The following is a 288,358-nucleotide window of genomic DNA, read 5'->3' on the forward strand; positions in this document are numbered from 1 at the left end:
ATACAGCATCATCTATTGGTGGCAGTACAGTCTATCATGATCATTACCAGTTTCACTCCTCTAGTTGAGTAAGAATTCAAAACAGTAACTGAACTTTTAATATTGTTGTAGCACCTAGGAATCCAGGAAGTCTGCCATCCACACAAGTTTCTGGGTTATTCTGCCTGTTTGAGTCGTATATTCAGTCATGGAGACATGATTCATAGTTGGATCTAGGCTATCAGTGAATACAGGGTCCATGTCCTACAGGTTAGGCCTATCTGTTGTGGACAGACTACCTATTGAAGACTTTAGGATAGTGAGGTCTCAAAGACACCCTGGCAATTCTTCACAACCTGTCCCCCACCACAGCCACAGAAACCTGCCGCGATACCTCCAAATCCTCCTCTGCAACCTTTTAGGATGGTTGTTGAGCATCCTCAGTATTTGCATTCTCCTTTTCTTTCAATGAATCTGTTCAGTTCTCTGTGCACTGCAAAGGAGTGAACTCTCACTTTTTGCATCAATGAAGTAAATTGTTAATTTTCTTATTTAGTGTGTAAGGTTCCCTCCAAAAAGGAGTAAGTTTGGCATTTTTTCCAGGCTACTTTTTCCAGTTGCATAGCCACACCATCTCTCCTTCTTGACTGGGCACAGAATTCTCCTTTTTCCTGGCATCTTGTGCTTGACATGTGCTTTTCCAGCTCTTTTGTTCCTTCACCTTCTGGAATGCTGTTCTCAGTTCACTTACATAAGACTCTGCTGTGTCAAAAACCTGGGTAGGTTCAAGGAGGTTTACTGTGTCTTACTGCCTGAACCTCAAATCATAGGAAAGCATGATTTTGTGGAGTCCAAATATAATCTCATAAGGAGAATAATGAATAGTTGAGTGCCAGCTGCTGTTATACGCAAATACGACAAAAGGTGTCTCAGCATCCCAGTCTTGTTGGTCTTCACTGACTTAGACTTAGACTCTAAGCATGGAACCAATGGTGCAGTTTACTGTCTCCACTCCCTCATTTCTCACAGGATGGACAACATTGGTCCTCATCTTAGTTTTCTGGAATTGTTGCCAAACCTCACGTAATAAGTGATTTAAATTCCTTCTTCTGATTGCTGCAGATGTAGCTTGATGGGCTGAATGCAATACTACATATTTCATCAATGCTTTTGAAACCGTCTCTGTCCTTTTATCTGTTAAAAGCTGCACCACCATGTATTCTGAGGAGAGTCATACACTATCAGCAAATACAAATTTCCAGATGGCATTTCTGGTAGTGGGTCTTTCAAGTCAAGGAGAATGAACTCCCAGTCCCATGGCCTACTAGCATGGGGCATTTCCCCTAAAGGAGTTCTGCCTCTCCTTGCTGCTGCTTTCCTTTCTTGACAGACAAAATAGGAAAGCCCACAGTCCTTTACAGCTGCAGCCATGCCTAGCCAATAATATCTATCAGATACCTGGCTCAATGTCTTTTCATACCACAGGTGGCCTGCTGCTTCATTATCATGAAGACACTCCAGCACTGTTCTCCCTAAGCTTCTTGGCATGACAATCCTGTTCTTGTCAGATGTTGCAAGACCAGGCTGAGTCTATTCTCACTGCCCTCACCCAGGTGAGAGCATCTGTCACCACATTTTGCTTTCCAGGTTTATAGTGAACTGTGAATGTATATTCAGACAGTTTGTGAATCCACTCCACAGGCATCCTTCTGGGTTGTAATAGTTGCTTATAGAACTCCAAAGATTTGTTGGAACTTTGCAAGTAACAACTCTGGCACAAACAGGCAGGACACAAACTTCCTACTACTTCTCCCCCCCTTAATCCCCCCCCCCCCAATCAGATACAACAACAAAACACTAAGATAAAGTTACAGCACCATCTATTGGTGGAAGTGCAGTTAGCTGTTATCATTACACTAGTTAAATCTGCCAGACTGAAAGCAGAAGCCCTCCATTTATCCACAGAATAACATTGCCCTCAAATGAAGCCTGATTGGAGAACCACTTTGAGTATTTCAGTCTCCATATGGCTACTATGGCCCTGTGGCACTCTGTACCTCAAGGCAGCACCCAGGAACCCCCATATTCAGCCCTGTCATATAATTATGATATATTTCATAGAAAGTAAGCCATGTAAGATAGCATATGAAAGGTCACGATCTCCTGAAACCCATTGTTCTGTCCAAATATGTATATCATTAGTGTGTATGACGTTATGAGATTTGTCTGGTTGTAAGTTTGAGAGTCTCTACTGCTAGGTGGTGGTCCACTCCCAGGAGGGTGTTAATCAGCAGGGGAGTTGTAAACATGGGATTTACAATACTGTAAGAGGGCTGCACAAGCCTCACACAATGGGGGATTGCTCAACCCTGTGACTCAGCAAAGCCCACCAGGATGTGTCTGGGCTAGTATTTTCTAGGCACATGGACTGGGCTAGTATTTTCTAGGCACCTGGACTGAGGGTATAAAATAAGGGACAGTGGCATCGTGCCTTGGCCTTTCTCCTCTCTCGCTTACGCTGGAAGCAACAAGAACACTGGGAAGACAAAGATTTGAACTGAGAACTGTAACATCTAGTGGGGTGAGAAAACTGCTTATTCCAAATACTGCCTAGTATAATAAGGTTTAAAATTTAGACTGTGCGCTTACCTTTTATTTTCTTTGGTAACTCTCTCCGACCTTTTGTGCCGACCACTTATAATCACTTAAAATCTATCTTTCTGTAGGTAATAAATCTGTTTTGTATTTTACCTAAAATACCGGTAGTGTATTTTGGTTGAAGTGCTTGGGAAATCTCAGCTCAGGTTACAAAGGCTAGTGTATGTCCTCTCCACACCTAGAGAGAGGCGGACTGGATAATAAACTTACACTGGTAAGGCTTCTGACCAGGGCAAGACAAACAATACAGTTCTGGGGTGCAAGGTTGGGGAGATGGTGGGGTGAGTGGGAATTGGCTGGAGCCTCTTTCTCTGTGATTTGTGAGTGGCTCAGGGAGCATTCATGCAATCTAGCTGGATGTGAGGCTCTACATGCTGTTGTGCTGAGTGATAACAGTGCCTGGAGGGGTTTGCTGCTTGTCACTAGCAAAGCATTGTGAAAGAAAGCCCAGACTAAAGAGTTATGTGGGCATAACGGTACCCCAATTCCAGGTTGCACCACAGGGATCCCATCAAAGGCCCCAATCCAGAATTGATTCCTGTTTGAAGTAGAACATATCTTTTAGAAAAAACATCTGAGCTTCATTAAAAAATTTCCAGCAATAGAGATTCCATGACAACCCTTGGTAAATTGTTCCAATCATTAGTTACCCTCATCATTAACAATTTGCACCTTATTTCTAGTCTGAATTGGTCTGGCTTAAACTTCCAGACATTGGATCTTGTTATACCTTTGTTTGCTAGATTACAGTGCCTTCAACTATCAAATTTCTGTTCCCCATGTTGGTACTTAAAGATAAGGCTACAATTTAGTCATGGAAGTCACGGCAGTCACAGATTCTGTGACTTTACCGGACCTCTGTGACTTCTAGGGCTTTAGGAGGCAGAGGCAGGACTGTGCACTCCTGCCCTGCAACTGGGGCTGGCTGGAACTAGAACCCAGCAGCCCCAGCCCTGCAGCTTCCACCGAGGGTTACACCGGGGGCCACATGCCCTAGCCCCATTGCTTCTGCCTGGAGCTGCAGCCGGGCTGCATGCTCTAGCCCCATGGCATCCTGGGCTTGGCAGGGGTGTGCTGCCCTGGCTGTGTCCCCGCCCTTGGGACTTCCCAGGGCTGTGTGCCTTCCCCGGAAACTCAGGTTCTAATGACGATGTTTGAGGATACTGACACTCTATCAAGAAAAATATTAGCTAAAATAAATGGTTGAAAGATAAAAGAACTTCTGACTGGTATTAAAGCATCTTGGAAAATAACATCCACTATCACGACAGTGCAGACAGAACACACTTCAGGAATGAAAATCAATACATATGAGACTAAGATAAATCCACTCTGCAAGATGTGCTGCTTTTGAATGTAATATTGTAAGGAAAGTGATTCTCTTAAGATTTGACACCTTGGATCAAGCCCTTACAAAGGACCTTGTAAAAGTTGCCAAATTCATTTTTGAGTTTCATGGGTTGATATGACTACTGAAGGACAAGATAACGACAACAACAACTTCTTAGCTTTCGTGCGATATAATTCAGATGCTACTGTTGAGGAAAACTTGCTCTTCTGTAAAGTGCTGCCTAGCCCACGACATATTTGTTGAAGCTACCGATTATTTTCAAATCAATTGGGAAAAATGTATTGCTTTATGCAGTGATAGTGCCAAAGCAATGACTGGCAAGAACAGTGGGCTTGCTGCAAGATTAAAAACCAATATGCCACATTTAATTTGGACCCATTGTTTTTTACATGGACAAGCACTTGCTGCAAAAGGAATGCCTTCTGAGTTGCATCAAGTGCTTGATGAATCTGAAAAAGTTGTGAATTTCATAAAAAGCTGGCCTCTATCAGCTCGCATGTTTGCAGTTTTATGTGATGAAATGGCTGCACTTTATAAAAATCTTCTCTTGCACACTGAAGCAAGGTAGCTCTCATGGGGAAAAGTGTTAAGCAGACTTTTTGAATTGCGAGCTGAAGTACTTATGTTCCTACAGGAACAAGGGTCTCCTTTTGCTAAATCGTTCAGTGACCCATCGTGGCTTCTTCAGTTAGCTTACTTAGCAGACACCTTCTGTCATCTGAATTAGCTGAATATGAGTTTTCAAGGATGACACAAAAACATAATTGTGTTGGGAGACAAAGTGAGAGCCTTTGGAAAGAAGGCTTGGAACCTGGTCTGCTTGGCTTCAGAGTGGAAACTTTGAATCCTTTCCTCTGAGTTGCGAGTTCATGAAATTGATTGCTGACGACAAGAAGTGGACATTAAACAATTAAAAAACATTATGATTGAACATATACTTACATTTAAGCAGCTCCAGGATTATTTCCCACGTGATGACGTAGAACTTGGCAAGAGGCGAATACTTAATCCGGTCAACAAAAGAGTAGTCGAGTCTGCCAAACTACCAGGAAGCCTGCAAGATAAACTGATCGAGCTTTCATCTGATAAAATGCTCCAGTGTTCATTTCCTTCAGAAGACGGGTGCACGTTTTGGATGGCACAGAAGCATGAGTATCCTGAACTTGTAACTGAAGCTTTGAAAGTTTCAATCCTGTTTGCAATGTCATACTTATTAGAATTGGGATTCTCATCGAGAGTTGCGATAAAAACAAAGCAATGAAATAAATTATCTGTGGAGAATGACCTGCTGCTGAGTGTTTCTTCAATTCAACCCAACATAAAAAAATTAGCCGGTACAAAACAAGCACAAGTGTCTCACTGAAGGACTCTGTAAAACTCAATTTGTAAAAAAGTGAATCTATAGTTTGTTTTATGCAAAAATAAACTTTGATTTGGCACACAAATGTTTTTTTCTTACCTTCCCTTATTTATGTAGGTTTGAAATATTAGTTTATTAATGCTGGTGAGCCAGTATTATTCATAATGTACTTGGTATTTAAGATAGGGGGTCACAATTTTTTCAAGTCTTAGTATGGGGAGCGGGGTCACAATTTTATTTTAAATACAAAGGGAGTTGCGAGCACAAAAGAGGTTGAGAAACACTGATTTAGTCCAATAAAATTGGAAGAATAGCAATGTGAGCCTGGAAACTTCTATTATTAGAGATCAAAAATAAGATCAGAAAAAAAAAAAATTCCTGCTATTTCAAAAGCAAATCTGAATCAAGCATGCATTCTATTATCTGTGATCAGCACAAACAACACAGAAAGGTCAACTGTCTGAAAGATGAACCCAAAATTGACATATAATGATGGATGAATTCAGATAATGTCATAAGCACAGCTCTTTGATCAGAGATCATATCTCAATTCAAAACATCCCGGCCTGTGATTCAATCCAATCTTATGACCTCTGGGTGTGAAGCCTAACTTTCCCAAAGGCATTCTTCCCCTTCCCAAGCACCAGCTCCTATATCCCTTCCTCTGACAACCTGTGGAAGGAGATGGGTGAGCTGATCTGATCCGATCTGAGATTAACCCCTTTTTTATTGGCGACCACGTAGTGCCCCATGAGGGGTATGGACATGTATCAACATACAAAACTTTTGGTTATGTGAAATCCAACACTTTTGAGCGGGGGGAGATGTAATTTCCAGCTCAAGGAGGGATACCCACGCTAGATTGAGCTAGTACACTAAAAATAGACCTGTAGCTGTGACGGTGTGAGCAGTAAGAGGGATTAACTGCCTGAGCCCATCCAAAATGCTACGTACTTACTTGGGTGGCTAACCCCTAGTGCAGCTGCGCTTAACACTTCTATCTTTAGCATGCTAGCTTGATCAAAGCTAACGCGGGTATGTCTTCTCAAGCTGGAAATTACACCTTCCAGTTCCTGTATAGACGCACCCTTAGATTCTCACTGTTACAACTGCTTAGTGTCCATTTTAATGTTTTGCAGGACTACTTTGTCCCTGAACTGTTTGCACTACTTATGGTGATAAAGTTATCCCTTTTTCAGGCAAGCGGTTAGACAAAATTTGGAGTTCTTCAGGTTGTTCCGATTAGGAGAATAAATTGAGGATACAGTTAGGTATCTGTGATGCAATCCTGTTTATTTCAAAGAATGTACAAAGTCCTGTTTCTCTGAAAACAGAAGGAATCAAACAACCACAAGAGAGATCTTCTTTGTTTGAATGTTTCAAGACTCTTTTAGCCAGCACTCAGCCCCAAAGCTCTCTCGCTCTAGGTGTTTTTCTCAGGCCCATGCTTCCAGTGCTTGTTCAGACTGTGTCCTTGACCTTTTGCTGATTTTGTAGTCTCTCTCCTACTTCTTTCTCACTTACACATACAAACAAATCTCTACCCCTCCAAACAAACCTCTCCCACCAAACAATACTCAGTGAACCCCCACCCACCTACACAGTTCTAATTTATTTTTGATGGTGACATGTGCCTGTGTTTTGGGTGGACTCGCCTATTGTTCCTTACATTTATCCTGAATGACAGGTGGCTGTTACACTCATCAGTTGATATATAAAATATATTTTATAACACTTTATATGTTCAAAGGCATGCTACAGATATTAATTAATTTAGATGGCATTTACTATTGTTAATAGTAAAATTTGAATTACACGCTGAGGTGAAAACAATCAGGATAACCAGCAACTAGAGTTTGTTATATGTTTTGAAATACTAGCAAAAATTAGTATGAAAACTTTGAAACCAGACCACATCCTCAGATGACATTTTGGCTCAAGAACCTTGGACTAAACATCCATAGCTCATTTAATCTTTTTTTAAATTGTAAATTGTGAATTATTTTTTTAAAAACAACAAATTGCTACATCAGCTACTCTCACAATTTCACTGGAAGTGTTCAATGCCTCTTATTTAGTTGCTCTCTGCTTAGTAAAGGCAAAATACCCTCATATAATAGCAGGAAATTTAAATTTATCTGTGCCACAGATAAAGTTAATATCTTCTTTAAAGCAAAGGAAATGAAAGCCATTCCATTTTCAAATGGTACTGTGGTGAGCAGAATTCACAAATTGGCAGAAGAGAAGTAAGAGTAACTAACTGTCCAGTTTTATCCCCCCACAGATTTCCCACTATAGCTACCACAGTTCAGTTCAGAGGGTAGTAGCCAAAGTAAGAGCCCCTAATGTAGATAAGGGCTGGCATCCACTGATACTTTAACCACGGTGCTGTCTAGACCTGCTCTGAACATGGTTAGATGACATGGTGTTAGGGTACTGGCAACTGCCTGGAGCTCTGGCTACAATAGCACTTGTACCATTGCTACCCTGGGGAAGCTGAACCATAAACTGGTGGTAGTGACTTTGGAAATTTTAAAGGGAAAATCGAGGCAGAAATCTAGAAGCTTGCCCCATACCTTGAGTTTCTGGTTTTGGAGTGTAGTGGGAAGGAATCTCCGAGCAGGTCTACACTACTGCTTAAGTTGGTCTAACTTGCATCACGCAGGTGTGTGAAAAAGACCCCTCTCCCCCCCGAGCAACGCAAGTTACAGTGACCTAAATGTTGTCCACACCGGCGCTATGTCGGTGGGAGACACTCTCCTGTCGACATAGCTTCTGCCTCTAGCTGAGGTGGAATAATTATGCTGACTGAAGAGTGCTCTCCCATCAGCATAGTGTCTTCACCAGACATGCTACAGCAGCGCGGCTGCACCGATGTAGTGCTTCTAGTGTAGACCTACCCTAAGAAAAGGCAGGTCCTGGGGTTCTTGATGCCTGCTGCAAGCAGGAGTTAGACCAATAGAAGTGGCTGGAATGAGAGCAATACCTACCCTGGAAGCAAAAGAATAAGAAGAAAACCACTTAGATTTATTAGCAGGATAAAATTAAATGGATTTAGGTTTCCCCATCCATGCTGGAACAGAGCCTCATTCCTGGCTAAATTCTAAAAGTTTTGCTCAAGGGGCTTTGCTATAAAAAAGAGCCATGAAAAACTTGATGGCAAATCCGCCCTTCGTCCAAAGCCAGGAAAGGAACCAAAGGACAAGTCTGGTGGCTATGGTAGACTCTACATGAATAAATAAATAAATAAAATTATTGCCTTTTCCTATTGGCTTATTAGATTTTTGTATTACATTAGCCAACACATTGTTCTTAAATATTTGTCACACAGGAGCAGTACCATACTTCTGTAACTAACTTTCTTCAAGGCACAGCTAATACTGGAAATCTAGCGGGACACAGAACAGGAATAAGATGGTAGCCTGACAAAACTGTTGCACCCTGACTGGCGCTTTTCTATTGCTATGGAAGCCAAATATCCAGAGTCTCAGACTGATGTAACAGTGCCACAGAAAGTCTCTCCATTGCTATAATCAGAGAGCTCAACCCAATGAGTATCTATAGGTCTTAAAGTAGTGTGTCTGCCAGTCCCCCTATTCTTGAACACTTAGAATCAAAGTGGTGGCAGGGAAACCTCTCAAGTGGCTGCAAACCCTCCATGCTGCAATCTCTCTCTTTTCCGAGTGGGCTCTGAGTGTAGCTTTGCAGTGCTTACCCTCACTTGCTCATACACAACTCCTCCCGTGGGCCACTGAGGAGCCCGACTCATATCTTTACCATGCTTACCCATACTCCCAAATGACAAGCCAAAATCACTGTGCCCTAGTCTCATGCCTATTAGGGTATGTTTACACTGCAAGTGGAGGCCTGATTGTAGCATGTATAGGCATACCCAAGATAGCTTTAATATAACTAGCATGGGGAACAGTAGAGACGATGTAACAGCACAGACTTCAACAAGGGCTAGCCATCCAAATACAAGCCCACTGTGGACCCTGGGTATGTCACACAGGTTTTTAGCCCAGGCCATGCCCTAGGTACGTACTCAGGTTGTTAGCCCATATCATGCTGTTGTGCTAGTGATTAAAACAATGCCTTCCCATTCAACAGTTGCACCTTCATTTCCAGTATAGGACATACTCTTACATAACCCAGCCCTGGTTATGCTGTTTTGCTGTTTGAAAGGTTTGGATACAGTGAAGAAAACAACAACAACTCCAACTGCTTTACATTGCACTTTGCTTGCTCATTTAAAACAAGCAGCTGTTCTGACTAATTGTCCAGGATCAAACGAATGTTTGTAGAACAGTCTTTTGCTGTGAAGTAACTTTATATTTATTGGATGGGTGACAATGAAGTTCTTTGCCCCTGCTGCTTCAATATCCTATTCTGCAGGAGGTAGATATGGGCTTGTAGGCAGAAGGTCAGAGATCTGGCTTCCACATTCAGCTGAGTTATTCATCTGAAAACTTGGCTAGGTTGCAGAACCACTGTGGTTCAAATCCCTGGGTGCGGAGACATCTTTATAAATACCACTCTCCTTCCCTGACAGAACATTAAGCCTGATTTATCACAGCCGATCCTCCATTTACATTTATGGATGCTATTTTTGGTTTCTCAGAGCTGTGAGCTGAAACAGTGCTGCACATCCCCTTAACTTTAGGTGTAGAATCTTTGCAGGGAAAGCTATTACAGTATACATGATTGCAAATCCAGCCTCTAATATAAAAATGTAAATATGATTTGTAATAGAGCTCCTTAGAAATAGGGATACTATGCTCTGAGTCTTCCAGCAACCTTGACCACCAGGCTGGAATTTAACCAACTCTTCTTTAGATATGGAGGGCAGAGGTCTGCAGGGTCTCAGGCAATCTTACAATAGGTGAGGCCAAGGTGTCATCTATTTCAAGTTCTGGGATACAGCTGATAGTTTGCTTAAGACTAGAAGATAGAACTTACATATGTTTTCTCTGGTCTGACTGTGGCACAGGAGAAAGGAAGCATGAAAATTAACTTCCTTTCTTCTTATAACACTGATCCTTGTGAATGTAAAAATATTAGTCTCTTTGTGCCGTTCAATGAGATTAATGAACCTCCCCTCACCCGTTCTATCATCACCACTTCATCTCTGCTCTTCTGCTTCTACTCACAACCATTCCCCCCACATCATAGACTTAGAAAAGACCTTATTTTAACATTGGCAAAACACCTTAACACTTCCTGTGCACTGCGCCAGCCTGGCATTCTCTAGACAATAGATCTGTGGTTAGGAATACGTTCTAGAGGCATTTATTAGAGCATTTTAGTTATATTTACAAACCAGAGATTTTCCTAAAGGAATATCAATTTGAGCAGTGTATCACTCAAAACTGTGGTTGTTAATAACTGTTGCAATATGTTAGAAGCACTGAGAAGCATCAAAAGCACATCACCACCAGAGCTTTTCTGCTCACCCTCTACAGTGCAATATCTTTGTATGTGTATGTATCCTATGGAGAATACTATTTTCTATAGTTCTTATGTAAATACAGCAGTAATAACAGAGCTGCAGTTGAGGAAGAGAAGTTGGGGGTTTAGAGTCAGTAGCTGTTGAGTTTAAGAAGCCTGCAAAATTCTACAGTTGACGCAAAAAGATTTGGGGGGAGGGATAGCTCAGTGGTTTGAGCACTAGCCTCCTAAATCCAGGGTTGTGAGTTCAATCTTTGAGGGGGCCATTTAGGGATTTAGTTGGGGATTGGTCCTGCTTTGAGCAAGGGGTTGGACTAGTTGACCTTTTAAGGTCCCTTCCAACCCTGATAATCTATGATTCATAAAATGTCAGCCAAGTACATATTTACACATTGGTAAAACCAAGGCCCAGATCCTTAGCTGGTAGATCTGGACCTATATGTCTGACTTGAGTGCACCTTTTTAGTATTTTTCATTCCAGTCTTTGATGATCTGGCAACTATTAATAATGATACCACATAATGTAGAACTAATATAAAAAATAAAATGAGATGCAACCTGGAAAAAATATATGCTGATAACATCTGCAGAAGGGAGTGGGGAGGGGAACCAACAGAAACAAAATGTATACGTGGATGAGAGATACCTGGGAGAAAAGTTCTGCTAAGAAAAACCTACAGCAAACTAAATATGAATTTATAAAACGTAATGGTTAAAAAAAAAAAAAAAGCCACCACCAGGCTATGGCAGTATCACAGAATAGACCAGAGAGGTCAGTCCTTTATTTGGCACTTTGGAGACCAAACTCAGAAAACATTTCTGGATGCTAACAAAATAAATCTGTTCCATCTCTAATTTCCATTGCTCTGTAAGAAATACTCAGCCTAATAACTATTCTTTTCTGCATTTCTATGTCCTGGGAAGAAGGAAGATGTGGGTATTGACTGCATAAAACAGAAGTTGTAGTTTTTAATTTCTTATTTATACAGAAAAACTGTCACATTTGATTGACAATACTGGATTTGTGTGGACGTTGTGTTAGTGAAGAGATGCAAAAGAAATTGCTATAGGCACAATGAAACATCCCTTTTATTATAGAGAGGCTAGCTAGTATACAGAGTAGATTCAGTAAGAAGTATGTACAATCGGCTTATTGTCAAACAGATGAATGATTAAAAATTCTTCAAAATCAGTCAAGAATTAAAAGAAAGTGAACAGCCAGTAGGATCAGAAGTCCAGGCAGCCCACCTCAAAAATAAATTCAGTTCTGGAATGTAAATGGTTATGAGGCCAACACTGGAAAACACTAGAATTACCCTGCAGAAAACAATGGGATTTTGCTACATATCAGTATCAGCAACTGGTCCAATCAAGGTATTGCCTGGTCTGATCTTAAAGTGACTGAACCACGAAACAAAATAACAAGGGCTAGACTGGGATCTGCTCTTGCAAAAGTGGGCGGGGAGGGTCATTTTAAAAAGCCTTTCCCTCATTTCATGACCTGCATAAGGACAGATCACAATAGCGGTCTCTGAACAGGGGCTGTTTGGTCATTGTTCAGAAAAAGGCAGGGAGGAGGCAGGACCATAGACCTGCCCACACTCTGCATGAGCCTGTAGAGTGGAGTCAGTGCACTGAAATCTGCATTGTCCTAATGAATAGTGCAGTGTGAGCACTCCTGGTCAGCTTCAGAAGAGATCATGCTCCTTGAAGGACAATTTCTCCTGAGGCTCCCCCAGGGGTGGTGCAGCTCCACAAGGTCCCTTTGCACAAGGATTTGCACCCCAACATGCTTTGACATCCAAAAAGTGCCAGAGATGACACTTGAGAAGAGATGAGAGGTAGAAACATGTCCATTCATATAGTATAGATGATTATCTTTAAGTTAACAATTTTTAAAAATAGAACTCTCAACAAAAAAGTTACATGTGCAAGAGGCACTTTTTGGGGAAAAGAGAGTACCTCACACAAGCATACACAGCAGGATCAGCACAGATGGGTGAGTCCCACTAGAATGAATTCTAATGCAAACAATTGTCATACAAAGGAGTCCCATATTCCCATATGATGCATATGCTGCATCCCTTTGATGCATAGAGGATATTCAGAAGAGATTTCTGAAAATGTTAGGAGAAATTACATGCACGTTTTCCCCATAGACTGGAAGAATTTATCCCCGTATTCGTATAACTAAATTCACTCTCCAAAACTTTGCTCTATTTACAGGCACGCTCCCATAGAAACTTTCACATTTTGGATACCAAGGAGGCATCTTTAGTCACCAAGCCATGTGATTTTAAAAGCACGGGTATTTTTTGAGGTTACTAAAAGGGGAGGGGCTGTATAGGCAGGAAGGGAATATCAGCAGAACGGTGGCAGCTATGTTTACTTATTTATTTTGAAGAGAAGAGTGGCTGCAGGGTACAGAGCAGGTATACTTTAGAACATGGACCTGACTTGCCACAGTTTTGGGAGCTAAGCAACCTTGCTTTCCCATGCTCATTCCCCCCAATTAAATGTTTGTGATGAACCTGGTTAGTGAGAACACTATAGCTTACTCCTGTTCCTTTAGAGACCATTCGCTTCAGCACAATATTTAGTTAGCTTTTTTGGAGTAAAGTGGAATGTCATTTTTTTGGGACTGACAGACTACATTTTGTACAACACATTCTAAAGGTGGAAAATGGGCATTTCAGAAACTTGTTTCTACTGATCTGGAAGCTTTGTAGATAAAAAAGGAAATTTACACCTGACATACACAAAAGTTCTAAATTCTCTAGCACTGCATGTCAAAATGAGGTGAATAAAAGCTACTGTATGATTCTTGTCACCTTAACACTAACTCCCCCTTTTCCCCCCAAAAAAGTTCCTGAAACCAATTCAACATATTGTTTCAGTTGAAGCACATTATTAAAACTATCTACAGCATTTTGAACACAATATCTACATTTCAAAATTTCAGCTAAACAGCAACACATAAATCTTAGAGTTACAGCCTGGAAGTAAAATAAACAAACTATTGCTCAAATGTTTGAAAAGTAAAGCTATTGTTCTTAGGTACACTTCACATTCTTGCTTATGCTGATACATAAGGTGGTGGTGGGTCTTTACCAGCTGCATTTGCAGGATCTTCATAAGGCGGCAACAGCACCTGAGGAAAAGGGAAAATATATATATATATATATATATTTTTTGAAGTCAGCTGGCTAAAATTATAAGAAAGGAATTTAGGACCGTGTTCCGCAAAATAATTAAATGACTAAATAAAATAAAAACTGCCTCAAGATTAGCAGTTAGCAAATAAAATGTTATTAGTGAAATACACAGGCCATTGCAATTTTATATTGTGTTTCCATTATGAAATGCAACTGAATTTTTTGTAATTTCTTACAATCCCTAATCACAACCCTAAACATGACAGCCCCAGAAGATGATTTTGACCATAATTTACTGATCAAATTTGCAGTGTCAGTGACTGATTATATAGAAGCTGTACAGTAAAACTTCAAAGTGCACGACTGCTATTGGAGTTAGCCGACTAGAGAGAAAATAATAATAATAATAATAATAATAATACTCAAATGAGGAATGTCTGCATATTTTCTAAAATATACCAGTATATCTTAAGGTAAAGGCATACAAGAAAAATATAATACAAACACTTAACAGATTTAAACATGGGCTAAACATACCAGGAGTCAGCCATCAAACTCATGGGGCCTAGTAGGCCTACATCTTTCCAGCCCTTCCCCAGGGATTGGGACCCCCATTGGACAGAATGTGCTGTCCATTTTGGTGGATCAGATAGGCGGCCATAAGTCAGTTCAAGCTCACCCTTTTATACCAAAAGCCGTTTCTTTGTATCTTAGTCTCTGGAAAACCCAGCCTGAGCCAGTATATGCATACTACCCCAGGGGGTGGAACTTCTCTGGACTTGTTTAGTCTCAGGGTACGTCTACACTACCTGCCGGATCGGTGGGTAGTGATCAATCTATCGGGGATCGATTTATCACGTCTAGTCTAGACGCGATAAAATCGATCCCCGATTGCTCTGCCGTCGACTTCGGAACTCCACTGTGGCGAGAGGCGGAAGCGGAGTCGACGGGGGAGCGGCAGCGGTCGACTCACCGCTGTCCTCACGGCCAGGTAAATCGACCTAAGATACGCCGACTTCAGCTACGCTATTTGCGTAGCTGAAGTTGCGTACCTTAGGTCGACCTCCACCCCCCAATAGTGTAGACCTAGCCTCAGTGAATGGCCTTAATCACCCCCTCCCCCCAACTGTTTTTTAGTTCATGTACAAGTTGTGGCAACTTTTCCCCATGGAGCAAAAAAGTCAGACATAAACCATTCATAACCATAATTCAATATTACAGTATCACAAGGATGTTAAGTATCAGAGGATGTTATGCATTAATGAAAAATAAGAATGAGGATGATGGACAACACCTGGAGGAAAGCAATAAAAGCCAGATCAGCTAGTCACTTAGGGTTTAAGGGTAACTTCATTACATTTCCTCATTTACAGTAATACACGAAAAAATATTTATATTACTTTAACTGTTTTGCTGCCAGTCACTTCAGCAGGTTACGGTGCTGTTTGAACAATCAGTAAACAAAATATCAATAAGCTGCACTTAAAGTTCTGAGTACCCATCAACTACTCTAATGTTACAAACCTAACAATTCTGTAGCTTTGCAAAAAATAAATAATTAAAAAAACCAAACCAACGAAAACTGTCAAAATAGGGTAATTATAAATCAAGATTAGAATTCATCATTCTCTCCACAAAGGCTACTTAACATTTTAAGGCACAATGATAATAATAAATAATGCTACCAATAATAATTTAATAATTATAGACTTATGATGGAGACAGAAATTCAACTTAAACTATGGGGAGGCTTTCACCGCCCATAATAATTGAGGAAAAGCTGAAAGATTAAGTCTATTTCAGTCAAAGGGGACAAAAGTGCAGTACTTAACTATTTACAGAATAAATTACAAGATCTCCAAAAAAACAAAACAAAACAAAACAAAGAGGGGTTCAGATTCTGGTTGTTAGAATTAAAATCAATGGATTTACACCAGTGTAGCTGAGATACGAATCTGGCCCATAAATAGTTGTTTCTTACTTTTGTGTTAACCTTAAGTCCTGACCCATTTTAATGGAATAAATGCCTTGGACACAAAACACTTCTGTTACTCAAGAAATTCCTTATGGCCCCCAGAGGCTGTTATACAAGAAGCTGGATCTACTTCACTCATCAATGAATTCAGCTACTGGGGAAATAGATGGAAGCTCACCACTCACAGCTGGTCTGCACTGCAAAATTAAGTTGGCTTAACTAGATCACTCAGGGCTGTGAAAAAGCTGGCCTACGTCCCTGTGTAAGCACAGTCAGGTTAATGCAAGATTTCTTCTGGTGACCTAGCCATCACCTTTCAGAGAGGTGGATTTATTACAACTGCAGAAGAACCCCTTTCATTACTGTAGGAAGTGTCTATACTACAGCTGTACACAGTAGCATGTCTAGTGGAGACATATCCTTAGTATTACACCATTTGAGCATCTAATAGAATATATATTTCCTACCGGGACGATGAAGGACAGAAGAAACACATACACAGTTTAATACGATTCTTAGATTGTAAGTTCCTTGGGGCAGGGACCACCTTTTCCTTCTGTGTTTGTACAGTGCCTAGCACAATGGGGTCCTGGCTTCTTAGGCACTATGGTAACAAAAATAAACAAACACCTCCTTCAATCATACACCCAGAATAAACATTTAGATCACTGATTTACTCTGTGCCCTCCTTGGGCAAGTCATTTACCTGCTCTTTGTTCATCTGTGACATGAGTAGAATGCCTACTTATCTCTCAGGGAAGAACTGGGGCTGAATTCATGTTTGTAAAGTGCTTTGAGATCCTTATATGAAAGATAAGTGTAAATGCAAAGTAGAATCCCATTTTAATGAACCCTGCCTCTCCTTGTTCACTGAACTACTAGCATGTTACTGGTGGACCAATACATGAGTTTAGAAGATTGGGAGTTCTGAAGGCTCCAATGTGCAGAGTTCATAATATTCACAGGAATGAAGCTCCTCAGTTCCTGCAAAATGCCTAAAAGAGCGCCACATGGATTTAGTTTTGGCCTGCGGAGCTTTTAACATCTGCATGGTTGACACTAATGGCAATATTTTGAAAAGAGCCCATCACATTGGGTGCTTACTGAAGTGCCTAGATGGAAGCTGAGCTCTGGCCCCCATTGCGGGTGCTGAATCATTTTGAAAACTCTGGCCTAAATTCCTGCAGAACTTCTAAGATAAGAAGCTTCAGTCCAGCAAAATGTAGGAGCCATACAGGACTGCAACTTGAAAACTCCATCGCCAAGCTTCTGATTATCCTAACTGGTGTCACCCTAGTTATTTGGGTAACTTGGATTCTGCTGTATTATATAAATAAGCTTGGCAGGCTTAGATTTTAATCGATAATTGTCAGTCAATGTCAATTTCAGCTGACACATTGGTATTTTTTCATTTCATCAGTGTTTGCAGCTTTACTCCTGGGGGAATTCTGCACCACTGTGCATGTGCATAATTCATGTGCAGTGTGTAATTTTTTTTCAGCAGAAAATAACTTCTTGCCGGAAAATTTCTGCAGTTATTCCTTTTGGCCACCAGGGGCTGCTGTGGCACTAGAACAGAGCAAGTTTCAGAGTAGCAGCCGTGTTAGTCTGTATCCGCAAAAAGAACAGGGGTACTTGTGGCAATAAATTTGTTAGTCTCTAAGGTGCCACAAGTACTCCTGTTCTTAGAACAGAGCAGCCGCTCCTGGGCCCTTCCCAGCTGTGACAGGGAGGTGAAGAGGCTGCCATCCGGAAGGCAGTGCCTTGCTAGTGGGCCAGCTCAGGAGAGGGAGAATAGGGGGGGAGACAAACAGTGTAGGGCACATGGGGCTGCTGGGGGTGGGTCACAGACAGGGGTTCATAGGGCCTAGTGGAGGAGGACTGGGGCAGGGGCTGAATTGGAGTGGAGGCACAGGGCCACATGGGGAAGGGGGGTGGCTGCGTGGGGGCACAGAGACACATGTGGATGGGGGAGGGGGTGCAGGGACACATGTGGGTGTGAGGGCTGGCTGAGGGGGTGGAGAGACACATGGGGGCAGAGGCAGATATGCCTGACTGAACAGGAAAGGCTAGGGGTCAGCCAGGGTCTGCATGGGGGAAGCTCCTTAACAATCCCTCTCCACCCCACAAAAAAGCCTGCTCCATATTTCTCCCACCCACATCCAACAACCCTCCATGTTCACTCCCAGGGTCCTTCCCTCTCCCTCAGCTCCTTTGTTACTCCTGATTTCCCCAAGCTTTTGCTCTGCTTCTGAGGGGTGCAGGAAATATGGTTCTATATTGTAATTTAAACGAATTACTCAAAGTTTTGTATTTATATGCCTAGTAGGGCATCTATTTGTCAAAAAATATTTCTTGAATCTTTTTCATTGTCCGTATTGTTACAGACATACTTGCTGACAGGTATTCTGAAATAAATTACCAACATAATTGAAAGTGGTGAGATTATATACTAGTGTTATTTTGACAAATAAAATATGCAGAATTTTGTAAAATTTTTAATATTGTGCACAGAATTTTTAATTTTTTGGCACAGAACTCCCCCAGGAGTACACCTTGCACTTCCAAGGATCAGGTGTCACTGGTCCTGTGGCCCTGCAGGGAGCCCTCTGCAGCCCTGCTGACATGGGAGGGAGTGAGCGGGTCCTGAAAGCAGGGCTACAGAGGGCTCTATGCGTGGCCTCAGGGCCAATGACACCCATCCCTTCAGGCATAAGGTTTGGGTGGAGGCTATGGTCCTGGTGGGGCAGAGCAGAGACTTCTGGCCAGAACGACAAGAAGGAGGAGGACAAGTCCCTGGCCACAGGGGAGGCCACTCCACTGCTGAATGGCTCCTGTGGCTGTGCAGGGAGCCTCTGCAGCCCCTCTGTCATGGATTTGCTCTCTCACCCACCACTGGCAGTGCTGGGGATCTCTGCTCTGCCCTGCCAGGACTACAGTCTTCCTTGTGGCTACAGGATCAGGTGTCACCAGCCCTGTGGCCATGCACGGAGTGAGGTTGCACAGCCGGAAAAGTAGAGCTGCAGAGGGCTCCCTCACTCCTGGGACCCCCAGTCTCTGTAGGCACAAGGTGTGGGGGAGTGAGGCTGCAGGCCTGGCCTGGCAGAGCAGAGACTCCTGGCAAGGAGTCGTTATCCCCCGCCATAGAGGAGGCCAAGCCGCTGCTGTATGGCTCCATCCCCCCGCAAGAGCCATTCAGCAGTGGGGTGGCCTCCCCCAAGGCCAAGGACCTCTGCTCTTCCTGACCAAGCCTGCAGCCTCCCCCACACCTTGTGCCTCACAGCCATGCAAGGAGCTCTCTGCAGCTTCGCTGTGACAGCCCTGTTTGATCATTTACCAGCCAGGACTGTGGGAGCCATCCCCAGGCAGGAACTGTTCAGCAGTCTGGTAGCTTCCTCCACAGCAGGGTGGGGCTCATCCTCCTTCTTACAGTCCTGGCCGAGGGTCCCTGCTCTGCTGAGCCAGGACAGCTGCAGCCTCCTTTGCACCCTGTAGCCCTGGGATCTTGGGCCCCTTGGCCGCACAGGGAGCCTTGCTGTCAGCACTGCCCTAATCCTAACCCCCACAAATGTAAAAACAAAAAGCTACAAATAAAAAATAAATTAAAATCAATAAAAAGTGTCAAAGTTAGAAAAAAAAATCAAATTCTGCCAAGCCTATATAGAAATCTTTTATAAACACAAACCACATCACACAGTATTTCTTCCCAGGAAGGCTGCACTTACAACATTAGTTCCTCATTAGCTATATTGTGTATTAACTAACAAGAACCATATGCCATTTCCTACTTTTCCACTCCCTAGATAATGCTACTATTTCTTGGGGATGCTAGATGACTTCCTTAAGATTGTTTATATTCAGACATCTCTGCAAATACTAAGGCAAATGTTTATTATTCAAACATTTTGGTATTAATCTTGGCTCTCGACAGGTCTACTTGGGGATTATACCACTGCAAGGATCCTCCCACATCTATGCAGCTGTTTCCACATTTACCTGAACTTCCAACAGAATACATTCCTTCCCCACCACATTTGCTTACTCTTACATTATTGCATTTACTCCCTAGTGAACATAAGGCCCCAGTTCTCTTCAGTTTACAGTTAATTTTTAAAGCACAAGTGGTGCTCTATCCAACTGTGGGTAAGCTTAATAAAGTAAACCAGCTGTCACTCACCATCAATTCATATAATGAAGAAATGTTTAATGAATGGCTTTATTCTTGCATCATTAAAGGATCTTTCTACTGACTTCAGTAGTCTTTGCATCAGGCCCTAAGTGCACTGAACAGTAAAAGGTGCAGAAAAGCTTATTTAGATTTGGACTAATGTTTTGGCATGCAATAACGGCATGCCATCCCATCATCTTGAACCTTTGTGGTTCCCATGGCAAAAGACTCATCAGCCAAAACATTACTTGGTCCAGGTCTAAAGAAAAGCTTTTCTGGAACACTTTGCAGTAGACAAGAATGAAGCTATGGTTTAAAGATCTCCATTGTAGAGCTGTTAGTGGTAAGCATTATCCGGTTTGCTTTATCATTTTTTCCTTTCCAAGAGACCCTATGGCAGCAGCTCTTCAATCATCTGTTGAGAAAGTCAGCCTTAAGTTCCCCTTGCCTGGAATAAGTTTGACACACAGTTGAATTTTTTTTAAACAGACTAAATCACAAGACCAATACCAAGATTTATAATAAAATAATTAAAACTAATGTTGACAAGTGAAATAAATCAAAGTGAAACCAAACACTCAGCATTAAGTTCCAGGAGTCTGCCTAAAAACCTGAATGGGACTCCATTCCCAATACAGTTTATTCTGGGACTACAGGTTGAACCTCTCTAGTCCGGCACCCTGGGGAACAGACCTGTGCCGAACCAGAGAATTTGCTGAACCGTGGAAGGTCAATGCAGAGTGCCAGCGGGTCTCCATGGGCATGGGAAGTAGGAGTGCAGGGGGTGCTACAGCACCCCCAGGCTTTGCGCCCAGCGTGGCCCCCCACCCAGGGGCCCTGCTGCCACCCAGGGTCTTCTCCCTCCCGGAGCTTGAACGCCACGAATCAGCTGTTCACGACGCTCTGGAAGTGCTGGGAGGGAGGAGTAGGAGTTGGTAGAGACACGGGGGGAAGGGGGCAGAGGAGGGAGCTTGGCGCCGGTGGATGCTCCACACCCACTAATTTTTCCCTGTGGGTGCTCCAGCCCCGGAGCACCCACGGAGTCGGCACTTATGTCGGACCACGGATGTTGCCAGACCAGGGAGTGCCGGATTAGAAAGGTTCAACCTATAATCTAATGAATGTTCTGCATTTGAACAACTGTGTGCTCTGGAATCAACCCCCGCCCTTAGCAGAATGTATTCCTTCCTGAGGAATTTGGGAGGAGTGCATCCTTGAACTCAATTAGTAGGAAGATGATCTCTTATTTATGAGCCATCTATATCTGAAGGAACATTTCTATTGTGCAGTAATCCCTGACTTTACTGCTGAAGATTCCACTGAGCAGCTGCGAATTAATTTTAGAGTGTCACAGTAAACACATCTACCTTAGAGTTTCTGAGTAAAAATATAAGCTATAGGACACAAATCTTAGTAATTACACTATTTAAATGATGAGAGTTGACCACAGTAGTGCAGTCAAGTGATGATGGGCATGGAATTGGGAGTTGTGACTTATGTTTTAATCCTGGCCCTGCCACTGACTCACTGTACGACTTTGGCAAGTCACTTGATGATGCCTCATTTTACCCATCTGTAAAACAGGTACATTATTTCCCTGCATCAAATTATGTTTGTAAAGCACTTTGGGATGAAGTGTGCAAATGATTATTAACTAAGATAGATACCAAATTCTGGAAACATATTTACAAGCTGAACATAATTTTGTATCATACTCTCTATATACTTACGAATTTTAAACTTCCCTCCAAACAGTACAAATTATAGATTATTATTTTAGTAATTATTTTTACACCTCAGATAGTCAAGAGCTATAGGAATGTTTAATCAGGGACAGGTAGCCCTGTGCAGATGTGCTGGGAAGTGAGAGAGAAGGAGAGCAGAAGCAGCCTTATCTCCTTACAGCCTGCTCCCTGTTATTGCTCTTACCTAAAATGGGTGGGGAGCTATGAAGTGAGCAGGCCTGGCCAATCACAGAGTGGAACACATGCTGTATGCAGGACAAGGGTAGTGGAGCTGCTGCTGCTGCTCGCTGGTAGACTTAAGAGGAATTCTGAGCCAGCCTGAATTTCAATAGGGGCTCTCTGGCTGAAAGAGCCAGAATCTAGCACTTTCTATGGAGTTTTCAACTGCACCTTAGTAAAGAATACTTACATATCTGTAGCCTGTAATTATGGTGTGACAGTAGTGGAATTTTCTGTACTATTTTTATGAATGGTCTGACCTATTTAGCTTGGTATTGCTGCCCACTGGGTACAGAAGAGCTAAATGTTTCCCCTGGGACAGAGCTGGAGACTTGAGGTGTTTTGGGTCCCACAGCTGTCTGGGGTGGCATGAATTAGCCACCAAGGGCTGGCTGGAATCAATACATATCAATGGAGGATCTGGAAAGACAAGGGGAACCCCAATGACTGAACATTAACACAATGACAGGAGGCTCTAGCAGGCTGAACATATGAACACAGCATAGTTTTGCAGTGGAAGAACAATGGACAGAGGTGTTATGAACTGTGCTCCGAGAGACACTGGGCTCTCACTTGATACTGGGAGACAAAGAGGAAAAAGTAAAGATTGGCCCTACAGCAACATGGTTTGGTAGAGTTCTGGCTTTGGCCAGTCTGAACACCTTCTTAACCTTCTGTACGTCAACCTAAAGGCTTCCCAAGTTTGTATTCCACTTGACTATTGAAACTACCTCTGTTTTGAAAAGGCTGCCTGCAGATACTTGCTGAGGTGCATTGACCCCTAAAGGAGTAAAAGTCTCTGAACAGGAGTCTACCCCAGTTCAATTCACTGGGCAAGTCTCACGGTGAGCAACAGGAGTGCTGTAGTCTGAAGGCTCAATCTCAGATGTGTTGAGGCCACATGGACTGCTCTTATGGAAAAACGTGTGACCCCTTTGGGGTCTGGCACACTGAAGCAGTGCTTCCAGGAGACTGTTTAAAGGCCAGGGCTTAGCACAGACCCTTTAAATCCATGACAGGGTTACTACTTCCCATCTTGCTTGTGTCTGGAACTTGTTCACTTCGCTAATTCAGGATGAAATTCACTCTTTAGCAGAGAGCCAGCACTGAGCCTATGCACTACTTGAGATCTAATCTAAGGATTTAAGCGATGCACAGTGTTTGCACTAACCCCTCTACCCAAGAGTTATTCACCTTCAGTCATTTGCCATTTCAGTGAGAGATTAACTAGCTACCTCCTTCATTTTCACTTGCAGCACTGCCAAATGTGTGTTTTAGAGGTTCCTCATCGTTTGATCAATCAATATACAGGTTTTATTAAGCACGTTTATTTCTCATGTCATTCATTTAGACAGAAAGGGGGGGAGGATAGCTCAGTGGTTTGAGCATTGGCCTGCTAAACCCAGGGTTGTGAGTTCAATCTTTGAGGGGGGCCACGTAGGGATCTGGGGCAAAATCAGTACTTGGTCCTGCTAGTGAAGGCAGGGGACTGGACTCAATGATCTTTCAGGGTCCCTTCCAGTTCTATGAGATTGGTATATCTCCATAATGGTGTTTCCTTCCACAGCTGTGGTAGTGCTAGGAGCCACTAGCTGCAACCTAAACTATATTTAGCCAAACACTGCAATAAACCAAGCTGTTAGCTCAGGAGTAGCTCTGAAGGGAAGGTCATGGTACTGACCACCTGCTTAACTTAAACCTGTCCCAATAGTCCTCTCATAACATTGTGTTCTTGACTACACATTTTTAAGTCCACTCAGGGATGATTAGACATTACAGCAGGACCATGAGCAGCTATATCACAAATAAAAACTCTTAACAATTGATTGACTTTATGTATAGGGAAGGCAGAGAATTATTCTCTTGCTCTGCTATTTTTCCCCAGACAAGTTTGCCAATGCATTTTCTGTAGGAAGCCTACAAGCACCAATCCACTGACCCACTCTATTCTGGGGGGGGGGGGGGGGAGGGAGGGAAGAGAGAGAGAGAAAGAAATAAATTAAAATTAGAAGAGGGCATAAAAAGCTTCTATACCAGAACTTTTCTGGACATTTTCTGTTAGCCTATTTAGTAGAAATGATGCAAAATGGGAACTTTTTTCACAAAAATATTTTCAAAAAGATTGTCAGTTTTTGCTGAAATTTTTTTGAAATTCAATTAAAAAAATTTGCAGCTGTTGCTTTAGGCACTATGTGTAACACCGATACATAAATAAATCTTACATGAAATGAAATAAGTATACTAGTATATCATAAACTTAGTTTCCTCTACAAAATTAACAGAACTTGGCTATTTAATTACCGTAGTGGTATTATGTAGGTCTAAATGTTCAAAATAAAAGGTAATTTTTTGGGTGTCTAACTGACAATCCAGTCCTTTAAAGGTTTTTCAAGAGAGTAGGGTCCTCCAACATGATTCAAGTTAGGCAGCCAAAACCGGAGCCACTCAAAATCATTAGTCACTTTTGAAAATTTAAGCTATAAATTGTAAGAGTCTTGAGAGAGGGCTGTGTTTTTAGCACTGAACACCCTCATCTTTTAATAAATAATTCTGAAAGACTTGATAACGTCTATGATACAGACTGGAGTTACTGAGAAATAGGAACCAACTGGAAAATGTAGGAACTTTTAAGGCTCTATCTATTGCTTGATACTTCAGGAAACAACTGCAAACTTCAGGACACTCGTCCTTCTGTGGAGCGACCCAAACACGCAAACAAATTTTATACTATATACAAAGAAGGGATATGAATGTTACCAGCTTTTTGGGAAAAGGGAGCTTTTCACTTATAGAGAACGAATGGGGAAAATAAGGATATTTTGGAGAGGAGAGCATCCATTAAAATGTGCTGTATGAGGTAAAATTGGGAAAAATGATGGAGAATATTTCTCTTCTCACTATATTGGACCTAAACCAGTATGTGACGATTACAAATGTGTGCTTAGAACTCCATGGCTAATTTGGCAATACAGACTTACTCCTTGACTTCCAAGTATAAACCAGGAGTGACTGAACAGAAAAAGGAGTAGCTGGATAGGGTGGTGAGCATGCTACACCAGAGAGGCTGAAATGTTAATGACACAGAAACGAGCACAGTAACAAGTCTAAAGGACCTGATATAAGTCAGGACATCTAAAGAGGGGACCACTTTTTAGTTTATTTAAAAGGCTGTAGGGCCCACCTAAGTGAGGTCGCATGCAGGCATGTTTTGTACCATTTATTGTTGGCTTAATTTGACTTCCTTGCAGTTTCCTAAATATACTTTCATTATTTAACACCCTTTTGGTGTTGAATTTTTTGGGAATTAATTCACTGGGGCTCATTTCAAGGAGAGGTAAACTATCTTCTGGCCTCTTAGGAGAAGTCATGCCCAGTCAGGTTCTAGGCCTAAGACATTGACTGGGAGGAGGGTCTACCCCCATCTGGTGCGGGTGGACGAGGTCAGTCCAAAGCCTGGGAAAGGCCTGAAAGTTGGACAAGAGAGGAATTGGAGGGGGGCAAGATAACAATCATAAGAATAATGACTTAAGCAGTTTGACTGATTTTGTGAAGTTGCTAATGTATGGCTGCCCTAGGTATAACAGATCTTTGTGTTGTTCTACATAAGTGTTTCCTGGACATAAACCAGTTGTTGCGCAACATATTGCACACTTTACTCCCCCCCCCAAATTTGAATCACTTTATCTGAGAGTGCCTTGGGTCTATAGCAAGGGGAGGGCTCCAAGAGCAGGCATGTTAAAAACACATTACAGACAGAGAAAGTCTCCTTCTAAGGAGCTTAAGAGAAATCTTTAATCTTTATTCAAAACAGAGGAACCTCATCTTCTAGTAAACTCACTATGGGCCTGAGGCTTCACTTCAGAGCTACGTTACATTTGTTAAAGTGAAATGTTCTTCGGTGCTCTGTTCAGAGAGGAGTTTGTTTGAACAGGCTGGCTGAACCTCATTGTTTAAGTACCATTTAGTTAAGCGTTTCACGATATGGTATCTGTCAAACAAATTCCAGGAAGCCTCCCAATGTTTATATGCACACACTTCCATTAGAAACCACATGGGAATGATTGCAGATGGAATAATTGGAAGCAGCATGGCTCAGACATAATTTATAACGAAAGGGAATGAAAAATTAGGCCTCCCTGATGCAAAATACTCCGTGCCAAGGCACATGTTGGTGCATATTATTTATTTTTGACAAAGATCACCATTTATTCGTGCTACTAATCATTTCTAGAACAGCAAAAGATTTGTTTTAAGAAAACAGCATAAGATTTATGAATTTCTGTCACAACAGCCATGAAGTTCCATACAGTAAACACAATTCATTCAGCACTGCAGGCATATTACAAGGACACTGCCCTATTTAGGGTCAGATTATGGCTGCTCGAATAGAAGAAAGTTTCCTGCACTAATTTTATTTCTCCATTTCCCCCACCCCCCATGTGCAGCTGGACAGAAGTCAGCCACAATAATGGAGCAATGACACTCTGCATGCAAAGGAGTGGAGCAACAGAGAGGGCTAGTGCAACCCGAGGTGAATCACACCTTGGCCAGGGTCCCACTCCATTTCTTTGCTCTCAGTGCTGAATGACCACCTGGTACTGAGGGAGTGCACACTTTAAAAAGGAGCGTTCTGTCAGGGGTCACAGTATTCATCAAACACGTTTATCAGCTGGTCCAGTGTTCATGGCATTATTCCTGGCAACAGTGTCACTTGTCCTTTTTTCCCCAGTGAGATAGTAAAAAAACTTTACCTTCATTTTCTCACATTTATCCCCATAGTCAGTTCTGTACACAATCTCAATTGTTCTTGCCACTGTTTCCAAGCTTCTGCAAGGTTTTTTTTTCCCTCTCAAAACCCAGCATTCCCAGTAATCTAAGTCCCTCCATGATCACTGTTTGTTTTGTTTCTAGATGCTGCTTTGTTTGCCTGTTAATCACACTCTTCCTTGTTGTAGATCTCACCAGACTGACCGCTGATGGAACCCAGTTGTACGGTTTTGGATAGAGACCTAAGTTCCCTCTAAGCTGCACAGCAGCCTATTAAGCACCGTACAGGCCCTCAGGGCTACAGTGGGGAGAGATGCCTCTCCCCCAACCCCAAACCTGCCACGTCTGGGGGAGAGGCACCCCTCACCTGGCCCCAACCCAACCCCAGACCTGCCACCTATCCCACAACCTCAGACTCAGAGTTGCTGCGGCAGGGAGAGGCGCCTCTCCCCTCCAGCCCAGGAGCTACTGCGGGGAGTCCTCTCTCCCTGTCATAGCCCCAGGGCAGCCTGCACCCCAAACTTTTCATCCCCAGCTCCAACTTAGAGCCCACATCCCCAACTAGAGCCCGCACCCCCAGCCAGAGCCCGCACCCCCAGCCACCTCAACCCTGAGCCCCTCATCCCCAGCTCCACCCCAGAGCCCTCACACCCCCTGGACCCCAATCCTCTGCCTCAGCCCTGAGCCCCCTCCCACACTCCGAATCCTTCAGCCCCACCCCCTCCACATGAATTTTGTTGTGTGTCACACATCACCTCCATATTGGTGCACATAACAAAATTCATTCAGCACATGCATGGGGAAAATTAGAGGGAACACTGGTAGAGATTGCCAATTATGTCAATTCTGGGCAAATACCCACTAAGGCCTAGGAATGAGACTTTTAGAGTCATTTTCATTTGTAACTGGAATCATCCTATTTACATTTTACCATAAAGTCAAATTTGGATCAAAAGATAGAAACTATTCATGGGAAATCTACAATAGAAATGTTTTTTTAAAAAACAGACAATCTCTTGCACTTTTTGGAACCCAAAGTTTGTCAAATTATCCCAGTACATGAAAACCTGAAAGTGATTCTATCTGTTCCCATTAAACAAGAATGTAAGAGTGTATTCTGCATTTTATCTACTTTCGTTTCACTTTATGCTACTCTCAGGGACACCACAAGAAGACAGTAGACATGGTGGAGTGCACAATTAGAAGACTAGCGGGTGGACTGCAACACTACCTTTGATGATGCAGCAATAAGATGACTGAACAATCTAAATATTGACTTGTGATGCATATGAAAAGAATAAATGAGATAAATACAAAAAGTAGACGATTGTCATACAGTAGTGACAAGTAAATTACATCTTTCAAATCCTTTGATTTCAGTACTCTAAAGTGTCACAACATAGGAAAAGAAAAATATAATATTTGTAAAGTGACAGCGATCCTTTAAATAATTTTTTCCTGACAGGGCCTGTTTGTTACCCAATGATGGCAGCAGTTCTATAGTCTTAGAAAAATGAGTGAAAATTTCAGTTTGACTCCTAGTGTGCCAGTGTCCGTACAACAAAACCACGGACAGTGTGCATCCTGGTTGGTAGGCTCAGTAGTTGCCATGGCTAAAATGGGCATAAAGACTAAACTGCCTTCCCCATGCTCTATCCAGGTCAGGTTTAAGTCCTTTTGGCTTTACAATGCAGGGAAAAAAACTTGGGACATGGTGCACCTGAAATCCTATAACCCCATACCTAGGTCTCTGACCACATTTGATATCATAAAGTAAGCAAGGATAGGAACGACATTAGTTTCCCATCAAAATTATGACCAAAGGAAAATGTTGCTGTTGATGATTCAATACTGGACACAGTCTTCTCTGAGTCTGTTCTAAACTAATGCTCCTTAATGATGTTAAGGAGAAGTGTGCAACTGGAGGCCTTCTGTAGGGTATAACAAAGCCAAAACCTTGAATGCTGTACTGGTCATTAAAGATCTCATAAGGCCTGATCCAAAGCTCAGTGAAGTCAATAGGACTTTCTATTGAATTCAGTGGTCTTTGGATCAGACCCATTGTGCTTTCTATGTTAGTTCTGGTGTGGTGAACAAATTCTAAATGAGCAACTGCAGCCTTCAAATGGAAATACAGAAGGTAGCCAGAGTGAGTGTTAAGAAGGCATTCTCCACTTTCTGACCTAAACTATGTAGAGTTTAAGGTTTGGATCTTCCATCCCCAGGAATGGCTGCATTTCAGTGACAAGTAAAGTAAGATCTGCTCCAACTGAATTTAATGACAAAACTACCACAGACTGCAGTAGAAGCAGGACTGGGTCATTCCCTTTGTAATGAGTTTGTAAAATCTGCAGAATATTTGGGATTTTCTGGATGGCAGGTGCTTTCTAAATGCACTAACATTAACAGATTTTTGTATAAACATATGACTACCTTCCAAAACTGTCAATCCAGCTCCTTTCGTGACACATAATTGCTATTTTAAAAATGTAAGAAACTTAAATTGCTATATACCTCAAACAAACCTGGATCACACCAAAAGAAATGGCAACTTACTGTAACTGTGGTTCTTTGAGACATGATGCAGCCGTGTATTCTGCTTAGGTGTGTGCGCTGCCAGTGTGCTGGAGCTGGAGACTTTTACCTAGTAGTACCTGTAGAGGGGCGGTGGTCACACCTCATGGCTGAGGCCCCTCCCCAGGCTATGAGACGGTGGCACCCTGACCCCCCTCAGTTCCTTTGCACCAAAAGCCCATGAGAGGAGACGGAGGGCAGATCGTGGAATACATGTCTGCATTACATCTTGAAGAATCACAGTTACAATCAGTAACTGTTTGTTCTTCTGTGAGGAGATGCAGATGTGTATTCCACTTATGTGACTCATGAGCAATACCCCAATCTGGAGGCGGCGCTCTAAGTCCCCTGGAATAGGGATCACAGGACTGCCCTTCCGAGGTCTGCGTCTGCTCTGGAAGATGCAGTAACAACATAATGGTCCATAAACATATGTATAGACAACCATGTGGCTGCCCTGCAAAAAGACTGTTACTTAACTTTCTGTAACTGGTGTTCTTCGAGATGTGTTGCACATATCCATTCCAATGTAGGTGTGTCCATGCCCTGTGCACCATTGTCGGAAATTTCCCCCCAGTGGTATCAGTCAGCTCGGCCCTGGCGCCCCCTGGTGCCATACACTCATAGAAGGGCATCATTGATCAGGAGGGCCACTCTCCCAGGGATGGCAGGCTGTAAAATGTCCATCAGTTTGTGTGTTCTCTCGGAGAAACTCTGCCTGGATGCCCAGGGATGCAGCTATGTGGTGCAAAAGGTAATGTTTCACCTTAAAGTCCTCCAGAGTAGAAGGGGAGGATGAACCCAGCCGCACAGCATCGTCTGGCACTGAGGATGAAGGCCTTGGCTGAGCCACATCTGGCCCTCATTCCTGGGAAGACGTACCCTGGAAGGCGTAAAGTATCAGAGGGGTAGCCACGTTAGTCTGGATCCGTAAAAAGCGACAGAGTGCCGTGGCACCTTATAGACTAACAGAAGTATTGGAGCATAATACCCTGCTCCAATACTTCTGTTAGTCTATAAAGTGCCACAGGACACTCTGTCCCCTGGAAGGAGGGCTCCACAGGGAGAAAGACTGCTGATGACTGGTCCTGCATCTGATCTGCAGTCAATACCGTTTAGCTGGCAGATGACTTTGGCTTTCAGTGAGATGAGAAGTGGGATCTCTGAGTGAGGAGTTTCCCACTGAGTTCAAGGAGGCCACTGATATGGGTAGAGGATTGGTGGCCAGTAGGGGCCAGGCCAGGGACTTCCATCCCAGCCATGGGTCACATGCCAACCCTGGGAATCATATTGATTCATTGGCGGCCCATGGAGCTTGTCAGGATGCAGAGCAAGAAGATGAGGACTCCAACTCGGACTCAGAACCACCCTGGGGTCCTAAGAATATGGGCGGAGCAACACCTGAGGGAGCCAACAGGTAGCCGAATTCATCTATTGCCCAGAACGAGGCAGGATCAGAGCCCCTGATGAAGGTGTTTCTGTCAGTACCAAGCATGCCAGTGGCATAGGCAGTGTCAGTCCCAGCACAAACAGCGGTCCTGGAGCACCCGAGTGTGTCAACATTGAGCGTGGCAAAAGCTGCCATAGGAGCATCTGTGGCATTGAATGCAGCAGGGCTGAAGAGGGTCTCGAAGCTGGGGGTCCATACCGATTCCAGTACTGGCTCCATCTGCACTATGGGAAGGGGAGTGGCTGGATGTGGTGCCAACAGAAATGAGAGTTCAGTGGCTCACTCCATTTGAGGGGCTAGAAGAGACACAGCCCTGGGAAAGTCCTGGCCCAACGGTGAGGTGGAGATTGAAAGGTAGGTAGGTAGGCCTGCAGCTGCCTGATATGCTGACAACATGGACACAGTCTGTACTGGCATCTCCCTTGTTGGTACTGGACTCAACGGACGCCTGGAGGCTGGAACCAGAGACAACACTACAGGGGTTCTGCCCATCACACTTGGTACAGAGGGGGAATCAGAGGTATCCATGCCAGCCCGTGCACTGGAACTGGTGCCGGTCTGCACTCTTCCTGGGGAAGGCATAACACTGTCCACACCAGCTCTTTTGTTGGTGACATTTATGTTGGTCAAGGGTGTGTTTTTTCACACCCCTGACTGACAAAATTGCTAGTGTAGACATAGCCTAGATCCAAATTTCACAAATGGTCTGCATTTCTATAATGGGACAAAGCAAAGTCCCAGATGAAATCACCCCTTAACCCTTGAGTGTTTAAAATCCAGACTCAAATTTTGTGGTTTAGGCCCCTCTTTACAGGTGATGATGTTGAAAACGTGGCAATACTTTTGACACTTGAGTGAATAAATGATATTACGAATACTGAATAAAAATCCCTTTGGAATACCGAATTTCATAGGATTTTTCAGAGGTAGAGAAATGTACAGAGATAGAAAATGGTCCTTCAGGTAAGCTAGAGGTCACTGCAGATGGATGACTGTAATACAGATCACATACTGTTGCAAGCTAATATTCCTCGAACTACAGAGACGAGAAGAGATCCACATTAGGCATGTACACTGCCTTTAGAGATTGAACAGACATTGGCAGAGCATTACGTAACTTGCCCAGCAGCACATACGATAGCAGTATTACTGTAAAATTATCACTCCAATTAAACGAATCAGCCATCCTAGTGCATAATTAACTACAGTCTATTCAGTAGAGCTAGCCTAAATATATCATTTAAACATTTGCAAAGGGCTAGTGCTTAATTATGGCCTTCCCCACCCCATCCTGAGTATGGGGTGAGGAGATGCACGATACAAATGACTGTTGCTAGAGATATGCATGCAAGAAGCCTCTGAAGATGCTGAATGAGCTCATGCTAGAGAGACTGTAAAGAGGCACTGTTTGTTTTGTTTTTTGTTGTCGTTGTTTAACCTGAAACTAAGAAGCAGGAGGAGGACTAGATACTTAGATTTCAGAGCTGAAAACTGTCATCCACTAGTAACACAGGAGCCATTAAAGATTCCCTAATTAAAGAAAGGATAATTTGTGGGACACATGATTCCAGTGTATGGAAGAGATTGTTGACAGAATTAGATCTAACCCTTGAGAAGTGCCTCAAGTTCCGTGCAGGTTGCTGCACCATGTACTCAGAGTATGTGGCTGCACAAATGGCCACATAATCATCTTTTACCACATATGCTGCACAGTTCTGCTTACATCATAGAATCCTAGGACTGAAAGGGACCTCAAGAGGTCTAGTCCAGGCCCCTGCATCATGTAACTGCCATTTTGCTGTCGCTGCCACTACTTCTCTGCCCCCTATTTTGTCTGCCTTTCCCCCTTTCTGTTGGATTGTTCTCTGTTACCCCACAAGGGGGAGTTCAATGCCTCTGGCACCTGCTGCTTTTAAAAGGGCAAAGACAGAGAGAGGCAATGAGTGGGTATTAGTTTTTTGTGCTTTCTCAAGTTAAAACCCTCCTCACAGCTCTACTTTGATGCCTACAAAAAACGGCTAGGCTGCTAGAGTGCTAAGACCACGGCCTACCATGCTGACTAATAGCTCTCATTGTTTCCTTGTATTTGGCAGTCATTTGTCTGTATCCATCGGTTTTCTCGTCTTGTACTTAGATTGTAAGCGCTGTGCAGCAGGGACTGTCTTTTTGTTCTGTGTTTGTACAGCACCTGGCACAATGGAGTCCTGGCCCATGACTGCTATTACTTCATTAGAAAATGACACCTCTGATTCGCTGGCTTTGTGGCAGTGCTGTATGCACCAAGATATGGTGGGGGCTGCCATGTATCTGGGATTATGTTAAATGATGCTAAACATTTCAAATCAGGATTTTGCTAGTAGTTATGATCCAGGCCCAAATGATCCACACCTGTTGCAAATTTGGCATGTGGCCTAAAATCTAAACTCAGTGCACTGGGTGCAAATCATTAAATAGTGCAGGGATAGGAGAAAAGATACCACAAAGGAATTTAACTTAAGGAGCAAGTTATTCTTCTGAGCAACATTTCAAGCCAAAAATCTGGACAGAGGCCAAACTGCCCTCTTTGTCTATTGAGGTGGATAGGGCAAAAAAATCTGCCAGTTCTCTTCTGTGGTTTCATCAATCTTTCTATTGTCTACATCCCTGTGGGACTTTGGTTCCAATATGAAGGGGGGAAATGGGGCATTGCTGCAGAGGGCTGAGAAGCAGCAGAGACACAGGGGACCTCTCCGCAGGTGGCCCTGGCTTTGGGGGGAGGAGCCAGGGAAGGGAACAAACAGAATTTGTGGTTTCCAGGGACCAAACCCCAGTCCAGTTCACAGGACAAATTCCAATTCTTGTGGAATGATGCAGGGGACAATATGGCCCATGAAAGAGTAATTGTCTGATTAACAGACAACATTGTATGCATGTGATATAGTATCTATAAATTCATGCACCAGTTCTTCTAAAAACAACTTACTCTTTTCGAAACCCCATTGTACTTCTATAAAAGTCATGGTTAGCTATGGCCCCACTGGAGTTTCTCGATAAAATGTGTAAGGATCTAAATCCCATTTAGAAGGGAGATTCACTGCTTCACAGTTTATTCTCAATGACAGCAGGACTGTGGATGAAGCTTCCATCTCATTAGCTACAGTGAGATTTAAGAGTTAACAATAAACAAAATGAGATGCTCTAAGTGTTCAAGACCATAATTGGGATCTTAGTGTTGTTCAGAGCACAATGTCTAACTTGAGACATTGTCCAGGTTGGCAGAGGAGATGGATTAATTCAGCCTGCAAAATTTGTTTCCATTACACTGCCTTGAATTTCCTACCTGATGTAGAATACTGCTCTTTTGTCTACAATGTGCTCAAAGGAGCTAGAAGGGGAAAAGAAGCCCAAGACTGAAGATATGAAAACACAATATGGCCTAATGTGTGCATCTGGCACATCCCATTCATTGTGCATGATGAAAAGGAAGTTCATTTGTACAGGCTGGCAAAGCTTGTAAAGGTATGGATTTAAAACATTTTTTATTAAGTGAGGAAAATTAGACAAATGTAACTGTACTGAAAACACAGCTTGAGGAATTGTCACTTTGCTAATCTGCTTTGTATATGATATTTAACTGTGCATATGCACCTTGCCAGTGCTAAACCAATGTATGCCAAAAATCAATGAATAATTTCCTTTGTACATTTGGGGGTCATATTCAGGTTTTGGTGACCCCACATCTAATCATTGCCTTTCTTCTGAATTCAAGCCCAGTCAGAATGTATTTTAAAAGAGACTTATGACCAGAGTTGGTCTGAACAGGGTTTATAGGCACTTCAGCCAGTGAGTATCTGTGGATCCCTATTGTCTCCCACATCTTGGCATCTCACCTGGATATGGATGGAATAACTGTCTTCCCCAGGAAATACTCAAGAACATTGTAATTAAATGGAAATATATGCCATTAATCTGCAAGTCTCAGATAGATTTTCCAGAATTTAGAGAAGGCAAAATGTTTTCTGGAATCTTTCGTCCAAGTTTTAGAGGGCAGATAATGATCAGGATAAATATATGGGTAATTTACCCATTTCTATCAATGAGACATCTAAGAACCCAGTTTTGCCAATATTTGAACTGGTCAGAACTATACTCCTTTGTCAATCTTTCTTACTCTCTATAAAATATAAACCTCTTTTTTAAAATGGTAAGCATAATAATAAGCAATCATGACAACTGTAGTTCAAGCACAATATTTTCTCTCCTTTTTGATTATTTATTCTTCTACACTAAGGGATATTTTAACACTGGGGACGTTCCAGAAGCCTGGAAGAAAGCGAATGTTGTGCCAGTATTTAAATAAGGTTAAATGGGATGAGGCAGGTAATTATAGGTCTGTCAGTCTGACATTGATCCTGGGCAAGCTAATGGCACTGCTGATACAGGACTCGATTAATAAAGAATTAAAATAGGGTAATATAATTAATGCCAATCAACCTGGGTTCATGGAAAATAGGTTCTGTCAAACTAACCGGATAGCTTTTTTTGATGAGATTACAAGTTTGAGACAAGTAGCAGTGTTGATGTAATACATTTAGACTTCTGTAAGGCTTTTCACATGATACCACAAGACATTTTGATTAAAAAACTAGGAAGATATAAAATTAACATTGTTGTTTGCAGTATTGTTGTAGCCATATTGGTCCCAGGATACAAGAGACAATTAGGTGACTTAATATGTAGTTCGAAAACTGGATACCAGGAGTAGGGGACGCCGCAGTCCTGGCCTGGCAAACCAGAGACTCCCACAGGGCTGCAAGGATGAGAACAAGCCCCGCACTAGAGGGGAGGTTACCCTGCTTCTGGATGTTTGGTCCTCAAGTAGGAGCCATTCAGCAGCAGGGTGCCTCCCCCCGGGGCCAGGGCTCTATCTCTTCCTCATGGCCCTGGCCAGGAGTCTCTACCCTGCCCTGCCTTGCCAGGGCCACAGCCTTCCCCACACCTTGCACCTGCAGGGATCCAGTGTCCCTGGCCCTGCAGCTGTGCAGGAAGCTGTGACACAGAGGCCCATTGGTGGTTTACAACCCTGTGTCAGCAAGCCTGACAAACTCACTACACCTAACACACTGCTGTCATAGTGTTTATCCAAAAGTGTCTTGTAAGGTATCAAATGAAAGCCGGTGACACACTTGTCACTAATACCACAGTGATATGTATGTACTAACACTACATGAAGAATTATGGACACTTACATTCTTAAAAGCATAATATTAGTAACCAAACACAGGAAGAAACAGGTTTTCTTCCAGACAGGAGGGAAGGTAGTTCTTTCCCTGCCTCTAATCAACCCCATTACCGAAGTACCTAAGATTTTAACCCTACTGATGTACTGTATGAAATGTACATTAAATTACAACTTCATTTGCTGACACGATTTACATTTTTATCCTGCTTTCATGGCAGATTCAGAACATGCCGTTTTCTTGTCCTTTTCCCTTGAGAAGTTATCGGTAAATCATTTCAATAGAAAAAGATAGCACTGGAAACTGAAATTCTCTGCTTCCCAGGGGCCATTGATGAAGCAGATGGTTTCAATGCAAGGTATATAAAGCCTGTGTGACTAGAGTTTCAATGTTAATTCAGTTTGCAGAATCTTGCAACCAAGCCTTTCAATGTTGTGAATTATATATTTTGCAGCATTTTAAGTTGAGTTACAACTACCTAAGGACTTCACAACAGCTATCAATTTTTTTTCTATGCAGAACTTCTGGTTTTACTCAATGTAGGTTCCAAATGCATTCCTCCCTCTTTCATTTAGCTTTCAATAAACCCATGCCTGTATGTTCAAAATTCAGTGTTGTCAACTCATGATTTTATCTGGGTCTTGCAATATTGTGGATTTTTTTTTTAAGTTCTACCTCTTGAAGACAATGAATTACGTGCTTACATTTAAGATAAACAGTAATGTTCAAGTCCTCATGGCTGCACAGGAAAGCTTGAAAAATGTAACTCAAATTCATCCTAAAAGTTCTGAAACCAAAGGGCAACCTCTCAACCCCAACTTTTATTTTTTATTTTTAAGTCTCGCGATATTTAAACCACTCAATTTTGGAAGCCTGTATCATGATCTTTGAATATCTGAGGTTGGCAATACTGAAATTTCATTAGCTGGATCTGCCCTCCCTTCTACTCATGCAAGCCCAAGAGGCCAAATTCATCCTGGTGTAATTTAAAGGATTAAATTGCAATCCCACTTCACTTAAAAGTCCGTGGAGTTACATCAGAGATGAATTTGACCTATTGACCTTAGTGGGATAGCTTGGATGTAACAAAGCAGAATTTGGTTCCATGTGTGCAGTATCGCCACAAAAATGTCATACTATGCAGAATCAGCGGTGTCAAATTACCCATTTTTTTGATTCATTCAGTTGTGTTTACAATGAGCCAACAGCACACAGATTCTTCATATCTTATAACGGCAACACTAAATTATTGCAGAAAGAACTGACAACTTCCTGTCCTTTATGATCAAGACTTGTCTACTAATTTATTTCAACATAGTCTTCATTTTATTCAGTGTTCTTATAATTCAAAAACAACAGCCAAGTCATACAAATATCAGACCTAATTCTCAGTTGCTAAGCACCAAATCACAACTGTAGCATTTTGCAGTGGTGTAGATACTATACACACACACACACACACACACACTATATATCTACACAAATACACACATCACTAGGAGCTATGTAACAAACATTCTCCTCAACAGACTGATCTGCTTCACCATGAGTTGGAACTTGGATACAAGGATGTTGATAGTAAGTGTTTAGTGCACAAAGAGAATTTTGGGTTAAAGGTTAAGAAGCTGTGAATAACACTGAGGAATGGTAAAATAAAACACAAAATGTTAAGAGACATGCTTACCGCAGTGTCATTGGTAGCAATGTACACCAGCACATCAGAGTTGTTTCTGCCATTAATGTACCGGTAACAGTTCCATACACAGCTAATCAGATAACCCTGCAAAGAGAATGTGCTTGTTATTACATAAAGAAAATAGGAAATATATTTCTTTTTTACCACAGTTTTGTGAAAATCCCTGAACTTTGATTGGCTGAAGACGGTCTTTAGCCAATCAGAGCACATGATATACATAATTGCTAAACTTTACATGAGAAAAGGAAAGGAAAGAAAAGACCACAAAATAGTTAAAATAAAAGTGTAAACACCAATAAAACATCACTTTTTCTTAAAGAAATATTTTAACTACTTCGGTCTTAATATTCTGTCCCTCTGCCACACACTTTACATCTCTTGTGGGGTTGGAAGTGGTCATTTCACAAAAACTCTAAATAATTTTTTTTCATTATACATTTAAAATTATATTGGGAGAGTTCTTATTCAGAATCTGGCCCAAATTAGTTAACCTTTATTACTGCAAATATTAAGTTGTTATCATATTACAGATTAACCAATATACTTCATTTAACAGATTAACAGTTTCTATGCTGTTTCAAATTATTATTCTTACAGATATTTATATAGTTTTAATATAATAAAAGCCTAATATTAACTCACTAATAATTGTATCCTGATCTAATAAGCTTCCTGCTTTTGCCCTTGGAGTTTATGAAGACCAGACTATGATCACTGCCTTGTGAAGAAGCACAGCCTCACGTTATTTGAATAAAGCAAAATAAAAGATGCTCTAGAGATATCAAAGTATATACTGAGGAATTTGATCTTGCCAATGATTAAAACTAAGTACTTCAGTAGCTCTGCATGGTTTCACTGTAGGTTTTATGGTTTCAGAATTCAGATACTATGCTGATGAGTGCAGTAGAAGAGTCTATACAGAACACAGAAAAGGAAGCATAAAAAGCATAATGAAAAGCAATTGGTTACTGAAACATTAACCCACACTCATTTGAGAATATAAGCAGCTGGTGTCGTTTTACTGGCCAAGAGATTTGGACACACACATTCTTGGCCAGCTCAACATAAGTAATGGAAATTCATTTTGCCCACGGTACACTGCAAGTCCAGCAACTTTCCTTTAGATTTGTTCTTAAGAACTCAATTGATATTTATGCTGAAGCATTATTAGATTGAGTCACTGACCTATTTACTAATTCCCTCCTCCCCCCCCCCCCCCAAAAAAAACCAACTTTGGACTGAGCTTTCAATTAGAGCTTTAAGAAATGTCATTGGACAGCATAGTGAATTAATACATTAGTCTCATCTCTGAAGACCCATGTGAAAGGAATTCAATGATCTCAGCCTAGCTAGCCCATCCTTAATGGTATTCATGCACATCACATACCAAGCTGCACACATGCATGCACACCCATTCAGTAGGAATGGTAACCTTTGCTCAGAAGAGGCGCAAGGTCAAGTCACAAAAAGGGTATGTCTACACTACGGGATCAATCCAAATTTATATCATTCGAATTTTGGAAACAGATTGTATAAAATCGAATGTATGCGGCCACACTAAGCACATTAATTTGGTGGTGTGCGTCCATGTACCGGGGCTAGCGTCGATTTCCGGAGCATTGCACTGTGGGTAGCTATCCCATAGCTATCCCACAGTTCCCGCAGTCTCCTCTGCCCATTGGAATTCTGGGTTGAGATCCCAATGCCTGATGGGGCCAAAAACATTGTTGCGGGTGGTTCTGGGTATATCCTCCCCCCTCTCCAGGGAAGCAACGGCAGACAACCGTTTCGCGCCTTTTTCCTGGGTGAACAGTGCAGACGCCATACCACGGCAAGCATGGAGCCCGCTCAGCTCAAGACAGCAGTCATGAACATTGTAAACACTTCGCGTGTTATCGTACAGTTTATGCTGAACCAGAACCTGCAAAACCCAGGTGGCGAGGAGTAGGCTACGGCAGCGCGGCGGCGAGAGTGATGAGGATATGGATATGGAATTCTATCAAACCGCGGGACCCGGTGCTTTGGAGATCATGCTGTTAATGGGGCAGGTTATAGCAGTGGAACGCCGATTCTGGGCCCGGGAAACAAGCACAGACTGGTGGGACGGCATAGTGTTGCAGGTGTGGGACGATTCCCAGTGGCTGCAAAACTTTCGCATGCGTAAGGGCACTTTCTTGGAACTTTGAGACTTGCTTTCCCCTGCCCTAAAGCGCCAGAATACCAAGATGAGAGCAGCCCTCACAGTTGAGAAGCGAGTGGCGATAACCCGGTGGAAGCTTGCAACGCCAGACAGCTACCGGTCAGTCAGGCATCAATTTGGAGTGGGCAAATCTACTGTGGGGGCTGCTGTGATGCAAGTAGCCAAAGCAATCACTGAGCTGCTGCTACGAAAGGTAGTGACTCTGGGAAATGTGCAGGTTATAGTGGATGGCTTTGCTGCAATGGGATTCCCTAACTGTGGTGGGGCGATAGATGGAACCCATATCCCTATCTTGGCACCAGAGCACTAAGGTACCCAGTACATAAACCACAAGGGGTACTTTTCAATGGTGCTGCAAGCGTCACAAGGGACGTTTCACCAACATCAACGTGGGCTGGCCGTGAAGGGTTCATGACGCTTGCGTCTTCAGGAACACTAATCTGTTTAAACGGCTGCAGCAAGGGACTTACTTCCCAGACCAGAAAATAACTGTTGGGGATGTTGAAATGCCTATAGTTATCCTTGGGGACCCAGCCTACCCCTTAATGCCATGGCTTATGAAGCCATACACAGGCAGCCTGGACAGGAGTCAGGAGCTGTTCAACTACAGGCTGAGCAAGTGCAGAATGGGGTAGAATGTGCATTTGGCTGTTTAAAAGGTTGCTGGCGCTCGTTACTGACTCACTCAGACCTCAGCCAACCCAATATCCCCGTTGTTATTGCTGCTTGCTGTGTGCTCCACAATCTCTGTGAGAATAAGGAGGAGACCTTTACGGCGGGGTGGGAGGCTGAGGCAAATCGCCTGGCTGCTGATTATGCGCAGCCAGACACCAGGGCGATTAGAAGATCACACTAGGAAGCGCTGCGCATCAGAGAAGCTTTGAAAACCAGTTTCATGACTGGCTACGGTGTGAAAGTTCTGTTTGTTGAAAACCCGCCCCCTTGATTGACTCATTCCCTGTAAGCAAACCACCCTCCCCCTTAAATCACAGCTTGCTTTTAAAGGAAATAAAGTCACTATCGTTTAAAAATCATGTATTCTTTATTAATTGATTATAAACATAGGGAGAGAACTGACAAGGTAATCTGGGTGAGGTTTGGGAGGAGGATAGGAGGGAAATAAAAGGCCACTGAAAAAATTCAATATAATGACAGCCTTTTGGTTGGGCTGTCCACTGGGTGGAGTGGGAGGGTGCACGGAGCCTCCCCCACCGCATACTTACATGTCTGGGTGAGGAGGATATGGAACATGGTGAGGGGGGAGGGAAGTTATACAGCGGCTGCAGCGGCAGTCTGTTATCCTGCTGCCGTTCCTGAAGCTCCACCAGATGCCAGAGCATGTCCGTTTGATCACGCAGCAGCCCCAGCGTTGCAGCCTGCCACCTCTCATCTCGAGCATCCCTCATAACCTCACGTTCACTGGCATCTTTCCTATATTTAGATACCGTGTCCTTCCACTCATTCAAATGAGCTCTTTCATTACGGGTGCATTCCATTATTTCCGAGAACATCTTGTCTCGCGTCCTCTTTCTCCGCCACCTTATCTGAGATAGCCTTCGGGACGGAGGAGGGAGGGTTGAAAAAAAGGAGAGAAATTTTTAAAATTATACATTTTACAGAACAATGCTTATAATCTTTCATGGTGAACAACACTATTCACATTACATAGCACGTGATTTCAGTACAAGGTCGCATTTTCCATCTTAATATTGAGTGCCTGTGGCTTTGGTGTTAGAGATCACAGATGCAGGTCCAGGCAACAGAATTCAGCTTGCATGCGGCCATGGTAAGCCATTGTCTTTCGGCTTCTGCGCCCTCCTTTCCCACATACCAAGCAAAGCCCGTTGACTGCTGCGGTTTTTCTGTTAACCTTCAGCAGCAGAAAACAAACTAACCGCCCCCACCCATCCAAGTCTCTGGGATGATCGCTTTATCCCTCTCCCCCACCGCGTGGCTGGTAACAGGGAAGATCCCTGCTAGCCAAACGCGAAAAGCTATGGGCCAATTCCCCTCCCCCCACGCTTGGCTAACTGCAGGGAAGGATTTCTTTTCAGCCACAGGCAAACAGCCCAGTAGGAACGGCCACCTCTGTCCCCTTAATTAAATTTCTGTATTTCAATCAGGTTACCATGAGCGATATCACTCTCCTGAGGATTACACAGCGAGATAAAGAACAGATATTGCTTGAATGCCAGCAAACACCGGAATCATACGCTGCCAGGCTTTGTCATGCAATGATACCAGATTACTTGCTACTCGCATGGCATAGTCAAGTGTCCTACCATGGAGGATGGAATAAGGCTGTTCTGCCCAGAAACCTTGTGGCAAGGCTTTTGGAGTACCTCCAGGAGAGCTTCATGGAGATGTCCCTGGAGGATTTCCGCTCCATCCCCAGACACGTTAACAGACTTTTCCAGTAGCTGTACTGGCCGCGATTGCATCCCAAGTCCTCAGGGCAAAGTAATCATTAAAAAACACTTGCTTTTAAAACAAGTTTTATATTTTAAAAGGTAAACTCACCTGCGGTCCCTTCCATTGGGTCATGGTCTTGGATACTGGCTTGGGAGGGTACTTCAGTCAGGCTGAAAAAAAGATCCTGGCTGTTGGGGAGAACGGAGTGCTGTGTGCTCTCCGCAAGCTCATCCTCCTCCTCCTCCTCTTCCCCGTCCGCAGAATCCTCAGGTGTAGCTGATGAGATTATCCCCGCCTCGGAATCCACGGTGAGAGGTGGGGTAGTGGTGGCACCCCCCCTAGAACTGCATGCAGCTTGGCGCAAAAGCGGCATGTCCGTAGCTTTGAGCCGGAGCGACCGTTTGCCTCCTTTGTCTTTTGATAGGCTTGTCTGAGCTCCTTGACTTTCAGGCGGCACTGATCTGAGTCCCTGTTGTGGCCTCTCTTCATCATGCCCTTGGAGATTTTTTCAAAAGTTTTGGCATTTCGTCTTTTCGAACAAAGTTCTGCTAGCACTGAATCCTCTCCCCATATAGTGATCAGATCCAGTACGGTCCATGCTGGTGCTCTTTTTTGATTATCGGCCTACATGGTTACCTATGCTGATGAGCTATCTGTGGTCACCTGTGCTCTCCACGCTGGGCAAACAGGAAATGAAATTCAAATGTTCGCGGGGCTTTTCCTGTCTACCTGGCCAGTGCATCCAAGTTCAGATTGCTGTCCAGAGCGGTCACAATGGTGTACTGTGGGATAGCTCCCGGAGGCCAATACCATCGAATTGCGGCCACACTAATCCTAATTCGAAATGACAATATCTATTTTGGCGCTACTCCGCTCGTCGGGGAGGAGTACAGAAATCGATTTTAAGAGCCCTTTATTTCCAAATAAATGGCTTCATCGTGTGGACGGGTGCAGGGTTAATTCGATTTAATGCTGCTAAATCCGAATTAAAGTCATAGTGTAGACCAGGCCAAAGGTATGGCAAGATAGGATAAAGGTGCCTGGGAAGAACTGAGTGGGGAAACTTCCACATTGCCTGATGATCTCCATTTCAAGAACACTAACATTCATTACATTCCATCCTGACAAAACTTTAATAAACCCCCAAATTAATTTCTATTTGTTAAGCAACATAGATCACAGTAATACTATAGAACTGGGCTGCATAAAAGATTAGCAATTCCTATTTCTTAGCTGTTTCAGTGCCATAGGAAGAAATACAACAGACTCAATGGGTACCTATACACAGCCCAGGACAGCAAGTCTCAGAGCCTGGGTTGACTGACCTGGGCTTGAGCTATGGTGCTAGAGACAGCTGTGTGGTAATTGGGGTGCAGGCTGGAGCTCGGGCTCTGAAGCCCATCCTGTTCCCTAGGCTTCAGAGCCCGAGCCCAAATGTCTACACAGCTATTTTCAGTGGTGTCCTGCAAACCTGAGTCTGTCAACCCAGGCTCTGAGATTCGCTGCAATGGGCTGCCAGTCACTGTGAAGATGTACCTTGAAAGGGCCATTTCACATGGGCCTATGCAAATACAATCTGCACTTACATCTATCTTGTGAGCACAATACAAATACCCATTTTCAGACAGTAAGGGTGGCCAAACACTCCATACCCAGAAAACCACAAAGCAAAGCTGTACTGACTGCCAAAGATTAATACGATCCAGTGGTTTGGTTTTACAAGGTTTCAGTTGTATTTTGACATGGAAAAGGCCTTGATCTGCTGGCCCAAAAATGTCTACATAATAAAAATTTGAATTTAACTTTAATTAAAGTAACTTCCCTGCTTTAGAGAGGCTCTGCGCTCCTCACCTTCCCCCTGCAGTACACCCAGAAATGTCTGTGGGCTAGCAAACTTCGCTATTAGAAATCTTATTAAATCTCTTCCTGCAAGCCCTGTCCCCACCTAGAGTTCCCCTAGGGTACAAAGATACAGAGAACAGTTTCATATCAAGGCACAGGGATGTATACATGTAACTTAAAGGAATACTCCCTAGTGTGGAGATCAGCTTATTCTGCAAAATGTGCAAAAATTGGAATATCTTTTCTGCTGCCTCATTTGCAAAAAAAAAAAAAGAAAAGAAATCTAGGGCCCAGGCAGCTGAAGAGCACCCAGTGCATTGTCGGAGGAGGGGTTGCCAAGGTGGTTTTCTGCTACCTTTGTGCTCACTTGGTCACCTGGGTCAGTACTACACCAAGCCTGTCCCCCCCAGTGGAAGTTAAAGCAGTCTGAATGGTTTTCCCATATGTTCATCATGGCAACTGGAGACTGCCAGGAAGCTGTGGCCACGCTCCCTAAGCCAGCTGAAGGGAAGTGTGTGTTTTAGGAGCCATGATTCTAGGCCATGAGAGATTCCCTCCATACTCAGACGAGAGTGCCAGCTTTAAATAATAGTAATGTGCAGAGCAACCCAAACACAGGCAAGAATCTGGGCTTGGGTCTTCATGCAGGAGACAGTGGTATTCTGTTGTAGTACACTCAAATGTCAAAACTAATGTTTAATCATTAATGTATAAATACTAGAACCAGGTGAAACTTTTGGCTGTAACTTTCTTCAGCGAATTGTTTCAATTAAACTGCTCCCACCCCTCGCCCCCTAAAAAAAAATCAAAAGTTTCATTGTGGCATTTTTGAAATGTCAACTTTAGATGTGAAACTTTTGTTTCCAAATTTCTTTCAACTTCATTTAGAAAGTTTTTAAAAAGCTCAGAATCAAAACAAAATGTTTCCTTTCATGTTGAATGGTATGTTTCATTTGACTTTTTTTTTTTTTTTTTTCCAATTTTTCAGACTGCCAGCAAACAGGGGAGGAAAAAAAAAAAAAGTCAGATATTAGCACAGCTCTAATAAATACATCTCTGGTGCTGGATGCCTTCCCTTGGCCAGATGGGAAACTCCTACATTTGGTGGTGTCTAAGACCCCGTCTACACTACAGACTTATATTTGTATAACTACGTTGCTCAGGGATGTGACATTGTTATACCGACCTAACCCTCCGTGTAGACAGTCAATGGGAGAGCTTCTTGGGGAGATGGATTAACTACACCAACGGAAGAAGGTCTTCCATTGGCATAGGAGCACGTTCACTTACGTCAGTGTTTCTCAAACTGGGGTCTTTGCTTGTGCAGGGAAAGCCCCTGGCGGGCCGGGCTGGTTTGTTTACCTGAACCGTCCGCAGGTCTGGCCCATCGCGGCTCCCACTGGCCACGGTTCACTGCTCCGGGCCAATGGGAGCTGCTGGAAGTGGCGTAGGCCGAGGGATGTACTGGCCGCTGCTTCCAGCGGCTCCCATTGGCCTGCAGCGGTGGGCCGTGGCCAGTGGGAGCTGCAATCGGCCGGACCTGCGGACGGGGAAGGTAAACAAACTGGCCCGGTCCACCAGTGGCTTTCCCTACACAAGCGGCGACCCCACTTTGAGAAACACTGACTTACGTGCTACAATGGCATAGCTGCATCAGTGCGGCTGTGCCAATGCAGCGCTTCAAGTGTCGATTTGCCCTAAAGCTGGTTCTTTGGAGAGATTAAACATCTGAAATAGTACATTTCTGGTGAAAACTGAAGGCCAAAAGGACTATTGCTTTGGGGTTGTTGGGTTTTTGCCATATTTACAAAACACAAATGGCCCCCCATTTAGATTCCTCCTTTAAAACAGTTTGCTTGATACAGGGACCCCCACCCAAATGTAAGAGTGTCATGCTGCCAAATGTTTTTTAAATTACGTATGTTATTTTGTTTTATAGTTCTTACTCTATGAATCACCTTTCCCTCCTGCGATGTTTGCTAGGCTATGGTGCGCCTCTCTCTACTTTTAACAGTAGAACTCCAATTCATGAAAGCACTCAATTTTTTTTTTTTTATGTTCAGTACCTTTCAGTTTCAATACACAAATGTGATACCATCTGTTATGTATATCAAAGTGATAAATAGTGCGATGCATTTGATACTAGGCAACTTTCTTTTCATTAAGCAGGCTCCATAAATCTGCAAAACAACTCTTTTGCAAACAAGCAATTCGAATGAAAATGCCAATGCTGACTGTATTTTAGTATATATTTCCACTATTAGTGAGTCATATATTTTGAGACACATATGCATTAATTATATGTTGCTAGAACAAACATTAAGGAAAGTGAGAGTTTGTAATAATGCCAACTCTAGGGGAATCAGCTAAATATGAGAAGAAAGGGACATTAATTGATCTCAATTGCATTAGTCATTTACACTCTTGGAGCAAATATACACTGGCATGTGACAAGCTAAAACCCAAGGATTTTTTTGTACTATGAATTTCCTAGCATTGTCACTTTTCTATTCAGGCCTGTGATTAATCCTTTCTAAAACCTAAAGGAAATATTTATTAAATGAAATATCAAACACATTTGAGAATGACATGAGCTAATCCTTATAATGTAAGAAAATATCACTAATATCATTTGACTGGACTATATATTTGTCTGATTTATTCACATAGAACAACAACATACTAAATCACGTGTGGGTATTAATGCACTTCCATATTTTGTTTTTGTTTTTTTAAAAGCTGCTGCAATTATCTACCATCTCCTTCCTTGCTGTCAAATCCATGCTAGTTGTAACTAATGTCCCACTGGTTATTCAGCCTTGTTAAGTCAACAAAATAGTTGTTCTGGAGAGAAAGGGGGAGCGCTATTCCAAACACATTCCATATATAGAAGATGAATTTTATACACATGCTCACCTTGAAAGCCAGAATGATGCTTATGAAGAGTAGAATAATCACAACTAGACAAGTAGGATTTACTGCCATAATCTCTTCCTTGTACGGAAAGTTAGCAGGCTGCAGAAACAAAAACATTATAAATCTCTTGAAAGATTAGGGAGCCACTCCCCAGGCTCTTTAATTAATAATTTATGAGACGGCAGTTAAATCTGATAGCTCTTCTTTGGACCTGTATTTTAGTTTCTGGCACATCTGGATACAATAAGAATTATAACTACAGTGATATCTTCATACTTCAGAAGACAGGACAATTCAATGTAACATGCACATCCTAGTGAAGAGAAAACTGGAGGGCTGTTTTAGGTTTGGGGTTTCTTTGGCCTGTTTGCCTTATAACTAACCCAAGGGAGAATGGACAGAACTTTGGGAAATTTGACAGTCTGCCATCACTGGCATTCTCTAAAGTCAGAGCAAGGTTTGCAAAGAATAAATTCTCTCACAGTGATTGCACCTATTGTCCTATGCACAACTCTCCATTCAGTTTGGGCAGGAACAGCTGGTTGGCAACACAACACATGGTCCTGGGGCAAAAGCACAGGCTTAGGAATCAGGAGAACTGAGTGTTATTCCTAGCTCTGTCAGACTTCCTTTGTGACCTGCAAGTTAACTTCTCTAGACCTCAGGGTATGTCTTGACTACTGGCCGGATTGGTGGGCAGCGATCGATCCAGTGGGGATTGATTTATCACGTCTAGTCTAGACGCAATAAATCGATCCCCGGGCACTCTCCTATTGACTCCTGTACTCCAGCTCGGCGAGAGGCGCAGGCAGAGTTGATGGGGGAGCGGCAGCAGTTGACTCACCGTAGTGAAGACACTGCGGTGAGTAGATCTAAGTACGTCGATTTCAGCTACTTTATTCACGTAGCTGAAGTTGCGTAACTTAGATCGATTCCCCCCCTCCCAGTGTAGACCAGGTTTCAGTTTCCTCATCCATACAACCAGATAATACTCTTCCTACTTCACAGGAAAACTGCTGTTAATGAATAAAATCTTGCATCTGAAAGGCACTTTAAGATCATTAGACAAAAGATGTTAAATCTGCTGCATTGTTTTAAAATAAAAAAAAGAGTGGAAATCATCAAAGATCATCAAATTGTTCTGAAGCATTGCAATGTGCAACTTGCAACTGCAGTTGGAGTAAGTCTCTACTTATAAATGAAATAGTTATTTGCAAAAGAATTTCACTCAGAGGACTTCACTGTAAACCTCCTCTTGTACACAACAGTTTTGAATACCCTTTCTATTTACATTTTAATTAGCCCTGTTCTTCCCCTGAGGCATTAAATGAATCAAACTGTTCTGTCAGTTAATCTGGATTTACACCAGTGTAACTCCTTGTTGTTACTTAGAGCAGAAGTTAGCCCTGTGTCTGAGGAATTTCTCTTTTTTTGTCAGCTGTTTGTGAGAAATTTTCTTTATTTAGAATTTCCATTAAATGTTTTTAATGCTTAAGATCATCAGATGGTACAACAGATTGGAAATAACTACTACATAAATACATTTTCAGCTCCTTGAGAGACGTGTTTTTATTCTTTCCTTGAATTTCATGACTAATATTTTGATCACTTTATTTTCATTATAAAATTTCCTGCTTCTTGCAGAGGTCTAGCTAAATTTAAAATTAATTGCTTCATTGCCTGCAAATGAATTTACTTAACAATATGCTATTTCACACAATATCCTTATCGCAAACACAGTGGAATTACAGTAGAACCTCATAGTTATGAACACCAGAGTTACAAACTGACTGATCAACCACACACCTTATTTGGAACGGAGAGTACACAATCAGGCTGCAGGGACAAAAAAAGTAGAGAGTACAACACTGTATTAAGCATAAATGACTAAAAAAAGTTTAATAAAAGATTTGACAAGGTAAAGAAACTTTCTGTGATTATTTCATTTAAATTAAGTTGGTTAAAACTGGCATTTTTCTTCTCCATAGTAAAGTTTCAAAGCTGTATTCAGTTAATGTTCAGTTGTAAACTTTTTAAAGAACAGCCATAATATTTTGTTCAGAGTTACAAATATTTCAGAGTTAGGAACAACCTCCATTCCCGAGGTGTTCGTAACTCTGAGATTCTACTGTAGTTACTCAGAGACCCAAAAGGAGCTAGAAGTGTGTTGATAAGAGACCTGATGAAAAACAAAAACAAAAAAAAACCCTTAAAAATGCAGAAACTTAAAAGATTTCATGCCATGGAATGTACTTCATGACTACAGCTGTGGGGTCTTGTACTTTGTTAGATAGTCTACCTTATTGGCTGCTGAAGACAGACTTATGAACAGTTACAATAAAATTTCCTGAATATAATTTCTTTGCTACTGAACTTTTTTTTTTTTTAGTACAACAACTAGAACCAATTTGTAACTGGAATGAAGACTCAGACTGACACTTCTGTCATGTTAGACTCTCTGATATCAGAGAACCTCTGTCACAGTTCTGAGATTGGATATGTGTCAAGCCCGTATTTTGTTCAAACCCAAATGGCATATTTCCAGATTTCAACTGTGCTGGAATTTGTTCCTCTGAGGGAAAGAGAGAGGGTGGGGAGGTGGGAAAAAGGAAACGACCAATAAAGTTCCTACTTGTTTAAAGAGCAGGAACATCTGCTAGAGCCATGAACCGTTAACTAGCCAAATTCAACAGCAGCAGGTGCTATTCATCAGGTCCAGGCTTGTCTTTAAGTGTCAGTCAACAGAAATTTCAGATTCTATGGAAATAACAGAGCAAGCTACAATAAGCATCAGTAAGTATAAAATAGGTGACTTTTTGAAGAATTGAATCTAATGGGAATTCTACAGAATGACAGTCAGGATAATTTCTTCTCAGATGACATTTTCCCCACTGTTTTGACTATAAAGCCTCAGGATGGACTTCTGTAGGTCTCCTTCCATGTGGGCTATGCCTCATTCAGGTAAATTTGAGCTCTACGGCAGCAGTACTGTGCAATCAGAGCTTTTTCAACACTTCCCGATTAGTGTGAAAGCTCAAGCCATGCCCCCACTTGGTAGTCCCACATATTCCCTATGACGAAGAGGCTATTTGAAGGCTAACCGAGAGCACAAGATCAACATGTCAACCTGGGAGAAAGAAATATTGTGTTGCAATAAGACTGAAGATAGCACCAAGGTCTCCATGTATGAAAGGTAGGTATGGGGAGAGATTATTTGTATGTTGAAGAGCATTATTCTCAGCTAGAATCATGACTCTGATGAGGCATGTTATACAGGTGATACGGTTAAAGACTGAATTAATATGTGAAATAAGACCAGAGGGCCATATTTTAATGCACAGTAATGAGATAGAAAGCAGAAACATGATGAGACTCAAAGAAATTCAGGTTATCAATTTGACGAATGTTAGCTTTCCTGTTGTCCAAACTGGGATTTCACCATTGCCAGTTCCTTATCGGCACACAGTTTACACCACCACAGTGTGATTTGCACTGTTAGGGTAAGCTATACATATACAATATATATCCACACTAGGGCTTTCTAGTGTTGCAGCTATAGCAGTAACTGAAAATCCAGTACAGAAAAGGCCTGGGAGACAAATTTCAGAACAAGAGCTTGGTGGGTGCACAACTGATGGGGTAGAACTCAGGGGGGAAAAAATGTGAAATGTCATACAAGGTTTGACTTGTCTGTGGCAAAAATTAGTTCACGAGTTTGCAGCTGGATATTCAATTTGTGCATTAATTAAAATGTGGCCTGTGCAGAAGATTTCCTGGACAGACGTCAGGATATGCTTCTACGGGCACAACATTCTGAAGAATCAGAGCAGGCTGCGCAGTGGGGACAGAAGGACGGTGAAGAAATTTGGCAGCATGTGACCTCCAGAAGAAGAAGGAGGAGCGTCCATGTACCAGCAATGCAGATACTGGTGAGCAACTGTTTTCATGTTCTCTCCACAGGTACAAATGCGGAGAGTGGACTAGATGATACATCTGAGGGAAGGGAGCAGAAGGGGACTCCACCGATTGGAAGGCATGAAATGCACTGTCCTAGGGATAGGGGTTCCTCAACCACCGCTCCCAAGAGAAGGAGGCAGGTGGTGGTCGGGGACTGAGTCATCTGTCTGCCATCCCGACCGGGAAAACCGAGAAGTGTGCTGCTTGCCAGGAGCTAGGATTCACGATGTGACAGAGACTGCCGAGACTCATCAAGCCCTCAGATCGCTACCCCTTCCTGCTTCTCCACGTGGGTACCAATGATACTGACAAGAATGACCTTGAGCGGATCACTGCAGACTACGTGGCTCTGGGAAAAAGGATAAAGGAGTTTGAGGCGCAAATGGTGTTCTCGTCCATCCTCCTTATGGAAGGAAAAGGCCCGGGTAGAGACCGTCAAATCGTGGAAGTCAATGAATGGCTACACAGGTGGTGTCGGAGAGAAGACTTTGGATTCTTTGACCATGGGATGGTGTTCCAAGAAGGAATGCTAGGCAGAGACGGGCTCCACTTAACGAAGAGAGGGAAGAGTATCTTCGCAAGCAGGTTGGCTAATCTAGCGAGGAGGGCTTTAAACTAGGTTCACTGGGGAAGGAGATCAAAGCGCTGAGGTAAGTGGGATGCCGGGAGGAAGCACAAGCAGGAGAGCACAAGAGGGGAGGACCCCTGCCTCATACTGAGAAAGCAGGACGATCAGCAAGTTAACTTAAGTGCCTATACACAAATGCAAGAAGCCTGAGAAACAAGCTGGGAGAACTAGAAGTCCTGGCACACTCAAGGAATTATGATGTGATTGGAATAACAGAGACCTGGTGGAATAACTGTTCAGGAAGGACAGGCAGGGCAGAAAAGGTGGAGGAGATGCATTGTATGTAAGAGAGCAGTATGACTGCTCAGAGCTCCAGTATGAAACTGCAGAAAAAACTGAGAATCTCTGGATTAAGTTTAGAAGTGTGAGCAACAAGGGTGATGTCGTGGTGGGAGTCTGCTATAGACCACCAGACCAGGAGGATGAGGTGGACAAGGCTTTCTTCCGGCAACTAACAAGTTACTAGATTACAGTCCCTGGTTCTCATGGGGGACTTCAATCACCCCAATATCTGCTGGGTGGGCAATACAGCGGTGCATAGACAATCCAGGAAGTTTTTGGAAAGTGTAGGCGACAATTTCCTGGTGCAAGTGCTGGAGGAACCAGCTAGGGGCAGAGCTCTTCTTGACCTGCTGCTCACAAACAAGGAAGAATTAGTAGGGGAAGCAAAAGTGGATGGGAACCTGGGAGACAGTGGGTCAAGTTCAGGATCCTGACACAAGGAAGAAAGGAGAGCAGCAGAATACGGACCCTGGACTTCAGAAAAGCAGACTTTGACTCTCTCAGGGAACTGATGGGCAGGATCTCCTGGGAGAATAACATGAGGGGGAAAGGAGTCCTGGAGAGCTGGCTGTATTTTAAAGAATCCTTATTGAGGTGGCAGGAACAAACCATCCTGATGTGTAGAAAGAATAGTAAATATTGCAGGTGACCAGCTTGGCTTGACAGTGAAATCCTTGCTAATCTTAAACACAAAAAAGAAGCTTACAAGAAGTGGAAGATTGGACAAATGACTAGGGAGGAGTATAAAAATATTGCACAGGCTTGCAGGAGTGAAATCAGGAAGGCCAAAATCACACTTGGAGTTGCAGCTAGCAAGAGATGTTAAGAGTAACAAGAAGGGTTTCTTCAGGTATGTTGTTAGGAACAAGAAGAAAGTCAAGGAAAGTGTGGGCCCCTTACTGAATAGGAAGGCAACCTAGTGACAGAGGATGTGGAAAAAGCTAACATACTCAATACTTTTTTTGCCTCTGTCTTCACGAACAAGGTCAGCTCCCAGACTACTGAATGGGCCAGCACAGCAAGGGGAGGAGGTGACCAGCCCTCCGTGGAGAAAGAGGTTCAGAACTATTTAGAAAAGCTGGACGAGCACAAGTCCATAGGGCCGGATGCGCTGCATCTGAGGGTGCTAAAGCAGTTAGCGGATGTAATTGCAGAGCCATTGGCCATTATCTTTAAAACTCATGGTGATCGGGGAAGGTCCCGGATGACTGGAAAAAGGCTAATGTAGTGCTCATCTTTAGAAAAGGGAAGGAGGAGGATCCGGGGAACTACAAGCTAGTCAGCCTTACCTCAGTCCCTGGAAAAATCATGGAGCAGGTCCTCAAGGAATCAATTCTGATGCACTTAGAGGAGAAGAAAGTGATCAGGAACAATCAGCCTGGGTTTACCAAGGACAAGTGATGCCTGGCTAACCTAATTGACTTCTATGATGAGATAACTGGCTCTGTGGATGAGGGGAAAGCAGTGGACATGTTATTCCTTGACTTTAGCAAAGCTTTTGATATGGTCTCCCACAGTATTCTTGCCAGCAACTTAAAGAAGTATGGGCTGGATGAATGGACTATAAAGATGGATAGAAAGCTGGCTAGGTCATCGGGCTCAACGGGTAGTGATCAATGGCTCTATGGCTAGTTGGCAGCCGGTATCAAGTGGAGTGCCCCAAGGGTCGGTCCTGGGGCCAGTTTTGTTCAATATCTTCATTAATGATCTGGAGGATGGCGTGGACTGCACCCTCAGCAAGTTTGCAGATGACACTAAACTGGGAGGAGTGGTAGATACGCTGGAGGGTAGGGATAGGATACAGAGGGACCTAGACAAATTAGAGGATTGGGCCAAAAGAAACCTGATGAGGTTCAACAAGGACAAGTGCAGAGTCCTGCACTTAGGATAGAAGAATCCCATGCACTGCTACAGACTAGGGACTGAGTGGCTAGACAGCAGTTCTGCAGAAAAGGACCTAGGGGTTACAGTGGATGAGAAGCTGGATATGAGTCAACAGTGTGCCCTTGTTGCCAAGAAGGCTAACAGCATTTTGGGTTGTATAAGTAGGAGCATTGCCAACAGATTGAGGGACATGATCATTCCCCTCTATTCGACATTGGTGAGGTCTCATCTGGAGTACTGTGTCCAGTTTTGGGCCCCACACTACAAGAAGGATGTGTAAAAATTGGAAAGAGTCCAGCGGAGGGCAACAAAAATGATTAGTGGGCTGGAGCACATGACTTATGAGGAGAGGCTGAGGGAACTGGGATTGTTTAGTCTGCAGAAGAGAAGAATGAGGGGGGATTTGATAGCTGCTTTCAACTACCTGAAAGGGGGTTCCAAAGAGGATGGATCTAGACTGTTCTCAGTGGTACCAGATGACAGAACAAGGAGTAACAGTCTCAAGTTGCTGTGAGGGAGGTTTAGGTTGGATATTAGGAAAAACTTTTTCACTAGGAAGGTGGTGAAGCACTGGAATGGGTTACCTAGGGAGGTGGTTGGAATCTCCTTCCTTAGAGGTTTTTAAGGTCAGGCTTGACAAAGCCCTGGCTGGGATGATTTAGTTGGGGATTGGTCCTGCTTTGAGCAGGGGGTTGTACTAAGGTCCCGGGTATCCCCCTCTCTGCCATTACCTGTGGACAGTGCTTGCTTTTTAGGTTGCATTCAGTCTGACAAATATTCTGAGCCTGATTCTCATTTATAGTAAGGCCTCTCTCATAACTGCTCTGGCAGTATAAAGGGTGACCTTAATGTGGCAGTGAATTCATGCTCACTTTAATGTCCCTTTACACAGCCAGAGCAGAGAACAGGTACTTTAATATAAATCAGAATTAGATTGTCTGTCATATTCCTGCACAGGGAAGCGGCACGGGCCAAGGGATGTGCTGACCACCACTTCCCACCACCCCCATTGGCTTGGAGCAGCGAACCGCGGCCAGTGGGAGGCGCGATCGGCCGAGCCTGCGGACGCGGCAGGTAAACAAACCGGCCCTCCAAAGTGCTTACCCTGGCAAGCCGCGTGCCAAAGGTTGCCGATCCCTGATATATAGACTGCATACAGAGCTTGCTTCTGAGTAAGATACCACATGTGTTCATCTTAAAATCCTTAATCACTGCCAGGTATGACTCAGGTTAGTTTAAATAAGGTATTTTTACACACACTGCCACCTAGTGGCTGAACAGTATAATACAGTTTAGCATTGCATCACATCTCCGCCTAAGTTTTACATCCCTACTATTTATGCTTTCATGCTCTTTGTCTGTTAAGTGTCTCGGAATTGTACTAGCTTTCTAATTATATGACTTGAACACATAACAACTTGGGCAGAAAGAGGCAGGAGTAAGGGTTTGGGGGAAGAGGTGGAGTGGGGGAAGGGCCAGGGTTGAGCCCGCCCAGGCAAAGGAAAAAGCCAGCACCTATGTGCCGGACTATATCCAGTAGCTTCTGCTGATGTTGATCTCTAACTCAGAAGGGCAAAGAAGGGCACTAGTTTGCTTTTGACACCATGTCATGTTCCTCTACCAGATATGGACTGGCTACAGAGCTTGTTTCGGAGTGACGTACACACCAGATGTGTGCATAATAAAATGCTTTAATACAGTGGTTCTCAAACTTTTGTAATGGGGACCCCTTTCACACAGCAAGTCTGAGTGTGACCCCCCCTTATAAATGAAAAACACTTAAAAATATTTAACTCTATTATAAATACTGGAGGTGAAGCAGTGTTTGGGGTGGAGACTAACAGCTTGTGACCCCCCCATGTAATAACCTCATGACCCCCTGAGGGGTCACAATCCCCAGTTTGAGAACCCCTGCTTTAATACATAGACAAGGTAGTTTACAGTGCCTCCTAGTGGCTGAACAGTATATTACAGTTTTAGCATTCTGCTACACTGTCTGTAGCCACATGGGAGCTGGGCTGAACAATTTCCCCATAATATTGGTTTCCCAATCACTTTGAGTCCCCTTGGCCTGCCACCACCAAAAGCATTTCTGCAGTTTGAACTCATAGTGGATTGCCTTGGTAGAAGCAGCAACCTGCTCTCTGCAGTCCACTCTCCATTTCTAAAGCACCTTTGTAGTGCCCATGTGTCATACAAGGATATAAACCCAGTAAGAACTGTCGAGGAGGACAGACAACATCTCCGTCCTGCTCTTGGTCTAATCATTGGCTGCTTCCTGAACACAGCTAGATTTTTTCCTGCTCTGGCTCTGTGGGGTATGCTGTGGTAAAGCGGTGAGTGACCTGAAAATGGGAAGAACTGGATACTTCCTGATCTCCTCTGAGAGCTTTGGTCTGCGGTTGAGGAGACTTTACCTCTGGTTACCTCAGGTTTATATTGGGGCTCTGTTAAACCTAGTATGCTAGGCAATTATTGTCTTTGCGGTGCCAGAAGGAGAGACAGTGAGATAGCAGTGGTCTATCCTATGGGCTATATAAACTGAAATCAGGACTTTGAAGATGATCAGGGTATCAGTGCAAATAGCAGATTACTGGCGTACTGTGCTCTTCTGAGCACTCCCACAAAGCATACAGGCACAGCAATAGGATTTTGAAAGTAACTCCACGCTAGTTGATAACATTGTCTGCTCTTTGCAAGGGAGAACATGGACCAGTTTTTAGCTGATGGACCTGCTGGCAAAATATTGATGCAATTATTTAGAGAAAGATACAAAGTCTTTAAAACAGGTTCAGGCTCAAACATTACATTGTGTTGTTAACGGTAGGTATTATCAATGGGAAATGCGGATTTGTAGTTGCACCTAATTCTGTGAGTAGTTTCACAGAAATTAACTGGAGTACTTGCTTAGTAAAGTTCAGTGTACGTAAGGCTCGCAGATTTGTGCCCAAACAAGATTATTTAATTCATTCAATTTGACCATGCAGAAGCAAAAGGGAGAGGTGAAGGTCACTTTATCGAAGGTTTCTGATCTCCTTCATATTTTTACTAGACAGATTTTGTATTTTTTTTTTTTTTAGCATTATGGTTAGACTAAAATGGTAAGTAATACCTTTGTCTCCTGGAGGTGAGAGAGAGAGTCATGCTGCAGAGTGTGACCCCTCAAGATAAATGATAAATAAGCCCTGAAGGGATCTTAGCCAGGTTCCTTTGGCCAAAAGCCTGGGTAGACCTCAGGGTTGGAAGAGGGTGAAGGATTAGACCAGTGATTCTCAAACTTTTGTAGTGGTGACCCCTTTCACATAGCTAGCCTCTGAGTGCGACCTTCCCCCCCCTCCACCCCCCACATATAAATTAAAAACACTTTTAAAATATATTTAACACCATTATCAATTCTGGATGCAAAGCGGGGTTTGGGGTTGAGGCTGACAGCTCGTGACCCCCCCACACCATGTAATAACTGCATGACCCCCAGTTTGAGGACCCCTGGATTAGATTTTGTGTATTTACTTCTAGGCATCTTTATGGCGTTTATCATTGTGGTATCATTGTAAATGTGGGGAGTGATGCTGCTAGGAACACAACTCTTTCAGGGAGATAGACAACCCTCAGGAGAAAGCCTGACCCTAAGAACCAGCCCCTCGATGCCAACTGGCAAAGGGTTTCCAAGAATATCCTGACTCTGGTATGTACATTCTGGTTCACCAAAGAATGCCACGTGAGGTCTTAAATGAAAGCCAGAATCACGCTGGTCATTAGTATTGCTGTGAAACGTAGGGACAGATACTATATAAGAAGTTGCGTATTTATACTGAAAATATGCTCCTGAAGATTTTATTAAGGCAGACTGAACAAACAGGCTTTCTATTAGACAAAAGATGTTCTTTTCACCTGCCTCTCGGTCGACATGTAAATAAGCAGTGGAAGACAACACAATGGAAGCCCCATGTACATACAAACTCAAACTGGTGGATGTGAAATCAACAGGGAGGCAGCACACTGGAGGGGGGTTATCTTGACCGAGGTAGAGACCATGAACTTTGCGGGATATAAGGAAAAACCAAGGAAAACACTCCTTTATCCTTCACCTGGGCAGTAGTTGGGCAGTGCAATTACAGCTATGAAAATGGGATCACAACCAGGCTTGGTTGAAACGCCGCAAAGGACATTTGGGGTGAGAAACTTCTTTAGGCAGGAGGTTACCTGTTAAATTTAATCTCTAGAAAGCATGTTATGCTTTTGTTTTATATGTAACATTTTGTTTCCATTAACTTGAATCTTTGTAATAAACTTATCCTTGTTTTCAGTATCAACAGATAAGTGCTGTGATATTAAGCTAGGAGCTGATCCTGACCACTGGCAGCAGAACTGGCATTTATGTCAGTGTTCAGGGGATAAGGGGTTGGATATCACAGGGGAATATTTCAAAGGGCTTGGGGATTAGGGTGCACCTATTTTTTAACCTGCAAGGCAAAGCAAGAGCTAGCATAGCCCAGAGGAGAGTGCTTGGGTGGCTAATACGCTCGTGGTGTCAGGGATCTGACACCCAGTTAAGCACAAGCAAATCTCCCTCTTATCAGAGGCAGGGGAGGGATAACCAGGTGACTCACAGTTCTGGGTACCTTAAGAACTGTCTCTCAAGGTAACTTATAAATAAGCCTTGAATTGAGCTTGGCCAGATCCCTTTGGCCAAAGCCTGGGAAAACCTCCGGGTGGAAGAAGGGGGTGAAGGACTAGGGTTTGTGTATTTACTTCTAGGCATTTTTATGGCACTTGTCACTGTGTTGTCACTGTAAAGGGGTGGGGGAGTGATGCTGTGTGGAACACAGCTCTTTCAGGGACATCCTTGAAGAGACTTTAGTAATAGACATCTGGAAAAATGTACGCATCTGTTAATATAATTTTTTGGCAGTAACCAAAGACATTATTAAAACAGCATTCCTAATTCTCTGCTGCCTGTGGTCACTGGTAGGTCAAAAACCAGCCCATCTGAGCTCACCTCTTCTCTTTGCTTCTGTCTGAACCTGCAGGATTGTTAAATCTGCTTGCTTTGGGCATAGATCTGCCAGCCTTAGGCACATTGAATTGGACTTTACTATATAATTTCTCCAAATAATTTCCATGGAACTATGCATGGAATAAGGCACCATTCGACATAGGAGATGACAGAAGAAGGCCTTTTGTTAGCATCACCATGTATCTGAAACGTGACATTGTTTCCACATGCACTATGCAATTTTCTGATGTCAGCCTGCACTGAATGTTGCTTTTTAGCAGTTTGGGTACCTTTGGAAGCCGGTTGTCATTCATGTGTACTTGCACACAAATATATCCTTTTAAAATGTTCCATAAATTGCAAGAGCATCACAGCACAAAGAATTATGTAAAATAAGCAGTTACTCTAACCACAAATCTGATGGTTGAAATGTTCTATGGTGGTTGTCAGCCCTAAACCGATAGTTCTAACCTACATTAGACTCCCTGATCTTTAGCACTGTAACTATTTAATAGAGACTGTTTAATTCATATTAAATTTGTACTTGTATTGCACTTTTAAAACAAACAGCACCCTATTTATTTTAATAGTAATTATTTAAAGTAGTTTGACCTAAAGCATACTCTTTTTTTTTATCCTCACTAAAGCTTTGATACATGTACTTTCTAAAACCTTAAAATTAAACTCTTACTCTTCTGTCGTCTCGTACAGTATATGTAATGAATTAAGCCACAGGCATGAAAACGTGCTCCGAAAACAACATATGCAAGCTTGGTCTTTACTAATGTATAGAAGCGGTAAAGCTCATCAGCTAATTTAATGGTACATTTCAAATCAAGTGTGTTAAATAGCTTCACTGTGTATCTGATTGGTGTTGCTTTGTGACACTTCAGTTAAGGCTGTCAGCTTTTATTACAAATCCTTACAGGAACGTCCTATAGGATATAATAGGGATGAAACCAATAAATAGAAATTACTCTTAAAAACCTTTAAATCAAATAGAAAATATTTTAGATTTTTTTTTTTTAGTCAGCCTATAGAATTCTAAAGTAGGGATGTAATTATCTATTGAATTCATAGCACGACTTTAAAAAACCCTATAAAACAGCTGGTTGTTTTCTGTTAAATTCTAATGGACTTTTATACTTCAAGGTTTATAGCTGTTCAATAAGAATTCACTCCATATTTAAACATGGAGTTCTTGAGTTATAAAATTGGGGGCAAATATAAAAATTTGGCTATGCAAGGGATTTGGGGGAGATGGGAGGGAGGTTGTTGCAATTGTAGTTTATAAAATAAATTTTAAGCCATTAGTTCTTAAAATACGTTTATCACCTAACTTCTTCATCTTTAAAGTGAGTACTGCTTACACATGCCAAAGCTGAGTTTATTATTATAACTATTATTTATACGGAACTATCAATGCCCACCGTGCTATATAAATAAAACATTCATTATGCTTTTAACATGCAAACACTTATCATAGAATCATAGAATATCAGGGTTAATACCACAAACCAGCTACAAACTTTGAACCTCATCTGAGGGGAGTGGCAACTTGGAGCCCTAAGAACCTCACAAGAGTGGGCCCTGTGCACCTGCAGGTTCCACACCTTTCAATTCACCAGAGCAATACAAGCAGAGGTACAGCCACTGAATGTAGTCTATTGGACTGCATGACAGCTTGATTCAAAAATGATGTGGCATTATGTTTTTTTATCCTATCATTTTTATCTATAGCCAGACCTGTAGCCAGTCAAGCAAGAGAGATGACGTTCTTGTGGCTGGGAGGTAGAGGAAAGGTAGGAATTGCCACACTGTATAACACCCATCCTCCATCTAGTCCAGTATTGTCTCTCCAAAAGCAGCACTAGATGCTTCAGGAGGGGAGGGAGTCTGAAGATTCTCTCAAAAAAATTTTTTTTTTTAAATATTAGTGTCATTTCCAGGAATGTAGACAAAAATCCTTTTGCAAGTAAAATGTGATGAAAACAGCAAAAGCACAAGTATGTTCCCTGCTAGTTTTCTGGAATTCTGTACGAGAATATTTTGCCAGCATGGCAAATTATCTCTCTAATACTACTAAGCCTGCACCAAGACCATACGGGTTCCCTTGCATTTCACCCAGACATGCACAAAAACAGATATGAAAATATTCAGAGAGCCAAAAATCAACACTGTAATAAAAAATACAGATTAAACAGGCTATTCTATGCCCCTTCTCCTAACCATGTTTGCCAAGCCCTCTCAATCCACAAAAATCACATCCCCGGATACATAATTTTAAAAGACAAACATATTGCATGTACAGGCATTGTTTGTAACACTTTGGCATCCAGTTTTCTGTAAAATAACCTACACAATTAATAGCTGTGTCTCTCTTAAATCAAAGAGGGAGAACAGATAAAAGTTCTCTTTCTTTCTCTCTTTGACAGTCTTTTTTCTCGATCATTACGTCTATCTCCAGGTACTTCCCCTCCATTGCATCTGTGATTTGGATTATTTTTTCCTCTATCATAGATGCACTGACTTCAATTTTTCCAAGCTGAATCTTATTTTGTTATTTCCCACCCACGTTTGTAATCTATTTGTCTTTTGACTTATTCCTCTGCCTTCACTTCCAAGTGTAATTTCATCTGTGAATTTCTTTAGAATGGCCTGTTTACTCCTGCATCCTGATCACTACAGAGGATATTTAGGAGAGCAAGATTCCTGCGATACCCCACTCTCATTGACACGATACACTAGTGTTTATCATTACTCTGCCTGCTGCTTCTCATTACTCTATATTTACAGTTCTCTAGCTAGTTTTCCATCTACATGACAGAATTCATATCCAAGCCAATTTGAATTAAATTTTTCCAGGAAAACTTTGTGAGACAGATGCAAACTAAGGTTCCACTCCGTGCTCTGTAACTCTGTCTCAACCCTGACCTGGAAGGGGACAACTCTTGGGGTGAGGATAGGTCAGCCCATTCAAGGCTTGTCTTCACAAGAAAACAGTGTGTTTGAAAAGCAAATTGGCTCATCTGATGCTGGCTGATTGGCTGTCTTGCATAGATCAGGGCAAATAGTATTCAGCCAGTTAAACTTTGCTATAACATTTTCTTGTAACAACAAGCCCTCTGCCCCTGGACTTTCTCCTGAGACACCTAACAATGAAGTTGCCAAATGGAATAGTTGCTTTTTGTGATGCAAACTCTTGCCAACTAGAATCTGGGCTGAAACCACCAAGTCCATTCACACAGACAACCAAATAGTCATGAAATAACGATAACTGAACTGGGCTGATTTCAACCAATGATTCTGAATCCAGTATCAATCCTCTAATCATCTGCTTCTCTCAATATACTCCTTCTCCAACATAAAATAATGCTAATGATGTTTAGGAACATAATGACAAGGTGCCCCTTCCAGTCCTGTAACCTTTTGGTGGCTAGAGCTTACTTCACCACACTTCTCCTAGAGCAGGGGTTCTCAAACTGGGGGTCGGGACCCCTCAGGGGGTCACGAGGTTATTACATGGAGGGGGGGGGTCGGAAGCTGTCAGCCTCCACCCCAAACCCAGCTTTGCCTCCAGCATTTATAATGGTGTTAAATATATAAAAAAGTGTTTTTAATTTATAAGGAGGGGGTGCAGTCAGAGGCTTGCTATGTGAAAGAGGTCACCAGTACAAAAGTTTGAGAACCACTGTCCCAGTGCTTAAACACAACTCCTATAGAAAAGCACATGGTGACTCAGACTACAGCAATTGAGGGTTTTCAGCAAAGACTGTACAAGAACAAAAAGGAATGAACTTAAGAATTAAGTACCAACTTTATAAGATCTTATAATGCTAAATAAATAAATAAATAAATAAATAATAGGGGCTTAATTTCTACTACATAACCAGGCAACTTGATCATCCACAAACATTATATTTACGTAGAACTGTGAAGATAAACAAACACAGTAAATCTAAAGGGGTTAATCCACACAAACACAGTGAGAAGTAACTCAGAGTTCCAAAAGCTTAGATTGAGTCCCCCCCAAATTAGTCTTTATTCACCAACTCTATACAGTCTGCTGAGTCAAAAGCAGTGCAACAGTATCTTCTCTCCTCTTGCTTGCAGAAACCCCCAAATGGAATTCATGCAGACTTTTTCTCCTCGTCTGCTGGACTGTGGAATCACTCAATGAAGTTGGTTCTAGCCCACGAAAGCTTATGCCCAAATAAATGTGTTAGTCTCTAAGGTGCCACAAGGACTCCTCATTGTTTTTTCTAGTTAGCTAACTAATTAACGCGAGCAGCGGCACCGGAGGCAGCAAACAGGGCGGCTAACAGGGGAGTTTGAGAGGGAGTTTGCAGGGGGAGGTAAGGGGGGAGGCAGGAGGGCAAGGTGTGGTGTGTGCTCTGAGTCCACAGGCACCGTGGGCAGGGAGCCCAGCAGGCATGAGCCAAGCAGCAGCAGCAGACAGAATGCAGATGGCTGCATGTGGAAGCTGTGGTATGTATATAGTCCTAGCAGGGGAGCCGGAACACAGGTATGTGTGTATGAAGTGTCGCCTGATAGTGTTACTGGAGGAAAAGATTAAGGGGCTAGAGATGCAGGTAGATACCCTGGTGGAGTTTAGGCGGGGGTTTGAGCAGCTGATGGAGGACAGGCAAGGAGGGGCTGAAGGAGAACGCCCTGCGGCGCAGGTAGAGGCAGAGGAGGGTGATAGGGGAATGGAAGGGGGAGAGCATGGGAGGTGGAACCATGTGACTGTCAGAAGCAGGCCAAGGAAAAGAAGGGCCAGTGAGGGGGGAATAGAACTCAGGAATAGGTTCGAGTGTTTGGATAGCGAGGTGGAGGGGCAGCAGGTGGCGGCTGAAGGTGGGAGAGTGAGGAAGAAGAGAAGAGCGGCTAGTCCGAGAGAGAGAGGGGAGGAGTTGATGGAGACAGCACCAATTCTGGGCCCCGGGAGGATTCAGGAAGGCATAAGGGGGAGCATTAGGGAAGATAGGAACAGGCTCAGGTCAGGACTAGAGGGATTAGAGACTAGATTACTAGATGGCACTGTTGCCAGGCGAAGGCAGGTGTATGTAATTGGAGACTCATTACTGAGGAGATTGGACAGGCCTGTGACCAGGGCGGACCCGGAGAACAGAAGGGTGTGCTGTCTCCCGGGCGCAAAGATACGCGATGTGGACCTGCGGTTGAAAAGGATCCTAAAAGGAGCAGGTAAGAACCCCTTGATAATCCTTCATGTAGGAACGAATGACACGGCTAGGTTCTCGTTAGAGAGAATCAAGGGAGATTATGCCAGGCTGGGGAAGACGCTCAAGGAGATAGAGGCTCAGATTATCTTTAGTGGGATTCTGCCCGTTCCGAGGGAAGGGCAGCAAAGGGCTGATAGGATTGTGAGAATAAATACTTGGCTAAGGGAGTGGTGCTATAAGGAGGGCTTTGGGATGTATGGCCACTGGGAGGCTTTTGGGGACAGACACCTGTTCTCGCGGGATGGGCTTCACCTGAGTAGGGAAGGAAATAGACTTCTGGGAGGGAGGCTGGCTCATCTTATCAAAAGAGCTTTAAACTAGGAAGTTTGGGGAGAAGGTTGGGAGATGCACAGTTAATCTCCACGCCAGATTCCAGTATGGAAAAGGTGAGTAAAATGAGAGGAGACATAGCCGGGGAGACGAGATTGGACATAGGAAGGACAGGGGGGACGGGCGCAAGGAGGCCCGCAACATATAGTGCTACTAATGGGAGACAGGCTAAACGACATACATTAGGGTGTTTATACACCAATGCGAGAAGCCTAGGTAATAAAATGGAGGAATTGGAGCTCTTGGTCCAAGAGCTGAAACCGGATATCGTAGGAATAACAGAAACGTGGTGGAATGACGGTCACGACTGGAACACAGGTATGGAGGGGTATACGCTGTTTAGGAAAGACCGGAACAAAGGTAAAGGTGGGGGGGTGGCATTGTATGTCAACAGTGAAATAAGCTGTAAAGAAATAATAGTGGATGGATTAGATAACACAGAGTCCGTCTGGGCAATACTCACACTGGGTAAAAGGACTACTAGAGCCTCTCCGGGGATAGTGCTTGGAGTGTGCTATAGACCGCCGGGATCGACCCAGGATATGGATAAGGAACTATTTAATGTGTTTAGAGAAGTAATTACTAATAGAAACTGTGTAATTATGGGGGACTTTAACTTCCCGGATATAGATTGGGGCACAAACGCTAGTAGTAATAATAGGGCTCAGATGTTCCTAGATGTGCTTGCTGATCAATTCCTTCATCAAGTGGTAGCTGAACCGACGAGGGGGGAGGCCACTTTAGATTTGATTCTGGTAAGCAGTGAGGACCTCGTTGAGGAAGTGCTAGTGGGGGACAATTTGGGCTCCAGTGATCATGAGCTAATTCGGTTTAAAATACATGGGAGGAGTAACAGAATTAAGTCAAAGACTAGGGTTTATAATTTTAAAAAGGCCAATTTTAACAAATTAAGGGGACTGGTAAGGGAAGTGGATTGGGCAAACGTATTAAGGGATCTAAAGGCAGAAGAAGCCTGGGATTACTTCAAGTTAAAGATGCATGAGCTGTCGGAGGCCTGCATTCCAAAAAAGGGAAAAAGATTACAAAGCAGGAGATTTAGACCGAGCTGGATGAGCGACCGACTCAAAGGGGTGATTAGGAAAAAACAGAAAGCGTACAAAGAGTGGAAGAGGGGAGGGATTAGTAAAGAAACTTACCTTAGTGAAGTCCGAGAATGTAGAGATACAGTGAGAAAGGCCAAAGGCCGTGTAGAGTTGGACCTAGCGAGGGGAATTAAAAGCAATAGTAAGAGGTTTTACAGCCACATAAATAGGAAGAAAGCAAAGAAAGAAGAAGTGGGACCGCTGAAGACTATTGCCGGAGAGGAGATTAAAGACAATCTAGGCATGGCGCAATATCTCAATGAATATTTTGCATCGGTGTTTAATGAGGCCAATGAAGGTATTAGGGATACTAGCACCACTACAGAGGGGCATTCGGGATGGGGGATTACCGTATTCGAGGTAGAAACAAAACTTGATTGCCTTAATGGGGCTAAGTCGGGAGGACCGGACGATCTTCATCCGAGAATATTGAAGGAATTGGCGCGGGAAATAGCAGGCCCGTTAGCAATAATATTTAATGAATCTGTAAATTCGGGGGTGGTCCCGTTAGACTGGAGAATAGCTAATGTGGTTCCTATTTTCAAGAAAGGGAAAAAAAGTGATCCGGGTAACTACAGGCCTGTTAGTTTAACATCTGTAGTGTGCAAGGTGTTAGAGAAAATTCTGAAAGCGAAACTAGTTGAGGACCTGGAGGTTAGTGGCAATTGCGATAAATTACAACATGGTTTTACGAAGGGCAGATCGTGCCAAACGAATCTGATCTCCTTCTTTGAGAAAGTAACGGACTTATTAGATAAGGGAAATGCGGTGGACCTAATATACCTGGATTTCAGTAAAGCGTTTGATACAGTACCCCATGAGGAACTATTGGTTAAACTGAAAAACATGGGGATCGATATGAAAATCCAGAGGTGGATAAGGAATTGGTTAATGGGGAGAATGCAGCGGGTCGTATTAAAGGGTGAACTGTCGGGTTGGAGGGAGGTTACTAGTGGAGTGCCTCAAGGTTCGGTTTTGGGACCCATTTTATTTAATCTATTTATAACTGACCTCGGGACCGATTGCAGGAGTGGGCTGATAAAGTTTGCGGATGATACGAAGGTGGGAGGCGTTGTAAATTCGGAGGAGGATAGGGATATCCTGCAGGGAGACTTGAATGAGCTTGTGAATTGGAGTATCAGAAATAGGATGAAATTTAATAGTAAAAAGTGTAAGGTGATGCATTTGGGGATGACTAATAACAATTTTAGTTACAAGATGGGGACGCATTGGTTAGAAGTAACGGAAGAGGAGAAGGACCTAGGGGTCCTCGTAGACCGCAGGATGACTATGAGTCGACAATGCGACGTGGCGGTGAAAAAAGCCAATGCTGTCTTGGGATGCATTAGGCGAGGTATATCTAGTAGGGATAAGGAGGTCCTGCTCCCGTTGTACAAGGCGCTGGTGAGACCTCACTTGGAGTACTGTGTGCAGTTCTGGTCTCCCATGTTTAAAAAAGATGAACTCAAACTGGAACGGGTGCAGAGAAGGGCCACTAGGATGATCAGAGGAATGGAAAACCTGTCGTATGAAAAGAGACTAGAGGAGCTTGGGTTGTTTAGTCTGACAAAGCGAAGGCTGAGGGGGGATATGATTGCTATCTTTAAATATATTAGAGGGATTAATACAAGGGAGGGAGAAGAATTATTCCAGCTTAGTACTAATGTGGATACGAGAACGAATGGGTATAAACTGGCCGTGGGGAAGTTCAGGCTTGAAATTAGACGAAGGTTTTTGACCGTCAGAGGGGTGAAATATTGGAACGGCCTTCCGAGGGAAACGGTGGGGGCGACGGACCTGTCTGGTTTTAAGATTAAGTTAGATAAATTTATGGAGGGAATGGTTTAATGGTAAAACATAGTAGTCAAGGAAAACCAAACAATGGTAGGTAAATCGTATAATGGCTGACAGGGGTCAGGCTGGTGACTCTTGCCTATATGCTCGGGGTCTGACTGATCGCCATTTTTGGGGTCGGGAAGGAATTTTCCTCCAGGGCAGATTGGCCGAGCCTCTGGAGGTTTTTCGCCTTCCTCCGCAGCATGGGGCAGGGATCTCTAGCAGGAGGGTCTCTGCCGATTGAAGTCACCTAAAACAGGATTGGGGACTTCAACAGCAGAGTCCAGGGAAGGGGTAGGGACGGTTTTATGGCCTGCAGCATGCAGGGGGTCAGACTAGATGATCATAATGGTCCCTTCTGACCTTAAAGTCTATGAGTCTATGAGTCTAACTTTTTTGCTGCCCCACGCAAAAAAGAGTGCTGCCCCCTCCCCCCCACGCCACGCCGCCGTACCCCCCCCAGTGCCACCGAAATCCCCGCCCCCCAGCACCACGCCGCCTGAATCCCCGCCCCCCCAGAACACCACGCCGCCCGAAGCCACGCCCCCTCCGAGCACTGCACCAGCCCCCGCCCCCCCAGCGCCACGCCGTACCAGCCCCCTCCCCCCCCCCCGCAGCGCTGCGCCGTGCCAGCCCCCACCCAATAAATAAATTAATAAAAACCTGAGCGCCGCCCCGGCCCAAGGTGCCGCCCCAAGCACATGCTTGGTCGGCTGGTGCCTGGAGCCGGCCCTGAACCCACGAATCAGTATTAAGTATATAAATGAAAAGCCCTGTTACAAGAAAAATACAAAACTGAGACTAGCAAAATATAGATTACTCTATTCCCATCATCACAGTTAAATAAATAAATTAATTAATTTTAAAAAAAGTTGGTGAACTATATCGGTGAAAACAATTTAACTAAGACAATTTGGATAAAATCAAACTACATTCCAGGTATACAATTAAAATGGAAGAAATTAGAGGAAATTGTGAGGGAAAATTTTCTATAACACTGCCAGTGCTTCTTTGTGTTGGAAAGTTAACCAACAGCTGCAAAATGATTCAAAGTTAGAGAAAACAACCTGCTTTGCTTCTCCCAACCCACGCAGGTCACATGTCCTTTTATAAAGCAGCTGCCCTGGAGTCTAGGAGTCCAGCTATAGGGAACCTATTGAGCATGCCCAAAACCACCATGCCCTCCAGAAACTTCTGGGTGAGGAATGATAATTGTGCATCAGCCTAACAATGACCCAGACACTACTCATTCCTCTCGCCCCCTTCTCTCTAGATCTCTTACAGAGATATCTCCCTATTTTTTGGCTTCTGGCTTCCATCATCAAATCCAGTCCCCTGCTATTGCAGGCAACTCTGCCTTTTAATCATGTTCACACTTATATAGCCATGTAAAACTTCAAGACAGTATACAAATATTTTAACTAATTAGTCCCTCCAACATTCTTGTGAGGTAATTAAATGAGCAGAGGCAGTGCTAGCCCACTGGGGCCCTACCAAGGAATATTTTGCCCCTCTGCGCCCCCCAACACATAATAAAAAGCGAATAGGGGGTCCCCTTGAGCTGAATGGGGCCCTAATCTGCTTATGCCTTGCGGCAGTTCTGTAAACAAATACCCCATTTTACAGATTGACAAAGTAAGGCTGAGAGGGGGCACGACTTGCCAAAGGCTGCCCAGGAAGTCAGTGGAAAAGCCTTGGATTGGAATAGAGGATGAAATGTGTTTCCAACTTTTTCTCTAGATCATGAAAATGACTGTTCACTTCAAGTGATTTACCAGCTGTCGTAGATAGTCTTGAATTGTGTTTGGATAAACAAGCACACTGATGGCAACCAGTGTATTGAGGGCGAAGTCAAAGATCTGGTAACAGAAGAAAGGGATGATCCAGGCTGCATGTTGCTATAAAAAAAAAAATTGTTGCAGGTTAAAGCATAACTATTATTTCCTTATGTTTCAAAAATCCACAGTGCAACTCACACAATGAAATGAAATACTCTTTAACTGTGTTTCCCAGGGGGAAAATTACTTGTTAAATCTGTTAAAATTATTATATGCAGCCAAAGATGCTGGGCAGCAAAGCTGAGATAAATTAAAGTGTATGAGTCTACTGAGAATTTATACAGGAACAGGTTTAAATCAATCAATCGAATAGTACTGACTTGGCTTCCTAAAATACCAAACTTTTGAGTGGGATTAATATAAATGCATTCTTTGGGACAAATCCTAGTCCGAGGGAAGTGAATGGGAAAAAATTCCATTCACTTTTATAAAAACCAAGATTTGGCCATTTGTATTTAAAGTTTGCCCATAATGTACTAAAAGATCTCACATTTGAAGCTGCAGACAATAAATACAGTTAGACAATCTTAGGCTATGTCTACACTAGCACTTTTGTTGGTAAAACTTTTGTCGGTCAGGGGTGTGTGTGTGGGGAAAAACACACACACACACACACACACACACACACCCTGACCGACAAAAGTTCACTAACAAAAGCACCGGCATGACCATCGCTATGTCAGTGGGAGACGCTCTCCTGCCAACATAGCTACTGCCACTCGTTAGGGGTGGTTTAATTATGCCGGCAGGAGAGCTTGCCTGCTGGCATAGAGCGGCTACATGGGGAGACCTTGCAGAGGTACAGCTGTGCCACTGTAAGTTCCATAGTGTAGAGACAGCCTTAGTCTTGCACTCCCCCAATCAGCATGGCATCACTTGACACAATCAGACCTCAACAAACATAGGGGTTTCCTATAATCTCGCAGAAGAAATGAAATTGTTATATAAATCTTACAACAAACAACAACAAAATGTTAGGAGACCGGGTTTTAAATTTCTGCCTGTTAGGAGTTTCATAGGCAGAATGATTCAGGTGGATGAAGATCAACTTTTTTGTTTAATCTGATCGATTACCTTATATGCTCCATATGTAGCCATCGCACAGATCAGAATCATAAGGAGAGAAATTGCAGTGGCAATGCACATATCTGAAATAGATAAATTAAAGTGATTGCAGGTAAATATGCAGCTCTGCTTTGCTATTTTGCCAATCGCCTAATGCAGCATTTCCCACAGTGTACTGCATGCCGCTGTGGACAAAAGACTAGGTGGGAAGGCAGGAGGTGCTGACACACCATACCATTGTCTCATGTCCCCGCCCCAAAAGCACCGCTTTACCTAGGGGTGTCAAACCTATAGCCTTCTGGCAGGATCCTGCCCACAGAACAATTTCATCCAGCCCAAGGACTTCCCATGAATCTTTGGGCTTGTCTGCACAATCCAGAGTCCACATTGTGATGTGGCAGACCAAGTGCCAGCTCTTTCCAAGGCTTTAGGCCTTGGCCAAGCACTGACAAATTCATTGCTGGAAACCAGTCTGTTTCACCTGTGCGTTGGTAGGGTTAAGATAGGTATTGGACTTATAACAAAGTGTTTAGTGTTAGACCTTATGAAATGCATGTAAATTGCTGCACGCATTAATCTCAGACTCTGGCACAGCAATCAAGCCAAGCCTCATGTGCAGGTATAGAACCACTTGGTCATGTTTAAGAGGCACTGGAGAGGCATAAATCGGACAGAAAAAGACTTGTCCAGGAGAGGGAAAATGGCACTGAAAAATGCTGGAGAGCAGATACCCCAACCTGGCAAGTTGAAGAAAAGGAAATATCAACAAGTCAAAGGGTGAATGTAAGTACTTACCAACATGGTTTATTTTTATTACTATTTCAATTATTTTTGCTGAATGTGTCCAATGCCAAGTGGCAGACCTACCACATGAAATGAGTTTGGCACCTCTGCTGTAGATATTATAGTTGCTAAAAAAGCCTTCCAAATGTGAAATGTGCATAGCCCATCCCGTGACGGATGATATACACATTAAGATACATAGGCCTTTAACATATAGTGATGTTACAGAGAGGGTGTGATCAATTTCATTTTCCTGAAGTGGGGGCTCAGCTTTCAAGAGTTTGGGGAACACTTGATTAGTGGAGTATATGTTGCCTATGCAGAGGCACTAGCTAGTCTAAGAGCGATCAGCTCATGACAAATGCAATCAAACTCAAAAACTGATTCCCCTCGGGCCAGGATTTTACCTATGGAATTCAGATTCTGTTTTGCAACTCAGAGAAAGGATGGCCAGGCTAACATTGGTCTTGAAAAGAAATCAAAATGAATACACAGCTACTGTCTTCCGTGTTTTTGTCATAATGAATACACCAATGCTCAAAGGTCACTGGCAACTTAAAGAAAAGAAAAAGCACTTTATAAAACCAGGCAAAACAGCCAAAGGCATTTTATAGCTGAAATAACTTAAAAACCCTCACTCAGAACAAAATCACCACACAAACTAAGATGTATATGTATCTAATATCACTTTTATGAATAGCAGAAGTTTGGGAAGAAACTACCTGAAAAGATCTGTGTGTTTTTGTGTGTGCATGCACAACAGAAAAGGTGGCACAAGTAGAACTGTTAGAAACTTGACATATTTTAAGGTTTTGATGGGAGTTGCAAGAAGGATATCTATCTTTTGCTTCCCTAATCCCAGACCTTTTGATACACTTTTTCACTTGCCCACCTTTAAGAAAGTTTAAATGCAAGATGGGGAATGTGTGGATATTGCATCCATTTTTCTGAGGCACTAGCAAAGGTTGGAAAGAAAGAAGAGGGAACATGATATGCAGGGAACCCAACACCTAGAGATCTTGACTCACCCATGGGGTATATTTTATTTATAGAGATGCTGATTAACTCGAGAAGAAAAAAGCACCCAGCAAAGCACGGCCATGTTAAGTAGGAACCACAACCCTGCATTCCTCCTTTTGCTGTTACCTTTGCTCATTTACACAAACTACTCAGTACCATGCCAGTGAATACATCACTTTAAACTTAAAACGACTTTGAGCTTGGTATGAATACACTAACTAAGGAAAGGGATTGGTTTAGACTTCGTGATAGTTCTCCTCACCTGTCCTGATCTGATTCTTCTTTGATCAGTCGCAGACTTTCATTATTAAAACTCTTCAATCTGGATCCAGCAGTGCCCATCTCCCAGGACAAGCTCTTACCCATCCCCTGCCAATTCACTTTATCCATTTTCAAGACTGTAGCAGGAAGGTCCAATGACCAGAAGTCAGGGCATGATCGTACAGTTTCTGCCAGCCTCATCATCCCAGAGGGTGCCCCGGCTGCAACCTTAACCCCTCACCCCGCATGCTAAGATTGCTCCCCCAGAAGTGGACCCAAGCCTACCCATTCTATTGGGTCCTGACCCAAGGCCCTAAGGGTTTATCAAAACATCTGGCCCAGTTATTGAGCTACCCCAAATTATGTTTTCCCCTAGGTCACTTCCTACCAGTCTGGAGCTCCTCAGTTTGGGGTGGGACGGTCGCTGGCTTAGGAGAACAATCCTTGGTCTTTCAGCATCCTATTCAATCAATTAATCTCTTTCAGTGCTTTTAGCTCCCAAAGAGTGGAGAGTCCAAATCCTAGAGCGACCTTCACAAAGCTGTTGCCACTTCTGACATAGCTCTCAGCATCAGCCTTGCTTCCTGGTGCAGCAAATTGCACCTTCACCTTCCTGGGCCAACTAGGGTCCTTTTAAACTGTCCCTCCACTGGGAACATGCCCTGAACCTGTTGAGGGGTGGGGCCACCCTGGCCCAGTATTGCTCTACTCCGAGCCCTGGTTCACTGTGGGGCCTGTAGACCCCATCACAAAGACCAATCACTCCTTCATTGTTTTGAGCAGAAATTGTTCTTAGTTTTAATTTATGACCAATGTAGCACGGTGATAGGACTTGTTCTACTAGTGACATCAGTGTCATTTCAATGCCAGAGCTCCAGAAACTGTTATAAAATGTGACACTTCTGCTTTGATCTGATTGCGCGCGCTCTCTCTCAAGCTACGTCAAGCCCTAGTTGGCTCATGCAGGCTCTTTCTTATTCAAATGCTCATCAGCTCTTTTGAGTTCTGTCAGCTTAAATTAATTAGAATTAAAACTAGATATTTAGCATATTAACAAGTACCCTTGAGTGCTCTTCCATAGTAACTAACCATGCAATACATTCTATTGTGTTAGTGATTATCAGCTGAGATGTACTGGTACTGTTTCTGTGTCATATTTATTATTGACAACCTAAAGTAGATTTTTGGAGCCCTTTTTTAATACAAGCAGTAGGGGACCCAATCAGTGCATTTTAAAAGAAATCTCCTTAATTTTTGAAATTAGATCATATTTTTCTGATTGTCTTTACTTCCTACTTTAGGGAGAAGACACAGCTGATGTTACCCAGGACTGCTGGCAGATTCCTGCCAGGAGTTCTGTCACGACACACAGCAACAATGCACATATTCAGCCTAATTCATCCGGAGAGTCTGCAACATGATCAGTCCTGGGAATGAGACCAGGAGTGAAAATTGGAAAGAAAATGGAAAGACAGCACCTGCAGGAAGCACAGGCTTGCAATCCAGGTGCACAGCAGGAGCTGCCCCTGAGACTGGAGCTTCCTTCAGGGTCCTGAATGCAGTAACCATCCCACTCACTCTCCTGGTCTTACTACCTATCTCACTCACAGGATTGCTTACCCTGAAAATGAGCGAAAAGGCCTGAGAGTGGCAGATAGTGCTACAGGTGCAGGGAAGAGGGAGAAGTAAATAGATGATGGCAGCTAACATGGAAAATCTCAAATCCTTGAGCTTGGATCTAACACAGCCACTGAACTCTAATCCACTGTCTCATCACTTGCTGGAGTCCTAGATCTCCTCCTTGACTCACAGCTAAGGGTGACTCCAGCCATCAAAAGCAGTACCCCTTTCCTCCAAGCTCTGAACTGTGTGCATCTTCTGCATTGCTGCTCCCTGTCATGACAGACCCACTGCTTGGAAGCTGCCCAAGATTATGCACAGAGCACCAGTGAAAGAAGGAAGAAAAAATATGGTGAGAGAACATGAAGGATAGGGATATTGTTTTTTCTTTAAACTAAGTCTGGTTATTTACTTCAGCTAATATTACTATTTTGAAGCCATTTAAATAGTTTTCTGTTGTTCTCATCTTAATTTAGACATGTAAGCATTTTGGGGGAGAGACATGGGGGAAGTCATGGCCCCACTGAAGTCAATGGCAAAATTCCCATTTACTTCCACTGAGCCTGGATTTCACCCTCCATCTTCATTTGCTTCATAAAGTATCATGTACATATATGGCACTGTATAAGTAACAAATACATAAATAAATAACACATTTTTATTTATAACAGTTAGACAATACTAGTAACAAGACAGGAGAAGCAACATAACTATTGTGCTATTAACATGTCAGGGTCATGGTCTATGGAGATAGGCAAACTGAGCAGGAGTCTCAAGTTAAGCCAACAAACCCTCTGGAATTTCAGGTTTATTTACAGGTATTTCCACTCCCTTTATGCAGCATATCAGACTTAAAAAACCCAAACAAGTACACAGGGCAGCACTCACATCTCCAGCACTCCCTGATCTAGTTTGCAAATTCTTATGTGTTCACAGGGTCCCTAAAAATAGGGGTATTTCTCTCAAGGGCTCAGTCTACTGAACCCAGTAGTGCCAATCTCAAGTGCAAATAGGAGGCCTCTAGTTTTCCCTTGGTCACCTTTAGCTCAGGAATGTGTGTGAGAGAGTTACAGATTGCCAAATTACGTTCCTTTCCTATCACGTCCTTTTCCTGTCTCCAAAATAGAAAGGAGAAACATCACCCTCAATTGGCCATGTGAACCCCACCCTCCCCCTGTTCACTTCAGACCCTCCAGCATGCAATAGTCCTTCACAATCCCACAGTTTATAAATGTTTCCTCAATTCATTGGGAGCAACTATGTCATACTGATGTTTACAAAGTTAGAACATTTGAAGAAACTGTGTCCTGAGTGCAATAGGAATTTTCTCAACTACTGTAAAGGCAAGTTTGAAAGTGCTCCATAAGCCACACTTACTCCCAACTACAAATACAAAAAGATACAATCCTAGCCCCATTGAAGTCAATGACAAAACCCTCTCTGACTTCAACAGAGCCAGGATTTCCCACATCACGACTAATCGTGGACAGGTTTGTATCTACCTGAAACTTGAAGGCTTGATTTTCAGTGATGTGACGTCTGTTTTGGGAGACGGGGAACAACAATTTTGCACCCACAACTTGTGCCTTCAATTTTGTGCTGGCAATAGAATGTGGTCTCAAATACTAATAATTAGAAATCTATCATACTTCTACCTAGTATTCATTGCCAGCAAAAAAACAAACAAACAAAAAAACAAAAACAAGTAGGCAATGATTTTGGAATGCAAAATTTTACTCACAAAAACAGATTGGTTGAAACCCAACAGAACACAAGGCCCTAAAAAACATGACAATTGATGGATTTTGTAGTTTTCAAACATATTATGTATTGTGCATGTTTTTCATATAAAACATGCAACAAATATAGGAAATATTTCTTTTGAACAAGACCAGTAAAAAAGGGCAAGGTGTGATGAGAATATTAATGTGAACATTTGCCTGAGTACTTTATCTCAAACAGAAAATACCAAGGTTTAAACAATCCTAGTCATAAATTTAAAAAACCCTCTCTGAACAGAGATTGAAAGTAATTTGAATAGCAAATGAATTAAATTATCCGCCTATACTTCATAAAGCATGAAAACCAAGCAAGCAAAAGAACAGAATGAAAGGAGAATTCTCAAGGTCCATTCGTAATTAGGAAACATTTCACATTCAGTTATTCTCAAATGGATGTGAGGTTACTCAGCCTACAAGCCATCCTTTTACTCTTTTAGAATTCATCTCTGAAGGACACAGAGAAAATGGGATTTTCAAATCTAGATGAAAAACCCAAATGTAGTTGGTCTGACAGCTATAGTATTACAAAACAGAATTACTATTTTAAAGCCTCCAGCACTGGCAGACCTCTAATGTCAACTATATAAACCACACACTGACAGCAATCATTGCAAGGTTAATCTCGAAGAATTAGGACAAAATAGTCAGTTTTAATATGTCAATTTCAGCTAGGTTCCATTTGAAACTGTTATAGCCCTTACTATCTTAAACCAAATCATATAAAAAGAAAGATTTTTTCCAATCAAAACACGTTAAAAAAGTAGTAAGCCCCTAATATTTAACTTTTGGCATATGAACCTTAAAGAATGTGTGAAAATGAACATCATTTTGATATGTCATTTGAAGTGACACAATAGAGGCTCTGATGAAAGCTCTCTCTAATTTTCACATTCAGAGACACTGAAGTCAATGGGAAAATTCTTGTGGAATTCAACCAGAGCAATGCAAGGGCCTAGGCCTTTTACTATAAGCACTTGTGTTACAATATATACACCTTGTCCCATCTGCTTAGTGTATGAAAACAGCTTCCTCCCTATTGCAGTGAAGTGTTTAGTGCAATAGTCAATCACTTAGATCCAGAATATTGTTTTATGAATCAGCAGGAAAGTAGCTACAGAAATATGGATACAAAGATCTTAGTTTTAAAACTATCACTTAAGATAAGATGATTTCCTATCAACTTTAAAAATTAATTTTTAAAAACTCACAAATATTAATGGAGGGAAAAAGTGTTTTCCCCCATGTGACAGAGTATATCAGATCCTCTGAGGCCCCCTGCTAGAGGCCTGGTCACCCTGCCACCCCAACCCTAGAAAAGGGCAGTGGAGAGGGTCCTCCAAGCTGCCTAGAGTGGCTGTATGGGACACAGCCAATCAGGGCCCAGAAGGTCACTATAAGAAGAACTGCAGGGCCAGAGTAAGTTCCAGTTCCTTGCTAGAGCTGAAGGAGCATGGATGGTGTGTGGCTGGCTGAGGAAGCTGCAGGCCATCCGACGAGGTACCGCTGCCAGAAACCAGGGAGATCAAGAAGAATCCCTGACCTGGTTGCGGGGACTCCATCAGGACAAGTCCCCGAGGTAAGGCTGAAGATGGCACAGGGCCGCAGGGAAGTGGCCCAGGGAATTAGAGCAGCAGTGCAACTTAGATAAAGGGACACAGTGGACAGTTGCTATCTACAGGGTTCCTGGGCTGGGATTTGGAGTAGTGGGTGGGCCCAGTTTTCTCTCCCCCCAACCCCCCAATCCTCTTTAGCCACTGCGGGAAGTGGCCTGGACACAGAGGCACTCCAGAAGGGGAACTGAACTACAGCGGCCCAACTGGAGAGCTGCGGCCAGAAAGGCCCTAAGAGGGTGAAGACTTTGTCACCAGGGAGGGAGCCCTGGGGCACTGCTCTATCCCGGAGAAGGGATAACTTGTAGGAGACGTTACAGAGGGCACTGAGAGACACCCTTGTTGGACTTGTATCCGGGACGGGGTTTTGCTTTGCTTTCATCACACAGTGTATGACTTGGCGGGAGGGCTGAGCCATCGAAGACACACCACAGAAGGAAAGTGTGCAGATACATGCACTTGGCCAAGGGGATGCTTGCGAGAGGTGAGTGAGCCCCGTTACACCCCGTAAGAGGATAGAAGGTTTTGGTAAAATAAATTGATCTGGATCTGTGAGGGATCATGGGCCTCAAACCTGGGCCTGTGGGTCGCCAAGCAGTACTCAAACCAATGCTCTAGCAAGCAAAGGGCCCCACCCATAAAGTTACTGATAGAGTGAAATGTCCAGTCCCACTGATTAGCTGGGAAGCTCTACTTAAACCAGAAAGAGTCACAGGTGAAGTTGTCTGAACAACTAGAGGAATCCTTGGCTGGTTGCTACTACAGACCCTGCCTATTTGCCAGACTCAGAGTCCTGCCTTTCTGCCTGTGCCTGGTTCCTGTCGTCCTTATCCCAGACTCCTGTCTATTCCTGGTTCCTGCTTTCCTGCCACACTTCCGGTCCCTGTTTCTGTGCCCTGGCTTGGCATCTAACTCTGTCTCTAGCTCTGATCGTTGGCTTGGCACCTGACTCTGACCCCAGCTCTGGTCCCAGGTGCTGGACTCTAGCCATTAGGCATGACCACCCACATCCAGTCCCTACAGCTTCCTCAGACCACAATCAACTTCTAAGTCAGCCCACCAGAGGTTGGACCTGGTGGACTTTGAAATACCCTGCATGTGAAGGCAGATAACAGAGCACCGCAGGTGCAGAACGTGCAGCTGGCCATTGGGGATCAGGCATTGTGGGAGCAAGACCATCAATGTCACATAGAAAACGCTGTGAGCCTGTCTGGCTGTGCTGTCACCTGAGCTGGGACCTGCTATCCCTTTGCCAAAGCATTCTGATGGCAGCCACTTCAAATGTAGCTTCATGAAACCATGCCAGTTCTTGTTCTTGCTTCAACCACAATTGTATGCTCCTGGCTGTACCAAGTTAGGCTTGGTAGTCAGCCTGCTGACAGGGGAGTTCTTGAACTGGGCCTCTCTCCTGTTGGAGGCCAACAGTCCAGTTCTATCTAACTAGGATGCCTTCCAGGGGGCAATATCCACAGTCTTCAACAACCCCAACCACGCCCCCCCACTGAAGCCACCCTGTGGAAACTCCACAGGGGTAGGGCATAGACACCTTCTACATAGCTCACTTCCAGCAGCTCAGATTGGACATGGAATGGAATGAGGGGGCCTAGTTTTGTTAGTTTTGATGGAGCTTACAGGACAAGGTTAAGGATGAACTTGCCCTAGTTGGGACCCTAGCGGGTCTGGATATCTTCACAGATCTTGTAATCCATATTGAAAATCGCCTACATGAATGACAGGAAGAAGAGAGGGGTGTCGCAACTGTACCTCCTGCTATTGGATTCTGCTTCACCAGCTGAGCCAATGCAGACAGACCTGACCCACCAGCAACTCGCCCCTGAAGAGAGAGCGTGCTGGCAAAGCCTTAATGTGTGTGACTGTTATGGGGAGCTGGGCCATGCTATCTCCAGTTGCCCCACAAGGAACCCAGGAAACAGCCCACGGCTGGTGAAGGGGGCTAGCCTGGGCATCCTGACAGAGTATCCCCCTGAAACCCGAACTGAGGTCCCCATGGGAGCACACGCTGGCTCCTGTCGACTGGCACTGCACCTACAAGTACCAGTCAAGTTATGAATCCTGGAGCCTCGCCAATCATTCCCTCTGCAGCAGACCTTTACCAACTCTCATGCAGCAGACAACTTTAACGATGCAGAGACAGCCTGGGCACTACAGATTCCTTTGTGGCCCAAGGCCATTCCAGACCTGGTAGAAAGTATCAATGAGCCACTTTTATCTTCCAGGCCAGTGGTCACAGAAACTGTTCCTCTCAAAGTTACTATCCAAGGGCATCAAATGACCCTACAGTTCAGTGCCAGCCATTCCCCGCACTTCCCTCTGATCCTGGGTATCCTGTGGTTGGCCTGCCACAACCCCCTTATTGGCTGATGCAAACTAAAAATTGAATTTCTCTCAGAATTCTGTCCCCAGCACTGCTTGCCCCCAGGGGTCTCACAGGGTAGCTAGCTCAGCAGAGCTGCCTGCTAATTCTGGTCCTTGACTTCCATCAAAATACCAACTAAAAATGTCTTTGAAAAAAACCCCACAAACACCTTGTCTCTGCACAGGGACTATGATTGCCCAATCGAGCTATAACCAGGGGTCAACACTCCGTTTGAGTGGATATACGCCATGTCAGAGCCTGAACCAGCCGAGCTGCACAGCTACTTTCAGGAGAACCTAGCCCAGGACTTTATTCATAAATTCCCTTTGCCTGTGGAGGCGCCAGTCTTCCTTGTTATAAAAGAATGGAAGCCTCGGACTACATGTGGACCATCGGACCCTATATCAGGGCACTAACAGAAACAGAGACCCATTATCACTAATCTCTGAGCCAATGGACCACATGAGCGCCATCTGGGTATCCACAAAACTAGACCTCCAGAGGGCATACAACTTAGTACGTGTTAGAGCTGGAGACAAATGGAAGACTGCCTTTCAAACATATTATGGTCACTTCAAATATCTCATGACGCCATTTGGTTTGATGAATGTACCCACAACATTCCAGTATTTTGTTAATGAAGTATTCTGGGACATTCTGGACCAATACATGGTAGCATAAGTGGATGATGTACTTATTTTTTCAGACAGTGCCGAACAAAACATGCACATCCATTCCATCCTGAAGCAGCTATGCCAACAAGGCCTCTATGCTAAGCTAGAAAAATGTGCCTTTGATTAGTCCTCCATAGAATTCCTAGGGTTCATCCTATCTCATGCTGGTATCGAAATGGACCTGTGCAAGGTAAAGGCAGTCCTTGAGTAGGTGGCGTCACGGAATGTTTGTAAACTAAGTTTTCTGAGGTTCGCAAACTTCCATCGGTGGTTTATCCCAACATTCTTGGAGCACATTGCCCCTTTTGCTGCCATGCTCCACAAAACCTCCAAGTTCCTCTGCTCTCCCAAGGCATAGCAGGCCTTCAAGCAATTAAAACTCACATTTTCCACCATTTCCATATTGGTCCACCCCAACATCTCACATGTCTTCATCACTAAAGTGGAGACTTCCAACTTGGCAATCAGAGTGCTATCCCCAAGGCATGGTACTCAACAACTGCTACATTTGTGTGCCTTCTCTTCCAGGAAATACCCACCTGAAGAACAAATTAAGACCACCTTGTTGCCACAGTCTCAAGGGTCCCAGTATCCTGTCCAGGTGTACACCAATAAGAACCTTAAATATCTGTGTACAGCCACGGCCCTTAGCCAGCCACAATTTCAATGGGCCTTATTCTTTTTGCTCTTTGGTTTCACAATCGCCTGTCCTCAAAGAACCAAAAATAGCAAAGCTAATGCTTTGTCCAGGAAGGGTAAATATTACATTGGCCTAAAGGACTCTAAACCTAACGACTGAAAACGTTTGTATCCTTAAGCCTCATAACTTTATGAGTGTGGCTCCCTGCCAAGATCTGTTCACCATTACACAATCAGTATCAGAACACAGAATCCCTCTAGTCAAACAGGAAGCCATAATAGGAAACCCGAATGTCCAAGATGGGGTAACTTACATAAAAGGTATATATATGTTCATCCCCGGGCCTCCAAGGACTACAACCCTACAAGTATGCCATGACCCACCCCCATCTCTCCCTGGCAAGACATTTTGGCTCCTTTAAAACTCAGTCCATTGTCTCTTGCGTCTTCGGTGGCCTCGCATGCAGGCTACAGTTCAGGCCTACGTGGCCTCTTGCAATGTATGTGCCCGCTCCAAGGCATCGCACAATAAATCCCTTGGACTCCTGTGTTCCCTTTAGACTCCATCTGGCCCTTGGCCAGTCATCACCTTAGATTTTGTAGAAGAACTACCCAAGTCCAATGGGTTCACAACCACCTCACAAAGATGGCACACATCTTCCGCTGTACAGGACTACCCTCATCTCAAGAAATTCCCTGGCATTGGGTGGACGAAGTTGTCCACCACTATGGCCTTCCAGAGTAAATAGTTTCCGACCATGGTGCACAATTTATCTCCTGCTCTTGGAAAGAAGCTCTCTGGATGTTGGGCATCTGCTTCTGCCTCTCCTTCACCTATCACCCTCAGACAAACTGTCATGGGGAGAGAACCAAGAAGATCCTGGAGTGCTAACATCGATGCTACATAAACTTCCACCAGAACAACGGATTTTTGCTTCTATATCAGGCAGAGTTTGCATACAATAACACACAACATGCCTCTACAGTGCAAAACCCTTTTCTCTTGAACTATGGGTTCCACCTTGGTTTTCCCCAGAGTTACCCACCACTTCCCTCAACCCACCAGCCCTGGACTGGATACAACAGATGCATCAAACCCAAGATGACCTAAAAGTTTACTTGGAGGATGCCAAGAAGAGCTACAAAGCATATGCAGACTATCGACGACCGTAGGTATGGCTCTCAACAAAAAACCTACATGTGAACAGGCCATCTCATGAATTGGACTACCAGTTCCTTGGCTCCTACTGAGTTTGCTGGCAAATTAGCCCAATCACTTTTGAATTCTACTCACCCCGTTCTCTCTGCATACACCCAGTTGTTGATATATCACTCCTGAAGTCCTGCACTCAGGACCCATTCCCTCCCACTCCCACCATGTTCAAGACCATGATGAGTATATTGTCCATGAAATCCTTGATGCCAGAATCAGATGGTATAGACTCTGGTATCTTGTGAATTGGGAAGGCTACAGTCCTGAAGAACACTCCTGGGAACTGGCAGAGAATGTCCACGTTGCTGACCTGGTAAACGCCTTTCATGAAAGCCACCATGGAATACCTAGCCCACTACTGCCCAAAGGGTGCCCTGGGGAGGTGGTGATATGAGGGATCATGGGCCTCAAACCCAGGCCCACAGGTCCCCAGGCAGTACTCAGACCATGGCCACCACTCAGCAGCTCACTTGAATGGCTGGGGAAGGGGGCCAGCAAAGCTCTAGCTTGCAAATGGCCCCCCCACGAAGCTCCTGATTGGGGAAGATGTCCAGCCCCACCACTTAGCTGAGAAGCTCTACTTAAACCAGAAAGTCACAGGAAGTTGTCTGAACAACTAGAGGATTCCTTGGCTGGCTACTACTATGGACCTTTCCTGCCTCCAGAGCCCTGGCTTCCTGCCTCCCAGTCTGTTCCTGTCCTCCTTATCCCAGACCCGTCTGTTCTGCTTTCCTGCCTTGCTCCAGGTCCCTGTTCCTACTCCCTACCTCTGCCTCCAGCTCTAATCTTTGATGTGCTCCTGACCCTGAATGCGATCCCAGGCTCCTGACTCTAACCATTAGGATGACCACCCATACCCCAGTCCCTACAGGATCTGAATTCAATGAAAGTTTTGCTGTAGCCTTTAGTGGGAGAAAGAGGCAGCCCTATGTTACTATTAATCAATGATTTTAGTGCCATTTATTAGCCATGAGAGAGATACTGAAAGTTTCTGAGAAAAGACAAGGACTCCCGTTTCTGTAGCTCCATGCAAATGTATTATAAATATAATTATTTCAGAACCAATACCATTCATATCCTTATTTACTCCATTTTTTTTTTTTAGTGCTAATGAACATGTTGATTTGCATCGCAATTGACTCTAGTCCTCTCTCTGTTCACCTCAGAGTGGCTACATCACAGCCAATGGTAGTGCAGGCCTTTCCAAACACTTTGCCAATAGGCCACCCCACTATTCTGGAGGGATCTCTGCTAGATGTGAAGGGGTAGTTGGTCTCTGTACCCATTCAGTTAACAGGCAATTGGATGAGACTACTGAAAAAGTGCACAATCAGTTCCAGTGTGGTGGTGGTTTTGTGCCGTAGATATGCCTTTTGCCATAAAAGTCAAAATTCTAGGATAATGTAGTGAAGCAATATTTAGGAGACATAATCATTACCAGACTGCCTAAAAAATACTGCTGCTTCAGAAACAGAAATGAAACACTGATAATTAAATGCTATATACTTACTGGCATCATCCATAAATTCAAATTCGCCCCCTAATTCAGCACTTGGTAAGTGGTACTGGTCGGGATCAGTCAGGGCACTCAGCAGGATCAGCAGTACCACTGAATTGATGATCTACAGAGAGGAGAAAGGGAAAAGTCAGGATGTGTAATTTCTTAGTGAAAATACCATAGAGTGGGATATGCAAACTGCTGCAGGGACAGTGTTCCTAATGTGAAATGTATTTAATTGCCACTATAAATACTTTCTCCCCATTTGAATAGAATGTATAGTTTTTCTTTGTACCAGAGCCCCAAATTACAGGATAATGACACAAAACCTGATCAACCCCTTTTCCATTTTCCTTCCTGTTGCTATTTAAAAAAAAAAAAAAAACAAAAAAAAGAGGGGAGGGGTGAAGGGAAGAACAAGTCATCCCTGACAAGGCCACTCCACCTACCTCACTGATCCTGTTCTTTTGGATTATAAAACATGATAATCTATTTATAGTTCATACAGTTCCCGGAATTACAATTATTTTTAAAATCCTAACTGAGAGCCTTATAACTGAACAATCTCCATTCACAGATTACTAATCTGGATAATGATGATGAGCTGGATTTGATGAGTGATGAGATCACTTCCTGGCAAATTGCTAGGTGGCTGTAGGTGTGCTTGTCTGCTGGAAGGGGCTGGATTTTAAGTGAGGCTAACATTCAAGCTGATTCACACTGGCTGCTAAAGCAGAAGCCTTAGGAGGGGGCCCAGGGCAGGGATAGATTGCAATATTAGTGTGATATTTGCTGTTGCATGCACTTCTGTGCCATGTGATTTTGAAAGATCAGTTCATGTATGCGGAGGAGTTCTGTGAGCAGTAACATCTAAGCTAGGTGTAATAACACAAGGCCAACATAAGCAAAGGGAGGAAGAAATGGTTGTATGCAGGGTATGAAACATGAAGTATTAGAGAACTAAAAAGATCACCAAAGGCCAGACTGTCATACCTTTACATGTGATGAACAGCACATTAGACACCACTTTGAAGTGAAGGGTACTTCTTGTGGAAAAAGTAAGAGCATCACAACCTGGCCCACGAATGAAGAATGTAAAAAATTATAAGACAGAGAGAGCATGATTCTTTTCTAGTATTAAGGAGACCTACACAATGACCTACTTTTTTTAAACTTCGCTATTTTAACAGTATAATGGAGTTCACTTATTTGCTTCATGCTCTCTCACAGAAAAGTAGAGAACAGATGATAGAAACAAATACATACTAAAGAGGAGAAAAAAATATAGAAGGATTTAAGATGCATGTGGTATGCTATTTAAAAGTATGAAAGCATCATCCTTTTGTATGGATGTACTCAGAGCACTCTTTTTTTTTTTTTCTTCCATTTGGAAACATTCAGATTTCACATATGATGGAACAACCCTTTGAGACTCCCACTAAACCCACCCGTTCAACCAGCCTGGGCTCCCTCACCCTGTCCTGCTGTGCGCACACAGAGGTAGGGGCATGCCCAGCTGTAGAACCACACAGTCTGCAATCAGCTGTGTGGGAAGATTCAGCTGGGGGAATTGCCTAGCACTCTGGTGCACACACCCTCTGGAGTGTAAACCCAAAATTATATTGTCTTGTGCTATATAGAGATCAATACAGACAGGGCCGTCCCTAGCCATTTGGGTGCCCTCCACTTCCCGCCGGTGAGTGCGGGGTCGCTGGGGGAAGAAGTAGAATTGGGGCGGGGCAGGGGGGAAGGATAAAAGGCAGGGCAGAGGGAGTTGTCCGGGGCCCCACACCCCCCTAGGGAGGGCCCTGCCCCTTGCAGGGGGGGCCAGCCGAGGGATAGGGCTGGTCGCTGGGGCTGATGGTGCCCCAAATTTCATGGTAGGCATACGCAGCATACACATATACGTAAGGACGGCCCTGTATACAGTGTAAGCTCATGAAATTCACTCCCTCCCTCAATGTGGAGGAAGATATGCACAATTTTCCCTCCCTCCCCCCAGTTATGAATTGCACAAACTGTGTTTTAGAATAAACAAAAACAAGTTTATTAACTACAAAAGGTAAATTTTTTTACTGACTACAAATAACTTCTCACCCTAAATGTTGTTTCAAGCAGGTTACAGAGTTTCTTGAAGGTAAACTGCACTGCTTACAGCATAAATCTCCAGGGATTCTTTTTACAGACTGACCTTTCTCGCCTAAGCTTAGCCCCTGCTGCTCCCTCCTCACAGCTTAGTTCATTTGTTTCTTCAGGTGTTTTCAGCAGTCTTCCTTCTTGGGCGGGGAGGCAGTGGAGAAGAGCCCAGATTAACTCACTCCCCAGCCTTAAATAGGATTTGCCTAGGATGGGAATCCTTTGTTCCCCATTTTTGACCCCCATCGCGTTCCCATGGAAAAGTATCAGCATTTCAAGATGATATCCTGTACCAGGTAACATGATCACATGACCCTGCAGTTTCAACGCAGCATCCTAGGAAACTTCTCAGGAAGGAGGGAGATTAGTATCTTCAAAGTCCTATTGGCCTTCCTAATGGCTCATCCAGGCTGACTGCATACTAGCTGGTGGGCATTCCCCAAGTACACACAGTTGTAATTGTTACATAGTCAATATTCCTAACTTCAGATACAGGAGTGATACATCCATACAAATTGGGTAATTACATTCAGTAAATATAACCTTTCCAAGAATACCTCACATGACCCATCTTGCATAAAACATAACTTAGTTATCCCATATTCATATCATAACAATATTTTTATGAAGACTATGGGGCGTAATGTCACAACATGATCTAGAAAAGAATAAAAGACGATTACACCACTTCCCTGGATTGGCAAACACCAGGTTGGTAATGAGCATGTGGAGCGAAATCCTCATCCCATGAAAGCCAGTAGGAATTTTGTCATTCACCTCCATGGGGCCAGGATTTCACTCGAGTTATTTCATATTCTTCAGCGAATGCATAGTGTAATGAATAACAAAAATAGTTAGACAGCATTTTTCCTCAAACTGTTTCAGAAACATTAAGTGACTAAGCCTCACATTACTCCTGCAAGGCATATTATCCTTATTTTACACATGGAGAAAGAGATATAGAAAGGCTTTGTGATATGCTTGAAGTCAAAACAAATCAGTGTCAGGAACTAGGCTTAGAACCCAAGTCTCTGACTATGAGGCCAGTGCTTTAGTGATTAGACTACACTGCTTCTTATGAATACAGCGCTACCCAACAACTGCTGGGAAGAAGGTAGGAGGATGGAGACACAGGTTTAAGGGGCCAAATTCAGCCCTCTTTGCTTTTGCCTCCAAAATGCCATAGGTAGACCACTTAACATATAGACCATTCCCTTAAATCTACACCCTGCCATGGCACACTCCTCTGTGGCTCTGGATGACCTGCACAGTATGAATTAGATGAGTTTTTGAGGAATGGGGAACAAAATGTGGGCTCTGCTAAGCTGCCCATCCTGCACTGGCACAAGGGATGGCCTTGATTTGACTCCAGCTCATTTAGAGTAATGAAACCTTTGCCCCTTAACCATATGGTTAGACAGCCAGATACCAACATACTATTGCAATGGATACCCTAGAAATACCTTAGACTAATTAGATAGAAAAATGAGATAGATGACAGTCAAAACAATTACAAATCTTATCAAATACACTGATGTAAGAAAGAGGTTGAACCTTCTTAACTGAAGGATCAGGACTCTCAATAACCACTCGCTAAATCAAATATACCCTTCTGCAAAACCTGGGGAAATAGACAGGCATTGCAACTTATCCTAATGGAATACAGCTGCGGGAGCTGTCACATCAAAGGGGAGCAAGTCCCAGAGTAAAGGTCCTATCACTAAAATGCCCCATCACCAGCCCTCTCCCATTTAAACCAGGCAGCAGTTAGCTCAATGACCCCCGCCAATATCAAATGGCTTTGTACCACACAAGGAGAGAGGTGGTGTTATCCAGAACCAAAACATCTTATGGCCTTATAAGTCAAAACTAACACCTCTAAATGCATTTGCAAAGCACCTATTTAGATACTTATATTGCCATCATCATCATAGTATCTGAGGCTCAGATTTTTAAAAGTATTTACGTGTTGCTCCAGTGAGTGCCTTGGAAGCCAAGGCAAGCAATCAGAAGGCAGTGCTGATCTGAGGGCACATATACTGTGCTAGTGGTGTGAAGCAACATTAAGAACTGTATTGTGCACAGGCTGAATGTTCTGAACACATGTAGCCCTATGTAGACCACATTACGGCAATCCAGTCTCAAGGAAATGACATGTACATAACTGTAGGGAACCCACAACTTTAATAAAAAGATTGTTTCCTCTTACCCATGTGCAAATGGGGAAAAACAACCATCCCCCCAAAAAATCTTGACAACTACTGTTAGCTGGCCATCCAGACACAGAGATTCAGCAGATGTGACACCCGAGTTGTGATCCAGCAAAATGAACAATTGGCACACTCCCCCAACTGGAGCACTAAAATAATCTCTGCCATCTCTTCCATTTGTTTCTCCTCATGCAGAAGAGAAGGGCCCAAAGAACGGAAATGTTACAAAGTGCCTTTGGGACAGATGAGCAATTTCCCCAGCATCTCCTCATAAAAAGAATTGATCGTCAATCCATGCAGGGCTCCACAGGCAGGTCCACAACATCCACAGTCAATGGAATCAAAGGACAGATCTAAAAGAATCAGAACTGATATCATATATTGCCAGAAGGAGATAATTAACTAGTGCAATCTCCGTACCATAAAAAGGCCAAACCTCAAACCAAAAAGGATTGAAACCATCTGAGGAATGCAGATATTGCTATAGCTACCTCACCACAATCTTCTCAATAATCTTTCCTAAATATGGTAAATTTTAGACACTGAGACAACTGGAGAGTTTGTCAGTTCCTATATGGTTTCTTATGTGGGGGTCCAGTAATCACTTATACCAGGCAACTTGCCTTCCAAAGAGAGGACAGTCAACTCTAAAAACATCCTCAACATCTTCCTGCTAGATTTCTCTAGCCAAAGAAAACACATTCTAACACAGAGGTCATAGCTCTAGCAATTCTAGCTCCTCATGTCTCAGGGAGTGACACCATCTGAAATTCAAGGAGAGAAAGCTGGTTTTCTCCTCCTTCTCCATACATGATACTGCAACCATGGAAGCAGACATCTTGGCCTAAACCCAACTGATTTTATCTGCAGAGAAACTTGAGAACTCTTCAGAGCAAGAATCATTCAGTGCTGTTACCAGCTCTTGGGAGCAGGGGCATTGTTTTGTGGTATGCAGAGCTAGTAAAAAACAGTATTTCAATACAGTATTTTACATTTTTGAAAGAAACAAATTTCATATTTGTTTTTTTTTTTTGGTGAATGTTTTCATTTTTTATAATGAAAAAATTCAAAATGAATGAAGTGAAAAATTTGTTTCCAATTGAAAAATTTCATTGTTTTTGTTTTATTGAAAACTGAAAAATTTTGTTTTTAATGTAAAGTTTTTAAGTTTGCTTCTCACCTCCTTTCTTCCCCTCTCTAAAATAATCTCCCCCCCGTTTTTCCCCCCACCACTTTCTCTCCCTTGTTTCCTTCTCCACCCCCTTGTTTCCAGTGCAATACTGTGAGTTCTAACCAATCAAAATATATCAATAAGAGGTTATAACCTGAGAAAAGGAGGAGATGTAAACACGGGAGAAAGGGGAGAAAAAAAACAAAAATTTTAGCTTGAAACGCTAAACTTTTTTTTTTTTTTTAATAAAAAATGAAATTTTTCATCCTCGTGCTTGTGTCTCCTAGCCAGGTTCTGCACATACTGCAGAATAACGTGCAAGGTGTTTACAATGTTCACAACAGCAGTGGTGAGCTGAGCGGGCTCCATGCTTGCCGTGCTATGTCATCTGCCTGGGTAACCCAGAAAAAAAGGTGCAAAACGATTGTCTGCCATTGCTTTCACGGAGGGAGGGAGAGGAGACTGACCTCTATTGGTTTCTTTACTATTTCTTTCTGATCCCTGGAACTGATCTCCTCTGCCACTGGAATTTTATCATCTCAGTATCTTATTTGATAAGGTTCATATATATTGAAAGAACATAAAACAGTACATAGAATAGCGAGGAACAAGGAGGTTGACACAAAATCCAAGGAGTCCTTTTTTTATTTAGTCCTGTAGTGTAGACCAGGGCTGAGTTTGTACTGAATTTGCTAGTGCTTTTTATGTAGCCAGTTGTAAAACTAGGCAAATATCTAGATAAGTTGATGTACCCCCTGGAAGACCTCTGTGTACCCCTGGTTGAGAACCACTGTGCTAAGCTACAGCCCTGTGATTGTGCATAATGGAAAATTAAGTCATAGCACTAAGAATCAGGAAAAGTATATTGTATTCCTGACTCTACCACAGACTCACCCCATGAGCTGGAGCAAGTGACGTAGGCCCTGATTCAGCAGTCTCTGTCTGTTCAACGAAGCACGTAAGCACATCCTTAACTTTGAGCATGTACTTAAACCAGAGACTCACTTAAGCACTTGCTTAAAAATGTTTTATTAAACTGGGGGTGTATACTCTGCCTCAGTTTCCCTATCAAATGGGGATTCTTCCTTGTCTCAGAAGCGTGTTGCGAGTTATTCAGGTACTACAGTGATGAGCACCTATGTATATGAAAAATAAACAACATTAATCTGGGTGGAGGAGGCAGGTAGAAAACTACGTAACAGTAATCTTGATTTTAGCTTTCAATTTATAATCTACATAGAATCTTTTAAAAAAAAATTCAAAAAGCATCAATAAAAGGGCATAATTACATAAGACGCTCCTGGAGCTCAGGAAATCTTAGAATGCTTTGCCTCATACAATACTAATCTACCAGACGAAACAGAAGATATTTATGAATGAAGATGATTCTGGCTGAGCAATGATTAGTAGTGAAATACTATTTGAATTCTGTGTCAGACAAACCTTTGTGCTACATGTTCTGAACATTACTTTTTTTTAAAAGGAAGCAAAATTATTTGATACATAACAATAGCTAACATAACCCAAACGGCTTAATTTAGCATCTATCCATAGTAATTGCTAAAATGAACTTCCCTATATATAAACATTTTAATAAAGCTGAGGAAATTTTCAGGCAAACAAAAAAAACTGAGTTAAGATAATGTTATGGCTGAAAATATCTATAGATAGTTAAGAACTAATTGAACACTTTTGAACTCTGTAGTTTCTTTCTAAAAAGAAACAACCCCCCAAAAAAACTAATTAAAAAGTCCAATCATGTTTTATAATACCTTGATATTCAAAGTTATCGTGACACTTGGAGAAAGTCAGAAAACACAACCATACAGATCACCTGAACTATCTTAATTCTGTCCCCTCTCCCTCTGCCCTTCCACCCCATACGTTCTGTGCAGCTTTTGGCCCAGAAGGTTTTAATTATGAATCTGAAAGAGGACAGTTTGTACATTGAAAGGACACCTGACCCCTTCAGCAGAACAGCACTTTTAATTTTAAGTTTGATTTATATACACTTTAGCTCCTTCCACGGAATTAACAATGGGTCAGGAGACCTAAAGTTCTTTATCCTTTACAGGTAGAATTTTAGGTACATTCTTTGTCACTAGAAGGGGAAAGGAGAACTAAGTAATTTCATATTCTGATTCGAGTGAAAGCAAGAGGCCATTTTAGTTCTTGAACCAACCTAATTGTTGCGGGAGACTGGGGCAGATTGGTGTAAGGATGTAGACAGGGTGCTCGCCAACTGTCTGACCCTCTTCACAGAAACTATCGCAACAAAGAAGAGTAATTTAAGGGTCATCCGCCTCAGAGGACATGGGGCCTAGGGGTGGGAAGCTGGCAAAAGTAGCAATGGGCTAGAGTTAAGTAGCAGATGGGAACAAGATAGGTCATTAAGCACTATCTGATAGTGTCAAGAGGCATCAAGCCCTTCCTCTGGGATTTTTCTTTGGTAGGGAGAAATATGCATCCATGTCATCAACTGAGTTAGTGAAGGAGAAGGAGGCTTGTCAGCATACCAAACAACAGGGAATAAGACAGTAGGAAGAGAAAGGGTCTGGCTAACAGTCTCCCTTCGTAGCTTTCGAGGGGGTTGAGATTAACATTTTCAGAAAGTGATCAGAGGACTAAAGTAAGGTAGAAGGCCTGACCTTTGGTGTCAGGGTAGACTGGAAGCCTTCCATAGAATTACAAAGTAGTTATTATTAGCCACAATAACAAATCTGTTTCAGTTTGGAGGAAGGAGAATTGAAGGGCTAGCTGGTACTATGCCTCTAAGACATTTTACTATTAGAGAAACCAGGTCAAGCAAGATTACCTCTCCCTCTGAGAAAGATGGACTCAGGGTTTTCCTACATTTTCCACCGAGGTTTATGCAATCAAAATAGGTTTGTCAGAACTAATGGGAGGTGAACAGCTCAGAGACAACAGGTATATCAGAGAATGTGTCAATCAGCAGTTGAAAGTTCTGGGAAAAGCAGCAGGAATATAACCCATATGTTAACCTGACTGTCAGAGTAGATATTTCTTGTTCTTCCTTCCCTGTATTCAAGCCATCTGGTTCGTGCTGAATAAAACATATATCCTCTTTGGACCAAAGTATCTGGAGCTGCTGCTGGGGACTGACCACACAGCAAGGCAGACATGGTAGTGATATGCAAACTAATGCATTGTATAGAGAAGGTAGACCAGGTTCTCTTACAGTACTTAGAGCTCGTCTAGATGAACAGTTAGCACATGGCACACAAATGTGCTGTGGCTTTACACCCCAGCTTGCCATGCACTAACTGTTCATCTAACCCAGCCCATATCCACTCTCAACAAAGAACAAGGGAAATGGAAAGGCAGCAATTTAAAGATGGATTAAAAGGGAAACCCTTTCCCTCCATAACAGTGTTAGCCTGTGAAACTCATCATCACAAGATACTACTGAAGCCAAGAGCTTAGCACAGAGGTTTTCAAACTGTGGGGCATGCCCCCCCAGGGGGGCGTGGAGGAACAGTCAGGAGGAAAAGCAGTGATGCCAGGAAGCTCAGTCTTCAGCCCCACATGGTAGGGCTCGACAAGGGAGTGCCACATCCACCCCAACTCCCCTCTTTTTGTTTGGGTCGGGGGAGACAACCAAAAGTTGTAACTCAAGGCGGGGGGGGGGGGGGTGCTGAGCTCAAAAAATTTGAAAGCCACTGACTTAGTAGGATTCAAAAAGGATTAGCTATATACATGGAGAAAACAGTGCAATCTGGAATTCTTGTCGCTTAAGACAAATTCGTAAGAATTGCCAGGTTGTTACTTCAACTTGTCATCAGTGTGATGACAGCAAATGGTCCAGCAGATTCAAACTGGCATATTAGAGGTGCAGAAAATATTTTAGTTATTCTTTAAATACATCTTAATTTTGATTATTGTAATGACAGTAAGTACTGAACTTTAAATCTATGCCGAATAAACTGATAGTGGAAATCTGGCATGATTTACAACCACTCTTCTTTGCAAATGACTCTGCTATTGCCTGCTGGCAGACTTTTAAGAAGCCCTAAAGTCCAACCAACACAGTTCACAACAGACCTGTCTCAAATGAAAAACAGAAATTACAGAATTTGTACAAGAAAGTTTAGATGGATACAACATGCAAGGTGCACACTAAATATCTTTCTGCCTCCCTTGGGACATCAGTTTAATTTGATAAGTACGACAGTTAAGCGTAATGTTAATCCTTTACAGTTTGATAAATAGAATATTCATATGTAAATGTATCAATGGCTTCTGTGTTACTTTTTTTACTGTACTGGGAAACAGCTGTACCTACACTTGGGCAGGGACCTGAAAATTGCCACTGATGGATGGCTGCTACCGAGAACCTATTCAGTGGACTGGGATCTGAGAAATATAACCCATCCCATTATGCAGTGTGTGTTCAAGTTAGAATATTGTTATGACAAGCTAGAATTCCTGTTTAAAGATATCTAATCAAAGAGACTTCATAAAGTTAGACAGAGAAGCCAGCTATATAAAGAGCTGATATCTATTAAATCCATATTTAACATAGGTTAGTTGTTTAAGTGAACAATGATGAATGTTTTGATTCTCCCATTGTAGTTCTCAGCTTCCAAAAATGGATTCATGAACCCTACAAGTGATTCTTAAATAAGCATGATGAAAATGTTTAAGGGGAATTTTTACTCTCAGTCTTAGAGCAGAAAAATGTTAATGAGAGACACAAACATAGACCGAGTGTAGGGTATGACCTTATGTGATAAAAAAACTGATCCATTTGAGACAGACAAAAAAAGATGCAAGGTAGTCAAAGAAAACTAGACTTCCCACTAATTTGAACACACTTCACAACATAAGGAAGGTACTTCATGACACTTTTTTTTGTTCAAAGCTTTCAGAAACAAAGATTGCTTTGCAATAGAAATAAAATTACAGGGAAAAGATTAATTGAAAAATTCAGTTATAAGGAATACAGAATTTAAAATCTGTTCCCTCATTCATACCGAGACCTGAAAGTGTTTTGCAGACTTCAATATACTGTTCAGTCCAACCTAAACCGCCCTTGCTGCAATTTAAGCCCATTGCTTCTTGTCCTATCCTCAGAGGTTAAGGAGGATATATTTTTTCACCCTCCTCCTTGTAACAACGTTTTACATACTTGAAAAGTAATGTTCCCTCTCAGTCTTTTCTTCTCCAGACTAAACTCAATTTTTTTAATCTTCCCTCATAGGTCATGTTTTCTAGACCTTTAATCATTTTTGTTGCTCTCCTCTGGACTTTCTCCAATTTTCCATGTCTTTCCTGAAATGCGGTGCCCAGAACTGGACACAATACTCCAGTTGAGGCCTAAACAGTATGGAGTAGAGCAGAAGAATTACTTCTCATGTCTTGCTTACAACACTCCTGCTAATACATTCCAGAATGTTTGCTCCCCCCCCCATAACAGTGTTACACGAGTTGACTATTCATATTTAGCTTGTGATCTACTATGACCCCGAGATTCCTTTTTGCAGTACTCGTCCTAGCCAGTCATTTCCCATTTTGTATGTGTGCAATTGTTTGTTCCTGCCTAAATGGAGTACTTTGCATTTGTCCTTACTGAATTTCATCCTATTTTCTTCAGACCATTTCTCCAGTTTGTCCAGATCACTTTGAATTTTAATCCTATCCGCCAAACCACTTGCAATCCCTCCCAACTTGGTATTGTCCGCAAACTTTACAAGTGTACTCTCTATACCATTATCTAAATCGTTGATGAAGATATTGAACAGAACCAGACCAAGAACTAATCCCTGCGGGACCCTACTCAATATGCCCTTCCAGCGTGACCGTGAACCACTGAGACCTACTCTCTGGGAACAGTCTTCCAACCAGTTATGCATGCACCTTAAAGTAGCTCCATCTAGGTTGCATTTCCGAAGTTTGTTTATGAGAAGATTATGCAGGACAGTATCAAAGTCAAAATATATCAAATCTACCGCTTGCCCCCTATCCACAAGGCTTGTTGCCAGTAGCGTAGCGGGGGTGGAGAGCAGGGAGAGCAGCCGCTCCCCACTGAGCACAGTCCCCAAAAGTGGCACCTTTTTAATTTTTTACACTCACCCCAGCCGCTTCGGATCTTCGGCAGCAATTTGGCAGTGGGTCCTTCAGCTGCTCCAGGTCCTCGGGGCAGGTCCTTCAGCCGCTCTGGGTCTTCGGCGGCAATTTGGCGGTGGGTCCTTCAGCCGCTCTGGATCTTCGGTGGCAAGTGCTTCAGTCTTCAGCGGGTTCTTCCCCCCCCGCTGCATTGGCACCCCTTTTTTTTTTTTTTGGCTCCCCTTGCTGGTATAACCTGGTTACACCACTGCTTGTTGCCCTATCAAAAGAAAGCTAGTAGGTTGGTTTGACATGATTTGTTCCTTGACAAATCCATGCTGACTCTTACTTATTACCTTATTATCTTCTAGGTATTTGCAGATTGATTGCTTAATTATTTGCTCTGTTCTCTCTCCAAGTACTGAAGTTAAACTGACTGGTCTGTAATTCCATAGGTTGTCCTTATTTCCCTTTTTATGGATGGGCACTAGATTTGCCCTTTTCCAATCCTCTGGAATCTCTCCCATCTTCTTTAGGAAGAGTGAGTAGTTATCCATATATCTAATCCATCAGTATTTCTAAACCATCCATCACACTATCATATAGGTGTCATTCAGTCCTTAGCCTCTCTGCTATGACTGAGGACAAACAGTGCCAACTAGTATAATATGTGATTATGGGGTTTGTGATGTGGATACTTAGTAATTGTTTGAAGATCATCAATTAATTTCACAGAAGGCCGCTAAAAGATTACTGCTTGTCTGGGCTTGACTCAAACTGGCGTCAGGGAAGAAAAAAGTGTGGTATTCTACCACTAGTCCTTGAGTTTTCCATTCCTGGGACTTCTGGTTTACACAACAATTTCATTCTGATCATTTTTATATTATTTGAAGTCTTTGGATATAGTTAGTTTTCCCTCTTACATCTATCGAAATCCCAAGAACATGTGTTTAAAGTAATGCATGTGTCAGCAATCGGGGTGGTGGATGGGACAGCTAAATTTTCTGTCTGAGAAAGTCTGAGCTATGGCTTTTTGCACTAAAAGTTAATTCCCTACCTTGGCTTTTTTCTTATTTACACTATGCATTACTACTCCAGTGAGACACATGCACACAGTTCGACATCAAACCACGTAAACCTTATTAATCCAAGAATTTGGATCAATTATTTTATACAATCAAAAGAGATATGCAATCCCTATGAAAGCCCTGTGACATGCCAGTGGTACCACTATTTGTATGAAAGAAGCCTATCCTAGCATCATTGTGCAACCCTCTGTACTAAATTAATTATATAAGGAAACCGAGAACAGACTGTATGGTACAGTAGCTGAACCTGATAATCCCTAACTTGGTAAATGTCAAGCCCACATTAATCTGACAGGCCCTAGGCCAGCTGCAATTATCCCTGGAGCTGAAACATGCAACTTTGCAAAAGCAAAAATTTCTGCAGAGCTGAATTTCAACTGAAAACTTTTGTCCTGAGTATTTAAAAATGGTTCAAAGTATCTCCTGATAAAACAAGAACTTGTTCAATAAAAACCAGAAGCAAAATGGAAGAGAGCTCCAGGGCTTGAAAACATTACCAACAGCCCTCTTTTAGCTAAAGAACTAACCCTGCTGTAGCCATAAGAAAAATAGGAGACCTATGGCAGGGACCAGAGTAGTGCCCTAGTTAGAAACCCAGTGTGTTCCTTCCCCAGAACTTGCTAGGAAGGGGGCACTGTTCACCTGCCAGCAAAGCACTGCCTCTTGACCCTGCCAGGGTTCCTAAATGTCTGATCAATTTGGAGCACTCTCCTTCTCTTGTTGTGAGTGAGAAGGAGCTTGGCTCTGACCTCTATCCCCCTACTCCTGGCTTCCGGGTTTAATGGGAGCTTTCAAGCATTGAAGCTCAGGGTGCAGCAGTGAATCCAACCAGATACTTGCCCGCACTTACCCACTTACTGGAAAGAGTTCTTGCTTTGCCAGTAGCCAGGCCATTTACAAGCCTTGCCAGGCCAAACTTAGAACACATGCGTGACCTGGACAAATAATTAAAGAGTCTAATTTAAACTTCCAGGATCTTTGCAGTCAAAATATGTCTCAGGCAATAAAATGAGGAACGGGAAAAAAAAATACTGTAAATTACACTCTTTTGGTATTTCACATAAACTCCATATGTCCAGGATGAGACAGTAACTGTTTTTTGCCCGACGTCCGTATCGCCAATAGTAAATTTACAAAGCTTAATATGTTAATCTCTGGTTCACCATGGAATACAGATTAACAGCAACCTTTAATCAAAACCTCTAAACATAGTTCACTTGATTAATATAATACATGGACTCCTTGCTATAAGTGCGGTCAAGATTATATAAGATCTTACATTTTTATGTAAAACAAATGTAAATATCCATGTTTGTTATATTCTAAACCAATCTTTGCCTCCCTCGCAAGTGTGTGTAAACTTTGTCACACTCATAATCAATCATCTGTTTTCTCACAAAAAGGATCAAACTATTCAAAATAATCCCAACGCCTTTACTACAGATTTAAAGAGCCTCTTTTTGAAAACAGAAACTTTTAAGATTGTTGATTTCTAAACTTCTACCAATGAATAAACAATTATATAAAAGTGACAGACAACTTTGTCTCAGCATGCTTATTAAAAGGTAACCTGGAGCTTTGTTGCATCAGTCATCCTTTTCCATTACTCACATACAGTTTAAAAAAAAAAAATCATGGGTTGACATTTTGGAGATGTTTGCAGATAAGAGGGTTCGAGCTGAAAAAACAACATTGAAATCCTTGTGGTGTGTTACAGGCTAACTTTCAGTCCCCCATTTCCTTAAGAGGTTGTAGAGTCGTCACCTACATTTTAAAAAAAATATTTTTTTAAATAGTGAGAGCTGGTTAGGACTAACGAAGTCCATTTCCACTAGAAAAGCTCCTATGTTCAAATTTAGCATAGCACATGTGCTAGCCTGATTATCTGCACTAAAAATGGAAAACAGATGTTTGGGGAAACTGTAGGAAAGAATGCTTGGAGACGTTTTTAAATTGTCCTTGCAGGAGTTCAACCTTCTTCCCTATGATCATTCTCAGACCGTCAGGGCCCGCTCCTGTCACCTCTGACTCTGCTTGCCAGGTACTGCTTACTATGTCATTGACTGTATAGCCTCAATTCTTGTAGAGAATACTCATTTTGTGGGTAGTTCCCTTGATTAGATACTATCCAGCTTGAGTTAAGGGAAGCAGAATCTGCCCGTGACAAGTCTCAGCCCTGGTTTCCCTGTGGCTAAGTCTTTCCACTGGAAGGCAATTCATGAAGCAAGTAATGAATCATTGTATTTTAAACTATTTCTCTACAGTGCTAACAGGCAGGCCTAGGTGTATTCATTTAATTCCCTTTCTCAAAAAAACATACATCGGGAAAACAGAACTCAGCATTCACAGAAAACAAGCAAACTCCATAGATTGAGAGTCTTTGTGGATTTTCCAGTTTTCTGCAGAATCTAAGTGTTCATTTTGTAAATCATGTTCCTAGCAGGAGAGATTATTATTAAGTTGCTTAACTGTACACAGAATTTTAAAGACAAATATTGAGTCATTGTAACCATCATCATTACAAATATTTGTATTTCCTCCTACCTTCAGGCCAAATCATGGACCACGGATCTGCCTGTGGACCACATCACGCACTGAATGGGGAATTAGCCACCTTTTTGGCTCCATTCCACTCTTCCCAAGATCCTGCAGAGGGCTCACCTTGGGTTTTGGGCTACCATACACCAGGGAGAGGCAGCCACTTGGTGGGCCCAAACTGGTTCCAGTCCTGTGAACTTGCCTCAGGAAAAAATAATACAGCCCCGAGCTCTCTTAGCTTATGCACAGGCTCGCTCTGGGGTGAAGAGACCTCTTTAGGGGAGTTGTTGGATGCAGCTGTGACCATCAGGGGAAACCTAACAGTGAGGATCTCTTGGCACCACACTGCCAAGGAGTGGGAAGAGATACTGGGTCTCCACAGCTGGCAGAGCATCCACAGGGATTGCCTTTGTGTCCCGCAAATCCCAGAGGACCAGACAGCCAGCTCATTCAGCAGGGGCAAAGACACCCCAACACCACAGTATGAGGGGAAACTCCATGGGCAACGTTTACTGAGATTTCTTCCCTTCGTTCCCTTCCATGGATCTGATTACAGAAGAGGGGAATCCAGCCCTTCATCATCACACAATAGTTATCAAAATAAGCTTATAAAAGCTGAGAGAAGCTGGAGAGCCATCCTAGAATCCATTTTCTTGATATAAAATATGGAAATCTTATGGTTTGTAACAAACACATTACCCCCCGCCCATACTGCATTCACTGTGCACCTGGAACTCTCATGAATTAGCACTGGGTGCTGTTATTACCCATTTTCTAATACAGCACTTTACTGTGTTCGTTGCTTATATCCAGCATAGCCCCCCATTTTACAAGTTTTAAATATATTTATTTATTTGTATTTAAGGAAAACTAATTCTACTGACATTTTCATTTTGGAATCTACTATCTGTTTTTCACAAAGTCTCTTTCATCCTGCAAACCTTCACCAGTGTGAGTAGTTCGATTAAAGTTAACAGGACTACTCATAAGTAAAAATTTGCCACTTAAGACCGGCAGGATCAGGCTATAACTGCTTGGAAAGTTCTCCAGTGCAGGATATAGCTTCAATATTGATCATATCTATCTGAACTCCTTGCTGTAATATTGTTATGACTTAAATACAATCAAATTCTTAAGATATGAGGACAATAGTACTCTTTAAATAGGTATTTAAGCACAGGATCACTCATGCTATTTTTCTACTGGATTTGAAAAACGGAGCAAGAATGAAAGTGACATGATTCACTCCCAAAGAAAATATTTTGCTTCTATTTTGGCTTTGATTTCTATCCCACTAACTTCAATGGGGAGTGCTCCGCTTAAAAATCAATGGTACAATGTGGCCTTTGTGAGAAGTACCTTGTTTTGCCTTCCAACTACAAAAATATTAGTGCCATTAAAATTCAGAAAATTAGCACTGTGCTTTGCTGTGAAAAAATTGATGCTGAACTAGACTGAACTGCCTCAAGTTTCCAACTAGTGATAAACTGCAATAAAATCAAGAGTCAAATGTTAAGATTGAAAATTCATATTAAGTGTCTCTCCCAAATAACAGATTCAAGTACAAGTATGCAAAGCTACAAACTCAGAGATTTGTTCTAGGTTCTTATGCCATGTCTCTCACTGTGGTACTTGTGCAACTTAATAGCTAGCTTTTCATTAAATACTACTGATTTTTTTAAAAAAAATTATATTCTCCTTTGACATTTTCCTCTTAGAACCCCTGTTTAAAAATGAAACGGACCTCTGGCAAGCGCCACACCTGCAGGAAAAAGAAAAGGCTGATGCTGAATTGTTGGACAGCTCCCTTCAACACAGTGAAGCAATCACATTAAAGAAAGCTTTGGGGTGGGTCAGTAGGGGACCAGAATGAGAATGCATTAGTGCTATAGCTACATGGAGGGGTATGGCATATACAGGATAGCAAAAAGGGGGGGGGGGGGGGAACATGCCTCTCATCCTTTAGAATCTATGTTTCAGTATCGACTTTTAGGTCTTGATGGAAAAAACACTTAAGCACATGTTTAACTTCACTGAATTTAAAATTAAACACATGCTTAATATTTTCATCTTGTGGCTTGATCCTGTTCCAATTCGACGCAATGGAAAAATTCTCAGCGTCTTGAATGGTGCTGGATCAAGTCCTTTGTGCTTACATAAACATCCCTCACTATGCATCTAGGTAATGGAAAATCCTGCAAGGAGAATGGCAGTACATCTGACTCTGTTTTATTTATTTAAAAAACAAACAAGGAACAGTCAGATTACTGATAGCTTGCATTAATAATTGCTGTTACGGAGCTTTGCAAAGAGGATATTATTACTGATTAGTCAACATTAACTGGACAACTAGGACTCGTACAAGCATCATTTCTTACATTTTTAAAATGCTATGATAATTTCAAAATAGAAATCTATTGGTTTCAGTCCCAATGCAGTTTTGGACAGCTTACTGTCATAACAATTTAATTAGGAATAATTACCCAGAAGTCATTTTCTCATAGTCCCCATTTCATTTTTAATTTATAATACTTGCAGCTAGTTTGCACACACAGTAAGTGTGATTGCTTATATTTGATCTCATATTTCATGTCTGATATTACAGGTGAAATTTAAAGCCCTCATGCAGTGCAAAAAACTAAAACAAACCTCTGAACTGAACTGGTTGCTAACACTATGAATAGCCATTACTCCCTTCCCCTCTGCTCAGACAGCCAAACAATCATCCCCACTTTATTACAGAAGATAATGTTTGCACTGAACATCCCAACTCCTCCCACGAGCCTTTCCCCTCCCAGCACATGATTCAGTCCTGGAAATAAAATGTATTTGGTATTATTAATTAAATAATTAAATAGACTCTATTCAGCATCAGCCCAATAGACTGTGCTGTCAGGAAGTTTTTCTGATATTCATCCCACTATATTTACCCACTCCACTCCCCGCAAGTTACCTTTTACATTAAAGTACTTTGTTTCTACCTATAGAACATATTGTTTTACCAAAAGGAAATTGAGACACAGTGGCTGTAAAAACACAAAGTCTTTTTGTTCTGTGTTTGTACAGCGCTTAGCACAATGGAACTCTGGTTCATGACAGTAACACAAATAATAAATAATAGTTCTCTGATCCATCACATTCTAATGTGAGAAGGCAATGTTACATATTTGTTTCCCTGCTAAACCTATTATATGAAACTATGTTAAGTATTCTGTACAGCATTGTGTGCGTGTTGGGAGTGTGCACAGACACTGCCCCTTCCTCATGTGACAGTAATATCCTCTACGTTTCACAAATGCAAAACACCACAAAATAATATGAAAAATAACATAACCTACATAAAATGAAAAACTCTCCCTGCAGCAGCAGCTCCTGTCCAGCAGGGCTGGGCCTGACTCCCCACTCCAGGCTCACAGATTTGCAAAACCACTCACATTTGGCCTGCCCTCCCCTCCCCAGTCATGATGAAGGGGGTGGCCAGGCCACATTTTAACGGGACTACAACCTCATGTGGCAGGTAGCTATGCCCAGAGCGGGGAGCTGGGCCCAGCCCTGTGGGACAGAAGCTGCCACTGTGGAATGGTCTCACTCTGCAAACCCTCCCCCACCCCAGGTCTCCCACCCAACCAAGGAAAGGGGATAGGAAGGGGTCCCTGGGTTTAATGGGGGAGGGGAAGGGGTGGCTGGATGGGTCTCAGTGAGGAAGGGGGCAACTTAAGGGGGGTGAGAGTGCCTAGTAAGGGGTCCCTGGGGAAACAGAGAAGGGACTGGAATGGGGTGGGGACTGCAAAAGGAAGCAGTAGGGGTTGGGAAGATCCGTGGTGTCCCATGACGTTTGTGTCACTGAGTGGGATGGAGAAGTAGGGATTATCTGGGGGTTACAGAACTGAGTAAATTTCAAGGGGGGAACCTAAGTAGCTGTCTGGGGTGGGGAATAGTGGTGTGGGTTGTTAAACAACTCAATGCGTGGAATAATACATTATACTTAATAAAATGATGTAGCATAGATAAACTGGGTTTATACACAGTTTTCATTTATATACAGTCATCTGTGTATTTTATTAATTTAAATGTAATAAAAAAATAAAACATTTTAATGGATAAAATAAAATGCCCCAAAAATAAAATGAAAAATTTTAAATAATGTCATAAGGCTCTAGCAATATCTATCAATAACAAAATGCTCTGATTGTGCCACTTTGACCACATCACGTGCACTCTGCTCCCTAAACTCTCTGCCAGTGGTGCTTCCAGTATCCCAGACTGATGAGCAGCGTCAAGCAACCTGCCTTTACTGGTCAGGGATATTAAAAATAGTGACAGTAAAAACATTTTTACAGCTCTCTGAAATATTTCCACAGCCATTTCCCATAAAAGATTGTCCTGCAGAGTGCATAATGATGTGGGAAATATCAACATTTTTTGGTGTTTGTTTGAGATAATCTGCCTAATTCACTTGTGGCTTTGCTATTCATAAGTAATACAACTGTCTCAAAATCAGGCAGATAAACCTACCATCTTCTATTTATAAATATACCCACCATTCTATGAATTACAAAGTCACAGTTGATATCCTGAGATACAAAAAGCTTTTCATAAATGAGCATGTATAACTGTGTCGTTTCAACCAGGTTAGCTAATTATTAAATAAATCAGTAAGTAATTTGTCTCTGTATATTTGCTAGTTGTAAATTTCTTCATGAACTCTTACCCCCATTCATCAAGAATTTCTATTGCATTTACAGCCTTCCAACTTTAATTTTAAATGATCTACAACCATATGGCATAGAATGCCAGGGTTGGAAGGGACCTCAGGAGGTTATCTAGTCCAACCCCTTGCTCAAAGCAGGACCAATCCCCAGACAGATTTTTGCCCCAGATTCCCTAAATGGCTCCCTCAAGGATTGAATTTACAACCCTGGGTTTAGCAGGCCAATGCTCAAACCACTGACCTATCCCTCCCCTCTCCATGGATGTCATGATTTAATATCAGTTTGAATAACTCAAAAATTCATGTTGAAGGATATTTGTGCAAAAAGTGGAGAAGAAACTAAAGAGGGATATAATGCAAGTTAAGGAATGTTTTATAGACAAAAAAGAAAAGAAAACATTTTGACAGTATACAAATGATATAGTGAGTTTTAAGAAGAAGTAGCTAATTTGAAACTACATTTTTCTTAACCAGATTTCAAGAAAATAAGATAAAAACTAAAGTTGTTGCTGAAAAGAGTTGCCAAACAAGTTTTACCAACTGGGAGGATTAGATAATTCAGGTTGCGATTCAGCAAAGCACTTGAGTACCTGTCTAACTTTAAGCATGGTCTTATAACTAATTGAAGTCAATAAGACTTGAGCACATGTTTAAAATTAGACATGTATTTAAAAGCTTTTCTGAATGGAGATGGACTTAAGCATACGCTTAGATGCTTTGCTGAACCAGAGCAATAGTATGGAGATAGTATGTCTTATGCATTGTCTCAATTAAAATGACAAGTATATATTTATTCATATGCAAGTTTAACTGTTGCATTTAAGTTCCCATTTCTTATCTAAAATGTTCTTTTAAAAATTATTTGAAAGCCAAAAGCTTTTCTTAAGCCAGGATAGAGAGGCTTCATCCAACCCTGCACACTGAAGTCAGACTGAATAAAGCCATGCGTCCTGGAAGAGCTGCTCAAAAGCTTTTAGGAAATTAAATGAAAACACATGACCATAATGAAAAAGGAACTCTCCTTCCAGCACTATAAATATCCCAGATACCATGGTACATGCCTGCAAATGATTTCATTTAACTATATTATATTAAAGTAAAAGCAATACATAGCTAAATCAATTTATAATTTACTCAGCAGTGTAACATCTGTTTTATAGGACACAGACTGTTTTATATGAATTCTAACAGATCAATGTCAACTTAGCCTTTTAATTACTCTGATGAATTTATTTAACAAGATGCCCTACATCAACTACAGCCTTGCAATTTCCACTTGTTTCCAAAGGAAATTTCAGGGGTTAGTAAGCAAGTCTGGGTCTAATCTGCAATGCCATATATCTGAAAAAAAACGGATAGTCTTGGAGTCAGATTCAGACTCTGGTCTCTTGTATCAAGAGCTGGAGAAGACTGACCATGGCATGAAATACATCTGCATAGTCTGAAGCAATGAACCAGATTTCTTTATTATAACAACATGTTTGCAAATCCTGCAATGTCAGCACTGACCTCTGTGTAGCGGATTTCCCTGCATTGCTACCCAAAGAGTGGAGACATGATAGTCAGAAAGTGGATTCATGCCTCTAGTGCAGTTTGCCTCACTAATTTCCTATAAAAGCAGTAGGGATGAAGAACCTTTTCTGGTAAACAACACTCATGTATTTTTTTAATTTATTCATCAAACATACAAAAAGTCCAAATACTCAATTATCTAGCAAATAAAGAACTGCAATACTACTACTGACTATAAAAACCTTCCAAAGCCCTCATGTGAACACTAACCATGGATGTCAGAAAGATTTCCAGCCTAATACCAGTATATGTTTAATATATACCATCAATAAAATAAACCTTGATTTGGCTAATGTTGTAATTTACCATTTGCTACCCCTACATTCAACGCTGGTTTTGGACATTTATTTAAAAATGTGCAAATGTTGGGTTTTTTAACTATCATAATTTCATTGTACAGCAGGGCTACTTTTTGTTTAATGTTACTCTAGCATCATTAGTTTAGTGCTATGTGACCATTCAACCCAGCCTCAAATTAAAACAGGGAATCACGTAAACGACAATTTAATATGCAACGTTTAAAAGTGCACTTTTTTCATGTCATGAACATTGTTTATTTTCTAACTTAGGTAGCATCTAAATAGGATTCTCTGAGTTCTTTATGGTCAGTCTAGGAAGGAAACTGCTTTCAGATTTACAGATTGTGGCAGCCTAGAGGGAATTACTGTATTTTATAAGGATTATGTTGCTAATAATACAACCCTTTAGAAGCTCTCTCCCCAGAAATAGCCACTCTCCTGAAAAGCAGCATTAGCAGCTGAAATCAGTATTCCACACCAGCTACCAGCAACAATCGAAGATGCAGAACAATAATTATAAAAGACAAAGTATGAAAGCACTGGAAATAAACATGGACTCAGGCAGGAGATTGGGGATTCTTATTATTTGTGTTACAGCAGTGCTCACAATGAACAGGTCCTTTCTGAACATTTTGAAGCAGAACTCATTGAAGTCGCTGCTTAAAAATCAGTAGCAAGATGTAACCCAGAAAGAGACACAATCCCTAGCCCAAACTAGAGTTTAAAATCTAAGAAACAAACAACAAATGAAAGGATAGGGGAGAGATGAAACCTAGACAATGAAGAATTTGTAAATTTTAAATAATCGGTTATCCCCATCTAGCCCTCTCTCAAGCCATTAGTGGTTAGCCATTTATGATACTATAACAGTTTCTTTTGATAGTCAACGGAATCACCTACCATTTCAATATAACAGAAATTATTTTATACAAATATTGACTGGCTCAGAGGGGAACAGCAGTTAGGTTTTCCCTTTGGACAGTGTTTTTCTGGAAACTTTTGTGTTACGCTATCCAAAGCAAAAGGTTGTTGGTAGTAGGCACAATTTCAGGAGCTATTTATTTATTTTACTGATATTTCCACTAGACAGTGTCATGGGTTGTTTTATTAGCATGCACTGAAATCTTTGAGCCCACTTCCTCTCACCTGCACCAGCAGAACCACATTGGCTTCAATGAGGCTACTCCTGCTTTACACCAGTGTAACTGAAAAGAGAATCAGGCCCAAATGCGCATTGCCTGTTCAAAGCGCAAAACGGGGCTTTGACTTGCCAGCCTCTATGAAGTCTCTACTAAAGGAAAGCCAATAAGTATGAGACACTGAGGGACTTAGTGAACCTCCTTTTTCAAGCAACCACAATGACCACATTGCCTAGCCTTTCCATAGATACTCTCACTGGACATTGGTGAAGGCCCCAGCAGGACAAAAAACAGAAAATCTGGGCCCTGACAATATTTGGTCCCAGCTGCCCCCCCCCCAATTCTACTGTCTAACAGAGCTAGTGTCAAATCGAGTTGCTGCTTTTGCACCAAATCCCCCGTGCCCTGATGTATCCTGCCACAACAGCACTGCAAAATCCTCTATCTGGCCCCTGGATCAGCTAATTTTTGTCCCCGACTCTGAAAATTCCCTGGCTAAATAGAGAACCTATTTAGTGGCTCCTACTGCACCTCAAAAATCTGATGTGCCTGTGACCAACAGCAACACAAACATTGGGATCTGGATCCTGCCAAGTTCTGGGATTTGGGGTGCTGGGGCCCAAAAGTGGCAGAGTCTAACTTTCAACCATGCCTCCCCCCCAGACTCAAGTGATGGCCCCTTTCACATACACCATAGAGGACAAGGACCCACGTCCAGCTTTGGCTGTTCAGCTTTTAACACTCCCGACTCTTGGGACAAACCCAAGGGAAGGAAGCGCATTTTCACAGGGGTCTCCTGTGCCTCCCCCACCTCGCGCCCCGTTTCTCTTAAGAGCGTCTCTTGCACCCCTCTCCCAAGAGAGCAAGCTCCGGGGCCCATTCCCAAGCCAGGCCAGCCCGACTCTCAGGAGGGGGCAGCTCCCGCCCCGGCACACCCACGCCAGCCCCACCGCAGGGTGCAGCCCTGGCTAACGTGCTGGGCTATGGCCGCTCAATGCTAGTTTCGCTCACCAGGTACCAGACGCCGAGGATGATGGTCCCGGTGCGCACATGGCAGCACAGGCAGCAGCTGTTGGAGTAGAACCGAGCCCACGGGGAGCTCATCGTCCTCATCGCCTCGCTTCCCCCTGGGGCCGCCCGAGGGTGCCGGGGCGCAGCGAGCGGCGCCTGCTGGAGCTCCTGTAGGGCCGAATCGCCGCGCGAGCACTGCGGCGGCTGAGCACCGAGCGCAGGAGGGAGGGACACCGCGTGGGCAGCGCGCGCCATCAGCTGCTCCCACCTCCCACCTCCAGTTCCATGACGTCACCAAATCTCTAGGCCTGGGAGAGAGAGAGGCAGAGACCCATCGGGCCGCGCGCGCCCCAGGCGGAAGGAGGGGGGGGGGGGATTCCCACATGGATAAAGCGGACACGACACGTGCCGGCAGGCAACTGCCATTGACTCCGGTGTCTCTCTCTCTCTCCTTATACCTGCAATTCAATTGCTGTGACAGTTCCAAGCATCAGGCCAGGGGACATGAGCAAAGTCCTCAGTGATGCTCCCCAGCAAGTCATGTGCCTTGAAAAAACGCGTTGTATGCAGTCAGTGTAAGTCAGGGTGACAGAGAGCAAGTGTGAAAAATTGAGACTTTTGGGGTGGGGAGGAATAGTTGCATGTATAAGAGCCCCTAATATAGCGACATCTGGTCACCCTAACAGTGGCTGGCTGATCCGTGTGCATGTTTACATTGTTGGGAATAGGAAATGTAGATGCTTGGCTGGATCAGACATGGGCCAGTAACACAATGCAGCCTCTACCATAGAAATAGCCAGGTAAACCGCTTCACTTTCTTTTGGGTGCTATTTAATTATAGCAATTTGTTCTAATAAAGATACTACAGTAAATTGCTATAGAACAGTGGTGTGATGGAATACACCTTTGTGTTCACACCCTGCATGCTACTGTAATCTTTGTACAAGGTACGTACTGTAAGGTGTCATTTGAAAACTCGTAATTTGTCAGTCAGTAGTGTCCTGATAAAATGTGTGTGGAAACATTGTATGTGAAGTTATAAGATTTCCCTGTATGGGGGGAGCAGAAGTCAGCAAACAGGTCTATCCTAGACAAAAGGATGAGTGCTTGCCTTAATTTGCATTTAAGCAATAAATAGAGTCATAAAGCAGGAAGGGAAAACAAAGGAATCAAACAAGTGAGAAAGAAACCCAGCAGGGAATATACTTCCCCATAGGTACTTTGGCTCCTGGTTCTCACTTGGAAATGTTTTTCAAGAGGGGGACTGAAGGTATAAAAAGGAGGGACAAACACCCCCAAGGGATCCCTCTCTCTCCTCCAGCCCACCTTATTCTCTGCACCTGAGAAAACAAAAGGAAACAGCCATTGGACTCTGGGGGAGGGGTCCTAACCTGAAGAGTTTGGTCAGTAACTTGGCTAACTTTCATGTGCTAAGAAATCTTGCTTGAATCAAATATCATTTGTTAAGTTAGGCACCAGTAAGCATTTTCATCTTTATTTTTCTTGTAGCCAATTCTAACTGTTATACCTCATTACTTGTACTCACTTAAAATCTCTCTCTTTGTAATTAATAAACTTATTTTATGGTTTTATCTAATGCAGTGTGTTTAAAGTGTCTGGCATATTAGTCCCTTAAAGGAATAATGGACTTAATATATGTGTACTGTTCAGGAGAGGGCTGGACAGTACAGGACATTCAATACTGGGGAAAGATCATGAGTGCCGGAGTAGCTGGCAGGCTGCAGTTATACATAGACAGTCCGCCTATGACTTGCATGCTGGAAGGTTGTTTGTGAGCAGCCCAGATGGGAGCTACTACATCAAGGCATTGTAAGGCACCAAGGTTGCATGGCAGGGGTGATGCAACCCCCCCACTACTCTGGATTATGCCCTGATATGTTAAATAGCTGTGTTCCTGTACATACTTAATTGATGCGGAATATTCCATAAAGGTACACACACAAGCTGATCCTTTACACACTGCAACAAGATTACGTTTATTTCAGTTTTTATGATGATGCATTGAATTTCACAGGCATTTAATTACTGACAGAAACAGATGATCAATGATACACTACCACAATTTATTTCAGTTTCTTAAAGGAAGCTGTAAGTAGCACTCAATCTTTCTGAGATACAGGAATATTTGTATTATTGTATTAAATAAGAATATATATATATATATATTATATATATATATGCCAGCTATCCCTATTTTGCAAGGCATGGCCTTGGTTTTAGAAAAAATATTTAGCATTTCATGCTCAGAGAAAGAGATTTTCCAGAAGTTTTTATTGGTGCAATATATTTTGCTGAAGTTCATAAATGCATTAATCTTCACAGTACTCAGCTGTTGTCAGATATAATAGTACCATAATACTGCTGAACTTTGGCATGATAAAAAGCTGATTCAGAATCCAATTTTTGTGGTTTGAGTCCATTTCACCCTAATAATCTTATATTTCTAAATTACAGTACGTTTATAATATATGCTGTATTTTGCACTTCTGTAGCAACCTTTATCCATGGATCCCAAATGCCTGATACTACAAAGTCCCTCCTCTATAGATGAGGGGTATTATTCTAATTTTGTAGACACAGAATAAATGAGAGCAAAGCAATATCATAGCAGGAATACAATTCAGAATTCCTGATTCCCATTCCTATTCCAACTAGATTACTAGTATTTGTTTTACAAGAGTGCTTAGAGGCCCTACATGAGAGTCCTATTGTACTACGGGCTGTGCATACATGTAAGTAAGAGATAGTTCCTCTTAGGATTTAAGTCCACAGAACCAAGGAAATATTATTCAACCCATTTTACAGATTGCTAATTGAGACATTAAGTGATTTGTCCATGGTAACACAGGAAGTCTCAGGAAGAGCTAGAAATTGAACCCAGTTCTCCTGATTTCCAGTCCAGTTGTAGCCCATGCACTGAGTATATAGCCATGCACTGAGTATAGTTATATAGTAAGTAAATGGTAAAGGGGTAAGGAACTGACAGCAGAAGCACAAGAGACTTATAGGGCTAGATCTATAAGAATAGCTTAAACAGTTGGCATGAGTATAATGCCTTATAGCCCGAATAGAAATAGTGGCTCAATAAGTTAGCATAAGTACGTAAACTAACAGTGACCTTAGGTCACAAGATGGCATAAGGCTTTGTTTATTGTTTTGTAATAATTACTAGTGTTGCAAATTGCTGGTAGGTAATCACAAGATGCTAGTTTATAACAGTGTGACAGGTTGAATCACAGCCTTGGGGCTGCCAACTGATGTGTCAAGACTACTTCTGCCCCTGCTTTCCTGCCCTGGCAACTTAGGACTTCAGTGCCCTGCCTGGTTTGAGCCAGACCCGCTAGCCTGCTGCAAACCCAGACCCATCTTAACCACGTCTCCTAACAACTGTAAGCTTGACTGAAAGCAGCTTACAGAAGTGTTCTTATCTTTAACACTCAGATGCCCAACTCCCAGTGGGGTCTAAACCCAAATAAATCCGTTTTACCCTCTATAACGCTTATACAGGATAAACTCATAAATTGTTCGTCCTCTATAACACTGATAGAGAGATATGCACAGCCGTTTGCCCCCCCCCCCTCCCCCAGGTATTAATACATACTCTGGGTTAATTAATAAGTAAAAAGTGATTGTATTAAATACAGAAAGTAGGATTTAAGTGATTCCAAGTAGTAACAGACAGAACAAAGTGAATTACCAAGTAAAGTGAAATAAAACACGCAAATCTAAATCTAATACAGTAATACAACTGAGTACAGATAAAACCTCACCAGTAAGCTTCCTTTTACAGACTAGTCTCCTTCTAGTCTGGGTCCAGCAATCATTCACACCCTCTGTGGTTATTGTCCTTTGTTTCAGTTTCTTTCAGATATCCTTGGAGTGGAGAGGCTCTTTCTTTAGCCAGCTCAAGACAAAATAGAGGGGTCTCCCACGGGCTTGAATAGGTTTTCTCTTGTGGGTGGAGACCTCCTCCTCTCTCCTATGCAAAGTCCAGCTCCAAGATGGAGTTTTGGAGTCACATGGGCAAGCCACATGTCCATGTATGACTCAGAACTACAGGTAGCAACCATTGTTCACATGCTACCTTGAACATCCTCAAGTAGACTTCTTATGTGGATTGGAGCATTCCAAGATCCATTGTTCCTTAAGTGCTTCTTGACTGGGCACTTAACTTTGCAAATTCCTTTCTAAAGAAGCTGACCAAATGCCTTACAAAGCTTACTTAGAAATCAAGCAAGTATACAGCCAATATTCATAACTTCAAGTACAAAAATTATATATGTGTACAAATAGGATGAATAGATTCAGTAGACCATAACCTTTACAGAAATATGTTACATGGCACATGTAGCATAAAACATAATCCCGTTATGTCATATTCTCATAAAGCATTATGGGATACATCGTCACAAACAGCTTGGGATATTTTTAGTTACGGACCACAAGAATGCCATGGTAACTAATTGATATATGTGCTAATAAGTTTGAGTTAGAAAGATGAATAACTTATGGGAGAAGGGCACAGAACTACAAATAAGGAGAAGGGGCTGAAACACCTATTGATTATGATTAGTCACAGTGGCATTAGCATAACATGTTATAAAAGCTGTATCCCAGTCTGGGAAGCTGTCAGGATGACAACCATTGTTGATGGTGAGGGAGAAGATGATAACTAACTAACAAACACTTCAGGTTGTTGTGCAAGGAGTGGTGTAAGTATATGGATGCTCATCTCATTCTGTGTTCTCTCTACCTGCCTTGCTGTGCTGGAGTGTTTTTGACTTTGCTGTGTTAATATAACTATTATAAATATAGTGTGATTTCCCAAGTGTGAGTGTTGCAACAGTGCACATTGGGGCTCCTAACTGAACAGTAATTCTGATAATACTGGGCTTGGTCTTGGGACAAGAATCTACCAAATTTCAGAATGTTAATTAGGGAAACTAAATAGTAATCTGATCAATATATAATCAATAGATCAGGCAAAACAATGCTATAGCTCTCTCTAGACCATGGTTCTGCCCCAGATTTTCTGTTGCCTTTCTCCATACCTGAAAAAACCTTAAGAAATACTATAATATTTTACTGTAATGATTAAAGATCTCATCTTATAAAAGTATTACCATTGTATTGGTACCATTGTATTGGTGCCATCATTGCAGAATACTGAATTAGTTTTAAATAAAGGTCTGCAAAATGTTACAGTAATTTGAGGTAGTTCACAGGTAGGTTCTAATCAGCCTGCCCCATTTATTTTATTCATATGTGGGCATACAAATAATTACAGGTAATCTCAGGATTTCTCATTTGATCCTATGGTTTCCTGCTCAGACATGAATGACTTTAAAATGAGTGAGATAAGGCAAATCTGTGAGTTAAATACTTTCACTGTTTCTTCCATTTTGTCCAATAGTTACTCACTGACAGACTACTAGAGTGAAAATAGATCTTCAATTATAGTAAAATATTGTAAAACAGCAACATGGGGTTCAATGGATCAGGATTTTCCAAATCTGAATTTTTAAATCTATGAATGTTTATTCTCTCATGCTACCCTTCCACCCGTCTCGCAACTCAGAGTATAGAGGAGGCCGAAATTGTCTTTTTACTGTACTAACTCACACACAGACTAAAGTTAGCCTTCTAGTATAGGACCTTTGTATTCACATCCCAACTTTACATTTCTAAACTTTCATGTGAGAGAAAGATTAAAACTTATTCACTCAGAGCTGTATCATGCCATAGAGAGGATAATGAACATAGCTTTATATTATGCATTTTTAGCCTGACCCTAAAATACTTTCTTTATTGATATCAGTCTTGTCAGGGAACCAAATTCTACAATTTACAACACGCATATCAAACTGAAAGGTACCTAGGTATTTCCAGATACAAATTGCCTTGGGCTACATCTTTACTGCATATATCTGTACGGGATAGGGGCTTTCAAATAAAAAGCAAACTTGGCACAGAGAACTGCTATCTACCTTTAATTTCTGCTTGTACATTCACTATGGTCAACTTCTTTAAATATGGTTCTCCATAAATAATTAGGGACTTTTACATGATCTCTGCAGTTTTAGCCTGTCCTAGTCCGGCATTCTTGGCACTAATTGTCTTACTATGAATAAATATTTATTTGCATATGCAAATATGACTTTTTCAAGAAATGGACCTAAAAATATATATTTCAGTAATGTGAGCCTTTCCTATTGATCCACATGCCAAACACAAACAAGTGAGAGTCAAAACGAAAATCTAGTTTCTCTGCCTTGCATTATTTTTTGTAGCTAATTTGTCTTAAATTTCTATCTCAGCTGTATATGAAAGAAAAAAAACTAACTGAATTCCTCTACATGCTCAATGATCTCCACCAAAGGGCTTTAATTTGAAAATCCTATTTACAACAAACAATAAAAAGTATACTGAAGGAAAACTTAAAGGTGAATTCCATACTTCATCTAAGCATGCTTCATTAAAACATGTCTTCCCATTCAAAGAGTTTGACAGGAAATGTCAACCTTGTTTCAGGAGACATTAAGATTCAGAGGCGCCAACTTCCTGGTTTCCCTAGGGGTGCTTGACCCCCCACTCCACCCCTTCCCCCAAGCCTCTCCAGCCCTGCCTCTTTCCACCCCCACTCCGCCCCCTCTCTGCCTCTTTCCGCCCCACTCTGCCCCCTTTCCCAAGCGTGCCTCACCTTCACTCTGCTTCTTCCTGCCCCCACTCCTTCCGCTCCTCCCAGCGCCTCTTGCACACCACTGAACAGCTGATCACCAGCAGGCGGGAGATGGTGGGGGGGAGGGGGAAGAACTGATTGGTAGGGCCGCCAGTGGGTGCTGAGCACCCACTGTTTTTTTCCTGTGGGTGCTCCGGCCCCAGAGCACCCACACAGTCAGTGCCTATGTTAAGGTTCATATTGCAGCCCTAATTTTTTTTAGTATTTTTCAAGGATCTTGCTGATTCTTTCCATTTGGCTGTTTGACTGCAGATAGTAGGCAGAGGACAGGTGCACATGGACTTCTAATAAACATAGGGCCTTGTGCCAGAAACGGGCAGTCCCTGGTGATATGATCTGGGATGCCATGAAGATGGAATACATTGTTTATCCAGAGCTGGGTGGCTTCGTCTACAGAGGGTAAACTTATGCAGGGAATAAAGTGAACTATCTTAGAAAGGAAACTGTTACTCACCTTGTGCAGTAACTGAGGTTTTTCGAGATGTGTGTCCCTGTGGGTGCTCCATTTCAGGTGTTGATGCGTCCCAGCGCCGTCAATCTGAGATTGATGGTAGCAGTGTCCACAGTAGATGCAGTTACGGTAGATGGTGTCGCATCTAACGTGCACATGACCCAAGCCCTTCAGTTCCTTCTCTACCGCAGAGTCCTTACTGCAAACTCCAAAGTAGAGGGGAGGAGGGTGGGTAGAGGAGCATCCACAGGGACACACATCTCAAAGAACCTCAGTTACTGCTCAAGGTGAGTAACTTTCTCTTCTTCTTCTTCTAGTGCAGTCCTTGTGAGAGCTCCACTTCAGCTGATTGTAGAACAGTGCCCCTTGGAAGGCAGGAGGGACTTCAGGTTCATTTGAATTGTAGAGGTAAGTACGATTAGGCCAACTATGGCATCAGCCATGGAGTCTTGAGTGATTGCATAGTGCTCAGTAAATGTGTGGACAAAGGCCCAAGTGGCCACTCCACAAAGCTCTAATATCGGAGCATTGTTTAGGAAAGCTATCGAGGTTGAAACTGATCATGTAGAATGCTCTGATGTGCGCAGGAGGGTCCATGTTCCAAATACGATAGCAAGTTTGGATGCATGTGGCGATCCGTTTAGACAGTCTCTGAGTGGATATTGTGCATCCTTTCGAATGCTCAGTAGTTGAAATGAAAAGTCTAGGAGGTTTCCAGAAAGGTTTGGTCCTTTCCAAGTAAAATGCTAACGCCCGCCTGAGGTCCAATGTATGCAAGGCCATCTCTGTTGGAGTCCCGTGGGGCTTGGGATAGAACATAGGAAGATGGATTGGTTGGTTCATATGGAAGAATCATGTTACCTTTGGTAGAAATTTTGGGTGGGACGTAGCATGATCTTGTCTTTGAAGAATATTGTGTAGGAAGGATCGGCCACATGGACTCTCTCACTCACCCCTCTGGCGGAAGTAATAGTGACCAAAAAGGCCACTTTCATGGATAAGTGTAGGAGGAAACAGGTGGCTAGAGGTTCAAATTGTGGTCTGGTGATGCATTTCAATACCAGATTGAGGTCATAGGCCAGAATAGGTTGGTGAACATCAAGGTAAATGTGCCGAAGGCCCACGAGGAAGCATTTAGTAATGGGATGTGCGAAGATCGAGGTCCCATCAATCTCATGATGGAATGCTGTAATGGCTGCGAGATGGACTTTGATTGAACACGTTGCTAAACTGGAGCATTTCAGCTCCAGTAGGAAATCCAACACTAGTGGCAGTGGTGTAGTGGAGGCTGTCACGTGTTTTTCTTGACACCAGGAGGAGAATCTCTTCCATTTTTGAAGGTAAGTATTATGTGTGGTCACCTTTTTTGCTGTTCAGTAATATGTGTTTAACTTGTTCCGAGCAGGCTAGCTCCATGCAGTAGCCATGCTTGAAGGTGGAGTTTCTCCGGATTGGGGTGAAGAGTGCGATCGTTGTACTGAGACAGCAAGTCTAGACGCGAAGGAGAACTCAAGGGGCGCATATCACCATGCACATTAAGTAAGGGTACCATGCTTGTCTGGGCCACATCAGAACTATGAGGATGACTCTGGCCTTGTCTATTCGTATCTTGTGAATCACGTGTGATAATCAGAGGGATCGATGAGAATGCATACATGAGTTGTGCATCCCATGTGATGAGGAAGGCATCCCCCAGTGACCATGGTCCCATCCCTGCTTTCAAGCAGAACATTGCATATTTGTGGTTTGTTGGGGATGCGAACAAGTCGATGAGGCGAGTGTCCCACTGGTGGAATATGGATTGCAGGACTCCCCAGTTCATTTCACATTTGTGGTCTTGAGAGAAGTACCTACTTAGTGTGTCCACCGTTGCGTTCTGACAGCCGGGAAGGTAGGAGGCTGAAATGTTTATGTTGTGGTGTATGCACCAGTTCCACAGTTTCATGGCTTTGGTGCATAGCGAGTGTGATCGAGCGCCTCCTTGGCGATTGATGTAAAACATGCAGGCAATGTTGTCGGTCATTATATGACTTGATTCATTCTGTATGTGAGGTAGGAAATGTTTGCAGGCATTGCAGCCCACGCGTAGCTCTAGTAGATTGATGTGTAACTGAGTCTCCACAAGAGACTATTTGCCTTAAACCATGTGCTGATGCATGTGGGCACTCCAGCCTAGCAGCGAGGCTTTTGTTGTGATTACTATTGATGGGGGTTCCTATTGGAACGGGATGCCCAGGCACACATTTTCTGGTCTTGTCCACCAGCTTAGAGAATCCAAGACACAGTGTGGTACTGTCAATCGTTTGGGTAGGCTGTGCTTGCTGGGTATGTATACTGAGCTCAACCAGCCCTGTATGCAGCACATATGTAGTCTTGCATGTTGTACCATGAATGTTGTGGCTGCCATGTGTCCTAATAGTTGCAGGACAGTATGAGCTGGTACTTAAGGGCTGATTCTTACCTCTGAGATAAGGTTTGTCAGCATTGTGAATCTGTTCAGGGGCAGGGATGCCTTGGCTTCTATGGCATCAAGATGTACCCAGATGAAGTCCAGTTGTTGGACAAGGATTAGAGTGGATTTTCGTTCGTTTATCTGTAGCCCTAGATCCCTGAATAGTGTGATTGTTGTCTGGACTATGTCACATGCTTCTTGTTCGGTTGGGCCTTTGAGAAGGCAATCGTCCAAGTACAGGAAGATCATTATTCCTTGTTTGCATAGCTGTGCTGCTACTACTGCTTAGGTTTTGGAGAAAACTCTTGGTATAGTGGACAGGCCGAATGGTAGTACTCTGTACTGGAAGTGTTCATGTCCTACTGTGAACCGCAGAATTTCCTGTGAGCGGGGTTTATGGTAATACGAATATAAGCATCTTGGAAGTCGAGGGCTGAAAACCAGTCCCCCTTTTGCAGTGCTGGAAGTATCATGCCCAGTGTGACCATCTTGAACTTTTGAGTGCATATGAATTTGTTGAGCTTCCTGAGATCCAAATAGGTCTCCATCCTGCATTCTTCTTCTGGGTCACAGAGTAGTGGGAGTAGAGCCCCTCCCCTTGTATTGCAAAGGTACATGTTCCACGGCCCCCAGTTGTAGAAGATGATCAATTTCTTGTCGTAACAGGTGCTTGTGAGAAGGGTAGGGTAGATGGTCAGGCGCTAAAAGGGATGGTATATCCCAATCGTTCAATCTCTAACACCCATTAGTCTGTGGTTATTGATGCCACAGATACGGTAGAAAGGGCAAAGGTGATGACCAAAGCATGAGGATGAATTGGATATAAGCACTGCCTGGTGAGGGAGGTCGTTCAGACCCTCGACCAAAACTTCAAAATTGTGGCTTGGGCAGAGCCGATTGATAAAATGGTGGTTGAGATTGAGGTGCTCTCCATCACTGCAAACATTGGCATTGTCTTTGGTGCTCGTATGGTCGTTGCTGGTTAGAAGAGGAATCTCGGACCTCTGATAAGGTTGGTACTGCCTTCTCTTTGCAGATGGGGTGTAGATCCATAGAATATGAAGAGTGGCTTGAGAGTCTTTTATCGAATGGAGCACCTCGTCCATCTTATTCGAGAACAGCTTTTCTTGGTCAAGAGGTAAGTCTTCAACCTTGGTTTGGAATTCTTTAGGAATGTCTGAGAATTGCAACCAGGATGCCCGTGCATCACAACGGCCATGGTGTCCTTGACGTCCAGAGATGCTTACAGGCTGTTTTAGCAATGAGTTGACTCTTGTTTACAATGGCCTGAAATTGTGATTGTTTCTCCTTGGGAAGCTCCGCAGTGAACAAGCTAAGTTTCCCATAATTATCATAATCATATTTAGCCAGCAAGGCTGAATAGTTGGTGACTTGGAATTGTAATGTCGCCAAGGAGTAGACTTTGAGTCCGAAGAGGTTGAGCCTCGTGTTCCTTATCTTGTGGGGTTGACCTAAACTGTTGTTGTTTACAGCGTTGACTAGCGGCGTTGACCACGAAGGAGTTGGGAAATGGGCGTGAGAAGAGGAAGTCCACTCCATTGGCGGGGACATAGTATTTCCTATCCACCCTTTTGCATGTCAGCGGAATTGAGACTGGCGTCTGCCAGACTGTCTTTGCTGGTTCCAAAATCACGTTGTTGATGGGCAGAGCGATTTTGGACTTAGATTAAGGTTGTAGAATTTGTACCAGTTTGTGCTGGTTTATCTGCACTTCTTCCAATGGGATTTCCTGGCTTTGGGCAATCTTCTTAAACAATTCCTGGAACTGCTTGAAGTCATCTGCTGAGGTAGGTGGCGGTGACATGATCTCCTCATCCAGGGAGAAGGAAGAATTGTGTGCAGGAGATGTAGCTTCCTGATCTGTGCCCATCTCAGTGTCATCCCCGACATTCTGAGCTTCTGTCATCTGCGGGCTGGGGGAAGTGGGGTGAGATCTCAGCTCGCCTCTGTGAGCCATGGGTGGCCTGGAGTGAGGGCCCTGGTAAGTTGCCCAGGGTTCCCAATGAGCCCATTGCATTGGGAAGGCCATCAGTGGGTACATCCATGGCAGTCCGTACCAGGGGTGAGCCATCTGGTTATAAGGGTGTTTGGACCCCATATGGATCCAGGGTGGTCTTTGATCTTTTGGTGATGAGTGGTTTGGTGAGAAGGTGCATGGCACCTGCATATCATCATCCTTGTCTTTGCTGGACGAATGTAAAACAGCATGAAGAGTATGGGAATCACCGCTATAACGTTCGGGAGAGCCCTCAGTACTGAGTAAGGGGAACTGCGGTGCTGAATAGATAGCCAAGTCACTCTGATGCGGCAGATTCTGTGGTGTTTCAGTTGTTGGTACTGTCGGTGCCGATGGGGGAGCCCTTGTTGGTGCTAGTGCCAATGCTGTCAGATGTTGTGGCAGTTTAGGCAGCATGGTCAGTACCGATTTGACTTTCTCTACCAGTGCCAACTGAGATGTCGGTGCTGGGGGCGGAGGCATAGTGCCTGAGGAGACGCTCGGTACCAAGTCCCTCACAGGTGAGGTTGGTGCCATGGAGGAGGTATGTGCCTCAACTCCATCTCCTTCACTCAGGACTTGGCGGTGCCGGAGGTACCTTGAGCGTCATAGATGCTTACCCAAGCATGTGTTGGCACTGGAGGGTAGCGACCTGGCAGGAGGCCACCATTGTTTCTGCAGTGCTGTCTGTGGAGATGTGTGCCCTCTTCCTCGGTCTTTTAGAGGAAGGCATGTCTCCTTTCCCTGAGGGGGGTACCTGGAGAGATGGTCCGTTGGTTGGTCTCTGGTTGGAGAGACTTCTCCATTAGGATCATTTTTAGTCGGAAATCCCAGTCATGCCGGGCTCTTGCCTTCAGGCTGCTACAGTGGGCACATTTCTGTGGTATATGCGCTTTACTGAGGCAGCAGATGCACAATGAGTGCCCGTCAGAAACGGGCATTGCTTCACAGCAGGAACCGCATTGCTTAATGCCTGGGGAGCCAGGCATCTTTAACGGTTAACTGACCCCACTGTGGGGAAACTACAGGGTGGAAAAACCAGGACTAAAAACTAAGACTAAAAAGAACTTTCTAACTGATTAACTAACTATTTAAACTGCTATTTCTAAAGGTATGTGAAGAGTGGTAAACACTGTTGCAGCGCTCTGTCTTCAGCTGAGGATGGTTGAGAAGGAACTGGAGAGCTCGGGTTGTGCACGCTAGATGCAGCACCAACGGCACCACAAGACACCTACTGCGCACACACAGCCCGTGTGGACACTGCTACCATAAATCTCTGATTGATCGCACCAGGATGCACTGACACCTGAAATGGAGTACCCACAGGGACAGCACTCGAAGAAAAAAGCTATCTTTTCATGGTTTCATGACCACCCACTGTCATGATAGTCATTAAGCCACTGGATTCTGGTAGTTCCACCACAAAGTCCAAGGAAATGGCTTACTAGGGCCAAAGTGGGGTGGCCAGAGGTAGGAGGTGATCACAGAGTTTCTGACAAAGGATCTTGGTGCAGGCACACACCTCACAGGAAGCTACAAAGATTTTTATCATGGGGCACATTCAGGGCCATGAGAAGAAATCGTAAATTAATCATTGGGATTTATATCACCCTAAGTGTCCTGCCAAGGTGGAATCATGGCACAGTTAGAGAACTGCCACCCTTGCAGCTCCAGGGGAATGTGGTCCCTCACAAATGTGATCCCCTCTTGTGTGTCATGCAGTTCTTGGTTGACAATGGCTAACTCATCGGATGAAATTCTGGAAACAGAGGCAGAGTGAAGGAGTGCAAGCATGTCCTGGGGGTGAGTTGCGTTAAGAAAATTATGGGATTTGAAAATGTGGGCTGGTTCCAGACTGGGGCCTTGTGGGTCTCGGCCATATCTTCAAGACAAGGCATCCTCCTTGCTGTTCCTGGTTCCAGGCTGGTAGGAGTTGAACTCGGAGAAGACTAAGGCCCATCGGAGCTGTTGTTGGTTCAGGACCTTGCCCTGCACAGTACTTGTCATAACTATAAAGGGAAGGGTAACAGCTGTCCTGTGTACAGTACTATAAAATCCCTCCTGGCCAGAGACTCCAAAATCCTTTTCCCTGTAAAGGGTTAAGAAGCTCAGATAACCTGGCTGGCATCTGACCTAAAGGACCAATAAGGGGACAAGATACTTTCAAATCTGGGGGGGGGGGGGGGAAGGCTTTTGTTTGTGTTCTTTGTTTGGGAGTGCGTTCGTTCTCGGAACTGAGAGGGACCAGACATCAATCCAGGTTCTCCACATCTTTCTAAACAAGTCTCTCCTATTTCAAACTTGTAAGTAAATAGCCAGGCAAGGCATGTTAGTTTTCCTTTTTTTTTCTCAACTTGTAAATGTACCTTTTACTAGAGTGTTTCTCTTTGTTTGCTGTACTTTGAACCTGAGACTAGAGGGGAGTCCTCTGAGCTCTTTAAGTTTGATTACCCTGTAAGGTTAATTTCCATACTGATTTTACAGAGATGATTTTTACTTTTTGTCTTTAATTAAAAGCCTTCTTTTTAAGAACCTGATTGATTTTTCCTTGTTTTTAAGATCCAAGGGGTTTGGATCTTGATCCACCAGGAGTTGGTGGGAGGAAGGAGGGGGGATGGTTAATTTCTCCTTGTTTTAGATCCCAAGGGGATTAGATCTGTGTTCACCAGGAGTTGGTGGGAGGAAGGAGGGGGGATGGTTAATTTCTCCTTGTTTTAAGATCCAAGGGGTTTGGATCTGTATTCACCAGGGAATTGGTGAAAGGTTTCTCAGGGCTTCCCAGGGAGGGAAAAATTGGGAAATGGTGGCAGCGGAACCAGAGCTAAGCTGGTAGTTAAGCTTAGAAGTTTTCATGCAGGCCCCTACATTTGTACCCTAAAGTTCAAAGTGGGGATCCAGCCTTGACAGTACTCCAGGTTCTTGTGGTCAGTAAACACTTGGGCTGGATGTTGGGCCCCTTCCAAGTAGTGTTGCCACTCTTGAAAAGGCAGTCTTAATTGCCAGAAGCTCCTTGTCCAGGATCTCACTGTTTCACTGTGCAGGTTTAAGCTTCCTTGTGTAATAGGCAATGGGCTGCAGTATTTGCTAGGGTCCCTGATCACCATACTACAGGCATCAGCTTCCACAACAAAAGCTTGTGCCATGTTGGTGCGGGCCAGTGCTGGAGAGGTGGTAAATGCAAGCTTCAAATGCTCAAATGTGTGCTGGGCCTTGGGCAACCAATGGAACTTGGATTTTTTTCAGAGTAGAGCAGTGAGGGCCTTGGCTTGTTTTGAAAAAAATTCAAAATGAACCTCCAGTGGAAGTTTGCAAAGCCTAAAAAACATTGCAGGGGGCTGCCCAGTTGTGGACAGCCTGCACCTTACGCGGGTCCGTCTTGATTCCCTCTGGGGACAGGATGAAACCCAGGAACTCGGCTGAGGTCTGATCAAATGCACACTTCTTTAGTTTAGCACAGAGACCATGTTGTCATAGTCTCTCCAGAACTGTGCAGACATGAGTGATGTGTTGGTTCAGATAGTCTGAGAATATCCATGTATTATCTAAGCACATTACCACAAACTTGTCCAGTAGGTCTCATAGCACATTGTTAATTAAATGTTGGAACATTGCTGAAGCATTAGTCAGTCTAAATGGAATAACTAAATATTCAAAGTGGTCATAGTGGGTCTGAAAGGCATTTGTCACCTTCTCGAATATGGATGAGATTATAAATTCCCCGGAGATCCAGTTTCATGAATATGTGGGCAACCCCCATGTGGTTCAATAACTCAGAGACTATGGGTAGTGAGTAACAGATTCAGATTGGTATCTGATTTAGGGCTTGGTAATTGGCACATAGGCAGAGACTCCCAGCTTTTTTTACAAAAGGGTCTGAGGTGCCAGCTGGTGAAGTTGATTTGCAGCAGAAATCCTGAGCCAGGTTCTCTTGGAGATATTGCAGTGCTGCCAGTTCAGGTTCCGACATTGCATATATCCATCCAAATGGTATCTTCACCCCTGGCTGAAGTTCTATGGGGCAGTTATAGTCCCAATGTGAGGGGAGGTTTTCTGCATTCTTCATCTCAAAGATGTCAGTATAGTCACAGTACCTGGGGAGAAGTTCCATAGTTCCCCCAGTAGGTGATTCAGTGCAGGCAATTACCCCTACTTCTTGGATCTGGATGCAATGCTCCTGGGTCCCTGGCCATGCTGTCAGAAGAATTCTGATGGGAACTGCTTTGATCAGTGAATGAGGGGGTCATGAAGGGTCTGTTGGGAGATACCAAGGATGAGAGGAAAATGTGGGGAATGGATCGCACTGAATTGTATTATTTCTCCGTGCCCCTCAATAATGGCCTCCAGAGGGACAGGCTCCTCTATAGCTGGACCTGAAGACAGTGGGGAGCCATTAGTACTTTCGAACATGTTGGGCATGACCTTGAGTAGCAGGGGAATTTGTTGTCGAAGGGGAATATGTCGAGGTACCCCAGAATGTGCAGCTGGATAGGAATCTGCAAATGAGAAGCCCGGGGATGGTGCTTGGGATGCTTCTCAGTGATGACTAGGGTACAGGGAAGTTCTCTTCTCCTAAGGCCCATGCCAGTTTTCCCCACCGTGCCTGCAAGCTCTTCGGCATTTGTATTGGGCAGGCCAAGATGACATAGCCAGGTTCACCATAGTAGAAATACAAGTGACACTGACAGGACCATTCCTTTTCGTCAGTTGTGGATTGTTGATGAGCCAGATCAGCTTGCATAGGTTCAGCAGACGATACAGAAGCTGGGATAATGGTAAGCGGGTAGGGAGGCTGCAGGCATAATCCTTTCTCCTCCCTCATTCCCACAGCTGATTATGTGTGTGGACTGTAAGGTCCACAAAGGTGGCTAGACCTGTAGGCATCTCTGTGAGGGACAGTTCCTCTTTGATTTCTTCCTATAAGCTCCATCAGAACTGGTACAGCTGGCCTGTAGTCAGGAGATCTGCGTTCTATTCCCAGCTTTGCCACTGATGTGCTGTGTGACCTTGCCCAAGTCACTTCATGCCTCTATGCCTTGGTTCCCTACCACTTTTTTTCAGTCTTCTTTGTTCAGTGTGTAAACTCTGCAGAGCACTGCTGCCTCTTCGGGTATGTCTACACGGCAATGTAAACCCCGTCTCAAGCCTAACTCCCCTTGTGTCCACACACCAATTGTGTTAATCTAGGGCTTGAACCTAGGGTCTCAGGTCCCTGCAGGGCTGGAGGGTCCAAGCGCATGTTAAGGGTCCAAGCCTATTGCTTGTCTGTGTGAATGCCGTCCCACCTTGGCTCGGGTCCCAGAAGTCCTCCATATGTATCCCAGAGTTCCTTGGGGCAACTTCCATAGTCCTCTATATGCCAACAATCTGTTGTGCAGTCTATTGTACTCCATTGCAAATAGAAGTGTGCAGTGTCAGGATGGCGCATAGGAGCCAGTCCCAAAACCTGTCTGTAGCCTCCTGTAGCAGTGGCTCTGGCTCCAGCTCCTCCTCACTGCTGCAAAGAGCTTGCCCAGAGCTGGGAGAAAAGCTGACAGGTGGGAGGCAGCTCCCAGCTGCCAGGATGTTGGGAGTCATCTCTCCCCTGGCTGTGCTGAGCCAGGAACTCTGCCTTTCCCTGCAAGGCAGCTGGTTGGGCTTGCTCTGCTCTCTGTCCCTTGCTCCCAGGCATGGGTGGCGGGTATCACAGGCCCGAGGAGGCTAAGCCTCCCCAAACAGCCCTGCGTGGCCTCGCCCACACTCCACCCCAAGACCCCCTCTTGCTTGCTGCTTCTCCCTTGGCCCCAGCCCAGGCAGGCTGCTCCTCTTCCTGGAAGCAGGCTGGGGCTAGGATGGGCCAGGCTGGGGCCAGAACTTGGGTTGGCTGGGGCCACCCAGTGCTGGGGGGCCCCTAGGCACTGGGGGCCACAGCGCCCAGCACTCTGGGACTGGGGGCGCTAGAGCTGCCTGGCACTCCGGGGCTGGAGCTGCGGCTCTGGGGGAGGAGGAGCTGGCCCGGGGCTCCGGTGGGGTAGGGTGCAGGGCCTCAGGCAGAAGGGGTGAGGCTGGGGGCTAGCCTCCCTGAACGGGCAGTGCACATACCGACCATGCTCCCTGGCCCTGACCCACTTTCCTGGGGTGCACATGCAGAGGCGCCTGGTCAGTGTGCACTGTCAGGGGGGTGAGTAGGAACTAGCTCCAAAACTTCTCCACAGCCTCCTAGGGATCCCTTATCCCTGCTTCCCAGGGTGCAGCAGGGGCTGGGATAAAGGATGCCCTGGGGGGTGCTGGAGCACACTGCACCCCAAGCCCCAGGGATGCACTTCACCACTCTGCAGCCAGCAGCAGCCAGGCTGGGGTGTGAGTGTGTTTTTCCTCTGAAACCTACATTTTATGTCAAACTTCCAAACAGACAAAAATAAATAAAAACCCAACCAAACAAAAACCCTTTCATTGAACAGCCCATTTTAAAAATTAAGAATTGCAAAGTTTCATTGTAATAGTTTAATAGCCCTGGAGACTGATGTCCTAATTATCCTCACAACAGATGCACATGGGCATTTACCTGCCAATGTGACTCAGCCTAGAGGTGGAGAGCCCAATTCTCCCATTAGGTGGTAGTTTAGTATAAAGCCTTCTCAAACTGCTGTCATTTTACTGAGACAGTCACCAAAGAGCTAATTATGCAGTTTATGCACTCGTGCTTCTTATGGGCATCCCATCAACAGCACCACCACAGCTAGGAACAGGGTGGCAGTAGTTTTCCCATACTGCAATGTATGCATAGCGTTAGAGTGTAGACACTGTGGGATACAGTTACTTTGACTTGGGTCTGTGCACTGCAGCATGGATGCCAGAGCCTTAGGTTTGAGCACAGGTCAAGAAGTTCTTAACCTAGGATTAAAATGCAGTGTAGATGCTCAAACCCATGGATCCAGGGCTTAGGTCAGCTGACTTGAGTTCCACTAACCCTTGGCTTATATTGCCGTGTAGGCATGCTCTTAGTATGTGCCTTTCCTGCGCCGAGCACAATAGCCCCCTGATCTCAGAGTTCTAGAGCCTACTGGAATACTGTACATAAAACAAAGTCCTCCCACCACTGGAATTTCTAATATAAACATGTAAAGATATGATACAAGAGGGAGGGGGAGAGAGGCAATACAGCAATAGATGTTAAATGTAGTAAGTGAAGGCAACATAGGGAAGGCCTAATGAAGGCCCAGTATGAGGCCTGAACCAAACTAAAGTAATGGTCAAGACTTTACTAGCATAAAAAGCAAAGTTAAGCTGTGAGCAAGAGGCAGGCCCTGCTCACAGAAGCTGGCAAGGAAAGGGCTGATGTTGCATAAATATATATTCATTTAGCATAGTTACAGTATAAACATGGTACCAAGACATACCATACGGGAACATTCCACAGATAACATGGAACAGACCGACCCATCCCAATGACAGGGGCAAAAGGGTAAAATGATGGATAGAGTTGTTTTGATCGAACCAACAGGTACAAGGTGCGAGGTGGCACCTTACTGCATAGAGGGGTTGTACCTTACTACGTAGAGGGGTTGCACCTCAATACGTCAGGAGTGATGTGTAACTTGTTTGTACCTGTGTATAAGAATGTGTCCCTGGGGTGGTGTCTTTGTCCGGCCACGGGGGCAGTGGAAAGTCCCGCCACTGAGCCGGGTCCTTGCCAAGAGGCATCTATTAGTAGTATGCCCGGTAGACTAAGTAATCTACGGGGAACTGCAATTGTGTCCGAGATCGCAATAAACCTGGCCGAGGTGCCTTTGTACCTTACTAGACTCTGTGGTCATTGGGGGTTCTCGTCGGGTCTGCTGTGTCAGCTATCTGCGCAGAGCTGGGGCAGCACACAGAGGGAACACACGCACGCAGCCGAGTGATATCAACAGGAGAAAGCAGAAGCACCACACCGGTAGCCTCTGACAACAAAACATCTAGTTAATCCTAGCAAAATCCTTGTACTACTTCGTCACAAGCTCGTAATAGAAAGCTAGACTGATAGTGATAACAGCATCTGCTAGCAACTAAACACTCAGTTCCAGCTCTGTAGATGGAACCCAGACCAGGGCTAATAATAGATGTATTTTCCTTTAGGGCTAAATCATGGAGTTAGCACAACCCCTGAGGAAGGGGCAGCATGTAGTTGCCTTGTCACAATAGCAGACTAGCTACTGGGACTTGCAGGGGGAGTCCCTGGTTTCCTCTTGCTTCCAGGGCTGGCAGGGTAAGGAAATAAGCTGAGGCAGCCCTTTACCCGGCACAGCTTTCTTCCTCCACCATGCTGGCTCAGCTGGCCTGGCTTCTCAGAGCTATGCCTCCCTTATGGTACCTGCCTGTCATGGGGGAAGTATCAGCCACACCAGTCCTGTAGCCTGGAATGCAGGTAGCAATTTATGGCTCTGCAAGGGTGTGTACATTACAGGTCATGGTTTCTCCCTCACTGAGCACTTGAGCTACATCTCTTATGGGTTCTTTACGTAGTTTGTAATGAAACAAGGCAGTAATGTCTGATGTTAATAGCATATGAAGCTAACGATCAAGTTTGCTTAGTCTTTAAAATCCTTTATGGCATATCAGGAAAAGCAGACAGGAATACAAGGTCACAAGCAGTAAGTGACGGAGCTTCCAGCTCTGACGCAAGAGAAGATTGAAGTCTTCATTTTGTATCTTCATATTCTCTTCCTCCCCTCCTCTGAAGAGATTGATTGGGCCACTAATGCTCTTCCGAGTACAGAAATAGAAGAAGCTCTTGGCTTCTGTCCACCATAGGCCAAATTCACCTCTAATGCTTCCTTCTACGATCCCTTGTGCCAGAAGAAAGATTGATGATTGAAATAAAATGTCTAATTTTTCATCCCTCACATTTTAAAATCTACAGCAAGCTGCGCTAATAAATTCTGTTATAATTCTACTGAAATCACATTTTATTTGGCAACTCTTAACCAAGTCCATTATAAACATTACTTCCATAATGTATCATAATGTATAACTTGGTAACGCATGCATTGCTTTAATTAACAATAGGTTTTGACTCTTGGGATGGATCATATAGAAAATATGTTACTTCATTTCCACCATAAAACATTTTATAAGCAGAGATCACACATCAAAGTTTTGGATATGCTATTTCTGCGTGACATCCTGAAGGAAGTTGGATAATATTCCTAAATAAAACCATATTGGTCACACCCTGAGCTCTTGAGATGTGATTCTGGCAAGACCAGGGTGGTGTTATGGTTTCTTGTAGCCAGCGTTCAAGTAGACGGTGTCCAGGAGGGTAATGTGCTTTGCACAGCAGCTCAGGAAGGGCCATTCCATACAAAGGGGCAGCACGGAAGGAAGCAGAGGGACTGCTTTGAGAGAAGCACATCAGCAGGAAGTCAAGGCTGACATGAGCAGACTACAGAGGGAGTAAGTAACAAATGTGTGAGAGCAGGGAGGAACAATTCTATAAGGATTTTAGGGCAATTATAAGAAGCTTGAATTTGAGACAGTGGAGGAGGAAGAGTTATCAGAGCAATTCAAAGTGAGAGTAGGTGGCAAGAAAGGAAGTCTTAGGGTATGTCTACACTATGAAATTAGGTCGAATTTATAGAAGTCTTTTTTTAGAAATCGTTTTTATACAGTCAATTGTGTGCGTCCCCCACAAAATGCTCTAAGTGCATTAAGTCAGTGGACCGCGTCCACAGTATTGAGGCTAGCATTGTCTTCCGGAGCATTGCACTGTGGGTAGCTATCCCACAGTTCCCGCAGTCTCCGCCGCCCATTGGAATTCTGGGTTGAGATCCCAATGCCTGATGGGGCAAAAACAGTGTCACAGGTGATTCTGGATACATGTCGTCAGGCCCCCCCTCTGTGAAAGCAACGGCAAACAATGGTTTTGCACCTTTTTTCAGCCCAGATGCCATAGCACTGGGATCACGGAGCCCGCTCAGATCACCACAGCAATTATGAGCACTTTAAACACCACGCACATTATCCTGGAGTATATGCAGAACCAGAACCTGCCAAAGCAAAACTAGGCAAGGAGGCAATGGCAGCGCAGTGACGAGAGTGATGAGGACATAGGCTTCTCACAAAGTACGGGCTCCGGCAATGTGCACATCATGGTGTTAATGGGGCAGGTTCATGCCGTGGAATGCCAATTCTGGGCCTGGGAAAGCAGCACAGACTGGTGGGACCGCATAGCGTTGCAGGTGTGGGACGATTCCCAGTGGCTGCAAAATGTTCACATGCGTAAGGGCACTTTCATGGAACTTTGTGACTTGCTTTCCCCTGCCCTGAAGCATCAGAATACCAAGATGAGAGCAGCCCTCACAGTTGAGAAGCGAGTGGCGATAACCCGGTGGAAGCTTGCAACGCCAGACAGCTACCGGTCAGTCAGGCATCAATTTGGAGTAGGCAAATCTACTGTGATCCAAGTAGCCAATGCAATCAAAGAGCTGCTGCTATCAAGGGTAGTGACTCTCAGTAATGTGCAGGTCATAGTGGATGGCTTTGCTGAAATGGGATTCCCTAACTGTGGTGGGGCAATAGACGGAACCCATATCCCTATCTTGACACCAGAACACCAAGCCAGGGAGTACATAAACCGAAAGGGGTACTTTTCAATGCTGCTGCAAGCACTGGTGGATCACAAGGGACATTTCACCAACATTAACGTGGGATGGCCAGGAAAGGTACATGAAGCTTGCATCTTCAGGAACTCTGGTCTGTTTCAAAAGCTGCAGGAAGGGACTTTCTTCCCAGACCAGAAAATAACTGTTAGGGATGTTGAAATGCCTATAGTTATCCTTGGGGACCCAGCCTACTCCTTAATGCCATGGCTCATGAAGCCATACACAGGCAGCCTGGACAGTAGTCAGGAGCTGTTCAACTATAGCCTGAGCAAGTGCAGAATGGTGGTAGAATGTGCATTTGGATGTTTAAAAGCGTTACACGTCCCTAGCATGTAGGCAGCATGGGTGGGTACCAGGTACCAGACTTCCCTTTCTCCTGATTAAACTGGCCTACAGTAGAATCAGCATCCATAACCTAAAGACAGGCTATGTGGCTCCCACAGCCACAGATAGTCTTCAGCTAATATTGGATGTAGAAACAAGGCTCTGTTTCTAGGACAGTGAAACAACAGCCATCTCTGGTGGCAAAAGGAAGAAGGAACCAGTTTGAAGAGCACAGGAAAATACAAATGAGCCATCAGCAGTTTCTCCACTCCACCCAGAGGCTGGAGCATTGACTATGTTGCAATGGCCCCCTTTGAATAATTTGTGGAGGGAGGGAGGGGGAGAAGAAAAGAAGAAATGGGTCTCAGCAGGCTTCCATCTACCAATGCACATCTCACCGCAAGTGTTGCTTGTTACATTCCAGCCTACCAAGATGTGTTTCACTTGGCCTCTCTATTTTTATGGCATGTAGCCAGATGCAGATCCATGCCAGACCTTAGGCTCTCACCACTTTCTTGCAAGCAGTGGTAGCAGAAGTAGGCAAGGGATGGAGGGAGGGCAGGGAAATTGGGAATGGCTTTGCCCAGCAGTCCTGATTTAGCGCTCTCCCCCAGCTACCACAGACCAAACCCTCCTCCCTGGACTGGTGGCCCTGAGAAACTTAACACAAATCTAAAGAAATGGACTATCCTGATGGTGTATAATTCCAGGATGCGTCATTGTCCATGCAAGCAAGTTATACTTGCTGGGGAACCCATAATGAATTTTGGACAAATTGACAATGTTTCTTTAAACACCCTTCAAGGAATTCAAAGGTTTTCACAAAATCTAAAACTGTTTTCGTTAGTGTAATTTCAATGAAAACTGTTTAGACTTTAACATTTACTGGTAATGTCTACAACGCACTAGAAAAGGTAAAACTTCTCTGTTTTCACTCTGAGTAAAGTGTATAAAGTAAATGACAAATGATGAAAAGTAAAGTTGTTTTTAAAAAATCTGTTACATTTTAGTACTCTCGGGTATTAAAGAAAGCTTTAAAAATATGCTTTAATTGGAGAGTTCCTTTAAATGCAATCAATTAAATACAATAGTGTGGTTGAGATTTTAACTTCCTTTAATGAAATAAATTTCACATTTAATGAAATTATTCAGGGTGCAGTTTCAAAATCTGCTTCACATATTTTGATGATTGCACATTGTGCAAGACTATTTAAGAAAAACTTACTTAGGCCTGTGGTTTGTGTTTATTAAGTCAAACAAACAAAGTGGACAGTTAGAAGACAAGTTTATTAAATATTCAGCTTCCTTCCACTGTCATCACTTCCATTAAAGGCTGAGAAAGCTTTGAAACTACATGTCTGGGTCCTCCAAGAAAGACCTCAAGCAAAAAAGGAAGAAAATATTCAAAATATTCCTAATATTGCCAGATTTTTTTAAAAGGGAAAATTAAAAACTGATTTTCACTTTCAACCCAATTTACAAAATTCAAAGGGTGGTAAGGACTGTTTGTGACTATACATAAATTAGCTCTTGACTCCCCTCTTCCCCCCACCCCAACTAAAGTTTTTAATGTAATTAGTTTCTGATCCTAGAGCCGAACATAACACATAATATTTTTCAGTAGGATGGCTAACAGTCAAAGGGGCAGTGCAAACCAATTATCAATTTAAAAGTCCAAAGATGAGTTTTAAATAATAGTTTTAAGTGTTTGTCAAATATGCTCAAGTAAAAAGCAACAGAGGGTCCTGTGGCACCTTTAAGACTAACAGAAGTATTACAGCATAAGCTTTCGTGGGTGAATGCTTGCGTCTGATGAAGTGGGCATTCACCCACGAAAGCTTATGCTGCAATACTTCTGTTAGTCTTAAAGGTGCCACAGGACCCTCTGTTGCTTTTTACAGATTCAGACTAACACGGCTATCCCTGATACTATGCTCAAGTAGTTTACAGTCTTACAATGCACTGTCATACAACCATAATTAAATTCACCACTTTTCAGCAATATGGTTGAGTTCAGCATTAGAATCAGAAATACCTATTTTCCTTAAGAAGCACTTCTCACCATGAGTGAATTATCTTGCAAACTTTTATATTCTTGAGCTGAGGCACAGTTTCCTTTAAATCATTTAGTGTCAACAAAAATAATCCGCTATATTAACAAAAATCCCTAAATAAATAAATTGCTAAAATTAAGTAAAGAATTTCTGGGCTATAGGGAAGCAAAATGTAATTGAATGAAATTAACAAAGAGCTAAGGAAAACTAATCAACACAAATTATTTTAAGACATTGCATTATAAGACTTTTTAAACTCTCTGGAATTAGACTAATCGTACAATGGTTTACTGGTTACAATCATTACTACCTGAATAGGTATTTTCCTGTTTCATGTATGCTTTATTAGCTTATCTGTAAACACAATAACTATTTCAACTGATTGACACTGATGTGAATGAAAGCACTTTTCATAAGTGCTTGTAACCATCTGCTAATACATAAGTGCAGTAACAACTTAGTTCATTTTGAGGGGAAATAGCACAGAGTGTCAAAGGGTCTCACTCAAGTTACCATACGCACACTTACCTTAAATCAGACTGCAAGCTTATAAAGAAATCAGAGGAATCAATCTTCTTTGACTTCCGGTTCAGGATTCAAACCATGTTAACTTGCCCCATCTATTTATCTTGTATTCCCCAATAGAAATTAAACTGGTTTTGTTGGAAAACTAAGATGGTTCAAGTACCAATATCATTAAAACATGCCACAAAAACTCCACAGCTCAGTATCCAGACGGCGTGTGTGTGTGTATTTTCTATTCAGAAACACCAGATGCTGTTTGGCCTAAATACCTGGGTGGAAACCTGGCCCTATTGAAGTCAACTGGAGCTCTGCCATGGACTTTAACAGGACCAAGATTTCATCTGTTTTTATTAAAAAAGGCTTTTCTGTCCATTTCTTATTGGAATGCAAAATGTCAAAGTATATTCTGATATAATATGAAGTGTTTAATTCTTACAATAGTTTCTAGAGCTCTCTGGTAGTCAGAAAAGGGCAACTGCAATGTGGTATTAGGAGATATTCCAATCATCAAGCCTATAGTCCAAAGTTGTGTAAATATCCTCAACAATTTAAAATACATACATACAAATACATACTACTTAATGTAGGTTCTCTTGGTCCAATAATATTCCAGTCAAGATGCCTGGTAATACAATTTCCTAGTAGCAGGTGGAGAAAATAAAAAGCAAAACTTTGGGAAACCATCCCTTTACAATATGAATAAATGCTTTTGAAAGCTGTCAAACAGGGAAAACCATCAAATGGAAGGAAAAAACCCATCAAAAATGAACATTCTAAGTAAAAGGCTAGAAGACAGAGACACAAACCTGACTGCATTCATCATCAGAACTGCTCACACTAAAACCACGAGAAAAACATATGAAACAATCTTTAAATAAAATATTAAAAGAAACACCTTTGACCACAGAACCTCATTCTGCACAGAACCTCCAAAGAACCTCATTCTGCATCATCAGAACAAACTTGATATCTGGATTAGCCTAAGGGGAAATAAGTGTGACCCATATCCAAATAAGCCAGTCCAGACACCAGGGAACTGCCCAAGAAGTACATAAGGCCAGAACAGACATAGGGGGAGTATATAAAATGAGCGTGGGACAACTGTGTGCAGGATCTGCCTACCACAGCATCTGCTGTGACATATATAAAAGTTGTAGCAACAGAAGGGGAAAAAAAAAATGCATGCAAAGCCAGATAGCAGCGCCACAGTTTTCGAGAAGCCTTCTTTCTGCCCATGAAGGTAGCCACTGCCCTGGTACAGAGCATGCTGGTGAACATAAGAACAGCCATACTGGATCAGACCAAAGGTCCATCTAGTCCAGTATCCTCTCTTTCAACAGTGGCCAATGCCAGGTGCCCCAGAGGGAATGAACAGAACATGTAATCAAGTGATCTATCCCGTCACTCATTCCCAGCCTCTGGCAAACAGAGGCTAGGGACACCATCCCTGTCTAGCTTGGCGAATAGCCATTGATGGACCGATTCTCCATGAATTTATCTAGCTCTTTTTTTAACCCTGTTATAATCTTGGCCTTCACAACATCCTCTGGCAAGGAGTTCCACAGGTTGACTGTGCATTGTGTGAAGAAATACTTCCTTTTGTTTGTTTCAAACCTGCTGCCTGTATATTCTTGGCAACATAGGCATCCCTGACGGAATCTCAGATCTGGTTATAGAAACTATAGACATCTTTTAGGAAACCAGTATTTTCATTCAAATTCATAGCCTTCTCATGTTTAGTGTGGATTAGTATCTCAGTTTTGTTTCTGGGAGAGAAAAGATAGCTAAAAGGAACTAAGAAGGCAAACACTAGAGGTAGTGTCTTCACCAGGTTGTCTAGTAAGTTAAGTACCTGCAGGGAGAAGGGTCTCTAGGGGTACATGTACACTGCAGCTGGGAGCAAGCCTCCTAGTGCGGGTAGGCAGACTCAGCAGCACCACTTGAGCTAGCATGCTAACAATAACAGTACAGACATTGTGGCTCATGCAGCAGCTCAAGCTCTCGTGCTCCCCCCACCCCATTCCTGCCAACCAAGTCTGAGTTTGGGTAGCTAGCCCAAGCCTCTGCTGGAGCCACACTGTCCACACACAATTTTTAAGGCACTAGCTTGAGCCCCACTAGCATGAGTTTATCTACCTGGGCTGGGAGGCTCATTCCCAGCAGCACTGTAGACACACTCTAACTGTTCAACTCACATGGTTGAGGAGATGGCCACTAAAATATTTTAGGATCAGAAATCTTTCCAGTATCTAGCATATGGACTGAAAAGGAGAAACCATGAAAGCATTCAGGATAAGGTAAGGCATGCAAGGAATTATAAGTCTGGTTTGAGCTTGTCACCTTTGTTAAGAAACTGGGATAATTCTTCAGTGGTACTCAGCCAGAGGGATGTTTTTACCCATCAGATGGCCACAGCTTGAACCTACAGGCAACTAGCAAACTTATTGCCTCTTTTGGAGGTAAGTTAGGAACTTCAAGATGAAACAAATACAAGGGTTTCTTTGTGCAGTAGGTCCCCAAAACACCTGAAAGCACATCAGCACAAGTAGTAACTTATCACAAATGTAGCACAGTGCATATTCCCTACTCCCAAAAAACTCTCTCCTCCAAAGCTGTAGGGGATGTAACACTGGCCACAGGAAAACAGATCCTGCCTGAGGAAGATGGATGGCATAAACTGAGGATTAGGTTTATGAGAACTAGATAGAGATGTCTCCTGGACCACTTTGGAACTACCAGAGCAATCTTTATCCATTGATGTGGATATTTTCTGGAGGACCCTCTCTATTCATCAGATGGAAATGGCATATGCCTGTTTGAAGTCACATGGGTGAAGGTATGGACAACCACAGATAGAGCATTGAGCTGGGTGACTACTATGTCACTTGCACCTACATTTCCCATCATTATCAAGGAAGCTCACCACATGACAGTTCCCATTCTAAGTCACTCTGGCTGAGGCTCAGACTCTCCAGACCATGGTGTTCCAATAGCTCTGTGATCATAGTAAAATGACAGACACTCCATCACAAGACTGGTGATGGGTGCTCAAGAAAGTAGCCAAGTTCCCAGTTACAACAGCACATGAGGTGGGACGGCTCGCTTCTGATTGCCTTTATAACCCAGCATGAGCTTCCAGGAAGGACCAAACTGCATTGACAATTTGGGTGATACCTGCAAATGATTTTGCTTGTATTAGGTAGCTGTCTAGATATGGATGGTCATATAAGTGCTATCCTTTGGATAGAAGCCTAAACACCATTTGATAGCCCACTAACAACGCTGTCAGTTTAAAGTGCCACAGTGACCCCCAAATCCACTGTGCTGAACAGTGGTCTGCTCCTGTGCTGGTATCTATTGGCACCTTAACAGGATTGACACCTCCCCCAGTCAGACAAGCATGTGGGAATCATGGTGCCCAAGTAAAACAGCGACTTGCAAGATTAGAACTTTGAAATGGGAAGGAACAAACATAATTGCACCAAGGTAAATTTCATGGAGTAGCTAAGTGAAACATTCAGCAGCAAAGTCTGACAAGGGAGTCCATGCCTGGGCAAACACCTGGAGCCCCTTTTGGTCCTAGCTCCCCTTAAGAGTTCAATGTGAGTGGTTGAGTCCTTACTGAACTGTACCTTCTCCCCCAGCATGTGCTGAAAGTGACATACTGAGTAAATTTAGGGTAAGAGACTACTTGCTACAATTGCTTGAGCTGCACAAATCCTCACCTGAGATTGCCAAAGCGTTTTGATCCATAATTGAGCCATGAGTAGCAAAAACACAAGTTAGCTGAAACTGCTTTGTTTTAAAGGATTTCAGAACACTGTACCCTGTTGTACTAGAAGTTTAGCCTGAAACATTGGACACATCCTGGTTCCACTGGAGAAGCAAAAGTACTTCAATTCACTAGAAAAAAGTCAGCTTAGGACAATGGGGAAGTATTTAAAAACCAAAGTTGTCAACAGGTATAGTTGAGAGGGAGACCCTTTATATGGTTAGGCTCTCTTTGTTAAAATGAGTTCTAGAGCCAGCAAGTATAGCTATGATTGAACATGAGCAGGTTTAAAGTGACTGGCAGACTGTTGGGTTTTGGGGTTCTGTGCTTGTGCAAATCAATATTCAAACAACTTGCCGTACAAAATAGACTAGGATAATATTCAGAAGGCTGCCCCTGAAAAAGGATTTATTTTTTCCACTGCATGAGCATGTTCACAACAGGACAGAAGAGTCAGAAGAACTGCTGGACTTAGTGTTCTGTTAACAGCAAGAGGATCTAGCAACATCCTGGGAGCCACATGCTGTCTGTCCTCATTTGCCCAAGGTTCCTTCAGCTGGTTCCCGTGGCTCCAGGCCACTAAAAGAATTGGGTACTCACTATCCACTTGGACAGTAATCACTGCCTCTGAAAGGTAGCAAGAAAAATAGGTGAATGACTGTACAGAAAATTCAAGGGACTCTCACAAGTGAACCCTTAACTAATATTGACTAAATCCACGGCTAAAAACCTGATAGAACTCCACAGCTCAAATGGAGGTGCAAATTATTCACCTGCATGAAGATGGGAACTCAGCTGGTATGAACTGTTGGGCTAATCCATGTTGTATAGCTAACATCAAAGTTTTGTTTTCCTATCTTCATCATACTGTCCACTCTCTAGACTGGTATATTTGGGCCGAAGAGAAAAAATTAAATAAAGATCTACCCTCTTGACAGTAGTATGCAGATTAGGATGTGGAATATAAATGAAACTTGAATACATGACTACAAGAATTCCAAAGATGTTTTACATTACCTTATTCAACTGGGAACCTTCTGAGTAATTTAATTACTTACCATTTACATTAGCCATAAAGCAGTTTACTAACTTTGAAAGTCTACTTTAGTCATGCATTCACTCAAGACCTATTCCTCAGATCAGGCTTCTAGATGGGGAACTATTGGTAAAATGGCAGCTTCCAATGAGAAAATTCCAAGAGAGAAATAGTGATACTAATGGCATTTCTATAAACAGTTTTGAAAATTCATTTTTAATGTATACATTCTTCAGTAAATATTTTCATAAGGTTTTTCTACTGTAAGTTTTCCTTTAAGTTTATGAAAGGAGATGTCAGAAATACAGTTTTCATCCACCTTGAACCAACTTGCAGGTTGCGAGCTTTGTAACAAAGCACTAGGAATTCTGTACATTTTCCCTAAAAGAAAAAAAGAAATTAAACCATGCAACAACTATCCACTTATACATCACAACCACAATTTCTGTAAAGTTGTGTATATAAACCATTTTGGAAATATTACAAGGAACAATACATTAGATTCAATTATGAAAACATTCCACAACATTCAGCAAAATGAGCATCTTAATTTCTTTAAACTGTATTGTTTTCTCTCTCTGCTCCAGGTGTACAGTTTATCATTAAGACTATTCATTACTTCGGTAAAAGAAAAGCAATAAGTAGATATTTTTAAACCTCCATTCACAGACAAGTTTCATCTTCCTTTGGGGCCATTTTTGTCAAATAAGATTAGTGTCCAATTTTCTAAGACAATCAATCCATATACTTCCTAGTGAAAAAATGACTGGGAGTGCTGCTAAGTGGACGGCATTCTGAAGTTAAGACTGGGCAGAAGAAAATTAATGTGCATAAATTAGGAACAGCAGTTTGTTTAGCAGCAAGCCTGCTTTATTTGCAACAAGTTTTATTAAGATGTCAAGTGATTCAAGGACTTATTTGGCAACCCTAAGCAGTCACCTCCCTCTATCAAGAGAGACGAAAAAATATAACACTTAAGTCATCCAATTTTTAAAGCCTTTTTGGGAAACATCATTACTTAAGGTCCTCAAACCCCTCCTCAGAATGCCACTTCTAGCCAAGTGTAGAGACTGGGAACCATGCAAAACAGTTTTGGACATTCACTATAAACCTAAATTTAAAACAAGTAAAGTATTTGTCACACTTACTCAAAAAAGCAAGCAAAATGGAAATGTTATCTACAAGCAATAGCACTTTACATGATTTCATTTTTAACATTCCCTTTTTAAAAATTCCTGTGGAAAACTGTATTTCAGTTCAGTTTACATGGAATCCTGGATAGGCATCAAGGCTTAAACGTTACTCCCTTCCAGTAAATAAAACAATATTATCAATTTGCTCAATTTATTTTAAACAAATCAACTTAGAAATGTCATTGAATTAAACAAAACTTTTGAACATATAAACACATTTGCCATGTTCTTGACATAGGTATTGATACCTGTATAAGTTAGTATTCATTTATTAGGAAAGCGTCAATTAGTAAGGCATGTCTTCAGTACAATTAAAATCAGCTTGTTTCTTTAACTATTCTTGTCTTGCACGTAAATGCTATCAAACTGCAGTCCTGTATAAGAGAATAGTGGATGGCTGATCAGTACCATTGGTTACAGCTTCATTTCTTTGCCACACAAAAACCAACAAAGTCAATCACATGAAATAAATCATGGCTCTTTACCAGAATTCAATAAGTGATGTTAATTATGGTCCTTATCAAACACAAGCTTGGAAAGGCTATTTACAGTGTACATGGCTGAGCACGCACATTTATAGATAAAAAGAAACCTGCCAGTTTGATACGATGCAATTACACAGTGCCTGAAAATAAGGACAATTCTCAAACACCATTTTAATCAACAGTTTCAAGTGGGAAATATTCTTTATTTTACAACTGCTACACTTGCATGGAATTTCTTATAAAAACACTAATCCCCTTCAAGAAGTCTAGATGCATATTCTACAGACTACAGGTTAAGGCAGTAAAAAAAATGTATTCCTGATAATTGGTGGTCTTGACAATGTCAATTAAAGCTGTCTGAAGCCATTCTTTCATTCTCCACCAAATCCTTAAAGTCCTGTACAGACAGTGAATGAAAACAGCTGATCTTGCTTTAAAAAAAATTAACAAAGAGAAAGGGAATTAATAAATGATAAGGGGAAAGGAAAATATGAATTTTATTTTAAGAGTCTAAATGATCAGGGATGAGTTTTAAATGAGTCAACCTACCAACCCCCCCCAAAAAAAGGAATACAGGATAAAGTAGAAAACAATAGAACTGATTTTATGCACATTGCCACATTCTTAATTAAAATATACTGTTACTTTGAACAATTCAAGTAATGTAATAGAGGCTATCAAAAATAACTTCATGAACCATACTCAAGTTTCAGCAATCACATTCTCAGCCTTTTAGCCCACCAATTTTTATTTTCTTTAAATTTTTATAATAAACCATGAAGGTTGAACTGTACAAATGGATTTTTATTTAATGATTTTATTTGCACTTGTGATTCCTTTAATGGTTAGCATGCTTGGCTAACCAGCATATTGTAAAAATATGGCAGATTATGTATTTAATCAAAGCACTTTGATTTAGGCATGAAGCAAAATCAAATGGTAGATCTCAGTTTCTTATGCATCACTCAAAAGAAATGCAAGAAACACCACCTATTTTATAGACAACTATTTTACAGACAACCCTTTCTTAAAAAAAAATCAATACTTTATTCCCAGCTGCAGATGAGATAGGGCATAATCTGTTGTAAACAGGGTACTGTGTTGTAAAACCAGGTTTTTTATTTTATTTTATTTTTTTTTTAAAGATCTTTCCCTTACAGTGGGAAAAAAAGACTCTTCAAAGCATCTTCCAGCACTGTAGCACTTTCTGCTGCTCTCTATCACAATTTCCTTTGATTCCTTTTTAAAGATGGTCGTGTTCACAGCAGTTCTGTTTTAAAAATCAGTTGAAATATATAAAATTCTGTACATGTTCACAAATTATTGCATAAACAGCATAATCTTCATGACAGCGTTTCACCAACACACGTCCATCTCAGGAAATTCACGTTTCCCTTCTTGCTTTTTTCTTCTTTTTAACTTGTTTTGGGGACTCCCAGCTATCTTCAGACTTGGCTAAAAAAGTTGTAACAAAAAATAAAATGAAACCCATGTAAAAGGTTCAGGACATTTATGCACAATTCGCTTCAAAAATATTAATTCAGTACATTTCACATTAATATAAGATGAAGTTATGCAGAAATATAGCATGTACTGTTTAAGCAGTTTTTGCAAAGTTCTACTCCCCACCCCCCCCACAGGGCAAGTACAATTTGATCAGCCATGCAAAAGATGACAACTTAAATTTAAAATAGTCTATTGCTTAAATTCCTCTCACATGATGGGCTCTGGTTTTGTGCTTTAAAACATTTAGGAATCTTTCAAATTATTACACAACAGTAAACTACAAAAGGGCTGAAAAGCTAAGTTAGGATTCTCTAAATTTTTAGTATTCAAGTGACAGTGGTCTAGTGTATTAGCTTGTTCTTTTCTAGACACTTTAAATACACAAATCACAATGAGTACAGTACCTAGAAGAACAGGTTCCTGATCCCTGGTTTGGGGCCACTAGGTACTAAGTAGCATAATGCAAACAAAAACCATACCACCACCAATAGTTTAGGCTGAGGTGCATATGGCAGAAAGCCATATGCCACATCCACCTGCCCAGTACCCAGCTACTCCCATGTTATTACTTGCTCTTTCATGACTACTACAATTCACTGAAACATTATGAACTACAATCTATCACTGATGCATTAATACTCAAATTTGCTCAATCCAAAGGGGAAAAAAAAATATTCAACTGTTAATGTTTTTCAACAAGGTTGGTCCTTAAACACTATAGAGATTGGCCCCTTACAAATTCCAAAATAGAAATGATAATCAAGACTAATAGCACTTCTTACAGTTAGTAACAAGACAGGTCGGTGTTGTACAAGCTTTTCATATAAGTCTGCCAAAGATCTTAGTCATAACACGAATCTCCAGTTCTCACTTTAGTAAGCAAAATTTACCAAGTATGCAGAATTGTTCATATTCCAACAGCTCGATACAAGCGTCCAATAGGGACTCGAAAATGCTAGGCACCAGTTTCATTTGTGATACAAAAAAGATTTGAATCCAGGTTTCCATACAGCAAAAAGCTAGTGCATTTGCCAAATACAGGTCTTCTCTCTCCTCCCTGCAGCCAGCAGATGGTTAAATACTCCTCCAGTTATTAAGGATGTAAATTTAACAGAAAAAAGTCAGCATGATTTGATCTTCATACTGAGTGTTACTTACTTTGTGGAGGAGGCACACTATTTTGCTTAATATTGGGACTGGAAACATCTGTCTCTTGTAGCATCTGTGGCACTTGGGAAGAGATCTTGTCAGAATCACTCTCTGATACAATTACAGATGGCTCAGTAGAAACAGCAAGTGGAGGAGTCTCCTCAGGCTATTTTGAAAAACATTTTTTGGATTAATTTGGTAAAGTATAGATTACATAACATTAAGAATTGTTTAAGCACTGGCATTTCTGGCTGTATACTTACAGGTCTTCTGAAAGGATAATACTGAAAACAAATCTAAACTATGATTAATGTCTTGTCAAATTTTACCAACAGAGTCATAAGATCATGGCTGCCCTCTAGTGAAAAAAATGAATTAGTTTGAATAAATGTTTAAGGGGATACTAGGCCATTTCATTCCTCTAGTCAAAGAGATTGGGGTGAGGAGAAAGGAAAAATAACCCAAAGGATAGAAAGAATTTGATCTCGTTTACAAGAATGTATTTATTACAGCTGCATAGTGCACTGTGAAATATTACACACTTTTTATTTCATAGTAATGCAATTGATCATTTAAGCAGGACTACGCATAACTCCAATTACTACAAGGTTCATAAGATCACACATTCTACAGTAATCAGAAAGTGTCTAGTTAATGTTGCTTAAGTATTCACAATACCATGTCTGTACAGTCATATACTAGTACTACAATAACATTACATACTTGCAAAATTTGTAAGAGGTTAATGGTGACCACTGTATAACGGCCTAATGGAAAGATACTTTATAGCGTTATCCCATTAGCTACATTATAGTATTTCAAAGAAGCAAATATAATTACTGCATGCTGTTTTGGAGATACACATGTTCAAATATTGCCGGCAGCACTTGAATTTTAAGTAAAACCATTTTATGTAACCTGTTTGTATGGCACTTCTTATCTGGATTCAAGCACAATAAAATACAAGCCAAAACACAAAACACAAAAATCAGAAAGGTAGCCACCCCAAACACCAGACAGAACAAAAAGGAATATGGCACAAGAAAAAACTCCAACTTTCAGGGTAAACCACTTGACTAAAAAGGACTTAAATCCTAAGGAGTAGGGGAGAGAATGAGTAAGATGAAGAGACAATGTAGGGTCTCTCTAAAAAGTGGTTACAGATAAGTCCAAGCTACTTTAGCTTGACACTACCAAGGCAACCGTCAGACTACCGAGAAAGGGTCTGCCTTCAGCCCCATGATGACTGAGTCTAGGGACAAAAACTGATTGTAACGGACAGGCAAGATCATAAACCAAGATCATAAGCCCTATGTCCTACTCAAGATTTTATATCTACTGATTTATATCATGCCCAGTCATGAGATCTGGACACCTTATAATCAAAAGCTTTATGGGAACCTTATAGTAAACTCTTACAAAAAATACCCACATTGCTAAGAATAATTTCTCAGTTATGGAAGTCTTTATATACAAGGATATCCAATTGAATCCGGTAGAATGCCATGAGTTAGAGAAGGTCCCAAAGGATGAGCACGACTGACTCAATTCCATTTTTCAGAGTAGCAGCCGTGTTAGTCTGTATCCGCAAAAAGAACAGGAGTACTTGTGGCACCTTAGAGACTAACAATTCCATTTGCTATCGTGAATAGCAAGTAAGGGTACATCTACCTAGCAAAACACACCTGCAGCAGAGCCCAAGGCAATAGACTTGGGCTTGTACTGCAGGGCTAAAACTAGCAATGTAGACGCTTTGGGTGCAGCCTGGGCTCTGAAATTCAGTGAGTGGGGAGAGTCTTGGAGCCCAGTCACCAGCTCAATCCTTAATGTCTAAACTGCTATTTTTAGCCCTGCAGCAAAAGCCCAAGTCAGTTGACCCAGACTCAGCCTCACTGCCCCAGGTCTTTTTTGCTGTGTAGATGTACCCTAAGAGGCCACATTTTGCAGCTTGTTGTAAATCAATTCAAAGGAAGCCAAACTATGGAGCACCTAGTAATCTAGTCTAGATTTCACAAAGTTATGGATGATGGAGGCAGGTCAGCCTTGCAGACAGGGACTTGTCAGATGGTAACCGCAATAGTATGTCCAGGCTCAGAAAGCAGGAGGGTTGTCTATTCTCTGACTTATTTTATCAACACCCTCCGTAGTCTCCAGAAAAGACAGGCACATCTGTCAAACTGATTAAAACCATAATCACTACCCTCAGTCTTCTTTTGGATAGAGTTTTAACCAGTTTTCTCATCATAATAAGAGTTACCTAGAAAGTCTGCTCACTGGATGACAGTCAAGAATGAGTTAATAAAATGGGATAGTTATGTAACATCAGCGTACTGATACTGCAATCCATTCTTCTGTATGCCTTCCCCACCCCTAGGTGAAGATGAACAAGAGTACAAGATTACTTTCTGTACCCTCCAACCAAGGATAAGCACAGCAAGTCTACAGCAGACTCACTCATACGCAGCTGAAAAAGCAGCCTCATTATTACTTGCACAACAGTGTCATTCAGCCAGGACAGTGCTGTCCATCACGGATAGTCAACCACACTGATAAAACGGTTACTCACCTCTTTAACTGTTGTTCTTAGAGATGTGTTGCTCATATCTATTTATTAGGTGTGTGCGCGCACCCCATGCACGGAAGTCGGAAAACTCTTCCCTAGCAGCTACCCGTTGGGCTGGCTGTGGAGCCCCCTGGAGTGGTGCCGATATGGCGCTCTATGTAAGGCCCTACTGGCCCAACCCCCCTTCAGTTCCTTCTTGCCGGCTATTCCAACAGAGCGGAAGGTGGGGGGGAATGGAATAGATACGAGCAACACATCTCAAAGAACAACAGTTACAAAGAGGGGAGTAACCGTTTTTCTTCGAGTGCTTGCTCAGATCAATTCCAGTTAGGTGACTCCCACACCTTACCTTGGAGGTGGGGTTGGAGTCAAGGTAGTGCCGACTGAAGAATAGCCCTACCGAAGGCCGCATCATCGCGGGATTGCTGGACTATGGCGTAGTGTGACGTGAAGGTATGCACTAAGGCCCATGTGGCAGCCCTGCAGATGTCCTGAAGGGGCACATTTGCCAGAAAGGCCATAGACTATGTCTGAGCCCTTGAGGAGTGAGCCGTAATAGCAGGCGGAGGGACTTTTGCCAGATTGTAGCAGGTACGGATACATGCGGTAATCCATGAAGATATCCGCTGGGCAGAGACCGAAGTGCCCTTCTTCCATTCCGCGATGGCGACTAACAGTTGAGTCATCTTACGGCATGACCTGTGCAGTCTATATAGAAGGCGAGAGCTCTTCTAATGTCCAGTGAATGAAAACGCTGCTCCCGAAGGTCGGCATGCAGTTTCGGGTAGAAAACCAGCAGGAAAATGACCTGGCTTACATGGAAACGAGATACCACTTTTGGCAGGAAGGCTGGGTGAGGCCTTAGCGGAACTTTATCCTTGTGGAAGATGGTATAAGGTGGTTCACATCTGAGATCTCGTAGTTTAGAAACACGGCGTGCCAAAATAATGGCCACTAGAGAAAGGCGACCTTCCAGGAAAGGTAGAGGAGTGAACAGGAAGCCAGTGGCTCGAAAGGAGGCCCCATCAGACAGAAGAGAACCAAGTTCAGGTCCCAGGCTAGCACGAGAGGTTTCCGTCGGGGGATGGATCTTTTCCAAACCTTTCAGGAAGCGCCGCACGACTGGGTGTGCGAACACTAAGTGTCCCGCCGCTCCCGAATGGAATGCTGAAATGACTGTGAAGTGAACCTTAAGGGAATTGAAGGCGAGATGTTGGTCTTTCAAGTGCATCAAGTAGTCCAGGATGCAGGGTATCGGAGCTTGGAGCAGGGATACTTGCCGCTGGGCGTACCAGGTGGAAAACTTTTTCCATTTAGCTTCATAAGTGAGTCTGGTAAAGGGTTTACGGCTTTCCAGGAGTACTTTGAGAAGTACTTTGTGGATCAGCGGAAATGGCGGAAAGGCGTAGAGAAGCTGGCCCGACCACAAGACCAGGAAAGCGTCCGCGATCGAGCCCGGACTGTGATCCCTGAAGGAGCAGAAGACTGGGCACTTCCTGTTGGTCCGCGAAGCGAACAGGTCGATTCAGGGAAACCCCCAGGTGTGGAAGATCGAGTAGATGATGTCCGGGCGAATCGACCATTCGTGCGTGAGGAAGCATCTACTCAAGCCGTCTGCCAGCATGTTCTAAACACCCGGCAGGTACGAAGCTTGGAGAGTGATGGAGCGGGCTATGTGGAAGCAGAGCAAGGCCTGACAGGGATTGGAAGGGAATTTCAAATGTAAACAGTCTTTGTTAGCAAGAGTCAGGCTAACTGTAACCCTAATAACGCGAGATTTGTAGAAGCGAGGATTGTGTGAGGCGAGAAGGAAGAACTGTGTGAGAAGTTGTTGCGACCTTGTGTAGATAATATGGAATGTAGACTAGAGTATAAATGAGAAAAATAAGATATCAGGATGACCTATGTATAAACAAAATGCAGCTGATGCTTATTATTGTCTGTAACAAAAGGTATAAATGCTTGCTGTTATTGTTTACCTGTAGAGAGACCTGCCTAGGAGGGGGAGACCCTATGTTCTAGTGCACTCTCTCCCTCTATGCAATTGCTTGAGAATAAAGTATCTGATTTTGCTGCAACTAACCAAAGAGTGAGAACTGTGTTTTTCTTTGACAGCAAATCAGAATTCCCACAGAAGAAGGGCTTCGTGGCAGAGCGGCGATGACCAGACGCCGCCTTGTTTGTTCAGATAAAAAATGGCCATGGTGTTGTCTGTCAGAACTTCTACGCAACGGTCTCGTAGGTGGGGAAGGAACGCTTGGGTATGCAAGGCGGATCACCCTGAGTTCCTTGATATTGATATGGAGTTAGCTCGTTTTCCTGCCACAGACCCTGCGTTGTCAGGTCTTTGAGGTGAGCCCCCCATCCCAGCGCGGATGCATCCGTGACCAGAGTCAGGGTGGGTTGAGGAGGATGAAACGGGACCCCACCGTTTGAGGGTCCAGCCACCAGCGCAGGGAGTCGAGAGTGGGGCTCGGGACCGTAAGCACCATATGTAGGTTGTTGTGGCCCGGTCGATATACAGACGCCAACCACATCAGTAGGGGTCTGAGACGTAGTCTGGCGTGTTGCACTACATAGGTGCAAGAAGCCATGTGACCCAGCAGCTTGAGAGACTGCCTCGCCGTGGTGGTGGGGAACCTGCAGAGGTTGATGATTATGTTGGTTAGAGCTAGATGCCGGGCCTCTGGGAGGAAAGCCCGAGATTGGTTCGCGTCTAAGACTGCTCCAATAAACTCTATTGTCTGGGTCGGTGAGAGTACAGACTTGCTGGCGTTCAGCATGATGCCCAAGCAGTCAAATGTGTCCATGACCAACTGCACCTGAGACTGGACTTGCTGGTGAGATCAACCCCGAATAAGCCAGTCTTTGAGGTACGGGAACACGTGAATATGATGACAGCGAAGAAAAGCTGCCACAACCGCCATGCACTTGGTGAAGACGCGAGGGGCTGTGCATAAGCTGAATGGGAGGGCTGTGAACTGGTAGTGAGTCTTGTGCACCACGAGCCGGAGAAAACGTCTGTGGGACGGGGCGATTGAGATATGAAAGTAGGGGTCTTTCATATCGAGGGCGGCATACCAGTCTCCCGGGTCCAGAGAGGGGATGATCGTGGCCAAGGAGACCATGCGGAACTTCAGGTTGACGATGTACTTGTTGAGCTCCCTGAGGTCCAGAATGGGCCTTAAGCTTCCTTTTGCCTTGGGAACGAGGAAGTAGCGCGAGTAGAAACCCTTGCCCCTGAGCAATTGAGGCACTTCCTCCACTGCTCCTAGGGCGAGGATTGCCTGTACCTCCTGGATGAGAAGTTGCTCGTGAGAAGGGTCCCTGAAGAGGGACAGGGAAGGAGGGTGGGAGGGGGGGAGATAGACCGGAAGTGGATAGAATATCCCGCCTCTATCATGCGAAGGACCCAACGGTCCGATGTAATAAGGGACCCAGCACGGTAGAAACAGGATATATGGTTCAGGAAGGGACAGCTGGCTGGGTTTTGCATTGGTAGTCTGTCCTTGAGCACACCTTCAAAATGGGCGCTTAGGGCCCGAGGGGGGTGGGTGGGTGTGGATTGGCCCTGGCTCTGTCCCGAAGGAGGGCGTGATGGTCTACACCGTGGGTAACTGCTTCTCCTACGGGAGAAGTCCTGCCTAGGTCTAGGCAGGAAGGGGCATTGTTGCAGGGGCTGAGGCTTAAACGGCTTTCTTTGAGTGGCCAGGGTATGCATGCCCAAGGATTTTATGGTGTTCCTTGTGTCTTTCAGGGTATGCAGACAAGAGTCAGTTTGCTCAGTGAACAGACCCTGGCTGTCAAATGGAAGATACTAAATGGTGTGTTGCACTTCAGGTGGGAGGCCGGATGACTGGAACCATGCATTCCGACACACGGCGATGCTGGAGGCCAAGGTGCGAGCTGCTGCGTTCGTGGCATCAAGGGAGCCCTGGAGGGAGGTTCAGGCTACCAGCTTGCCCTCCTTAGCGATGGCCCCCAGTTCCGTGCAGGACTCACATGGGAGGAGTTCCTGGAACTTAAGGATTGCAGACCACAAGTTATAGCTGTATCTGCTGAGAATCACAAGCTGGTTCACGATTCAAACTGAGAGGCCCTCCGTAGAATAAATTTTACTACTGAAGAGGTCCATGTGTTTCGCCTCCTTTGATTCTGTCCACCTGATGAGTCTCCCCCAGACACCTAAGGCAGGAGTCATGGGGGTCGCCCATAGGCATGGGCTTGCTGCAAGAACTACAGGGTTTGAAGCCCTGGGACAGCATGCCCCAGAGCCCCGCAGGGCACTCGTTGAAGGGGAAACCCCCCCCCCCCCCCAACCACTACACTACACTTTAACTAACAAAGGAAACTATTTACAACGATAAGACAATGCTAGGGAGTAGTGGAGTACTCGCTAGCAAGAGACCACTGTTCCAACAATGGTCATGGGCGGTAAGAAGGAACTGAAGGGGGGTCGGGCCGGCAGGGCCTTATATAGAGCGCCATATCGGCGCCACTCCAGGGGGCTCCACAGCCAGCCCGACAGGTAGTTGCTAGGGAAAAGTTTTCCGACTTCCGTGCATGCAGCATGCGCACACACCTAACTGGAATTGATATGAGCAAGCACTCGAAGAAGAACAGGTCCATTTTGGTGCCGAGAAAGTAATTGGCTAAGACTGTGAAGAGCCCGTCCAGACAAGATCTACTAAACAATAAGATTAAGTTACTCCTGCAACAGGTACTGCGCTCTAGGCTTTGCTGTACTCCGGTGTACACTGATTACAAGGCTTACTGTAAAGCAACATTAAGAATAAGAAATTCAGATGAAAACTAACAGAAAAAAGTGATCCGCTTTTACTGTTTTGATAACAAATATGAAGTGGGATATGTGGCATATTGGAAGTTGTTTCCAGTTGTATTAGCTCCCCTACAGTTATCTATTTGATGCACATGGAGCAAAATAAAACTTGGAATTTTTTTTTTTTTAAACTGAACATTTTCCATGTTTCTGCGCACTGCCCCCGCACCTCCCATTGGCCGGGAACACAACTGAATTATACTAATAACTAGAATAGTATTACGTACACTATTGTACACAAAAGCTGAGAGAGAATATTGTTCGGGTACCGAACAGGGTCCGAACAACCGTTACGGGTGGTAAGAAGGAACTGAGTGGGGTAGGGGCGTCTCTACCATTTATATCCGCAAACAGTGGTGCATGGTAGCAGGGGGAGTACTGAGTGCACAGACACCAAGAGTGGAATGCACATGTGCAATCACTCAAAGGAGAATAATTACACTAGTGCCTGATTTGATTTATTAGTATGTAACTAGTAGCACTGGGATTTTCTGAAACTCACCGCTACTTAGTTTCGAAGGGGGTGTATATATGAATTCCCATAGTGCTAGATTCCAGCAGCTTTTCCCACCAGGTCCTACCCACTACAAGATGCTGGTAATGTCAGCAGGGGGAGAGTAAGGTCCTCAAACCCTGCTCTCCCTCTCTGTTGGGGCACTCAGGAAGCATACCTTATGTTACAGTTTTCTATCTTACTTTTGCTTTTCTAATTTTATGGGCATTTACTCAATACTGACTACCAAAGGAGACCTCCTTCACTGTTTCAGAAACTTTTCAGAAATTTTCATCTTGAAACAAAAGAATACAAGGAGTTGCTCTGTACCGATCAAATCTTCAGAGATGGCCAAGAAAATTGAAAATGCAAGGAGGCTTCTTTTGCATTATCAACACTGGAAAATTACACTATGTTAGAACCTCACCCCGAGGAATCTTGGTAACTAAAATTATATTAGACAACTTGGCACTCGTGTTTAACTCTGCCCAGCTGACGCAGTGCGAACTCTAGGCTACCTAGCTGTAACTTCAAGGGAAAAATTGTTATAGAAAAGAATTTTGTTCTTAAATTTGTGTAAACAGGCCTGATCCTGCAATTTTAGACAGGCTGACAGACTGTGTCCCACGTGGAATCCACATATGGGCATTCCTGCACAGACCTGATGGTTCAGAACAATAGGCGCAACCTAAGTCTCCAGGCAATAGTGTGCACCAATCAATCCATATAAGAGTTCCATGTGGGACACAGTCTGCCTGTCTGTTTGATACATTCATATAAAAACCAGAGTTGACTTCTTTTAAAAACGACTTATGAGCAATGAACAAAATCTGCTGAAAACAGTCAGATTCCGACAAGGTTATCAATTTATAAGAGAAAATGAAGACTAAAATTTTTAACTAAAGTTTTGATTAAATAAAAAAAATATTTTAGTACACTGGTCTTAATTTTGTGAAAAAAAATTGTGAAGTCCTGTAATAAGAGAGTTCTAAACTTCTAATATGGATAGGCTTTTAGGAAAAAAATTACTAGATTTTTTTTAAGTACTTCTGAACCCTGCTTTCCAGATCCTAATCTAGAAATCTTTTGTATCTCAATTAAATTGTCAAATTATTCCAGTCTTCTCTACTAAATTAGTTGCAACTCTGGGCCCAACACAGAAACATGAGCAAATCATAGTGCATATAAAATTAAATGGCAAATATAAAAGAGGTCAACATTTTCCAGAGAAAGTCACTAATGTATAGAGAAAGTTTTTTAGTTCATCAGGCAGAGTTTCAATCATTCAGTTATGTGTCAGTTCTATTTCAGGCAAAATAGATTAAATGACCTTTTAATGGTAAAGTCAGCTTTTAATCTGCATATTTACCATTCAAGATGTATTTAAAAAGTCACATAAAAGGATGATATTTTAGGTAGCTCTAGTGCCTGAATATAATTTTCAGAATTATATTTTCATGTAAAAAAATGATCAGATTCTTTATAAAAATCTTACTATATCTGTTTCCTTTGGGCGATCTGTGATCTTTGCTACAAAGTTATTTTAATAAGTAACTATTTGAAATTTAGACCTTATCTGTGCTAAATTGATGACGTTTTGTATTTGTTAGAGGAATGTCTTAAAAGAAATTCTAATTTTACATGCCATTGTTGAAACCTAAGTTAAACATCATATACCCATCAGAAGAAATTGTACCACCCAAACAGCAGTCTCAGTGACTTTCAGTTTTAGCCATTACATAGCTAGAAGAATCTTTTACCCACAGAAATTGACAAAACCAACAGTACTACATAGTTTTAGTGGACTACTTAACTTTTAAATAATATTTCATTTATGTGTAACACCGTTTTGTAAAGTGTGCCAGATGTTTTCAGTTTATATATAAATGCCATCTACACTGAACATGATTCCAGCCTACTACCAGAAGCAGAGATCCTATTCTGGAGGATGAGTGTATCATTCAATGACAATATCTAAAGATCCTGCTGCTTGGAGAAAGAGGCAGGGTGGGGGGGGAGGAGAGGAAGTCTGCCTCCTTTCTCCTCTCTTCCCCCACAACCAAAAGATCTCTTGCTGTTTCGGAGAGATGAAACTGGCTGCCAGAGCATTTACAGACTTAGATGACAAACAGTTCTTTTCACACCTGTTACATGCAACCTCCACATGCAATTTTCCTTCAATTTTTCAATTCTTGAGATGGGAGTGCATTTTAAGATTGATTATGTAATAGACACAAGATTAAATTCCCAGAAAGTACAGATTTCAAAAACGAATCTTATTTGTTTCAGTTACTTCCCCATATCAAATCCGCTCGGTTTACCAGTCTAAAGATGTTTTTTCTATCTACCAACACTGGAATCTGAAGGGCCAACATAGCTCACGGAGAGAGCCAGAATAATAAAGATTTTATAACTGATATTAACAATTGTTAATGTGGATGCCAGAATACATTAGAATCCAGGTCTCACTCCCATTCTTATATCAGGTCTGATTTATTACTTTGTAAACCCCCAGTTAATGCAAGCATACTTTATTCAGTTATATTTGCTTACTTGAACAATAAACACAGGGTAAAGGTCTACTGAGTCAGCAGACGTGCCCTTTAAATTAAGGAGGCAGAAGTGCACCTAATCAACATTTCAAGCCTATTTCATATTTTAAAGCACATAGCCTGAAGTGATGGTAATGTTAAGGATGCAGACAAGTCAACAAAATGTTTCAATGCAATTTTTTTATCTTGAGTATTTCAAAATAGGAACTTTTTTTTTTTTTTTTAATTCATACCTCAGCTGGTTCACTAGTGCTTATGGTCTTCAAAGAAAAAGCTATTTCCTGTTGTGGTTGAGCTTTTGCAGTATCCTCCTGAAATTCCTCTCCAACCTCTCTATCCAGGTCTTCAGCATCCTACAGAAAAAAGAAGGGAATGAGCCAACAGCTGCAGAAGAATTCCATTATCCTTTTCCTGTTAAGTCTTGGTTCTGTTGTGACACTAACTCAACTAGGTTGCATGAATGACATTAAGAGAAGTAAACATGTAAAGAAAGTATTAGATTAATACACCTGGACATGCAGTACAGGCCAGGATGATTACAAATAGTTTCTAGAACGTAGCCCGAAAATATCTATTGAGGTAAATCAGTGATGTCCTGAAGGCAATAACCTATACAAGTAAATTACTTATCACAAACAAAATTAAGTGTTTTAAATTATGAATCACTTTAAATGTATGTACAAAGTGTGTGTGAATATGTAAAATGTAAGTGTGTGTGAAATTTAAAGTGAAGTTCTATTCTGAAAAGTGTTGTGAAAAAATGTCATTTGGGGTTTGATATTTGTTAATTCCATGCTCAGTTTACAAGTAAAAAGACGTTCCTAACCATGAGCCCTGCAGACTAAACCTGAACTCTGCTTATTTCATAAGTCAACACTATTAATGAAGGTTTTGCAGAAAAAGCTAAGCCCTCAGTGATGTATATGCAACTCTACTGTCTTCAAATTAGGTCTAGAGAGAAATCTTTCCATTTTAGGTGTTTATATAGCCCCAACCACCACGGTATCTGAGCATCTCATAATCTTTGTGTATTTATCCTCACATCACCTCTATAAATTAAGAAAGTACTTTTATCCCCATTTTACAGATGGGGGAACTGAGGCACAGAGGCCTAGTGACTGCCCAAGATCACACAAAGTCTGTGGCAGAGCAGGAAATTGAACCCAAGTGTCCCAAGACCAAAGCTATGCCCTAAACACTGGACCATCCTTCTCCACACACTCCTTTCAGCTTGCACAGATGGAACCAATCAGACCGTAACAATTCTGTTGGTGAACGAGGAGGAATAGAATCCAGCTCACTCATTTTTAGTTAACAGACGTCAAAGGCAGTTTAAAACAAAACAAAACACAAAAAAAACAAAAAAACCTTACTTTTGGTCACTCAAATCAGCAGATATGACTGACCACACTGGAAGTATATCCATTGAATAAGTTCCCATCTGTACACAATCATTTTTCAAATGAGAAAATCACTGTCAGACCTACTTTAGTGTTCTGGATTTAAACTGTAACTAGTTTGTCCTACTGTAATAGCAGTCTAACCTTACAACAGGCTCTCATATTGACAGTTCTATATGCACCCATCAAGCAAGAGATTTAATAATTTAGGTTTTTTAATACTGTTTATAAGCTCTGTGGATGGTAAGAAGTTATTCTCACCTTTTGTACATTTAGGCTGATATACAAATCCAAAAAAGGTAGCTTTCTTAAACTGAGAATCAGAACGAAAAGTATTAAACAAGAACTTTATGAAACATATCTGGAGATGCAAAATTAAATGAAATTAGAGATATCAGAGTGTAGCTAGCACTTGATTCCTTGGATAGGAATCAATTTGACAGGATAATTGACAGGTAGGTTACATGTAACTATAGTATCTGGAATTCAGAATATATTGCCTCTGCAGGTCCCTGTTGGAGGAGTTGTTTCTTTCAAAGCCACAGGCCATTATACAGAAGAGACACAAACACTGAGTGTGGAATTTGAGCATTCCAAGCTGTGGTTTTAGAAGCTCTGCTCCTCTAGAACCCTCATTTCTTCTTTACCGCAAGTAAGATACTGCAAATCTACAGTGCCTCTCCCTCTCTCCAAAGGCATTAGTTACAAATCCCAGTTGATGGTTAAATCTCTCTTTATGAAACTGCCTCTGCAGAGTCTCACTGCAAGTGACTGGCAAGTAGTACCAGTCCCAACGAGTGAGATCAATTAAAAAACAAAACAAACAAAAAGAAAATAAACCTCCCAAAAAACACCAAAGGACTGCTTTCCCCCAAAAAACATCCAGTATGACTCCAGATTTGAGACAGTAATGATTTGTAAAATGTCTAAACTGAACTGTGAAAGGCAGCCCTGCATTTGATATACATTTGAGCACAAGCAGCTAAAGTAGTTACTCTCCCAGTAGAACGAGCTCACCCTGTCCGGGAACACTAGTAGCACTAGATAGAGGTGGAACTCTTGTGCTATCTTTGCAAATACTATAAACTACTGAGCTGACCTAAGGAACTCTTACTCCGGCCCAGGTAGTAATTAACATCTTGTTCAGACCTAGCTTGCTGAGATCGAGCATAGCTTCTCCTAGGAAGTTATGATTCCTGGAGACTTAGAATTTCATACAAAATCAAGCTAAATTACGATCTTAGGTAAGAGTTTAGATAAAGTCACATCACTACCATATCATTAGGGTATACGGTATAAGACAGTCTGCCAAAAGAACTTTCAGCTCACTCATATTGTACCTATATTTAAGAAAGGAATAAAAATGATCTGGGAAATGACAGGCCCATTAGTTTGACCTCAACTGTATCGTAGAATCATAGGAAGAGACCTCGAGAGGTCATCTAGTCCAGTCCCCTGCACTCATGTCAGGACTAAGTATTATCTAGACCAGGGGTCGGCAACATTTGGCATGCGGCTCGCCAGGGTAAGCACCCTGGCGGGCCGGGCCAGTTTTATTTACCTGCTGACGCGGCAGGTTTGGCAGATTGCAGCTCCCACTGGCCGCAGTTCGCCATCCCGGGCCAATGGGGGCAGCGGGAAGCCGTGGCCAGCACATCGCTCGCCTGCGCTGCTTCCCACCGCCCCCATTGGCCCGGGACAGCGAACCGCGGCCAGTGGGGGCTGCAATCAGCCAAACCTGCCGCGTCAGCAGGTAAATAAAACTGGCCCGGCCCGCCAGGGTACTTACCCTGGCGAGCCGCGTGCCAAACGTTGCCGACCCCTGATCTAGACCATCCCTGACAGATGTTTGTAAGGTCTTAGAACAAATTTTGAAAGAGAGAGAGAAAGACGGAGATAAATGGTAACTAGGATAAAATACAAAATGGTTTTACAAAAAGTAGATCATGCTAAACCAACCTGATCTCTTTCTTTGAGAAAATAACCAATTTTCTAGACAAAGAAAATGCAGTAGATTTAATCTACCTGGATTTCAGTAAAGCATTTTATACAGTTCCACATGGAAAATTAGTAGTTAAATTAGGATGATGGCAATTAATGAGAACAGAAAGGTGGGTAACAAACTGTCTAGAGGGGAGACTACCATGGGTCAAGCTGAAAGGTGAATTACCAGGCTGGGTGGGGACTACTAGTGGAGTTCCTCAGGGATCGGTCTTGGGACCATCTTAGGGCTGGTCCACACTAACCCCCACTTCGAACTAAGATACGCAACTTCAGCTACGTGAATAACGTAGCTGAAGAGAAGTATCTTAGTTCGAACTTACCGTGGGTCCACACGCGGCAGGCAGGCTCCCCCGTCAACTCCGCGTACTCCTCTCGCGGAGCAGGAGTACCGGCGTTGATGGCGAGCACTTCCGGGATCGATCCCAGAAGATCGATTGCTTACCGCTGGACCCAGAGGTAAGTATAGACGTACCCTTATTTAACATTTTCATTAATGACCTTGGCACAAAGAGTGGGAGCGTGCTAATAAAATTTGCAGATGACACAAAGTTGGGAAGTACTGCCAATATGAAAGAAGACTGGCATATCATACAGGAAGACCTGGATGACCTTGAAAACGGGAGTAATAGAAATGGAGTAAAATGAAACAGGATAGCACGAAGTGTAAGGTCATGCACTTTGGGATGAACAACAAAATTTTTTGCTATAAATTGGGGACATATCAGTGGGAAGCAACAGAGGAGAAACGAGACATGGGTGTACCGGTCGACCACAGGACGATTATGAGCTTCCAGTGCAATGCAGCAGTGAAAAAGGCTACTGCAATATAGGATGCATCAGGAGAAGTATTTCCACCAGAGACAGGGAAGTGTTATTACCTCATCTGGAGTACTGTGTGCAATTCTGTTGTACCATGTTTCAGAAGCATGAATTCAAAGTGGAACAATTCACTGAAACATTCTGAAATAATCTATCACTGACGCATAAATACATACTCAAATTTGCTCAATCCAAAGGAAAAAGTTTAGGTTTGAAATCAAATGTTCTAACCATTAGAAGACTGGAGCTCTGAAACAGCCTTACAAGGGAAGTAGTGGGGGCAAAAAGCCTAACTTGTTTCAAGACTTAGCTTTACAGAGGGGACTGCATGATTAGGTGGCCTATAATCACATATGGCCTATCCATGACTGCTCTTAGGAAATGTGTCCTATCTTCAGCCATTGGAGATAAGATGGGGAAGGGCTCTGAGTTACTACAGAGAATTCTTTACCAGGTGTCTGGCTGCTGGGTCTAGCTCACATGCTCAGAGTCTGACTGCCATGTTTAGGATCAGGAATCAGGGGGTAGCCGTGTTAGTCTGTATCTACAAAAACAACAAGGAGTCTGGTGGCAGATATCTGTTAGTCTTTAAGGTGCCACCAGACTCCTTGTTGTTTTTGTAGGATCAGGAAGAAATTTTTCCCGTCAGATTGGCAGAGACCCTGGCGAATTTTTTGCCTTCCTCTGCAGCATGGGTTAGTTACTGGTCTGAACTAGAGTAAGTTGTGGATTCTCTGTAACTTGAAGTCTTTAAATCAAGCTTCAAGGACTTAAGTAACTCAGCCAGAGATTATGGTCTTATTACAGGAATGGGTAAGTAGGATTCCGTGGCCTGAAATATACAGGAGGTCAGAGTAGATGATTATGATGGTTCCTTCTGGCCTTAAAGTCTGTGAGTTATTCCCCTATGTAATACAATGGTCAAGCAGTCTCTTCCGAAAGACAGGACACCCACTGCGGAGGAAAACAATGGTTGCTAGGTGCACCCTTAGTGAAGATCAGAAACTTTATTTTGCTGAGGATGATAAACAGTTCAGGATAAGCGAAACTGAACTGGTTTGGGAAGAACACCCACATTTTCCCTCATGTTTCATGATTTTTCTGTTGATCAATAATTAAATATTTGATGTTTAATTAATCTGATGAACATGATTCAATTTTTTGAATTATGTTCACCAAAAGAGTCAGGCAGCTATTTAGAACTGGCATTAATCAGTCAAGTATTCGAATCATGTTAATTCTTGACAAGCAGAAACAGAATATAATTCAAAAGTATTGAAAAAAATCAAGTGCATCTTTTAAAATTAATCAAGGATTTTGCCCCAGAGAGATCAGTAATACATGTTCTTATTTTATTGTACCTGTGCAGGAGAGCTAGCTTCTTCACCTTGCTTCTTTTTCTTCTTCTTCTTCTTCTTGGATTTGCCACTAGTACAGCTCTGGAGAGTTGGCTCTGCTTTTTCTCTCTCATCATCTGAAGCCTGAGTATTAGACGTACAAAACTGAGTCCAAAGAAAGTATAATTTCTCACTGCTTTTCGCTGACCTTCTAAAGATGGTATGCCTGTCAATCCTTTGTATCATTTGTACTTAAATTCTTAAAGCTGCAAATGGCCAGATAGATTGAACTGGTAAAATTAAGAGTATTTTGGTAATAGAAAAACATTCTTTTCATGCTATTTAGCAAACACTATCAACAGCAACTTGACTGGCAAATGGCCAAGATAATGACATATTTGCTTTGCATAATCAAAATACCAAAGTCATGGTAGGCACTATGAGCTTTCCTCTCAATACTAGCGCAATAGCTCGACATTTTTAGTCTACAGTGAGCACTCTACTTCTATCCCTTCCTTTGTAAATTACTCCAGAGTATAGCGGTAGAGCCAGTGCTATGATAAGCTATATTAAAGATACTTTGAAAAAATGTCATCCACCTGCAATTGTATGGGAAGGCTGCAGAGCAAAATGCAAGCACTGAGAAAATGTTCATTTTAAGGAATTGCTGCCCTATACCAATCCTAATTTGGGCAATGAGGAGTGAAACATTAAATGTTTTCCTTCTTGACTGTTGTGCTTTTATGTTTGTAACAATAACGGCACCACTATACATATTCAATGAAAAGTCAATGTAATGTGGGAATTAAATTGCCTGTTTATTGCTACCATGCAGGCAATCCAAATATAATCCAAAAAAGGTAGTAAAGGATAAGGTAGGGAATTTAGTATGCAATAAGTTAGGTTATCTACCTTCTGAACATCAGATAATGGTTCCTCAGGCTGTGGAATAGAAGCCTTTTCTTCATCTACCCAGTTCCCCCACTCTTCTGCTGGTGCATTCCAATCAGAGCTGGGATCAGCAGAAGAAAGACCATCTACGAAGGTTAAAAATAATGACAGTTTCAGGAAAATCTACTTATTCTACAATACGATTGCCAGTTTTCAGCAAAATGCCAAAAGCACTTCAAGAGTCAATCCTGTAATAAACTCTACATTTTCTTGCTGTTAAGATAGTACAAACTCATTTTTATTATTTTTAATGTTATAGATTTATTTTTTATTAATAAGTAGAAGACGCTTGACGAGGGCTTGAGGTAGGACCTAATTGCTTTGAGATCCTCCAATGGAATGCATAACAGAAGGACCAATTTAAATATTTAAAATATTGTAATATTTTAAATTTCTAAAGTGATTTTTTTCTAGATGGGCAATACTGTTATTTCCAATAATAGTACAAAATACTAAAAGTCAGCAAAGATTTACATTTCTGGAGAATTAATTTTCTTGACCAAAATTGTTATCAGTATGAATTCTTTATAAACTGCATCCACATTTACTGACAAATTAAGATCTTGGAAGAAAGATATGTTATTACATAAATTGGTACAAAAAGGATATTAGTTCTCATTTTCAACAGTTAGCCCAGTTCTTCAAACCATGTATGAGCAGTCAAGGTGACTCTTTGTAAGCAGACTGGTATATAAATGCGTTCTGTTGATTTGATTTTAATCTTGAACTTAAAAGTTGATTTACTGAGTTTTTGCATACTGTATTTTTCTTCAAGTTTTGCAGGTCTTTGCTCCATTTTTCCATTAGGTTGTTTATTTCACTGAGGACTGTGCAAATATGTTGTCACTGATGAATGTGACAGATTTAATAAGTCAATTCATATTTCATAGAGTAGAAATACTGATTAGAGCGAATTATGAAGAAAGGTGGAAACACTCTTTTATACAGAGTGACAACAAGTGGGTTTCAAAGTTAACATCTTATGCCATGTACCATAAATATGAGTAGACTAAAGAAATTAAGGTAAAAGAGAGAAAAGGAAAAAAAAAATCCAACTTGCTTACCAATGATGAATAGTCTGATTTCAGAATATTTATATTTGCATCCCTTTCGTCCATGCATTGACTTCTCCAATCATTTAAAATACTGCCAAAACTGAACTCCCTCCCACCTTGGGGTGAAGTTAGTGTAACAAGCTAGTAAGACAGACTGATATGGTTCAATTATAGCCTAACATCTAAAATCCTTAGCAAAATACTGGCTTCTCACTTGAAGGTCCCAAAGTTGTCCATTCTTTTCTATTCAATCTGATACTGGCACTACCTCTGCATCTGAATACTACTTTTATTTGCATCCAACCTGAAACAGGGGATAATGTACACAAATATGTACACTTTACACGTTTCCCACTTCTCTCACATTTGTACTTCAGTTATTTGATATCCATGACATTATTGAACTATGTAATAAACATTCCCAGCGGCTCAACATGCTCAGGAATTTGGCTAACTATACCCTTTAGAATTCAGAAAAGTGATTGACCCCAAGAGGATTCTAAGAGCTATAAAAAAAAGCAAGTTTGTATTATTAAATCGGATGAAAAAAGACTGAGTGCTGGACTAGTTGTGTCAAACTGGTCATACAGAATCTACACTATTTGCATGTATTACTTCCTTGCTGGTCTTAAAGATACTATCTTTCTACAAGCAATTTAGTAATTGTTTAATAAATAATACAGTAGTATAGTTGATAGGATAAAACTTATTAGCCAGTAACACTATAGCTACTGTTTCCTAGACTAATCAGCCAATGGATATGTCCATAGATTGATATGGAAATAAACATCCATAAATATTAAGCAGTTTAATGTGAAAATATCTGAAACAAGACAGTAAGTGTTCTTTACAAGTATAGTATTAATAGTAGGGACTAAGATTTAAATATTCAGTTACATTAATATTTTATACTCTTCACATTTGGAAAGACTGATCTGTGTTGAGGAACTACACGATCATATTTCAAATGTACAAGAAAAATTCAAGAGTTAATGATGAAACTGAGCTTTATATACCAGTTCTTAAATGATTTCAGGGGTATTCACTCTGGGGGACATTTATATATAGTCAATAATTGTGTGCTTTTACTATTATTAGATGAACAGCAAAGAGTCCTGTGGCACCTTATAGACTAACAGATGTATTGGAGCATGAGCTTTCATGGATGAATACCCACTGTCCACTACATGCATCCGACGAAGTGGGTATTCACCACTCAGGCTCCATACATCTGTTAGTCTATAAGGTGCCATAGGACTCTTTGCTGCTTTTACAGATCCAGACTAATATGGCTACCCCTCTGATATTAGATGGTTCACAGAAAACAGGCTTTCAAATGTCTTCCAATACTCAGTAAACCATACAGTGTGCTATGACCAATACATAAACTGAGCTCAGAGGCTTGTTATGTACTCATGCGCTGGAGTATTAACCCACTCTATTGGACCCCATTGCAGTATCTCCGTAATATTAAGCCAGTACACTTCACTCTGGGATTCAATTACTTAAGACTATTTCTAGCAAAAACCAGAAGAAACTGGATGCAGTTTTTTTCCATATCTTAAACAGGTAAATTTCCTTAACGAAGTGTTTTAGCTTAAAAAAATATCTATTTGAGGACTATTTTATATTTACATAATCATTAAAACTATGAATTTCAGCTGTAAGTAAGTTTCCTGATATTTGTGCCTTAAATTGACATTTAATATTAAAGAAATGAAAGAGATATAAAGCAAAAGCAACAGAATATAAAACCAGAAGCCAGTTAATGTAAAAGTTCAGACTGTGTGGCTGAAAAAAGCAGAGAAAATTTTAAATCACAAGAATTTTAGAGGAACATACTTAACCCAGACCATTCATCATCAACATGGGGCTGACTGCGGCTTAAATCCCACTGAAAATCAGAAGTACCAGGCTGAGTAACTGGCTCATTGCTAGATCCTGAAAGAGAGCAGAAGGAATACACTTATGAAAATTTTGGAATTTTTGTTAGCTTATAAACTTGGGTCTGTGGTGCTGAGTTCTCTTATTTAAAAATAAAAGGAAGTAACAAGGTAAGGTAAGAAAAAGAGGGAGAATCCAGCAAACAAAAGAAAACTTTTATCAGAGAATTCTGAGTGAGCAGGAATTCTGCTCTCTCCCCTCCTCCTGTGCATATTTTAAGTCAGAAGGAGCAAAAACAATTATCAGGATTTCAAAACTCATTAGATTCACTGTAACATTTCTTGCAATTTGAAGTTCTACATTCAGAAGGACAGACATAAACGTCTTCTGGAGATCCTCTATAGCAGCAGGCTGGCCTGCTAGTCCAGCAGAAACATACTGGACTATGGTACCAAATTTAATCTCTCTTTTTCAAGCCAAGAGAGGGGAACACTGAAGAGTGCACCCAACATTCAGTCACAGTGATAAAGGACACCACAGACTGCCTTCAAAATGGAGCATATTCAGCGGGAAGAGCAGGGACTTAGAGATCCCAGTAAAAGAAAAAAAAAAATAGAAATACTGAAACAAAAAGAGACAAAATTAAGGGATCACAGGCTATGGAAAAAGAGATAAACACTGACTACACAACATTCCACTGAACCTTGTTTATTGTTGATTGTATATTGAGGGCACAACAGTCTTATGAAAATGGTAAAATTACTTGCCTGTAATTCTGCTTTTCTGAAGATCTCTTATAGCAGCGGTTCTCAAACTTGGGTCTGCGGAGGGTACTCCAGGGGATCCGCAAGTCATGTCAAGAGCCGCTGACCCCGCTGATCAACTCCTCTCCCACCCTCCCAGCGCCTCCTGCATGCTGCTGAACAGCTGTTCCGTGGCGTGCAGCAGGCACTGGGAGAGAGGGGGAGGAGCAGAGATGGGGCACGCTTGGAAAGGGGGAGGAAAGAGGCGGGGAAGAGGGGCGGGGTGGAGTGGGGATGGAACCGGGGCTGAGCAGGGGTTGAGCACCCCCAGGGAAAATTAGAAGCCAGCTTGGGGGTCTGTGAAAAATTTTAAATCAAAATGGGGGTCCTCAGGTTACTGAAGTTTGAGAACTGCTGTCTTATAGGATTCTCACTCCTGGCTCTTAACTCTACTAGTTCTTAAGGTTTAAAGGTTTCACCATTGAGTGCAGTGTAGCAGGACAGAGTAAGAGCAATCATCATTGCTGGCTGTTATATGCAATACCCTGTTGAGTACAAATGCTGCCCTCCAAGTGTTACAGTCAGCTGTCTAGATTGTGCAGGAGGCAAAGCTCCCAGGATAAACCAATACTGGTGGAGCATTGAAAGAATGCTAGCAAAGTTTTCCAGCACCCAGAAGACACAGTAGGTGGCAGTGCCCCGAGAGGTCTGAGAAATCTATGAATCCTTTTATTCATTCCCTTCCTTCATGGTCCACTAGGATAAAAGGATTGCCTGAACTTCTCTCTCAACATGTTCATAACCTTTGCAGCTACATCAAATCTCATGCTTCAGGGCTCCAGCCAGTTGTCTGCAGAGGTTGGGAAGGAATTTTTTCCTGATGCACTACTGGCTCAGTTTATTCTGCTCTGGTTTTTTCCCCACCTTTCTCTAAAGGTGAGATTGGCCACCAGATTGGGGAGATCAGTACTTTGAGGCGGTACAGAGAATCTTGTTCCTCAGATGTCTGACTGATATGTCTTGCTTACACAACTGATTCATTTCTGACCCCAAATCTGGCAATTTCTCCCCAAGTGAGATTGGCAGGGACCTGGAGTGGGGTTTATGGCTTCCTCTACAGCATGGAACATTGATCACCTTCTAATCTCATGTGATTAATTTCCTACCATAGCTGGGATTTTAGGCATTGCTACCACTACCGGGACTTAAGTTTCTCCTATTCTCTGCTTGTGACACACAACAGTTTAATCTACTGAGAACTGATATGTTTAGTCCAACTAAACTCATTGGGCTCAATATAGGAGTATTTGTGGCAAATTTAATATCCTGTGATGTCAGACTAGATCTAAAGGTACTTTCTGGCATTAAATTCTATGAAATTAGATACTGGAGCATCTAACTCAGGTGTTGGAGTGCCAAGATACTGGCTGTAAAGAATACGGTGATGAACACACACAACAGTGCCAGATAAGAGACACATCCAGGTGTAGACACACCAAAGTACAGCAGAACCCAGTTTATCTGATTTAATTGAGACCAGGGCTAGATTGGATAATCAAAAATTCAGATAATCCAGAGAATGGGAGAGTGCGAGACTGCAGCACTGTCTAACGGACGTAAGAAAGATTGCCCACTTCTGGACCTGTGCACACACTGGTTGTTCAGTTAATACGAAGAGCTGGATAATGGAGGTCAGATAATCAGTGGAACAGTGGAAACGGAGGTGGAAAGAGTGCCCCAGGAAAGGCAGAAACACTAGAAAAAAGAAACAGCTGAGATGCATCACAGAACTTGCACGAGCACTCAATGCAACTGCTTCACAAAAAGTTTAGGTAAATATGCCAAGTTGACTGGAGGAATGGGCAAATAAATATGCAACAAAGGAACTCAAAACTGGAATGAGACAAAAGTGCAGTCTCCAACATGCTGCTTCTCCTTTGCGGACAGTGGTCTTCTAGGAGGTGATGCAGTGTTTAGAAAGCAGTATTTATACTTGGCAGAGGTAGCATACAAGAGTTATTAGGAGGTCTAGCTTGCAATCCTCTCTGCTACTGCACCTTTCTAGGGTAAAAAATACTTTTAAGAGTTAAGGGAGTTATTCCAGTCTCACACTAAGGAGCTAAGACATAGAATTTACAATCCTACATATATGGTATCTTTAGGGAATTATGTTCATGCTCCTTCATCAGGAGTCTGAAATTGACATCTGCAGCAATGCTCAAGTGTTCCTAAACACAGATTGCTTCTGATGAATGATGAGCAGAACAGGAAGGATCTGGAAAAGACACTGAGGTGACAATCTCATATTTAGTCTAGCTTTTGGGTTTTTATTTATCATTTTGGAGAATGAGGTATTTATTCTAATTGCATAACACTTAAATGTATAACACATAAAAACCAATTCCATGATTAAAGATGTGGCAAATTCTTTTTCTACAATTTAGGCTTAGACTATATTAGCAATTTATGTCAGTATAACTATGTTGCTCAGGGATGACGAAAATCCATACCCCCTGAGTAACACAGTAATACCGACCTAACTCCCAGTGTAGACAGTGCTATGTTGATGGGAGGGTTTCTCCTGTTGACATAGTTACTGCCTCTTGGGGAGGTGGATTACCTATGCTGATGAGAGAAGCCCTCCAATTGGCATACATAGTGTCTTCACTGAAGCACTATGCCAGCGCAACTGCATCTGTACTGCTGCAGCCTTTTAAGTGTAGACAATGCCTCTGTCTTGCGAACCACAAACTATAACCATGTCTGCAGAACGATTATTGAAGAAAAAAAACAGGGTGTCTAATTTAAGTACAGTTGTAGAAAAAGCTTTGCAAAGTTTAACATACCAGAAATTGCAGGATTTAGTCCTAAGGAAGTGAAAGAGGCAGAATTTGGTTCAGAGGCCTTGATCCTTCCATCTACATTCCAGGCAGCTGAAAAAAAAAAATAAAGAGCTTGATAACTTCACACTTTATTTTGCCATATTGAAGGCATCTAAAAATCAGTTGTCGAAAGCTGTAGGAATATGGTCAAAAAAAAATCAGAAGACATTCCAACCGCAAGACAAAGTCTCATTCTAGTAAAATATTACCTGTGGCTTTAAGTTGTCTTCTTATAGTACTCAGTAAGCAAGAGTAAAAGTGGGTGAGGCAATATTTTTTAATTGGACCAGCTTCTGTTGGTGAAACAGACAAGCTTTCAAGCTACACAGTGCTCTTCTTCAGGCCTGGGAAAGGTACTCAGGGTAGGTCTATGCTTAAAACGCTGCAGTGGCTCAGCTTCTCCCATCAGCGTAGTTAATCCACCTCCGTGAGACACCAGCAACATAGTTATACACCTCTACCCCGATAGAACGCTGTCCTCGGGAGCCAAAAACATCTTATCGCGTTATAGGGGAAACCACGTTATATCAAACTTGCTTTGATCTGCTGGAGTGCGCAGCGCCCCGCCTCCCCCAGAGCACTGCTTTACTGCGTTATATCCGAATTCATGTTATATCGGGATAGAGGTGTACTGATTTAAGTTTAGACATGGCTTCAGTGTCACAGGTAAATACAAGGTGGAAAAGATTGTTTAGCACGATAACATTCTAAGGCAGTGGTTCTTAACTAGGGGTCCGGGGCCCCTTAGGGAGTGGCAAACAGGTTTCAGAGGGGTCCGCCAACGATGGCGGGCATTAGAATTGCTAGAGCCCAGGACAGAAAGCCAAAGCCCTGCCACACAGGACTGCAGCCCAGGGTCCCAAGCATCGCCACCTGGGTCTGAAGCTGAAGCCTGAGCAACTTAGTTTCGCTGTGCTCCCTGTGGCATGGGGCCCCGGGTAATTGCCAGGCTGCTATCCCTTAATGCCGGCCCTGGCTTTTATATGCAGAAAAAGAGTTGTTGTGGCACAGCTGGGCTGTGGAGTTTTTATAGCATGTTGGGGGGAGCCTCAGAAAGAAAATGATTGAGACCCTCTGTTGTAAGGGAAAATTGAAGGTGAAATGGCCCGTTAACACCTCAGCAATCATAGAACAAAAGGGAGGCGGGTTAGGGGTTACAGATTGTTGTAGTTACACAGTGTCTTTATTGAGACCATGTTTTTAATGTCTAGCAAAGTTATGAACTTAAGCTCCCTGGTTCATCTTTTGAAGGGCAGATATACACTTAAAATGCTGCATTAGAAGCTCTCCCATCGACATAGTGCTCTCTACACAGGCGGTTGGGTCAGTATAACTCTGTCACCGATCCACCCCCAAGCGGCACAGTTATACCAATACACGTCTGTCGTATACACCTGGCTAAAGTTGTTGTGCAGGTTTCCTTTGAGGACAAGGACTGAGAGGTCAGATATGGAGCGATCATTTTGTGAAAAGTGTTAGTCTACAGCAGGGGCAGACAACCTATGGCACGCGTGCCAAAGACGGCACGCAAGCTGATTTTCAGTGGCATTCAGACTGCCCAGGTCCTGGCCACCGGTCCGGGGGGCTCTGCATTTTAATTTTAAATGAAGCTTCTTAAACATTTTAAAAACCTTATTTACCTTACATGCAACAATAATTTAGTTATATATTATAAAGACATTCTAAACGTTAAAATGTTTTACTAGCACGTGAAACCTTAAATTAGAGTGAATAAATGAAGACTCAGCACACGACTTCTGAAAGGTTGCCAACCCCTGGTCTACAGTAACAAGGTGTTTTTGTCTTATTTTTCTGTACAAATTCATTTGAGAGCTTAGTGATTGTCTGGTTTCACCCACATAGTTGTTACTGGAGCATTTAATGCACTGGATGAGGTACACAGCATGTGACAGGCATGTGTAGGACCTATAAATCTTGAAAGATGTTGTGTTGGGAGGTGTTAATCATCATGGCAGCTGAAGTATGTCTGCAGGTTTTGCATCTGTTATGGCAGAGTCTGGTGTTGCTTTGAGTTAGCAGGTTCTGGTCTGTGGGGATTCTGATTATGGTAAGGCTGCAGGGGTTGTTTGAACACCAGAAAGGGGGCCTTAGGAAAGATCTCTCTTTCACAGAGGTGGGCAAACTACAGCCTGGGGACCACATCCGGCCTGCGGGACCGTCCTGCCTCCTGGCTAGGGAGGCTAACCCCCAGCCCCGCCCCCGCTGTCCTCCCTCCCCCACAGCCTCAGCGTGATGTGACACAACACCAGCACCCTGGGCGGCGTGGCTGGCTCTGGCCGTGCTGTGTGGCTGCGAGCGCCTGCCGCTCTGAGCGGCATGCTAAGGGGGCAGGGAGCAGGGTTGGATAAGGGCAGGGGATTCCGGGGGGCAGTGGCGGTTCGATAGGCATGGGATTCCGGGGGGGGGAGGAGGCTGTCAGGAGGCGGGGGTGTGGATAGGGATCAGGACAGTCAGGGGACGGGAAGTGGGAGGGGCAGATAGGGGGCAGGGGCCAGGCTGTTTGGGAAGGCACAGCCTTCCCTACCTGGCCCGCCATACAGTTCCGCAACACCAATGTGGACCTCGGGCCAAAATGTTTGTCCACCCCTGCTCTTTCAGGATGTGGTCCTCATCGAGCATGGGTTGTAACTGTTTAACTGTACCCTATATAGGTTCCAGTGTAGGGTGGTAGGTGACAATTAGAGGCATGGGGTGTTTCTGTATTGAAGCATTATCTCAGTCAATGCTGAGGCCCTAAACTTGCACCTCACTCCGTCAGCTTGCAATTTTGAGAGGCTTGCTCCCCCATGCCTTCCAAATTCAGATTTTTCTAAAAAATAAAAAATGCTTTTGCCATAGAGTTGCTCATTGGTGCCAAATTGCCTACAGTTGTTCATTTTTTAGAAAAAAAAAAAAGTCTTCAATATTTACCTCAAATATAAGCCTCAAAAAATCCCAGTAAAGACAAATGTTTAATAAACATTAGTAAACAAATGTTTACATAAATAAAATTGGAATTTCTTTGATCAAGTTGTAAATGCCTTGGATTCGAAATTCATTAGCCACCACTTAAAAAAAATATGAATTACTAAAAACAAAAAATATATCCACAAGGTCCTCAACCAACCATTTCTACATTTTTACACTACTGATTTTTAGTAGTGCTTTGGGGGAGGGCAAGCAGTTTTCTACATGACTGTAGGGAAAAAACATTTCCCCATAATTAACCTGGCAAATTGAATGTGTTACAAATATAAAATATAGACGTTCAAAGCAGCCGAACTGGATTGTTTTCCTAAATACCAGGACTCAATCAATTTATCAATATTAACCAAGGAAATAACTTTACACTAAACAGCAACAAGATTACAAAAAGACTATGTTTTTAAGAATCCCAACATTGTTTTACCTTTACTAAAAGGTGCAAGAATGCTTGCATGAAGCAATACTTACCAATGCTAGGGAACAAAGTACGCTCTCCCCAGGACCTGCTCACAAGGGATACACTCCAATCTTTTCCATTTCCACTAGCATCTCCAGTGTCCTGACCCCAAGCAGATGTCTCAGTTTTCCTCTTCCCTGCTGCAGTTGATGGAACAGATGTCCATTTCTCCTCACCTGCACTGATCTCTGAGGAGATTTTTACAGACTTCTCATTCCAATTTCCTCCATTTACAGTAGGACTTTCATTCAACCCTGAAGAAACTTAAAAAATACATTAAAAAAAGTTACTGGATGAAGAGTTAAAATATTACTTGATTATAAAGAAATCAAGTTCATTATTGAATTTTGGTCAGCAGCAACTAAATATTAGATACCAGAATCATATGCAGTTGCAAGACAGTTTTAACACAAACTATGAATTGTTACAATAATTCTTAGCCTCTAAAATAGGTGAACTTGTTAAGGCTGAAATATCTAAAGTCAGATCTACAGCACCCCTCATGTTTCAAATGTTAACACTTCTATCATCTGTGTCCCTCACCTCTGCCTGTAGGCTCCATTCCTGTGAAGATACTGAAATGTTTTAACACTCCTCCTGCCTTCCTCCTGCAATGTTAGAGAACAGGATTCTATTTTTTTGCCCTTCTTTCCCTCCCCCTCTTCATGCCTAGAGGGCCTCCAGTATATCCTTTTTTGCTCCATATCCTTCTTTTGCTTCACTTTCTTCCTAGTGGGGGTGGCTAAAAACTGCTCTCTCCAAAGTCAGTCAATACCATTCTTTCAGTCAGCTTTTGGGGGACGAGAGAGCAGAGCATAGTGCTCCTTACAGGCCCAGGTGTAGAACTCTGATCCCAATATGGCAGCGTGTTGTGATATTTACATATTGCCATAAGCAAACATGGCACTTTACAACAAAGTATGCTAAACAAATGAGAATCCTGGGTATTCAGAGTTTAGATTCGAGCAAGGTTAGTTGCAAATCTATGAACTGGCCCAATTCTGGAGTACTTGAATACTCTTGCATGCTCATAAGAATAAAACCAGTAAAGCAGAAACATCCTAACCTGTATGTACACAACAGAAAAGGAACTATATTCTGGATGAACTGCTGACAGCAGAAAAAGGGACTTTTTAAACAATGCTGCAACACTGTTTGGGATCAAGAGAACACTGGAAAAGGAATGCGAGAGGAGGGAGTACTGATGTCATGTCCCTCCTGGCTCCTGCAGTGGTTCCTAATAGAAGAGAGCCAAAATGGGATATCAAGGTGGCTTCTCTATATGAGGCATGGAAGAGGGGCAGCTACTCTGTTTCTCTTGGTTCTCTGGTTCTGATGACTAGTGCCTGTTCACTCTCATAGCTGGGAGAAATAGGAAGCAACATCAGAAAGCTTGCCTCACTTCTGTGCTCTTCTCTCCCTTAAAGGGCTGCTACTTCCTGCCCACTGTTACTTCTCCCTCAGGCATTAAAAAGGGGACCTCTAGCTCTGTAAAGAGCTCTCTCTCTGTGACAAAAAACATGTCATCTCCTTTGCCCCTTCCACCAGAGAAGCAGCAATTGAGACAGCTGTGAGAAGCCCCTTCTGGCAATTCAGAGCTAGGATGGGATGGAGGAAGGTTTCCATTTTATTCAGGAAGTAACCCTAGTGAAAAAATCCCATATGAATAGTCAGGAGCTTTCCATATTGAAAAGGGCATATAAGTATTGGTCTTATCAAATCTGAAAACGTAGAGACAAATATTCCATGTTCTGCCCCTTAAACTTTGTTTTCTTCTCTGTCTAGTACAGCATAAAAATATCCACAGCTTTTTGGAATATCCTAGCCCTGAAGATGACCACAGTCACTACTGTAACAGGCTGTCCTTCTGGAAAGCTATGAGTGCCAAGAAGGTGGACAGTAATGCATATATTTTATTCAGGTTCTTGTACTAATCTCCTTATCACACATATCTTCTTCTCTAGCAGTGCTGCACAGCAACAGCAGTTTGCTTGTGAAGCAAAGCTCTGAAGGATTGACAGCAAGAGAACTGCTTTCTGCTGGATGTCATTTCTTATAATTCAACATAATGTTGATCTGCCAAATTACATGGACTATATTTGGTCACAGCTACATCCACCAGCTAGCTTCACATTCTCCTGTAAATGTAGTCAGTTAGTAGATAATGTTTTCACCCCTCATCAGACTTAAATAGTTACCATATGCATTTGACAAGGGCCAGAATTAAACAGTTTCCCAGATGTTCCTGGATCAGTTTCTCTTACGAGAAAGACTAACTAGAAGCTTCAACACTCAAAACATAAGTTTTTATAATTTGAGCCCAATTTTCAGAGAGAGTTGGGCTAAAATTATAGTAATTCCATGTACCAACAGGTATTGGCATGTGCAAAATCTACATATGCCCACTACTGTGCTATTTAGGTGCCAAATCACCTATTTGTGCCCAAACTGCATATCAGATTCCTTAGACTCAGGGCCTGTGTGTAACTCAAAGCAAATATGTTGAGGCTTATATTTTATTTGTTTATTTACTTTAGGCAACTTGTTAACTCATTAACTGGAGAAAGTGAACACTTAAGGCTAGTCTGGACAGTCCCCAAATGTTGTTCCAAGACACGAATGTTTGGGGTTTACTCAGTAGTAATTTTTATACCAGATATAAACAGCATAAAAACTCTAGGTACATTATGGCAGTATTATTAGAGTAATTAGGGCATAAAGAGTCCATGTACTGTTATTGAGAAATAACTGTACAATGACTGTGCAAGTCAGACACCCACAACTAAAGAGCAAGCAATTGCATAACTGAGAAAAAAGTTCTAAATCATGAACTGCACAGCATCCTGCACTCTGACCCAGGTGGAGTTCTAGTTCTGTATAGGAAACTATTACTCAGATTAACAAGTTAGCATGCACACTAGTCATAAATTCTTTTACCTTGCTGAATTGTTGAATCTCCCTTTGCAGATTTAGAGCTGCTAACTTGAACATTCAGAATTGTATCACCTGATTAAAGAGAAAGTCTTTATAAACCATTGTACATCTATAGTAAGTATTCATTACCAAAAGCCAAATTATACTTCAGAGGATCAGCTCTTTAACAATCATTAACAGGCAAAAAATATTTACATCCTAAACTAAAGGAAAAATTTTTAGAAGCTATATTAAATTGAAAAATATGGGCATTTAATCTCAAAGGCTATTTGATTTATATACAGTTTAGATATCTCAGAATTTAAATCAAGGAACCCTAATCAGCTTTTAATTCAGGTTAAGAGTTAATTTGAAAGGAGCCCAGCTATTTTTCCAGTGCTCATGAGCAGTATGCCCAGACCAGGTGGAAGAGGTCATTTCATGCAAACACCTCCGCTAGCCTCTTCCAGACATTATTACAAAAGGAAACCACTGTATCTACCTCTTACCGAACCCAGGCAGTGCTGCAGATGCAGCTGAACTCCTTTCAAATTAACCTGGTGCAAGGTGACATCTGAGAACTGATGGTGCACTACACACTGCCATGGTCCCTGCTCAGATAGATTACAGTAGTCATTAATGTCCATAAAGATCACAATACAGTTACAGTCAACACATTTCTTGAAGTTGCTGGGTTGCCTTACTTCCTACATGCCCCCAGTGACAAAGGGAAAACTGACATAGTACTCAAGGGCAAGGACAGTGCATTCAGTCAGGACAGAAACAAGCTCTGATCAAAGAAGAAAGCAGGATCTGAGGCATCAACGATGCAAGGAGTCGAAGTTAGAAGGTGAATGTAATATAGTAAAGCACCAGAAAGCTTGAGCCTAGCTCCTATGTCAGAACACTTGATGCATTGTTCTTTGTTTAATTAGGCACTCAGATGCCTCAACAGGTACCAGACTGTCTAGAGGAAATCTGGTATCTAGTAGGCCAACAAAATGGTGTCTTTCCAGTCTTCTTGTGGGGCTCGGGCAACTGATGAAGCTGTGGTATCATCAGTTATGCAAACAATGCCCAGACAAAGTAGAACTGGTATGGTGGTGGAAAGGGGAAAAAAAAAAGTAGTTTGTGTTTCGGTTTAATAGGAAACGAACTGACCACAAAGGGAAAGGAATGGTGAGAAGAGGCTTGCTAAAAAAAACAAAAACAAAAACAAAACCATTGGGATCTGCCAAAAAAATCAGGAATGATCTGTGAAACAAGGAAAATCTTCCCCAACACAGTCAGAAAAGAACACGGATGGTGCTGGGAAGGGGCTAGACTAGGTACCTGATTGAGGGATGCTTCTATAGGTTCCAAGAGACAAGGCTTTACAGTTCTCACCTGCTCCAGCTGAAAACATGGAGCCAATAATTGGGAGTCTTAGTGGGACAGGTATCTTTTGTTAAATGCTGTTTTTAGCTTTTCCTCCATCCTTAATTCCACACAAAGTATTACAACTTGCAATTCCAATATTCTTTACATGGATATATCCCCCTCCTATTATAATGCATTTTTAAGTGAACACTGCTTATTTTTCAAGTATTCTTTCTTTCTACAACATCATACCTTTATTTTTTCTGGGACCAACTGGAAAAGATGGTGTAGGTATTACTTGTTCAGTGGTTACTGTAACTGCATTTTCCATCCCAGGGAGATTTGGTTCTATTGGACCAGCATCAGTTAGTACCTTGTCACGCTTACGCTGCTGCCTTTTCTCACGGTTACTGATTTTAGTTTCCCAAGCTCCTAAAATATCCCCATAAATAAAAATGGCATTACATGAGTAATACAATGGTAAAAGAATAACCCAACTAAAATTTAACTAGGAACCAAAGTTTAATTTTGTAAGAGTTAGCAATAAGATAGACTGAAACCAATAGGTAAAGGTGAGAACAAGGGTAGGTAACTGAACTTAGAGTTTAAATGGCATGCTTGAAAAGTATGTCCTTTTTCTGGATGCGAGAATAATAGTGTTTTGTTTTTACAACCACTCAAACCATATGAGCCACAACACTTCAGGTAGAATAAGATGTAGGATGATTGCCTTTGATGAACAATTTTAGTATTTTTCAACCCTTCTAATCCAACATTCACAGATCAAATTGCCAACACCCCAGTTCTGAAGCTACCAGCTTAAACTTTTCTGTTCCAGAAATCCTGGATTTTCAGATATTCAGCATCCAAACAGTCTTAATCTAAGAACATTTCATCAGGTAGTAACCACTAAATGACCACATATCCGATTTAAGATTATGACATCAGCTAATTAATTTTGTTATATGTTTAAACAAGTAAATCTTAGATAGCATGTAGGCTAAAAAGTCTCACTGCATTGCCTTATCAATGCTGTTCTTAGTACCTTCATCTGCTTCTTTTCCATCGAGACGAGACAGGTCCTGAACTGTTTTAGCATCTCCCTTTGATTTCTTCTTATTCTTTTTGGACTAAAATTAAAAAAGTAATAATTCAGTCTTATGTTATTAAAGAGACTAAATGTTTCTATTACCGGTATTAAGAAAATATTGTTATAAAAAGTCGTAAGAATTAAAAGATATTTACAGATTAGAAATGGAAGACCTACTTTGCGAGATTAACCTATTGATTAGTGCCAAAGTAGTGGCATTTAGGAAACATTTCTTCAGTATGAAAAGTGTGTGTGTGGGGGGGGGGGAAAAGGAGGAAAGGGAATTTTTTTTGCTCTTTTTTTTATATTTAAATAGAGCAACTCCCCCCCCCCCAAAAAAAAAAAAAAAAAAAAACAACCCACATTGCTGACAAAATCTGCCGAAAACTGGAGGATCAGCAAGTGATGACAGGCCAGTCATACAGAGCAATCTGGATTGTTTGATAGGCTGGACACATTAAAATAAAATGCATTTTAATACAGTCAAATGCAAAGTTTTCCATCTAGGAACAAGAACTGCAGGCCATACCTACAAAATGGGGGACCGTATCCTGGAACACAATGATTTAGGGGTCATAGTGCATAAGCAACGCATAATGGGCTCCCAGTGCAACACTGACAAAAAGGTCTAACACATTCCTCAGATAAACACACGGGGGGAATAGTAAGTAGAAGTAGAAAAGTGATTTTACTTCTGTATATGGCATTAGTGAGACATACCGGAATACGGTGTGCAGGTCTGCTGTCCACGTTTTTAAAAAGACGTTGAAAAATTGGACAATGCAGAATGATTCAAGGGCTGGAGAAAATGCTTTACAGTTAGAGACTTAAAGAGCACAGTCTGTTTAGTTTGTTAAAAGAAGACGGAGGTCATTTGATTACATCTAAGTACCTTCACTGGGAGAAAATACCAAGTACTAAAGGGCTCTGTGATCACAGAGAAATGCATAACACGAACCAACTGCTGGAAGCTGAAGCCAGACAAATTCATATTATAAAGCAGGCACAAATTTTTAAACACTTACTCCTGGGGTCATTCTGCAGCAAAAAAATAAAAATTCTGCGCAAAATATTTTAAAATTCTGCAAATTTTATTTTTCAAAACAACACTATATAATCAGACCAGTTTCAATTATTTTGGTAATTTATTTCAAAATACCTGTCAGCAAGTATGTCTGTAACAATACAGATAAGCACAAAAATTCCCCAGGAGTAGAGTTAAAGAAACCTCTATGACAATCCAGTTCCTGTTTCTCTGCCTCCTCCCCTCCCAGAGCCCAGCCGGGGGGCCAGAGACGCACAACTCCTCCCCCCCAGAGCCCAGTCACGGTTTTCCCCCAGCCAATACACCCAACCCCCCCCAATAGAGTCCAGCCACAGGCCCCCCCTTTGCCCAGATACACACATCCCCTTCCCCCCAAACTCCAGGGATCCAGAGGGAGAAAGTCTGATGTTTGGTCTCAGGCTTACATGGAGTTTCTTATCAGAGGGATAGCCGTGTTAGTCTGAATCTGTAAAAAGCAACAGAGGGTCCTGTGGCACCTTTAAGACTAACAGAAGTATTGGGAGCATAAGCTTTCGTGGGTAAGAACCTCACTTCTTCAGATGCAAGACATCATTTTATGGAGTTTCTTGCATAGGGTTACCATACGTCCTCTTTTTCCCGGACATGTCCGGCTTTTCGGAAGTCAAACCCCCGTCCGGGGGGAATTGCCAAAAAGCCAAACATGTCCGGGAAAATGACGGCTCTGTTTAAGAGCCGGGCTGCCTGAACGCTACCGGCTTCGGGCAGCCCCGTGCCTGCAGACCCTGCGCCACCGGAGCCCGGGAGGGGAAGTGCCCGGCTGGGGGCGCAGGGTCTGGAGGCATGGGGCTGCCCGAAGCCGGTAGCTCTGGGGCAGCCCGGTTCTTAAACAGAGCCTCCAGCGGCTGGGGCTCTGTGTAACTGACACTGTGTCAGTTACACACAGCCCCGGCGGCTGGAGGCTCCAGCCGCCCCTGCTCTATTTAAGAGCCGGGCTGCCCAAGCGCTACCGGCTTCGGGCAGCCCCGTGCCTCCAGATCCTGCGCCCCCAGCCGGGCACTTCCCGTCCCGGGCTCCGGCGGCACAGGGTCTCCAGGCACGGGGCTGCCCGAAGCCGGTAGCTCTGGGGCAGCCCGGCTCTTAAACAGAGCCTCCAGCGGCTGGGGCTCTGTGTAACTGACACTGTGTCAGTTACACACAGCCCCGGCAGCTGGAGGCTCCAGCCGACCCCGCTCTATTTAAGAGCCGGGCTGCCCGAGCGCTACCGGCTTCGGGCAGCCCCGTGCCTCCAGACCCTGCGCCGCCGGAGCCCGGGACGGGAAGTGCCCGGCTGGGGGTGCAGGATCTGGAGGCACGGGGCTGCCCGAAGCCGGTAGCGCTCGGGCAGCCCGGCTCTTAAACAGAGCGGGGGCGGCTGGAGCCTCCAGCCCCCGGGGCTCTGTGTAACTGATCCAGTGTCAGTTACACAGAGCCAAAGAGGAGCAAAGCCTCCAGCCCCCTGGGCTGTGTGTAACTGACACAGAGGCTCTGTTTAAGAACCGGGCTGCCCGAGAGCTACCGGCTTCAGGCAGCCCCCTTGCCTCCGGACCCTGCGCCGCCAGCCAGGCACTTCCCCTCCCGGGCTCCGGCGGCGCAGGGTCCGGAGGCACGGGGGCTGCCCGAAGCCGGTAGCGCTGGGGCAGCCCGGCTCTTAGAGCCTAAGAGGAGCAGAGCCTCCAGCTGCGGGGGCTCTGCTCCTCTTCGGCTCTGTGTAACTTATACAGTGTAAGTTACGCAGAGCTGCCGGAGCCCCGGAGGGGAAGTGCCCGGCTGGGGGCGCAGGGTCCGGAGGCATAGGGGCTGCCCAAAGCCAGAGCGCTACCAGCTTCACGGTTTGCTGGGCAGCCTCCAGACCCTGCGCGCTGGGGCTCCAGCTGCGCTGGGGAAGCGCCGGCCGGGGGCGCAGGGTCTGGGGGCTGCCCGGCAAACCGTGAAGCTGGTAGCACTGGGGCAGCCCTTTCCCCCTGGCTGGGAGTGGGAGGGAGGAGGGGGCGGAGTTAGGGTGGGGGAAGGGGCGGAGTTGGGGTGGGGCTAGGGATGGGGAAATGGGCGGGGCCATGGCCCGTGGAGGGTCCTCTTTTTTTATTTATGAGATATGGTAACCCTATTCTTGCACACTGTCTCCTTCCCTCAGGGCATGCTGGCAACTGCAGCTGCCAGGAATGCTCTAGCTCCCTCCCCCTCCCCCCAGCAGTGTCTTCTATGTGCCAGCTGGGTTCTGCAGGGTCCAGCGGCCCCTACTGGTGACCAACAGCATTGCATCCCATTTCTGTGGGGGAAAGGAAATTCTGCGCACATATTAATTTCTGCAAAATTCTACATTGTGCATTGGCTCAGAATTCCCCCAGGAGTAAACCCTGTACAAACAACTTTCTTCATCTTTTGGGGTCTTCAAATTGAGACTTTCTGGAACATGCGTTAGCTAAATAAACTATTTGACTCAACACAGGTAAACTGGATGAAATTGTATGGCCTGTGATGTACAGAAGTCAAATTACATCACTGAATGGTCCCTTCTGGCCTCAAACTATATAAATCTCTGCAAAGAAGTACCTTGAGTTAACTGATGCATTCCACCAGGGAAGTCCTAAACTTTCACTGTTATCAGAGCAAAGACATAACAGGTCCAGAAAGTAAGTTGTATATAGACTTGGCAGAATTAGATGTTTATTTTTTGCAATTTCAACAATATAGATTTTTTTAAATTTTTAATAATTTTAATGTTTACAAGTTGTGGAAAATTAAGGAGAGTAGTATTGGGGTTAGGGCAGCACTGACAGTGGGGTACAGAGGGCTCTCAGCACGGCCGAGAGGCCCAAGACACCTGAGTGGGGTGCAGGGGAGGCTGCAGTCCTGGCTGGAAGAGCAGACCGTTAGTCAGGCCTGCAAGGAGCAATCACCTCACTGCTGTATAGTTCCTACCTGGGAATGGCTCTCTCACTTCTGGCTGAGAAGTGAGTGAGCAGGGCCATAACAGCAGAGCTGCAGAGGGCTCCCTCCATTGCCATAGGGCTGGTGACACTTGATCCCTGCAGGAACAAGGTGCAGGGGAGGCTGCTGATCCTGGTGGGCCAGAAGAGAGACTCCATGGTTGGGGACTCTTCTTCCTCTTTGCAGTTCTGGCCAGAGGTCTTTGCTCTGCCCTGCCAGGACTACAACTGCCCCCACACCCTGGACCTACAGGGACCAGATGTCACTGGCCCTGTGGACATGCAAGGAGCTCTCTGCAGCCCTTCTGTCATGGCCTCTCCCTCACTCCCATGACAGTGGGGCTGTAGAGGGCTCTCTGCACTGTCACAGGGCCAGTGACACCCAATCTCTGCAGAGGTCAGGCTCAAGAAAAGATACAGTTCTGGTGGAACAGAGAAGGGACACTTGGCAGTCCCAGCTGGTGAGAGCAGGGATGTGACAGTAGACATGCAGAAGGTTCTCTATGCTGCTGCAGTACCAGAGACACCCAATCCCTGCAGGCACAAGGTGTGGGGAAGGCTCTGGCACAGCAGAGTAGAGAACACTTGCCAGGACTGCAAGGAGGAAGAGCCCACTTTCCCGGGGAAGGCCATCCTGCTACAGAATGGCTCCGTCCCTGGGCAGGAGCCATTCAGCAGCAAGGTGGCCGCCACACAGCCAGAGGCTGCTCCTCCTCAAAAGGGCTAACTTTAATAAATTAAGGGGACTAGTTAGGGAAGTGGATTAGACTAACATATTTAGGGGTCTAAAGGCAGAAGGCGCCTAGGATTATTTCAAGTTGAAGTTGCAGGAGCTGTCGGATGCCTGTATCCCGAGAAAGGGAAAACGGTTCGTAGGCAGGAGATTTAGACCGAGCTGGATGAGCGAGCGTCTCAGAGGGGTGATTAAGAAAAAACAGAAAGCGTACAGGGAGTGGAAGATGGGAGGGATCAGCAAAGAAACCTACCTTATTGAGGTCAGAGCATGTAGAGATGGAGTGAGAAAAGCCAAAAGCCGTGTAGAGTTGGACCTTGCAAGGGGAATTAAAACCAATAGTTAGAGGTTTTATAGCCATATAAATAGGAAGAAAACAAAGAAAGAAGTGGGACCGCTTAAGACTGTAGATGGAGTGGAGATTAAGGATAATCTAGGCATGACACAATACCTAAATTAATATTTTGCATCGGTATTTAATGAGGCTAATGAAGGGCTGAGGAATAGCGGAAGCGAGACGGATGGGAATAAAGGAGGGGGGGTTGACATTACCGTATCCGAGGTCGAAGCCAAACTCGAACAGCTTAACGGGACTAAATCGGGCGGACCGGATGATCTTCATCCGAGAATATTAAAGGAACTGGCACGAGAAATTGCAAGCCCCTTAGCGATAATTTTTAATGAATCTGTAAACTCGGGGGTGGTACCGTTTGACTGGAGAATAGCTAATGTGGTTCCTATTTTCAAGAAAGGGAAAAAAAGTGACCCGGGTAACTACAGGCCTGTTAGTTTAACATCTGTGATATGCAAGGTCTTGGAAAAAGTTTTGAAGGAGAAAGTAGTTAAGTACCTTGAGGTCCAATGCCAATTGGGACAAATTACAACATGGTTTTACGAAAGGTAGATCGTGCCAAACCAGCCTGATCTCCTTCTTTGAGAAGGAAACAGATTTTTTAGATAAAGGAAATGCAATGCATCTAATATACCTCGATTTCAGTGAAGCGTTTGATACGGTACCGCATGAGGAATTATTGGTTAAATTGGAAAAGATGGGGATCGATATGAAAATCCAGAGGTGGATAAAGAACTGGTTAAAGGGGAGACTGCAGCGGGTCATACTGAAAGGTGAACTGTCAGGTTGGAGGGAGGTTACCAGTGGAGTTCCTCAAGGTTTGGTTTTGGGTCCGATTTTATTTAATCTATTTATTACTGACCTCGGAACCAAATGTAGGAGTGGGCTGATAAAGTTTGCGGATGACACAAAGTTGGGAGGTACTGCCAATTCGGAGAAGGATCGGGATATCCTGCAGGGAGATTTGGATGACCTTGTAAACTGGAGTAACAGTAATAGGATGAAATTTAATAGTGAGAAGTGTAAGGTTATGCATTTAGGGATGACTAACAAGAATTTTAGTTATAAGCTGGGGACGCATCAGTTGGAAGTAACAGACGAGGAGAAGGACCTCTGAGTCCTGGTTGATCACAGGATGACTATGAGTCGGCAATGTGACGTGGCCTTGAAAAAAGCTAATGCGGTCTTGGGATGCATTAGGCGAGGTATTCTTAATATGGATAAGGAGGTGCTGGTTCTGTTATACAAGGCACTGGTGAGACCTCATTTGCGTGCAGTTCTGGTCTCCCATGTTCCAAAAGGATGAAATCAAACTGGAACGGGTACAAAGAAGGGCCACTAGGATGATCCGAGGAATGGAAAATCTGTCGTATGAAAGGAGACTCAAGGAGCTTGGTTTGTTACCTTAACCAAAAGAAGGCTGAGGGGGGATATGATTGCTCTCTTTAAACATATCAGAGGGATAAATATCGGAGGGACAGGAATTATTTCAGCTCAGTACTAATGTGGACATGAGAACAAATGGATATAAACTGGCCATCGGGAAGTTTAGGCTTGAAATTAGACAAAGGTTTCTAACCATCAGAGGGGTGAAGTTTTGGAACAGCCTTCCGAGGGAAACAGTGGGGGCGAAAGACCTCTCTGGCTTTAAGATTAAGCTTGATAAGTTTATGGAGGGGATGGTTTGATGGGATAAAGTGATTTTAGTCAATAGGTCAATAACGTGCCATCGCTGGTAATTAGTAACAAAATGGTCAATGATGGGATATTAAAAGTTACTACAGAGAACTTTTTCCAGAGGGTCTGGCTAGAGAATCTTGCCCGCATGCTTAAGGTTCAGCTGATCGCCATATTTGGAGTCAGGAAGGAATTTTCCTCCAGGGTAGATTGGAAGAGGCCCTGGAGGTTTTTCGCCTTCCTCCGCAGCATGGGGCAGGGGTCGCTTGCTGGAGGATTCTCTGCGATTTGAAGTCTTTAAATCATGATTTGGGGACTTCAACAGCTGAATCAAGGGAGAGAATTATTCCAGGAGTGGGTGGGTCAGCTTTTGTGGCCCGCATCATGCAGGAGGTCAGATTAGATGATCATAATGGTCTCTTCTGACCTTAGAGTCTATGAGTCCTCTTGGCAGCCATGGCTGGGGTCTCTGCTTTGCTAGCGCCAGAGCCTTCCCCCTCACCTTGCGGTGGCAGGGATCCAGTGTCCCTAGCCATACCAGGAACCCTCCGTAGCTCCACTGTCATGGCCCTGGCTCCCTCGCTCCTGTGACTGCAGGGCTCCCTGCATGGCTGCTGACACCTGATCCCTGCTGGGACTAGGCGAGGGGGCAGGGAGAACTGCACTCACACCAACTGTTACTGATGGATTTTTTCTTCATCCATTTCAGTGTAAGCTACTATTGACATTAACTGACATCTGTGAATTTAAATAGAGTCCTGCCAAGTCTAACTATAAGAAAGGCTGCAAGTTTGTCATGGAGATCACGGAAGTCACAGATTCAGTGACTTTCCGTGACCTCTGATTTCTGCAGCAGTTGGTGCGCCTGGCCCAGGGGCAGCCAAAGCAGTCCCGGTGCCAGGCCCAGTGGCCACTCCTTGGGCAATATCGGGCCACCGCACCCCCAAGCAGCAGCAGGAGTTTGGGTGTGGGAGGGGGTTGCAGCATGCTACGGGGTGAGGCAGGCTCTGGGTGGCACTTACCTAGGGAGCTCTTTGGAAGCTGCAACATCCTCCTTGCTCAGCTCCTAGATGGAGGCGTGGAGCCAGGTATGTAGCCTGTCGACCCCAGCACCAGCGGGGGTCCCGGGCTGCGCACCACCCCCCTGCACCTCCCCAGCACCAGTGGGGGTCCCGGGCCGCACGCCGCCAGGTTGTTCCCTCCCCAAGATTTAGTCGGGGTATATAGCAGAAGTCATGGACAAGTCACGGGCCATGAATTTTTGTTTACTGACCGTGACCTGTCCATGACGTTTACTAGAAACACCTGTGAGTAAAACGAAGCCTTAACTATAAGGCAGAAGGATCACTTATTCAGTAACCGGCCACCAAGCACGGAGTATGGGAGGGCTACTGACTCCTCTCCATAACTTCTCTCCCCCCCGCAAAAGAATAAGGGTAAGTTTCAAACATTTCTTTTTCCCTGCATTTGCTATCGTAGTAAACTAAATTAGGTATAGAGAAAAATAACCCAGCTGTGTTAGGGGAACAGTTCCTATACAACTGAAAATACAGTACATATTCTTAAACTAAACTACTATTTTATAAGAAAGCATATAACTAATGATAAAAAAGGGCAGTTGAAAAACTCTGACTGGCCAGTTCTAGTGAGCACCAAGTAATAGATGTTCCAAAAAAAGAGTAAACAGACTATAAACCAATTCCCCATAACTGCTCAACTTCCACTGTTGGCTCTTGTGAGGTTATTATTTCAGAAGTTCTCCAGACATCAAAATCTTCCAGGCAAAAAAGGACCTAAACACTTTTTTTAAAAAAGGCTTTTGTCCGCTTTGCTTTAACAGCCCCCTCATTCCATCTCTTTATCATCATCCCCCACACCTCCAAAAAAGAGGGCACAAACCCAACTGCCCCTCTGCTTGACCCATCACCTTCAAAATACAGCATGAAGAGTCAAATGACAAACATTAACAACTAAATAAAAAGGCCTACATAGTCACAAGAATAACTTGCATACAAATTCTGACAATTAAATTTTAAAAAATTGATTAGAGTATTAGACATCCAAATTTAACATCCAGCTTTTCTATGAAAAGCTCACATTAAATGTTTTTATAGAGTCTTACAAATAGGGAATTTATGTTGCTGTAAACAAGGATTTAATAAATAAATCAGAACTTAAAGTTTATCATCTTTGCTTTCCTAATATCAATTACTGGAACATGGTACATATCTACTTTTTCCACGACCTGCCAAACTCAGTCAAGGTTTCTAACATCAGTCACCATCTCAATTATATCACTGACTAAAACAGTCAGGAGGTGCAAGATGACTGTATAAAATAGGAGTTCTATTCATTCTAAATGATCAACTTCTGCTGCACAGAAGGCTGCCAATCTTCGCTCTGCCATCAGCTGAACAATACATTAAGAACTTGGCAGACTAGCAAAAAAACTTTAGATCAGACAGATGCGGGCCTCTATACAGAGGTAAATAAAGAATGTAAACATAAGTTTTCCTTCCCCACCATAAGAAAGTACTAATTCAAGATGATGCATGCTTTTTTGCAAATAAAACTAGCTATGAAGGAGCTTTAAGGAACTTTCCATTTGCTCTAGTTTGCCACTTTCCAGTGGATGGCAGACATGTATAGCAAATTAAGTTGAATCACTTATTTTTTGCTCTTGTGTAACTGAACAAGGCAGAGATGAAGAGGGAAGTGGCCAAATTGCAGACAGTACACATGCATCTTCAGTACAAGACCATACTGGAGATGACAAGCAGAAAACTGTCACCATCTTCAAGGAATAAGTGAGGTTCATGGCCCCTGAAGAGAAAGAGAGCAAAGAATCGCAGAAACACAAGAGGAGCACCAATACAAAAAAACTCAATGTATGCCAAGTAGTTTTTAGATATGGAAAAAAACACTTAACTTGTAGTCATCAGTTTACTCCTCTAAGCCGAACAAAGAAAGAGCACTCTCACAGGGCCTTGGGAGATTCTACTCAATGCACTCAAGCTATTAACAATGCAATGCATGTATGGAAAGAAGGTGATTTCCCAGAGTGACTAACATAGCTTTCTAACTATCCTAAGTTGAAAAAGAGGCTTGGAGCTATTTTTAGTTGACACTGAAGGGCACCAATTTACACTCAGACTTCATATTTTTATTCACTCCAAAATCTATTTTCTTTTAATTTAAATAAGATGTTTTAGATTTTATTTAAATTATAAGTGTTTCTTTTTTTAAAATAAACCTATTTAAAATGAAATATGAATTTACTACAAAATACATTACAAGCTGCAAATGTAGCAAAGATGAGAAGAAATCCAGAAGAAAATGAAGGTAACCTGAAAACTTATAACATATGGATTCAATGCTCATTTGACTAAAATACAACTCCAGGAATAAAGGAAAACATTGAAATTGCAAAATACTTCTGTAACAACCACTTTGCTTCAGTTTCACTGAAGAGAGAAGAAGGATCCAAACTAATTCTACCCAAGATATGCACTTGAATTCAGTGGTTGACTGTTCTGAGCCATTTATTAAGAACTGGTCTATTCTGATGATAATTTGCAAAGAGAATCATGACAAAACAGATGGAACTATAACATCCAAAGTGGTCCTAATCAGCCTGAAGGGAAATGTATAAGATATGCTGAATATACAGAAACTTATTTCCATATTATTTGGCAAACTGTAGAAAGATTGCTGCTGTATTGCTGAGGCTGTTGAAATTGGAAATAACTGAGGCATTGAAGCAAGAAATACCCAACAACAAAATTAAATTGCAAGACAAAGAAATAGATGGATCAAGCACTTACTACACCTCATTTTTTTGCTAATATTCTCAACCCAAAGTACCAAGTAGATGCCTAACTGCTGAAGATGCTGGTATGACATGGACATCTAAATTACCTATCGGTCATGCCAACCAGAATACATTTCAGGGCTGGAAGGTGTCCCATTCAAGCAGTACACGTTTGCTGATGTTTTAAAGAAAGTCACACCACTGAATTGGTGGAAGTCACTAGCTAAGCACCTGGAACAAGAGTTTGACGACATGCGAAACCAGTTTTTGACAGCATGGTCCCCTCTTCTGCAGGCAAAAAAATAGTATTTTCTTCATTTGGACTAATCCATTCAAAGTTGATAAATCAATTGAGAGTTGAAAAAGCAGGAAAACTTGCCTCGCTTCCAGTCTATGAATAAAAATGAGGAGGGAGAGATGAGATCTACTAGTCTGAAAAATATGAAGAACAGTAATTTAGGAGGCTGTCTTCTCATTTTCAGTAGACTTAGGTGAGTAGGAACCTAAGCTCCAGTCCCTTTCACCAAGGCATATTTGCTTAAATTAAATGTATATACTTATACATACCCCTAGGTAGCAAAAAGATGTACCAAATCTTGTGTAAAGGCTCTAGTTAGTTGTAAACCAACATGTTTTAATGGTTATATTAACCAGTAATAATACACCTCTCTTGGAAAGTCACAGAAGTACAAATGGGAAAATTGATTAAAATGTATTTAAATAATCAAGGCTTTTCACTTTGTGATTTAAATCATGATATAAAATCGCCCTGATTTACTTCAAGACATCCTACTAGATTCGCGCCTTATATTTCCCCAAAATGATCTGACTACATTACTCTACTAAAAACAGCCATTTAGTGGCATAGAATTACTTGGAACTGCAGTTTAGGCTTGGTACTGTTTCGTCAGGTAGGGAAGGAGAAAAATTAGCAGCAAGAGAGAAATATGTTTGTTTCTTCGCTTAAAAAAATGTTATCTTTACTTCCAAATACAAACATCTAGGATATACGTTAGAATTCAGGCTTCCATCTAACACTGGAACATATCTTGTTATTCAAATGCAGAACTAACTAATACTACAAGAATTTCCAATAACTTATTTACTCACTCAAAAGCTATAAAACCATTAACAGTTGGGAAATAAATCAGGACCAAATATTTGGGTTTTTTTTAATCAAATTGTTTCCTACATTCAAAAACTTTTCAGCAATAGTTACAGTTAACCGTTTATGCTATTTACAGAATATATCTTCTACTAGTACACAATGAATCCCCAACAGTATCATGAGAACAGTTTTTAGCCTAATCACTTTGTTGTCTATCACAGAAAGATTTTAAAAATTCCCTGTATGAGTGAGTACATTTTTATTAGAGCTAGAACCAAAACCAATGTGACAATCGTTTTCAAATCAGGAAATCGCTGCACGGCAATTTACTTGACATCATATAATTTAAACCAGCAGATGTAACCTGTATTTTTTTTCAATTATATAAAGTTGTGAGCAAAAGAGCCAAGATAAAGTCAGTTCTGGTCATATGCCTATTTTAATCAGATAAATAAAAGTTGTCTGGTGAACTGAGGGTATATTTGCTCAGTGGTTTATGGTACATGTTAAATCTGGAAGAAATGAGAAGGCAGTCCTCAATGTGTAGGAAATGACAAATTTAAATGCAATCTGATGTTCTATTTAAACGTGTATAGCAAAGCTTTAACAGAAGATGTAAGTTTAGCTAACTAAGTCAGTAACAGGATATGCATGTAATTAATTTCATAACAAAAGCTATAAAATTTTTTCCTTTATTTATTGCCAAAAAATCAGACTTCAAGGTTCCATAATTGTCTTCAAAAATTAAGGACATCACCACCACCTAAAGGCCAGATCCCGAAGCCCTTAAGTCAACAACTCCCAATCAAGTAAAAGAGTTTAAAAGTGTAGGATTTGGCCTTAAAACAGCATGCCCTCAGCTTTTAGATGATACAATAATTGTACGTTATTTGAAAGCTTACACTGATCACCTTTTGAGCACCTACAAAGAGTACACACAATTGAATATTGATTTGGCCTTATGTACAGTAGCTGCTATTCAGTATTTTAAATTCCTTTGTTTTAAAAGGAAGTGCAAACATTTAATTCCTGATGTAGGATGTTAATATCTTTAAAGCTATCTTTCAAATAAATAAATAAATAAAATTAGCAGTTGGAAAATTTACTATTTTTATAAAATAATTTAAATTGGATAAGAGCTCTTCAGGGCAGGGATTGTCTTTTATTCTCTTATATATAATGGAACTGGTTAAGGTCTTCACATAATACAAATACATAAAAATTGATCTCATCAGGAAGTTTACTATAGTTTCAAAGCCATAAATAACCTTCTCATTTTTCTTTTCTGCATCCAGTGGCTGCTTCAGATTTTCTCTTCGAACCGTCTGAATTATTTCATCCTCAAATACTTCAAGAACAGGCCGTCCATTAGGCTGCATATGTAATCAAAAATTTAAAATCAGATTAAATCTGAGAGGGCAGGTGAAGCAAATCACAGAATGTAAGTTACATGATTACAAAGAGAAGTATGAGAGGTTTTCTTTGAAGCCAACTATAGTTCTATGCACTATGGGGAAAGAACCTAAATGCTAGCTTAATTACCTTTTAATGTAAAGCAATTTAGTTTTATATGAAACATTTTCAAAGCTTATTTTCAAAATTTCCGAAGACTGCTACTGTGGTTGTATATACTGTATGAAGTTCAGAAACAAGTACATGAACTAGTAAATATACTAAATGCAGCTGGATAAAAATCAGACTAGTAGTTTCTACAGCTAGTCTGTTGAATAGCAACTGTCTTGCATATCGTAAACAAGCAGATTAAGAATCATCACCAGTGAAGGAAAGCCATGACTTATTTATAGTAATATCTATACCAAACTGTAACCAATTATGTAGTGGAATGTTATACAGCTTTACTATTTTTAATGTAAACAAACATGAAATAAAATAGAGGACACTGGAAGTATTTTATCAATCTTGATATTGAGGGGTATTAAATATATAATTGCTCCTAGATAAAAAAAAATATGTATCAATAAAATTTTCAGGAACTTTAGGTCTGATCTAAACAACCGTAGCTTGGATTCCAAATAAGTTTTGCTAAACATTACAATTTTTTAAAAAATTCTTCCTGATGAGGTTTAGGATTGTGTATATTGATAGCAATTACTTTAATACACATAAGTAAATGGGCATGTGCATTTGCTTTCTCACATGTATAGACACAGAAGTACACCTCTACCTCGATATAACGCTGTTCTCGGGAGCCAAAAAAGAATCTTACTGCATTGGATTGAACTTGCTTTGATCCACCGGAGTGCACAGCCCCGCCCCTTCGGAGCACTGCTTTACCGCGTTATATCTGAATTCATGTTATACCGGGTGGCGTTATATCGAGGTAGTGGTGTATATGCAGTATCCATGTGAGCAACTGCACAAGTACTCACAATTGGAGTAAGGTGTCCTCTGCAGTATCTCACTGTAATGCAATAATTGCATAAGTAACTGCATAAGTACAGCAAACTACCTTCTAGTTAAACCTCTGTAGTGCCAGCCACAATTCTGTTTTGCCAAATGTATTGGGGGAGGGAGGAAGGAGAGAGCGCACGCGAAAATGGAGAAGTGTTTTCCCCTCAAACCAGGGATTACTTTTCAAAGCATCAACTTTGTCAGATACCAAGTTCTTAAAACTACAAGTTGCAAATGTAGTGGGTTACCTATTTAAATTAAAAACAAACTAACCACACATGGATATGCACGCTATTAAAAAAATCTTAAACTGGGTGAAATTTTAGACAGTCACTAAAAAAAAGCAGTTTTGGTCAACCCCAAACCATTCTCAAAATGTGACTCAAATTCACCAAATAAATCATTTCAGCCAGTTTCTAAAGAAGGGCCCCTCATGAACCCTTCACAAGATGGTAAGAGGAGAAGAAGGTGCAGATATAACTTTAGGCCTACTGGTTATGGCCTAGGATGTGAGAGACCTGGGTTTTAATTATCCTTTTTGTCACATTTATATGGAGAAGGGATTTAAATTTGGATCTCCCACCTTACAGGAGAGCGCCCCAGTGACCAGGCTATGGGATATTCTGGAGTGGGTCTCTCTCAAGCTTTCCTGTTGAAGTTGTTCCACTGTGTATACATAATTAAATAGTCATTGGAACAGGCTCATGAACTTGGGTCTCCCACCTCCTAGGCAAGTACCGTAATCACTAGGCTATAGGAATCTCACTCTCTGCATAAAATACTTGAATAGTCACCAGGCCAAAGTGGAACAACTCAACTTGAGAATCAGAGACCTATACCAGAATAATCCATGGCCGAACGGCTAGCCCTTGCCTGCAAATTCAAATCTCTTGTCCACATCAGACAGAGGGAAGAACTGAACCACAGCTCACAAGTGATTTCCCTAACCACTGTGCTAAAGGTTATAAGGTGACACCACTTCCTGCTTCCAGCCAGTTTAGGAATCTAGTCTTTTATTAATTTGCTTTTAGGTGGAAATTTTTTTGTTTTTGTTGACCGAAATGTTTTCTTTGACTTGAAACTAATTTTGTGTCTACTTTTTTGACGTGATCAAATTTTTTGGATTTGGTTCAACCTGTTTTTTTTTTTTTTTTTATTTATTTTATTTTGGTGCTGCCAGTGAACTGAAAAAAAAAAAATCTGTAATTTGCCATGCTCCACTTAAATCTGGATTTTATTTTAAAAAACACTCCAAAATAAAGACCTCTGCACTTTTATTTAAAATATTTCTGCAATACCCCTCACCTCTTCCCCACTCTTCTGACAGTCTTCAATCAGACTGTTAGTTCCTAAGTGCTGTATTAGTACAAAGTAGTAATAAAGGACATTCTTGCTGCCATTTAGACCCAGAGACTTATTACAATTATTAGCCTACATCAAACTCCTTCTCCCACCTCTGGAGGACAGAGAGAGAAAAAAGGGGCATGAAGGTTTAAAACAAACAAAAGGAAGTACTTCACACAACAGTCAACCTGTGGAACTGCTTGCCAGGGGATGTTGTGAAGGCCAAAACTATAACTGAATTAAAAAAATAATGAGATAAGTTCATGGAGGACAGATCCATCAATGGCTATTAGCCAAGATGGTCAGGAATGCAACCCCATGCTCTGAGTGTCCCATAGCCTTTGACTGCCTGATGCTGTGACTGGACAATAGGAGATGAATCACTGATTGCCTTGGTCTTTTCATTCTCTTTGAGGAATCTGGCATTGGCCACTGTCAGAAGACAAGATACTGGGCTAGATGAACCATTGGTCTAACCCAATATGGCCATTCTTATGAAGATTTCATCTCCTGCCGATGTATCATTTAAGTTATGTTTCCATGATATGTTTAGTCTGCATGGCATCATATTTAAATTCATCTCCATGGGATAGGAGCTGCATCTTCATTTTTATTTGATAGTACCAAACATACTCTTGACTGAGTTTGTATTTTCTTTTACAGGACACAATTTTAACTAAGAATTAAAAATCATGTTTAATATTAATCTCAAGCACTAGAACTAAAGTTGTTGCCTTTAATTTCAGAACAGGTCAAACTGTATGTTAAATGGTATACTACTTTAATACTTGCTGACAGATTCAACAAGAAACATTTGTTAGATGGAAGAGCTGCTACTTATTAGCACCTAGCATATCTAGCTATTACACTGCCTTCAGAACTATTCTAAGGCCAGGTCTGCATTACAAACTTACATTGATATAACTGCGTCATTCAGGTTGTGAAAATCCACACTTCTGATCGATGCAGTTATATAGTCCTAACCACTGGTGTGAACAGCACTATGTTGATGGGAGAGCTTTTCCCATTGACAGAACTTCTGCCTCCTGTGGAGGTGGATAAACCATGCTGATGGGAGTTCTCCCATCAGTATATTAGCGTATTCACTAAAGCGTTGCAGCTGCACTGTTGTAGCTTAAGTGTAGACCTGCCTCCTCAGTGACTTGACTTAGCAGATATATATTCTTCAGATTTCATTTGTTATGCACTGCCTATTTTGAAAGCCAAAAATATAGAACTGCTGTCTCTTGTAACTGATTTAATGCCCAAAGGTGAACACACACTTTCTGCACACAGGATGTGGTGACAACTGTTGACAGTGCATTTTTTGTGGGCTCTGAAGTGACTTGGGTGAAAAGTGCTATTCTGTCTTGCGGTGGCTTAAAGACTATGCTATCCTGCCTTCAGCTGACAGTTGAAAACAGAGGAAGAGGAACAATTTTAGGGAACTTCAGGATTTAAAAAAAAATGATCTGAAACAAATGTTACTAGAAGTGTACAGCCTTAACTGCAAATGGAAAGGTGTAATTTTGGGTTCAAATTATCTTTAAAATAATAGTTGTAATATTTCACATTTAAATTCATCCTGAAAACTTTTTTTTTTTAAATTACTTTCTGTTATGAGATAGTTTACTAATAAAACTCAAACTCAGCCCTGTATCATAACAATTAAGTTTATAAATTGTGGAACCTTTTCCAAGTCTCAAATTGATTATTTTAGAACAAGACTAGGAGTTGATCCAACCTCAGTTATGAAAGATTACTTTGTTTGATCCTTTATTTAAATAGTAAAAAGTATCGAAATCTGCTATGTTACAGTATACTTACAAAGAACCCATAACACTTTCCATAGCATAGAACAGTGGTTCCCTATTATTGTTGTTTTTAAACTAAATAAGACAATGAAGTTGATGGGTTGCCTTTTGAGTCCCACCCAGGGACCAAATTCAAGGGGGGGAGTGAACAAAAACCAGAGACCAGCATCATCCTCACCCTCCTGAGGGGACACCAACTACCAGAAGCCCCGGCGGGGGGCAGGGAGAAGAGAAGAGAAGAGAAACCTTGTAGGAGCCAGGAGGCTCTGGGATTGGAGGTGAAAAAAAAAATGTCTTAAGAGGATATAAATAATCCCTATAGATTCCTCTTTCAAGCACCTGGCAGAGGCAGAAATTGATTTATCCATTGGATGGGGACTCCAAACAGTGAGCTATCCCCATCTTTTGAATCAATCTATGGCTAGTAAGTTTGGTCCTTTGTAAAGGTGTTACCAGAGATTACTACTCTCACAATCAAATATATTCACTAAATAGTTTTGGCTATTTGACTAACTCTAACATTAATTTATATTAAAAACTTTAGATTGGATATTATTCGACTAACATACTGGCAAGCAGTACACAATCTTTTTATTCTCTTAAGTTGCAAGGGGTATAGCTGTAGTGGCGTTCTTTACCCTACGTATGGGTGGTAAGTGCCAGGTAAATTTTTCAAGCCCTGCGTTCGGTAATACATGAAAGTTGTAGGTTACCTGCCACAGTGAAAGCTCAGTAATTAATTGTTTTTTATATATTTATTTAGCATGACATTGGTAGTTTTCATCTCATTCAAATATATATATACTTAGTGTTGTATTCATATTTTGATCACAATTTATTTTAAAAACGATACTACAGTTAAAAATATTTAACCCTGTTTAAAATTTGGCAACACTGGAAGGATTAAACTATTGGGACAGATCCTGCTAATTTTTTTTCATGAGAAATAGGGTTAACTGAAACAGCATAGTTAATGATATGTATCATTGTGTATATATATATTTATGGATCCAGTATGTGCATTTTCTTTAACAAGAGAATGTGTGTTCATGGGGAGTTAAAATAGAAGACAATACACCTATTAAAAACTCAAATACTTTGGTGGAAGGGTGTGTGTTTGAGTCAGTAAGGGCTTCATCCCTTTTGTTTCCTTGATGAAAAAGGCCTCAAACATTTGTTAAGTATTTTTGCTTTTCTTTTTCTTAGATATATAAAGAATGTCAAGTCTATTTTTTCCTGATTGCTGGGGGACATCGTGGAGGACTCAGATGTGTGTGTGTTCACTGAATAAACAGGATTTTGAATCTTTAACAAATATCCCCTCTCTCTAAAATGGTAATTAATCCAAGTTTTAAACCGTCTGAATAATACCCTCCCCTTCCAATTTCAAAGCTTTCACTCCCTGGATTCTTAAAAGATAATTTCACTGGTTCTTGGTCACCATAGAGTTTTCCAGGAGTGAAGACCTTAATTTCTAATTTAAAAAAAAAAAAAAAAAAAAAAAAAAAAAAAAAAAGGAGCAATACCCACTTAGCCATTCTTCTTCGCATAGCAAAGAACCAGGAAAAGGTATAAGCCCAGTTTTTCCCCACTTTGCAGATTATCAGTTAAACTTTCACTTATTTAGATCTTATAATATGAGAGGCAACTGAAAGGCAAGGTTGTAACAGGCCAAATGACATATATTCCACTTTCTTCCATCCTATTTTGACAAAACAGTATTAAAACTATTTAGCCAAAACAGAAAGCTACAGACCAACCTGTCTAGGACCCAAATCTCTGACAAGAAAGAAAGAGCTTTAGAAGGGTGTGCAGTAACTTGATGCATGGGATTAGTTTGCTTACTAAGTGAAAGTACAGCAAAGCAAGCAATATAAAAAACAAGATGGATGAGGTAATATCTTTTATTGGACTAACTTCTGTTGGTGAGAGAACCTTTCAAGCCCCAGAAAGCTCTTCTTCAGGTCTGGGAAAGATTTAAGATGCAATTTTAAGTGAGTTAAAGTGTCTTCACGAAACAAGGACACTCCACCAGAGAAGTAGATCGCTTCAAGGAACGGACCACCCCAATACCCCAAGAGAACTTGCTTCAATACAGAAATAAAGCCTTCTCCAACCACATACCCCTCGTTGTCACCTACCACCTCAAACTGGAACCCATATGGTGCATCAAACTACAACCTAAACTTGATGGGGAATGCATCCTGAAGGAAATCTTTCCTGAACCCCACTTCTGACCTTCAGACAACCCCCCCACCTCCTCCAACATTATCAGAAGAAAGCTCCCCACAAACCAGGACACCAACTGAAAGCAGCACCAGACCTTTCCATACAAGAGATACAAAACCTAAAGACGTATCTCCACTGCTACAATGATCAACACACCTTTCAAGTTTCAATGGTAGCCATGTTAGTCTGTATCAGCAAAAAACAAAACAAAACACAAGGAGTCCTTGTGGCATCTTTCAAGATCCATGGATTCTACACATGCCTATCACAACATGTTGTATACCTCATCCAGTGCACTAAATGCCCCAACAATTACATTGGTGAATCCAGATAATCACTATGTTCTCAAATGAACTTGCACAGGAAAATGATGATAGACAAAAATTGCCTTTTCACAAAGCAATCACTCTATGTTTGACTTATCAGTCCTCATCCTCAAGGGAAATCTGCACAATACTTTCACAAGACAAGCCTGGGAACTTAAATTCATAACTCTGCTAGACACTAAAAATCGTGGATTGAACAGACACACTGGATTAATGGCTTATTACAACAATCCGTAACCCACTAACCCCATCTTTTTGTCCTATGACTGAGATGTTAACTGGCCACTCTACCTTGAATGGTCCCTTAGAATATGAGCTACCTATTTATACCAATTTGTTCTACCTTGCATTTACCTGTGAAACTCCGAGTAACTTTCCCAGACCTGAAGAACTATGTGTGACTTGAAAACTTGTCTTTCTCGCCAACAGAAGTTGGTCCAATAAAAGATATTACCTCATCCTCCTTGTCACTCTAATATCCTGGGATGGACATGACTACAGCTATGCTACAATATCAAAAACAGAGTTGTCTACACATTGTGATATTTAAAGACTGAAAAAAATGCAATGGAATCCTGCAATGCAATGGAATTTTAAAGTGGTTTCTTAAGAAACAGCTTTACTTACTTGAGATTATCCTTAGTGCACTTATCATACCCACCAAGTCTCTCATTTAGAAATAGCTTTTAGATTATTAAAGTGTGTTCCTCTATGGATTATCGATTTCGCTCCATCTTTTCAATGAGACATGCAAAATTTTAAGTTGTCAAGTTTATCTCAAAGTCTGTTATTTATTGCTACAGTTTATAGTACTTGTTCACTTGTCTGGACTCTGTAATAAACTTTTAAAAAAACCTAAGCTTGCTTGAGTGAAGAAGGTAAACTTCTAACTTCTGTAGAGTTAAAGCTTTATTAAATTAAAAGGTAATTAAATCTCAAGACCTCAGGGTTTCTTAGAAAAAAAAGAAATAAATGGAGCTATCCCATCTCCATGGATGGGACCTTGAAAGGTCATTGAGTCCAGCCCCCTGCCTTAACTAGCAGGACCAAGTACTGATTTTGCCCCAGATCCCCAAGTGGCCCCCTCAAGGACTGAACTCACAACCCTGGGTTTAGCAGGCCTATGCTCAAACAACTGAGCTATCCCTCCCCGCTTTAGTTTCTAAAGATGAACCAATGCTGTCCCATCTCCCCGCAAAAAGCTTCAATGCATTTACTGCTACTCAAAGCTTTCCAAGTAGCGAAGCAACTGAAAAGAAACTGGCAATCTCACATGAGCTATTCATAATCCAGAACAACATGCAAATACCACATGAGTTTCACCCTGCAGCTACTTGGGAAACCTACAGCACTAGGACTACTTGTCCCTGGACTTCACCAGCAGCCCTCTCTCACACTAGCGTCCACCTTGAAGCATTATGGTAAGTTTTTCAAACTCTCCTTATAAATAAAACGTCTAAAACAAGAATGTTGTGGCAGTTTTACTTTAATCTGAAACAAACTGTTCAAATTAAAGACCGTGCTTCTTTCCTTCTCCAAATGCAACTGTGAAGCCAATCCTCCTCCCTCGCGCCCCCCCGTCAGTGAGCCCCCCGCCCCCTCGCGCCCCCCCGTCAGTGAGCCCCCCGCCCCCTCGCGCCCCCCCCCGTCAGTGAGCCCCCAGCCCCCTCGCGCCCCCCCCGTCAGTGAGCCCCCCACCCCCTCGCGCCCCCCCCCGTCAGTGAGTCCCCCGCCCCTTCGCTCACCCTGGCCGCCCCTTTCTCCGCAAGTCTCTTCTTGGTCCGTTTCTTCTGCTCCTCAGCCTTCAGCAGCAACAGCGCGGCCGGAGCCTCCTTGTTGGGGACGCCACCGCCGCCTGTCAGGCCCAGAGCTACCGCCTCGTCTTCTTCCCGACCAGGCAGACTCCGGGGCTGCTTCCTGCGGGAGCCCGTTGCGCAAGCCACGGCCCAGAGCAGCCCCAGCAGCAGCAGCAGCCCCAGGGCGGCCGTGGCGAGCAGCACGAGCCAGCTCGGGAGGCCCTGCGGCTCGAGGCCCAGCTCCAGACCCAGCTCTGTGCGCAGCAGGCCCAGCCCGACCGACAGCGCGTCCCGCACCCGGGCCGACACCTCCTCGGCCTGCTGGGCCAGCGCCTCCTGCCAGCTCCGCGCCGCCATGGCTGCTCCCATCCCGGAGGGGCCGAAACCGAGCGCGGGGCGGGTGCTCAAGCCGAGCGCATCTCCCGCTGCCGGGCCCGCGCGGGCAGAGCCGGGACCCGCAGCCGGGCCGCCCGCTGCGGCTGAGGGTAGGACGGAGTCGCTGGGAGCGGCCCGTTCAGCTCCGCGGCGCCCCGCTCTATCCCCGCCCCCGGCTCGAGTGCAACGTCACCTCTCAGGCTCCGCTGAACGTCGGCGGACGGCGCCGCGCAACGTCCCGCCGCACGCGGGACGCAGGGTGACGTAGGGGCGGCGGAGTGGCGCGTGCACCCTCCTCCGGTCTCTAGAGGAGAGCTACGGACGCGTGCGCTGTTACTCTCCCCCCCCTCCCTAGAGCTGTCAGTCTGCTCCCCCCCCCGCGGGGCGGAGCGAGTCACCAGCTACACGTGGCACTGAGAGCGCTGGCTGCCGTCTGCCCCATGCTACTAGGGACAGCGAGCCCCGGCTGGTGCGCGGGGCGTGACCACGAGCTACTAAAGCATTTTCTTCCCGAGGTGCCTTGGAGCCCACGCTCCTGCTGGGAGGGGCCAGCATTGAGTTACACATTGACAGGGTAACAGAGGGTCCTGTGGCACATTGACAGGGTGGGACACCCTAATAGCCCATTGCTTGCTCGAGAGGGCAGCGCAGTGCCCTGCAGCTCCTCCCGTCTGTTGTGGGGGCCAGGAGGTATCCCTACTTTTTGCAGGGGCTCTTCCATTGCTCCTCCTCCTGCCACAATCTTTGCTAACTGGCTGCTGCCCCTGATTGTGAGCATACAATTCCCATTGATTTTGAGGACAGAGCTTGGCCTTAAATGTTAAATTGCCTTTGTTTCAAAAACTTTTTGCTGAAGTAAGGTGGGCTATGTCTAGTCTGTCAGTAATATCTCCTCTCTAGATAAATTCAACTCAAATCAAAAGTTCTTATCTACCATCACTCTTCATTATGAAGAATTTTTGTGCCTGAATGAATGGCATGGTGAGAGTGCCAGTATGGGGAGTACTAGCTTGTATATTATGCTGGCAAGTGGCTAGAGATCAGCATTGCCCATCATGCTGCAAAGAATATATGTGTATTAGTGAGTTAACAGTACTGTACTTGTAATCTCTATTTCAGTTTGCAACTTGTCAAACTCCATTTGAATGAGGAAGAGATGGCACAACTTGAAGAACAGGGAAGTCACTACTTCACAGTCACTACCTCACAGATTTTAAGAATTTTTTTTTTTTAGTAGTTCGGTGTATTCTATTCTGTTGATAATCTTAAAGACAGTAGGCCAAATTCTGCTTTCAGACACAAGCACACACAGAGCTCAGCATAACTACAGTGGGAGTTTTGCGTGTAGAGCTTGATTCTCCACTGCCTTGCATCTCGTGTAGTTATTTACACCCGTGCAAAGTCACTGTAGTAACCATGTTCCCCACCCTAGCTGAATTTGGTGTATAGACAGGACCTTGGGAAAAGGTTGTAATTGTAGAATAAAATTACAAATCAGGCTTTGATGGTTAATTTTTCATCTTGAATACTGTGTGCAGATGTGATCACCCCATCTCAAAAAGATATATTGGAATTGGAAAAGGTTCAGAAAAGGGCAACAAAAATAAGAGGGGTATGGAACAGCTTCCGTATGAAAAGAGATTAATAAGATTGGAACTTTTCAGCTTGGAAAAGAGACAACTAAGGGGATATATGATGGAAATCTATAAAATCATGACTGGTGTGGAGAAAGTAAATAAGGAAGAGTTATTTACTCCTCATAACATATGAAATAGGGGTCACCAAATGAAATTATTAGGCAGCAGGTTTAAAACAAACAAAAGGAAGTATTTCTTCAAACAACACACAGTCAACCTGTGGAACTCTTTGCCAGAGGATATTGTGAAGGCCAAGATTATAACAGGGTTCAAAGATGGTGTCCCTAGCCTCTGTTTGCCAGAAGCTAGGAATGGGCGACAGGGGATGGATCACTTGATGATTACCTGTTCTGCTAATTTCCTCCGGGGCACCTGGCATTGATCACTGTCAGAAGACAGGATACTAGGCTAGATGGACCTTTGGTCTGACCCAGTATGGCCATTCTTATGTTCTTAATCATTTCACACTGTACTTTTGAAAGCAATAATGGATACATCTAAATCTTTTGAATTTTGTGAGAAACACTCTAGACCATCATTATTTTTCAGGGTTAGATCAGCAACTCTGTTTTAAGTGTTGGGGTGGGTTTCTTTACACCTTAATGTATTTGTGCATGATGCTTTTTTGGTTTAAAAGTAACATTATCTATATCTTTTCAGTTAGTGGGACATCTAATTAATTACTAAGTGCCAGATTTTCAACAGGACTCAGCACCCACAATCAGCCAAATTTTCAAACCAGGTCATCATGTCAGATGCTAAACTCTTTTGAAAATCTGGCCCTTATTATTGTGCCTAAATTGAGTTTTTGAAAATCTGACCCCAGTTGTGAGTGCTGGATGCTTGAAAAATCTGGCCCTCAGGTGTTGAGTTCCTACAGAATTTTAACCTTCAGATCCTAACTCCTTGCTTTCCTATGCTTCCAAAGCCAATTGTTTTCCACTGTCTATGGGCCAGATTATTTTCTGATGAAATTCTTCTGACGTCAGTGAGGTTACACCACAGATTAATTTGTCCCACTGTTTCCATCTGTATCTTTATTTATCAATGGTTTTCATAACTAAAGTCATCACATCCTACCTGCAGTCATCTCATCATGTTTTTATTAAAAATGCATATACATCAGTAGTCGAGAAAAGAGGGCATAATACAAATATAAACTTTTCATTTATTTTAATAGTATAATTACAGCTCAGATGACATTGAATACTGATGTCTCTGCTCTTATATTGTGAATACAAAAAATATTTCATTTGCAAATATTTATTGGCAATAAAAGTTCTGGCAGTTTTTTTTGTCAAATATCTTGCTCCATGTTACCAACTCTATAGACTGGCAGCCAAGTGCTGCTTCATTATCTGTAATTTACTTTAATTTACAGATTGCCGAGAGAGTTCATGGTGATCACAAGCAGAAAAATGGGGCTTTTTACCAGTAACTATTTAACATAGTTTTGGTAAGCTTTTAAGAGTAAATATTGATTTAATTGAAAATGAGAAAGCTTGGCGGTATATAGCCCCTGGGTGCTTTAGGATACACTGTGCACATCTAATGAAAGGCTTTGATATGAATACTGTAGTGTTCATTATAGACTCAGTTCAGTCACCCTTAACATGATGAGTAGGACCTTACTCTGTGAGTAGTTCCATTGATTAAGGTGCTACTCTGTCAGAGTAAAAGTGGCAGAATTGGGCCCTATATGTGAAAATGATCAGCCAACAATGGTGGAATTTGTGAATCATTATTAACTTGCAGAAGTGACACAAATATTTTAAATTCAAAATAAACAATGTAATTACTTGAGCAAAGTATTTTCTTTTAATCTGAGGTTACCATTCAGGCAATAACAACGTAACACAAACTACAGTGTACTCTTTTTATAAGAATCACATCTGTCCTGGATGATTTGATTCTTATAACTGGTTGATTTTTACAAATGGAATGTTTTATTAGTATAAGAATGATTTTTGTCCCACTGGTTTTGATGACTATATGCGGTTGATTCCTATATTAGTGATTCTTATAAATGGAGTCCACTTTATATAAGAGCTAGGTATTAGGACTATTATAATAAACTAGCATATGCAGGAAAACATTGCAAGAACTCAGGTCAAGGCTAAATTCCAAAATATAACTGATTGAACTTAAGGACCAGAGCTAAGTAGAGGGGGGAGGGATAGCTCAGTGGTTTGAGCATTGGCCTAGTAAACCTAGAGTTATGAGTTCAATCCTTGAGGGGGCCACTTAGGAATCTGGGGCAAAATCAGTACTTGGTCTTGCTAGTGAAGGCAGGGGGCTGGACTCAATAACCTTTCAAGGTCCCTTCCAGTTCTAGGAGATAGAATATCTCTGTAATTTTTTTTTTATTATTATCATCTAAAAGCAGCACTATGGCACCACCAAGTGGTAGCATCACTGATGATAACAGCATAGTTCTGGGAAATAGATTTATCTAGATCTAGATTCTGGGAGATAAAAAGGTGTGTTTTAAAATCATGTTAGCTGACCCTATTTGAAGAGTGTCTTTGTTCCATTCTCTTAAATTGATAAAATAACAAATTACGCAAAAATCAAAATAGGATATTCTTATTCCAAAACACAGAGTCTTCCACCATAATAACAAAAGGTGTGAATTAAAACTGAGATTGTTATTTCAGTGCAAGTCTGTGTCATTCAGCCTTACAGGGTGGAATGAGTACATCAGAGCTCCAGATACTACCTTGGTTATCCATTGAATACCAAATCTAATGTAATATTCTCATACTATTCTTCAAAGCTGTTAATAGGCTTGACCCAAGCTATTTCAAGGACTCTGGCCCCAGATCTTCAAATGGATTTGGCACTTAAACTCCCATTAAAATAATTGTAAATTAGGTGCCTAGATACCTTTGAGGATTTAAAACTCTCTCTCTCTCTCTCTCCTCTGCCAACATGATCTCCCATGTCAATTGCATTTTTCAGGGAAAATGGAAATGTCCACTGGAAATCTCACCTCTTAAATATAGCATTCCCCAGAGCATGCAGCAGAAGAAAATAGGACTGCACATTCCAAAATAGAAGCAGGTGATTAAAGTAAAGAGCAAGATTGAAACATGGAACATCATGAACATACTTCTTTGCTCCCTCTTTTGTCATCTCTCCACTCCCTGCAAACGTTCTTTGTTTCACCATGATTATCAAACAACCCCTCAGATATCTTTTTACAATTTACTGTTCCCTCTTCCAAGACTGCAGATGCTCCCCTGGAAACAGAACTGGTGCACCAGAAGTTGTGGCAAAAATCCTGGGGGGCTGCACATCTGGCAAGGAGCTCAGTGCCACTGGCGGCAGGGAGTCTGTTCCTATGTGGATCCTCTGATACCCATTTCATAGAATCATAGAATATCAGGGTTGGAAGGGACCTTAGGAGGTCATCTAGTCCAACCCCCTGCTCAAAGCAGGACCAATTCCCAACTAAATCATCCCAGCCAGGGCTTTGTCAAGACTGACCTTAAAAACCTCTCAGGAAGGCGATTCCACCACCACCCATTCCAGTGCTTCACCACCCTCCGAGTGAAAAAGTTTTTCCTAATATCCAACCTAAACCTCCCTCGCTGCAACTTGAGACCATTACTCCTTGTTCTGTCATCAGGTACCACTGAGAACAGTCTAGATCCATCCTCTTTGGAACCCCCTTTCAGTTAGTTGAAAGCAGCTATCAAATCCGCCCTCATTCTTCTCTTCTGCAGACTAAACAATCCCAGTTCCCTCAGCCTCTCCTCATAAGTCATGTGCTCCAGACCCCTAATCATTTTTGTTGCCCTCCGTTGGACTCTTTACAATTTTTCCACATCCTTCTTGTAGTGTGGGGCCCAAAACTGGACACAGTACTCCAGATGAGGCCTCACCAATGTCGAATAGAGGGGAATGATCACGTCCCTCGATCTGCTGGCAATGCCCCTACTTATACAGCCCAAAATGCCGTTAGCCTTTTTGGCAACAAGGGCACACTGTTGACTCATATCCAGCTTCTTGTCCACTGTAACCCCTGGGTCCTTTTCTGCAGAACTGCTTCCTAGCCATTTGGTCCCTAGTCTGTAACAGTGAATAGGATTCTTCCGTCCTAAGTGCAGGACTCTGCACTTGTCCTTGTTGAACCTCATCAGGTTTCTTTTGGCCCAATCCTCTAATTTGTCTAGATCCCTCTGTATCCTATCCCTACCCTCCAGGGTATCTACCACTCTTCCCAGTTTAGTATCATCTGCAAACTTGCTGAAAGTGCAGTCCACGCCATCCTCCAGATCATTAATGAAGATAAAAAACCAGCCCCAGGACCGACCCTTGGGGCCCTCCACTTGAAACTGGCTGCCAACTAGACATGGAGCCATTGATCACTATCCATTGAGCCTGACGATCTAGCCAGCTTTCTATCCACCTTATAGTCCATTCATCCAGCCCATACTTCTTTAACTTGCTGGCAAGAATACTGTGGGAGACTGTATCAAAAGCTTTGCTAAAGTCAAGGAATAACACATCCACTGCTTTCCCCTCATCCACAGAGCCAGTTATCTCCTCATAGAAGGCAATTAGGTTAGTCAGGCATGACTTGCCCTTGTTGAATCCATGCTGACTGTTCCTGATCACTTTCCTCTCCTCTAAGTGCTTCAGAACTGATTCCTTGGGGACCTGCTCCATGATTTTTCCAGGGACTGAGGTGAGGCTAACTGGCATGTAGTTCCCCGGATCCTCCTTCTTCCCTTTTTTAAAGATGGACACTACATTAGCCTTTTTCCAGTCATCCGGGACCTCCCCCAATCGCCATGAGTTTTCAAAGATAATGGCCAATGGCTCTGCAATCACATCCGCCAACTCCTTTAGCACCCTCGGATGCAGCACATCTGGCCCCGTGTGACCCTGCCAGCAGGTAGGGGATCTTGGGGGACAACTACTGCACTGGTGGGGTGCAAAATAAACTTTATTAAGAAAATGCAAAAACAGGGAAAATTCAATAGTGAGGGGTATGGGGTTTGTTAAGGTAGACAGTTGGAGAGGGGTTTCTTTTAGTAAATAGGATAGGGGGTTTCAATGGTGGGGTACAATACAGTGGGGTACAATACAGTTGGTAACCAATTAACACTGAAGTATAAATGTAACAGGTAGCTAAGAATTTCTATGTAAAGAGTGTGTCACAGCAGCATATAACCAACTAACAGTATGGGTAAAATGTGTTAACTAACCAACAACTCTAGGTAAAAATATGTCACAGTGGTGTAAATATAAAATGTGAGGGGTGTTAGAGAGAAAAAGGGTAACCAATGGGGTTTTATGCTAGACTTCAGTAACACAATTGAGGTCTGGCAGCAGTAGGAGCAGGGTGAACACGTGGCGGAAGGGGTTAAGAGAGAGAGAGAGAGAGAGACACACACACACACACACAGAGCAGACAGGCTGCAAGTTTAAACAGCAGAGAGACTATTATACAGAACACAGCAAAAGCTTATCTATGATTTAACTTAACCAAAACTACATAAATTAGCAAGTACAAGTAACAAAACACAATGCAACAATTCTTTAAGCCTAACTTACAGAGTACAATGCAAGCAATTTTCTAAACCTAACTTAATCACAACTATGCAAAATGAAATTACAATTTATCTAGACTAAAGGCTAAATCTAACCTAATGGGTGTACCTTATACTAGGGGTGGTTCCAGAGGGCAGAGTGGTGTGTACCCAGGATACAGCTCCAAGGGTGGGGTGGGAGGTTTAACTAGTGGTGGCTGCAAGCAGGCTTATTTCTAGCAGCAAAGGCGCTGCGGAGTTAGAAGCAGATTACAGATACAGACCAAGGAGTTAGCTTGGGTTTGCCTGCTGGGGAAAGAAAGCCAGCAGCTAGAACAAAGGGGGTGTGCAAGAGGTTTTTCCTTACCAATCCCCAAAGCAGCAGCAGGAACAGCAGTTTAAGCATCAGAGGACGCAGAGAGGCCTCGATTCACTTACAATAATAAGGAGATCTCCAGGCACAAATTCGTTGTTCATGGGTGGGGAGTTTAAAAATGGGGGTACGCTCAAAAACAAACGAGAGCGGGGAGAGGGCCCCCCAAAGACCCCTAGCTGATCAGACCAGGTGGCAAAGCAAGGACCCTCTCCGGGGGTCTGATCAGAAAATGTCTGGTTTTAAAGGCAAATTCAGGCAGTTTCCCACCAGTAACTTTGATTGGTTCCCCTTAATCCAGGGGAGGAGAGAAGGCAGGGAAACTGCAGGTAGGCACAGGACATGTCTGGGCAAGTTCTGAGTCACAGGTATGACTCATATGCTCAGCTATGTGGCCACTTTAGGTCTTGCATACCTGGGCAGAGCACCCTACACCGAGCCGGGTCCGAACAAAGAAGCTAGACAAAGGAGCGAAAAAGCCCCCACGCCCTGAGCAGAGCAATAGCTCCAGTCAGTCTGCACAAGCCATTTCCATGAGCAGGGCCATGCTGTGACTTCGGTCAGTTCCATGGCCGGCAGGGAGGAGGGGGGAAGGGGGAGCGGCGGGGCGGCCACTCAGCACAAACAGAAAGGAAGGGGAAAAAAGGAATCCAACAGGGGGACAGCTGTAACAGACACCGTAGACTTGTGCTTGTCCAGTTTTTCTGAATAGTCCCGAACCACTTCTTTCTCCACAGAGGGCTGGTCACCTTCTCCCCATACTGTGCTGCCCAGTGCAGCAGTCTAGGAGCTGACCTTGTTCGTGAAGTCAGAGGCAAAAAAAATCATTGAGTACATTAGCTTTTTCCACATCCTCTGTCACTAGGTTGCCTCCCTCATTCAGTAAGGAGGTAGGTTCATCACAAGAGTGCACGGCTACCTCAGCCAGTAGACTGATGTAGCCTTATCACAGCAGCACTGCAGTTGCTCTATAGGCTTGGGGGAAGGTGCCTTCCCATTTTCTCTCCTTCATATCTGCTATTCAGGCTGGATGTTAGGAAAAAGATTTGTGCTTTAATGTAGCTCTTGCTCAGCTAGTAATATATTTGTGAGGTAATGCCTCCTGCCATCTCTTCCTGTCTAAAACTATGTCTACGCTACAGAGCCTATGCCAGCATAGCTATGCTGGCGTAGCTGTCTAATGTAGACGCAGCATACGCCAACAGAACAAGGAGTTCTGCCAGTATAGGAACACCACCTCTTTGAATGACATTAGCTAGGCAGACCGAAGCCCTCTTTTGTTGGCACAGCTATGTCTACATGGTGGAGAGGAACTGGGGTGTGGGGGTTGTTGGCATAGATGTCACAAGGGGACATGGCTTTTTCACATTCTTGACAAACATAGCTTGCCGGTATCAATTTTTAGTGTAGAGTGAGAGTGCCTAAGTGAGAGACCTAAGATCAGATTTTGCATTGCACAGTGGCTGCTTTACACTTCATCATCAGTGTAATCTAGCCCTAAAGCCAATTTAACTGGTCCAGGAAGTTTCACCTCAGTGTAAGGGTGATCTCCCAGTGGCATATAGCTAGGGTCCTACCAAATTCACGATCCATTTTGGTTAATTTCACGGTCATAGGATTTTTTAAATTGTAAATTTCATGATGTCAGCTATTTAAATCTGAAATTTCATGGTGTTGTAATTGTAGGGATCCTGATCCAAAAAGGAGTTGTGGAGGGATTGTGGTACTGCTACCCTTACTTCTGTGCTGCTGCTGGTGGCGGCGCTGCCTTCAGAGGTGGGCAGGTGGAGAGCGGTGGCTGCTGGCCAGGAGCCCAGCTCTGAAGGCAGAGCCACCGCCAGCAGCAGCACAGAAGTAAGGATGGCATGGTATGGTATTGCCACCCTTACTTCTGTGCTGCTGCTGGCGGGGCACTGCCTTCAGAGCTGGGCACCCAGGCAGCAGCCACCACTCTCCGGCCGCCCAGCTCTGAAGACAGTGCAGAAGTAAGGGTGGCAATACTGTGACCCCCCTAAAATAACCTTGCGACCCCCTGCAACTCCCTTTTGGGTCAGGATACCCAATCTGAGAAACGCTAGTCTCCCCTGTGAAATCTGTATAGTATAGGGTAAAAGCATACAAAAGACCAGATTTCATGTGGGGAGACTAGATTTCATGGTCCATGTCACGTTTTTCATGGCCGGGAATTTGGTAGCGCCCTACATATAGCTAGTGTAGGTGCTCTTATATCACTCCTTTCCCTTTCTGCTGATGTAATATGGAAAAAGGAGGGTCCCTAAAGGATAGGAACATAGCCATGGTGCCTTTTTGCCAAGCACATTCTTTGTTATAAATTTGGCTCCTTCAAGTCTTTGCAGCCAGCATAAATTAGAGCAGTCCTATGGTTACTGTAACTTGATACAAGGGAACTGATCCTGCTCAGAAGCTACGGAATCACAATCGTGAGCTTTGAGTCACCTTCGAATGTACACAAACATGGTGTGAAGTTCTGTGCAGATCATCTGCACCCAGGCCCTTAGACTTGAACCTATGTCTCTTGTTTGGTAAGTATTTATCATAAATAAATATACATTTTAATTCTAGAATACAGAGCCAAGCCTTCTGAACTATTCATTGTTGTTATTTTAAAATGTTTGTATGTATTACCATTTCTGCATTGTGCTTTATAATAAGTAAAGGCATGCCCCAAAGAGTTTGACTTCAGTGAGACTACCCGTGAGCTTAAAGTTTAGAACATACACAAGTGCAGGATTGATTTATCACAAATCACTCCATCCTTGCCTCTCATTGTTTTTTCTGTATTTAAAGTTTGTTCTTAGTAGTCAAAATGGATATAACATTTAAAACACCCCATTTCTTTTTCCTCTGTTGTCTTGTTCTTTCATATCCATATGTACTGTACCAATAGGTCAATTTAATGTTGGTATCAGAATGACTGTTGGGCAATGGACCCCTCCTTTTCTTTGCAGATGTTCTTGCATAAATGCCAGTTGGACCATTGCCAAACTCTTTTGTCTGTTACTGAAACAGTCCCAACCCTTTATAAACCATGAGACCTAGGCACTAATACTTTTCAGTTTTCTTTTATATTCTCTGTGGAGAATTTTTTCTTCTCACCGATCTCCAAACTGTATGACACCCTTTAAGTTCTTTGAAAGGTTCAACAGTATTTTTTTTAATTATGTGTCCCCGACATGATTTTCAGGGAGGAGTTAAGGGGATTTCCTAACACACAGTTTTTTGCCATGTTAGATTGCGATTCCTACAGAGGGCAGCTTGCTTACTTACCAAATCAGCAGTCGTGGGTCACCAATGTGGTCAGATGTTTGGCTGCATCTGTGTGTTTTTTCTGCGTGCTATACTGACTCTGGTAGGCTCGCCAATGGGGTGGGGGGAGCAAAGGAAGCAATTGCCCAGGGGTCTGGGTGATTCAAAACGGCCTGGGGGCCCCTGGCTGCCACCGGCAGCGCAGCGGGGCTAAGGCAGGCTTCTGTCTGCCCTTGCTTCGCACCCCTCCCGGAACTGGCCAGCACATCCCTGCGGCCCTTGGGGAGGGGGTCTCCATGCGTTGCCCGCACCCCGAGCGCCGACTCCACAGCTCCCATTGGCTGGGAACTGCGGCTGATGGGAGCTGCAGGGGCGGTGCCTGTGGACACCAGTGTGCGGAGACCCTCTGGGCTCCCTGCCTAGGAGCCACTGCCAGAGGGGTGTGCTGGTCGCTTTCGGGAGCTGCACAAGGTAAGCACCGAACCCCTGGCCCCCTCCTGCACTCCAACCCCTGCCTTGGCCTAGAGCCTGCATCCCGCACCCAAACTCCCTTCCAGAGCCCACACCCCACACCCCCTCCCACACCCAAACTCCCTCCCAGAGTCTGACCCCACACCCTCTCCCGCACCCAAACTCCCTCCCAGAGCCTGCACCCCACACCCCCTCCCGCACCCCAACCCCCTGCCTCAGCCTGGTGAAAGTGGGTGAGGGTTGGGGAGGGCGAGCGATGGAGGGAGGGGAGATGGAGTGAGCAGGGAGCAGGGCCTCGGAGAAGGGGCGGGACAGGGGAATGGTCTCAGAGAAGGGGCGGGGCAAGGGTCTATGAGTTTGTGCGATTAGACCAGGGGTAGGCAACCTATGGCCCCTGTGCCAAAGGCAGCACGCAAGCTGATTTTCAGTGGCACTCACAATGCCCAGGTCCTGGTCACTGGTCCGGGGGGCTCTGCATTTTTATTTAATTTTAAATGAAGCTTCTTCAACATTTTTAAAACCTTATTTACTTTACATACAACAATAGTTTAGTTATATATTATAGACTTATAGAAAGAGACCTTCTAAAAACATTTAAATGTATTACTGGCATGCGAAACCTTAAATCAGAGTGAATAAATGAAGACTCGGCACACCACTTCTGAAAGGTTGACGACCCCTGGATTAGACAGTTGGCAACCCTACCGGGTGGGCATGTGCAAGCCCTGGTCATGCCGGAAGAGTGCACCCAGCAACGCAGCCGGCAGTTCAGTGCAGGTGCAGCATTGCCCAAATGTCAGACGGACCGCATCCACGTTGACATGGCTTGAGTGTGTGTGGGGGCCCATTGACTGTTCTGCCCTGGGGCCCAGAATTGCTTCTCAGCCGGCCTGGACTCGGGCCAGATAGCCCATACAGCAGGCTCCAATTGAACGGCCCAATAAATCCACAGACTCAGTTCGTAGCGAAGGAAGTTGGTCAGGTTTATTGCTAACGAAGCATGGTCATAATGTCCTGACTCAATGGTTACAGGTACACTAACACGTATGCCCATTGCAATGGACTAGCTCAGTTAATGGTGGGACTTCCCATTATCCCCTAGGCCAGCCAAAGACAATCCCTCTGATATATCTTTTTATACATCAATACAAACAAGTTATGCACTTCCCCCTAATATAGTTAGGTGATACCCTCTGATGTAGCCAATTACCACTCATCACCTTGTACATCTCTGTCCATCACACTGTCATCTGGACCTTATCTTTAGGATGGATCAGTGTGTTCCTGTTATCTTTGGGGAATGTGTTTGGTATCGAGGCGTTCTGGTACCACCTTTCTGGAATGTCTTTGTGTATATATTCTTATGCCTAGCACCACTTAGGAATGTGTGTTTCTGCAATATTAGCCCTGTTCTTGCCAGATTCTGTGAGCACAGTCTGCCTCCTGCTCACAACTTAACTTTGCTTTATAGAAGCAAAGTTTGACTAATTTAGCCCAGACCTCAGGCCTCATACCTCATATCATACCATTGGCTTATGTTTCAGGCCCTCTTCCTACTACAGAGGATAACTCTCATTTTTGTCTTAATTTTATCTCATCCATTTCTTTTAGTTACACTCTCGTGTACTGGTTTACTAACTATTCTATAATCTTAGAGCTAGGATGTGCAACTCTTACCTATGCCATTGTGAACATACTCCTGTGAGTGGTCCCATTGATTTCAAAGGATTACACATGCAAATAAATGCTCACTAACATTAATAACTGCCAATTTTTGTGCAGCCTATGTGTGAAATTATATACATTTAGTTGATTAATTAGCATATAATCCAAACTTCATCTTCCAAAGATTGTGGGACTTTAGTGCTGGTGAAAGGCATTGTCTAGAAAGCCATGGTGAATGAAGTTCTCTTTACACAGCAGCAGAGGCCAAGCTTTCCTTATAATCTGCCTAGTCATCATACCTCAGTCTTAATCTATGGGGACCTTCCTCTCAGGCTAACAGGGACAGTTCAGTCTCTATTACCCTATGCCGTTCTTGGCCTCTCTGCTTAGTCTACCATTAAGTGCAAAATGAAATTGTGAGTTTGGAATGGTGGAGCTGGAACACAGTCCCATCAAACTCATCTCAGATAGGAGTAGGGTGACCAGATGTCCCAATTTTATAGGGACAGTCCTGATATTTGGGGCTTTTTCTTATATAGGCTCCTATTACACCCCACCCCCTGTCCCAATTTTTCACCCTTGCTGTCTGGTCACCCTAGATAGGAGCCATCAAATATCAATCAGAGGGGGCAATTTTTAATCCCTTCTGAAATGAGCTGGATTAAAACCAATGACTTACAAATGACAGGATCCATATTTTATTAGCAATTCCCTGAGGCATCCACTTCCCTAGTAAGGGCTAACATAAGATTTATTTCTTTAAAGTTCCAACTAGCTCAGCTCAAAGTATTGTGCAGAGGAGGAAGTGGGAAGGAGGCACAGGATTGCACTGATGAGGAGAAAGAGAAAGGACCATGAGGGATCATGCAGAGGAGTAAGCCACAAGGAGGAGGAAGAGAAGGATCCATGAGGGATTGTATGGCGGGGGAAGCCACAACAGGTCGTGCAGAGGAAGATGAGTAGGGGCCATGAGGGACATTGCAGAGGAAAGATTATGAGGGAACATGCAGAGGTGAAGGGGCCATGGGGGAAGAGGAGGGGCCATGAGAGATTGTGTAGAGGAAGAAAGAGCCCCTTCTTCATGATGAATCACTTGGAGAAAGAGAAGGAGGGAACCATGAGGGACTGCATGGAGGAAGGAGCAGCAGGGACCACGAGGGACCCTGCAGAGAAGGAGCCATTATGATAGCGTGCATGGAAAAAGAAAGAAGAGCATCCACAAGGGATTGCCCAGGGGAAGAAGAGGAGGAGGGATGACTAGAGGTCGAGCAGAGGAAGGATTACAAAGGAACGCACAGAGGAAGAGGGGCCACAGGAGTTCATGCAGAGGTGGGGAAAAGGACCTTGCCAAGGAAGAGGAGGGATTGGGAGAGGTTGTGTGCTGAGGAAGAGGAATGACTGCACTGAGGAATAAGGGGTATCATGAACAGTCACCCCTATGAAGAGGTACTCAAGAGGACCATGCTCTGAATACATAAAGTGCTACAAAATGGGAAGTACTTTGAAAAACACTGTGTGATCCTGCCTGTCTCAAACTGGGCACCTAAAATTAGTTGATAATTTTGGCTTCACTCTCTGTGCTTTTTATACCCTATCTGTAAAAAAGGGAATAATACCACTTAGCCATGTGTCCAAGTTATTATTGAGACCCACTGGCTCTAGCACCTAAAAGGCCAAGCTGCTGAAGCTCCTATAGTGCTTGCCTCCAAATCATGGTGCACCTGGCACATTAGTGGCACTGTAGGGCTTTGGGGTACGGTGTAGCCCCAATAATTACATTAGCATTAGAACGATAACACACAAGTCCTGAAACAGGGAGAGACAAAACAAGCTGTCCCTAAAACAGAGAGTCACAACTCAGCCCACTTTACTCTAGGCCGGGGGTGAAAGTAGGCCATTACGGGCTGTTACGGCATACCGGTAAGAAGCCAGTACCGGACCGTACACAGCTGATGTTAAAGTGCTGCCACAGCAAAGAACCCTCCTTAAAGCGCTGCTGCGGCAGCGCTTTAACGTCGTTGCCCCTTTTGCCCTCCCCCCCCAGGCCACTGATGGGGGAGGGGGAGCAAAAGGGGCAGCTGCCCCGCGGCCGGCGATTTAAAAGGCCCCAGGGCTCCCGGCCACTGCCGCCACTACCAGCAGCGGCCGGAGACCCGGGCCCTTTTAAATTGCCGCCAGAGCCCCGGGCAGCGCGGGCCAGGCAGTTCAGATGGCTAGCCCCCATACCCAGTAAGAGATTAATATTACTTTCACCCCTGCTCTAGGCTGTCTGTCTGCAAAACTGACTCTGATTGCATGCTTCCCAGCAAAGTCCCCTAGCCTGCAAGGAGGACCAGGAAACCCCATAGCATTTGAAGTGGTAACTCTTCAATTTTTATACAGTTTTCCGTACATCATATTATTGACTAGCTCAAGTCACACTGGAAGTTTGTGGTAGAATCTGTAAAACAACCCACTTGGTTTTCTTAGGCAGTTGTGTGCCTTAACTATACAACGTTTCTTACCAAAGCTATTTCAGTTGACCTATAAGCAATGCTCTATCAGTACAAGTATGTTGTTTGCCATCATGAAGGTCCTGGTTTGAATCAGAGCACTCCTAAACAAAATATTCAAACTGCACAAAGTTTAAAATAAACTGAAAAAATACAAAACTTCAGAGGCTGAAAAAAATACCAGTAGCACATATTTAGCACTTTATAGCTTCCAAAAGCCGTACAAACATTAAGCACTTAATCAAATTTTAAAAAAAATCACAGGAGCTAATTCCACACCCTATTGACTCAAAACACACCTGATGAGCACCAACTGGAATGATACAAAGGGTAAAGAAAGCACAACAATGTTCTACACAACATTGCAGCATTTATATGTACATATGGTTTCATGAATCCAGGACATTTTAGTGGCTTATACCATTGAATTTAATAGAGTTAATGAATATTCTGAATGTCTTCATTTTTTTTAAGTCCGTTAGCAATTCAGCAAAATATTAAATGTTGTAAACCAAAGAGGAGCACTGTGGGTATCTGTTTTACTAGGTACCATTTATGGAAACTATCCTTCAATAACTGCTGCTCCATTTTTAGCCATGTCTAAAAGATGCACATTCTGGTTTCTGCATTAATATCATCCTGCCAAATTCCATCCAGATGTGTGCAGTTGTTCACTGGGGAATTCTGGGTGAAGAATGTGAATAGAATACTATAAACAGTATACTAGTAATGTCTTTTAGTGTCATGGTAATGGGGGAGCAGGCAGCTGCTGATTAAAAAATCCTTACAGGAGAACAAGATGCTGTTAAAATCAAAGGTGACACGATTGTTGCAGATGCCAAAATCCAACTGGCACACACATTCTTTTTGGTCTTGAGGTTTGGATAATTCTCTAAGATGTTTTCCATTTATGTAGAATGTTTTATATTGAAGCTTCTCAGAAACTAAGTACATATAAACCCCACTGAAATACTGCCAACTTTGAGCAGGAGGTAGATAGCACTTGTACAGTGATTGAGAATTGAAATTTAGGAGAAGGCAATGGTTCAATCACCTTCAGAACACCCTGGATACAAGTGACATCATCAGACTGCCTCACTTTGAAAGCTGGACATTTTTTCCTCACTCCTGATTGGTCCTCCTCCTCACAGTGCTTCTACTGCATTCTCATTTCTCTGCTCCCTTCTATCCCTCCCTCCCACCTCTCTCAACTCCTTCCATCTCAGCTCATATGATAGAGGCTCATGCACTAAGCTCCAGAGGCCCCAGGTTCAATCCTACCCACCGACAACCAGGGTCTGTCAGCATTACGCTTATAGCAATCTTACTGGCTGAAAGCTTTCCAGCTAGGAGCCCTCCCACAGTTCGATGATACTCCTTTCCCACCCTGGACTTAAAAAAAAAAAAAAAACTCCCTCCATCCCTCCCACTTATATACATCCTCCTGTTCCTTCCTTTTCCTAATCTTGTGCTCCTATTAACTCATTTGCTACACTTTCCCTATAAACCCCATCCTCAATATAATATATATGAGAACAAAACAAAGAATAAACTGTAAAAGAACATGTAATTAACGTGATGTTTGCCAGTGTTCACTCTGATCACTCTGCTTGTATACTGAATCACTCTCCCCTACCTTCTTTTGTTTTGTCTATAGTGTAATCATTTCAGGGTAATGACCTGTCTTTTTCCTGTGTGTGTCTGATCATTGGTTTGTTCTGTGTCCAGCACAATAGGGTTGCGATCCTGATTGGGGCTTTGGGCACTACTGTAATATTGTTACTACTAATACAAATAATTATAAAGACCTACAAATTCAGCTGGAGCAACCTCCCTGCCATTTTTGTTAGAGTAAGTGTGAAAGGCTGCTTTCTGTGCTACAGGTCTTGAATGTGGATTGTTCCAGAAAGTGATGAAAGACTTGAGATAAGGAAAGAAAATGTGATCTTGTTTACTGCTCTGTGTTTTGGCTCTGTCCTAGATGGAATCAAATCCTGACTGTCTGCCAAGGAGATCCTGGCATAGTTCTGACTCAGTGGAACAGCCTATATAATCAGATAACTATCCAAACCTCAGAGTTATAGGAGACATAAAAGCAGCTTTTGAAACAGCTTTCTCCAAAGGACTGTTAGAACGGGAACAGTTAATGCTCAGGAAAGAAGAGGAGAAGAGGATTACAGTATCAGAGGAAATCAGATTTGGGGGAGATTATGAAAAATCAAGTGGATTTAGGGACCTGTAACCACAGACAATTTACAGAATCTTGCCTTTGATCCTCCTCTTTTACTATACTGCTGTCAAGGCTGCTTCCCCACTTTGAACTTTAGGGTACAAATGTGGGGGCCTGCATGAAAACTTCTAAGCTTAACTACCAGCTTAGATCTGGTTGCTGCCACCACTCCCAAAGCTAATTCCCTTCCCTGGGTAGCCTTGAGAGACTCTTCACCAATGCCCTGGTGAATACAGATCCAAACCCCTTGGATCTTAAAACAAGGAGAAATTAACTAGGGTTACCATATTTTGTGCCTCCAAATGGAGAACACTCCACGGGGCCCCACCCCCGCCCCAAAGTCTCCGCCCCCTCCCCTGCTTCCCGCGAACATTTGATTCGCGGGAAGCCTGAAGCAGGTAAGGGGGAGTGTGGGGGGAGGAGGTGCGGCCCAGGCTGGTCCCCCGGCGGCTCCAGCCTGGGTCGGCTCGGGCCCCGGGGTGCCGGCCATGGCCCCCGGCCGACCACCCCCGGCCCACCCAGCACAGCCGGCCCCCGGCAGCCCGGCGCACCCCGGCTCCCGGCCCGGTGACCCCAGCCCCGCGACCCCGGACCGGCTCCCGGCCCGGCCCCCCGGCCCCGCGGGCCCGGACCGGCTCCCTGGCCCCGCGACCCCGGACCGGCTCCCGGCCCCGGCCCCGCCACCCCGGCCTGGCTCCCAGCCCCGCGGGCCCGGCCCCCCGGCCCCAGCCCCGGCCCGGCTCCCGGCCCCGCGGGCCCGGACCGGCTCCCGGCCCCACGGGCCCGGCCCCGCGACCCTGGCTCCCGGCCCCACGGGCCCGGCCCGGACCCCGGCCCGGCACCGCGCCCCCGGCTCCTCGCCCGGCCCCGCGACCCCGGCTCCTGGCCCGGCCTGGCCCCCGGCACTGCGTCCCTGGACCCCGGCCCGGCACCGCGCGCCCAGCCCGGCACCATGCCCCCGGCCCCGCGACCCCGGCCCGGCCCCGCACCGGCCCCGGCCAAAGAGGCCCCGGCCAAGCCCTCCCTCCCTCTCGATTTTCCCGGACATGCCCGGCTTTTGGGGATTTCCCCCCGGACGGGGATTTGAGCCCCCAAAAGCCGGACATGTCCGGGAAAATCCGGACGTATGGTAACCCTAAATTAACCATCCCCCCTCCTTCCTCCCACCAACTCCTGGTGGATCAAGATCCAACCCCCTTGGATCTAAAAACAAGGAAAAATCAATCAGGTTCTTAAAACGAAGGCTTTTAATTAAAGAAAAAGATAAAAAATAATCTCTGTAAAATCAGGATGGAAAAATAACTTTACAGGGTAATCAAACTTAAAGAGCTCAGAGGACCCCTCCTCTAGCCTTAGGTTCAAAGTACAGCAAACAGAGATAAACACTTTAGCAAAAGGTACATTTACAAGTTGAGAAAACAAAGATAAACTAACACGCCTTGCCTGGCTGTTTACTTACAAGTTTGAAATATGAGAGACTTGTTTAGAAAGATTTGGAGAACCTGGATTGATGTCTGGTTCCTCTCAGTCCCAAGAGCGAACAACTTCCCAAACAAAGAGCACAAACAAAAGCCTTCCCCCCCAAGATTTGAAAGTATCTTGTCCCCTTATTGGTCCTTTGGGTCAGGTGCCAGCCAGGTAACCTGAGCTTCTTAACACTTTACATGTAAAAGGATTTTGGAGTCTCTGGCCAGGAGGGATTTTATAGTACTGTACACAGGAGAGCTGTTACCCTTCCCTTTATAGTTATGACAACTGCTATGACCAACCATACTGGCTAGTGCTTGCAGTCTATTAGGGCACTGGATAAGACACCCAGCAATACTGAATGGGACTGTGTGGTAGAGCTTGGAGAGCCAGAAGGAGTTGCCTAAAGACATTTTTGCACAATTTGATGTGAGATTTTCAAAAGAAAGGCACTAAATTTGTCTGGTTGCGGCAGGGCACTTGGACAGATCTCTGCTCCTTTTTTATTAGCATATTATAATGAGGCATTAGCAAATAGGAATTCCAAAGTGGCGCTCAGCTGATGAGAGTGTCAGATGCTGCCAGGATGTCAACGGCTGCTTCTACTACTGGTGAATGCTAGGGGAGGCCTTGGGAGGCATCTGGAGGACATGATGAAATGGAGGACACTCCACCAGGGAGCCAAGAAGAAGCCAGCCAAACAGGCAGTATCTGGGGAAGGAAGCTCAGGCCAGAGTGAGGGAGAAGTGTCATTCTCCCAGGAGGAGACTGTAGTGCTCCAGTCCAGCCAGAGGTCATCTGCAGAGTATGGGGAGGCTGGCCTGCTAAACCACCCTTGTTAGCTATCAGATGAGTATACAGCAGGTGTGTGCTTTTACTCTGGTTTCACAAGGCTGACAATTTAGGAATTGTGTATTCTCTTCCTGTCAACTTAGGCCTGGTCTACACTACGGGTTTAGGTCGACTTTAGCAGCGTTAAACCGAATTAAGCCTGGACACGTCCACACAACGAGGCCCTTTCTTTCGAATTAAAGGGCCCTTTAAACCGGTTTCTTTACACCACCTCCGACGAGGGGATTAGCGATAAACCGGCCTTTGTGGGTCGGAATTGGGGTAGTGTGGACGGAATTCGATGTTATTGGCCTCCGGGAGCTATCCCACAGTGCTTCATTGTGACCGCTCTGGACAGCGCTCTCAACTCAGATGCACTGACCAGGTAGACAGGAAAAGACCCGCGAAGGTTTGAATTTCATTTCCTGTTTGCCCAGCGTGGAGAGCACAGGTGACCACGCAGAGCTCATCAGCACAGGTAACCGTCATGGAGTCCTCCCAGGATCGTAAAAGAGCTCCAGCATGGACCGAACGGGAGGTACGAGATCTGCTCGCCATATGGGGAGATGAAGCAGTGATAGCTGAACTCCGTAGCAGTAAAAGAAATGGAAAAGTATTAGAAAAGATCTCCAAGGCCATGAAGGACCGAGGCCATAACAGGGACACACAGCAGTGCCGCGTGAAAATTAAGGAGCTAAGGCAAGCCTACCACAAAGCCAGAGAAGCAAACGGAAGGTCCGGGGCAGAGCCGCAAACTTGCCGCTACTACGCGGAGCTGCATGCGATCCTAGGGGGTGCAGCCACCACTACCCCAACCGTGTGCTATGACTCTCTCACTGGAGAAACACACAGGGAAGACGGTTCGGGGAACGAGGAAGATGACGATGGAGGTACTGTAGGTAGCTCACAGCAGCAAGGAAGCGGAGAAACCGGTTTCCCCAACAGCCAGGATATGTTTGTGACCCTGGACCTGGAACCAGTAACCCCCGAACTCACCCAAGACCCTCAGGGCACACAGGAGACCTCTGGTGAGTGTAACTTTGTAAATATTTGTAAACATTACAAAAAAAAAGCAAGCAAGTCTGTTAACGTGTATGGGGATGGAGCGGAAATCCTCCAGGGACATCTCCAGAAAGCTCTCCTGGTTGAAATGGGGTGATTTTATTAAGGGGGACATTCAGAGGCGCCCGTTCCTGCTCTTCTGACCAGAAATGTTCCCCGCTGTTAACCACGCGGTGGGGGGGAGGGGTGAAGTGATCATCCCAGAGAATCGTGTGTGTGTGTGTGTGGGGGGGGTGGTTTACTTGTGTTTGTGCAGCATGTTAACCGGGAAACCGCAGCCCCCTCCTTTTACATTGAAACCCCATTTTAAATGGACAACCCAATTCATCCTTGATATGGGAAATGCGCTGCTGTTTGCAACCTTTCCTGCATGTTAAGAAGGTTAAAAAAGCCAAAACACTGTGGCCTACGATGGCTGCCTGCAAGCCGAAATATGCGACCTTGTAATGAAAGAGTGTACCCATTGTTCCCTAAAATGTGTCTTTTTTAACCACCTCTCCCTTCTCCTCCACCAGCTGCAAATGTTTCTCCTTCGCAGAGGCTCGTGAACATTAGAAAGAGAAAACGTAAGACGAGGGACGAGATGTTCACGGAGCTGCAGATGTCCGCCCAGGCTGATAGAGCACAGCAGAATGCGTGGAGGCAGTCAATGACGGAGATGAGAAAAGCCCAATATGAACGAGAGGAGAGGTGGCGGGCTGAATCGCGGGAAGAACAGAGCAAGTGGCGGGCTGAAGACGATAGGTGGCGTCAGCTTGCAGACAGACGGCAAGAGGCAATGCTCCGTCTGCTGGAGCATCAAAGTGATATGCTCGAGCGTATGGTTGAGTTGCAGGAAAGGCAGCAGGAGCAGAGACCGCCGCTACAGCCCCTGTGTAACCAACAGCCCTCCTCCCCAAGTTCCATAGCCTCCTCACCCAGACGCCCAAGAACACGGTGGGGGGGCCTCCGTCCACCCAGTCACTCCACCCCAGATGATCGCCAAAGCATCAGAAGGCTGGCCTTCAATAAGAGTTAAAGTTTTAAAATGCAGTGTGTCCTTTTCCATCCCTCCTCCCCCACCCATCCCAGGCTACCTTGGCAATTATCCCCCTACCTCTGTAAGGAACTAATAAAGAATGCATGAATGTGAAAAAACAATGACTTTATTGCCTCTGCAAGGGGGAGGGGAGGGTGGGGTGGGGTGGTTGGTTTACAGGGAAGTAGAGTGAACCGGGTCGGGGGGGGGGGTTGGAGGGTTCATCAAGGAGAAACAAACAGAAGTTTCACACAGTAGCCTGGCCAGTCACAAAACTCGTTTTCAAAGCTTCTCTGATGCGCACCGCACCCTGCTGTGCTCCTCTAACCGCCCTGGTGTCTGGCTGCGCGTAATCAGTGGCCAGGCGAGTTGCCTCAACCTCCCACCCCGCCATAAAGGTCTCCCCCTTACTCTCACAGATATTGTGGAGCGCACAGCAAGCAGCAATAACAATAGGGATATTCTTTTCGCTGAGGTCTGAGCGAGTCAGTAAGCTGCGCCAGCGCGCTTTTAAACATCCAAATGCACATTCCACCACCATTCGGCACTTGCTCAGCCTGTAGTTGAACAGGTCCTGACTCCTGTCCAGGCTGCCTGTGTACGGCTTCATGAGCCATGGCATTAAGGGGTAGGCTGGGTCCCCAAGGATCACGATAGGCATTTCAACATCCCCAATGGTCACTTTCTGGTCCGGGAAGAAAGTCCCTTCCTCCAGATTTCGAAACAGAGCAGAGTTCCTGAAGACGCGAGCATCATGTACCTTTCCCGGCCATCCCACGTTGATGTTGGTGAAACGTCCCTTGTGATCCACCAGGGCTTGCAGCAGCATTGAAAAGTACCCCTTGCGGTTTACGTAGTCGGTGGCTTGGTGCTCCGGTGACAAGATAGGGATATGGGTTCCGTCTATGGCCCCGCCACAGTTTGGGAATCCCATTTCAGCAAAACCATCCACTATTGACTGCACGTTGCCCAGAGTCACTACCCTTGCTATCACCAGGTCTTTCATTGCCCTGGCAAATTGGATCACAGCAGCCCCCACCGTAGATTTGCCCACTCCAAATTGATTCCCGACTGACCGGTAGCTGTCTGGCGTTGCAAGCTTCCACAGGGCTATCGCCACTCGCTTCTCAACTGTGAGGGCTGCTCTCATCTTGGTATTCTGGCGCTTCAGGGCAGGGGAAAGCAAGTCACAAAGTTCCATGAAAGTGGCCTTACGCATGCGAAAGTTTCGCAGCCACTGGGAATCGTCCCATACCTGCAGCACGATGCGATCCCACCAGTCTGTGCTTGTTTCCCGGGCCCAGAATCGGCGTTCCACGGTATCAACCTGCCCCAGTGACACCATGATTTCCACATTGCTGGGGCCTGTGCCTTGTGAGAGGTCTATGTCCATGTCAATTTCCTCATCACTCTCGTCGCCGCGCTGCAATCGCCTCCTCGCCTGGTCCGGGTTTCGCCTTGGCATGTTCTGGCTCTGCATATACTCCAGGACAATGCGCGTGGTGTTCATAGTGCTCATAATTGCCGCGGTGATCTGAGCGGGCTCCATGATCCCAGTGCTAGCTATGGCGCCTGGTCAGAAAAAAGGCGCGAAAGTAGTATCTGATGGACCAGGAGAAGGAGGGCGGGAGGGAGGGAGGGAGGGCCGAGTGACGACATGGCGTACAGGTACAGGAACAGGGAGAAACACAAACAACTGTCACACAGAATGGTCCCCCCAAAGATTAAACTGGAAACCCTGGGCTTAGCAGGCCGTTGATTTCACGGAGGAAGGGGAAGCAAATGAATACAGAACAAATCTATTTTTTACATCTTAAGGTGGCAGCCGACGCTGCAGCATGAGTGACAGCCATACCAGTACGATGACGATGGGTACCAATCATAATATACCATCATCTGCCAAAAGGCAAGGGGCTGCTGCTGTGTAGCAATGCAGCCCCACGTCTACCAGCCCCACGTCCGCCAGCACCCAGCATCGCCCTCGGCCTCTTCTGGGTGCTTAGCAGACAATATTGGGCAATTGGCAGAAAATAGTATATTATGACTGGTAACCGTCATCATCGAGACAGTAGCATGTCTGCCCAGGTGGCCATGATTGACAGCCACTCCAGTACGACGACGACGGGTACCAGTCATAATATACCATCGCCTGGAAGGGGCTGGTGCAATGCAGCCCTATGGCTGCCAGCCCCACGGCTATCACTCATGCTACACCGTCTACCGCCAAAAGGCAGTTAGCAGCTGCTGCTGTGTAGCAATGCAGTCCCACGTCTGCCGGCACCCAGAGGACATATGGTGACGGTGAGCTCAGCTGTGCTGAGCGGGCTCCATGTTGTCTGCACAGGTAACCCAGGTAACCCAGGTAAAAAGGCGCGAATCTATTGTCTGCCGTTGCTGTGACGGGGGAGGGAGGGGCCTGACGACATGTACCCAGAACCGCCCGCGACACTGTTTTGCATCATCCGGGCATTGGGATCTCAACCCAGAATTCAAAGAAAAGGCGCGAACCGCTTCTCGGCTCGAGCTGTGGCGCAAACGTAGTATCTGACGGCCTAGGGGAAGGAGGGAGGGGGGCCGAGTGACGACATGGCGTACAGGCACAGGGAATTAAAATAAAGAACGGTGGCTGTGCATCAGGGAGAGACACAAACAACTGTCACAGACTGGTCCCCCCCAAAGATTAAACTGAAAACCCTGGGTTTAGCAGGCCGTTGATTTGACGGAGGGAGGGGGAAGCAAATGAATACAGAGAAAATCTATTTTTTACATCTTAAGACGACGGTGCAGCGTGACTGATAGCCCTCGGCATCTTTCTGGGTGCTTGGCAGCAAATACGGGGCGGTGTATGACGATGGTCTTCAGGCCTATTGCACGAGCTGCTGCTCAGGGAAGACTCTGCTAATGTGCGATGACCCGACTTGTAATAGGCCGGCTAACAGTCATAATACACCATTTACTGCCAAAAGGCAAGCCCCACGGCTGCCAGCACCCAGATCGCCGATGAAGGCTACCAGTCTACTGCACCGTCTACCACCAAAAGGCAGTTAGCAGCTGCTGCTGTGTAGCAATGCAGTCCCACGTCTGCCGGCACCAAGAGGACATATGGTGACGGTGAGCTCAGCTGTGCTGAGCGGGCTCCATGTTGTCTGCACAGGTAACCCAGGTAACCCAGGTAAAAAGGCGCGAATCTATTGTCTGCCGTTGCTGTGACGGGGGAGGGAGGGGCCTGACGACATGTACCCAGAACCGCCCGCGACACTGTTTTGCATCATCCGGGCATTGGGATCTCAACCCAGAATTCCAAGGGGCGGCGGAGACTGCGGGAACTGTGGGATAGCTGTGGGATAGCTACCCATAGTGCAATGCTCCGGAAGTCGACGCTAGCCTCGTACTGTGGACGCGGTCTGCCGACTAGAGCACCTAGAGCATTTTATTGTGTGGACATACACAATCGGCTGTATACAACCGATTTCAATAAAACCGGCTTCTATAAATTCGAACTAATTTCGTAGTGTAGACATACCCTAAGTCTTAAATAAAATTCACTTTAGCCTCACATCGCTTTGTGTAGCTCCTCCCACTAGCCCTATTTCCTCCAAAAGCAAGTATCTTTGGATGTTCCCCAGAGCAGCTTCTGCTGCATTGAGTGGGTACCAAAGAGAAAAGTGGGTGAGCACCCAACCACTTTGGTGTACCCTCGGATGTTCTAACTCCACAGCACATCTATTATTTGTACTGTGAGAGCACGTAGAAGCCCCAGTCATGGACAAACACAGACCCTGCCGCACGGAGCTTACAATTTGTGTAATAAATCCTGTTATATGATTCTCCCTCCCCCTGTTTAGTTTGAAAATCCATGTTAGATGCCTAACCCCTTGGCCATATCCAGAATACACAAAAATAGGTATTATATCCGAGTGCATACAGCCTCCATACCCAACCTATGCTTATGTCAACTTTCTGAAAATCTTCATGGTGCAAGAATGCCCCTTATGAGCCTAACTTTCTATTTATACACCTATGCAACTTGGAAAATTCTGGCTCCCTTGTTTACTTCCTAGGCTGAGAAAGAAATGGGATGTTTTTTTAAAAATGGGAAAAAAGCTCCATCCAGAGCCTAGGAATTTAAACAGTTCTGAAAGGAGAGGCTTGAAGAGTGCTGAAAGAGGAAGCAGTATTCAGAAGAAAATTGTCACAATCTCATTGAGTCCAGAATGGGGTTGTGCATTGGCGTGTGTATGTGAAGTGAGGCTGGAGCATCTGAGCAACTGAGATGCTGAGAGACAAGAGAAAGCTCAAAGTGAGTCCCAAAGATTTTCTTGAACTTATTTAAATATGTAGCCAGCCTGGCAGAGGTATTGAGAATAAAAGACTAAATATACACCACCACACTGAAGTATATTTCTGTTACTTGGACTATGACTGACAGTAAGTAGGCAAAATAAAATCATTTTGTGACCCTAAAATAAAATTAAAAGAGCACTTTAAATGTTTCAAGGTTTGTTTTTATATTTAGTTTTGTTACGCCTGACACCAGTTAGCAGCAGCACTCAACACAACAGAGACTGAAAGAACAGTGATTGCACAGCACTCTATTTCCTCTGGGCACTAGGCAGTTATACCACAAAACCCTGCTTGCACTCACATGAACCCAAGTCAGGAGCAGACAGTGGCAGAGTGAAAAGATTAAAGAAAAAGGCTCAGTGTTTAGAGGAGGTTGAAAACAGATGTCAACTACACGTAAAACTATAAAAACAGATGTTTTCAACCACTCATGAAAAGTTTGCTGTCTGCCACCAGAGAGCAATGCAGGCCTTCACATGTACACATCACCAGCTTAGTTCAAAAGAACATTTTGTCTACCACTGAGACTGAATAAGGTGGGTTGTTCCTTCATTTCTTTCTCAAATCCAATCTCAAAAACAGTGAAGATTAGTTCTGAAGATTTACTAAGAAAATCTATTAAAATTCTACCTAGATATACATGAAATATTTCCAAAACTTGAACCTATATTTATTTTGTGTTGTCAGTTGGACTCATATTAGTAGAGCATGAACATGTAAAGGATCTTACAGAGATTTTCAATGTAATTTTTCGGGGCATGCCAAATTGATACATATTTAAAATCCACCCATCTACAATGCGATGCAGCTGAATATAAAATTCTTTTAGTCAGATTTTTATCTTAGGTTTGCTTCTGCTCTTATTAAAGTTCATAGGAGTTTCACCAATGTCTTCAGTGGAAACAGTATAAAGCCTCTTATGTTGTCTACTTGTTAGTCCTTCTTCTGCCCCCCATTTTTATAAAGTGGTGGCAGACGGTCTACAGTTAAGATTGCCACTCCTATTATAAGTCTGATTAGGAAAATTCAAAAATAAAGGGCTATTAGGCTGAAAGTAATTAGAGTATCTCTGGAATCAATGTAGAATTTTCCTAACAAGTTACAGGTACATGGACCCTCTCAGAGGTCCAGAGAGGCCTGGGCCACTTCCAGCTTTTGAGGCCCCTAGCCATAATAAAAATAAAAAATGATGACACATGAAAACAAAATAAGGCACCAAAAAAAAGAGCGAGACATCATTTGAATATTTTTTTATTTAACAAATGCTTTTCTAGTCTTTTTCTGTGCAAATGCACTAATTATTGAGGAAAAATCTAGATTTTGTGCAATGTCACAGTTAATATTAAGCATGGTGAGCCCATTCAAATGCTCTTGTCCCATAATTGAACGGTGATAGTTCTTTACCTGCTTCAACAGGTTGATGGTGTGTTCACCTGAAGCCACCGATGCAGGCAAACTGACAAAAATACGCAATGCAATTGTGATTAGGAAACACCCCAGAGAGTCCAAGTTTGAGTATTTCTTGAAGTAATTCGTTTGGGCTTGCAATCCAATTTAAAGTTCATGGAATATATTCGTTTGAGGAAGATGACCTCGTCACTGAGATCTTTTGAGATTTTTTTGTTGTACTGTTGCTGAAATTGTTCAGCTGCAGAAAGTAGATCTTCATTACTCAGTCTATTGAACTGCCAAAGAAACCCCAAAAGGGTATAAATTAGTTGCAGTGACTCAAATCGATGTGTAAGACCTGATTGAATAGTCAATGTGACAAGGAAGACATTGGGACCCTATAATGCTGCTTGGCATCGGATTCAGTAGGTAAGTTGCGATTGGTGGAGAACTCAGATGAAATGCCAATATTCTGTGCTACTAATTTGGACTCAGTCAGGATTGCATCCCATTGTTCACAAATCAACAATCCCATTGTTCACAAATTCACAAAAAGTTGAATGTCATTGATAAGACTTTCAGTGTTATTCCTCTCAACATCAAGTGTAGCATTGCATGCTTCAATTACCAGATTAGTTTTGTGGATTATTGTAAGTAGCTTCATCCACAAAGATGACATCAGAATGCATTCAAATTTGGACATGTGCTTTTGAATAGACTGAAGTTCAGTTCAAGCCTGTGCAGTGAGGTTGAGAGATTTAAGCTCATTTAAAGCATTTCTCACTGAATTCAAATGCTGCGCAACTGGTTGAACACCATCAATCCGTGCAGACCATTTAATGTCCAAAAATGTCAAACGTGTGTCCTCATGAAACTCACTGTACAAAATTGTCCTCACAAATTTTCACCTTGAATCTGGGCCTATAGACTATGAAAGCCTATGATGATGGCCAAACTACCACGCTAGGGTTCAACCAACCAACCAATCACCTCTTTTAGCTACCATATGAAGATAATAATGAGGAATTCTCACACGTAAATAATTCCTTAGTCAACTAGACGTAAAACTATAAAGACACTAAAATGTAACAACTCTCTACCTTTCAACACGCACTTGATCCAGCACCAGCCACTAGTAGTGGTTTGTTTATATAATCAGCTGATCTGAGTTGTTCATCACGGTCTAATCTTGTGCCATCAGAAGCGATATATTTTTATTAATATTTATGAACATCTTTAACATGACAAAATCTATATCAGTTAACAAAAAAAATATGTCTTTTACCAAATCACATCTCTTATTTGCTTCAATTTGCAGCTCTAAGCTGAGAGAGTGTGTCACATTTTGGTCCGATAGGGATGCGCATAAAAACAAGTGGCGAAACTTATCAAATGCTAATAAATGAACACGTGTCTACATTTGAGGCCCCCTTTGAGCTTGAGGCCCAGGCCAAATGGCCCTCCTGGCTCCCCCTCTGATTGGCCCCACAGGTACACTGAATGGGGAATTCTGGAGACCTGACCAGGATAGTGACAGTGATTATGAAATGCTCAGGGAGAGATTAGAGGGGCTACAAAGGCAGAAAACGCAATAAAAATGGCTGGATATATGACTGGGTATAAGTCACCTCAGGACAGGATGCAGAGATAAAATTTGTAGACACCAGGAATGACTGCTTCTTGGAGCAGCTTGTCCTGGAACCCACATGTGGAGAGAAAATTCTTGATTTAGTCCTAAGTGGAGCACAGGATCTTGTCCAAGAGGTATATATAGCTGAATAACTCAGTAACAGCAAGCATAATGTAATAAAATTTAACATCTGTAGGAGAAAAAGTGCTAAAGAAACTCATCATAGTGGCATTTAACTTCAACAAGGAGAACTACACAAAAATAAAGAAGCTAGTTAAACAGAAATTAAAAGGAGAAATCGCAAGGTTGAAATGCCTGCAAGCTGCAAGGAGACTATTTAAAAACATCATAAGAGAGGCTCAAACTAAATGTATACACCAAATCTAAAAAAACCCCAAACAAAACAGTAAGAGAACCAACAAAAATGTGACCATGGCTAAACAGCAGAGTAAAAGAGGCAGTTAGAGGCAAAAAGCACAAGTGCCAACTTTTCAAAGTGCTGGGGGGTCCTCGACCCCCAGCTCCGCCCCAGGCCCTGCCCCTCCACACCTTCTCCCAAGGCCACACCCCGCCCTGCCTCTTCCCTCCCCTGCTCCACCCCCACCCCGCCTCTTCCTGCTCAGTTCCGCCCCCTCCCCCCGGCACGGGGTTACTGCTACTCATGTCAGCAGCTGAGACTGCTTCTGGTTGGAGCTGCTAAAGGTGCTAGCCTGGTTCTCCACTTGTGAAGTAACTCCCTGCTCTCCATGTGTCAGTATATAATGCCTACATCTGTAACTTTCACTCTATGCATCCGAAGAAGTGAGGTTTTTACTCACGAAAGCTTATGCCCAAATAAATCTGTTAGTCTTTAAGGTGCCACCAGTCTCCTTGTTGTTTTTGTAGATACAGATTAACACGGCTACCCCCTGATACTTGAAGCCTGCCTATTGGTGTGGGGAGAGGTAGAGCCTGTTCCCAGCCCCACTGCAGCACTGGCCACCAACTGATTCTGCTCAGGAGAGTATCAGGAAGAACACACTGGAATCTATTGAAGGGTATGGGACCTGCTGGTAATGCAAAGACTGTGATTGTGCCTGACTGCTCCCCAGGGGCATGCAAGGAGGAAGAGACAGTTTCTTGCATTCGCCCCATCTTGCCCATTGAGGCAGCAGCTGAGAACACACTGTAAACAATAACACAGTGAAATAATGGGGATCTATGGGAATTAGGGTCATAGGACTTGGCATCTAGTCCAGCATCACATATCTGATGGTGGCCAGCAAAGATGCTTCAGAGGACGGGCATGAAACCCCACAGTAGACAGAAATGAGATAGTGTGCCCCTAACCGCTAAATTGTTAGAAATTGGCTTAATCCCTGAAGCATGAGGTTTAGTATCTCTATCCAAATTTTCATTAGCATTAACAATTATAACTCTGGCTATTTTTGTTATTGATATAAATGTCCAATCTCTCTTTGAATCTGGTTAGGTTCATGGCCTCAGCAATGTCCTGTGACAGTGAGTTCCACCGTCTCATTGTGTGTTGTATGATATCAGACTGCCTTTTACCAGTTTTGAATCTGCCACCATTCAGCTTCACTGAATGGCACTTGTGCTCTAAGGGATCAAAGCAATGTGCCTTCCCAACCAGAGTCTCCGATACACTGGCTGTGTGTACCTGCATACTGTTCTTTTGCTCCCACCTGGGTATCTAATTTAAAAATACAGGTTTAAGGTTACTAGCAATGGGCCTTCAGAATCAAATGTCAACTCATCTTGGTCCTGACTGCAGAAAAACATTAGTGCCTCTGGATTTCTGACAGCTCAGCACCATCCTCTGGGATTGCCCCGCTATCCTCCACACAAATAGTACAAAAACAAATCACTTCCAGAAAGACCAGGAAAGATTTCTTTGATTAATATTCTGATGCATTGCTGACATTCTTTTTGACAGGAAACTTATCCTTTTGTGATCGTAGACTATTATTATAGCTCTTGCTCTTCTATCAGCCCTGTGTCCCAAAGTATGTGATATAATTTATGCAGGCACCCAATCAAAATATAGCAAAGATGTGTTTTTTCAGTATAGAAGAAATAGATCTTTAATAAGGATGCAAATAATAGTTTAAGCAAAATAAGAACCAGCATGAAACTTTGTCTATGCTCAAGCCAAACCCTTCAGGAAAGAATCTGTCTCTCTCTTTTATCACCAATGCCCTGCAATATACAACACACAGAATTCCCCCTACCCCGAGGCTGCGGTGGGGGGAGAAGACTCCTCCCAGCCTTCTCTCCCAGCCGCAGTCCCAGAGCTGGGGGAGGCGTCTCTCCTGCTGCAGCCCCAGAGTTGGGGTTGGGGAGAAGCATCTCTCCCGCCACAGCCCTGGAGTTGGGTGAGGCGTCTCTCCCCACTGCAGCCCTAGAGCTGGGGGAGGCGTCTCTCCCCGCAGCAGCCCCGGGGCTGGGAGTAGTCCTCTCTTACCACCCTAGCCCTGCATGTCCCGAGCTCCCCACCCCCCAACCTCACCCCACTACCCCCATCCAGACCCTATTCTCCCAAGCTCACCTTAAACATCCTCTCCAGGGTCCATGCACACTTGTGGCTGTACGCCTGTGAGGCTCCACTAATTAGGTGCGTGGTCCTTGATGCCCTCTTGTGCAGTCGCGCAGGTGTGCACCTTAGAGGCAACACAGATCATGACTGGTTGACTGGAGAAAGTGAACAAAGAAGTGTTATTTATCCCTTCACATAACACAAAAACCAGGGGTCACCCAATGAAATTAATAGGCAGCAGGTTTAAAACAAACATAAGGAAGTACTTCTTCACATCACACACAGTCAACCTTTGGAACTCATTGCCAGGGGATGTTGTGAAGGCCAGAAGTATAAATGTTTTCATAAAAGAATTATAAATTTCATGGAGGATAGGTCCATTAATGGCTATTAGCCAAGATGGTCAGGGATGTGACCCCATGCTCTGGGTATCCCTAAACCTCTGACTGCCAGAAGCTGGAACTGGATGACAGGGGATAGATCACTAGAAATTGCCCTGTTCTGTTCATTCCCTCTGATGCATCTGGCACTGGCCCTTGTCAGAAACTGGATATCTGACTATATGGGCCATTGGTCTGACCCAATATGGCTGTTCTTATGAGATATGGTCCTTTCAAAATCAGTTTGAATATTTTTTGAATATATCTTTTTTTGCTCAGTCATAACTCAAAAACTACATGGAGTACAGACAGAGAACACACATTAATGGACTCCCCTGAGCATGCACTCGTGCTTTTCACCAATATTCAGAAGCATAGGGAAGAAAATATTTGGCGATCATCTTGGAAACAATGTGTGGGAATGACATTAGCAACTATAACAATGACAAATAAGCAGCTCTTTCCCTGTAAACCGAGGGAACAGTCATGTGTGTTGAGGGACAGGGGAGAAGTAAAGATGTAGAGAGACCTGGAGGGTTCTGTGAGAATGTGGGGGGTAGGAGCAGAAAGTCAGAACTGCGGGGAGGGGATGGAATACAGTGAAGAAAGCTGACTTGTGATGCTAGGCAAGGGCCCTAAATCAGAGGTAGCTTAAGATTCATTGAAGTCCTGGGCACAAAGAACATTTGGGGCCCCCACATCACATTAAAAACACAAATGTATTAAAATGCATTAACACAAAGACTCCATTTAATGTTTAGATAATGCATTAATAATAAAGCAAATAACATTCCAGTTCATTATGCCTAAATTAACTGTTCAGTTTTTCCACACAGAAAATGAATATGGCTAGATATTATCCATACCATTACACAAAGGTGTTCACTGCTAATCTGGACAACACTGGTGTTACAAGAATCAGTCATTCACAGGTCAACAAGTGGGTCTTTCATCTCCCCCAGTTTTCTTAAACCTAACCATTACCCATTTTTTTCCACCTAGTGATCCTGTTTGAGTCCAGTTTTTTCTATTGTTGAAGCAAAGATGTCTGAAAGATAACAGTCACAATTCCAGAAAGTAACTTAATTAAAAGAAATAATCCTAACCTGAGGTAAAATTACTCTGTTATTAAGAATTTAATTTTCAGCCAATGGTGAGAACTGGTTTAAAACAAAGTCTGCAATTGATAACAAAAGCTATGAAAAAATGTTGAAAGAATCTGATGTGTACCAAAGTGACCCTTTTGGCTTTCTGCCAAAGGAAATTCATGTCAAACCATGAGAAAGTTTACCAATTAAGTTTTAGGACTAACTATTTCAGCTAATCAGAAACTAGCTTATATGTATACATTAAATCACACTTTTACAAATAGTCCAGGTTCTTATTAGCAACACAGCAACAGATGCCCATTAGTCTGTGACAACAGTTGATTCCACTGACCATATTTGTTAAGTAAATTTGGGTGAGTGAAATTCATCTGTGACATTCATAGTTGAGTGAGTTGGATCTGGAAACTGTGGACCAGTGTAAACAGTGCCACATCAGTCCATGCTGGGTGAGGGGGAAATACACACAAAGATCTTAAAAGTACATTCTGGGGTAAATAGCACGTTAGTCTTTCATCCAATACTAAGGTGGGAGAACCATACTATGGAAGGTCTCATATCAGCTGAGCAGGCGGGTAAATAATGGCATATCACAATGTACATGGCAAGAATCCACACTAAGATCCCAAGGCTCTGAACCACATGCATGGGGAGGTGGGATCCACAAAGATCTCAGGGGTATAGGTGAGGGTAAATAGGGCTACATCGTGTCATATTAGAATGGGGGTAAATAATGCTGCATTGTGAGATAGGGGCATCCAAAGGCCTTGAAACTGTGGATGGAGGCATAGAAAACCCGAAGCCTCTGTCTCACCATATATTTTGCAATCACCAAAAGACAAGGGGAAAAAAAACCTGGAAGAGGGGAGAGAATAGGTCATACCAGGGGGAGAAAAGTGATTGAACATTGAGAGGCAAGGAAGTGGCAATGGGGGCTCCCATGGTGTGTGTAGGGAGGATGGGTTGGGGTTTCCATGTTTACCCCCTTGATCAGAACAGCAGAATGTCCTCCCCATGGCTCCCCATGTGCTTGTGGGGGTTGCATTTCCCTGGGAGCTGCCCCTATGCGTTGAGGTAGTGGGGATTTCCCCGGCTCTTCTTGTTGCAGGAGTTCCCCATCCCAGCGCCCCCACCCCTCTTACCGTCTATATTCTCCCAGTCACTGATGTGCTGCAGGGTGCAGCCCATGTCCTCATGGCTCAGCTCAATCTCAGGGCAGTAGGACTCAGCCGGGGGTGGGCATTCCTGCACAGCTTGGGGCTGGAAGAGACGCAGCAGGAAGTGGTGTTCCCCATCTTCCTTCGCCACCTAGCCCCGGCCACCCAGCCAGGCAAGGGAAGATGCAGGGGGAACCCATCACCAGCGGGAGTGAGAAGCCATGGGCAGCAGTGATGAAAACAACAAGCAGGAGAAGAAGAGGGGGTGGCTGCTGCTGCTCCCTCACTCACCAGCTGATTCCCTCACTGGCTCATCTAAAAAGCCATGCCACAAACACATGCAGCCCAGCCAGCAGAGCAGAGGGGACAGCAGCTAAATCATCCTGCTCTAGCATCACGAGATTTTTCCAGGGGCCGCCAAATTGGCCAGAGCCTCTGGGCACGGGCCAATGGGCCCATGCGTTAATCAGCCACTGCATAAGTGTAGATGTGAGGCATGAGGGCCATCTATATTCCCACTTGGCAGTCTCCCCTTCCATTCCCCGGGGAAGACAGATTCAGAGAGAGATTCACACACACACATCCCTGATGAAACCTTTCTGATTAAAATTTTGTGGAAACCAATATGTCTCCATGAAACATTTTGGTTTCAACAAAACAACATGTTTCACTGAAATCAAATGTTCCAATCAGCTCTGTTCACTAAAAACCTTCCAATTTTGGCAACAAACGAAGCATACATACAACAGTTTCCGTCACAACACAGCCCTGGTTCATCCCCAGAGCAAGTCCATCCTGTGCTCAGTGGAAAAAATAGTGTGTAATCATGTAATTAAAGTTTGTTTCACAAGGCAAACTCACAAGGGGGCCAAATTAAGACTGCATGGGCAACTTGTTTATCTACTTGAGGAATGAATTCTGCCCACTTCAAAGACTATATATATATATATATATATATATATATATATATATACAGAGAGAGAGAGAGAGAGAGGTAAATACAGAAATCCACATATATGCTACATGGCCAAATTAACCTGGGTATAGACTTGTGCATGATTTTCTTTCAAACTGGGTTTACACTGGTGTAACTCCTTTGGTTTCAATTAACTTACTCTTGATTTACAATAGTATAAATGAAGATAGGTGAATGTGGCCCCTTCATTGTTGTTAGCATTGGTTTTAGCATATAATTGCATCATCGGTAGAGGCAGACTGTTCTGTCAAAACCCTAGAACACCCTACAATTTTGGGGGTTAGGAGCAAAGCTATTCTTGCAATATGGCCTAATCCATAGCACACTGGAGTGGGACTCAGGAGACCTGGTGCTGGTCCCACCTCTGCTATTTGCCTGCTCAGTGACCTTGGGTAAGTCACCTCTCTGTGCCTTAACATTTCCATCTGTATAATAGGGCTAATGATAAAGACCTGCTTTGAGATCTACTGATGAAAAGTGCTATATAGGAGCTAGGTGTTATTATTATAGGGGATCTATTTGTTACCTCAGAGGTTAAGTTTTTCAGTGGTAAAAGCTACTTTTTAGAGTTAAGATCATTATCTGAAGATAGGAATCTTCCAAAATCTTGTTAGTTCAGACTTCTTGGAGACTGTGGTTTATTGGAGGGCTGGTTGGCCAAAACACCATACTGCCATTGGTGCTAGAATATGTACTTCCAGCAGTAAAATAAAATCCTATCATTCAATTTATAATCCAACCACAGAGCCTGAAACAGCAATACAAACAAGAACTAACCAGCTGAATAACAATACCAAGTAATATGTTTGCCATAAATCATAATCAGTATGATTAAAGTTGCCTTATTTCTTTATACAATCTGGTAGCTGACAAAATATTAGATGCATGGTTTCCTATAAAACCTTCTGTCTTAGTGCACTTGCAAAAGGCCTTTCTGGAAAAATACTTATGAATGATGTGAAGTAATGATAAGTGATCTAGCTGATTAAAAACGAGTTCTTTTCTTATCTGGAAATGTGTTCAAGGCATCTGTGGAGTAACATTTCCTATGACTGACTCACATGAATTGCCACTGATAATGTGAATTAATGAGTCTGAAATCTTCCAGACAAGAAGTGAACTAAGCATTTTATCAGGGAGACTAGTTTATACAAATCTGACTACTATATAACAAATTTAAAATCCTGATGTACTTTACAGTAAATCTTGCACTCTAGTCTCTGTTTTCATTGTCATTTGTCTTAAATTGGACTCATTTGACTATGGAGTAACACCAGGGATAGGATGACCATATTTCTCAAAGAGAAAATGGGACATCCCCAGCTACTCACCAGAGGGCCGTCCCCCACCCCACGTGAGGTTTTTGCCCCTGGCTGGAACCCTGCCCCCCACCTCCAGTGAGGTTATTTCCCATAGCTAGAACCCTGCTGGAAGTTGATCCAATAAAAGATATTACCTCATCCACCTTGTCTCTAATATCCTGGGATCGACACAGCTACAGCACCACTGTATACAAATGTATACACACAGTTCTATTCAGGTCTCAACTCAGACCTGGAAAGGCCATCTTTTTTAGGGATTATATCAGATTCAATTTTCATAACAACTTCTTTGACATCATCTCAGCAGAAACTTCCTAGCTTCTGTGGGGTGAGATTGTGATGTCTAGACTTTTGTTCATTAGGAATTCAGTTGAGAAGACCAAAATTACCCTCGCTTGAGGTCTTAAAGATGACATGCAAAGGAAACCAAACTTGTGTTTGGGCTTCCCCCGCCCAATTCTGGTGTGTATAAAAGGCTATTTTAAAAACATTTTTAAAGTTTATTTGTTTTTTACATTAATAATAATTCAGTTCTTGTCTGCTCTCTGGAACACTCTTTGGACAACCAGAGAACCAGTAGGATCAGAGCAGCACCTGATTAAATGAGATGGGAAGTGGCTATCTGTTTAATATCCTTTTTTTGTTTGTTTGTTTGTTTGTTAACACTTATATGACTAAAATGCTCTGCAAACAACTAGAAGAAACAAATCTCTTAAGGCAAAGATCCCTTTCTGCTGCCCTTTCAGTTAAGGTGTGAATGCTCACAATTTGGGAAGTTGCCCAGTAAAGCCACATAAAACCAGATTGGACTTCCTTGGTGTTTCTAATGTAAAATAAATAAATAAATAAAATAAAAACAACCAAGCAGAAATCGATCCCCAATCAATGTTCAGACCTTCCTTCAAAAGCATATTTTTTTCACAAACACAGTTTTCCTCTGCAAATTACCTTTAAGTGTACTTCAGCATAAGCCTGAATGGCACACCAACTTCTATTAATTTCAAAGGAAGGTTAAGCCATGTACAGGCTGCAGGACTTGACCCTACAGGAGGGAGTTTCCCATTAGGTAAATGCAAAAGCAGCCATTTAGAATTTAGATAGCTCATCAGCAAATCAGCTTTATGAGTAACTGAGGTAAAAAATTTTCAACAGAAAATTTGTTAACACTGAATGAAGTCCAGCTTTCACACCAATGTGAAATATATACAACATGGTGTATTGAATTGCACCTCCATCAGTAACATTGTACTGTCAGACTTTGAGGATGAATAATAATGAGAAATGTATTTCTAAGCCACATGTGCAATGACTTGTGGTGAGGTGGGGCCTTCAATGGCAGAGAATGCACTACAGTCCCTCTTCATATTACATGACACCATTTCTACTGAGTAGTGAAAACCTGTAATTAATGCTCACACCTTGGTGTCTCAGAGCCAACATATCCTTTGGTCACAGAATATTGTCCCTAGTTCTTTTATAGAATATTGCACTGGTACGTTATTGATCTGATCAAGGCTTAAATTCTTATAGAGTATTTCCTGGAGCCCCCCAAGTCCGCCCCCCCTAACATGCTATTAAAAATTCCAGGGGGGGTTGAAAATTTTCACCAGAGCTCCACTCTGGACAGCTCCAGCTGAATTTAAGCCCTGGTTCTGATAATGATCAGAGATTTTGTTTTCAGTGTGATTAATGAGGAGTCACAATACCGTAAAAATAGGTCTGCTAAACTCTCACAGTTGCATTCTTTTTTTCTTTTTCTCATTTGTCTAGAGAAGAAGATAGGGGAACACAGGGAGACAGACCAAATCTGCCTTTCTTGTCACCTGTACTTATCCTACTTCCCTGTCCCATCACAATAGACATTGGGCATCTGGGAATGTAAGTGTCCTTGTTTTTCTGCAGCCAACGAAAGTAAGGAAGAATGGCTGAAAAAAAATCTTATTTCTAAGGCCTCAATGATGGGGAAGATAATCCTCCTAATTGTTTCTGTCTAACTACAGTAGGCTAGACTCAGAAGTGATATAAATGGTGGTGTAAGATGTGCATGTATAAATGGGTTGAAGTTAATTGATATAGCTTACATGTCGGTGGGGGGGAGGGGTAGCAGGAAAACAGTAGAATGAAAGATAAAATCGGAAGGTTTATAGCTGCTTTAACAAGCTACATCCCTGCTTTCACATTGTTGGAGCATAACCAACCTCAATTTACCTGTTTTACTTATGCCACTATATATGAGATGCTATAATATGGACCACTGTTATACCACATTGGAATTACATCCCCTAGAATTTGGCCCAGTAATGATGGCTCAGTCCTGAGCTCCTTACTGCGGCTTGAATCCTGCTATCCCTTGAGCCTTCAAGTCTCAGGCTTCAGTAGGAGTGGAGGGTGCACATCACTTCCAGAACGGGCCGCAGTCCTTACAGGCAGAACTCACACAATAGTGCAGAAGGATGGAGTAAGGATTTAGGGACTGGCCTAAAACTAACGTAACACATTATATGAACAATGCATTTTAAATCCAGTGTAACACTGACAGAAGAGAAAGGATGGTCCAGTGATTAAGGTTGTTAGCTGGAGAGATGGGTTCAGTTCCCTACTCTGCCACAGGCTTCCTATGCGAGTTTGAGCAAGTCACTTAGCTTCTCTGTGCCTCAGTTCCCCATCTCTAAATTGGAGTAATAGCACTTCCCTATCTCACAGGGGTATTGTGAGGATAAATACATTAATTAAAGCCTGTGAGATGCTCAGGTACTGAAGTAATGAGGACCTTACAAGGAGCATAGATAGACTGAACAGTTTTCCTTGGTTACTTCTGTGTTTTTTTAAATCAAAGTCCAATAGTTGAAACAATTAATCAACAATTAATTTGTACTGCAACTGCTGCAACTTCAATTGATGCTTAAATCCACTCTAGGTGTAAATGCAGCTGGTGGAAACATAGTGAAAATAGCTTTGTGAATGTTATTTTCAAGGATTGCTGAGGCTGTTTTCTGTGCTCACTTCCAAGGCCCTTCACAACTCTGCACCTTCATACTCTGCCATCCGTGTCTGGGATGCCTTATCCCTCGTCCTCCCACTCTGCCAATGGTGTTAGCCATGGTTGTCCACTTGCCCAGTTCTTTATACATGGAATGTCCTTCCCATACTGATCCACAAGGCCAGGACGCTTCTCCTTCAAATTCTCTCAAGAACCACTGTGACATTTCACTCCATATTCTTTATGAAAATATGCTTATGATATGAATATGACATAACTGAGATGTTCTTTATGCAAGATGGCTCATGTAAGGTATCATTGGAAAGGTTATGATTTACTGAATGTATTTATCCAATTTGTATGCATGTATCATTTTTGTGTCTGAAGCTGGGAATATTGACCATGTCTCTGTGTTTTAAATATGTTACGTTGAATGAGGCTAAACAATGTTAGTGGCTCATTGAAGAAATACACACAAGCATAAGGATTACCCCAGGAACAGTGTACAATAGCAACCTCTCAGAGATTACCCTACACAATGGGAACTGTTTGACCCAGGTCAGATAGCTCTATACAATGGGGACTGTTTGACCCATGTCACAGCAAAAAAGCTTTCCAGGAAGTGGGGGGAAGATATAAAAGAGGGACAATGACAACATGAAGTGGCCTCACTCTCCCTACACAACACACCTGAGGAACAGGTCTGATTGAACTGTGAAAAGTGATGGTCCAAGGCTAAGATCTTTAGCCTGTGTAAGAAAACCTGGGAAAGCCAAGGTAACTTGTGCCTTAAGAATCTGCCAGCCTGTTTATCATTCAGGGTGAGAATTTGTTAATTTGTATCGTACCTATCTAGTGTGTTAAGGTCAGTCTGCGTTTTTTGTTTATTTACTAAGGTAATCTGCTTTGTTCTGTTTGCTATCCCTTTAACCACTTAACATTCACCTTTTGTAGTTAATAAACTTATTTCTTGTTTATAATAAACCCAGTTTATGTAATTTCTAACTGGGAGGGCAAGAAGTCATGCACATCTCTCTTCACATTGAGGAAGAGGGTGGATTTTTATGAGCTTGTGCTGTGCAGATTTTTCTATACAGTGTAAGACAGTATTATTTTGGGTTTATTCCCCAAAAGGGGTATGCACATGAGTGTTGGGAGAGTCCTCTCACACAGAGATGACCTTAGTCTGTGACTGCAGTGGGGAGTGGCCCTACCTGTGTGTGTGTGTGCTGCAAGAGGCCGGAGAGCCTAATTCAGCAAAGCAGGGAAGGGAACCCAGGCTGATTGAACAAGGGAGGCTAAGTGAAATCCCAGTACATCAGGTGGCACTCCAGAAGGGGGGGTCCAACCCATCACACTGACCTCAGCTGTGATGCCTACAACATGTCAGCTCTGCAGTTTGAGAGGCACTTGAGGATAGCTTAATCTTATTTATAACTATAAACCTTTTAACTTTAGCAGTTACCAAGTTGTGTACACAGCTTGTCTAGGTAAATGTTTGCTCTCTTTGCTGAGCCCTTATCCTCCCTTCTCTCCTCCCTGCCATTGTTTGTTGTACTCATTGTTTCATCTTGTCTTAAATCGGTTTGTAAGTTTCTCAGGGCAGGAACTATGTCTACCTATACGTATGTACATTGTCTGGCACAACCAGGTGCACCAATCCAAACAGCAATTCCAGCCAATAGATAGAATAGTCAACAGTGATTTAAGCCTTCACTAGTGTCTGGGCACCAGTTAACAAACAACACCCATCAAATACTGATGTAAGTATAACTCTTCTTCCTGTCTGAGTTGGCAGCAACAAGGGCTGGGTTCAGCATCTAGGGGTTCTGTTTCAATAACGCAATGCAAAACTGGCTCGAGCTGCACCCAGTGACCTGGGACAATTACATACCACCCCCCTGGGCGCCTCTAAGAGGCAGTACTTCCCCTCTTGCAAGCACAGAGTCTGAGTGTAGCAGAAAATGTTTAATAACATGAGGTAAACAACATCAGCATTAAATTGGGAAAACACCAAACAGGATTCATAACACAAACCATGAGCAAAAGACTCACCCCAAAGTCCCAAAATTCCCAAACCCCAAAAGTCTCTTGAGTCCAGCAACCCAAGAATCACCCAAAAGTCTCTATCCCTGGTCGGTGCAGCCCCAGAGTTCAAAAGTTTATCTGCAGAGTCTTACACCCCACCCCCAGCCTTGGTGGAAATGGAGGGGGGGAGAAGAAAGGGGCACACGGCGTATTAAGGGGCACCTTACATGGCCTGAGGCCAACTGCCCCGCCTCTCCATGGGGTTCTGCTGCAGCCTTCACCACGAGCCGCTCCAGCCATCCCGCAAACTGCTCCACTCCGCTCGCCGTCCCGCTCCAGCCGTCCCATGGGCCACACCAACTGTCCTGCAAACTGCTCAGCTTGCCGCTTAGCAATAAATCTTCAGGCTCCCCCCCTAGTTAACAAAGCAATCAGTGATCTCAGCTCATAGTGATTTCAGCTGGTAGTAGTACTAGTGCACAATTGGCCCCAAGTGAATTCAGCATAGCCACCTGTAATTAGACTCTTAATGGAATCAAAATTAGCTCTGCTATTCAACAGTGGAAAGAGGAACTGGTGTAATTAGTGCTTCAGGCCCTCAAAAGGTGCCCATGCCATCAAGTACAAATACCTGACCCCAGCCTCTCTCCATTCACTGCATTTTGTAACCCATGCCCCTTGTCTAGCGAGTGCTACTTAGTTAATGGTGAGTCCATCTGTCATACAACAGTTCCACTGGCCTTGATTCACAGAATCAGGGTAACAACACTTTATTCTTCCTGCCCCAATAACAGAGAAAATGGGGATCCCACACCAGCCAAAGTAACCACTTTGAGTTGCTGTTGTTTCATGCCAGGCGAGTGGGTGTGCCTATGCAAACAAGATCAGCCCCTGAAGTTCTTTTCCACCCTCGCCATAATTCACTACCAGATGTCAGGATAGAGCTCATCCTGACTCTGCTTACATCAGAGCTGCTCATTGCATGGTCTTACAGCATGACCAATCTTTCAAATGAACCATCTTCATTTGAAAGTTGGATATGGCAGAATATATACAAAAGAGAGACAGGGTGGGTGCAGTAATACCTTTCATTGGACCAACTTTTTTTGGTGGACACTTTAGTTACCTTCTCCAGACCTGAAGAAGGGCTCCATGAAGCTTGAAAGCTTGTCCCTTCCATCAACAGAAGTTGGTCTAACAAAACAAATTACCTCACCCACCTTGTCTCTCTCACAATCTGGGACCAACACAGCTACAACAACACTGCAAGCAAGAGTACATGCAACACTGTCAACACCTATAGTAACAATTTTTACACTGGATACCACAAATCTTGATAATAACAGCATTCACATATCTAATTTCACTCTGTTTTCACCTAATATATTTATATTTAGAGCTGATTTAAGCAACTACTACAGTAGTGGCAGTAGTACTACAAATCACAGTGGTGGTGTAATGCTATCATGCATAGGATAGGAGTTAGATGAAGTAAGCACATGGAACTCTGCTCCTGGGAAAGAGAGAAAGTGTTACCTCTTGCATGGCAGTGACCCATGTGGCCATTTTGGAAGCAGTGATTGTGGACTTGGAACATAAGAACGGTCTTACTGGGTCAGACCAATGGTCCATCTAGCCCAATATCCTGTCGTCTGACAGTGGCCAGTGCTAGATGCTTCAGAGTGAATGAACTAAATAAGGCAATTTATTGAGTGATCCATCCCTTGTTGTCCAGTCCCAGCTTCTGGCAGCCAGAGTTTAGGGACACCCAAAGCATGGGGTTGCATCCCTAACCGTCTTGGATAATAGCCATTAATGGACCTATTCGCCAGGAACCTATCTAAATCTTTTTTGAACCCAGGTAAACTTCTTGTCTTCACAACATCCCCTGGCAATGAGTTCCAAAGGTTGACTGTGTGTTGTGTGAAGAAGTACTTCCTTATGTTTGTTTTAAACCTTTTGCCTATTAATTTCATTGGGTGACCCCTGGTTCTTGTGTTATGTGAAGGGATAAATAACACTTCCATGTTTACTTTGTCCACATCATTCACGATTTTACATACCTCTATCATATCTCCTCTCAGTTGTCTAAGATGAACAATCCCCGTCTTTTTAATCTCTCCTTTTATGGAAGCTGTTCCATATTCCTAATCATTTTTGTTGCCCTTCTCTGTACTTTTTATAAATTCTAATATATCTTTTTTGAGATACGGTGACCAGAACTACATGCAATATTCAAGGTGTGGGAGTAGCATTTAGTTAACCCATGTTGTCCTTCATAGATGAGGTTTAGGATTTCCCCTCTCATTTCATTTGGAATTACGCTGTGATTGCCTTTAATCATGAGTCCATTTGACTCACTTAATTGTCTACACACCGCAAAGTAGACTCTTGTCATTTCTTTAGTGTCTTTTAGATACTTGGCCCCTATCCTTAATGTAACTTAGAACTTCCTGAAGTTTCATGTCTGTTGAAGTTGCTTTTTGTAGCTGGTGTACTCTCTTTTCTTACACTGGTCTGTATGTACCCACAGCATCCATATACATCTTTACATCATTTTTGAACTCACGGGTAGTTCAGTGCAATGCTGGGCTCCAGGACAGAGTGTCTGCTACTACGAGGTTTTTCTCAGGAACATATTTAGCAATTGGGTTAAATCACATTTATCTTATCAATAGACGCTGGCATCTCAGCCGTGCTTGATCCAGATCTTTTCTGTTGATGAGGGTTACATGTGGTTTATGGTCTGTTATCAATGTAAACAAATCCAATCTACCCAGACATTTGTAAAAGTTCTCACATGCCCATTCGCTTGCCAGGCACTCCTTTTCATTATGTGCACCTCATTTTTCTGCTTCTGTGAGAATGCAAGTGTAAAATGCAACTGGCTTCCATTCACAGCCATGTTATCGCAATAATACACCACGTAGGCCATAGCTGCTTGCATCTGCACTGACCATTGTGGGTTTGTTTGCAATTCATTGCCACCTAATGGCTGAACAGTATAATACAGTTTAGTGTTCCATTACACCAGGGGTCTCAAACACGCAGCCCGTGGACCCGTATGCGGCCCGTGGGGCTATTTCCTGTGGCCCGCCAAGTGGACCGCACCCACCCCCTTGGCCTACCTCCAGGCCACAGGATTGCCCCCCTAGAGCCCCGCGCCGCTCCCTGAAGCGGCTGGCATCACGTCCCTGTGGCAGGAGGGAGGAGGGGAAAAAGCAGAGGGCTCCGTCCATGTGTTGCCCTGGCTTCCAGGCACCCCGCCCCCCCGCAGCTCCTATTGGCCGGGAACCATGGCCAGTGGGAGCTTCAGGGGAGGTACCTGGAGGCGCAGCAAGCAGCGCGCGGAGCCCTGCGTCCCTCTCCCCCAGAGGCTGCAGGGACATGGTTCCAGCTACTTCCCGGAGCGGAGCGGGGCCGGGGCTGGCAGCCTGCCTTGGCCCTGGTGTGCGCTGCTGCCACCCCAGAGCCCAAATCCCTCCTGCCCCCTGCCCCCCTGCCCTGAGGCCCCTGCTGCATCCCACACCCCTTCTGCACCCCAACTCCCTGCCCTGAGCCCCCTGCCTGAACCCCAACTCCCTGCTGCACTCCAACTCCCTGCTCTGAGCCCCCTGCCTGAACCTCAACCCGCTGCTGCACCCCAACCCTCTGCCCTGAGCCCCCTGCCACATCCCACACCCCTCCTGCAACCCAACTCCCTGCCCTGAGACCCCTGCTGCACCCCACACCCCAACCCCCTGCCCTAAGCCCCCTGTTGCATCCCACACCCCTTCTGCACCCTGAGCCCCCTGCCTGCACCCCAACCCCCTGCTGCACCTCAACTGTCTGCCCTGAGCCCCCACCACACCCCTCATGCACCCTCTGGGGGCAGGGAGGGGGTGGAGTTGGGATGGGGACTTCAGGGAAGGGGTTGGAATGGGAGCAGGGAAGGGGTGCAAAGAGGCGAGGCCTCATGGAAGGGGTGGAGTGGGGGCAGGGCCAGGGGCAGCGAGGGGGGTGTGTGTCAGTGATGCGGCCCTCGGGCCAATGAACTAGCCCTCATGTGGCCCTCGTGGTCATTTGAGTTTGATACCCCTGCATTACACCAAGGTCAGTCTATAAGGGTACGTTTACACTGGAGTTAAGGACCCATGGCACAGCTGCAGCTGGTCTGGGTCAGCTGACTTGGACTCGTGGGGCTCTGGCTGAGGTGCTAAAAATTGCTGTATAGATGCTCTGATTTGAGCTGGAGCCCTGGCTCTGGGACCCTCCTGCCTTGTGGGATCCCAGAGCTTGGGCTCCATCCCAAATCCAAATGTCTATACAGGAGTTCTCAGCTATACAGCTCAAGCCCAGTGAGCCCAAGTCAGCTGATTTGGGCCAGGTGCGGACATTTCATTGCCATGTAGATGAACCCTAAGAGGTCCCAGCTCTCAGCAGACAGCAGGAGGTTCATACATTCAGTCTCCTGCTGCAGCTTGACTTTATCCTTGGAGCTCACTGCACTCCTGACATTTTCAATTTTCTTTACATTAACTCGGAGGACTCAAGACTGGTCCAAAACTGCTTTTACTCTTCTGGATCTTCCTAATCAATTTGCCCACATTGACACTAATCTATTGGCTTGTATCACCACCTGATTCACCTTACTAACCAACTCCAAGTTCTCTCCTTCACTGACCCCGCCCCCCCACATCCTACTCCCCCTTCACCATCTTCTTGTCTCCCTTTACCCTTCTGCCTTCTTGACTCTTATCCTCCAAGTTTTGCTCAAACAAAAGAGAACAAAGAAATAAAATAAAATGTAGTGATTTTGTTTTTATGTAACAATTACAGGCTTGATGCTCTGTGTATGTATTATCTGATTGTATAAAGAAAGTATTAATTGGATTTAGTGAAAGCAAATGTTCTCAATTTAAATATTAGAAACTGTTGGGCCTTTTAAAAATATTTTGAATAACTGCTATTGACTTGATCCACCTTCTTCTAAACTTACAATATATGTAAAATATGATGAAAGGACTTGTATTCTTCTTGCATGTTAATGTCTCAATACAAATATATGTAAAAGAACAAACAAACAAAAGCTAATACTAGCAGACTATCAAAAGCATGCATTACAACCCAAAGCAACACATGGTCATGTCTGTGTAGTCCTTAGTTAGTTGTTCTCTTTCATCTTATTTCTAAATTTAGGCCCTGAACCTGCAAACACACATGCAAGTAACTTTACACAGGGAATAGTTCCACTGAATGTTGTGATTGTAACCACAATAAGACTACTCCCTGTGTAAGTGGTCGCAGGACTGGGGACTGAGGTGTCAGTGCAACTGCTCACAAAGTATAAAGTTAAGCACATGTATAAGTTTGCAGGATCAGGGCCTTAAACTATAAGCTCTTCAGGGCAAGGCATATGTGTTCTATTTGTCTTTAAAGTGTATTATATACATAAATAAAAAAATATAATTTGTGACACATGTCATGGATCTGCTATCAAGGTCATGTTTTCCTTGTAAAAATACATTTCTCTCTGATATTTTCCATTAGATCATGCCATAACCCCTGGATATGCTTTCAAAAAGCAGCTAACCTTCAGAGGCCACTCTACCTATTGGCAGACTAGACAGCTGCTGATTTTTGGCTGACTGCCTAGGATGGCAGATTTGACCCAGCAACCCCTCCATCATGACAGAAGGGTGGCCAGGCCAAATTTGAGTGGCACTCTGAGCTCGCATACCAGGTCGCAATGGCACTCACTAAATTTGGCCTGGCTGCCCCTCTGTCATGGCCGGGCCACATCTGCCATCCCTAGGCCCATGAAGAAGGGGGAAGCACACTGAAGTTTTGCCTATAGCAGCAGATCATCTTGAGTGGCCTCTGCCCACACTGAAGTCCATTGCTAATTCTTTACAGAATGGCAGCTGCATAGAGGGGTTTGTGCTAAATGGAGAAGAGGAGAGTTGGTGTTTTTAAGAAATATGTGGGAGGACCTAATGCTACCTCCACATACTTGCTGTAAGGACTGGTTTCTCTTTGTTCCAGGAGCTTGAGCTCATGTCTCAACATGGGAAAACAGATGTTTAGATGAAAAAAGAGAGAAAAAAACAGAAGCAGGAATACATCCAAGTTCCTTTGGCTAGTATTCAGGTGTTCCACCAGCTGAGCTGATGGATCAGATAGAGGGACAGATTCTTTTTGCAGCTAAATGCTACTCCTATATCTGTAAACAACAACAAAACAAAATTAGCTCCCTACCATATTCTTTGTTTGTTTTGGACTACGCTTAGTTATATCAGACTTCAGTTGGATTATTATGAGAAGGGTAGAAGTTGACGACAATTAAAGAGGATTCTATCCTTTTACTATAGAATAGGAGGTTGTGAATACTGTCAAATGCCAATGGTAAAGAACTGAAGGTTTTCTTGTAACAGAACAAGGAACTTTATTAGAATAAGGAAGACAATACTATCACTGAAGCTACACTGTCTCTCTTTTGCTTCTGAATCAATTTTAAATTTATCAACACTTTTGCAAATCTTGACACTAAGGGCCTGATTCTTCATTGTCCTGTATCTTGGATAGTCATTTTTGTCTGTGCAAAGAGGTAGCATTTTGCACTCACTTTGCACAAGTTCAATGATTACTCAAGGCGAAAGGCAGTGGTGATTCCTGAATGCTGTGTCTGAACACAGATGCCAGGAAATTGATCTGGACACCAGGGCCGCCCCAAGCAGCCAAAACCAAAAAAAAAAAAAAGAAGCTGCGATCGCAATCTGCAGCGACAATTCGGCGGGAGGTCCTTCACTCCCAGGCGGAGTGAGGGACCATCCGCCGAATTGCCGCCGAATACCTGGAACTGCCGCCCCTGTCCGGAACAGCCGCCCCAAGCACTTGCTTGAGAAGCTGGTGCCTGGAGCCGGCCCTGCTGGACACAGCAGTGAATGAGGACAGACAGCAATGGATTTTAAGAGACAGGCCCTATTTTTATTATACTTTACACCGGGGAGGGGGGCTATACGCAGACTTTCACATACCAGGCATTTTAAGTGGTTCCAGTGCAGGGGTTATAGGGATCCGACCATATAACCCATAATTTGGGGTAGACTTTTCTCAGCCTATCCTTAGGACTCAGCTCACTCTTCTGAATTGTTTTGCTCCCTCCCTCCCCTGCAAGGGGGACAGAGGGTACTGAAAGAGGGACCTTGTCCTCTGAAGGCCACAAGGTTTCCCCCTATCCCATGGGCAAAAGGCCTATCAGCAAAATCCTAAGTGTTTTTATCTCTGGGAACTGTCGCTTTTAGCCTTTTAACTGCACTGGAAACTGGTCTCAAGTTGCAAGAGCTAACATCCCTACCAAGTACTAACACTAATTACTAAATCCTCTTCCTATTTAACCTACCTGTGCCTTCGGGATGCTGAATGGACGGCAAAAACCCACTGCCAATTTGGCCTCAATGGGAAGAAAACATTCCTTTCTGAACCCCCAAATAGACGATTGGTTAGATCCACAGCATCTGCAAAACATAACTCTGGACATATAGTTTCAGAGACAGGATTGGAAAGCTGAAATGGAGCAAGAAGAGGCTCCTCAGGATCAAGATGGGGGTTTAAATTAATGAAACAGGAGAGTGAGGGCCCAATCACCTCCCCACCTCCTCTGGCTGGCCAGTGGATGAGTAGAGATTCCAGAGGAAAAGAGCAACCCCTGCATGCCTCTGTGTGTGCTCTCCTCCTCTCCCCTTTCTACTGGAGATGCTCCAGTCACTGCTGGTCCCATCAAGTTTCCCACCTGTGGAGGCGGGTGGGTGGCATAGGCATTACTTACACACAAATGGGCTCTCTCCCTAGTTCTTTTGCTTCAAAAGACACAGTCCCAATGCCTTTTTGCTTACATTTGTCGCGTGTGTTTCTGCCAGGTGGCCAGACCTCATCTGGCCTGAGATCACCCATGCTGCACTTACCACATTTCTGCCCAGAGAACTCCATGCTCTTAAGGAGGCCTTTTCATGGCTCTTTTCTCTTTCCCATGGATAGTTTTTCTTTTCTACTTCTTGCATCATGCCTCCCCTACTTTCTTGTAGGGTGACTTGCGTGTTCACTTTCTCCAACTGCTGTGGCAGGTGCACTGCCTGTTCCAGAGTTACCAGAGATATTAACGGTAATTTTTCTCAAAATTCCTTGTTTTAAATCTCAACTTCTAGATGAACCCTTATGCGTTCATCCTTACTGACACCAGCAGCACAATGGTCTGCTTGTTCATAAAGGGCCCTTTGAAAGTCTTCCATGCTTTCTCTGGCCCTCACTCTGCATCCTTCGTCCATTTGTGTTTATGTTTGGGAATGATATACACCACATTTCGCAGAATGACGTATTCGTTATTCTTCTCTCCTTCCTCAGCGAAGGCAAATGGTTTATAAATATTTTCATCTTCATTCTCCATTGAATAAATGAGTCGGCTGGCCTGTGCTTTAACACTGTGTGTGTCAAGTTTCGCTGCAGTTTAGAATCCAGTGCAGCAGGCCTTTCTCTCAGGCCATCCTATGAACCTATCAAACTGAAAGTCCCCTCAAGGACTGCAAGTTGGGGTTTCTGTTCTTCTTATATATGCTCGCTCAAAATGAGTCAGTGTCTGACACATCATCATGTGGTAGTGGTAAAAAAAATCACAGAAAGTCACTTCCTTGTGGCTTTATTTGAATATAGAAGACAGTATTATCCCTTTAGTTGCTCTGTCTTGTCTTCACTGTAGAGCTCCTGATCTGACCCTTCCCTAACCCACTCCTGCCCAGCTTCTTTCTGTAGTTTTAAAGAAACAGTCTGGATAGCCACATCATAGAAGTGTATGACTGGAAGGGACCTTGAGAGGTCATCTAGTCCAGTTCCCTGCACTCAAGGCAGCAATATGTAATAACTAGACCATTCCTGACAGGTTTTGTCTAATCTGTTCTTAAAAACCTCCACAACTCCCGAAGGCAATTTGTTCCAGTGCTTAACTACCCTGACAGTTAGGAAATTTTTCCTAATGTCCAACCTAAACCTCTCTTGCTGCAATTTAAGACCATTGCTTTCTTGTCCTATCCTCAGAAGTTAGAGAACAATTTTTCACCCTCCTCCTTGTAACAACCTTTTATGTACTGGAAAATTATTATCGTGTCCCGCCTCAGTCTTCTCTTCTCCAGACTAAACAAACCCAATTTTTTAAATCTTTCCTCATAGGTCATGTTTTCTAGACCTTTAATCATTTTGGTTGCTCTCCTCTGGACTTTTTCCAATTTGTCCACATCTTTCCTGAAATATGGCACCCAGAACTGGACACAATACTTCAGTTGAGGCCTAATCAGTGCGGAGTACAGCGGAAGAATTACTTATTGTGTCTTGCTTACAACACTCCTGCTAATGCATCCCAGAATTATATTTGCTTTTTTTTTTTTTTTTTTTTTTTGCAACAGTGTTACACTATGGACTCATATTTAGTTTGTGATCCACTATAACCCCCAGTTCCCTTTCTGCCATACTCCTTCCTAGGCAGTCATTTCCCATTTTGTATGTGTGCAATTGATTGTCTCTTCCTAAGTGGATACTTTGCATTTGTCCTTATAGAATTTCCTCCTGTTTACCTCAGACCATTTCTCTAGTTTGTCCAGATCATTTTGATTTTTAATCCTACCCTACAAAGCACTTGCAACCCCTCCCAGCTTGGTATTGTCTGCAAACTTTACAAGTGTAGTCTCTATGCCATTATCTATCTAAATCATTGATGAAGCTATTGAACAGAACTGGACCCAGGACCAAACCCTGCAGGATCCCACTTGATATGCCCTTCCAGCTTGACTGTGAACCACTGATAACTACTCTCAGGGAATAGTTTTCCAACTAGGTATGCACCCACCTTATAGTAGCTCCATCTAGGTTCTATTTCCCTAGTTTGTTTATGAGAAGGTCATGCGAGATAGAATCAAAAGCCTTACTAAAGTCAAGATATATGACATCTGCTACTTCACCCCCATCCACAAGGCTTTTTACCCTGTCAAAGAAAGGTATTAGGTTAGTTTGACATGATTTGTTCTTGACAAATCCATGTTGACTGTTACCTATCACCTTTTTATCTTCTAGGTGTTTACACATTGATTACTTGATTATTTGCTCCATTATCTTTCCGGGTACTGAAGTTAAGCTGACTGGTCTGTAAATCTCCAGCTTGTTCTTATTCCCCTTTTCATAGTTTGGCACTATATTTGCTCTGTTCCAGTCCTCTGGAATCTCTCCCATCTTCCATGAGTTTTCAAAGATAATCTGTAATGGCTCAGATATCTCCTTAGTTAGCTCCTTGAGTATTCTAGGATATATTTCATCAGGTCCTGCCAACTCACAGACATCTAACTTGTTTAAGTAATTTTTACATAAGAACATAAAAACGGCCATACTGGGTCAGACCAAAGGTCCATCTAGCCCAGTATCCTGTCTTCCAACAGTGACCAATGCCAGGTGCCCAGAGGGAATGAACAGAACAGGTAATCATCAAGTGATCCATCCCCTGTCACTCATTCCCAGCTTCTGGCAAACAGAACTTAACTTGTTCTTTCCCTATTTTAGTCTTAGATCCTATATCATTTTCACTGGTGTTCACTGTGTTAGATGTCCAATCGCTACTAAACTTTTTGATGAAAACTGAAACAAAAAAGTCATTTCACATTTCTGTCATTTACACATTTTCTGTTATTGTCTTTTCCCCCACATTGAGTGACAGGCTTACCCTTTCTTTGGTCTTCCTCTGGCTTCTAATGTATTTGTAGAATGTTTTCTTGTTAGCCTTTATGTCTCTAGCTAGTTTAATCTCATTTTGTGCCTTGGCATTTCTAATTTTGTCCTTACATGATTGTGTGGTTTGTTTATATTCATCTTTTGTAATTTGACTTAATTTCCACTTTTTGTAGGACTCTTTTTTGAATTTCATATAATTGAAGATCTCCTGGTTAAGCCATACTTCCTATCTTTCTTACACAATGGGATAATTTGCTTGTGCCCTTAATAATATCTCTTTGAAAAACTGCCAACTCTCTCAAACTGTTTTTCCCCTTTGACTTGCTTCCCAGGGAATCTTACCTACCAGCTCCCTGAGTTTGCTAATGTCTGCCTTCTTGAAATCCATTATCTTTATTCTGCTGTTTTCCCTCCTTCCATTCCTTAGAATCATGAATTTATCATTTCATGATCACTTTCACCTCAACTGCCTTCCACTGTCAAATCCTCAACGAGTTCCTCCCTGTTTGTCAAAATCAAATAGAAGAGCCTCTCCCCTAGCTGCTTTCTCTACCTTCTGAAATAAAAAAATGTCTCCAATGAATTCCAAGAACTTGACGGATAATCTGTGCCCTGCTGTATTATTTTCCCAACAGATGGTCTGGGTAGTTGAAGTCCCCCATCACCACCAAGTCCTGTGCTTTGGATGATTTTGTTAGATATTTTAAAAAACAAAGGCGTCACTCACTTCTTCTTCCTGTAAAAAGCAACAGAGGGTCCTGTGGCACCTTTGAGACTAACAGAAGTACTGGGAGCATAAGCATAAGCAAGACTTGCATCTGAAGAAGTGAGGTTCTTACCCACGAAAGCTTATGCTCCCAATACTTCTGTTAGTCTCAAAGGTGCCACAGGACCCTCTGTTGCTTTTTACAGATTCAGACTAACACGGCTACTCCTCTGATACTTCTTCTTCCTGGTTATCCATGTAGATAAATATCTTTTTAGTTGGATCAGAAGTATAAGTTAAAGGTGTTGTTTGAGGCTGAACGGTGATCCCATAATATTAATTGAATGTATTTCTAATGATTTTAATCCTTGTTATTGGTATAGTTCAAAAAAATTGAACAAAAATAATTCATGGAAGTGGGACAGCCTGAGAACGGACACAGAGGGTAAGTCTACACAGCCTGCGGCAGTCAGCCTCCCAGCCCTGCTCAACAGTCTTGTGGTAGCAGGCTCATGCTAGTGCTCTAAAAATAGCTGCATAGCCAGCACTTTGAAGCTATGGCTCAGGCTAGAGCTTGGGTTTGGAAGCTCATCCCCCTCCCTAGGCTTCAGAGCCTGGGCTCCAGCCTGAGCCATAACTTCAAAATGCTGTTTACACAGCTATTTTTACAGTGCTAGCGTGAACCCCACTAAGCCAAGTTTGTCAGCCTGGGCAGAGAGGCTCACTTTCACTGGCTGTGTAGACTTACCCACAAGGACTTAATACCCAAGCCAGTCTACTGAGTCCCTCAAAAGGAAACAGTATGGTCTCACTGGTAAAGTAGTAGCTTGGGAGGCAGGAGACCAGCGTTCTGTCCCTAGATCAGCCACTGACCTTGGGAGAGTAAATCACTTTGCGTAATTATTTCATATCACCCTTTGTCAGTCTTGTCTACTTGAAATGTAAACTCTCTGGGGCAGGGACTATGTGTTTATAGAGTGCCTAGCACAAGGGGGCACCAGTCTTGGTGCTGGCCTCTAGTTACTCCTGTAATAAAAATAAATATACTCAGATTAAACATCAGAGTATATTGTCCTTTGGAACGTTTGGTTAGAGGATGGGATTAAAGGAATCAGTTATATCACAACCTTTCCATTTTTTGGAGGATTTTGTGCAACAAAATGCACTGAGTATCTTGAAAAATATGTTTCTTCAGTATATAAGGGATGGTTTAGAATCTGTGGTACCTTAACATTTACTTACAGTATGTGGCATTGAGCCTCTAAGATGACAAATGCCTGAGAAGTACATACAATAGCATAACAATTGTATAATAATTTGATCCAAAGTCATCCCTAGCTAGCAGGTTGCCAAGACATATTTGCAGCATCACATTATCTCTCTTTCATTTCTTTGGAATTATTAAGTCATTTCTGCCCAAGACAATTCTTACTGAACTTAAATTGAAATGGAAACAAATACGGCAGGAAGAAGTAAAAGGCGACTGGGGAAAAGAATGATGTATAGCCCTCATCAATCGACTAGAGAAATAAGATTAAGGGCTAGATCCTCAGCTGTGCTGAGCTCATGTTCAACAAAGCTGGGGGGAGGGAGAGTGGAGGTGGCTCTAAGCCATGTTTCTGTTTCCTGAACCTGAGGCAGAAATAGTTCCCAGAATAACTTATAGTTAACAGGCCAGCCCTGGCTGCTCCCACCCTAGCATGCAGCTCCCCACCTCCCATGTCAAGAGAGGGGAAGAAAGGCATAGCTGTCTTTGTGCTATTGCTATCCAAGGATTCCCCTGTCCTGGGAGACTCCTCAGCTGCCTGCTGGAGGCAGTTTGAAGAGCCCTTTGCACCACTGGCTCCATGCAACGGGCACTTAGTGAGGTCTAAGGATCTGGTAATTCTTGTAATTTTAAATAATTTTGCATACATTTCTTAGACTCCATCAAAGCTTTTCAACAAAAGGCAGTTGCCCTATGACAAATTTTTGAAGACGTAGGTGAAATCCTGGGTCCACTGAAGTCTATGGGAGTTGTTTCGTTGATTTATGTGGCCAGGATTTCACAAATGAACCAAAGTAGAGGGACTTAGAGCTAGATTTTTAAAGCTAGGTAGGCACCTAAAGATGCAGATAGGCATGTAGTGGAATTTTCGAAAGCACCAAAGCTCCTATCTGAGTTAGGCCCTAGGCTTTTTTGAAAAAACTTACCAGGCACCTACTTGAATGTTTACCTTTAAATATCTGGTCTTGTGATGGAGTATATTTGACTTTTGTGGCTCCCTGGAGTGGGGGACATGGTCCTACTACACCTTGTCCCAGGAAGCAGCAAGTGGGCAGGAACATATCAGTGAAGGTGAGTCCTCCAAGCTTGCTTAGAAAGGACTCTCTGAAACAGACATTTGGGAAACCACAGACACCTGGTCCTCCAAGGGCTAGAGGGGCCAATCATGACTGTGCTGGTCCAGATAAAAGGAGCAGCCTGGTCTTAGCAAGTCGTTCCTGACTGGGCCCAGAGAAGTGAAGGAGTGCTGCTCTCCAGCCACAGAAGTCTGACAGGAGCATTTATGGTGGTTGCATTTACACTGGGCCTGCAGAGAAAGAAGACCTTGGTGGCCCTGAGATGGGGCTGGAAATAAAACAGGCCCAGAGAAGTAGCAGCAGTAAAGGATTGAGGTGAGCAGTATGTGACTGCTGTGTACAGGGGCCCTAGGTTGGACCCTGGAGTAGTGGGTTGGCCTGGGTTCCCCCACAAGTAAAGTGTCAACTTAGGGTTGCCCGGCGTCCGGTTTTCGACTGGTCAAAAAGGGACCCTGGCGGCTCCAGTCACCACCGCCGACCGGGCCATTAAAAGTCAGGTCAGCAGTGCTGCAGGGATAAGGCATACTAGTCCCTATCTCTCCTGGCACCGCACTGTGCCCTGGAAGCAGCCAGCAGGTCCGGCTCCTAGGATGGGGGGCCACGGGGCTCTGCGCACTGCCGCTGCCCCGAGCACTGGCTCCACACTCCTATTGGCTGGGAATCACGGCCAATGGGGGTTGTGGGGGCGGTGTCTGTGGGCGAGAGTAGTGCACGGAGCCTCCTGGCCCCCACCCCCAGGGGCCAGACCTGCTGGCTGCTTCCGGGGCACAGCATGGAGTCAGGGGAGGCAGGGAGCCTGCCTTAGTCCCACTGCACCACTGACCGGAAGCCACCCAAGGTAAGCTCGCACCCCAACCCCAAGCCCCTGCCCCAGTCCTGAGTGCCCCCTTAAACCCAGAGCCCCCTCCTGCACCCCAAATCCCTCATCCCCACCCCATCCCACTGCCCCAGCCCAGTGAAAGTGAGTGAGGATGGGGGAGAGCAAGCCACCGAGGGAGGGGGAATGTAGTGAGTGGGGAGGCGGGGCCTTGGGGAAGGGCTGGGGAAAGGGGTGGGGCCTCAGGGAAGGGGCGGAGTTTTGTGCAATTAGGAAGTTGGCAACCCTATGTCAACTCCAAGAAGGGGATAGAGCTTATCTGGGAGCCCAAACAAAGGGCTGAATTTAAAGGACCTAGAGCTGGGGCTGAAGACCCTAGTGAGGGTGAATAGACTACTGGATTCTTTAATACCCCAGAAGGGCTTCGTTTGCACTCTGTGACTTGGCTGGAGGGCCAAGCCACTGAAGACCTGCCAAGGATAGCTGGCAGCTTGCAGGGGGCACCAGTCTGAGAAAAGGACTGTGGTATTTCTTCCCACTGCTTGGAGATGTTCAAGAGGCATGTGCCCCTTTACACACCCTTACTCTTTAAGTTTCTTGATAAGACTTGCAAATGCTTGTCAGCTAATGACATTCTGTGCCAGAACAAAGTTGATGCCACATGGGAATTCTACCTGGCTTTGGAGAGAAGGAACTGTTTTCTTATCCCAGCTAGAAATGGCTAATGACATCACTTTCGTGCATAAAGGATCAACTCTGCATACTCCTCTCTACCGGCACAGAGGATCCCCTATGCACAGTGGAACCAGAGTAGGATCTGGGGTTGTCCATAAACCTTGCATACCACAGAACCCAGCTCCATGGGGACTCAGTGTGGCAATGCAGGAGTTTAGGGGTAAGAGAGAAATCAGTGGACCAAAGCAATGTGAATCCTCTGCCCATTTTTCCCATCAGGGAATGTATGCTGACCATGGAGGGTCTTCTAGCCTTGAAACTGCAGCCTGTTAGGAAAGAATTCCTTCCACTCTCTTCTCTACAGATTGTCTGGCACAGTGAAGATTACTATGCAGTGAAGATAGGATTAGGGGCCTAGATGTAAAACAGTGAAAAGTCTACTCAGCTGCCAATGCTAAAGGATTTATATTCCCAGATGGCAGAGTGATTAAATAACATGCTCCTCACCAGCTAAAGATGAAATTCATCTCTTTTCCCCTCCCCCACAAAGAAGTAAGAATCAACAGCTTTTGTGGGAGAGGCCAATATGGAAGAATTCTCTCTCCCTCCATCCTGAAAGCAAGCACCAGCGCACCTGGGCAGCTGAGCTAAGACCACTGCTATAGCACATGGGCTGCTCATTCCTATGGAGAATGCTGCAGGGCTTTAGGGTACTCAAGGAACTGTGGATTCCCACTCTGCAACCTTACTGCTTCCTAGCCGCCTCCTCAGTGAGATGGAGCAGTGGTACTTCTGCAGCTTTTTGACTGTCTCTGGGCATGGGATCAGACTCTCTTCATTCTAAAAGAAAAATATACTGGTATGAGGCTGGGTTTAACAAAGGGATGAGAGGTTGGTGACAGTGCTCATGATGGATCTTCTCAAATATCTGTTGCAACGTTGATTTGTTTCCTGTTTTCCATACACGGTATGCATTTATTTATTCTGTACATAAGGCAGGTGGTTCTCTGACAGTTCCAGTTTTCCAGTTAACACTCAGTACATAAATTCTAAATTTAAAATCAACAGTTCTTCTTTGAGTGCTTGTTCATGTCCATTCCAATTAGGGGTGTGTGTGTGTACGGCGGATGGAAATTTTTCCCCATAGCAGCATCTGTCGGGTCGACCCAGGTGCCCCCTGGAGTCGTGTCTTCATGGCTCTCCATATAGAGCCCTGTCAACCTGCCACCCCCTCAGTTCCTTCTTGCCACCAGTGATGGTTAGCTGGAACATCCCATAGCCCTTGCTTTAGCAAGCGCCTTTCTCTTGCTATCTGTAGGTAATAGTTGTTGTTCTAGTTAGTAGTTGTTATAGATAGTTAATGTTTGTTGGGAGTTCCCCCCCACCTTTCCAATCCATGGAACTGTGGTATGCCACGGTGTGAGGTCTGCGCTAAGTGCATGCCAAAAAGTGACCCACATACTGCATGTTTAGGGTGTCTAGGTGAGGGTCACCAAAAGGACCGTTGCAGAATTTGCTGCGAGTTCTGCCCCAGAACATTGAAAGCGAGGGAACAGCAGCTCAAAGTTCTGCTCATGGATGCAGCTCTTTGCCCCATTCAGACCCAGAACCCCACGCACAGCACCTCCTCCTCGGTGCAGAGCGCCCTGGTGCCATCATCCAAGGAACCGGTGCCAAGAAAGGACTCTTCCCGAGACTCTTGGCACTGTCATGGCTCCTCCTGCAGCCAATCGGCGGCTAGGCACTGCTCTCAATCACTGGTACCTCAGAAGAAAAAGAAGCCAGAGAGGGATCGTTCTCCCCTGGCTACATCTAAGTAGCTGGCAACTGTGAGACCCCAGTTGGGCCACAGTGCCACGTCACCTGTGAGGGACGTGTCAACTCCTGCCCTGGAAGTGCAGTTGAGTCCAGCCCCACCCCGCTCGCCAGCCCTCACGAGTCAGGGAGCTGCAGCTCCCTGCTCTATCTCTCGTACAAAGTGGCGTTTCTGGTAGCGATAACCTCAGCCAGGAGGTGTCTGAGCTCAAGGCCCTAACATCAGAGCCTCCCTACACTGTGTTCTCTGAGGACAAGGTTCAACTTAGACCACATCCAGCTTTCCTCCCGAAAGTGGTTTCCCAATTCCACATCAACCAGGACACTTTCCCCCCCAGTGCTCTATCCTAAACCACATTCAAGCGGCAGGGAGCAGAGGCTGCACTCATTGGATGTTCGCAGAGCACTAGCCATCTATGTTGAGAGAACAAAGCCATTCCGGAAGTCTATTCAACTCTTTGTAGCTATGGCAGACAGGATAAAAGGTTTCCCAGTCTTCTCCCAACGAATTTCATCGTGGATCACGTCCTGCATCTGGGAGTGCTACAACTTGGCAGGGGTGCCTGCTCCTCCACTCACGGCGCACTTCACCAGAGCACAGGCTTCTTTGGCGGCATTCCTAATGCAGATTCTCACCCAGGAAATATGCAGAGCAGCGATGTGGTCCTCCATACACACATTCACTGCACACTATGCGATCATCCAGCAGGCCAAAGACGATGCAGCCTTCGGTAGAGCAGTACTCTAATCAGTAGTCAACTCCGACCCTGCCTCCAGAACTTAGGCTGGGGAGTCACCTGAATTGACATGAACAGGCACTCGAAGAAGGAAAAACAGTTACTCACCTTCTTGTAACTGTTGTTTTTGAGATGTGTTGTTCACGTCCATTCCAATACCCATCCACTTACCCCTCTGTCGGAGTAGCCGGCAAGAGGAACTGACGGGGTGGTGGGTCGACAGGGCTCTATATTGAGCTCAATGAAGGCGCCACTCCAAGGGGGGCCCAGGTCGACCCGATGGATGCTGCTATGGGAAAAAAATTCCATACACACACCTGATTAGAATGGACATGAACAACACATCTCGAAGAACAACAGTTACGAGAAGGTGAGTAACATTTTTTCTGTTTTTAAAAAGTCCATATGTTAACCCCACAAACAGAAAACAACAATAGCAGTATTTCAGGTGACATGGAAAGAATCATACACAGAAATAGAAAGTGGTAAGACGTGGAGGGCCTCTGATCACCAATAAGAGTAAGTTGGAGTCTCCTGCCCAGTGCCCACTACTGAAAAGCTAAAACCTGCCAACGATTGTCTAATGCATACCTGGGAAATTCCACCCCTGTGCAGAAGGTCAACACTAGACCTATGCACCACTTCAGCCTTAAGGTGCACGACCTTATGCCAGCTCTCTACAGAGGGGCAAACGTCACGCTGAGAGAGCACATGCTGCCTTCTTCGTAGAGACCATTTCACTTCATTTAGTTAATAAGTATGGTGGGTGGTTGTGTGCGAGAGAGAGACAGCCCTGATCTTCATTCTCAGGAGTAGCGTTTCTTTTTTTATTAAGTAAAACAGGTAGGAATACTGATTGATAATTGAAGTGATACCTCTGTGTTAATACCCTGTTGTAATATATTGACTGATAAAATGAAAGAAGGGCATATATACCTCAAGTGATACGATGTAGTACTTATCTGGAACTTATCTGGTATTGTGCTTCATGTTGCCTTTGTATTGCAATTGTGTTATTTTGTACAGTATTCTAGTGTTACAAAGAGACCATATCCCAAACCTGATAGATGAGAATGTATTGTAGGACACATTTCAAGTGGTACAAAGAGCCACAATTTGAATTAATAGTGCTCCTTGGTGTCATCACATACAGTGATGCCTTGATGAAGTGTTAGAGAACTCTAAACAAAATTATTGGGCCCTTAGAAGCTACTATATTATGTTGCATGTGGTAATTTGTCTTTGCAGTAATCTCAGAAACCAGAAGAAAAGCATGGGTTTATGACTCGAGCTCAAGCTAAATACTCCTGTGAAAAAAATTCTTTTCTTGAAGCAGCTTTCTCATGCCTAGAATAGATCTATAAAGACATTTGACAGATTTACAACAGGATGACTGCAGAGGTAGATACTGAGGTACAAGAACTGGGGCTGACATCGCAGTGGAATGACTACACAATTAGATTTGGACCCAAAATCCCTGGAAATTAAAAGTCAAACATTTTTTTTGCTGGAACAAAGTTACTGGCCTGCCCTAAAAGCAAGTAATTTAATCTCATCAAATAACTCAGGTCATTTGAAGGAAAATTGTCAAGTTTGAGCCCAAATTTAGTCCTATTGCTTCAATGTGCATTACACAGATGGTAAGCAATAGCCTCCAGTACTGCAGACCCTAAAAATATTGCAATATTCATACTTCTTCAGAGGCTCTGTAGCAAAGGTTAACTAACAAACTCTATACAGATCACAGAGAGTTTGAAAGAAAGCAATACCCCCGCATTTTGTGGATTTTACAATCCGCCATCTCATCCTGGTATAATTCCTGGAGGTTATCCCAGGAATTAAGTTGGCCCAGAGTTTTCTGATTCCTATGCTGATTGTGGAGCAGCAGGTAGCAGCCAGTTAACTAACAAACACCCAAAATCAGGATAAAATCCACTTTTTACAGCAAGAGTAAGGGTTTCAATTCTGCAATCCTTCCACAGTTGCAGTTCCTAGAAGGTTGGCCTGAATGAGTGCAGCACTGTGCATGTACAGAAATGATTCTGCTCCGAACTGCATTAAATTTTACCACTAAATCCCCTCCCTACAAAACCCTCTCCACCAAGAATATATAAAACCCAACAGCAAATAGATCACAGTAAGCCAAGTTTCCTATAAGCAGGAGCACTAGAGACTCCACAAGGTTCACTGCCAATCTAATCAACCTGGGACCTCCTTGAATGCTATGGTGCTGGACACCAGTAGAAAACTCTGGAAGATAGAAAGGTGTTTTCTGTCTCCCCAACAGGTCCCTGAATTCCCTCTCTTAGCTCAGATGTTTTCAGGAGGGTGCTTGAAATTGAAATAGGGCAGGAATGGCTGTTGGAGGAAAGGAAGAGGGGCCAGCATGGCAGAAAGGTCACCACTGGCCTCCCGGGTGGGGGGAACAACGTCAGCCTATTTGCCAGATTTTCATGACCATGGGCTGAGGTGCACAAAAGCAACACACAGCAAACCCCAGGCTCTGTTCAAGTGGGTTTTGAGGTTTGATGCAAATATTTTGCCTTGCTTCAATAGGCACCAGGGCCTCAGGCACAAGGCTGTATTGTGCAACTTTTGCCTCTCCATGTGAATACTTAAGAGTGATGAAGTGTATCTATGTAGGGTATTGGTTTAAATTAACCAACTTGCAGCATCAGACATTCATTTTACTTAGTGTTTCAGATTGTATTATTTTGTTTGGCTTTATAAGGTAGTTAGAGTAGGATGTTCTTATTGGAATACAGCAAATGTGCTGCTTTACAGCTCTGTAAAAGCTCTGAGGATGTTTGCCATGCTCACAATGTAAAATTATGGTGTCATGGATGGATTTAGTAACAGTGACTATTAATCAAGAGGCATGGTCCTCAGGGTAGTGGAGGATTAACTAACCCCATGGCTGAGGCATGGCCCTAGGCATCACCACCACCTGCTTTCATTGGGGAGGAGGGTGTTGGCCAGGCCAAAACCACTTGCTGCAGTGGCTCCTTGCCTTGTCTGCTGCTGGGGATGGGGAAGCAGTGCCGGTAAAGAGTCTGACCCCCACATCCCCATTAAAGCGGTGCTGGGACTGAGCATCCAGGCCACACCTAATCTGCGGTGGCAGCTCCTGGCTACGGTTGATCATGTGATATGGAGGCAGGAAGAGGGTAGAAGTGGGAGGAAACCCTTAAAGGGGCTGGTGCAGCTCCCTGCTGGTTGTCAGAATCCCAACAAGGGCAGTCAGGGCCAAGGTCAGAGCAGGGGCAAACCTGAGGCTGGGAGTAGTAGAGGAGTTCATAGATTCCAGGCCAGGGTCGACACCAAGGGTCAGGGTCCAAGTCAGGAGGCAAAGTCCAGACCAAGCCAAGGTCAAAGCCAGGAACACAGGGGCAAGAACAGTCATGGCAACTAGAGAAGATCCACACTGTTGTCTAGATGGTTCCTGGAATGCCTGTTGGGTTTAGGTAGGGCAGGTAGTCAACCAGGAACCATAAAGCTGCTATCTGTCAAACCCCTTAGGCAGAGCCTCCCATGGCCTGTGTCCACAGTGGGTCATGGGAAGTGGACCACAAGCTGCTGCTGGGTGGCAGCCTGGAGATGCCAGCTGCCTGATAGCTCTACAGGCCTCGGTTATAGATGTGTATGGGCCTTCTGGTGGTGTGGGGACAGTTAACTGGACCCTTTAAAATCACTAGCACCGTAGGTGCTTATTGCTGTCATTTAGCGTACCCAATACATCTCCTCCTCACCACCACCATGCCCTTCTATCCCCCAGCAGCCCATGAGCAGTTTGAATAGCCTGCAAGTTTTCATTTGATCTCTCAGCCTCATGAATGGTCTGAGTCTGAACTCGAAAATCAGTGAATGCACTCAACTCCCCTTGACTGCAACGGTAATCGCGTCCTCAGCATCTTGCAGGACTGAGCCTTGGGACAATGTCTACCAATATGCAACATTGTCTACCAACAACATGATCTGCAACAGTTAAAATAATAATGTGAAGAAAAGCAGAGGTGTAGATGAAAAGCAGCGGTCTCCCCCTGGTCTCTACATTGTTCCCTGCAGTTCATTGCAGGCACAAAACGAGGGGCTGTTTTACAAATGTTTGCCCCAAAAGTAAGTCTTTTTTTTTTTTTATAAATTCAATTCGTATTTCGATTACCCACCTCTGAAGTTTACTATGTAGTACTGAGCAACAAGCCTGCTTTCATCTATCAGCCATGTCTTCTCCTCAAAAAGGTGCATTTTAATTTTTCATCTTCATTGAGTTTCACTTGAGCTAACTTACCACATGTAGAGAAACTTCATAGTGTGGCAGCCACTGGAAACAGAACTAACCACCGCATTTATTTTCTTTAGACTCAGCCTCTGCAGCCACCTTAAACAAAATAGTGTGCAGAACAGGCTCTGAAGTTGCAGAAGTGGAAGGTCAACATCTGATTTCCAGAAGCTTGTGATCTCTACAGAAACCTGCCTGTGTTTCCAGATCTTTTATATTCTGCCAAGTTGAATGTAGTTACACGGGCTTAATGGAAATAATCTTGTGAGTTCTTCTTGTTGAGATACTGTATGAAGAATGCTTAATTGCAAGATGGATGTTTAACAAGTGAAAATTTCAGCTAGTACAGAAAACCCTCTGTGTAAGGCTGATCTGAGCTGGGTTGTACTGTTTCATGTTATGGAGTATGATTAATGTACTGAGAGACAAAGCACAATAATCCTCAATAAACAGAAATAGTCTTAACGTTTTTATAGCAAGGGTACACTGTATCCTTAGCCTTCAGGGTTTGGGGAATAGGTTCCATCCATCACAACAAATGTTGACTACTTAAAATAGAATTCAGCCTTCATTCAGTCTCTCAAATCTCCCTCCAGATTATCCCTTTTCTTTCAGGTTAGGATTTCCCTGCTCTGCACCAATGGGAAACATGACTCTTCTCACCTTAAAAGTGCTATAAGTGGCTCCCCTATTTTAGCTCACATTAAAATTCATTTTAACATCACCTCAGGGTAAATCACATACTCTTCTTTATTCTCTAAAACAGTGGTTCTCAACCAAGGGTATGTGTATCCCCGGTGGTATGCAAAGGTCTCTCAGGGGGTACATCAACTCATCTAGATATTTGCCTAGTTTTACAACAGGCTACATAAAAAGCGCTAACAAAGTCAGTACAAACTAAAATTTAATACAATTACTTATCTATACTTCTCTATATACATTACACTGAAATGTAAGTACAATATTTATATTCCCATTAATTTATTAATTACATGGTAAAAATGAGAAAGTAAGCAATTTTTCAGTAATAGTGTGCTGTGAGACTGTTTTATATTTTTGTCTGTTTTTGTAAGCAAGTAGTTTTTAAGTGAGGTGAAAGTTGGGTATGTAGGACAAATCAGACTCCTGAAAGGGGTACAGTAGTCAGGAAAGGTTGAGAGCCACTTATCTAGAAGAGTAAAATAGTACAGTAGTCAGAGCTGCAATGGGGCTGAGTACCTGCAGCTCTCATTAGCTCCAGGAGGATTGGGGGGTGCTCAGCACCTCTTGAAAATCAGGTCATGGGTGTGTTTGAACAGATAATGATGCATGCATCCACATGAGAGATGGGGTCTGATGTTCTCCTCACAGCTGTGGGGCAAACCCACAGCCAGACCAGGGCTGCTCACTTAGCTACATGACTCAGCCCTCCCCAAAAAGCATATCACCTGCCTTCTGGTGCAGGACAGCATCCCTCTCACAGATGTGTGGAAGAGCCAGGGCCTTCTACGCCAGCCTCTTCTCCCCGTATACGACTGATGCAGACATGGGATGGGCTCCCTATGGTCAGCATGGGTGACCGGGACTGACTGGAGCTGCCTCTCACTATGGCTGAAGAGTAAGGGGGGGGGCACGAGGTAAAAAGTTTGTGGACCACTTCCTTAGGCTGGGGGTAGGGGGATGGCTTTAAATGTGGGAGGACTTTCACCCGCCCATCCCCAGTGCTTCAATCTGTGTTCCAATTCATTCCTCTGGCTGTGGCAACCCATCTCTGGGCAGGGCCTGGGTCAGATGATGATGTACAAATATTTCACTCTCGCTGCCAGAGCCACAAGGTAGCCTGTGCAACAGTACTACTTGGCTAGGGTCCCTCCTGCTGCCTCAGGTGTTACAGACTCCCTAGGCCATCAGTAGTCAATAGGCAGACTGTGGGCCAACTCTGGACTGCCAGACGATTTTGAACGGACCATGAAATCCTTTTATTTACTTATTAACATTATTGTTATTATTTTTGTATTATTTTCTCTGGCATCTGGATCTCGACTATACTTTGACCAATAAATTTGGACCTTGACAAAAAATAATTGATTACCCCGCCCTAGACTTCCAGCGTGCCCTCAATCCTGTCCTTGTTCCAACCTGCTTCAGTTTCGTCCGTGCTCTATTCTGACCTTGCTCCAGCCCTGTTCCTGTCCTGCTTGAGCCCTGAACCAGCCTTCTGATCTGCAGACACTTGGACTGACCAGGGTTGCCAGCTGTCCAGAATGCCCGGTTGAATAGGAACCCTGGCCGCTCTGATCAGCACCGCTGACTGGGCCATTAAAAGTCCAGTTGGTGACACAGCGGGGCTAAGGCAGGCTTCCTCCCTGAAGTGGCTCCGTGTGGCTCCCGGAAGCAGCGGCATGTCCCTCCTCCAGCTCCTATGCATAGGAGCAGCCGGGGGGCTCCGCATGCTGCCCCTGCCCCAAGTGCTGGCTCTGCAGCTCCCATTGACTGGGAATTGTGGCCAATGGGAGTGATGTCTGCGGATGGGCTAGAGCGCAGAGCTGCTGGCCGTGCCTCTGCGTAGGAGCCAGAGTGGGGACATGCTGCTGCTTTTGGGAGCTGCACCACTGAGCCCCTCCCGTGCCCCAACCTCCTACTCCAGCCCTGATCCCCCTCCCGCCTTCCAAATCCCTTGGTACCTGCCTGGAGCACCCTCCTGCACCCCAAACCTCTCATCTGCAGCTCCACACCACAGTCTGCACTCCCGCCAGAATCTTCACACACACCCCCACCCCAAGCTTATGCCCCAGCCCAGAGCCCCCTCCCACACTCTGAACCCTTTAGCCCTAGCCCGAAGCTCCCTCCTGCACCCCAAATCCCTCATCCCTGGCCACACACCAGAGCCCACACCCCCCGCTGGAGCCCTCACTCCCCGCATGCTAACCCCCTAGCCCAGTCTGGAGCCCCCTCCTGCACCCTGAACTAATTTCTGGCCCCACCCCAGAGTCTGCAGCCCCAGAGCCCTCACCCCCTTCTGCACCCCAACCCCCTGAGCCAGCCTGGTGAAAATGAGTGAGTGAGGGTGGGGAGAGTAAATGACAGAGGGAAGGGGGATGGAGTGAGTGGGGGTGGGGCAAGGGTGTTCGTTTTTTGTGCAAGTAGAAAGTTGGCAACTCTAGGACTGACTTCAACCCAGCTTCCACTTTCAGCCTGCATCCAGACTACAATTCTGATTTGGCTTGTCCACAGAGTTTGACCCTGGTTCTGACCCACAGCCTGTCCTCAGACCCTGGTTTCAGCACTGCCCTTAGCCTGGTCCTGACTCTATGTGTAGCTTAAACTCTTGGTATCTGTTCTCAACCACCAATCCAATCACCAGGCCTGGTTGCCTAAAACTTCCCTGGGTCAGCCTGACTGCATTCTAGGGAGACTTATCCCAAGGGAGAGCAAGTGGCCAGGGAATTTCAATTGACATCTCCTGATACCATCTTAAGTTGCTTCCCTAACTTGGGTTTTCCAAGGCTAGAGGGAGGCATTTTATGCTTAGAAACCTTTTGCCTGAGGTTGCAGAGGGATGCACTGGCTCAGCATTCCCCCAGCTTCCCTGATAGCACCACCCACTTCTTGGCCTATGTGGATGTTCTGTGGCCATAGCTAGTTGTAATTGCTTTTCATTGCCATAACATCTGTTCCTAGCAAGACTTTGTGCTGCAGAAGCTTTGAATTAACCTTGGAAGAAGCTGGCATAAATCTGGGCTGAATGTAGGCTGGAATTCCTTAAAAAACCAAAGGTACAATAAATTAAAATGCCTTAAAATATGCTTTTAAATGTCACATACTATAAAAAGGAGATGATCTACTGCACTTCATTTCGAGACTCACAGAAGTGTCCCAAAATCACAATATAGTTTGTTTGAACTACTGAATAAGTTCTTATTGTTAATGTAACCCTTCTGCCAGGTGGACCCAGCAGCAACAAAGGGCCAGGTTCAGTAACTAGGGGTTCCTTTTCAACAATACAACAGAAAACTGGCTCGAGCCCCCAGCCAGTGACCTGGGACAATTACACACCACCCCCTGGGCGCCTCTAAGAGGCAATACTTCCCCTCTCGCATGCACAGTCTGAGTGTAGCAAAACCTTTTAATAAAAGGAGGGAAGTAACTCAGCATTAATTTGGGAAAACACCATAACTAGGGTTCATAAACATAAATCACAAGCAAAACACCCACCCCCAAGTAAGTTGGGCAGTGTCCTTTTCCCCTCAGGTGCTTAAGTCCAGCAACCCAAAAGTCCCTTTAACGTGCCATCCTTTTCTGTACCCTACTCATAGTTGCTGTCCTTGGCCAGTGCAGCCCCAGAGTTCAGAGGTTCAGCCGCAGAGTTCACCTCCAACCCTGTGGCACCTTACATGCTCCACTGCTTGGGCACTTGCTCATGACCCCAACGGCCGATTGCTGCACCTCTCTGCAGGGCTCTGCTCTGGTTCTCTCCACCAGCCTCCCTGCTGGCCACTTGCCACAGCCTGCTGGCCGCTTGCCACACCTGGCTGGCCACTCACCAAGATGTCTTCAGGGCCCCCCACTTAACACAGCTCTCAGTGATTTCAGCGCTCAGTGGGGGAACCTCACTGCTGGTGCACACTGGGTAGTCTCTTATAATAGAGACTCTGTCCCAATGTAAGTCTAATACTTAGTCCTAGGTATCAGTGATTTCAGCTCTGCAGTATGCAACAAGACTCAATTGAATCTAAATTAGCTCTTTTATTATACTGTGAAGAGAATGGGTCAAATGGTATCTATGACTCTTGAGCAGGACCCCAACCACCAGGTACCACCAACACCACCCATTGGGCTTTGGAACCCATGTCCCCTGCCTAGCGAGTGCCATTCCATTGAGGGTGAGTCCTTCCATCAGGGTATGCCAGATACATTTCTGATGCCCTCGGTTCACACAACAAGGATAACAATCCTTTATTACTCCTGCCCCAATAACAAGGAGACTGGGGATCCAACACCAGCCACAAGTGATCTTTGAGCAAGCAATCCCATCATGCTGAGCATCTAGGCAGGGTGAGAGTGTCCATGCAAACGAGATCAGCTCCTGAAGTCTTTTTCCACAGCTCACCACTAGATGTCAGGGGAGAGCTCATTCAGACTCTGCTTACATTAACATCTTTCCAACTTAAATACAATGTATGCAAACATTTTATAGGCCTTCTCTAGTTGCTATAGCTTTCACTAACTTTCTGTTTTGCCATCCTCCTGCCATTCTGCCTCTATTCCATTAGTAATCTACATAGGATTTTCTAGCACAGTTTTGTATCAGTTGAAATCTAGAGAACTGGATAATTTAAGAAGGACTTAAATAAATTCCTTATCTGGAATGTACTGAAAATATCTTGATTCCTAGCACAGCAAATATGCCGCGGAGTTCACTCATTTAAAAAAGCAGGCGACCACAGTACCAGGATGTGGGAAGTCTTAAAGACTAATGTGTATATTTATGCAGATACAGTCTTCTGGGAGCCAGCATGTTTTTATCATAAAAGAATCCTTCCAGTAGTTTTAACGAGGAGTTAGTTGAGGAATTTATTCTGAAACTTTAAACTATGTATAAATGCCTGAGGGTCAAATTAAGTCAAAGGTAAATAATGTTGAGAATAATGTTTAGTCAAGGCAACCTAACAGCTAGAAACATTGAAATCCAGCTTAGAGAACATTTCTGATCCGACTAGAGACTTCCTTAAGAAGACCAGACAGATGCCATATGCTGATGATAAAACATCTTTCACAACTTGACATTTGGAGCCTGTGCAAAAGATCAGTCATTTTATCTTTTCTAAGGTTGCCACCTTTAAAATAAATGGCCAGCAATTATGAGGTGGAAAAAGAGGAATAAGCAGTAGTTATGTGTTGTCATCAATGATGAAAGACCCATAACCAGATGTTTTGCTTTGCATGCAGGGATGTTCTGGATAAAAGACACTGTGAGGCTAGGCACTGCTGTTTGGAGGATACTTTAAAGCACATTTTCTTATATACTTGTAGAATATTCCTCCCCTTAGATATGGGACAATATTCAGGGTTCCCCTACTCTAAATAGGGGCAGTGTGTAGCTTTGTCTAAATTGTTCTTTGTGTTTTCCAAAAAATGATGCATTTCAGGGATTTTTCTTAAGTATCTTTCCTGCTGGGTCATATTTTACTTAAGACTTAGAATAATCCATTACATATTCTGTCAGAAATACCAATAATGGTGGTGGGGCTGGGGGTGTGGGGGAGAGCAGGAGAAACAGCATTCCTCTTTTCCCCTCATTTGCCTGCATATCTTTGTCATCTCTTGGAAGATGTTGGTAGTATACATTGCCTCAGGCCCCACAGCTGAGCATTGTGTTAAAACATTTAAAGAGAATTACTGTCATTTAAACTTATATGCAAATTATATCTTTACTAACCAGGCAAAACATTTTCTAACGCTATCGGATTCACAGAAGCTCACTGAGCAAGCCAAAAGCTAAGCAAGATTGTTTAGTGCTGATGATCAAATTACACATTGAGTTGGAAGAAAGTATTCAGCAGAGTACCTCATAGATCAGTGTTAGGTCTGAATTTATTTGTATCCCCATTAATAATTTGGAAGAGAGATTAAATATAGCACAATATTTTAAAAGAGTACATTATTATGCAGCCTGTAGAGAAGAAAAACACAGAGACCTAGAAAGGTTAGAAATGTATTGCTTATATGTATTTTTTTTTAAATCCACAATAGAATATTTTGTTCCTCTTTTTATACTGCTGAGGTTCTACATATGTTTATTTGACTTGTACATATGTAGGACATTATGCTCTGACTGCACTGCTAGGGACTCATTATTTTCTTAATCTTTTTACAATACCTAGAAATGTATTATTCACATCAGAGGAACATATAAGATTCCTGCCCAGAAGAGTTTAGACAATTTAAGATCCAGTCCTGCGAATGCATGAATAACCTAACTTGTGAGCAGTTCCATAGAACTCAGAGTACATGTTTGCAGGGATGGGCCCTAATTTTAGACACAACACAATGAGATGGTGACTGTAGCGAGGAGACATGGCCTCCCTCAGAGGCAGATGTGGAGGGAATGCCCCACACACTGGAAGCAGAGGGGCGGGACAGGAAAAGGAAGTATAAAAGGCTGGCCCAGCAACTCAGTTGAGAGGGAGTTGATGCAGGAGACAGATGTTTCTTCCCCACTGATGGAGTGGTAAGCCAAGGAGAACCACTGCTGCCCCAAGGACCTGCACAAGCTTCCAGAGAACCCTGCCACTCCTGATACTGAGAAGCTGCTACTGCTGCCCTTGGTGGTGTATCCTGGGGAGACTGAGGCCAATCCCTGGATACAGGTACACCTGAGGGGGAGAGTAGGAAGCAGCCCAGGGGAACCAGATTACTGTCTGGCTGTGGTGCTGCTGGAAACATGGTTAGAATGTTGCAGGGGGATTCCCTGCTGACCCAGTAGCAGACTACTCTGCCACTGTTAGGTACTAGGCTAGGGTGTGGTGGAGTTGGGTGGGCCTGTGTTCCCCTACACCTTGCCACCCCACCATCAGGGGTGGCAGTACTCCTCTTCCTTAGGCCAGGAGGACTGCGTTCCTCAGTCACTCCTGCTGGAGCCCCATAGACGGTGCTTTGTATTCACACCTGCCAGAGCTCCATTGACAGTGCTTGGTGCTACAGCTCTGTGTGACTACAAGTCAGAGCCCTGCCCTGCTTGAAGGTTGGGACCCACTGAGTATGGTGAATTCCCCTTCCTTTGTTTTTGAGAAGTACTCTAGCAGCCCAGACTGTGAGGAGGTGTGGCCTCCTCAGAGGCAGAAACGGGATAGCCATGGCTGCTAGGGTGACCAGATGAGAATTCCAAAATATCGGGACTGCCACAGGGGGAGCGCCTTTTCAATTGTTACACTCACCCGTTCGAGTCTTCAGTGGCACTTTGGCGGAGGGTCCTTCAGTCGCTTACGGTCTTCAGCGGCATTTCAGCGGCGGGTAATGAACCTTGCTGGCAAAGAAGGGAGTACCTGCTGCCGAAGTGCTGCCAAAGACCCAGATGTGAGTGTAACAATTGAAAAGGCACTCCCCCTGCCGATCACCGCTGCCTAAGCAACAAGGGGGGGAAAAAAAAAAGGAACAAAATATCGGGACAAATGGCGTCCCGACTGTACTTCGATCGGGACGCAGGACAAACTGCTCGATATTGGGATTTTATCAGGACGTCTGGTCACCCTAATGCCTGCCTAGAGTGACAAACAGTAGAAGAAGCATGGAAGGACAGTGGTAGGCAGGCAGTCAGATTAGACAGGTACTTGCCTTGAGGTTCTGCTACAAGTAATATGAATAATAATTTCTTTTTTAGGCTCCAATCCTGCACACAGTTTTGCATGTGAGTAACTTGACACATGTGGGAAGTCCCAATATAATTCAATATGTAAACTCATTGCAAAAAACTTACATGTGTAAGTCTTGCTGTCTCTTGTGAGCTCATTAGTCTTCATCTGTTTTTACAGCACTGAACACAGCATTGAAAACTGTTGATGCTCAGTAAATATTAATATCAGAAATATATCCAGGAAATAAGAGTGATTTGAACTGAAGTACAAACTAATATGTGGAAGGGGAATTAATCCAGAATGTGGGAAGGGGCAACTTGGAAGAGTAATGCTGGAAGAGACCACAGGGTAACAGTGGACAGCAAATTACACACTGGCAAGCAATACAAAATGATAGAGAAAAGGGCAGTGCATCCTAGAGCTGCATAGAATAGAGGCTCCTTTTGAGGTTGTACCTCAATACAGCATTTAGCACTGGTCAGACTACACCTAGAATACTGTCTTCAGTTCTAGGAGCTTCTATATAAAAAGACAAACAGAAGAGAATACAAAGAGCAACAAAAATGATCAAGGGACAGCAGGATTAGAGGAAACTTGGGTCTGATTTTCAGAAATCCTGAGCACTTGACAATTACAAGTGGTGATAAAATGGGGATTTTTTTACCCCACAGAAATATTAGATTTTGAGAAACCAAATACCCCAAATTTGAAAGCTTTTGGCAGAAAGTTTTTGGTTTTCTGCTTTTATTGTGGTCATATTTTTTTAGAAGAAAGGCAGATGCTTTCTGCAAATATTTTTATTTAGCTGAAAACCCATTTTTCTATTGGCAGAAAGTTTCTACTGAAAATGTTTCAGTAGCCCTACTAACAACTTCAGCTGAAGCCAATGGGGAGCTGCAAATGCTCAGCTTCTCTGAAACTTGGGTCCTACACAGCTGCAGCTTGCCATATGAGAACTAAAAGGACAGGAAATAACATTCTACAAGGACCTGATAAGTGATAATATCAAGTGGGGAGAGGAACTGCTTAAGGCAGTTCAAGAGGGAATTTATTGTTACTAAGAATAATGGAATGAAATTGAGCAATGTCTCTTACCTCTTTTGGTAAGATTAAACAGGAGTTTTGACTGCTGGACCGAGCATGAGCCTGGGGACAGAAAAACCTGACTTACAGACTTGATTCTGCTGGTGACTGGCTATGTGGCTGTAGTGGGGGGGAGGGCACATGGACCTCAACGGGAGCCAGGCACCTGGGGCAGAAGGCCTTGCCAAGGCAGAGGAACTGTTCAGCCTGTGGGGAACCAGGGCACATGAAGGAGTGCCCCTACTGGACTCGCAGGGCCCAGGTGAGCCCTGGAGAAAGGGCTATGCCAGGGACAAACAAACAATGGAGAGACTGGAGTGCCCCCTGTGAAGCCAACAGGTGGCTCCGAACTTGTTGGGCCTGAGGGGAGCCTGGACACAGGAAGAGGGAGTGCCCCTATAGGGCTTGCAGGGCCCAGGCTAGCCCTGAGGTGGTCAGGGGTGAGCATTGGCTGTGCCGCCACAAGGAGAGCTGGGGAAAGTGGCCTGGCCCCCAGAGAAGGAGGGGGAGGCTGGAGGACCAGGCCGGGTCCAAGACTGCCCTGAAGGAGGGGGTGGTGGTGATCACGGCCCAAAAGAGGGGCTTGTCAGGGCAGGGAGGCCCCAGACAAACCTGGGATCCCCTGAGGGAGCTGAAAGGGCTACCGTGGGAACCCAAACTATGGAGGAAGGGAGTCAGCTGTGCCTTGCACTGGAGAGCATGCGCAAGGAGAGGGACTCCCTGTGGGGCCAGCTGAGAGGAATGCTGGGGAGATAGACACCCCCCCCCTCCAGGGGATCTTAAGGGGGAGGGTGTGTAGTGGGGCGGCTCCCCCACTCCAGCAGAAAAGGGGTTAATCAGCCATGGGAGAAGGTTGTGGCTGAGAGCGGCTAAGCTGGGCTGATTTGGGGAAGCAGCCACAGCTGGGCCATGCCCCAATCAGGCCACAGCTGATCTGTATAAAAGGCTGTGAGCCAGAGGCCCAGGAGTCTCTTTCTCTAGGCTGCCAGAGAGCAGGGCCTGGCTCCCTGCAGAAAGGGTACTGGGAGTGAAGCAGGGAAGCTCTAGGCTAGCAACTCTCCAGGCTGCAGGGCCTGGTCCAAGGCCCATAGAGGTACTGGGAGGCAGAGGAAGGCAGCAGGTCTGAACCCCCTTGCCTATGATGAGTGGCTTTTACACTGCAGTCTGCCCCAGGGAGTGGGGGCTTAGTGATGACTGGCAGTAGCCCAGACTGAGGCAAGGTGGGGATTAGAGAAGGGAGACCAAGAGGCAGAGTGTGGGGGTATTGCCAGGGGGCAGCACCCCCAGATAAAAGGGCACCGGGGTCCGAAAGGGACACTGGGCCGGAAACAAGCGGAACACCAGCCTACAGAGAGCGCCCAGGCTGGAAAAGACCTAATTCCCTGAGACGACCAGCAGGAGGTGCCGCAGGGGTGAGTCCCGCATGTTTACAGTGGCCTTGACCAAATCACTTAACATCTCTTGTATAATCGGTTTCTCTGTATATAACTTGTTTCCTCATCTATAATTCTTGCCTGCCTACCTCAAAAGGGTGTGGGGACAATTAGCTATTTAATGGGTACAGTGTTTTTTTCAATGTGTTAAGCTCTGTGTAAGTACTAAATAATATTTCAGTCTCCATGGCTAGTCAGTCCTTGGCCTCAGTTAGGGTGACCAGATGTCCTGATTTTATAGGGACAGTCCCGATGTTTGGGTCTTTTTCTTATACAGGCTCCTGTCATTCTCACCCCTGTCCCAATTTTTCACATTTGCTGTCTGGTCACCCTAGCCTCAGTGAGACTTTTCAGAGGGGTAGTGTTTGTGATGTGATTGCCTGCTTACAATAATCTGGATAGGAAGCAGTACAGACACTGAATACTTGGGAAGAGGGAATCTCTACCCTGAAACTTGGTATTAACATACTGATCCTTTTTGGTCATAGGCTTACATTTGTCTCCAGCTCAAGTTTTTTGGCCCGATTAAAGTTATTAATGGTCTTAATCCAGGTCCAATTAGACTAAGGTCCAAATCCCCAAAACATCAGCATGTTTTGAATGGGAGGAAGCTGCTGCAGCCCTTCTCTGCCACTTAGACAAATCTTTCTGTTCTATTTATTGTATAATTGGAGATTTTTGTCCAGGGGTAGTCAATAGGCAGACCGTGGGTCAAATCTGGACTGCCAATGCTTTTGAATGGATCCCAAAATCTTATCATTGTTGTTTTGTAGTATTTTCTCTGGAGTCTGGACGTTGACTATCGCTTGACCAATAAATTTGGACCTTGACAAAAAAAATAATTGGCTACCCTTGTTGTAGGCCCTTCCTCTGACTCTCCCCACATTGCAGAGCTCTGCACAGGCCAGTATAAAGCATCCCTCTAAAGTGTCCAGGTGTCATGACTGAGATGTGAGCAGTCTGACCTAGTGGTCAGAGCAGGAGTCAGCCGCCGGGAGGTCAGAGTCTGAGACAGGCCAGAGGGCAGTGTCAGGTTATTCACAGATCAGCAGCAGGCAGTAGGAGCAGGTGTTGCAGGGAAAGCAGTCCTGAACAGGGAGAACCCAGTTGTATGGACCACTTCCTGCTCCTGTGCTTGGTCCCCAGCTTCTATTTAACCCAGTCAGGACCCTCTGTGTTTCACCAATCAGATCCCAGGACTGGAGTCCTCCAGCAACTGTTGCAGGACACTGGGTGGCAGGTTGGGACTGCCTAGCTCCTAAGAAACCTGTGGATGTGGGTTCAAGACCCAAAGTTCCTGACATCACCCCTTTCTCTAAGGGGTGCCCTTAGGGTGATGTCAGACCAAGCTTCATAGGGTGATTCCAACTGAATGTTTGCACAAGTGTATAGTGTCCACAGGACATTACCCTCCCTCTGAGTAAGGTACCAGAGCCTGAAATATTTGTTTAGAGTCCAGAATCTCATGAGCCATGTATTCCTTGTGGCCCTGTCTCTGTACTGGTGGTGGAGGTGCCTGGGCTCTGTGAGAGGGTTTTCTGCATAAGGTTTCAAAAGTGATACGTAAAATACCAGGTGACTCTTCAGAGAGCTGGGTAGTGGAAGTTCACTGTTACAGGATCTCAAAAGGGCCAAAGAACCATTAAGTCCAGCTTGTGAGTAGGTATGTCAGTGTGGAGAGCCATACCTTATATCCCACTGAGTAGGTGGGGCCTTGCTGTTGATGCTGGTCTGCATATCTCATAGTCGGCTCTTTCCCACCTCTTCCGTCCCAGGTAGGGTTCCCAATTTTGGTTGGATATATTCCTGGATGTTTCATAATATGACAATCTTTAATTAAAGATTAATCTTTACTTCCTGGACACTGCACGACAATCCTGGATGGCTGGTAACCTTACCCCCAGGTGCTTCTTCAGGGCCTGACAAATCTGCTGCATGAGGTCTGAGGCAGACAGGTAGGGAGAATACGTGGGTAATTGTGGGTGGAATCGGTGGTGGTACCCATAGTTAGTAAAATAGGGGCTTTGACCTGTAGATGCATGGCTTGTGGTGTTGTGGAGTTCACCTACATAAGGGAGAAGTGAAGACCAATCATACTTAAGAATTTGGTTGGCCCTTACTGCCTGGCCATTGGACTGGGGATGATAAGCAGAGGAAAGACTTGTGTTGACTCCCAGCAGGTGCAAGGTTTTGTGCCAGAACCATGTGAAATGAGTCCCTCATTGCAGCACTAGCAGCAAAGAACTAGTAAGTGATTGACTTGTAGCACGTTTTTAACATTGTGATTTGTTTTTGATGTTTTTGGTGAACTCAATTAACAGTAAGACACTGAGTTAATTGCTGTAGTTGGAAAGATGTTGTGAATGATCCTTCCTGGATTGGTTTAATTAAAACACCTGTCTTCTACTTTGACTTTCATATTTGTTTGTTTTGTGTTCCTACAAGGAAAATGCTTATAAAGGAAGAGGTTCCTTTATTTTTGGACCAGTTCCAATGCAGTGGAGTAAAACTGCAAAGCCATGTCTGGAAGTTCTGGGTACCAGTCCCACTGCTCTCTAATGAGTTTAGAGTTCCTGGGTTCTGCTTGTAAAATTATCCCATCAAAAATGTGCTTGCGATGTTACTAGAAGCAGAAGTTTTTGTACTGCTAGAAAATGCTTTGAACAACCCAGTTTCCACCAAAACAAGGATCTTATTTGTAGGGGGTCCTACACACAGATCAGATAGAGCTGAAACTCAATAGTGTCTGTATCAGCACTTCTCTGGTGACCCTCTCAGTCTACAAAATGTAACTTTGTTTTAAAAACAAACAACCCAGTTTCTGTCCTTTAAGGTTGCAAGAATAAATTTCCAAACAGATTTATTGCCATGTTTGGAAATAGTGCAGCATTAGCAGAAAGGTTGATAGTTAGTTTTGACTTCTGGAGGTTGAGTCTCTTTAAACATATTTTGGATTCTGATTTTTTTAATGTGAAATGTCTATTTAAAAAAAAAAATTGGCCTGGAGTCAGTTTCTTTCAGCTTGGCTCCATCTTTCCTTCCCAGAAGCAGTACTAATAAGCTTCTTATGACTGCATTACAGGCTTTCTAATCAATGTTACTGGATATTTCACCAGTTTTGGTGATTTCAAAATATCTTTGTTTCCTTTAAGCTAAGGCTAGTTGGTCTCTAAGCAATAAGTTACTCACCATCCGGGGCCTCTGCCTTACTTTCACACTGTTCACATAGGCCAACTGAGGTTGAGAAATGATCATTCCAAAATCAGTTGGCAAATATCAGTTTCTAAAGGAGCTCATTTAAAGGCAGATTAGATAAGTCATTGTGTACACATGATTTGGATGAGAGAAATAGATTTATTTTTCTGCAGGTTGCTTAGCTCTTGCATCCTTACATTCTGACTTCCTTTATGAACAAAGTATTTCAATACCAGAGCCTCAAACGCTCAATCAGCATGGATTGGTGAACTGGTCCACGTTCCAACTGACCATGACTGCAATAATCATATTAAACCACTGGACTCTTCCAGACAGGGAGACAAAGACCCCAACCAAAAGCATCCATTGCATCTCCTCAACTAGAGACAAAAAGAATGCTAAAAGCATTCTTTTACACAAACATGTTTGACTATTGTCATATGCATCAGGGCCGCACAGAGGACTCAGGGGGCCTGGGGCAAAGCAATTTTTGGGGCCCCTTCCACTAAAAAAAGTTGCAATATTCTAGAATACTATATTCTGGGGGGGGGGCTGAGGGGCCTGGGGCAAATTGCCTCCCTTGTCCCCTGTAATAGGTCCTAGCCGGGGCTCGACCCTTCCGGGCAGGAGGGGAGCCACACCGACTCACTACTGTGGGAACAAGCAGTCAGTTAGTCCCGAAGCTCTGGCTCTTTGGTGCAGGGCCGGAGCAAACACAGTAAAGCTCAGGCCCTTGACTGTAGGGGTTGAGCGAGCAAATAGTTCAAAGCCGAGGCCCTGGATCAGGGCGGGGCAAACACAGTAAAGCTCAGGCCCTTGTTTGCAGGGGCTGAGCGAGCAAATAGTTCAAAGCCCAGGCAAGGCACGCCTAGGCTTTCTGTAGCAGAGTGTTGGGTGAGGGGGATGCCTGCCACCCGTGAGTGGGGGGTGGCAGGGGGGAACGCAGGCCCACCCACTCCACTGCGTTCCAGCCCGGGGCCCTAACAGCGGTTGCTGCCGCTGCTGGTCAGTGGGGTATCCAGACCGCAACACACTGACATAGGCTCACACTCAGTTGCAGCCGGATCGGGGTCTGCTACCCCCGGGCTACTTCCGTGATCCCCCTCAGAGCCTACCTCGTTCGTCGCGCCGGGCTCAGGCCAGTCCATCTGCATGGGCTCCTCTCGGCCAGGACTCAGTGGCAGGTCCGGTAGCTCTGCCGGGAAGTCAGGCCAACAGTCCTCAGGCGGCTCCTCTGGGTAGCAGCAGGGGCGGAGGGGTTCGGGTACAGTCTCACCCTCAGGGTTGGTGGGGTGAGGCTCCCAGGGATTCTCCCAGTGACGGGAGCGGATGGGCTCCGGTGGCTCCTCCTCATAGCGTGCTCGGGCCAGCTAGGGTCCAGGCCTCGGTCTTCGGCGGTCTCCTGGCTGGGAGCTCCCAGCCACACGTCTGCTCCCGGCAGTGGCTGGCCGCCGACTGAGCTCTGGCAGCCAGCCTTTATACTTCCTGTCCCGCCCCTTGACTTCCGGGGGGCGGGGACAGGCGGTGGTGGTCCCACCCACTCTGGTACCTGCACGTGGGCTCCCTCTTCTGGGCAGGAGGGGAGCCACACCGACTCACTACACCCCCCCTCTGGGCAGCCCTGATATGCATTCATATAGCCATGGAGTTATGACCCCCCCCCCCCCACCTATGCCTTGATATGTAGATGTAACACTATTAGAATATAGATATGCAGGCCCGCCTGTAAAGGCCTATACTTTAAGAACTTGGGCATATTTTTATCACTTTGCTAGTTATAGAGGTATAAAAGAGAGAATCAAAATCAGTCTGCCTGTGTATGGGCCTTCTCTCACTGTGACAGTCTGAGGCCTGGTTCTTAGGCTAAGGCCTTTGGCTAAGCAGCAGAGGCAGCCATAAACTGGGAAGCATTTGGTCACATCCTCCCATTGCAAACTAGTCACATTGAAATAAGGTGCTATTGGGCTGTTAGGAATACAATCCTGTCCTGATAATACCCATCACCACTAGATAAAGATGGTTAAAGAAAATTTAATTTGATAGCATCCTGTCTGGCAAGAAATTACTTCTCAATAGTTGTGGTCGTGAAACCCTCATTTCTGTATGTTTTATCTTTATGGCCCGCACTTTTCTATTGTTAATCCATCTGGTTCTCTAATTGTTTGTCTGCTGTATAATTAATTTTGCTAGGTGTAAATTGATTAGGGTAGTGGGATAATTGGTTAGCTAATCATATAATATGCTAGGATTGGTTAGGTAAATATCAGTAAAATGATTGGTTAAGGTATAGCTGAGAATATTACTATGTAAATTAGGGGAAAACAGGAAGTAAGTTGGAATTCAAAAATAAGGAAAAAGGAACTTGGATTTAAACTTGCTGGAAGTTCACCCCAATAAACATCTAATTATTTGCACCTTCAGACTTCGGGTATTGTTGTTCTCTTCATGTGAGAAGGACCAGGGAAGTTGGAGGGTGAAGGAATAAGCCCTCTAACACACACCATCCTGCAAAGTTTCCTAAATATTAGTACAGAACCCTATCCATAACTGCTACACAGATATGGTTACACAAATAGCATCCTTAGATATTAAGCTTGTCAACAGAAAATGTCACTAGGTCACTGGATCTCAACCCATGTTGTAGGAAAGCTTCTGCAATTCAGTCAGCCCCTCAAGTAATAAAGAAGAGGGGAGAATGATTCACCTTTCAAAAGAAGATAGCTATTTCTTCCTTTAATACTGCCCAGTTGACAGTTGGGGTTAAATTAGTAGAATTGACGTGGACACAGCTGTGAAATGAGGGCAGATACATGCATGGAATTAAGCATCAGGCTGAAACTTCTATTAAATTTTAGCACAGGGGAGGTGCACTACCCACCCATCACCCAGACTTTCTTATACCAGGCATTTAGTTGGTTCCAGTGTGATGGTTACAAGGTTTCTTACCATAGAACTCATAACTAGTACAAGGGTTACAGGTCATCTTGCCATATAACCTGTAACTCCAGTTAGGCTCTCCTCAGTCTACATCTCAGGATTCAGCTCCGAGTCCTAGCACACTTCTCACTGTGAGGGGGACAGAGGATGAAGATCTCAGTCCATGAAGGCCACAAGGTCTCACTCTATCCCATGAGCCCCTAGCCCATCACTAAATCCCAACTCTTTTACCTCTGGGAACTGATCATTTTATCCTTTTAACCACACTGGAAACCAGCCACAAGTTGGTGACTAATTAACAACTCATTTAGGGACTAAATGCATTCCTACTTAACCCACCGTGACTTGAAGGTGCTACAAGAAAGGCAAAAAAAACCACCCATCCCTGGTCCACTGCCAATTGGTCTATGGGAATAAATTCCTTCTTACCCCCCCAAATAGGCCATTGGCTAGACCCTCCTGTCAGGCTGAGTTCCCATTCCTAGTTTGGAGTGGGTAGGGTGGGGCTGCTGGAATGGTGCCACAAGAGGCTCCACACGGTCCCCACTCCCTGTTAAATCCTGGGAGCTCGGGAATGCTAACCAATGAGCAGCCCTCCCCCACAGCTAGCCAATGGGGGCCAGAGACTCGGGGTTGGGGGCAGGAGGAGCTACCTTTTGTCCCTCAGCAAGTGTCCCCTCCCTTGCTGCTGGGACACTGCCCCCATCAAATTCCCTCACCTTGTTGATGCATCTGGGTGGCATTTCTATTCATAACAATACTATTTCAAAGCACCGATGGTTGTAATGAGAAATTGTTGGTTGGTCCAGCTTAATCATAAAGGTGGAGACAAAGGCAATACTTAGTTCAGTTATCCTCCTCCTCTTCCTCTTTTTCACCACCGTCTTTATTTTGATCCTGCCAAGTGGGGGGTGGTGTGTGTGTTTTGTCTTTTGTGGTGTGTGTTTTTTGTTTTTTTTTGTTTTTTGCCAGAGGTTTCTTGCTAAATTACCTCCATGTGGTCTCTGGCTGCCAGATTGCTTTTATTTTCATATTTCCCATCTTGTCACTGCCACCCTTATTGTTCTTTGAATCAAATTCAGTGTTCAGATGTTTGAGAATCTTTTTTTTTTTTTTAACAATAAAAATTGTAAGATTTCAGTTTTATGGGAGCAGGAGAGTTTAAGAGGAATTCCACACCAATATTGGATGTTGGCTTTAGAGGTAGATTATTGGTACCATTTTAGATCTCTCCCATTTGTCAACCTTAGGGTTGACAGATCCTGGCAAATTTCTATACCCTAACCTTTGATCACTAGAGAACATCTGGATTTTCATGTTCTAATAATTTGGTCCTTGGGAGCATAATAAAGAGGAAAGCCTATGTCTCTAGGGTGCGAAGGAAAATAGAGCATAATGAGCTGGGTCAATTAGTGCTGGCTAAGAATTTTTTGACAATGTTTTTCATTGAAACCAACATTTTGAAAGAAAGGGACCGTTTTAATGAGTGTTCGATTTTGAAAAGTTTTTTTTCTTGGGGGGAGGGAACTTCAAATAGTCAAGATATCTTGTTCTGAACCTTTTCATCTTAAAAAAAAAAAAAAAAAAAAAAAAAAAAAAAGTCAATTTTGTGGGGGATCAAAACAGCATATTGTTTTGAAGTGTGTTTGTTTATAGTAACACAAAGTTGAAATCAAAACAATGTTTCAACTGACCCAGTCAACATTTGGTGGGTGGGGAGGTGAAGGACGTTTGGTTCATTAAAGTTTGACCTTTTTATCCCTATTCAAGATGGGCGGGGTGGGCGGATTTCATGGAGAACAGGAAAATTTCCTTCCCAATTTTAATATTAATCTTTACTAAACTTTTTTTTTTAACTAGAGCTCCCACAGAAGTCACAGGGTTCCCTTTTTCTGCCCTCCTTTCCTGGGGCACATTTTATTCTAAATTGTTTTATTAGTCCTCTACTTTGAGCTCCAGCTCATTCTCTTTTCTGTCTGTGGCCATGTCTGCATGTTCATTCAAGTCTGCTTTCATTTTAGTGACCAGAGGTCTGATCCCTCTCCCGTATAATTCAATGACAATTCCCATGAACTTCAATGGTATAAGAGGGAGCCTTTAGTCTTCTGCTATTTCTATGCTTTTAAGCTCTTTAATTGCTGCCTGAATGTCAGACTTCATGGATTTTTAACTCCAACAACTTTCTTGATGTCAGCTTTTGTGGAAGGGATACACTTGTCTTTTCCTTTTTATTTTGCCTACTGGCTGCTTACTCCAAATCAATGAGCAACTCCTCCAGCCTGAGGTTTAAATACTGGATCTTGTGCAGCACTTGTTTAACATGTTGTTGTTTCTGGCTTTTATTTTAATGGGTTTTCCCTCTTTAAAAATAAGGGAAGAATGTGTCCATTGTTCATAACTTCTCTTCAGATGCTGAAATAAGTTATACTTTTTTCTAGATTGAATTGTTTGTGGAAGGTAAGGTAGACAAAGGAAGATTTGTCCCTTTTCCCCTTTTAAGACTAGTGACCCTCCACGAGGATGAGAGAGTAGCCTTCACAGACCTTTAAAACCGCTTCCTTGTTTCTTAACACTGTTTTTGTTTTGGCCCCTTTTCCTTCATCTTCTTCCCCATCCTTTGCTGGAGATGCATTTTTCCTGCTTCCCCCTCCCCCCCAATCATATGACTCTTGTACTCAATCCCTCCCCTTGAGGTGGTGGGATAAACCAGGCACATGTTAGCTGCCTCTGGCCCAGCCTCACCCTGTGAGGCAAAGGTACAGAATTTTTGTAAAGAAAGTGTAAGATTGTTTTGGACTAGACAATCTGCATTTCCAACCTTAATTCCTTTTTAACAAAGTTTTATTTGTGCAGGAGTTGTACAATCCCCCCAGGACACGTTGTTTTGGAGCACAGATACAGCATTTACAGCTCACTTGCTCTTTTTCTAAGAGGTTTACAGGAATTGATCCAACAAAAGCCACTGCACTTGTAACAAAAAGTAATTTCCATTCCATATGTGAGCTATTCCCATGCCTTAGTCTACCTTCCAACACTGAGGTTCTCTTGCTAATATGCTCGTCAGCTAGTACAGCTGACTGCATCAGCCACTGAGTCAGTTCCTGTTGATTTGTAGTACTAGCTTTAGGCCATGTCAACACCAGCAGAGGTTTTTCCCTAAAAGTTTGGTTAACAATCAAAGCTCTGAAAGAAAATAGTTATTGCATGTTCACTGTCCTCCTCTGTCAGCAGAGCATGTCCACACTTGGGATAGTGGCATCGACTGAGAGCAATGCACTGTGGGTAGCTATCCACAGTTCAGCTCTCCATCTTTTCCTGCTAGATCTTGTGGGCTCAACTCTGCCTTTCCACACCCATGATGTGCTGTGATCCATGTCCCATGATGCATTGCTTTCTGTCCCAGCATTCCATGTGCTTCTGTCTTCAGTTCATGGCATTTTTCAACATCCCTTGTTTTATGCCTGCCCTACCATCTGTGTCTGAAAGAATGAATCCCACTATACTCTCCAATGCTCTGCTTGCTGTCAGTAGCACATTGCGAATTGCAATGCAGTTAATCATAAAGTTCCTAACTCATCTGGGTTCACAGTTGCCTGACGTGCTGTCTGCCATGGATAGGAGCAACATTAGATTATTTTTGGCATTCTTAGAACAGCTGCACATGACGGACTGTCACTTTCCGGCTCAGGAAAGTCCCACTGAGTGGTGGGATTGCAACATTAGGCAGGTTTGGTATGATGAGCAGTGGCTGCAGAACTTTCAGATGAGGAAAGACACCTTCCTGGAACTGTGTGCGGAGCTTGCCCCAGCCTTGTGTTGCAAGGACACCCAAATGAGAGCTGCCCTCTCAAAGGAGAAGCATGTGGCGATCGCAGTGTGGAAGCTGGAAATTCCAGACTGCTACCAGTCAGCTGCAAATCAATTTGGAGTCAGGAAGTCAACTGTTAGGGGTGCATTAATGCAAGTGTGCAGGGCCATTAATCACATCTTGCTATGAAGGACCATGACTCTTGGCAATGTATGTGAAATAGTAGATGGCTTTGCAGAAATGGGTTTCCCTAACTGCAGAGGGGTGATAAGATGGCACTTGTATTCCAATTTTGGCACCAGACCATCTTGCCGGAGTACATCAATAGGAAGGTACATTGATGACATCTTCATCATATGGACCCACGGAAAGGAGGCCCTTGAAGAATTCCACCTGGACTTCAACAATTTCCACCCCACCATCAACCTCAGCCTGGACCAGTCCACACAAGAGATCCACTTCCTGGACACTACAGTACAAATAAGTGATGGTCACATAAACACCACCCTATACCGGAAACCTACTGACCGCTATACGTACCTACATGCCTCCAGCTTCCATCCAAGACACATCATACGATCCATTGTCTACAGCCAAGCCCTAAGATACAACCGAATTTGCTCCAACCCCTCAGACAGAGACAAACACCTACAAGATCTTTATCAAGCATTCGTAAAACTACAATACCCACCTGGGGAAGTGAGGAAACAGATTGACAGAGCAAGACGGGTACCCAGAAATCACCTACTACAGGACAGGCCCAACAAGGACAATAACAGAACACCACTGGCCATCACATACAGCCCCCAGCTAAAACCTCTCCAGCGCATTATCCACGACCTACAACCTATCCTGGAAAATGATCCCTCACTCTCACAGACCTTGGGAGGCAGGCCAGTCCTTGCTTACAGACAACCCCCCAACCTGAAGCAAATACTCACCAGCAACTACACACCACACCACAGAAACACCAACCCAGGAACCTATCCCTGTAGCAAACCTCGTTGCCTACTCTGTCCCCATGTCTACTCTGGCAACAGCATCAGAGGACCCAACCACATCAGCCACACCATCAGGGGCTCATTCACCTGCACATCCACTAATGTCATATATGCCATCATGTGCCAGCAATGCCCCTCTGCCATGTACATTGGCCAAACCGGACAGTCCCTCCGCAAAAGAATAAATGGACACAAATCGGACATCAGGAATGGTAACATACACAAGCCAGTAAGTGAACACTTCAATCTCCCTGGTCATTCTATCACAGATTTAAAAGTCACTGTCATTGAACAAAAAAACTTCAGAAACAGACTTCAAAGAGAAACAGCAGAACTAAAATTCATTTGCAAATTCAACACCATTAATCTGGGCTTGAATAGGGATTGGGAGTGGCTGGCTCACTACAGAAGCAGCTTTTCCTCTCCTGGAATTGACACCTCCTCATCTATTATTGGGAGTGGACTACATCCACCCTGATTGAATTGGCCTTGTCAACACTGGTTAACCACTTGTGAAGTAACTCCCTGCTCTCCATGTGTCTGTATATAATGCCTGCATCTGTAGCTTTCACTCTATGCATCCGAAGAAGTGAGGTTTATACTCACGAAAGCTTATGCCCAAATAAATCTGTTAGTCTTTAAGGTGCCACCAGACTCTTTGTTGTTTTTGTAGATACAGACTAACACGGCTACCCCCTGATACTTGACAATAGGAAGGGGGTATTTCTCCATGGTGTTGCAGGTGCTTGTGGATCACCACAGGCATTTCACTGACATCAATGTGGGGTGTTCTGGAAAGGTGCATGATGCACGTATCTTTGGGAACATCAACCTGTACAGAAAGCAGCAAGTGGTGTTTTCTTTCCAGACCAGAAGATTACAATAGGGGATGTTGAAATGCCCATAGTGATCCTGGGAGACCTGGCATACTCCTGAATGCCACGGCTCATGAAGCCTTACACAGGAAACCTGGATAGCAGTAAGGAGTGGTTCACTAATAGGCTGAACACATGCAGGATGACCATGAAATGTGCCTTTGGCAGATTAGAGGTGTGCTGGTGATGCCTTTATGGCAGGTTAGACTTCAATGAGGATAATATTCCCATGGTCAGAGCCGTGTGTATGTTGCGCAATATTTGTGAAGGTCAGGGTGAAAAGTTTGTTCAGGGGTGGATTGCTGAGGCAGAACACCTGGCGGCTGCTTTTGAGCAGCCAGTTACTAGGATTATTAGAGGGGCACAATGGGGGGCAATTTGATTCAGGGAGGCTTTGAGGCAACACTTTGAAGATGAGAACCAGTAATGTATGTTTCTATGATTGAGACTGCAATGCTTAATGAAATCAAGTTTTGCAAGGAAGCACTTGTGATTTGTGTGGCCAAGGAATCAATGTAAGCAAACGATTAAATTGCTTGTTTACATGTTGCTGCCATCTGCTATCACAATTTGCAGGAGACAAAGATTGCTTATCATTCAAAAAACTTTCCTTTTATTGCACAAACTCCCTTCCCCCCACACCACACACAAAATGCTTGCGGGGAGAGGAGGTACAGGGGGAAGGCTGCCTTTCAGAGCTATGTGTAAGTCCAGCTATCATTTGAAAAGGTGTCCATGGGCATGGAGTGAATGGGAAAGTTAGACGTCCCAGAAAGCAGGAAGGAATGCCTGGGTGGAGTTTGGGGAGGACATAGGAAAGTGTTCTGAATGTGCTGAAGGGGAGGGCAGGCCCATAACTGATCAGTCTGGAGTGTTATGAGGGACTTCAGCATCTGTTTGCTACTCCACAGCTCTAATCATACACACACACACACACACACACACACACACACACACACACACACACACACACACACACACACACACACACACACACACACACACACACACACACACACACACACACACACACACACACACACACACACACACACATACAGAGGCAGCCTTTAACTGTCCTGCCTTTCCATTTCCCTCCACTGCCCGTGTTTGTTCTCTCCTGCATCTGAGTATTGCAGCACCTCCCAGAACATGTCTATTTGTACCATCACATCTGCTTTCTTATCTGGCGGAGGTGCTGTGCTGGTGTGTAGTGGGTGCCTTTGAAGGTCACATCTGCAGGAATACAAGAAACAATACACAGAAGCATGATTGTTAAGCACATGTACAAAATTGAAACATTACAGTAAAATACACCTTTGGTAACATACCAATCCCTTTCACACTGATCCTTGATAAGCACACATGCCAGCAAGCCCCTCAAGCACAGTGAGTTTACCCCAGAGCAGGGGGCACTGTACATGGGGAGAAAAGCAATATGAAAGGGTCATGGTGCAGTCAACTAGGGATAATACTCTAAAATTTCCCACCCTTTTCCACACATGGGTGTCATTGTAGCAGATCTCTCGCTCCTGAAGGTAACCAGGGAAGCAAAGGTGCATCTTATACATGCTTGTGGCTTCTGCCCCAGTCCCTATGCTGCTCACCTGTGTGCCGCTCTGGTCTCTGCACAAGTGATTGCAGAATCATGTGGGAAAGTTTCCTTCTATGAGGGAAGGAACACAGCAGCTCTGCCAAGGAACCTTTGGCAGATGACTGCGAAGTACCTCCAGGAAAGTTTCCTAGAGACCTTTCTGGAGGATTCATGTGAAATCTCGGTGTGTACCAACACCCTGTTCCACTGTACTGCTTAGCTGCACAGGGAAATGTCTAGCACACAAACACAGTGAGCCATGTACATTTCTATGCCCTCAACCCACCTCCACACTTCACAAAGCAAAACCACTTACCAGGGGTCTCCTCTCCTGCTTGTTGGAGTACAACTGGCTAGACACCTCCAGAGTGGAGAACAACTCCTGACTAGACGCACCACTGGGCAACCCCACTGTGGGCTCCACATCATTGTCTAACTCCCTCTTCGTCAATGACTTCATCCTCTGGGTTAGGTCCACTTTTTGCCCGCTCCAGCTCTGCTGAAGTATCCCTGGGGCTCTTGGTGGTGGAGGTGAGGTCGCTGCCCAGGATAGCGTCCAACTCCTTATAAAAATGGCAGATCTGTGGTGCATCACTGGAGCAATGGTTTGCCTCCTTTGTTTTCTGGTATGCGTGCCTCAGCTCCTTCATCTTTGCTCTGCACTGCAGTGTTTCCTGATCATAGTCCTTTTAGCACTGCTTTGAGAAATCTGCCCATGGGTATGGAAATTCCTATGACTGGAGTGCAGCTGGGACTGCACAGCCTCCTCTCCCCATATACTGAGCAGATCTAGAAGCTCCACATTGGTCCAAGCGGGAGAGCCTTTGCCACATGGAGCTGCCGTTATCAGCTGGGAAGATGCGATGTGAGCTCTCCACACTGGGGCTTTAAAGGGGAGGGGTGTAAAGTTGCTTACCTGGATGAAGCGCAGCGGAGTTGGAACTGCTGATCACAGTGGTCAGGATGGGCATTGTGGGACACTTTCTGGAGGCCAATTATAGCAAGTAAATCAAGTGTGGTGTCTACACTGGCACTTTGGCAATAAAACTTTTGTGTAAAAAGCCCTATGACTCTTGTCAAGGTGGTTTTATTTTGTCACTGAAACTGAGCAGTTTTGTTACCAAAAGTGGCATTGCCCTGTGTATAACTCCACTGTTTCATCACCAAAAGCTGCCTTTTGGCTAAAACTTTTTGCAGTGTAGACAAGGCCTTAGTTTTTAGGATTTCTATGGTCCTAGGGTGCAAAGGTTGCAAACTGGACATTAACATTCTCATTATTGCCCTTTCTTAATCCAAACACTGCATATGGAATACATTTTAGCTTAGGTTTCCTTGGGATTCATGATGATTCAACTCCACAACTTTGCTTCATGCTTCAGCAAAGAATAGTCCAGTATTAAGGGTGGTATCATCTATAGTTGTGTAGGAAGTATGCATAGCCAGGTACTAAGGGTTAAATTGCCAGAAAATCAATAACCATTCCCACTGTTCAATTCCAATCCATGCAGATTGGTCCCATAGTTACACACCTCATTCATTGTTGCTCACATGGATTTTTCTTTTTCATCAACTATATGCAAAATATGTGTAACTAAGTGTGTCACCTTGTATCAAATATCCTACACTGAGAATATTGTGTTAATGGGATTACTTTATTGGCCTTCAGATAGTCCATTATACTCCTGGGGTCAGTGTTATCACACAGTTGTAGCAACGTTACTATTTATCTTTTGGTTTTATTCATATTCAGTATGAAACACGATCCCAAAGATGATGTTAGGGTTTTCTGTAAGAAGAACAGGATTCAAATATGAGTTTTACAGAGGAAAAATAAAACAGGTACTTAGCATTTTACACATGCACACAGGGGAAGGTTTTATAAAGAACACCATCTCAACCATAAAAAAAATCCTGGTATACATAATTAATGCATATATTACTATAGTTCAATAATTTAATTTCTACAGCTTTCAACCTGATGAATCAGCACAGTATAGAAAAGCTGGGTACATACTGTGTGTTTTCTGTTTACAGGCTGCAAGTTCTCTCTGAACTGGAATTTACAGCAATAGCTGTGTCCCGGGGGATCTGAGACATGTTTTAAGAGTACAGACATTCACTTGTATTGTGGATTTCTGGTTATTAATTAATGTTATTTGTACTCTGCCTTTAATACATATTAAAATAAAAGAAAAAATAATAAGCAAGCTGCTTAAGGACTCAATCATCTGTATGAATGGCCAGGGATCAGACCATATTACACGTTAATCAATTTCAGCCAGGCCTACGGACAGCAATTCCGGGTCCCAGGGCAGAACAGTCAATGGGCCCCCGAGCATGCACACATGGACACGGTCCACCTGACATTTGGGTGGTAAGGTGCTAGTGCTGGCTGGTGTCCAGCGAGCTGCCGGCTGCACTACTGGGCACACTCTTCCAGCCCAGCCAGGGATTTCACATGCCCACCTGGTAGGATTGCCAATTGTCTAATCATGAAGACCCTTGCCCTGCCCCGCCCTTTCCATGAGGCTTGCCCCATCCCACCCCTTCTCTGAGGCCCCACCCCTGCTCACTCCATCCCCCCCCCCATCATCACTCACTATCACCAGGCTGGGGCAGGGGGCTGGGTACGGAAGGGGGTGCGGACTCTGGGAGGGGGTTAGGGGTTGGGCACTGGGAGGGAATTTGAGTGTGGAAGGGGGGTGCTGGGTGACAGGTCTGAGAGGAAGCTTGGGTGCAGGGTGTGGGCTCTAGGCTGGGGCAGGTGGGTTGGGGTGAAGGAGGGATCAGGGGGTCAGCACTTAACTCAGGCGGCTCCCGAAAGCAACCGGCACATCCCCTTTGGCAGCAGCTCCTAGGCAGGGGGCCCAGGAGGTCTCCGTGCACCACTGCTCTCAGACACCGCCCCTGTAGCTCCCATTGGTCGCAGTTCCCGGCCAATGGGAGCTGTGGAATCAGCGCTCAGGGAGGGGGCAGCATGCGGAGACCCCCCCGCCCCCTCAGGGGCCACAGGGATGGTGCCAGCTGCTTCCAGGAGTGGCACGGAGCACGAGTGAGGGCGGGCAGGAAGCCTGCTTTAGCCCTGCTGCGCTGCTGCCGGTGATGGTGGCGGCCGGGGACCCCCGGCTCCTTTTAAATTCCCCGGGCCCTGGGCAATTTCCCTCTTTGCTCCACACCTCTCCCCATCAGCAGGCCCGATTTCATCTAAAGGGAACTTCTCTTGCAAGCCCTATATCATTACTCTACTAAAGTATCACTGGGAAATATCTCATAGGAGATCTCCATCCATAAACCTTCAGGATCTTCTCTCTGTCTCATTGGTCCACGGCAGTGGTTCCCAAACTTGTTCCGCCGCTTGTGCAGGGAAAGCCCCTGGCGGGCCGGGCCGGTTTGTTTATCTGCCGCGTCCGCAGGTTTGGCCGATCACGGCTCCCAGTGGCCGCGGTTTGCTGCTCCAGGCCAATGGGAGCTGCTGGAAGCGGCGCGGGCTGAGAGACATACTGGTCCACGGGATTGCCATAATGAAATACCTGCTGCAAGATCTTATACTGCTGATCTGTATTGAGACTGCTAGAAAGTTTTGGTGGGAGGTCCCATACCCTTTGACAGCAAGGACATAACAGGAAATACCTTTTATGAGACCTCTGTAATTGGTTCTCAGATATTTTCCTGGTACCATCAGTCTGTAGGGTTTCTTCTCAGATATGCATAAATACAGGTGAAATCGGAC

At 43.7% G+C, this 288,358-nt stretch overlaps 2 protein-coding genes across 2 annotated transcripts; both read right to left on the reverse strand.

Annotated features, from left to right (window-relative positions):
• Positions 1-11,867: 11,867 nt before the first annotated feature.
• Positions 11,868-107,968, reverse strand: LAPTM4B (lysosomal protein transmembrane 4 beta). The gene is made up of 7 exons (XM_054021057.1): positions 107,714-107,968; positions 83,785-83,896; positions 70,306-70,379; positions 69,169-69,291; positions 47,135-47,233; positions 37,753-37,848; positions 11,868-13,947 (listed from the first exon to the last, which is right to left on the reverse strand). The coding sequence occupies exons 1-7, from the start codon at positions 107,966-107,968 to the stop codon at positions 13,873-13,875; spliced, it is 834 nt and encodes a 277-aa protein (XP_053877032.1). The 3' UTR covers positions 11,868-13,872.
• Positions 107,969-137,920: 29,952 nt separating this feature from the next.
• Positions 137,921-196,556, reverse strand: MTDH (metadherin). Its single transcript, XM_054020695.1, has 13 exons — positions 195,928-196,556; positions 187,326-187,430; positions 174,339-174,423; positions 173,546-173,725; positions 171,959-172,027; positions 169,033-169,284; positions 165,544-165,630; positions 161,913-162,011; positions 158,977-159,101; positions 158,089-158,208; positions 152,738-152,857; positions 142,066-142,222; positions 137,921-140,856 (listed from the first exon to the last, which is right to left on the reverse strand). The coding sequence occupies exons 1-13, from the start codon at positions 196,345-196,347 to the stop codon at positions 140,786-140,788; spliced, it is 1,890 nt and encodes a 629-aa protein (XP_053876670.1). The 5' UTR covers positions 196,348-196,556; the 3' UTR covers positions 137,921-140,785.
• Positions 196,557-288,358: the final 91,802 nt, after the last annotated feature.

This window comes from Malaclemys terrapin, chromosome 2, assembly GCF_027887155.1.
Source record: "Malaclemys terrapin pileata isolate rMalTer1 chromosome 2, rMalTer1.hap1, whole genome shotgun sequence".
Taxonomy (NCBI): domain Eukaryota; kingdom Metazoa; phylum Chordata; order Testudines; family Emydidae; genus Malaclemys; species Malaclemys terrapin.

Bases quoted from the DNA above. Each gene is read 5' to 3' on its own strand.
- LAPTM4B (XM_054021057.1), bottom strand. From the start codon at position 107,968: ATGGCGCGCGCTGCCCACGCGGTGTCCCTCCCTCCTGCGCTCGGTGCT. The intron at 69,292-70,305 runs GTAATCGATCAG...TTTTTTTTATAG, and splicing joins CTACATATGGAGCATATAAG to CAACATGCAGCCTGGATCAT. The intron at 37,849-47,134 runs GTGAGCATGTGT...TTCTCTTTGCAG, and splicing joins GCATCATTCTGGCTTTCAAG to GGTTATCTGATTAGCTGTGT.
- MTDH (XM_054020695.1), bottom strand. From the start codon at position 196,347: ATGGGAGCAGCCATGGCGGCGCGGAGCTGGCAGGAGGCGCTGGCCCAG. The intron at 187,431-195,927 runs GTGAGCGAAGGG...TTACATATGCAG, and splicing joins CGGAGAAAGGGGCGGCCAGG to CCTAATGGACGGCCTGTTCT. The intron at 152,858-158,088 runs GTACAATAAAAT...TTTTTTCTGTAG, and splicing joins AAGCTAGCTCTCCTGCACAG to GATGCTGAAGACCTGGATAG.